Source organism: Bidens hawaiensis, unplaced genomic scaffold (genome assembly GCF_021521415.1).
Source record: "Bidens hawaiensis isolate Kalapana, Puna unplaced genomic scaffold, B.hawaiensis_p1.1 tig00011466_1, whole genome shotgun sequence".
Classification (NCBI taxonomy): Eukaryota; Viridiplantae; Streptophyta; class Magnoliopsida; order Asterales; family Asteraceae; genus Bidens; species Bidens hawaiensis.
The window spans coordinates 401,260-659,557 of NW_027491894.1; the positions used below are offsets into that span (position 1 = coordinate 401,260).

The window sequence follows — 258,298 nt, forward strand, 5'->3', positions numbered from 1 at the left end:
GGCCGCCTTCACATTCTCGGGCCTTCCTCCCCATGTCTTCAAACAAGTGTTTTGTAGGGCCCGTGCATATGAAAACGACACGTGCCATGGGTTCGGGCTTTGATTCATTGCATTCAAGTTGAGTGTAGCCTCCACCTCAGATTGTCCACCCGACAAAAACTGCATTAAATGGGTTAGTTTTTAGTTACGTGTCAAAATGGGCCGGGCTGAGTTGGCCCGTTAACACTAAAGGGTTAGGGATACACTGATACTTGCCATGATTCCAGGAACTGCTGGTGGGATTCTTCTCTCAAGAAGGCTGAGAGTGTAAAGAGCAACCTCTTCGGGGGTGGCCCGTTCTTTGCAGTCGGCTCCGGGTGTAACCATGCTCGGTTTCAAAAGAATGCCTTCGAACAACACGTTGTTTTCGGCTAAGTAAAAGAACACTTCAGCCCATACTTTAAGTGCAACCTCAAATGTCTTGTCAGTTCCGTGTTCTCCATCAAGCAATATCTCGGGCTCGACAATTGGGACCAGCCCGTTGTCCTGCAAAACGGGCCACATAAGATATATATTTCATACCTGGAACTGTATGGAACCATGGTGCGTGGTTCGGTTAGCATAACGGGCCAGACCCCAAGCTGCTTCCTTCACTGCAAGTGCTGATGGGCCATTGGGAATGCTCACAACAGTGCGCCTACGTGATAAAGAAACTGAATTTAGAGGTTTTATATTTAACCAGTTTGGTTATTGATAGTTTGTTTGTGTTAAGTTTTATCTCACTGGTCAAACGGTCCAAATGGGTTAAACGGGTTGAAAGTGAATTTAAATGTTTGAATTTTGACACATCTCACTGGTCAAACGGGCCAAATGGGTTGAACGGAGGAAAACTAAATTTAGATATTTTAACTTTGACCCGTTAGCTTATTTGGGTTATGTTTTATCTCACTTGGTCGAACGGGCCAAATGGGTTGAACGGGTTGAAACTGAATTTAGGTATTTTAATTTCGACCCATTTGCTTATTAATAATCTATTTGGGCTATGATATATCTCTAGGTCAAACGGGTCAAATGGATTGCACGGGTTGAAACTGAATTTAGATGTTTTAACTTTGACGCATTTGTGTATTAATAAGGGATATTGGTTTTTAATACTCCCAACTTTCCCTCATTGGTAGATAATACTCCCAACTTTCGATTTGTCACCCACCACTCCCAACTTTCACCCTATTTTCCTGTACCACTCCCCGTCTAAATGAACACTAACCTCGTTAATGTTTTGGACTAAAAATGTCATTCAAATTAGTTGAGGGGGTAAAACAGAAATTTTATTTTTAACACACAACCTCCATTTCCGATGACCTCATTTTTCCGGCGACCTCTTTTTTCCGGCGAATTTAAGTTTTTCGACTATCTCGTCTTTCAGAACACCATATCCATCATTTCACCGAGCTTCACATATGATATGATGAAGATGGTGCTCGCCGGAAACCTGCAACTCGATTTTCCGGCACGCAAGCGATCCCGGAAGGTGGCTGGGTGAGACACTGGTGGTGGCGGGGGGCGGGGGGTTGTAGTTTTGGGGAGGTGGGCGGTGAAATGATGGATATGGTGTTCGCCGGAAACCTGCAACTCGCCGGAAAACTCAAATTCATATGTGAAGCTCGGTGAAATGATGGATATGGTGTTCTGAAAGACGAGATAGCCGGAAAACACAAATTCTCCGGAAAAAATGAGGTAGCGGGAAAAACGAGGTCACCGGAAATGGAGGTTGTGTGTTAAAAATAAAACTTCTGTTTTACCCCCTCAACTAATTTGAATGACATTTTTAGTCCAAAACATTAACGAGGTTAGTGTTCATTTAGACGGGGAGTGGTACAGGAAAATAGGGTGAAAGTTGGGAGTGGTGGGTGACAAATCGAAAGTTGGGAGTGTTATCTACCAATGAGGGAAAGTTGGGAGTATTAAAAACCAATATCCCTATTAATAATCTATTTTGGTTAAACAACTAATTAGTTTTAAAAGGTTCAAGAAAATGGACAAAAGTTGGTTGCTGGTCAACCGGACCCGGCCCGTTAAGCCCCACACAATAAAGTTACCAATTTCCACCCGAACCCATTTTGGCCCGTATATGAATTTACCATTTGGCGAAACGGGCTCCCTGTTGGTAGTAAGCAGCCGAACGGGACGCAAGCCCGTCAAGACCTTGACACCATGACTCGTCATTTGAGCCAGCCAACGGGACTAGACCCTATCAAACAAACATTTTATTAGTCATTACATCATTAGCTTGTACAACAGCAGGCGGTTAATGTACAACCCATAGATGCATGTCGGGTCTAAATACATTACCTTGTCAACCTTGATACCGGGAACGATTCCTTGTTCCAAGAGGACATCAACGATCTTCTTGCCATCGGTTGTGGATTGGTACAAAGTTTCCTCAAAGAGGATGGCACCTGAGATGTAATTGCCTAGGCCCGGTGCACTAACCAAGAGGGTTCGGTAAGCCTGGCGGTTAGCCCCAGTGTTCTCTAGCCCGATTGAGGCTAACCGCTTTCCACAAGTAGCGTTTGACTCGTCCATGGCCAGGATTCCTCGGCCCGGGGAGGCTATAGTGTTCTACATTATACAAATCCACTCATTAGATATGTGTTTCATGTTATTTGTCATCGAGTTTAGTTAGGTTTCTAAACGGGTTCGTGTTCGTGGGTTGGTAGGCCGAACCCACCACAAACCTGAAATTTTGACCTGTTAACATAACAGTATATGAATATTCGTGGGTTGTCACAAACACGGGCCACTTAACCTTATTTTTTATATTGTGCATATTAATGCTCTATAACTATTCTTTTACAACAACATACACAAATATTATAAAGTTATGTCAATTTATTTATTAATTCTAAATTTTTGGCATTAAGTACATGAACATTTCAAGTTATGACCATGAGAACACATTTTAAAAGAATTAAAAAATAAACGAGTTAAACGGGCCAATCCGCCAATCAACCAAACCCAACCCCTTTGGCTAAACATGCTCACAGGTTTGACCCGAAACTGGCCTAAACCTATTTAGCTTAAACTCAAGCTCATGAATTTTGTGTTAAGTTTGTAGCGTGCCATAAATTCACACCCTTAAGTTAATAATGTTGGCGATGGGTCGAAAGCGGGTGCCTAAAGTTTTTTTTTTCTATCCAATATTCTCTACAATGCATAAAAACATGAAAAACAACACAAAAACACGAACCGCAGTTTTGACAAGCTCATTGCCGTATGAACTTGCACGAACAGTTAATGCAGACGGTGCAGCCGCTTTGAACCGGACAGTGAACACGGGTGCTTGTCTAAGGGTTTGACCTTTGACCCATTCAGACTTGTCAAGAACAGTTGCTGAAGTTGGTTTGAAAAGAGAAGTTGAGGCCATAATTAGTTTCAATGAACTCAACTTCTATCCTATAGAATTAGACACCACTCATTATGTGTTTGAGCTCACTGATTATATACTTCTAGTTGGTGTCACTTGTGATATGCATTTTGAGGCCATAATGGGTTGGCCAATGACAGGTTGCCACGTGGGTTGATAGCTTTGCTGACATGGCAGTGGGGATTGAGTTGTTGTGTCAAGATGATGTGTGATGAAGTTTGGCCCCTTGTGAGGGGACTTATGATTGCCATTAATTGGACTTGGATTTATGCTTATGTTAAATTTTGTTTATTTAAATATTGTTGTTTGACGATAAACGGTCCCTTTATTAAAATTTCTTCGCGTTGTCACTCGTTTAACTTAATAGACTAACAAACATGGACACTTAGATGTAGGATTGACAATTTATAGCACAACTTGGGAACAATATATTTTGTAGCTCTATAAACAAATAAATATATTATGATTAAACATGGAGTACAGATAATTTTGATATAACTAAGTTGTTACTTTTTGATCAATAATCGTGTTAAACATTTCATGTGATGACGTCATCTTATCATATTAAACTCATTTAGTTAGCCTAACATAATAATAACCACATTCTTATATCTTGAATACCAAAAATTTTGTTCTTCATTCCAACAAAGACTTGATTCTATTTAACGTTAGAAGAAACCCACAAAAGAAAATTAGTCACCAATGACGTCGTCACTTTCAAAATCCCCGGGCCTTAAGTATCGGTGGGATAACCGACACCATAAAAAACGTCCGTAACAACCACAACACAACAAAAGTTCCCACCCTACAAGTCAAGTTATACATAAATCATGACACAATAATATTATTGTCTAATACTACAAAAGGTATGACTATGAAGCACACCCATAAAGAAAAGCTTTGAGTTTGTTCATGAGCCGAACTTATATGAAACATATAGTCGTAAAGAGAACCTTAAGAGCTGCAAGTACCAAAAACGCAATGAATGTTTTGATACTAAAGTTGGTAGTTTGGGCTTTATGCATATCTAACATTTGAGCATGTCTTTAAACAGTTGTTGCATTTGAGCAAGAATCAAGAGGAATGATGGCTTCAAATGTCCCGACTAGCTTCTTTCGTTAAGATATCTCAAGCTTAACAATTGGTTTATATTTAATAGCTCATCCGAGATGGTGTGAGTTGCTACTATTACAAAAAAAATTACATTGCTGCTAACTTTTAAATATGAAAACTTATGTGTATGATGTTTAACCCTCTTCATGTCTCGAACTCACTGAGACTTGTTTTGTATAAAAAACGTCATTGAGTCCAACTGTTGTAATGATTAGCGAAAAGCAAGCTAAATGAGCAAAATAACAATATGTATGTTGATCTAACACGTAACATAACAAGCCAATAAATCATAGAAATGTACCCACCCTTTATGATTAAATTGAATATTACTGTTGCGGGATCTGGTCCATTAAGTCGGCCCGGTCCAAGTACTTATTTTTAGTTATAAATACGGTTGTTAGGTCTTTTGTTAAATCAGTTGTTTATGTTGAATAAAAGAATTTGTAAGCTTTTAAGCTTGTTCACCGAATCATTCGGTTTGAATCGTTTGAATGAAATCATTGCGTTCTTGAGCCATTTGATTGCTAGTTTATCCAGGAATGTCGGAAGAGAAGCCCGTATTTGATGAAGACGAGGAGATTGATTTCGATGAAGAAGAATATTTGTTTGTGCAAAATATTCTTAACTCGTGGTGAATCAGGTTCCAATTTTTGTAAAGTTGAAGGTGGTGGGTGGCTACCTGTGAATGGCGATGTGGAAGTTCCGTTATTCAAGACTCCTGATTTAGACTTTATTCAGCTGAAAGTTGTGGGAGAATCACAAATCTTTGGATCTCTTCGTAAATTAAAAATTAAAAATTCAAAGCGATTATAATATGGGAGTCGCCAACTGGGTAAACTTTCCAATATTAATATGATATTTCCAAATGTTGGGTCTTTTGAAAATGATGAATATATTAAGTTAAAACTAAAAGATGGGAATATTGAAGCGGCCGTAGCGGAACCAATCAAATTTGAAGTTTGCATTGTACACATGGAATCCATGATCAAATGAATAAACCGATTAATGGTGATAGATCAAAATTTGGTGGGCTCTATATTAATTGGGACGTGGCATCAAATCATGGGCCCATTAATTCATCAAGTTCAGCAAGGAAAAAAGTATTTACAAGGGTCTTGTTAGTAACGAAGAAACAACTCAACACTCCCTTCGACCCTGGTGGTATAAGTTCAGATCCGCGCGAGGTGTTTTGCAAGGTTGAATTGTTTGGGCATGTCATGAAGTTGATAAATAAGGAGCGCGTTGGTTCGATTTTATCGTCTTTGATTATCATGAGTGTCTTGAGCCATTGATCGCTTCCGAAACTGCATCAGTTGGTATCAGAGCTTTGGTTGTTCAAATGGCTCTGCGTGGAGAGAGATGCTTGCTCGATCGTAGATTCGCCGTCAGAGGCAACGAGAGAAGTATGTTTGATTCACGTGCCCACAGTAGAGATCGGTATTCTACTAGCAGAGTCGCCGACAGAGGCAGCTGTGGAATCTATCTCGACCCGTGGGATCTTAAGATCAAAAGACTCGGACAACGAGTACGTGACCTCAAGTTATGGCACGAGATTCAGCGACTCAAGCAACGGATCCAAGATCTTAAGGCATCATCGACATGGAAGGAAACGGAACCGGAAGAACCTGTCGGGGACGAGTTAACCGGGGATGAGGAGCATCCTATCCATGGCGATTTTATCTATCGTTCACCTCCTCGTTTTGATAATTACGAGGATGAAAAGGTGAATACTTCCGGTGGCGATTTTTGTTATGATTCACCACCCGTGTTTGATATCTACCGGGATGAGGAAGAACATACGGTGGCTATGGGTGGTGATATGGGGGTAGATGGTGGTGCTATAGTTCCTACGGCTGCCACGGATTGTGTTTCAGTGGTTAGTGGTGACCATGAAAAAGGTGACGATGGTGGTGGTAGCCCTATGGTAGAGATCGATGGTCCAATAGCTAACGGTGGTGTATGATGCGGGATCTGGTCCATTAAGTCGGCCCGGTCCAAGTACTTATTTTTAGTTATAAATATGGTTGTTAGGTCTTTTGTTAAATCAGTTGTTTATGTTGAATAAAAGAATTTGTAAGCTTTTAAGCTTGTTCACCGAATCATTCGGTTTGAATCATTTGAATGAAATCATTGCGTTCTTGAACCATTTGATTGCTAGTCAAAACTGCATCAATTACAATAGCAAAATTTAGATGTGTACATAGAATAGACAAAGTGGAACCAAAGTCCAAATCCAAAGTTTACAACAATGACTCAAACTAGAATAAACAAAATGCCAATACAGTATTAATTAAGTATGACAAAGACTTTTTGGAATTTTAAATGTGTAAGTAAAGAGGTTTTCAATGAAGTCAAAGTCCTGAAAATCATACAATAACAATAAGTAATACATTGATTGTTCGGTTACTTGTATTTTTGGGTTCCTAACCAGCTTGGAAGAAAAACAAAGAAAATCTGTTATAGAGTGATTAATTATCATATACTTCGAAAATCAAAATATTAATAAAGAGAATGACGAAAGAAGAATAACCTACATAAACTACGCTTTTCATATTCTAAATCAGTAACTTTTGTACAAATATGGTCATTCTCTTGAAAGTAAGAAGTTAGTATTGATGTATTCCACGACGTAAAAAGATATAAATCGTTATGATATTTACATTTTTAGAAAGATGTATATACACAATACTAAATCTAGTAAGAAGTGAAAAATAACCAATACCTTATTAGTGAGACATTGAACCAACGATGAAGTCGGTTACTTATTCATTTGTACAAATTAATGTTCAATTTTTGTTTGTATCATGTTTTATTATAAATATCATTAATAAATATAGTTGGTATAAACAATAAGCGAGTTTTCTTGTCATTCAATCTCACTCCTTGTATCACACGTAGTGGCTCGTTGTAAACTCTAAAACGAGCTCAACACCTCCTCCACCCTAGCTGTGAGCCAAGTTTTGTATTAGCTCATTGTGTACACTAAGGAGAGTTGTGAGACAAAATGTACTTATTACAAGGGGGTATTGAGTTTTTTTTTTATCATTACACTACTTTTTGCAAAACTCCTTATTGTTGTTTGGGACGTCGAGTGTCGTACAACGCCCATGTGTGCTTAGTTACCACTACACACAGTCTTATACCATAATAAATATACGTCTTTAACTCGTTTAATTTTTCCCCCCTAATAACTTGTGTATGTTAACTTCTTAAAAGAAACTAAATACGTAATTGTGCTTAATCCCCCCCGGACATTCCAACATAAATTTCATTGAAACAAGTTGTATCCACAATAAAATATTATTTTGGTAACACGAGTTCCGCTCCCGTACCGATACCATCCAAACAATCGATACCGACATGCATTCTTATCAGATGCACCACCAGTATTTGTTAATATGGTTTTCGATTTATGTAAAACACGTGTTATCATCCCTCTTGGCACATCATAACTTTATTTTTTTAGATTTTTCTTTTCAGTTACTACACCGAATGCTTATATCGTACCAATATCCAAACGAACCAAAACAATACTACAATCTTATTTTAACTAGTATTTTACCCGTCCTGTGGACGGGAATATTAACGCGGTAATGAAAAAACCTACAAAACATATGCACTCGAGAAGATCTAGACATTTTCAAAAATAAATAAATAAAATAAACTACTCTAAACACTTTGAATAGGTCTTAATGAAGCTAAAATCGGGCTTGTCCCCTATACATTTTTTCTCAAAATTAACTACCAAAAAAAAACCCCACTAAGATCCCAAACAACCAAGAACCCAACTGAGTAAAAATCCATCACGCTTTCGGTTATACAAGAAGTTGATTTTATATATCCTTGTAACTAAGCTCATGCTTAAGTACTTATTTCCAGACCCCAAGATGGAAAACAAAAATAAATGAGGCATGCACACAAAATATAATATATTAAATGATAACTTACAAAGTCAAAAGCTCCACATGAACCCAAAAAAAAAAAAACTGCATAAGCTGAACTACATGTCTAACATATGTCTCGAGCATGTGCAAAAGGTTTCCAAAGTTCCAACTCCTAAGTGCTTTTATGTTAGATAATACATTTTATGGTCATTCGATGCTTGCCGTAGAATGAGAATTATAAGTTTAATAAGATTTAGTAATCTAATCAAAAGGTTATTTTGAATAAATAACTACATCTAAGCAAAATAAAATTGTAAGTAATTTACCCACTAATGGAAACAACCATATAAGCTAAAAGTTTGACCGCTTGATGAATTCGAAGTGCTCACCACAAAACTTTTCATTATCACCTGCAAATTTGCAAATTTAAAATTTTTAAACGTTAAACCATACAGGATAAACGAACTTTCAAATCTTGAAGAAAAATATAATTTACCACAGATTGATAGGCATCAGGAACCAGCTTGTGCATCTTTTCATTGATCATTATAACCTTTTTCCCCTTCTAATTTTCCAATATATTATCAAAACTTAAAAAATTCAGATTTTATACCAGCGCAAGGCAATTCAAAGAAAACTTGGGCAAAAACCTCAACTTTTGCTGGAGTTTCATAAGAACCTGCAACATCCGTTGCTGCCTTTCTACATAATCTGATTAATAATAATAATAATAATAATAAAGTCGGTTCTAAATATAGGTAATCAATGAAGATACACCTCCAAAGACTACAAAATAAATCCTTAAATTAAAAACCCCAGATACAACAATCAGGCATACACTTCAAATTAAAGGTCCGAGTAAGATATAAAACCGGTTAGAAAATGTAATATAAATAATTAGTCAAAGCATACTGAATGTTGGTGCAAAAAAAGTAAAAAAACCTAAATTAAATATAAAATCACACCTTAAGTTTCATACATCATAATATCATATATTGATAAAACCTCCCATTCATCTAGTGCAATGTGCAATCCCTTGTTCAATTTAGACGACCAAGATTTAAAAGTGTCCCAAATATAGAAAAACAAATTAAAGAAGTAACATGTCATATGCCTAAAAGCTCTTATTCCTTATGGGTACATCAGTTCACTATACAATGTAATTCTATTGAACATGCATATGTAAGTTTTGAATGAAATTAAGAGTCAGCCAACCTTTATCAAGTATGGTGTTGATGTCTTCTTGTTTTGGTTCTGTTTTAGTTTATTTGGATTTTGGTTTTAGTTTTCTTTTTTTGTTTCAGTTCAATCTAGTATTTTTTAGTTTCGGTTTTAGTTTTTTTTTGGTTTCAGTTCAATCTAATTTATTTTTAGTTTTCGGTTTCATTTTGGTTTCAGTTCAAATCTAGTTTTTTTTTTTACTTTTTGGTTTCATTCGGTTCAGTTTCGAGTGTTTCAACCTCCAAAGCCTGAAGAATATCAGCCCCTAGATTCTCTTTGTATGACCCGTATAACCTACATAACAATTTTGATCCACAGAACATGTTTGAGCGATGAAATTTTTGAGCCGTATGGCCCACATAAATGATTTTTACTCTTAAATCAGGTGAGACCTCTTTAATAGTTAACTACAAAACATGTCTTGGTCACTTAATAATTTTAACCCACTAAATATTTATGATCCGTTTAACTACAAAACAATCTCTCACCTGTTTGTCTGACACGTTTAACTTGTTTAACAGTTTGAATCGGTAAAATATTTATGACCCTTTTAACTGCAAAATAATCTTTGACCAGTAGTTTTCAATTTTACCTCATTAGTATCATGAGGTTTCATGGTTTTAAAGTATTAAACAGGTCAGACCTACAACTCAGAAGATTATTTTGGTAGCTTACCTGAATATAAGCAAGGCAGCCCCTAGTAGTAGCAAACGATAACATCAACCCCTACTGTAAACTGAAAAATAGAAAAAAAAATATATATTAACCGGGACGAAGTGACGAACCATACACGTTAATATAGCATATCGAAAGTAAAGACAATTTGCATAAATGTATGCTTGTGTTTATAAGTTACCAAAAACACATGGTGCCTAACAATTTCAGTAAGAAAATTGTGCATTTTAGCATAAACATGGTTCAATCATTTATGTCACTATGCCAAGTGAAAAGAAAAATCATATATTGTGTCGTCAGAAAGTCATTTTTACCTGTTTGTTTATAATAAGGCAGCTTATTTTTAAAATTTTTACATTTTAAATAAAAGCTACACAAATAATTTATGTACACTCTGTAAAAGCATATTTTAAAAACTGTAAAACCATTTAAGATTTGTAAAGCGAATTTCAATAAGTTAAATCGGTTAACCCGCGAACCCGTAGGGTTAAAACAAACACAACCAGTTTAAAAAACTTGCGATTTCATCCCGAAACAAACCCGAACCCATGTAGACTTTGAATTGTGCCAAAGAAAAGGTCAAAGGCATTTAATGCACTACCAACTAGGGGCTAAGAAAATACATTTAAACATAAGTTTGACTTCTAAAAGTCAAAAGATCAACAAATTTCCTAAACGTACCTTGCAAAAACTCGACCCAGAATTCTGTATAATCAATTACGCCCAAAACCATAACTCCAATAATACCCTTTTACCTGTATATTTAATAATCAAATTCAGCCATTCAAATAAGAGCAAAAGCACTTGAAGTTTTACAACATATAATAGATACTTATCATGATGAAAAGTATGACATAGCTACTGCAATCACATAATTAATAATTCAATACCTACACAAATAAAAAACCATACACTAATTCATTGACTAATGCAGAGCTTACTAATTACCTACAATTTCGATAGGGGTATCAAAACGGCACAAAGAAATCTTTTACCTATGTGCATGTATCTTATTGTTGTGTGGATCTATTAATTCTCAGATGAGCGAAACAGTTAATTGCACATCCAACTCATTCAGTTTTGCATTAGCTTGAATATTCCTGGGAGGAGGATCTTCCGTGAGACTGTGTTTTCCATACATATTGGCCATATATTTTCAACCAAATGGTTCAATCACTGGACTGATTCTGAATGATAATACCTACACAAAACCAAAAAGGAATTGATAGTTTAATAAATTACAGTTTTTCAAGACTAAAGATTATATTATTAAACTTGATTACATTGGATAAGCTAAAAAGAAATAAAATTAAAAAGAAACCAACGAATAAAGTAAACAGATTGATTGAGAATGGTCGTTATGTTATAGATTGAACAATAACTTACATGTTTCCATGTAGCAAACAAATTGTGAAGCTACGAACTCAAATAACCTGTAACAGAAGATATCAGTTTGCATCAAATTCCAAATAACTCAAAAGACAACAAAATAAAGCCCTAAATTTAAAAATTACCTATGTCACTATAAAACCGATGTCAATGTTTCTGCTACAGCATCTCTAACTGGTAGAATGTCAATCAATCCTTTCTCTTCCATCTGCCACAGTTCTTGTTCAACTATACACCGAATTCATCAGAACAACAATTAATTGAATGATCCTCTCACCGTAGAAAAGATATAGGTTAGAGAGGGGACGTGGGTAGAGAAACCACCTGATTCTTATTGTTCCTCTACGGTCAAGATTTCATATCAGATGTTTTCTACGGCTGAGATTTAAGGAAAAAGCAGTTGTAACCACCTGATTCTTCTCTGACCATATATAATTATGAATAACACATATCTAGCATATGCTTGAGTCCCTTGCTTCACTACCGCATATTCTTCCACCATATTTGCTTTTCCCTGCAATTAGTAACTTGACTTATCAAAAATTATGAATAACACAGATATAGCATCAAATTCGCAATGCTTATGAAGAGAAGAACTGGATATGATTATATGAGATCCTAACAATACAACCAGATAATCAGTAAATTTTAGAAACTAATCAACAATAAAATCAATGACAACTACTCATCATTCTTGAATCTATGAATAACTTAAAATCAAATTAATATAGAAAATCTCACCTACACATTGGTGGGCAGACTTTTTAAAACCAAATATATATATTAAATTCTATGCATAACTCAACTTCCCGTTTACAAAATCCAAACTTGCATCGTAAACAACACTGTTATCTCCTGAAAATGGGGAACCCGAGGGAGATGCCTCTGAATGAAGTATTAGGATGAATGATTTCTATCCCCATATGCGATTTTAGAGAACAAACATTGATAATAGAGAACCAGGAGATGAATTTTGTAGCCTATGGAAATCAATCGATCGACAAAAGATTAACTGAGAAGATTATAATTTATAGCTGTGATATTATGGTATGCGGAAACAAGGGGGGGAAAAAACGTGGTATGGAGCTAGGTGATAATTGTAGTGAGTTTTTCTATTTAATTTCTGGCTAAGATTTAATCCCACTTCTCTGGCCATATAATATATAATTAAATCTTTAACCAAATCATATCTCGTTACATATTTCTCTAGTCCAATTTATGCCGTAACTATTCATTTCAATGTCACACTTATATTATTATTATTATTATTATTATTATAACTAACCGAAAATCAGTCACCGTATTTGTTGATTGAATAGAATACCATCATCATCATCATCACCAGCTGCAGCAGCTAACAACACTCACCACCGCTCCGGTGATCGGCGTTCTTCATCTCCTCCGATTAACCTCACATATCTCCGGCCACTCCAAATCTTCAACCACCACTATTAATCTCTCACTTCCCCAATCAATTTCCATTTTCAACTCGATTTCAACTATTAGGGTTTCTTCATGACCTAATTAATTAATTACTTAATTAACTTCAACCTCAGCTTACTTAATCAACTTATGGAGCTTCGGAATTCTAGGGTTGAGACTTCAAACCTTGACCAGAGTCAACAGATTCAAAATCCTGACGGCGGCGTTGCGGCGGATGCTCCGGCGGCTGTGGCGGCGGCGGCAGATGGTGGTAATGCAAGTGGAGCTATGAAACGGAAGCGAGGGCGGCCGCCTAAGGCTCAGGTGAAAGCTGTACAGCCTGCTGCTAAGAAGAGTAAGGAAGAAGATGAGGATGAGGATGTTTGTTTTATTTGTTTCGATGGCGGGAGTCTCGTTCTCTGTGATCGCCGGTTCGTCTTGGATTTGGTTTTGGTTTTGATTGTGATTCTGTTTGTGTTGCATATTTGGGGGTTTTATTAATTTGTGCATTTATTAAAGTTAATGTGATAAGTTTCATGTTATTTGAGCTGCTTAATGAGTAATTAATGTTGCTTTTGGTGTAGGGGATGCCCGAAGGCGTACCATCCGTCATGTATTAAGCGGGACGAATCGTTTTTTAGATCAAAAGCTAAATGGAACTGTGGTATGTAGTATGTTGAATGGAAGATAGAATTAATACATATAAGTCCAAAAGTTAACATCTTGCTTTCTAGTGCAATCAAACTTATAGTATCTTGATGTTTATATGGATTTCAGGTTGGCATATTTGCAGCATGTGTGAGAAAACTGCACATCATATGTGCTTTACATGTACTTACTCATTGTGCAAAGGGTGCATCAGAAAGTCTGATTTTTTGTGTATGAGAGGTGATAAAGGCTTTTGTACAGTCTGCATGAAAACAATTCTGATGATTGAAAACAGTGGAGATGCAACGGTAAGCTGATTTGCAAAATAATTATGTTTCTTTTTATGGTCTTGTTGTATGTTTTTCCTAATGTGTCATGCACAGGTGGATTTTGATGACAAGTCTAGTTGGGAGTATCTTTTCAAGGTGTATTGGGTGTACATAAAAGGAAAGTTATCTTTAACTGTTGATGAAATAACTCAAGCCAGGAATCCATATAAACTAGCTTCCATTGAACCAACGAGTTCAAATATTATTGGTAGTGGTCGAAGAAGCATTACAGCCGACTTATCTTTAGCTAATCTTGAGGCTAATGAATCCAAAAGAAGAAAGACAGATGAACAGACCAATGGGCCTGCTAATGAGCCGTCTACAAACGGGTCCAGAGAATGGGCCAGCAAAGAGTTAATGGGCTTCATTTCACACATGAAAGATGGCGATACATCCGTTTTATCTCAATTTGATGTACAAGCACTTTTGCTAGAGTATATAAAACGAAATAACCTCCGGGACCCACGAAAGAGTACTCAAATTATATGTGATTTAAGGCTAATGAATCTTTTTGGGAAACCGCGTGTCGGGCATATTGAAATGTTGAAGCTTTTAGAATCTCACTTTTTGGTTAAAGAGGATATTCAGAAGAATAGCACTGTAAAACAGGGGGATACTGATGTTAAAAGTGAAAATATTGTGGTCGGTAATAAGGAACGTAGGACCCACAGGAAGAGTGAAAAACGCATGAAGAACAAATTGGATGATTATGCTGCTATTGATGTGCATAACATGAATTTGATATATTTAAGGCGGAACTTGATGGAGTTGCTTATTGAAGATAAGGAAAAGTTTAATGAAAAAGTAGTAGGGTCGATCGTGCAAATAAGAATATCTGGTAGTGATCAAAAGGATGATATGTACAGGCTTGTACAAGTAGTAGGTAATGCAATTTTAGTACCGTTTTCACCTTTTTAAGGCGTCGGTCGTTATTTACCGTTAAATTATTTTACAGGGACGACTAAAGTGGATGTACCATATAAAATTGGTGATAAATTAGTGGATGTCATGCTTGAAGTATTGAATTTAGACAAGAAGGAGACAGTGTCAGTTGATACAATTTCGAACCAAGAGTTATCTGAGGTGACATATTAAATCTTTGTAAAACTATTGTAAAGGGATGATTTATGTTATCATTTACTTTTCAGGACGAATGCAGACGCCTGCGAGAGAGTATAAGATGTGGGCTTGTGAGATGTTTTACTGTAGTAAGTGTGCATGGTTTGAATAATAATTATTTTTATTTATGCTTGCTGATGCTAAGTTTTGTGGTTGATTTAGCGTGAAATACAAGAAAAGGCAATGGCTTTGCAGTCGGTGCTGATTGATGATGTGAGTTACTCAATTTCTTTTGTTCTTATTTAAAATGATTTATTAAATATGTAATGTATTAACTAACAAAAACAATATTATCTTGGAATAAATCAATTTAGAAGGTTATATGCATCAAAAATAGAATTTAAGGGACTTTCAAGTTTCAACCCGTTTAACCTGTTCCAAGTTAAAGCCTTTGAACTGATTTTATTTGTACTATGATTGTAGCAAATTAAGCCTTTGACATAACTTAGTAAAATAATAAGTATTAGTCATCTTGAGGATTTCTTTTAAAACTTAATTTAAAAAAGTTTATAGTTAAGTTTTATATTTGACCTGTCTGAGATAAAGCACAATCTAAGTCGACCCATTTATAAGCAAATGGGTGGAAATGCTACATCTAACAAATAATGTAGGTTTATTTATTGCTTTATTTAATTGGTATGAACCTTTCATATGTAAAACAGAGAATTGAAACAGAGGTGTTGCGGCTCAATCAGCTTCACGATCAAGCGAGTGAAAAGGGGCAGAAAAAAATATATCCTTTGATGACAATATATACTTATTTTCAATTTGTTATTTTCTTATTGTTTACCGAGTGTTATATATTTGAATTTCTTAACAAATTCCACTGTTAGAGACTGTGTGAAGAAACTCAAAATTCTAAAAACACCAGAGGAGCGTGAACGTAGGTTACGTGCAATTCCCGAGGTTCATTCGGATCCAAAAATGAATCCCGACTATGAATCCGATGACACTGAAGAGTACTTTAACAATGAACAAGGTCTGTTTTTTTCTTTTTTTTTTGTATAGTGTTACGACGGATTCATTATGTTGACTTTTGTTGACCATTGCTCAGGAGAACAACATCTAAAGCCGAAGTTTCCTTGGGCCAGTGGCACAAACACAATCTCTCCATCGAAAAAAGTTGATAATTTAAATGATGAACCGATCGGCTCGGGTGTTGCAAATGTCGATAACGATTCTAGCAAATTAAACACGGAAAAGGATGTTCGTGGACCGCAAAATGAGGCTGATTGTAACGGTTCTAGTGTCCCCAAAAGCAACACCGAACCTGCTGTGGGCTCATCGTTATCCAACGTTGCATCAGGTTCAACTTCAACTCCGTTTCTCTCGATGATGAAAAGCGGGTCAGTTGATGATAATATGTGGCATTACCGGGACCCGGGTGGAAACGTACAAGGCCCATTTTCTTTAGTGCAGCTGCATAAATGGAATACAAGTGGATACTTTCCTGTTGATATGAGAGTATGGGCGGGTCGAGAAGCCGATTCGTTACGTTTGAACATTCTGTTGCGAGAGAGGTTTCACAATCCTGATGGTCAACGGGCCGAAAATGAACAAGTCAACAAGGATAATATTCAAGTTGAAGTTACATCATCTACCGTTGTTGCAACGTCGTATGGTATAGATAGTTCTGTTAAACTCGAGAAGATACCCGATGATTTGAATTGTGATCCCCCAAGTGTTGCTTCTTTGCCCAAGGTCAACGAGTCAACTGAACACTTAGGTATCCAAAACATGCCTGATATCAATCAGCGTGTTTCTTCGAACCCCTTACTGAAAAAGGAAACCCATGAAAGCCAAAAAATTAACGATTCTGTAAAGGAATGGGCAAAGATTCGTGTTCAAGATTCCGGGATCCAGAACATGCCTGATATTAATCAACATGTTTCGTTGGTTTTCTCTGTTGCTGATGCACCTCTTGTGAATTTACCGAACTCCTTTCAGAAAAAGGAAAGCCATAAAAACCTGAAAATACAAGATTCTGGTGCCAAGGAACGGTCAAAGGCTCCGGTTCAACATCCCGGGATCCAAAACATGCCTGATATCAATCAACACGTTTCTTCGGTTTTCAGTGTTGCTGATGTACCTCTTGTGGATTTACCGAACTCGTTTCAGCAAAAGGAAAGCCATGAAAACCAGAAAATACAAGATTCTGTGGTCAAGGAACGGTCAAAGATTCGTGTTCAAGATTCCGGAATCCATAACATGCCTGATATTAATCAACATGTTTCTTCTGTTTTCACCGTTGCAGATGTACCTATTGTGAATTTACCGAACTCGTTTCAGAAAAAGGAAAGACATGAAAACCTGAAAATACAAGATTCTGGAGTCAGGGAACGATCAAAGATTCCGGTTCAACATCCTGGGATCCAAAACATGCCTGATATCAATCAACACATTTCTTCAGTTTTCACTGTTGCAGACGTACCTCTCGTGGATTTACCGAGCCCATTTCAGAAAAAGGAAACCCATGAAAACCAGAAAATACAAGATTCTGTGGTCAAGGAACGGTCAAAGATTTCGGTTCAAGATCCTGTTATCCAAAACATGCCTGATATCAATCTACACGTTTCTTCGGATTTTAGTGTTGCAGATGTACCTCTTGTAGATTTACCGAGCCCATTTCAGAAAAAGGAAACCCATGAAAACCAGAAAATACAAGATTCTGTGGTCAAGGAACGGTCAAAGATTTCGTTTCAAGATCCCGGGATCCAAAACATGCCTGATATTAATCAACACGTTTCTTCAGTTTTCAGTGTTGCAGATGTACCTCTTGTGGATCTACCGAGCTCGCTTCATAAAAAGGAAACCCACGAAAACCCAAGAATACAAGATTCTGTAGACAAGGAACGGGCAAAGATTCCGATTCAAGATTCCGCGAACCCGCCTAGCTGGAGTACAACTTTGAGTCTAGTGGTTGGTGGGACCCAACTTCCCGATGCGGGTGACGAATGGGGTAGGTACCCTCCAACTGTTGATCACCAAGTTGCTACTACAAACCCGACCATCGACCAAATTGCCAATATGCCCTCATGGCACGGGCTCGGTGAAACGATTGAGTTTAGCACATTGGCAGAGGAGTCGGTTTCAGATCTTTTAGCTGAAGTTGATGCAATGGAGTCGCGAAACTGTGCCCCGTCACCTACTTCTAAAAGGAATAGTTTTCTTGAGGATTTGTTCAATGGTTCGATTGATGATTTTAGCCCGACTGCAGATCAGAGTACACGAAGTGACGGGTTTAGCTCCACTGCAGATATTCATTTAAGCCGTCAATCAGCAGGCTTACAATTCTCTTTCGGGCTCGAGCCCAAGCCCACTTGTACCGTTAGTATTCCTCACACCTCCGACTCGGATAATATCGGGTTTAAGTGGGCGGAAATGGGTGGTTCCAAGCTCCACCCGCCCCGCCAAGATATGATTGATTTGAATCATTCCACTCGTGCCGAAACTGACGAGGCAGAAAGAGAAACGGTAATCGAAGAAAAATCAACCCACTCAGTAGGACGGAAGTCAAAAGAGAGAGTGAGTGAAAGTATAAAACCCGAGACAGCAAAGATTGCTCATGGGTTTTCAGTAATCGTTGAGGAAGAAGGCGAGTTCATCCAGCCAGAGGTGGCGGCACCGCCACCGCCACCATCACCGCCACCGCCGCCACCTCCACCACCACCGTCACAACTACCGCCACTTCTACCGACAATGGGATTGGACACGGTTGATTCACGAAGAGTGGGATCGGGAAGACCGGCTCAAGGAACCTCAAGTACGGGTCGCGTTCATTCACACACGAGTGGTAGTCGGAGCGTGAATGTAGGGCGGGACCCGCATCACAGGCGGTCTGGTGGAGATAGAGATAGAGATAGATATTACAGTAGCAGTAACAGTCCGAGAGAGAGGAGTCATCATGTTGAAGATTCGGGATACAGTAGAAGCAGTAAAGCTGGATGGAGTCGGCAGTCTTCGTTCGGCAGTGGCGGCAGTGGTGGTGGAAGTGGTTATTCAAGGCCACCATTGAAAGGGCAGCGGGTTTGTAAGTATTATGAAAGCGGGCGGTGCCGGAAGGGATCTGCGTGCAACTATTTGCACCCACAAGACAGGTAATTTGGGATGTGGTTGTTTTGATTGGTAACATGTTTTTTTGTATGATCAATATATGTAGTATGATGATGATGATGCCTGTGATTCAATTTACCATATTTTGGGTTTATGAAGATCGATATTATGTTGATAACTGAAAAATTGAAGATGTAATAACTCATGATTATATTATTGCTTTATGAAGATGGGTTCTGTTGATATCTGGAACCCCTGCTAGATTAAATGAATCAACAATCCATGAAGCATAATATGCAAAAGACATCATAATTGATACATGAATTATTATTTCAGTTTTATTGTTTCTTTTTGTATCTTAAAAGAGGATTGACTTTTATCTTAATAGAATGGCAACAGTAAAAGATTAAATGAAATGAATTAGTTAACTCAAGTGTGGTGTACTAGTTAGTATGATTTTCGAAGTTGTAAGTAAAATACATGAAGCAATCTTGAGGGACCCTTTTGTGTAATTTTGTTGTCGTTTGGGGGTGAATACGAGTCTTCGCATGAATTCATATCTAACTTGTTCAAAGGGCATGTGGTTTGAGACTTGTGGTTGTCAAGTAAAGTGTAATTTCAGAATGAAATTAACGAGTGCATAAGTTGGCGTTCATGAAAAGAAAGCTTGAGCACGATAACAACTTAATATTGGGTACCATCCGCATGGTTTTTACCATGACTTGGATAGCATCTGAATGCTTTTTGCCATGACAAATGAGTGGTCTTTTACTGATAACGCACAAGGTCAATCGTGGAGTATTGTGCAAACATATTCGACTCTAAATGGTTTTCAAAGTATATGTATGTAATATGTTAATAAAGGCCAAACGTCCTAAGGGGAGAAAGTAAGACATCATCTACATAAAATATTTTCCTAAGGTGAGAAAGTAAGACATCATCTACATAAAATATTGAAATAGATAAATTGTAGTGAATGATCCTATGTTTGGCCACCATTTCCTAATTGATTGCATAGAAATGACAACTGATCTTACCATGTATTTCTGCAGTAGACTTTTTCCACTACTTGGAAATTGTAACTTCCAAGTCACGTGACAACAACCTTACATTTGTTTCAATGTTCACCCTTTCATTGTTTCCTCAACACGATATACATGTTTATAAGGGTATCTACGTGACAACGAAAATTAACCTAGTATAAAACCATTATACATTTTATTGGTTCATAGTCATTTTTAGTAATAAACCAAATGATTTGTTTTTTTAACTTTCTCTATTTTTTTACGGTATATTTTGTTAGGTATATGTAAACGAGTCGAGCCCGAGCTCGACGAGGCTTGAGCTTGACTCGTTTCGAGCAATTTTCTAAAGCTCGCTCGAGTTCAGCTCGTGAGTTGTTTTTCAAGCTCGGGCTTGCTCGTTTATCATTTATTAGTTAATACATATATATAAATTTAATTATCTTTTATATATTTTGAAAAAAAAACTTAAATGAGTCTAAGCCCGACTTGAGCTTGATTGTGCAAAACTCGAGTAAAAGACTTCTTTAAAACTTTTTATCGATCCGATCTCGAATAACTTAGTTACGGGCACCAGACTCACTTGCACCATTTGCAAGTTGTGACTTTGTGAGGAACAAATTAAACAAATCTGTGCGTTTACAATTTTCTTGTCTTCACCAACAACAAATTCGTTAGCATCATCTCCTCTCCGACGAAAGTAATCGGAAGCAAAATCATTATATAAATATCCATCTGGTTGGAGAAAGAATCAATGGCGGTAGAAGACGAACGAGCAAACCCTAGCTCCAAAAATCATCAAAGTAATAATAATAATTCAGAAGAGAAAGCTATTGCTGGTGGTGGTTCGAGATCAGGTAAATCATGCAAAGGATGCTTGTACTATTCTTCAACTCTCAAATCCAATTCTCGCAATCCTCTTTGCGTCGGCATCACTCGTTCTCTTCCCAAAGGTATTATTAGTATTATTATTTGAATCCTCATCTGCGAGTCACGCTAGGTTTTGATTGTTAACATTTGTTTATGTTTATTATAATATTATGTGCTGGTTTTTGATTGCTATTGCTATACTTGTTTTAGAGGAAGTTAATCTAGGTTCTGATATCATATTACTTTGATTAGGGCTGTAAACCAACCAAACGTTCAGAGAACAGTTCGTGAACTATTAGGCTGGAAGTTCGTTCCATTAGTTTAACGAACGAACATGAGCAGTGGCTCCGTCCGTTGAATTGTGTTCGTGAAAGTTTAATCACGTTCGTTTGTATATGTTGTTCATGAAAATTTATAGTAAACTTATTTATTTTATCTAAACATTTTATACATATTATTTAATTTATTCTAACATAAAATAGGAAACCGTATTCTCACCTTGTTTTTGCATTCTTCTTCTTCTTCTTCTTCTTTCCTTCCTCATTATTCACGACCTCAATCTTTAAGCTCCGTCGATTTTATTTGTGTTTGTGAACACATTGTTTTCTTAACGAACGAACATGAACAAGGCCTTGTTCGGGTTCGTTTCATCTGTTTGCAGCTTTAACTCTCATAGACTGTTCGGATAGTAAATTAGGCATATAATTGTGTCAGTTTGTTTTCAGCTGATGGTTTCATTGTAAACATGTATCAATTGAGGGCAACAGAAACTTCCAGAAGTTCGTTCATGCTCCGAACATGAACAAGGAATTTCGTTTGATTAACTAAATGTACGAACATGAACAAATGCCATGCTTGTTTAATTTTGTTCGTGAAAGTTCAATAATGTGTCTGTTTAGGTTCGTTAATGTTTGGTTGTTCATTAAAGGTTTTTCACTCTATGATTTGGATTGTTGATCTGTGAATCATGTTATTGATTATTAACAAGTGTTTATTCTCTGATTTTTGTGGAATTCAAGCGCATCTATTAATTATACTTGTTCTCGAAGAAATTAACCTAACTTCTGATATGACTGTGTTCAGATTGTAAAGCATAATTTTATCTGACTATTAAAGTTTCCTCTCACATTATCATGCAATTTAGAATAATAAAATCTTCTTATATCAGATCACCACTTTTTTAATTTTCTTATGAAGTAGGGAAATGACTGTGCCATAATCTAATTTCAATTTAGGCATATAATTGTGTCAGTTTGTAGTTCAACTAATAAGTTCGTTGTAAACATGTAAACTTAGGGCTGTAAACGAACCGAAACGCTTGGCAGGAAGTTCGTTTATGTTAGTTCGCTTAATAAATGAACGAACATGAGCAAGGAAATTTGTTTAAATTAACTAAGGGAACGAACACAAACTGTGCTACGTGTAACACCTCGGCTCGGTTAGGGCTGACGTGTCACTCAATACGGTAAATCAGAGTCCGAAATAAATATTTAAATTACAAAACAAGAATCGAAAGAAAATCTCTTTCAATAGAATCATATAGCATTAATAAAGCCCTAACATAAAATTGACACCATTGGTCATTTCATTTCCCTTATCCCTCCGCCTGATTCCCTGTTTCTCTTCCAGCTATCATCAGAACTACCCAGAAATGCTTGTCTTTTCATTTACACTTTCTTTACAGCTCTAGCAGCTTCTGCAACAGTAGAGAAAGTCGAAGAAATGATTGAACTACGAATTTGGTCTCATACAGCTTACTGATATATCTCTGCTCCTTCCTCAAGTGTTCCAGAAAGTGATTCATTGTTTCGTTGACGGAGACTATGAGTTCCCTGGTATAGGAACTCTTATGCATGCTAGTAAAATAATTCTCAAAGAAAATAGAATGAAAATCTCCCTAAGGAAAGTCTTCCACAAACGGGTCCCCTCTTTCTTCTAATACACCCTTCCACCAAGTATGTGCCTCTTCTTCCAGCATATACGATGCTAATCTCAACTTGTATAAGAAGACCAATTTTACCGATGGATTGGATTCTTTGGATCAGCTGCTAGAACACCTCACAAACAAGCAGAGAAATATCAATCGGACTGTATGTGACCAAATCTGTAGGTCAATCATTCATTTGACTTTCTCTACCGTTGCAAAAGTGCAAAGAAAGCTGATGTGGAAAGACAAACATTTCTAGGTAGTTCTGATGATAGCCGAATGAGAAACAAGGAATCAGCTGAGGGATGAGAGAAATGAAATGACCAAAGAAGTTAAGTTTATGTTATAGTTTTATTAATGTTCTAAGACTTCTATTGTAAGAGATTATTATTTCGACTCTAGTTTGGTAATTTAAATATTTATTTGGGACTTTGGCTTACCGTATCAAGTGACACGTCAGCCCTAACCGGTCCGGGGTGTTAAATCGCGTGTGTTCAATTGTGTTCGTGAAACGTTTGATAATCTGTTCATTGATGTTTGTTTGTTTAATAAAGGGCTTTAATATTTTTTTAATGACTTTTCTATTCTTATCATATAGGTTTTAGCAAAATTATACTATAAGTCAAAAGTATACATGAGTATTATGTGATTAATTTATATGCAAATTGACATATGAAAGCTAAAACCAACACAAATTTAGTGGCCAGACCGAACCGTTGACACTGGCCATTCTCGATTTGCCAAATCAACTAAAACATTGTTTGTGTTCGTGATTTGTTCATTTTCTTAATGAATGAACACGGACAAGAAATTTCCTTCAGTTAGGTGTTCGTGAACCATTCGCTTGTTCGATAAAAGGATAACGGATGAAAGTGAACAAGGACTGGTTTGGTTCGGTTTGTTTGCTGCCCTATTCATCATTGTTCTTTGTTTGAAAACACAGTCAGTAAACAAAATATAACGAGACCACTTGAAGGATGAAACTACTTTTTAAATAATTCATAGATTCTTGTATTAAGAATTTCTTACATCAATGAAACTCTTATTGCTTAAAGTTTTAAACACACCCACATATTATTATCATATCCATGACTTCAATCTCAGTATATTAGCTACTTTGATGTTTTTGATCACCTTTACTGCTTAATGAAACTTTTATTGCTTAAAGTTTTAAACACACCCACATATTATTATAATATCCGTGACTTCAATCTTACATCAATGAAACTTTTATTGCTTAAATTCTATAGGCATTATATGCCAAGTATAAAAGTTTAAACCATGCCTTGATCCTTATATAGGCAGTTAGGCACTATATGTCACGTATGTGTTGGTGTCTATTTCATTGTTTCACAAATCATAATTTGATGTGTCTTTATAGTTCATTTGATTTTAAGATTTTAGGATTGTTAGTTTATTGCACGAAGTATAGCATTATAACTTTTTTTTACACTACATAAATATCATGGCAAATTGGCAATATTACCTATCTACATCTGCAATTGGAAATTTGGTAGATATATAAGTTTATCACACTAGCAAACATAATAACTTCTTTTGAGTTGTTGGTGCCTCGCTATATTAATGTGCGAACAGTGTTATGTATAATACAATATTATTGCTAGTCTATATTCTACTTATAAAGTGTCAGGATGCACCTTATATTACTAGTTAAAATGTTAAATTAAAAATTATGTAATCTTGAGTTTTAACTCGTGTGGCTAGTACCTCGATACTATGTTGGAGAATCTGAGATGGAAGCTTCAAAAGAGGGCAGGAGCCTTGCTGATTTCAGATACGGTTGTGTCGGATATTCTGTTTATTCAGATATGAAAAATCACAGTGGCAATGTAGATGAAACACAAAAGGAGTTGCCAGTCTGTGTCGGCCTTGAGGTTCTCTCTCTCTCTCTACACACACACACACATATTAACGTCACTTACATAATCACCTGTTTTGCAGGTTCTGGTGGACAGAAAAGTCACTAATGCTAAATCTGCTCCGATTCATGCTCATAACAAAGGTAAATTATTTAGTTAGCATCATGGTTTTTGCAAGGTTATGAAATTAATAATTTACCATTGAAAAATAATTTAAGTCAAGTTATTTGATCTTGATTTTCTTTCTGTATATATCACAGGCATAACATAACAAAACTATGCATTGTTTTTTTTTGTTTTTGTGTGAAGATAACCATGTAACACCACAACCACGAGTAAACAGGCCAGCTCAATCTACATCAGATGATTTTTTTAGCAGGCAAGTAGTTATGTGTTACATTTTGACTTTTGAGGTCAAATAAGATAATGGGTTTGGACCTCAAATGTATGTATGAGTATTGACTTTGATATATTTCTTGTTTGAAACAGATTTACTAGAAACGCAAACATAGTGGCATCAGGTGTTGCAAAGAACGTACGTAAAGTCGGGAATCATATAAAGGAAAGTGTTGTTGATATATTGTATCTTTATCGAAAACCACCGAAGTAAGAACGAAAATTTTAGTAAGAAGATAAAATCAAGTTTACTGCAAGATCAAGAATGATAAACAAGAACATGAACCTGAACATCAAGCATCAAGTTTAAGGGTGCAAAATTTTTAGTACTTTTTCTTTTAATAATGGAATATATTTCTGTTCCCTGATGAATCAAATTGACAGCATATATATGGTCTTAATAGTTAGATTTTTGAGGAGTTCAAACCCATATATCCCATGTAGAATAAGAGATCGGGTTATTTGGGTCGGGTGAGTTTTAGATTACTGGGTATTTAAATTTGAATTTGGATTTGGTTTTGGTCTATTTAATCACTTAAATACCATATTAAATAACTCACCATGGTTTTGTCATCTATATTGATTACAATTATGCTTGCAATTATCATTAAGTTGGTTGCATTTGTCTTTGCATAGCTGTCCCCATGTGAGCCTTTGACAACGTTTCTTGCGTGGAAATAATGCATGAAATCTGCCACGATTATAAATATTTTATCGTGTTTTAATTGTTTATATTCGTTGATATTTTAGCCATACTATTGGTTCACTGGTTGGACCGAACTCAGTAGCGCAATCCTTAAACAAAAAGTTGGCAAACAACATCTAAAATATACCTGAAGTCTACGGTTTGAATCTTATCACTAAAAAAAACAACACGCCAAGATTCTTTATTTCAACAGAAAAATAGAAGACGTGTTACAACCAAGTTGGGTTGAATATTACCACACCAAGTACCTCTTGTATAAAAATAGGACAACAAGCCCGTCTAGCTCAGTTGGTAGAGCGCAAGGCTCTTAACCTTGTGGTCGTGGGTTCGAGCCCCACAGTGGGCGCATTGCTTTTTCTTGCACTAGAAACCTTTATCAAAATCCTGTATGAATGGAGGTTTACTTTACAGTTACCAAAAAGCGACTAAAGTTGTTAATCTGTATTTATTTTCTCGGTTTAACTTGAACATGATGTTTCAATATATGCTATATACGATTGCAGCATAGAGTTAGATGTTCGAACCTAAAAAACGATGTATAAAATTTTTAAAAACACAAACATACAAGGTTTGGTTAAAGCCGATTAAGCGAATAATAATCGATAATCATATTATTTGCTTAACCATAACCATCAGCTTTGTTCAGTATTTGTTTATTTTGATACACAATTATTTTTAGATTTAATTTAAGAAAATTGGTTTTAAATACTCCCAACTATCATGTGTTGGCAAATAACGGGCTCAACTTTACATTTGGCTAGTGATGGTCCCATCTAAAGGGGTATTTGTTTTTAACGGTCCGCGACTAACGAATGACTAACTCTGTTAGTCGATTGCTGAGTTGGCACGCCTAGTTGTCAAATATTGCATATGTGGCAGCTTATGTGGCAATCAAAGTAATATAATATATACACACACACACATGTGTTGTCTACTTGTCTTCCTCCTCTAGCAGCCACCACCATCGCCACTAGCAGCCACCACCATCGCCATCACCTGCAACAATCGCCGGAAAACAAATCACCACTGCATCACGTTTTTCCGGCTCCTCCCTCCCACTGTATATATCTACCGGCACCCACGTTTTTCCGGCGAATAAACGAATCACCAACACCAGTGGGTAATTTGAATCCAAAAAATCAGAAATCGTTTTTCCGGTGGGTTGTTTGAATTCTGGCAAGGCTCTTCGGGATATCAATTCGAACACCATTCGAGGTAATAAATATATCATTCAACTCGTTTTTATCAACCAAATAAAAGCCCTAAGATTTTAATTGCAATCTGTAATCAACTAACACGAATTATGGTTCGAATTGGAGCCTGTTTCTAGACTTCTAATGAAAAAACCCACAATTGAAAACCTAGAACTAAAACTTACCTGAATGTTAGTCGCAGAACCTTTTAGGATTTTTCTTCCAACGAGATGAAGAAGACAATTGGGAGCTCAATTCCATCAATTTGGTGTTTTAGGGTTCTTCAGTTTGCTCAATTGGATATTTTAGGGTTATGATTTTGGTCAACTACGTCACCTGATGTTTATAAAGAGCCACAGCCACGTAATCGTTCCACGTCAGATGGTTTTTAACAGCTGGATGACCAACTCAGCATAATACTAACGGAGTTATGAATCCGTTAGTCGAGAACTGTTAAAAACAAATAGGTCTTTAGTTGGGACCATCACCAGCCAAATGTAAAGTTTGGCCCGTTATTTGCCAACACATGATAGTTGGGAGTATTTAAAACTAATTTTCTTTTAATTTATTTCAAATTTAAGAATCAAAGATGCAGATAAGCGGACAAAAGCAGCTCTGCCACCTCTTTTTGAATGAAAAAAACGATCCTACTACAAACAAAATTAATGTTTTTCTGCATCGTTAAGGTACTGTGCACGACCCGCTGAAAACAAAGTTTGTTTTTCGGTTATTGTTCGGCTTTAACCCGTACTCCAAAACCTATTATTATATTATTAAAATATAATATAATAATAGGTTGCATGCCCGTTGCAGGGGGTGCAAGCATGCTGATGGTGTCTATTCTTTTTCACGGCCCGTTAGCAGGGGGTGCAAGCATGCCCGTTGCATGCCCTTAGTAGGGGGTGCAAGCCTGCTGATGGTGTCTATTATTTTTCTGTGGATTCTGGAGATGCTGGAGAATTCATCGTTGGGATCCAGAAACCTAATCGTGTGTCTGTGGATAGAGACCCAGGTCCATCTGTAGGAGTGGTTGGGGATGTATCCCTTTTGGAACGGGTTTTCTCCCTTCCCATTCAAACGGTTAAAAGAATCCCCCCAAGTTGTCGTTTGGCGTTTGCTCAGACTTTGGCATGTGCTTTACGCAAGGTAGTGGATTCACCAGGCTCGATTGAGAATTGGGTCAAATTACTATTGTTTCCGCGTTGTACTTTAAGGGTGGTGAAACCTTCCACTAGGCATGAACGCAGGTTAGGGAATCGAAAGTCTTTGCAATGTAGTAGCATTCAGCAAGCACTTGCGTTGTGGAAAGATGGATCTGGTTTCGCTGACTTGGTTCTTTCTCTCTTTGATAACGTGGGGGAAGCACTTTTTCTAAAAGAGAGGTGGGAGGGGAGGAGGGTTCTGAAAACAGCCTCAATATTAAACAATGTCTCAGGAAAGTCAGGGATGGTCATTTCACAGCTGTAGTCAAGGTATTATGCTCAAGTGGGGTTGCCCCTCTCGGAGATTCAACCATGAAAGCCCTCACTGATAAACACCCAGTGGTGCTGCCTCCGTCCTTTCCTTCTAGCTCAGTCGCCCTGCCTACTCTCTCTGTGGATGGGGACTGTGTGCTTAGATGTATCCGATCATTTCCTAAAGGGACCTCATGCGGGAGAGACGGGATGCGGGCGCAACACTTGTTGGACGCTCTTAGTGGTGAGGGATTAGTGACTTCCATGGGTCTGCTCTCAGTCATCACTGAAGTCGTCAACTTATGGCTAGGGGGTCTGTACCCTAAGGTGCTCGCTGAGTTTATTGCTTCGGCCCCCCTTACCCCTTTATTAAAGTCGGATAATGGAATTCGGCCCATTGCTGTGGGGGCTATCTGGCGTAGGTTGGTTTCTAAAGTGGCTATGAAGATGGTTGGGAAGGAAATGACTCAGTATTTAGGGGACTTTCAGTTTGGGGTAGGGACCCCTAATGGGGCAGAGGCGGTGCTTACCGTAGACTTCTCCAACGCCTTCAATATGGTTGACCGCACAGCCCTTCTCCGGGAGGTTCATCATCATTGCCCGTCTATCTATCTATGGGTCCAGTTCCTTTATGCCCAGCCGGCTAGGTTGTACGTTGGTGATGACTGTATAGGGGCTACTACTGGGGTTCAGCAGGGAGACCCCCTTGGGCCCCTCCTCTTTGCCTTAGCATTACACCCTATTGTTCTCCGGTACAAAATGACTGTAACCTCCCATTTCATGCTTGGTACTTGGATGATGGGACTATTATTGGTGGTGCCAACGAAGTCACTAAAGCCCTAGACAATATCAGCTCGGAAGGGCCATCATTGGGGCTTTAACTTAATATTAAGAAAACCGAGGTTTGTTGGCCAGCGTGTAATGGAGTGAAAGTTAAAGTTGGGCTTTTCCCTAGTGGGATTGGTAGACCAGAGAGAGGGGTAAAGCTCCTTGGAGGGGCTGTTAGTCGAGATCCCTACTTTATTAAGGAGTTGGCGAGGCGGAGAGCAGCTCGTGCGGTTGATCTTATGAAACTCTTATCTTGCCTTAGGGATCCCCAGATCGAACTCCTCCTACTTAGGTCTTTGCATGGGGGTTGCTAAGTTGCTTTTTGGGTTACGAACATGCCACCCCCATATGATGGATGATGCGGTATCCTGTTTTGATATGGGGATTCGAGAAGCCATCGAAGACATAGTTGTATGTGGAGGCCCATTCTTTGGTGATCTTCAGTGGCGACTTGCATCTTTACCGATGCGCTAGGGGGGTTTAGGCCTTCTTTCGGCTCATGATGTTGGGGTTTACGCTTTTGTAGCGTCGAGGGCTTAGTCTTGGAAGCTGCAGAATCACATCTTAAGGAATATCGGAGTTGTCGACCTGGACCAGACTACGTGCAGGCCCTGGAACGCCTAAATGGCGCTCTCCCAGACTTTGACATTGGCGGTTTCTCTAATAAGGACACCGCCCCACCAAAGCCTCAAAAAACTTTGGCGAATGCCCTTTTTGGCAAAATCGCTCAGAGCCTGGGAGAAGTTTTTGGATTGTCCCCCCCCCCCCCCCGACAGAAGGCGGTTATTGAATACTTACAAGGTCCTCATGCCCAAGATTTTCTGACCGTTATCCCGATTGATGGCTTGGGCCAAAGCATGTCTGCGGTCGAGTATAGGGCCATTCTTAAGTACCGTTTGATGGTCCCAATGTACCCAGAAGACGAAACATGTCCGATCTGCCGTAAGGCTTGCCTGGATAAATTTGGAGAGCATGCGGTTCATTGCAAGGAGATGTCTGGGTTCAAATACCGACATGATTGGGTGCGGGACGTTCTTTGGGACATCTTAAGGCGAGCTGAGATATCAGCTAAAAAGGAAGCCCCCGTAAACTTCCTTACAGACCCCACGGAAGGGAGATCCACTCTACGACCGGCAGATTTGCTCGTCTTTGGTTGGGCCAGGGGAAAACACGCTTGTGTTGACCTCACAGGGGTATCTCCTTTAGCTGGTTTGAGGGATAATGGGTTTGTAGTTGGGCAAGCAATGAAAAGGGCTGAAACGAAGAAGGTGGAGAAACATGCTAAAGCCTGCGAAGAGAACCAACATGTTTTTGTCCCTCTGGCTTTTGATACCTTTGACTCCTTGGCACCGGAAGCTATCCGTTTCCTAACCAGGGTCCAACGGGTTGTGCATAGCAATGTGTCGACTCCAAAGGGGCAGGAGTATGTCTTTAGCAGGTTAGAGTTTGCAATTCAGAAAGGAGTGACGGCGCAGCTTGTTGCCCGCCTACCTATTATGTTGATGTAATATCTATGTTTCTTATTAAATATATAATATAAATTTTATTTTGTTTTAAAAAAAAATTATTAAAATAAACCAAAATTAAACTCCAGTTCTTCACGACTCCCAATAACAAACGATAAAAACCCAGAAACCAAAACTCAATCATTCTTTCACCCATTCTTTCTTCAAATCAATCTCCTTAGTTTACATTCAATCAAGATTCTTGTTCCTTTAATATATCTATCTATCTATCTGGGTTTTCATTCAATTCACTTCAAAGCTTATTTCTTGATCAGTCAATCAATTGCTGTTTGTTTAATGGCCTGCATCCGTGCCGGAACGAAGCTCCGATTCGTTCAGCCCACTAATTCAGCTCAATATTATTATTATTATCATAATAATCCATTTTGCAGCAGATTTGATTCAAGACAGATCTCTCAGCTCGTTCAATCCAACGGCAAGCGTTTGTTCCTTGTTGACACGCTAGCACTTGTAAGCATCTCTTCAATTTCAATTTCAACTTAATAAAATGAATTAGATTTGAATTTTTCCCTGTATAATTTAAGGATGCTCTTCGGGTTTTCCGCCTCGGGTTTTCGTTTAGAAAAAAAGTGACCCGGTAACTGACCCATTTAAAGTTGGGGTTTTGGTCATAAAAGATATCCTCAAAATACCCGCTTAATGTTCAGGTTGGTCAGGCTCGGGTTATTCCGGATAATGACAGCCCTACTAAAAGTTAGGATTTGATTGGTTTGGTCCTTTTAGGTTAGAAGATTAGAAGGACAAGGTGTGCCGTCGAAGCAAGCTGAGGCGATTACGTCAGCAATTACGGAAGTTTTAAATGATAGTTTGGAGAATGTGGCTCAATCGTTTGTTACTAAAGCCGAAATGCAAAGGGTTTGTTTGTTTTGTTTTCTTGTTAATTGAATTAAATTGGGGGTTTTTAAATTTTATTGCTTTTTGGTGATTGATTTATATATATATATATATATATATATATATATATATTTGTTTAGATTGAGATGACTCAAGATGGTAATTTGGGCAAGTTTAAGTCTCAAGTGCAGAGCTCTCAGGTAATTGATTAACTATTTTGTTAAATAAATGTATTTGGTGATTTTGAATGTTCTTAGATCAAGTTGAAAACTTGAAATTATCAGTATTACTGTATTAGGACTGACAAACGGGTCGGAACCGGTTGATTCAAAAAAGGGTTATTTTGGTTAATTGTTTGGGTCGAAATGGGTCGGCTCAGAACGGGTTTCTGGTTAGAACGGATTGGTTTAAAAAAATATATATATATTTTTTTATTTCAACTTTACTTCTTGTTTTCGGCACCGGTTACGCGCGTTCATGTGTCGGTTACGCGTACTGGGGGTGGGAGAATACGCATGACCCGGCCATGGTACGCACTTAACTCAGCGCTCCGCACGAGTATCAGGCGTTGGTTACGTGCATTTAATATTCCAGATTAAGTTGAAAACTTGATAATCATGTGTTTAATACAGATTAAGTTGAAAACTTGAAATTATCAGTATTTGGTTTGAAATGGTTTTGACTTTTGAACCTGTGTTATGGGTATTTGTATGATTTTATCTCGCAATGGTACCAATGCATTTGTTTGAATTCTTAGAATTTGTACATCCAATTAGTTGAAATTTTTTCTAAACTTTTATTTTAGGAAAATCATTTCTCTTTATTGCAACGTGAGACGGAAAAATTGAGGAATGATATAGAGAAGATGCGCAGTGAGTTGAGGTATTATCTTTGTTACAATTTCATTGCAGTTTATAAAAATTTTATGTACAACTTGAAAAATACTAACTTTGATTGTGACACAGGTATGAAATAGACAAAGTCACCGCTGGACAGCGTCTGGATTTGAATCTTGAAAGAGGGTAACAAGATCCGTCTTTTTTTTTTCCAACTTCGAAAAAAAGCTAACCATTGTTTATGTAAAAATTTTTACTTATTAGTGAGTGATAAATGCAGGAGAATTCGGGATGAACTCGCAAACCAAAACCAAGAAACTGCTAACCTCACAAACAAGCTTGATCGGGTGAGTACACACCGTCTTTTTGTCTGTTTTTTCATCAAAAGGCTATGACTTTGACCAAAATGTTGACTTTTTATTTTTGGAAATGTTTAATAAAACCAGGAAATTCATTCATTAAGGGCCCAACTGGAAGCAGCAAAATATGATGTGATCAAGTACTGCATAGGTACCCTTGTCTCGATTTCTGCTGTTGGTTTGGCGGTGCTGCGGATACTCATGTAAACTGCAATCTTGCTACTTGCAATGATTAGCATTAACACATAGAGATAAAACCATGGTTAGCTTCACGCGTGTTTTATGTTGCTCGTGATCGATTGGTCAAATATGTAGCATAAGTAAACCATGATAGGTTGGCTATTCTTGGTCTTTACTTCACTTATTTTGGCATGCTGAAGTAATTGCACCAATATGACCATAATGAGACAGTTATCACAGTTTGTTTGTTTGTTTGTTATGTTTGGTTTATTAACTTTTGCTATATTTAAGCTTAATGTGAAGCTAAATGCCATTTTTTAGGATGTATTTTGTAACATATCAACTTAAAATTTTATTTATTTGTTGATATATGTATGATAGATTATCGTTCTCTCACTTTATGAGAATAACACACATGTTACTACTTTACTTAAAATTGATTCTTTACGAGACACTAGCTTCATAAATTTGTCTTATGAAAGTAGTTTAATTGTGCATGATCTTTACACACAATAAACAAATATATTGTCGTTTATCTTGAGTATTGTAAGAATAGTCTACAAACCCGTAATACATTGTGGATTATCGTGAATGGGGTTTTAAAAGAAAATGTGGTGATATTGTGGATTGTCGTGAATGGTTTTCTAAAAGAAAACGTAGTGATATTGTGGATTATCGTGAACGGTTTTTTTGAAAGAAAACGTAGTGAAGTTAATGAGTATAAAATGTTGATTTTCATGGTATTATTTGTTTGATTAGTAACTTATCGACTAAGTTATGTCTTAGAATAAAAAACGAGATAGTTAAAAACCATGATTATTGATGCCACATTTATTAAAGAACAAAGTTCTTATAATCAAACGTTTTAACTACAGGTATATATGTAATATCAAACTTAACAAGATGTTACCATCATCGAGTCAATCATTTTAGAGTTAGATATCGATAATTTTAGTTCACGCTTTGGTTCTTAATGTCATTATCAATACTAAAATCAATCCATGTTCGACTGTAATATTAAAATTAAAAAGAAAAGGAAAAATAGAATTTTGTAATGGTCCAACAGATAAATAGAAAGTACACGCACCACTGGTTCTGTACCGTGGCAGTGTACTATTCTACCACTAGACCACTAGTGCGATTTGATAATTCTGTCTTAATACTTACAATTAATAATAACTGTATTTTCTTTGGTTCATGCTTCATGGTATCAAATTTTGAAAAAGGAGAGAAATTTTTAAGTTCATTTTGATTGTTGTAAACTGGTCTTAATAAGTCATAATGATCTGAGTTTGTTTGGTGGAAAATCAGGAATGTTCTAGCTAAGCGACCGATTGCCATGGTGGCTAGGACCTTTGTCACAAGGTTATTTGATTCATTGTTCAGTGATCAGTCAAAAGATGGACAAGTCTGTTATGATCAATAAGGGAGTGCACCCCAACTGAACATACAAAAATGTATCTTATAAAAATGAAAAGTCAGAGGCATGCAAATGAAGAAGTTGCTACAGGAAAAGTTATGTCTTGTATGAGACTATGAGAGGTGAAAGAATCTTCCTTATATGGTGAGTAAAATCATTTCTCCAAAACTTTACACCCTCCATGACAAATTCACTATCGGTCGATAATTTGTTAAACATACCAAATTTGCGTGCTCTTTCGGTCATTTTTAAGTTTTTCAATAAATTTTCCAAACATTGACGTATTTGAAAAACCAAAGTTGACTGCAAGTGTAGGATATAAACTCTCACATTTTGAACTTGTGTTTAAAACCCCATTCAACTTATTTGAAAAACATTGTGCTTGTTTGATCTTTTGCACATTTTTTATTATGACACAAAAAGGTAAGATACGAACACGTGAATAAGAAGCATGTTTCACAATGTATAACCGGCTTTAATCACCATTTAACAGTTTTTTGCGTTTTTTTTCCTAATTACGTCAAAAATCAAACGTAACAATCTTAGTAAATAAAAAACTTTGTTATAAAAACAAAAGACATGTAATAACCATACTTATGCTATCTTCATAAAAAATTTCAATAACCATATCACAGTTGTATTCAATTCATCACTAATGTCCCCAAAACTGAATAGAATGCAGCAATCATGATTATACATTACATATCTACACAATTGCATATTTATGGGGTAACATATATCCTAATAAAATAATAAATATGAGAAGGGCACACTAAAAATAGATACTCTTCCTCTCACGGTTCCAAAGTCATCCAAACAACCGGTCAAACATTCTTCTACTGAACTGCTTTTAACTTGTTAGCCAAGAAACGTCTCACATACTTGTCGTTAATCTCAAACATAAAAAATATTCCCCTCATCTACCAATTCAAAACATAAAACAAGTTAGTTATATTTCAAAGGAAAAAAGAACAAATGATGCAAAAGTAACTTTTAACTTTACCTCAATTAAAGAACTTGAAGCAAGTGCAACCACCTCACCATGAGTAACTTCTATGCCGTTTAATATGATTGGATTGCCAAGGTTTTTAAGAGTGAATGATCCATTGGTTTCCATCTTAATAATAGCCTGTGAACATAAAAAAATGTAATCTATATGATAAATAACATGCAGTAGCAACAAGATGCAGGGATAACATAAGATAATCTTTTCATAATTCTCACCTGTCGCCTGGATATCTTATTAGCACGACCTTCTTTTCTTAGATCAATATCAACCTCAATGTTTTCGGTATATCTTCCGATTGTAACCTACATAACATAAATTGTCTTCAGTTGGTCATATATATTTTTTAAATAGTAATATAATAATAATCTGAATACCTCGGGTTTCTTGATATAGTGAGTCAAACGACGGCTGTAAAAGACGGCAAGGGCTTCATGCGATGACATGAATCTTTGAAACGAAGAATGGGCCGTTTGTTCCAGCCTCATTATCATCCTTTTAGCATCCTTGGTTTTATACTTTGCAACTGCAGATTGGAAAAACTGACAATAATAAGAAAATGATACCAAATGCAGATAAGAAGTTGTACACAACAGTACAACACCATAAGCATTACCTTCATTTGTGATACACTCACGACCATGGACCAACTCCTTTTCAAGTATCTGAAACATGACAATGAACACATCAACCAACTAAATGTGTAAAACATAAAAAAAAAAACAAAATGATAATAAGAACAATGGTGTTATAAAAATTTACCATAGGCTCAACATCGGAAAAATAGGGTATGTCATCATCACTATCGGATTTTTTCTCACTGACATAAGTATCATTCACTGGTTTTACATCAGCCATTTTCACAGAGCAACTTAAACCCTGTTTACATGAGTTAAAAAACAAAATCAGATAATGAAAGCTTTAGTGTGATGAAAGATTGAAATCATATGTAAATATATAATATTACCTTTTGTTCAACTTTACTAGCATCTTTCTCCATCATTCCATTCCTACTAATGTCTACATGCTTATGAATGGTCAAAGTTTTACTAGAAAGTGGACCCAGATATTGAACTTCAGGTGGCCCACATTTTGATACACTAGGTCCACCTGTAATTGACCGCGTGAGACTCAGTAAATCTTTCCCATTTGTTGCTGTATTAAGCACCTTTTCACCATCCTTCTTGTGTGATGACGAGGATAACGGACCAATAGAACTTTTAACAATTTTCCGACTAGACGCATGAACCAGCAAGAAAATATCATCATTGCATGGTATATCAGTGTCTTCCGTGTTTAAACTGCAAATAATCTCCCCTTCGTTAAGCTCTTGATCACTATGAAATTTGGGATCTTTAGATTCTTCAAGATTCACGTTTGCAACTGCCGGTGTGGCAGCATCAGCATCAGCACTGCACAAATTAGCTTCTTTTGCATCAACATCCATGATACCAATATCATCTTCATTAAGGAAGTTGAGAAGAGAATCTGTATATTCTATACAATTGATTAAACCGTGGGCCTCGTCAAACTCCGGCAAACTCTTAACCTCATGAAGTGCTGGCATGTCGTCTACAACCTGTTGATTTTCTGCATTGGTCAAATCAACCGGCATATCCGGTGCAGAAATATCTTCCATCACCTTCCACAGTGGCAATCTTGTTGATGAAGCACTATTATCTGAAATAGGGGAGTTATAATGGTGTTTCCCTCCAAATAATTTATCATTTTTCGTTTCAGACAGGCCCGGTTTATCATTTATAGCATTATTAACACCATTAACTGGATTATCAACAATTGTGGTTGTAGTAACAGTAGCATCAGTAGGTGCACTCATTAAAGATTCGGGAAAAGCCTGGCGCAAGATCTCAAAATCCTTTTCCTCAAAACCTAAATCATTTGCAAGACAATCGACTTGAAATTTAGGTTCTTGGGAAAAAACAACATTTTGAGAGTTAAAAAAGTCATTTTTTATTCTTTTTCGCATGGTGTAATAATCTCTGCGTATGCTCTCGTTTTTTCTCTTTTGAGATTTTGACGGTGGATCAGAACCAGATAGTGCAAGTATAGCCATGTGTGCTGAAGATTGATTGGCAATATCAGGATCATATAGAAGTGAATGCCAGCGATCTCGAATTTCACGTAACGTGTATTTACGTGAAAACTTTACTGCCCCTTTAGCGAGTGATATAAGAGAAGATCCGCGCTGTGATAAAAAAAAAGCAAAAAGTTAACAAAAAATATTAATGTGGAAATATTTTTTGCTACACGCGTTTAGGAAGGGTCTATGAAATAGTTTACGTTCCAAGAATAGATATGTGATCTAAGGCGTATATGCGTATCCGTGTATTTAAGATTAACCTTTTAGAAGAATCTTATATTATTACTCCCATAAGAAACATGTATACTTCTCAGGATAGAAAGAGCATGCATGCACTAGATATATGTATTCCTAATATTTATGACTTATGAATATTCTATCTTCACGCTATTTCAAAAGATCGAAGATATAATGATCCTTAATAAATATGAACGAAGCGGCAAACACTCAAAGAAAAATGGAATCTAATATCCATTTTGTCTTCGTTGTGTGTGATTCGACTCGCAAGGGAACTAATGTAGCCTAACTATATTAAAGCAACTAGAAAACACTAGATTTTTATCAACCATATCCTATAAGACATAAGATGAAAAAGAACAATAAGCAAATGTCACATGAAGCAGATGAAATTCATAAAAGATAGTTAAAAACACACAATGCACAAAGTTAACAGAAAAATTGGTGTGAAAATATTATTTTCTACACGCGTTTAGGAATGGTTTGTGAAATAGTTTACTTACCAAGAATAGATATGCGATCTAAGGTGTATACGTGTATCCGTGTATTCAAGATTTAACTTTTGTGAAGAATGTTGTAGTACTGAAAGGAGAAAAGCTCCCACCTTAAGAAACTAACCGTATGCTTCTCGGAATAGAAAGAGCATGCTTGCAGTAGATATATGCATTCCTAATATTTATGATTTATGAATATTCTATCTTTACACTATTTTAAAAGATCAAAGATATAATGATGAGTCGATGACCTTAATAAATATGAACAGAACAGCACACACGTCAACCTTCTGGTCAAAGAAAACTGGAATCTAATATCCTTTTTGTCTTCCGTGTGTGTGGTTTGACTCGCAAGGAAACTAAAGTAGCCTAGCTATATTAAATCCATTACGAAACACTAGATTCTTTATCAACCATATCCTAGAAGACATAAGATGAAATAGAACGATACGCAAATGTCACATGAAGCGAATGAAATTCATAAAAGATAGTTAAAAACTTACAATGGTTTGGAGGCCCTAAATAGTTCTAAAGTTGTGATTGTTTCACCACTCAAGGTTTCGCCACATATTATCAACTAATTATGCTACTCTTCATCCATTTGTTACCACACGTGGAGCCCGTGTTCCACATCAATAAATTAAACATGCTAACGAAGATCAACATTCTAACTAAGTTAGGTTACAATATGCCTACAAATATGCTTTCATGGACATTGCATACATCCATAAAACTAGGCTTTTTCTCGTTCATTTTTGTCATATACCTAAACAAAACCGAAAAGGAAGCATATATGTCTCGTAAACATAACACAAACACACACACGAATACGCGCATATATGTATTTAGGCAAGTAAGCAATCATGTATACACCAAATATATGCTTTCATAAACATTGCATGCATCCATAGACCATAAAACTAGGTTTTGTCGTTCATTTATCGAGATAAACAAAAACGTAAAACGGTCATATAACTAAACAAAACTGCAAAGGCAGCATACATGTCTCATAAACACAACACAACCACACACAAATACGCGCATATATGCATATGTTAGGCAAGTAGCCAGTCATTCTATGCACCATATACCAATCAATCTGAGCACCAATAAATCGGAACAAACTTGTGTTACGTGAGTTACAACTTACATCTTACATCAACTTAAACTTAGATGAATCAAACTTTTATGAGTAAAATGCACACAAATGGTTTTGTATGAGAACATAGGGCCACTAGTATATAGCAGCTAACTGTATAAACCATACATGAATTCTTTCTAACATCAGTAAATTAAATCAAAACCATGTCACACAAGTTAACTCCAGCATGCAATCAATATCAGTTTTCACACAATCCAATAGCTGAAGACAAATCACAATCAGCATCAAATTCAGCAAACGGAGCCTTAACTAATCTCTTAACATTAACATAATAACCAATCGCAATCTTACATACGAAAAATCCACCAAAGAGAATAGCAGTTATAGAAACGTATCCAAACGTTCATTTATCGAGATAACAGATTCACGATCATATAACTAAACAAAACCGAAAAGGAAGCATGTATGTCTCATAAACATAACACAGAGTCACAGACACAAATGCGCACGTATACGCATATATATATTTAGGCAAGTAATCTATCATTCTACGTATCATTACACCAGATATCAATCACTATGAACATCAGTAAACTGGAACAAATTCGTCTTACGCAAATTACACGTTACATCAACTTATACATAAACGAATCTAACGATTATGAACTAAATAGTTTGTATGAGTACTTAGTGCCACTACTATATAACTAATTGTATCCACCATATATAAATTCTTCCTAACATCAGTAAATCAAATTAAAACTGTGTCACACAGGTTACATCAACTTATACATACATAAATCAAACTTTTACGAACAAAATACACAAACATTTTTGCATGAGAATTTAATACCACTAGCTTCAACCGGTTCCGATTCGATAAATCAAATCAAAATCGTGTCAGTGTGTCACACAAGTTAATTCCAGCATATGATCCAATAGCTGAAAACATATTGCAATCAGCATCAAATTCAACAAACGGAGCCCTAATTGATCTCTTAACAATAACAGCTATAGAAACGTATCCAAACGTTCATTTATCGAGATAACAAATTCACAATCATATAAGTATATAACTAAACAAAACCGAAAAGAAAGCATGCATATCTCATAAACATAACACAAACACACACATATATGCATATATATATTAGGCAAGTAATCTATCAATCACTATGAACACCAGTAAACTTATACACAAACGAATACACACAAATATATTTATATTATACAATACAGGCCACTAGCATATAACTAACAGTGTCACACAAGTTAATTCGCATCAAGTATAACAATCGGTGCCCTAATTCATCACTTAACACTAACATAATCACCAATTACAATCACACGTACGAATAATAATCCAAAATCAATCCGAAAAGCAGTAACAGTAACGGAAACGTATCCAGACCTGCATAGCATTCTTCAGCAAGAGATCGTCTGCAGGATTCCACGTAGAACGAAGAGTATCCGTTGCCGTCATCTTCTCCGTCGAATACAAGCCCTAAATGTATCAAATAAGTGATTAATTAACGAATCGAAAGCAATTGACGATCAATTGGAAGGTGAATGTGAATGTGAATGTGAATGTGAATGTGAATGTGAATGTGAATGCATAAGAGAGTATATAGTGAAGAATTTGGGGAAGGCGGGTAACAAAACCCCATGGAAATTGCAGGTTTTAAATTTGTTAGTATGTTTGTAATTCATTAATTAATTATTTAATGTGAAGATATTTTTCATATTTTGAATTTAATTTTATTAATGAAAGTATATTAAATACATGGAGAATTCATTATTATTTGAATTAAATTAAATATATACAGCTTATAACAATCAGATACTTTGACTGAATAATTTAATTTATTTAATGGCCTTTTGAGAAAGTTTTTGAATTATTTAATCGTTTGAATGTAAGCAAACGGCTTTTTAATATTTATAAAAGTTTAATTAATAGTTAATGTCTAAATGAAAATGAGTGTCGGTCGAACACGGTTGATTAGTATGGTATTGACGCATTTTATGAAAGATCTGATACTTACGTGGTAAAGTACAAAGCCATATAATAGCATATGTTTACGTCACATGTTTTTAACGATTGTTTGATATAAATTACACGATAAAGACGGTTCTCGCGGTTTTAATAGTAAGTTTAAACTAAAAGTTTTCTTTATGGACTAAGATGCATATTTATTACATGCATCAACGGTGATTTTTTTTTAATAAAAATACAATATCAGGTAAAATTTTTGTTGTGGTTTAAAATATAAATATAATTATTTAAAATGTTATTTGTTTTGAATCATACTATTCACACTTAAAATCAATTTTACTGAGTTGTCACTTACTTTTTAGTAAATTTTATATACAGTTAAAATGATAAATGTGAAATAATCTTTTAAAAGGTTTTACAACAATGCCTTTAAGGCTATTGTTGATTTTAGTATCTTACCATATTTGAAAATATCATTTTATGTTTAATAGCAAATTTTTCCATCTAAATCTCTCAAACCTATACTTAATACAAATTTGAACACTTTTTTATTTGAAGAGACAAACAACAATGCAACATACAAATAAACCACCATTAATATTGTTTTTGTGTTCATTTGAAATATGATTACTCTGTTTATCCTCTTATTTTTAACCTTATGTTTTTTAAATGACTATAACTTTTTCATATGTTAGTTTTTTTTAAGTAGACCATGAAAACGAATATATGTTCTTTAATTTGCGTATGATAATGCCTACAATATATTTTATTGTGTATCAAATTGTCACGTTTGGTTTGTTTTATTAAATTATGCATAAATTTTAAAAACAATACCTATATAAACTTGTTACACTTCTTAGAGTCTCGTGTCTCCTTATTTTAACCTTGTTCGCATAATATTGTTCGCCATTTAATTGAAAAAAAAAACCTTAACTTTATAACTAAAAAGAAACTATCTTGATTGTATTCAGGCTTGAACCAAACAACCAAAGTATCATAAAGGTTGGCTCCAAGGGAAGAACACACATAGACAGATCACCATCAGTACCAGAGTTGTGCAAGAAAAAACACCAATGAGGCTGTGCCACGTGTACAACAAGTAGGCGCTAGGCCACTACAACAACCACGCAAAGGAGACAACAACAATATGTATTAGGTCCCACGCAAAACGGTATCCATGATTTCTACTATGACGCCTACAAGAAAGACAAACGGAATATTTCCTCAAACACATGACCCAATAAGTTGTCCACAACACTCCACGTCTCCTATCATCGCGACTCCACCAAACGGTAAAGTATTTGGTTTCTCACTCTCTCTAACCACACACTATCTCTTTGTGATTTATACAGTTGTATGTACGGAGAGGCCATCATAAATACGACTTTTCTGAGCTGGAATCCCTTCTAACCACCACCACACAATAGTTTTCCTTGCATCTTTGTATTTGCAGATCGTAACATACCACGGTAAACTCCGTCCTTGCCTTCTAGCTCTGTCGTCCTGCCTACTCTCTCTGTGGATGGGGACTGTGTGCTTAGATGTATCCGATCATTTCCTAAAGGGACCTCATGCGGGAGAGACGGGTTGCGGGCGCAACACTTGTTGGACGCTCTTAGTGGTGAAGGATCAGTGACTTCCATGGGTCTGCTCTCAGCCATCACTGAAGTCGTCAACTTATGGCTAGGGGGTCTGTGCCCCAAGGTGCTCGCTGAGTTTATTGCTTCGGCCCCCCTTACCCCTTTATTAAAGCCGGATAATGGAATTCGGCCCATTGCTGTGGGGGCTATCTGGCGTAGGTTGGTTTCTAAAGTGGCTATGAAGATGGTTGGGAAGGAAATGACTCAGTATTTAGGGGACTTTCAGTTTGGGGTGGGGACCCCTAATGGGGCAGAGGCGGTGCTTCACAGCGCGAACCGGTTTCTTAACTCCTTTCACGCGGACGGCTCTTTAGCTATACTTACCGTGGACTTCTCCAACGCCTTTAATATGGTCGACCGCACAGCCCTTCTCCGAGAGGTTCATCATCATTGCCCGTCTATCTATCTATGGGTCCAGTTCCTTTATGCCCAGCCGGCTAGGTTGTACGTTAATGATAACTGTATAGGGGCTACTACTGGGGTTCAGCAGGGAGACCCCCTTGGGCCCCTCCTCTTTGCCTTAGCATTACACCCTCTTGTTCTCCGGGTACAAAATGACTGTAACCTCCCATTTCATGCTTGGTACTTGGATGATGGGACTATTATTGGTGGTGCCAACGAAGTCGCTAAAGCCCTAGACATTATCAACTCGGAAGGGCCATCATTGGGGCTGCAACTTAATATTAAGAAAACCGAGGTTTTTTGGCCAACGTGTAACGGGGTTAAAGTCAAAGATGGGCTCTTCCCTAGTGGGATTGGTAGACCAGAGAGAGGGGTAAAGCTCCTTGGAGGGGCTGTTAGTCGAGATCCCTACTTTATTAAGGAGTTGGCGAGGCGGAGAGCATCTCGTGCGGTTGATCTTATGAAACTCTTACCTTGCCTTAGGGATCCCCAGAGCGAACTCCTCCTGCTTAGGTCTTGCATGGGGGTTGCTAAGTTGCTTTTTGGGTTACGAACCTGCCACCCCCATATGATGGATGATGCGGTATCCTGTTTTGATAAGGGGCTACGAGAAGCCATCGAAGACATAGTTGTATGTGGAGGCCCGTTCTTTGGTGATCTTCAGTGGCGACTTGCATCTTTACCGATGCGCTTAGGGGGTTTAGGCCTTTTTTCGGCTCATGATGTCGGGGTTTACGCTTTTGTAGCGTCGAGGGCTCAGTCTTGGAAGCTACAGAATCACATCTTAAGGAATAGCGGAGTTGTCGACCTGGACCCAGACTACGTGCAGGCCCTGGAACGCCTAAATGGCGCTCTCCCAGACTTTGACATTGGCGGTTTCTCTAATATGGACACCGCCCCACCAAAGCCTCAAAAAACTTTGGCGAATGCCCTTTTTGGAAAAATCGCTCAGAGCCTGGGAGAAGTTTTTGGATTGTCCCCCCGACAGAAGGCGGTTTTTGAATGCTTACAAGGTCCTCATGCCCAAGATTTTCTGACCGTTATCCCGATTGATGGCTTGGGCCAAAGCATGTCTGCGGTCGAGTATAGGGCCATTCTTAAGTACCGTTTGATGGTCCCAATGTACCCCGAAGACGAAACATGTCCGATCTGCCGTAACGCCTGCCTGGATAAATTCGGAGAGCATGCGGTTCATTGCAAGGAGATGCCTGGGTTCAAATACCGACATGATTGGGTGCGGGACGTTCTTTGGGACATCTTAAGGCGAGCTGGGATATCAGCTAAAAAGGAAGCCCCCGTAAACTTCCTTACAGACCCCACGGAAGGGAGATCCACTCTACGACCGGCAGATTTGCTCGTCTTTGGTTGGGCCGGGGGAAAACACGCTTGTGTTGACCTCACAGGGGTATCTCCCTTAGCTGGTTTGAGGGATAATGGGTTTGTAGCTGGGCAAGCAATAAAAAGGGCTGAAACGAAGAAGGTGGAGAAACATGCTAAAGCCTGCGAAGAGAACCAACATGTTTTTATCCCTCTGGCTTTTGATACATTTGGCTCCTTGGCACCGGAAGCTATCCGTTTTCTAACCAGGGTCCAAAAGGTTGTGCATAGCAATGTGTCGACTCCAAAGGGGCAGGGGTATGTCTTTAGCAGGTTAGGGTTTGCAATTCAGAAAGGGGTGGCGGCGCAGCTTGTTGCCCGCCTACCTGCTATATTGATGTAATATCTATGTTTCATCAGTAGAAATAAAATCTTTATATGCTTTAACTTTGAATTAGGTTATATAAAAAAAAAAATAAAAAAAAATACAATAATATTAACCAACCCACACGTTTGTTTCTCGAATAGAAAGAACTAACATTCCATTCCGCGGCCTAATAATAACAATAATAATACCTGCAAACGCAACAGAAAGAAAAAGAAAGATGGAGCTTGGGTCAGATAATAGGCGTAGAGTGGTAATATTAGCAATCGGAATCATGCTGTTGATGGTGTTGATGATTGCGCCTATGAAAGTCGCAGCATCGAAATCTCCGTCGGCTTTTGTTCAAACCGTCATCTATTCCAATAAAATCGTCATTTTCTCCAAATCATACTGCCCGTTAGTATTCTCTCTATTCATATTCATATAATAATCAATAGCAATTCATGTTCATACTTTTATAAATTGTAATCCGGTTTAATCGATTGATGTAAATCAATTTATTAGATCTCCTATGCTCAGATTCATTAGCAATTACTTTTTTAGGGTTTGTTCATCTTATCTTCACCTCCCATAATATAAACATGCTAGTTTATTTGAATTCAAAAAAATATAGCCAATGCCATACTCATTTTGTATCTGTTTATATTAATATTTACGTATGAGCGTTTAAAAATTGTGGAGCAGTTAGTTTAAAAGTCAACAATATTATAGGTGTAAACGAGCCAAGCTCGTCTAGGCTTGAGCTTAGCTCGTTTTGAATTACAAGAACTCGAGCTCGGCTCATTTCAAGCTATTTGAGATCAGCTCATGAGTTGTTTTTTCAAGCTCGTTTGTTAGTCAGTATAAACATTTTCAAATATTTTTATATATTTTGAGAAAAAAAAAACCTTACACGAGCCAAAGCTCGGCTGTGCAGTGTGAAATTAATACATAGAAGTCCAAAAGAGGTAAACCTTACAAATGAAGAAGGCTCGAGCTAGGGTTCGATAATTAAACAAGCTTTATTTGAGGCTAGGGCTCGCCTCGAGCTTGTAAAAGCTTGGCTTATTTCGAGCTCTTTATCTATCCGAGCTCGAGCAACTCGGCTCGCTTGCGCCCCTAACAATATCTTTAAAAGGATTATACCATATGTTTTTAAAAAGTTTCAATTAAACTCCCTCATATGTGTTATAACTAATAATGTAGTATAGAACTATAAATTAGTAGCTTTATGTCACAACATGCTTAATGTATATATAATTATCATCCTTAATAACTTATTAACCGAATACATATTCATATTTAGCATGTTAAAAGATAGTGGATGTTAATGTGTTATATGCCATGAATTCAGATTCTGTCGACGCGCAAAAGGCGTCTTTAGTGAACTAAAAGAGCAACCTTATGTCGTGGAGCTTGATCACCAAGGTACTTAACTACTTCTCATATAATCTTTATTTTAATAAAATGTTTGATGATCATTGATCAAACACTTGAACCGATGTCATTTTCAGACGATGGGTATAAAATCCAGGATGTGCTTTTGGACCTGGTTGGGTGTCGCACGGTTCCTCAGATATTTGTGAACGGGAAGCATGTTGGTGGCGCTGACGGTTAGTGTTTCTTCTGTTTTTGTTTGTTATGGTGTTTGGGCACTTAAATGTTTAGTTATTAAGATTTGTTGTCTTTTTTTGTCTGGTAGATCTTGATGTAGCTGTCAGGAATGGTGTGTTGCAAGATCTCCTGGGTACTAATTGAATATGAAGAGACTATTGGCATTATGTTTTGATTTAGTTTTTAAACTTTTAGCGCATGTAAAGTGTGAATCATTTACTGGTTAAACATAATTTGGAGGAGACTGATGTCTGTTCCTGTTTCTAATAGTTGGCTTTATTCTATACAAATCGTCGCGTTTGGTTCACAGTTTTTTACGAAGAACTGGATTTTATGGCAGCGGTTGTGGTGGTTATAGGCTTTTACTCAGTGGGGCAAGAAACAGGCAGTTCAAAACTTGTTTCACAAAGCGAAAGGCAATCAGAAAACATGTTTCAATAGTTATTATTATTATCTATATGAGAATAAAAAACTCATTTGTTTCTGTTTTAAAACTATATTTAAACAAGAATACTGTTTTTAAGGGTACCAATGATCAGATATCCTCAACCACTATCACTCCTACTTAAAAAGAAAATATATATGTATATAAACAGAGCTCTACCAAAATATAAAACGAAACACTTGATCTTTAAATGTGACCAGAAGAAACTCGTGGTTTACCCTTCATTGAATTCAAGTGCTGAGTGACGAAAATAACCACCATCACAACGAGCAAACACCCAACGAGTGCACTAAAGAAAAACGCACCCGGTTGCCTGGTTTGAACGAACCCATAGACCCCATTGTTAGTCACAACAATGAGATCGGTTAATCCATCGTTTGAAAAATCCGCATCAATCAACGCATGAGTCGGTGGTGCAGGAAGGTCAACTGATGCCAGTTGACTTCCACTGGGAGATAACACCACTGCTTCTTGATCTCCAGCCGCCAATATCAAAAACTGATTATCATGCATCCGCAAATTAAACGATTTTAAAGTGGGGACCACATAGCCTGCACACATCATCCCCACCGGAGACGGAATGTTTGACCATGTCGCACCGGTCAACATCTGCCATTGCCAAACCGCGCCATGCCCATACAAACCAGGTGTGTAAGCGGTTACTTCGCCACGGTTTGTTAAAAACACATCTCCATGGCTTCCTTTCCTATGTTTATCGCCATCGTTAGTTGGAATGAGGATCGGTGTTGCTACCTCGAGCGAATTTACATCTAAAGCTCTTGCAAAGCTTCTAGAATATTCTCCATGAGGGAAGAAGTTGAAAGGAGAGTGATGACATATAGAAACATTAAAAAGTTGTTCGCGTACGGGTACACCCGACGTTGCAACCGCCCAACACGGTTTTAACACTTCCATTAATCCACTAACAACCGCTTGCTCACCACCATTCCCCCCAATAGCCTGCAAAAATTAAATAAACCGTTAGTTTTTTAGTTTCTATAAACTAAACTAAGAACGTATAAAACAGTCAAACGAAGGGTTATAATTTATAAACCTGGACATGATCAAGAACTCCATCTCCATTAATATCAGCATGCAAGCCACCTTCTAGAAGATGAAGCTACAACATAATTACAAAGTATAATCAAATATAAATATACGGGTCGGTATAATTAATATACATGGGACAATTTCATATATACCCCTATAAACTTGGAAAATATCATATACATATACACCCAGGCAAAACTACAAATATCATACATGCCCTTACAAAGTAATTGTATATATCAAATATATATCCAATTTAACAAATGACCATTTTGCCCTTATTTTATGGAACTTTAAATTTCATATATCTCCGTCTTATTTCAAAACTTAATAAAGTTGGGTATACATGATATTTTTAGTTTTGATTGGATATAAATGAAATTTTACAAGTTTGTAAGGGTATATACGAAATTAGTCCTTATTTAATTACATGATAACGAAAAATCACGTTACCTTGCATAATGTGCGACCGGATGCCAAATGCAAAACCTCAATCCCTTCCTTTTCATGAGCCACCACGACATTCGGTACCCACCATAGCTGTGTGTAGTTCGTAATTGTGGGAACATAAGGTGAAGCCTGCATTAATCATAAAAAAACGTTTAATTTATTGAAGGTCCTGTGTGTAATTTGTTACTAAATACACCATTATTAATATTTTACCTTCTTACTCTTAGCTGAATTAGCAAAATTTGCTGCTTTATCAATCAAATTTGAAATCTTTTTTGATGAGTCTTTTCCCGGAGGATGGTTTTCCTCTGGCTTGTGATTGTGAAACGGGTAATTTGAAGTTTTTCCGGGCGATCTTTTCACCGACTTCCTTTTGTGCCGCCTAAAATATGCCAGTTTTAGCAGTGTATCCTCGCGCCTATCCTGCTCAAGACGGGCATGTTCTAAAAAAGAAGTTGAAAAATCAATCAATCAATCATACCCAGTGAAGTCCCACCGACAGCAAAGCTATAAGTAGGGTCTGGGGAGGGTGGGATGTAGGCACACCGTACCTCTATCCAAAGGGATAAAGAGGTGGCTTCCAGAGAGACCCTCGGCTCTAAGTACATATGCATGGAGCCAAAGAAAGGAAATCAAAGTTCAATAGCTATGTAAAGAGCTAATACTAATAATAATAATAATAATAATAATAATAATAATAATAATAATAATAATAATAATAATATGTATGAAGCAGAACAAAGGGGATCAAGTTCAACAGTTATATCAAAACTAATAATACTAATAGCAATAGTAATATAATAATAATAATAATACATGCGGGGGGAATACCATTATGGTATGTGTCCTAAATAAGTTAAGTATAAGCCCTAAGGTATTCATTTATTCCTAAAAATCCTTAACTTTAATTCTACTTCTCCAAAGATTCATATCCTCAACCATGTCCTCGGAGAGGTTTAGGTCTATGAGATCATGCCTAATCCTCTCATCCCAAGTCAAATAAATCTTGAAAAAAAGGTTGTTTACCCACCCAGTGATGTGGCATAATTCCAAGGATTGATTCTCTAAACTCTCTGCATTCAAACTACATTTGAAAAATAATATCAGAAATCGTTTGTATATCACGTTTGTGTTGTGAAATGACTACCTCTCCTGGTCGGCGTGTATTAAGAGCGTGAACATCAAGCTTATAATTATGTTGTGAAATTAGTGTTGATTCATCAGATGGAGTTGTTTCGATTTTCTGTCATTACATATACTGATTAGTAAAAACAAATTCTCATTTAGACAGTCTGCTAAATAACAAAGTCTAAACTTTAATAAAAACTTCAAATTACCTCGTTTTTTCTACTCCAGCGAAGAGTACCAGTTCGTCCCGCAAAAGCATAAAATGCAAAATGGTGTAAGTCCACAGCTCCTGAGGCATCTGCAGACTACATGCAAAAGCTTCATCCTTTATTATATTAAAAAGAAATTAAATTTTACATACAAAAATTAAGCTGCAATTTCTTACTTCTTTCTCGGTTGCACTTCTTCTACGCTGATTGACACTTTCCTCAGCCGTTTTAATATCTTCAAAAGGATCAAGGGGCATCTGAAACAATAACATAATATGAATAGGCTTGTAAACAAATCAAACATTCATTTGGCAGGAAGTTCATTTATAAAATAAGCAAATGAACATGAACAAAACTTTTTGTTCATTTAATTAAACGAACAAACATGAACACATATCCTGTTCGTTCATTTATGTTCGCAAACATTCGTTTACGTTTGTTAGTTTACATTTGTTGAAGTTTGTTCGTTCATGTATTCATTTAAACTGTTAGGCCAATATAATTTACTCTAGTTTTATTATTTTTTAGACCCAAGAGATTAATATTCATGTTTACTTTTAATTAGTGTTTGCTTAGTTATGTTCATATTTTTCTGTTCATCTGTGTTAAGCAGTGGCGGATCCAGAAAATTTTGCCAGTGGGTGCAAAAAACGGTCAACATAGCACGGGTCAAGTCAGACTAAAACAGGCCAAACCAAAATGGGTCAGGTCAAATGAAATTACATTAAATAAACCACGTATAGAAATGTAATCAACAAATTTTCCCAAAACACAATAACAAAATACATATTACAGTTGATAAAAACCTCTGCATAATTGTTACGACACAAAGCGCTCTTATGTACAAATAAAAAAATTTAAAGTTAAATAGTGTAGAATTATATAAAAGAAATGATACTCTGCATACTATCATATTTTGGTCTAATTTTTATAATGGTCAGATTAAACTAACAAAATATATCACTATATTAATAATTAATTGATGAAGTTGTTAGACAATTAAATAATCTAAGCTTAATTGTTATTTTGTGAAAGAAAAACTACACTTGCGTTTGAAAAGTTGGCTCGGAAAGTTGAGTTTGGGGCGCTAAAAAAACTCGGATGGGGCACTTGGGGTCTTTGAACCTAATATAGTAGAAGTTTATAGAAGAAAATACGAATTTGAGGGGGTGCATACGCTCCCCATGGCTCATTACAGAATCTGCCCCTGGTGTTAAGTTATATTAGTTTGTTTACGTTCGTGAACCGTTCATTTATACTATTAACAAGCGGACATAGACAAACATGAACACATTCACTTTCTTAACGAATCAACACAAACAAAAAAAAACCCGTTTATTTAACTGTCCGTGTGCGATCATTTGTTCGGTGAAAGTTAAAACGAAGAGATAAAAGGACATACATGTGGCTGCATTTCCATTCGTCCTCCAACAATTACAAGCCCAACATCTCCATGTTTTAGCGTATAATTACTCACAGAAATAGATATTTCCCTATGATGAGCATTATGTGGAAAATCCTCCTGGAATTACAAAAATAAACCAAGTAAAGCTCATAGAATCTGAAATTCCAAACTTGTCCTTTATGCTCTTACAGTCTTACTTGAACATTTGCCTCCCATAGTTTTTTGAGGTTGTGATCAAAGCACATAATAGACCAGCCTGATGTCACAACAACCAAGACCTGCTTTTGTACTTGGCCGGGCTTGAATGTTCGGTCAACCACCCCTGCTGACATGGCCACTGCCCGTCTTCCGGAAGCAACACGGATCTTATCTGGTAACAGGCTCACCTCTGCAAGAACCCGAGCCTCGCTAAACCCTTCATCCACTCGCCTCGAGTGAGGCTCCAAAACCTATAACCATTTGGAAAAAATAAGTATAAATTTCAAGATATGAAGCTAGATTAACAAACATTAAGATGGTTAGCAGGATTTGCAAATGGAACACTGAAAACAAATTTTTTTGAGTGAATCAGTGTGTGTGAAAATGGTAAAGACTCAGATGTGTTAATAGCTTCAACCAACTTCAACTTGTAAACAACCTCAAACATAGAAGTGCAAACGAGCTGAGCTGCTCGCGAGTTACTTGAGATTGGATTGATAAAAAGCTCGAAACGATCCGAGCTTTTTCAACCCTAAGCCTCAAAGAAAGCTTCTTTAGTTATCAAGCTTTGTATGGGAAACTAGTTCAGGCTCGCCAATCCTTGGGCATTTTTGATTTTTACATATTTTAGACTTGTATGTATTAATTTGACACCACATAGCCGAGCTTTGGCTCGTTTAAGGTTCTTCTCAAAACATATAAAAATTATTAATTAAAAACATATATAAATTAATTAATAAATAGGAATACTAGTTTCAAATAATCTCAACTATGCTCTATTGGTAAATAACAGTCTCAACTTCACACTTGCCTAGTAACGGTCCCAACTAAAGGTGTATTTTTTTACCAACGGTCCACAACTAACAGAGTTACCAATCCATTAGTCTATGCTTACGTGACACACCTAGTTGTAAATAAACATCTGCGTGGCAATAATCATCTATCTGTTTGCTTTTAAGAAAATTGGTTTTAAATAATCCCAATTAAATTATGTCCTATTGGAAAATAAAAGTCCCAACTAAAGGTGTATTTTTTTTTCCAATGGTCCACTAGGCATGCCACGCAAGCAACAAACTAACAGAGTTAACCATCCGTTTGAGATTATTTAAAACCAATTTTCCTAGTAAAGAACATAAAATGAGGCGGAGCTTTAAAAAACTACTGACGAGCCCGAGCTTTAAATACCTGAATTTTGGCGTCATGTGTAGCCACAAGCACCTCTATGTTCCCATCGCCGTTAAGATCGGTGGAGGAAGACGATCACCTTCGTATTGAATCGGATATTCATCTAATAGATGATACCACGCCTCCTTAAATGAAAAATCGCCTTCATGCTAATGTCAAAAATTAGATTGATCTAGGTGGATGAATTAATCATTTAATTAGAGTTGAAATATAATATACAACAAGTTCTAGGTGGATGAATTGAGATACCTGAAGAGAGTAGAATATGGCGAATGCGGCTAGCATAAGGATTGCTAAATCGCGCTTCCTCATCTTAATCTTAATTTATTAATCGATTGACTGACGAGTAGAAGATGAACATCTTGCCGGAAAGCCTGATAGAATTCAATGCTCCAACTATAGATACCTACCTTCAACTGGTGCCTTACGGTGGAGATATGACGGTAACTCGGTTCGTATCACGCCGTCAAAATTAAAGTTGTGTGAACAAAGTTGAATTGTTAAAAATCTTAAGTCAAAAAGCAATGGTGAGCAAAAAAACGGTTCAGAACTTTCAGAACCGCGGAACCGGAATTGAACCGGTGCCTTAGAACCGCTAACCGGTGTTACATTACGGTTCTTGGTTCTCAGAATTTGCATTAAACTGTTCGTGGTTCGGTTTCCGGTAAAACCGGCGGTTCTAGACTTGGAACCGAAGAACCGAAATGTTAAAAAAGTTTTTACTAAATTTGCCAATACCCATTTTTTATAGAGTAATTTATTAACCACATCCATTCAATCATTATTTAAATCAAATTTTCTTTCTTTTCGTTCAATGACCTAGCACTCATGATCAATTTTGATTTAAGCTATCAAGGTAATTTAATATAAAATGATATGATCTTCCTTTAATCTATCATTGCTAATGATTCATTTAACTTAAACAATTAGGTTTTAATCAAAAGTATAACAGATGTTCATGTTGTAATCTAAATTAATTTTACCTTGAAAGAAGACATACAATTATATAAACGTGTTTTGTAGTTTGTAAAGTTTGCACAACATATTTGATAAATATACAGCGGAAACGGTTATGGCCAGAACCGATTAGCGAGAACCGACTTTACCGGTTCTGGAACCGAACCTGTTTACAATAACCGGTTCCGGTTCCGGTTCTAACTTAGTCAGTTTCGGTTCCGGTTCGGTTCTCACGGTTCTGAACCGTTGCACAGCCCTATCAAAAAGTGTAAATGCGTGAAATTTTAGTTTGAAGAAGAGGTAACTTTGGTGGCCAAGTAAAAAACTTCAAACTTTTCAACTTTGTTTTTAAACCTTTGGTGGTCAAAATAGGAAATTTTAATCTTTTCATTGAATCTGTTTTATTCTTATTGGATAACGCTATCAGTTAAGAAAAATACTAAATTAGAGTATCTTATTGTCGATTACACTACATTCTCGGGTTTAAAATACAAGAAAAAAAAAATAATAAAATTGGATAGAGAAAGAAAAGAAAAGAAATTATATACTTAAAATGCATTCTCGAGTTAAAAAAAAGTGTTTATTACATTCTTGAGTTAGATTGGAAGGAAAAGATAGGAAAAAAAATTGTAACTTTACAATTATGTCATCATATCAACATGGAAAAGAGAAGATAGGGTAAATTGGTAATATGGTAATGGGATATAAACTTTCCTTCACAATCCGGCCATATTTGGCAGGAAAGTTTTGAAGAAAAAAGGCTTAACTTCTCCTTCAATTCTCTTTCTTTTATTTTAATGAAAAAACTCAAGAATGAAAAAAGAAAAATTTTCTTATCTTTTCTTTTCCAATCTCTTAAATAAAAAACTCAAGAATGCAGTGTTGAGGTGTTGTTTGGTAGCCTTTTAACGATTCTATTAAGATGTGATTTCTGAATCAGTTAGAGGTAGAGTGTGCTTGGTTCACTAAAATACACCTCTTAATGAGTCATGAAGTTTCTTAATGGTTAAGTTTCAGATACATGCTGAATAATTCAGACTACCTTTTAATCGGTCAGGTTTCTTAATGATTCAACACTAGATTGTCAAACAACCTCTAGCTCTTTTTTTTTAACTGTAAACTTTATCAAACGGAAAACCGCCAAACACATATGCCCCTCCAAATTTGTGGGAACAACAAAAACAACTATATAAATCAAATGAACACCAATTACACCAAAGAGCATGTTTGCGTCTCAATCTATTTTTAAAACCATAAGAACCCTAAGAACTTGATATCACCAATAATGTCTTTAATCTTGACATTTTGTCCATCATGGATCTTCTCATTTATAGCTTTTCATATGCGTCAGCAGCCAATAACAATTATCTCTTTAAAAAGCCTCCTTTGTACCTTCTAGACCCACGTGAGCGTAAAGCTCCAACATGTCTCTAATTGAGAACGAAAAATCGAAGGAAACTTGCACCAAAAGCTAGCTTGTTGCCACACAACTGAAACCGCCAAGCAAGCTGAAAAAATGTGATCTGTTGAGTATGGGCCCGCTTCACATATCACACCTCTAAGTAAAAGCCACTTGAGTGTCTTCTACTCCACTCCTCTAAGGTTGGAATACGTTTAAGCTTCGCTTTCCAAGCAAAAATGTTACACTTCGTCAGTAGCCATTTACATCAATTATATACATAAAACCGACTTTTAACAGAGCTTACCAAGAGCTCCCCTGAAGACTCTTCTAGAGTCCCAGCCACTTCCACGAATCAACCGGGCCTCTCTAACTGGCTACTAGAATAGCTTTGAAACAGTTTTCTCATTCGAGCAAATTCCATAACAGTCACATGATTTCGACTCTTAACAAACGGACACCGGCAAAGTCAATCTCTTAATGAACGAACACAAACACGAACTTTCATTCGGTAGAGTGTTTCTGTTTGTCAGACAAAAACTTAATAGATGAACACGAAACATCTCATCTAGTTCAGTTCAGTCCGTTTAAGCGATTTTTCAGTTCGTTTCAGCACCTAACAGCTCGTTTAAGCGATTTTTCAGTTTGTTTCAGCACTTAACAGCTTGTTTCAGCACGTTTTGACCAAAATGGGTTGTTTTTGTTTGGGTTGGAACGAGTTAGGGTCAACAGGTTCCGGTCAGAATGGGTCCGGGTCGGAATGAGTCCAGGTCGGAAAGGTTAAAACTGGTTTCGGGTCGGTTCGTATGCATATGGAAGAGTTGAAAACCAATAGTAAAGGTGCGTATGATCATCTTATGGAAAGAAATCCGAACCTGTTGACCCTAACCCGAAACCCGTTTTGACATTTCGAACCTGAACCCATTCCGACCCGGACCCGTTTTGACTCGAACCAAAACAACCCATTTTGGTCAAAACGTGTTGAAACAAGCTGTTAGGTGCTGAAACGAACTGAAAAATCGCTTAAGCGAGCTGTTAGGTGCTGAAACGAAATGAAAATCGCTTAAAAGAGCTGTTAGGTGTTGAAACGAACTGAAAAATCGCTTAAATGAGCTGTTAGGTGTTGAAACGAACTGAAAAATCGCTTAAACAAGGTGTTAGGTGCTGAAACAAAATGAAAAATCGCTTAAACGAGCTGCTAAGTGCTTAAACGAACTAAAAAAATCGCTTAAACGAGCTTTTGCTGTTAAAACGAGTTGTAACGTGTTGAAAATGCGCTGATTCGTTGGTCCAAAAAAACTGACCCAAAACCCGTTTTAACCCGTTCCGACCTTGACCCGTTCTAACCCGAACCTGTTGACCCTAACCCGTTCCGACCCGTTTTGAACATTTTTTTTTCAAATTTTGCAATTTATTGCAATTTTCCGAACTTTTTTTTTCAAATTTTCGGAATTTTAAAATTTTATTTCGCATTTTTATTAATTTTCGCTACCTTTAAAAGTTATTATGCAAAGTAAAACATTGAAAAATTAAAAAAAACATGCTATTCAGGTAAAATATCTAGGATTGAAACAAAAATAAAAGTTAAATAACTTGATTCGAATAAAAGTTTTTATCAGTAACTAAATTGGAACAACTTTTAAAGTTTCAAAGTTGTTACTATTTTAGTTAACCCATTTACCTACCTGAGCTTATTGTATTTTTAGAAAATAAGTTATGTTAGTTTATGTTATAACTTAAAATGATTGATTGATTGATTGACGTGGGATTGATCAAAGTTTATATATCTACCATGAAAGTGTGACAATATCAGTAACAGAAAATGAACATGAAAATGAAGAATCGCATGGCGGCTGCGTATCGTCTAGTCAACCAAACTTCTACTAATAATAATATTCATCATCATCATCATGGTTGCCGATTAATTATCCCCAATTTCAATCGATCGTCGTCAAGTTCAGGTAACTTAACCCTAATTTAACTTGCATCTCAGCTTGCACTTTGCCTGTTAATTGTTTCTAGGTTTCAATTTACTATATTATTATTATTTGTTGGTAATTAGGATTAACAAACATATTAAACAAAGGAAATTAGTCCTTAATTTTAGTAATGTTGTACAATTGCATATAAAAGTTCACATAATAAACACTACAAGCTCACATAGTATAGTTCGAACATAAACAATTCAACGTAAACATAACGGTTCAATGACAAAGACCAATAATTGTGAACTCCCGATTGCCTTTCAGAAATAAAATAAAAATCACCTGATTTGGGCTGACTAGCTATTAATTAGCTGAAGCTTAATCGGTAATCAATCTGATAGCCTCATAGCCATCTCCCGAGCCAACGGGTTGAAAACGTGTCAGCAACTCGCACAACAAAATAAAAATAAAATCAACGTGGAAATTAAGTTGCGGAATATAAAAATAAAGATTACAATGTGGTCCATTAGCTGTTGTCCTGGATGACCCGTTTTTAGCCCGCTGGCTCGGGAGATGGCTATCACCACCGACTAGCAATTAATCAGCGATTAATCCGATTTTTACAACACTGGGAGAAACCTCGACATTAGTTTTTGCTTTTTGATTGAAGTATTGAACTGTCTTATTGGCAATAGTTGCAGGTTTTACACATCATTGTGCATCTGTATCTCTAAACCAGTTTTCTGCAAGTTATTGTCAGAAATTGTCTTCTATTCACATACAAAATTTGTCTGCAATTCATCACAGAAAGTTTGGATCAGTGGCCTCCACCATCGTTCAAAGAAACCCCAGGTTTTCAACTATTAATAATGATGATTTGATCCATTTTGAGAAAATATTAGGGCCGAAAAAAGTTATTCAAGACCATGAAGAATTGGAGACTGCAAACACGGATTGGATGCATAAGTATAAAGGCTCAAGTAAGCTTATGCTTCAACCTGAGAACACCACAGAGGTATATAACTTCTTGCTTTTAGAACATGGATATTTATGTTAAGTCTGTGAGTATGAATCGCGTGTAATGATTGCAGTTATCTCAGATTCTTGAGTATTGCAATTCGAGACGTTTGGCAGTTGTTCCTCAAGGTGGAAACACGGGTCTTGTTGGAGGAAGTGTACCTGTGTTTGATGAGATTATTATAAATACTCGGCGTATGAATAATATTATTTCCTTTGACGAGGTAGGCAGGTCGATTTTCTCATATTATTAGTCCAAAGCTTTTAATTAGTCATATGTTTTGTCAAAGTATGCGACTTTTAATATCTTTGCAGGTCAGTGGTGTACTGGTATGTGAAGCAGGATGTATACTGGAAAATCTCATTTCTTTCCTAGACAAACAAGGGTAAGACCGTACTTTGCAGTATGAAAAGTTATCCACTTTATTATTATTATTATTATTATTGTTATTATTATTATGATTATTATTATTATCTTTCTAAGCAATATGGTGAGACATTCTAAATTAGAATGTCTCACCATATTGCTTAGAAAGATAATAATAATAATAATAATAATAACAATAATAATAGAAATTCTAATTTGTTTCTTGTTTCAGATTTATTATGCCATTAGATTTAGGTGCAAAGGGAAGCTGCCAAATTGGTGGAAATATTTCTACGAACGCTGGAGGGTTGCGTTTAGTACGTTATGGATCTCTTCACGGAACCGTTCTTGGTATGCTTTTTTCATTTAATTTCATTTAAAGTTTGAAAATTTTGTAGAATTAAACAGTTATGTTTCAGGGCTTGAGGTTGTTTTGGCGAATGGTAGTGTGATTGATATGCTCGGGACTTTGCGAAAAGATAATACCGGCTATGATTTGAAGCATTTGTTTATAGGTGTGACTCAACTTTAATACTTTACATATAATCATAATTATAGTGTATAAGTATATTATTATTTGGCTGATATAATGTTATTGTATCTATTTACAGGAAGTGAAGGGTCTTTGGGTATCATAACAAAGGTTTCAATACTCACACCTCCAAAGTTGTCTGCAGTAAATATAGCTTTTCTTGCTTGCGAAGATTATATCAGTTGCCAGGTAATATATTATTTTTTACTGATACATTATACATGCTAAAACTAAAATATTTATAGATCTAATCAGTTACCTATGTTGTCAGAAACTTCTATTTCAAGCTAAAAGAAGGCTTGGTGAAATATTATCTGCATTTGAATTTCTTGATGCCCAAGCAATGAATCTGGTAAATCACCACCCGAGTGAATTTCTTTATATTGTCTGCTATTTTTGATTAAAGCTATCACATTTAACTGTAAAATGCAGTTGTTTATTATTATTATTATTATTTGTGTTTTATAGGTTCTTCACCATCTAGACGGTGTCCGGAATCCATTACCATCCTCAATTTATAACTTCTATGTTCTCATTGAGACGACAGGCAGCAATGAATTAAATGACAAGTAATTTACTACTATACAATTTCAATTGCTTTAATTTGACCGTCAACAAACTTTTAAGTAATATTTCTGAAGTGATTTGAACTCACATTTTAAGGGAGAAACTCAAGGCGTTTCTTTTTCACGCTATGGAAAGTGGTCTGGTATCTGATGGCGCCCTTGCACAGGATTTTAGTCAAGCATCATCATTTTGGCATATTCGTGAGGTTTGAGACCCGATGATTATACTTTATATCATCACTTTTAATATTTATACACTTGCGTACAGGGTATTTCAGAAGCATTAATGAAAGCTGGAGCTGTATACAAGTATGATCTGGCAATACCTGTTGATAAGATGTATGATCTTGTTGAGGAGATGCGCACACGTCTCGGTAGCCATAATGATTTAGTTTGTTATATATATGCTAATAAGTTATCTCAGTCTGTTATTATATCCTAATTTAATTTTAAATAACATAAATGAATAGGTGATGCTGCAAATGTAGTGGGATATGGCCATCTTGGAGATGGTAATCTCCATTTAAACGTGTCGGCTCCAAAGTATGATGATGATGTAAGATTCATTTTCTTGCTTCATAAAAGTATAAATATAATATTTTTTTTCTGAGCTTTATATATAATGTGCAGATTTTAGCACAAATTGAACCTTTTGTGTATGAATGGACATCCCGACATCATGGGAGTATTAGTGCTGAACACGGGCTAGGTCTGATGAAAGCTGAAAAGATATACTACAACAAGTCTTCTGAAACTGTGAGTTTACTTAATTATTATTATTATTATTATTATTATTATTATTATTATTTTTGTATTAGATTATAATAGATAATTAGTTAAAACAAAGTTTCACTTGTACAGGTACAACTTATGGCTTCAATCAAGAAACTGTGGGACCCTAATGGAATATTGAATCCTTACAAAGTTATCCCATCATCATTGGTATCCTAATTCAGGTTAGAGACTTCATTATGATTATGATTATTATTATTATTATTATTATTTTATTTTGTGTTTTAATGAAGGGTGTTTAGATACTCGAAAAATAGTCTGAGTAGTTCCGTTGAAGTGTGACAATGAAGGTCTGCTTACTAGTTTTAGACTGTGCAGGATGTACATGTGAAAGCACAACCAACCATCAGCAGGCTACCATACCATGGAGCACATGCTAGATTTACAAGTTAAATGATAACAATTAAAGATGGTTCTTCTTAAAGTTATATTTTGTTTCATTTTATTTTATTTTGAATCCTGTCAGGGATTGTGACATTGTTTGTGAACAGAAAGGTGACAAAAACCATGATATAAAGGGAGATTTTAACCCAAATTCGTCGATGGTCCAAGTATAACTAAAGAGAACCACATAAACATTTGTACATATTTCTTTAACTATGACAGATGAGGTGGTTATGCGCTCTCACTTTATCTGACAAAAACTATATACAAGTGATTATGTTATTAGACTATGCGTTGTGGTTTAACTAAAAGTGCATAAGCTTTGACACATAGGTAGTTTACTTTAACTAATCCACCCTTTAACAAGCTTATTGTGGTTTAATTATAAAAAAAAGTGTGGTTGGTTGGTTTGGGGTAATCTCATCTTAGTAGTTCTTTATCCATGTTAATGGGCTAGCGCCTGCTATCTTGGCGTCCAACTTTAACACCCTCTTTTTGGTTTAACACCTTGATGGTGATGATGTGGCCTTTAGTGGCGGCGCCTATGGGTTTAACGCCCACAGCAACCGGCTTTAGTTTGTGAATATCTTAGTAGGGCCAATGAGGAACCAGTACATTATTTACCGAGGATTTGACAAGCATTTAACTTAAAGTTATTATTTTCATATATATTGAAAGTTTAATAATTAATATAAGTGCAATGAAATAAACCTTATTTATATAAAAGCATAAAGGAAATTACATTGGCCCCACTGTCACATAAGGTGATGTTGGATATTGAAGGTCTAGATTGTTATTTTTCTTTTCAAGATATTGCATAGTGCATACATCATACATCATACACAGGCACGCTTACTACCAAGTATCTGATAGCATATAATAGTTATAAAAAGATTAACTCCAATTAGTTCAAATTTATCAGTAATTTCCACAATAAAGTCTAAATCAATACTACTTTTCATGCCTTCGTCCGAACCGCCTAAATCCAAAGCAACCGAAATTCTTCGTATCCTGATCAAATGTTTGATTGCCTGCTTCTTCTTGGACGACTGGTTTGATATTAACAAGTGAGGTAAATGACGTGCCTATAACATTAGGACCTTCTTTCTTTACGAAGCTGATTACTTTTTCTCCACGAGGCAATGCCATCAACAATGAAGGAGAGGGCGATACAATCTGAATATTGGTATGGCCTTGGTGCTCTTGTTTAAGTAGCTTCTCGTATGTAAACTGAAGAACATTAATAAATAACGAGTCATCTTAGCTAGAATAAATCCGATAAAGGTTAATAAATATTTCATCAAATAATAAGTCACACATGTGTAAGTCTTACCTTGACAACATCACTTTGTTCTTCAAAAGGAAAGGATGATCTTAAAGTTAGAGATCGAGGACGACAACACCAAAGTACCGCATTCACAAAAGCTATATGAGCCAATGATTTTTCATGGGTTTCAAGTTGTAGCTCAACATGCTCTAATTCATAAGGCGCCAACACGGTCGTTTTTAGCTTCGCCAACTCTCTGAATTTCTGTAAGACAATTGGAATGAATATATATATATATATATATAGATTTTCACAACAAAGTAATACATAAATGACTGATCACGAAAACGAACCTGACTATATGTGGCGTGAATATACAAGTTCAAAACTTTGAATTCATCGTTCTTGTCCAAAAAACGCCTCAACTTCCAGAACCAACGAGTGCCTATACAATCGTCAGGATAACACCGCATACATGCTTTTAAACAAGTTGGATCGCTTACCTGAGGCTCGTTTATATGAAAATTACATAAGTAACTAAACGAAACCAAATTGGGTGTGCTCAACTCAATTTCTTCCAAGTCACAATTTGATATCAATGTCCTCAAGGAAGGGCTTGACAACTTGAGATTGTAGCATTTATATCTAGTAGCCAACAACAAAGTTTCAATAAAGGGGAAGTTGGATAATAAGTCGGTGAAACAATTCGAGCCTGGTAAGGGACATCCATAGTAAGCCACAATTGTTAGTTTTTTGCATGAAGCCAGGTTCATTTGCGGTGCCCCTCTTTCGTCCGCATCTAATATCCCAAGAAACCATAGATTTGGAGCTTCAATATCTATTCTCTCAACTCGTGTTTTATAGTAAATCATAACCCTTTGAAGATTCTGATGTGCGTAAACACAAAACCTTTTGAAACCATGACAATTTGTAACACGAAAATCTTTCAAAAGAGGGCAACTAGCGGTGAGATACGTGATGGCTTCATCATCTAACGAAACGTTTTCAAGTTTCAACCAAATCAAAGACTTAAACTTGACAACATCAACCATCAAGGAAGACGGCAAGTCACACCCACATATGGTCAAAGATTTCAACGCGGACACAGTTAAGAGTGCGTTAGGCAAACGATACCTATAAAACCATCTAGGAACATCAATCTCCAACGCTTTCACGCCTTTCTTAAAAACCAACTCAAGGCATCTGTTAACAATATCTATTTCCGCTTGCTCGTGGATATCTGTAACGAGCTTGAGCGTGCTCGCAGTGACAACATCTTGACGGCAAAATCTAGACGTGGTATAATCAAGATACTTGAAAAATGTTTCTCGAGATTTAAAATCATCTATCTTGAAATATAAAAGCGGGAAAGAAGCTGTTAGGTGAAGCCAGGGCTTAGACAATACACTCATCCGAACAAGCTCTTCAGGAGAGCCATTAATACAAGAGAGTATATAATGAATAATCAAATCCGGAAGCTGTGTAATCCGGTCCATCTCTCTTTCAGAAAGCATGGGAGTAAATATTTATATTTAAGGATAATTTAATATAAACATAATATGAGTAACTTACTCTTTGAAGAAGATGATCGATTCTGCCGCCGTTAGAATAATAATAATACTACGTACGTACGTACGTACGTGAAGGTTTAGGGATTTAATTGAGAACTAATGACTAGTGGGCCCACATGTAAACATTTACCAGCCATATTCGAGTTAAATAAGATTTGGTTTGGGCTTTAACATGTTTTAAATAGGTAAACACGTTAAATACTTGTTCACTTATTAATGGCCTGTTTAAACATGTTTATATTATTATTTTTTAAAAATTAAATATTTGTTTTACTTGGTGGATGTTATGATTTTATTTTAGATAATTATGGGTTTTTGTTTCAAAGATTATAAGGATTACGTACCAAGTAGATTTTTATGAACATATGTCGATCACCACTTCTGCCATATGTATCGTGTCTCTAAACAAATCATGTCATGGAACATGTTTCTAAACAGATTGGTGCTTGAAAACCATGGCACGATTAGTTATCGTGTTGTGTTCGTGTTTAGCATCACAAGTAATTGTGTCGTGTCTGACATGTTATGTCAGCCCTAGTCTTTATAGGTATTTTTCTTTTCATAAGATATTGAATTATATTATGCTTTATCTTCTAATTAATAGAACTTTAAAGTTCATTAATATGGTAATTATGATATTAGCACATCGCATTACATACATTACACACTACGTACAACACTCACTATTGATTCAATTCACAGGCTCGTTCATCCAAGTGCTCTCAAGCTCCATTACACATGTATATATATATATCTATACCATACATAATACATCTAACTTATCTAGACAGGACGGTTTAGCAAGGATTGCAATAAAGTAAGGGGTTTTGAGCCAACTCTAAATCCAAATTCCAACACTTTCGTTATAAGTTGTCCAATTCTTGTAATTTACCACTTCCATAACATATATATTTATCATGTATAATAAAGAATTACAAATTAATTTCCATATTAATACAACTTCTAAATTCTTTAGTTGGTGACATACTTCCACTACAAAGGTTAGTTATACTGACGTTTTCAGAAGATTCATGGATATATGGGTTACATTTATATTACGAACAAAGTAAATAACTAGATAGAAACTATTTTGTGATGTTTGTAGGATAACTCAACTCTTATTTTTATCAACTATTTTGCTTCTGAATGCTAAAATCTAAACATTGAACGTTAAACGAGTGAGTCAAAAAACTTTACTCACTACTTTAGCATTATTATAATTCATAAGATTTGTTTAGAATTTAATTTCAACAAAGTGGCTGTAGTTTAGTGTTAAGAATTCCACGTTGTGGCCGTGGAGACCTGGGCTCGAATCCCAGCAGCCACACTTTTTATTTCGTTTTTGTCTTCTATTATTTTTTTAATTCAGATTTTATAGTTTAAATACATAATAAACACCTTTACAACAATACCATACAGATTGTTATTGTTGCAACTTATAAAGTAATAAATTATAATATTTTATGAACTTTCAAATGTAAAACAGGTAAGTAAAAGAATCAATGTGAGACATGATTTAAATAAGCTTGCTAATATACTTGTAATGTATTGCAAGAAATAGAATACATAACCAAAAGATATGCAAACATTATGTATTGCATGAACATATATATATAAACTTCAAATTTTCTTTTCAAGAATCTTTCACCAGGTTGAATCGCCATTAATCTGCAAGATCGATCACCAAATGGTGGATAATGAACAGCTAATTTGTTGTGTGAGCATTTGCGTTTTGGAGAATTTAGAAGCAACGGATCGAGGTGATCAATCGTTGGTTAATAATTTTATATAGGGATTTTAGAAGCAACGGAAGTGACTGTTACGTACAGGGGACGAAAGATTTACAAAGAATAAGGTACTTGACTTGCAAATAGAGTTGATGGTGACAATGTAGAATTATTTGTGGTATCGTTTCGAATTATTTATGTTTAGATACTCGAGAAATAGTTGTGTAGTTTCATTGAAGTATATGTATGACAATGAAGGTGTTCATACTGATTTTATCATTTTAGACATGTGCAGGATGTACATATGAAAGCACAATCAATCATCTGCAAGCTTCCATGGAGCACATGTGTTAGATACTTAGATGTTATTAGTTTGGTTGTTCATGGCAGACTTAACAGTGTTCTATAATGATAACAATTAAAAGATGGTTCTTTTTTAAAGTATTATATTTTGAATCCTGTGACATTGTGTTAAGGCATATTGTTTGCAAACACAAAGGTGACCAAGGAGAAAAAACAATGATAAAAATGGGTATCTTACCCCAAATCCGTCAACGGTCTAAGTTTAAGTAAAGAGAACCACGTACATAAACACTTGTACATATTCCTTTAACTATGATACGATGTCGCACACCACAGTATTTCCGATATTAGCACATCACATTACATACATCACGTAGGCCAGATTACATATATCATAAACAAGTACGCAATACTGATAAGTGTCTGATAGCATAATATTTAAAAAAAGGTAACCGCAATTTTGTTCAAATTTATAAGTTTCCACCATAAACTCTAAATCGTTACCACTTTCTTTCATAACTTTACCTATTTTTGCAATAATAACTTGGTCCACGGCAGGATTAACCGCATTTTATATGTGTCGGATCTATTACTTTTGAAAGACATTTAAACATTCATTTTCAAAAGAGTTAATGGCCATTTTCGTCCCTGTGGTTTGCTGTTTTCGTCATTTCGGTCCAAAGTTTGAACTTTTGTCAATTTCGTCCTCACGGTTTTAATAATTGGCCAATTACGTCCCACCGTCTAACGACATCCAAATATGTCGTTAGTTTCAGGGGTATTTTCGTCTATTACGCATTTTAATAATTAAAACTTAATTTATATATATTCCTTATACATACATACATATATATATATAACCTAAAATAATATAAACTCTCTATCTCTCTCTCAACCGGATGTTCGACAGCCACCACCAACCTACAACCACTTATGACCACCACTACCACCGCCTATGACCACCGCATCCTATCAGCCCCACCGCGTGTTACCAAGGATCCACTCTCATTATCTCAGCCAACAACATGCTCAGATCCACAGCAATATCAACCGCTGTTGCATTAGACTGTCCGCTAGAGCCATTGGAGCATCTAGGATCTCCGGAGAAACCACCTGAACCTGCGGATTCACATCCGGTGCGTAAGTTTCAGCGGTCATGACTGCCGTTGCCGGAGACGGTTGGAATTCAGCCATGGTGGTTCTGGTGGGGGATTTTTGAGGTTGAGGGAGGGAAAACGGTTATTAGCTTAGAAAGCGTACATTGTACGCCAGATTCATGGTTATATAGCCCAACAAATAGAAACGTGTTTGGTAGCACGCGGTGGGGCTGATAGGATGCGGTGGTCATAGGCGGTGGTTGTGGTGGTCATAAGTGGTTGTGGGTTGGTGGTGGCTGCCGGACTTCCGGTTGAGAGAGAGAGAGAGTTTATATTATTTTAGGTTATATATATATGTGTATGTATGTATGTATAAGGAATATATATAAATTAAGTTTTAATTATTAAAATGTGTAATAGACGAAAATACCCCTGAAACTAACAACATATTTGGATGTCGTTAGACGGTGGGACGTAATTGACCAATTTTTAAAACTGTGAGGACGAAATTGACAAAATTTCAAACTTTGGACTGAAGTGGCGAAAACAGCAAACCACAGGGACGAAAATGGCCATTAACTCTTTTCAAAATTACAGTGGAAAAAGGAATACCTGCCTATACCCAACGCAACAAAATTTCTCCATATCCACATTCCTTTAATTGTCCGCTTCTTCTTGGACGACTGTTTAGATATTAACAAGTGAGATAAACAACGGGTCTATAAAACTACTTAGATAAAAAAAAAGTGTACATTCTTCCTTTATGTATCTAATTGCTTTTTCTTCACGAAGTAATGCCATCAACAATGAAGAAGAAGGCGACACAATCTTAATATTTGTGTGTCCTTGATCTTCTTGTTCAAGTAGCTTCTCGTATGTAAACTGAAGAACATTAACAAATCGCGAATCATCATTCTAGAATAAATCCCATAAAGGGTGGTGAATATTTCATCAAATAATAAATCACATATGTATTAAGTCTTACCTTAACAACATCACTTTGTTCTTCAAAAGAAAAAGATGATCTAAAAGTTAGAGATCGAGGACGACAACACCAAAGTACCGCATTCACAAAAGCTATATGAGCCAATGATTCTTCATGGCTTTCAAGTTGTAGCTCAACATGCTCCAGTTCATAAGGTGGCAACTCGAGCGCCTTTAGCTTCTCCAACTCTTCGAATTTCTGCAAGACAATAGGAATGAATATATATATAAATTTTCAAAACAAAGTTATACATAAATGATTGATCAAAGAAGCGAACCTGACTATATGCGGCATGAACATACAAGTTCAAAACTTTGAATTTATTTTTCTTGTCCAAAAAACGCCTCCACTTCTGGAACCAAAGAGCATCTATACAGCCGTTGGGATAACATCGCATACACGCGTTCAAGCAGGTTGGATCACTTATCCAAGGCTTGTGTATCCGAGGCTTGCGTATACGAAGATTACATAAGTAATTAAACGAAACCAAATTGGGTGTACTCAACTCAATTTCTTCCAAATCACATTGTGAGTCTAACAACAATGTCCTCAAGGAAGGGCTTGACAACTTGAGATTGTTGCATTTATAATTCATAGACAATAACAACTTTTCAATAAAGGGGAAGTTAGATAAGAAGTCGGTGAAACAGTTCAAGCCGGGTAGGGGACATCCATAGTAAGCCACAAATGTTAGTTTTTTGCATGAAGCCAAGTTCATTTGCGGTGCCCCTCTTTTGGCCCAATCTAATACCCCAAGAGTACAAAGATTTGGAGCTTCAATATCTATTCTCTCAACTCGTGTTTTATAGGAAATCACAACCTTTTGAAGATTCTGATGCCTGTAAACACAAAACCTTTTGAAACCATGGCAATATTTAATATGAAAATCTTTCAAAAGAGGGCAACTAGCGGTGAGATACGTGATCACTTCATCATCTAACGAAACGCTTTCAAGTTTCAAACAAATCAAAGACTTAAACTTAACAACATTAACCTTGAAGGAAGACGGTAACTCACATCCACATATGGTCAAAGATTTCAATGCGGAAACAGATAAGAGTGTGTTAGGCAAACGGTACCTATTAAACTTTCTAGTAATATCAATCTCCAACGCTTTCACGCCTTTCTTAAAAACCAACTCAAGGCATCTGTTAACAATATCTAATTCTGCATGCTCATGGATAGTTGTTACGATCTTGAACGTGCGTGCAGTGACAACATCTTGACGGCAAAATCTAGACGTGGTATACTCAATATACTTGAAAAAAGTTTCTCTAGATTTAAAATCATCCATATTGAAATATAAATGCGGGAAAGAAGCAGTTAGGTGAAACCAGGTCTTAGACAATACACTCATTCGAACAAGCTCTGTGGGAGAGCCATTAATACAAGAGAGTATCTCATGAATAATGAATTCAGGAAGCTGTGAAATCCGATCCATTCGGGTTTCAAGTTCAGAAGTTATGGTTTCCATGGGAGTTAATAAATAATTATATTTGGTTAGAATGTAATATAAACATAATATGAGTAAAGATTAGAGTATGTATTACGCGTTGAAGAAGATGACTCTGCCGCCACTTTGTAGAAGATGGATGATGTGAATAATAATAATAATAATAATAATAATAATAATAATACGTGAAGGTTTAGGAATTTAATTGAGAACCAATGATTAGTGGGCCCGCATTACAGGCAATTTTAGGGTTAAACAAGTTTGGGTTTGGGCTTAACAAAAGGTTTATGTCTTAAAGGTCGACACATTAAAGACGTGTTTAAACAAGTTATAAATATGTGTTAACTTGTTAATGACCTGTTTAAAATTGTTTATATTATTTATTATTATTTTTTAAATAAAATATATGTCCTGCTTAGCAGATGCTATGATTTTATTTTAGACCGTTATGGATTTTTGTTTCAAAATGTTACGGGTTATGTATAAGTTACGACTTTTATGAACTGTTTGATCACTACGTATGTAATATTTATCGTGTCTCTAAATAGGTCTTGTCGTGTAACTTGTTTATGAGCAAGTTGTGTTTGAAAAAGTGACATGTTTAGGGATATTTCCGATTCCATCCGACTCAAGAAAACTGAAAGTCAACTCACTCATCAACATATTTATTAAACAAATTACAAAACCACCCCCAATACCCACTACTCAGATTCCTCTGGAGTCTGGACAGTTGACTATCTAGGGGTGTTTTTTCTTTTTGATCAAATCCTCCCAACAGGTATTTATGTTTTTAATGAAAGATGATACTGATTTAAGTCTCAAACTGATTTTATGATATCCGAATTGTGTTTCTTAAAATTAGCTATGACTTATGATAGCCATAGTTGAACTATAATTATATTAATTCATTTAATAATTTGTGTTTCTTGGTTATTGATGTTGCACATATCATCTTTTCATTTAGTTGCCCGTTGTTATCATACAGATTTCAGACACATCAATGGCATCTTCATTGCCGTCTTCTTCTCGATCGTGTAAGCATGATGTATTTCTTAGTTTTAGAGGAGAAGACACCCGCAAAACAATTGTGGATCATCTCTACTCATCTCTTAAACAACACCTCATCAATGTTTACATAGACAATGAAACACTTCCTCGTGGTGAATCCATTCGCCTATCCCTATTTGAGGCTATCGAAGAAACACAAATTGCTGTCTTAATATTCCCCAAAAACTATGCAAATTCGTCATGGTGTTTGGAAGAGCTTGCACAAATTATGAAGTGTAAGGATGAGAGAGGGCTAATTGTTATGCCTGTTTTCTATGACGTGGATCCATCTGATGTGAGAAAACAAAAAGGGGATTTCGGTAAAGGATTTGCTCAGCTAGAAATAGAGAACACCAAGAAAGCTCATTTGTGGAGAAACGCACTTGTTCATACAAGTAACCTTGCTGGATGGGAACCCAAGTACATTGCCAACGGGTAATTATCTTTATTTTTATTTGAAGCATCTATATACGTTTAATCATTTTTTTACAACTAAACTCTTAGGTACTAGGTCAAATTTTCATTCAAACATCAAAGTTTTGTTCAAACAATTGTAAGGCTGATTTACAGTCACTATAATATTGGATTGGTGGATCCATCAAGTTTTTGATTTCTTGATCCACTATAATAGATTGATAGATAAGGATCACCTTTCCAATTAGGATGATCATAAATAAGAAGTATTTGTGATATTGATTTTGTGACTTTGGTGTAGTGGTTCTTTTCTAGTAAAAATCAAATCTATTTGCTACTATTTTGCCTGATAATAGTTTTACTTTGTGAATGTGAGCATACATTAATTATGCGTTTTTTATCCAATTTGCAGGCATGAATCAAAAGTTATCATGCAAATTGTTAATACAATTTTTGATAGATTGACCCCCATGAATTCAGATTTTGATGAAGATCTTGTTGGGATGATGACCCGCTTGCAAGATTTGAAATTACTTTTAGAAATTGGGTCCGGTGGTGTGCGCATGGTTGGGATATGGGGGGTTGGGGGTGGTGGTAAGACTACTCTTGCATCTTCTCTATATAATGAAATAGTTTTCCAATTTCAAGGTCATTGCATTGTTGACAAATATCCGAGTGGAATCAAGAAAACATGGTTTAAAAAATTTGCAAGAAAAAATTCTGTCAAGTGTTTTGAAAATACAATTACGAGTGCAGAGTGTTGAAGAAGGAAAGCAATTAATAAAAAACAAGTTGTGTCATAGTGATGTGTTGATACTTCTTGATGATGTCAATGATCTTGACCAACTAGAGGCATTAGTTGGATCACATAATTGGTTTGGTAGTGGGAGCCGGATAATAATCACAACTAGAGATGAACATTTGCTAAGAACGCACAAAGTAGATGAGGTTTGTCAAGTCAAATTATTATCAAACAACGAGGCAATCCAACTTTTTAAGAGACATGCGTATAATCTAAAAGACCCTATAGAAGATTTTGAGACTCTTTCATTTAATGTAGTTTCTTATGCTGCTGGGCTTCCATTGGCACTTAAAGTTATAGGTAGGTTTTAATACGATAAAGATAAGGTGGAATGGATAAGTGCCTTAGACAAGTTAAAAGACATCCCAGATCTCAAGGTCATGGATGTACTCAAAACTAGTTATGATGGACTTGAAACTTATAAGAAAGAGTTATTCTTGGATATTGCTTGTTTCTGGAGAGGGAAAAGTCAAGATGATGCAATGGAGATACTTGAAGCTTGTGGTTATCACCCTAGAATAGGGATAAAGGTATTGAGACAAAAAGCTCTCTTAAGTATTGTGGATGGTTATTTTGATATGCATGATTTGATTCAAGAAATGGCTCACTACATTGTCAAAGGGGAACATCCACATAGTCCTCACAAACATAGTAGAGTTTGGGAACAAGAAGAAATCGACGACATGTGTCTTGGGGATGCAACGGTGGTAATGATTAAGCTTTAATTGTAGCCTTTAAAGATATACATATAACGTGCAATAAGCGATAGTTTGCATGTACATTGTTTTTTCTTTCTTTTTCGTATTGCAGAAAAGTGACAAGATTAAAGCGATATAATATACTAATTATGACCCGGATCATTCGTCACGATTCTGAATGATTGTCTCAAACATGAAGAAACTAAAGTACCTTATGGTGAGTATGGAGGATGAGGACAATGATAGAGGACCTACTTTTCTTTCAAGTGACTTGCGGTATATTCAATGGTACGGGTATCCTGCATGTCCACTCCCAAACAGTTTTCAACCAACGAAGCTTGTTATTCTAAGATTGATCACTAGCATGCAAAAAGAAGTTTGGAAGGGTTGCAAGGTAATTCACTTGATTAAACATATTAACGGTTTTTGACAAACTATAGTAGATACAATATATGAAACCAAATAGTAAGGATACATGTCAAGGAGTGTTATATAACCGCTTGTTTGTTTCATGTCAACAAGAAATCTTCAACCATTTGCTCATTTGCTTTCATATTTTAACTATTTAGTCATCTGAGACAAGCAAATTTTTAAAAAAGTGCTTCAAATATTTAAAAAAGATATTTATGTATTTCATACTAATTGTCATAAATTCTAATATGAACTTGTGTATACTTTAGCATCTACCACACTTGAAAGTGCTTCAACTCTCTGGTATGAAGAAGCTACTCACAACACCGGATTTTGATGGACTCCCGTGTCTTCAAAAACTGACACTCTTTTTTTGTTATGAGTTAGAAGAGATTCACCCAACACTTGGACATCATAAAAGAGTTGAATATGTAAGTGTATCGCATTGTTACAAGCTTAGAATGTTTCCCGCAATTGTTCACATGGAAAATCTCAAGAATCTAGAAATAGAGGATTGTGATAAGATTATTGAATTCCCAAACGTCCATGCAAACATGGAAAGCTTGGTAAATTTGTGTTTGAAAAGGGTTGGGATTGAAGTTTTGCCCCCATCAATCGGTGAACGGTGTGCCAACCTTATTTGCCTACACTTGTATTATTTGAAGAATTTAAAGAGCATAGAATTCAACTTTGACATGTTAAAACATTTGAATGAGTTCAAACTAAAAGGATCAAAACAACTTGAGAAGACAAGGTGTCAGTTCTTTCATCAGTTTCTACCTACCTTACGAAAGTTGGATCTCAGTGCTTGTCGTTTCCAAGAAGGGGGCATCCCCTCTAGCATTGCTGAGTTATTCAACTTACAAGAGCTAGATCTTAGTTGCAACGACTTTTCACGATTATATTTCAGTCTCTCGCAACTTATTCGGCTCAAACTCCTCGGTCTGTCACGTTGTGTAAAGCTTCTTGAATTGCCCGAGCTCCCATCAAGTTTAACTACTCTCAAAGCAGACTGTTGCGAGTCACTTACAACCTTTGGAGATTGTCACAAAAGTTGCGAATCCTTTTGTCAAGTCTCACTTTTCGGAGGGGGTATCATAAATGATGGTGGTCGATTACTACAATCCTTGCTTGAGGTATGTATGTATGTATGTATGTATGTATGTATGTATGACCATGCATGTTTTTCTAAATTAATTAATAAGGAATATTAATGGTAGTTAGAATCTAATGAAATTGTGTTAACTAATTAGGGAAAGGTTATTGAAAATGGCCTTGTGGTTCTTCAACTTCGCGGTGATGAGATTCCAAAAGGGTTTACACCTCCTTTACTTAGAGGTAGTACATGTAGATTGCAACTTCCGGAGAACTGGTGTAATGACTTTTGTGGTTTTCTAATGTGTGCTGCTTTAACATATGACTGGAGTTATTGGATACGTATGAATCAAGTGACGAGTGATAAAGATTATGAAGATGCTATAGCATGGGAGGATGATCAAACATGCAAAGCTTATTTGAGAACATGGGTCGGGTATGTTTCATTTTGTTCATTGAGACAGACTGCATGGTGGGATCAAACATACAAAGCTCATCCGTTTAACATTGAAACTGGCAATGATTGTAGTGCTTTTGGAGTTAGACTCGTTGCCAAGAAAAGTAGAAGTGATCTAATGGAAACATCAACAACAAATTCTTCTTTTGATTATACACCTAACTTCAAAATTCAACATGACTCTGTGTCTGCTTTAACAATCTCATTAGGTTTCAACCCAAACCCGTGTGTGCCCAATACCGTGCCTACCCAACCCGCCTTTCTTTCCACATCTACTTTTCAGCTATCGAACAAGAGCCGAAACAAATAACATTTTAGGTTCAACCATCACATGAGGTCTGTACTTAAATTGTATATATGTTTGGGTATATTGGCTAGACTTTTCTTACAAAGTAAATAAGGGCAGCAACCATTATTTTTTATTTGCTAATTATGTTTGGGTATTTGTTGTTAAAGTATCAAATTCCAAACATTATACTTTAAACGTGTGATATTCAACTTTACTATCGTTAGCTTTGATACGTCATAATTCATAAATTTTTAATAATATTAAATTCCATCTATGTGGCTGTAGTTTAGTGGTAAGAATTCCACGTTGTGGCCGTGGAGACCTGGGCTCGAATCCCAGCAGCCACATCACCATTTTTTATTGTGTCTTCTATTTCTTAGTTTTGATTTAATAATTTACATACATTGATAACTACTTACAAAAATACTATACATGTTATTGTTATAAAGAATTTAAATATAATATTTTATGAACTTTCAAGTGTAAAACAGGTAAGTAAAAGAATTAATGTTATAGACATATAATTTAAATAAGCTGGCTAATACTTGTAATGTATTGCAAGAACTACATATAAACAAATAAATATGCAAGCATTATGTTTATAACTGCATACTCGACTTATTCCAAACATGACGGGCCCCACGAAAGAACGCTTTTTCTAGGATGTGACGAGTTCAATGGATCATGATGATCAAAAACACCACCAAAATTGAAAAAAATGCATTATATTGAGTAAATTAGTAAACATTTGGTTACATGTTCATACATACACATCTAACAGTTCATGTCAATTTGTACCAAATTGGGATATCAATCAGTCCCTCATCTTTGACTGTTTGAGGAATTTAAGAACATTTTCATAGACAATGAAAGTTATAGAAGCTGCAGGAAGCGTTTTGAGAAGGTTTGCTGTAAAGCCTCCATAAAAGCCTTTAATACCCTCCAACCTAAACAAGTATCAAGCAAGTTTTCAGTTTATGAAATCAGGATAAAAGTTTTTTATTTTTAACTCGAGATACTCACCGAGCCGTTTTCTCCAAGGCCTGCCCACTATCTGTGTATCTTGAAACCCCATACTTATTCGGCCGCTGCTACACTTCAAAAAAATCAAAACTTGGATACCCGTCTTTTCATTTTCAAAACCGTTTAAATCATTTTTAAAATTTTTATGAAACTTATTAATTATGAAGTAGTTGAATAATGAAGTAGAAAACACAAAGATTTAAACGTTTGTGTTACCTGTAGTCGAGCACGAATGACCTGATAAAGTTAACATGAACATATGAGAAACAATTAGAAATTTAAGCTATTTGATAGTTCCTAATTATGCCTCTAAATGAACCAAACATTCATTCGGCTGGAAGTTCGTTTATTTTATAAACGATTGGATATGAACAAAACTAATGATTCATTTAGTTAAACGAGCGAACATGAATACATGTCTCATTCGTTCATTTAAGCTCGTTTATGTTTGTTTGTTTACATTCATCTATTTTCTTTGGCTTACATTTGTTTAAGTTCATTCGTTTATATACATATCAAAAGGTCATAGGCTCGTCACATTTTAGTCAAGTGTCGTGAAATTAAAATATCACATATTACATATTAGTCTAGTTTTATTGATTTTTAGGCTCAACAGATGATGCTAACGTTAACTTAGAATTAGTATTCGCTTGGTTATGCTCGTTCATCTATATTTAGTTATATATGTCCATCCGTTTGTGTTCGTTTATGTTCATGAACCGTTAGTTTATACAATTAACAAACAAACATAAACGAACACGAACACACTCGTTTTCTAAACGAGCAAACATGAACACTGTGTTCGCTCGGCTCGTTTACAGGCTTATTCCTAATCCTACCTGGAACGGATATGTTGCAAGTATGGCAGCCAGTTTAGAAGAAGCTCCTAAAGTTGCATAATCAACTGTAGTCTGCAAGAAAAGTTTAACTAATTATCAGTAGAAAAGGTACCAAATATATATATTAATATCTTTGAAGCTTCAAAAATCATTCACCATATGAACTTACCAATAATTTAGAACTTTTAGCAACGGACGGGTTTTGTTTATGCCTAAAATCAATTATAAGTTTACGAAGCTCCTCGTATGCTGTAAACTGAATGGCACCATGAGTGACCTGCAAGAGAAATAGCACAAGCAGATTACACACCACATAAACAAGATAATGTAACATGTCTCGTATAACATATTGACAGAAATAACGATACCAAATCTAACCAGAAAAAGTCCAGGTAAAAGCCCTTTGTATAATGCCCTCCATCCTTCATCTCTTAATATTGTTTTGAAAGCATCTGCAATCATATAATGGATAATAATGTCAGTGGCATCCATCCAGAAATTATGTTCCAGTTTGTGACAAATGAAATTGCCTGGATTCAAGTATCGTCACGACTGGGTTAGGGATGTCTTATGGGATGTGGTTAGGCGTGCAGGGATCTCAGCCAAGAAAGAGACACATGTTAACTTTCTGACTGATCCAGGGAAGATCTACCCTGCGTCCTGCGGACGTTCTTGTGTTTGGCTGGGCAGGGGGTAAGCACGCGTGTGTCGACCTCAGTGGGGTGTCCCCATTGGTGGGGCTGAGAGACAGTGGCTTCGTTCCGGGACAGACGGTTTTGAGGGCGGAATCTAGGAAGGTTGCTAAGCATGAGGCAGTGTGTTTGGAGAATCAGCACGTGGTCATTCCATTTGCCTTCGACACATTTGGATCCCTAGCTCCCGAGGCGGTTCGCTTTTTGGAGCGGGTGCAAAAGGTGGTCCACAGTGACTCGCAGAGCCCGAGGAACCAAGGATTGATATTTAGTAGAATAGGCTTTGCGATTCAAAAGGGGATAGTTGGGCAACTTGTTGCTCGCTTACCCATTATCCAGATGTAGCTTGGTTTGTGTTAACATTGGACCAAATATACACTTCATGTTCTAAAAAAAACAAATGAAATGAAAAACGAGAAATCGAGCGCACCGTTAAAACCAGAATATGGAGGGCCCTGATGTTGAGGAGTTTGAAGTTGTAATCTTGTTTTAACAACCCAAATAGGATTGGTAAGAAGACATACCTGAAAAAGTAATTATTTTGATATTATAACAAGATAAAGGTAAAGATGAAACGCAACAAACTCACGAGTCCTCCTGCTTCTGCAGCCGAAGCAAGATGAATATATGTGCTTGACTTGTCTTTATTTGCCATATATCTTTGTTTGGCAGTGTTATAGCTATAAACAGGAAATATGATATGTTAAGAATTAAGAAGTCATATATGCATTAAAAAGCATAAAAATCTTGAAAATATAACAAACAGTATTGACTCGTCTAAGTTAGTTACGGGCTCATACTTCACTTACAAGTAGAAGTATAGACCCCATGAGATAGTTGAGCCTAAGACTGCAGGATTAAAGCCAGCATATAATCCTCTCAGACCCTGTAAAAATAATAACAAACAGAACACTTGAATGACTTTAAAATTTAGATTGATCAATTAGAGATGTGGTTGACAGTCTTTATCAAATGTGTTGATCTTTGAATCCAAGATTTAGATTATTCAGAATAGAATTTTAATAGTACTAGACAGATTATTCCTCTTTTATATGCAGGGGCATTTATGTCCTTTTGATATATTAGTTTGTTACACTTTGTATCTATAGGCCGTATCTATTGTTCCCTTTCTTCATGCTCCTATATAGGACTGTAAAGAACCAGATGTTCAGTTTACTATTCGTGAACTGTTTGGCGGGAAGTTCATTTATTTGATAAACGAATGAACATGAACAGATTTATTTTGTTATGGATGAACATGAACACCATGTTGCGTTCGTTCATTTAAGTTCATGATTATGTTCGTTTATGCGTTCATTTGTTCACTTGTGTCCGGTCGTTTTTGCTCGTTTAACTGATGTAATTTTATAGATTATGGGAGTGCGATAGGTCGGTTGCACATTTCACTTCCCGATTTTGACATTAGCGGTTTCTCTAATAAAGACAACGCCCCCCTAAAGCCCAACATGCTTTGGCGAGTGCCCTTTATAGTGGAATCATCAAGAGTTTGGGAATGAAGTTTGATTTATCCCCTCGTTAGAAAGCGGTGTTTGAGTGTCTTCGGGCTCAAGATTTCTTAAGTGTTCTCCCTATTGAAGGATTGGGCCAACATATGTCGGCTTTGGAGTACCGGGCCATCCTGAAGTATCGGTTAATGATCCCTTTGTTTCCGGTAGATGAGCCGTGCCCGGTTTGCCATAAGGTTTGTTAGGATTCTTTTGGCGAGCATGCGGTTCACTGCAAAGAGTTGTCTGGGTTTAAGTACAGGCATGATTTGGTGAGGGATGTTCTATGCGATGTTCTTAAACGAGCCGGAATTTCGGCTAAAAAGGAAGCCCCCGTAAACTTTCTTACGGATCCTTCAGATCTACATTACGACCGGCCGATATACTTGTTTTTGGGTGGGTAGGGGGAAAACACGCTTGTGTCGACCTCACAGGAGTGTCCCCTCTTGTTGGGATTAGGGACACTGGATTTGTAGCAGGCCAGGCAGCATTGAAGGCGGCATCGGGCAAGGTTGCCAAACATGAGAGAGCTTGTTTAGAGAATCAACACGTGTTTACCCCCTTCGTCTTTGACACTTTTGGTTTCTTAGCTCCGGATGTCGTGGACCTTTTGAATAGGGTTCAGAAAGTTGTGTATAGTAACGTATCAGCCCATAAGAATCAAAACTTTGTTTTTAGTCGGATTGGGTTTGCTATCCAAAAGGGGGTTGCGGCGCAGCTTGTTGTCCGCTTACCTGCCACTTCATTGTAAATCGTTTGGATGTTTCTATGAAATATAAAAGGAGCCAATAAGATTTATAGATTTAAAAAACAAATAAATATCTTAAGTAAATAAGAACCCATATATATATATATATATATATATATATATATATATATATATATTTGTTTAGATTTTTAACAAACGAACATAGACAAACACGAGCATGTTCATTTTTTAAACAAACAAATTTACATGAACAACATATTTGTTCTATTAATGTCGGTGTTTGTCGTTTACATTGTATACATACATGAATTATATATATACACAACATCTTACAGATCATATTATTTATATATTAATCAACAACGAGTTGAAATAAACGGACCTCTAATCGACCGATGGTAAAGAGAGCATGAGGAGTGTGTTTGTAGCTGGGAAGGTTAGGGTTCCGACCATCATAAACTGTACAATTATATATTAATCAACCATTAATAATAAACAATTTAATTATTATTTACGTACAAGATGAATAGAATTGACAGAATTTAGCCGGGACCTTGGAATCTGGTACGGACAACATCAAGAGGATGAGAAAAGGTGACGGTAGCAAGTCCGGCGAAGGAGCCGGCGACGGCGTTCTCCCATTTCCATTCCAACGTCGTCGTCATCGTTGGTTACTTTTGCCGTTGACCGTTGCGTTCGTTGCATGCATGCATGCATTTAGGTCACTCCCATCTTGTTGTTATGTAACGGTATTTAGGAAAAATGGAAAATCACATCATAGCTAAAGAAAAAGATAGATTGCTTGTATCGTATTAAAACAAATTAAACTATTAATATTAACAAGGTAGCAAAACTTTTCGCAACGTGGCAAGCAAGCGCAGCAATGTGAATGAACGACAATAAACCCAAAAATGTTTAAGACGACATGTACTAGGTAGGTCAAACCATCATGATAGTTGACGCAAATTCGTTTGGTATTGGGTTACGAGCCCGAAACTAAACAAAAACACAAATTCGTCAACGTCCAATCCAAGTACAACAATTTAACATTTTTATAACAAAAAAAAGACATTACGGCAGTGAAACGTATGTTAGCTAGTTTTAGCTCTAGACCTTGCTCCATGCTTCAGCAGCTAGGTAACTGTTGGAATGCGCTTCATTAGAACGTCACTATCGACACGAATTTGGTTGGTATCAAGGTGCCATCACTATATCGTAAACATAAATTAGTAGCCGTCACCACCCACCCCAAAACAAAACAAAAACATGTTGACGTGACACCTCCAAGCCAGCAACTTGACCCAATCAATATATGGATTGCTCTTTTGTGACACCGACCATGCATTTTAATCTTCTATAACATTGAGCTCTTTTTAAGTGGCGTTAACATAGTTTTAAGATATTGAGGTAAGAAGTATTTTGGTAAATAAATTTGTCAAATTTTTCTAGAACGAGCCATCACTTGCTATACATGTTTTACATTATTTTAGCACACGGTTGTTGGGACTAGAAAGTTTGGGACCAAACATATACACTACATATATGATATACATAACCAACCGAACTTGTTTGCGAAAGGTTGATAAAACCTATACTATATTATCTTGTATCAGGTTATTACATTCCAACGCGCCTTATCAAAACGAGCTATATTTTGCTTACAAATATTTAAAAAACATGACAAGTACGATTTTTTACTAAGCTTTTGCACCCAGACCTACCAGCAGTGTGTTTTAAACCAAACTTGTTGGTTAAATCAAGTTGTTAACACTATTAAAAGTGATCTTGCTGATAATTCATATACTAAAATCTTGATGAACTTTAAATAAATCGGACCAAAAGTAACAACAATAATAAAAAAAAGATTCAGGAGATCAATCCCGATAGTTTTCCCAGGTACAAAACTGTTCAAAAATCTGCAACATAACGCAAGGAACATCACCTGCAATTCGTTAAAATTATTTTGGAGGGGGGAAACTAACCTCAGACACTAAATCATCTTAAAAAGGATAATCATAATTCCTACAATAAAAACTTACGAGCTTACATGATGCTTTACGCGCATATAAATTTGACTAATTGCTTCTATAAAAAGAAAATCGCGTATGCGAATCTGACATGATCTACGTTTGAAGATGAGGATGATAATGCGTATGAAAAACTTGCACTCTTGACAAAAGGCCTGCATATGAAAGAAAGTAATTTTTGTTAATAACATGTAAAATGGTTAACGGTAAGTTTGGTTTTGTTTTAAAAGGCGTGAGGCGCTTAAGGCCCTCCAAGCCGAGTCACGAGGCAAAAGAGACAGCATTTTTCGTTAAAAAAAAGTAGTAGCATTTTAGGCATTTTGTCTAAAGATTAGCGTTCAGGGAGTAAGAAGGTGAGAATTATGGCCCGTTATAGGTAATGGCATACGAGTCAAGTTGGATGGTTAGATAATATTTTATCTATAACTAAAGAGTGTCAACTTGATCGAAAGTCCCCAAATTATATTCAAATGCATAAAACCTCACGTAACAATATGGTTTTCCAGTCATATTTAACATAACAAATCAACACAGAAACCAATCCATTCAAACCCACACTAAAAAGGTACCATGTTCTACTCTAGCGTAGTTTTCTAGCTCTATAGCTTTCATCCTTTACAAACTATGAGTACCACTAAAGAATCATCAACAAGAAAAAATGCACAAGTTGGACCATTATAGAACATTAACCTCAAGCATATCCACGTTAAGTGAATAATAAATACAACAAAAACATACAGAAAATCGCCCCAAACATATACGTTATATAAAAACAATAATAAAACAATCAAACACCAACTTATCATAATAACGTGAGTTGATAGTCTAACATACCAAGAAAATAATGTATTCAATACAAACCCCTAAAAAGCTAAATCAAGGAGTGTTCACTGTCCGGTTTTGACAAAAATTCTAGACTGAACCGATAAGTCGATAACTACAGTTTCAGAAAATATCCATCAAACCGTCCAGGTTGGGCAGAAAACCTCACAACCAACCCAAACCAAACAACATAACAAAATTACCTCGTTTCGTAACAACTTTAGCCCCAATCAAAACCCTATAAGTAGTAGTATTCGCAATAATTCTAGACCGAACCGCTAGCTACAATTTCACCTAACATCCAATCAAACCAGTCGGGTCGGGTAGACAAACCTATGAACCAAAATTACCATCACATATCTTTCGAACATAAACAAAATTACCTCATTCCATGACAACTTTGGCCCCGAGCGCCTTCATCTTCTCGATAATCTTCTCCGCCTCGTCTTTCGGCACGCCTTTCTTCAACAAGGTGGGAGCTTTCTCCACCAAATCTTTCGCCTCCTTCAAACCCAAATCCGTAAACGTTCTCACCTCCTTAATAATCTTAATCTTCGACCCAGAATCAAACCCACCTTCAAGCTTCAAATCAAACGCCGTCTTCTCCGCCTTCACTTCCGCTTTCGCCGCCGCACCACCACCACCGCCGGATCTTACTCCGACCTTCAACCCCGGCATCATCACCGCCATTACCGGCATCTCGTTTATACCCATTTTCTTACGCATTACCTCCGTCAAATCGGCTGATTCAAGAAGCGTTAGATTCATTAGCTCGTTGACGATTTCGGATACCCGATTGGATGGTGTTGGATTTGATTGTTGGGTGTTTGGATTTGAGCATAATTGTCGGATTAAATTGGGGGTTTTGAGTGATGGGTGAAATTGGGCGATACGGTGGAAGATGTGTTTGTTCATGATTGGTGTGTGATCATGGAAGATGGTGATCGGAAATGAATTAAGGGTTTTAGAGGCTGACGGCGATAGGGTTTCAAGGTTATAAAAAGTTTAAGGGTGAGTTTTGGACTTGGGATAAACACTAGGGATGTTTATGTACTTTTATCACTTCTTTAACTGGGACTGGGTGATAGTTGTGAGACTACTACTAATAAGAAGCCAGACGGGTTAAAAACAAAGGGGTTGTTTGTTTACATCTGAATGGAACCATTCAGATATAAACATCTGATTCATTCAGATTTCAGACTGTGTAGTTCCAAACAGAAAAATATCTGAATGGTTAAAATTATGTATGAATCATTCAGACTTATTGTTGTTACTGAATGATACAGAGGTTCATTCAGATCTGACTCATTCAGACCTGAATGAACCAAACAGCCCCAAAGTCGAGTAAGCAATAATCGAACCATTAACTAAAACTAATGAAACTGAACCGAAATTAACCAAAAGTCGGTTATCAGTTAAATTTGGTATCATCGGTTAACTGAAATGACGTATTCATAGTTACATATATTTCTAGCTTTTCACCTTTATTTCATGTATTTTATGGAAAACTGGATTTTAATAATCCCAACTTAATGCAGTTGATAATAATTTCAACTTAGAAAATAGCTGTCACCGGTCCCAACTTTCAAATTATTTGTTTTCATTAAACCTCCGTTATAAAAAAGTTAACGGCGTTAAGATTTTTACAAATTTCAAATTGATGTTTTAAAATTTTTGATCAGAATGATAATGGGAATCAATTGATGTGAAACTTAACTCGAAACAGTAACAACTTGATTTTTGTTAATTAAAAGTTTAAACACCGGAATTGAAGCATCCATTAGTCGTTTGGACCACCGTTTCGAGTTATGTTTTACATCAAACGATTCGTATTCTCATTCCAATCAAAAGTCTTAAAACATTAATTTGAAACTTGGAAAAAAAATTAACGCCGTAAAATTTTTTTAACGGATGTCCAATGAATACAAATAGTGTGAAAGTTGGGACCGGTGACATCTACTTTCTAAGTTGGGATTATTATCGGTCAGCTGCATTATGTTGGGATTATCAATGGATTGATGGAAAAGAAATTAAATTGGGGGAAAGAAAAAAATTATTGTGTTTCAGAGGTTTTTTTAAAAGAAGGCAAACAAATGAGATAAGAGAAAATTGTGTTCCCGAGTTTCATTAAATGAAAGAAAAGAAAATAAGGAGAAATAAAGAGTAAATTGGAATGAATTGTTTTCTTTCCAATTTGAAAAGAAATGGAAAGAAAGAAAGAAAATGTAATAGGGGAAAGAAAATAAAAGAATTTTTCTTCTTTCTTTTCTTTTCTCTTATTTAATTGAACTCAGGAACGGAACGTAAGTTTGAGATTATTAAAATCCAATTTGTCTTTTATGTATTTATATCTCCACTTTATGTATTTCAAAGTAAAAAAAAATTACCTTAAAATTGATGTTGGATATTAACCAAATTGAACCAAAATTTATAAAATTAACCGAATAAACCGTACCAATTAATCAAAAACCGATAGGTTAAATTAATAACCGAACTATATCATACACACCCCTGAATCCGAAGTCTCATACCCTGAATGAGATTTAAAGCCAAGCCACCATCCTACAATTCCTATTCACATACCACGTATATAAGAATCTTTAACATGATAAGGTTGGTTTGTCTTCTCTCGCACATTATTGTTCCTGAAATGCCAAATCACCTAGAAGGTTGTCATAACTCATAACAATGGCATGTAACATTCATTTCTACTCTTTAATTACTCTTAAATATGTTTACAGTATAGCTTTTTAATATTTTTGTGTTATGATGCTAAAAAAAATTCTTACCTTTTGTTATGTTATTAATTATGATTCCTTGTGTCACACACTTTATGATTTATGGGTGGTATAAACTTCATGACAAAGAAAGGTTTTTGAAATTGAGGGTCTTAATAAGAACAACCTATCTAACTCATAGCTAGAAAACTCTGTTACCAATTTATAAAGTTTTCTTTATTTAAAAACAAACAAAAGTAGTAAACCATAATATTTGATTTTTAACATCTAAGAATGTTTATTTTATAGGAGACAAACTATAACTATTATTAGTTTATCTAAGTTTGGAATAACCTTAATCTTAAGCAAAGGTATGTTATAATTTTGAAGAAGGGATTTGTGGAGATTGCCGACATAGTTTAGTATACTTGTTACTTAAGTGTCCTTCAATTCAATGTTAGTTAAACCTGCCACACACTTGTCACACTTACATAGGGGTTGCAATAACGTTAAAATCAATGTACAGTCAGACGCTTTTGGTCCATAGCATTTTAATACAACTTATAATATGATATAGCAAAGGGAAAATTCCCATAATAGCCCATTTATAGAATGTGTTTCCAAGTTTATGTCCACTAATTCAAGTTTCCAACTTTGTCCTTTTCGTATCTCGTAGCCGACGACATGATAGCGAACACCGACGATGCGTTACTGAAACAAATAGGATAACGACACGTGGCCGGAATCTGTGTTGACGATGTGTTATATTGCTAACGTAGGGTAACGGCGATGTGTTATGTTGCTAACGTAGGATAGCAGCGATGCGTTATCACAAACGCATCGTGGAACCCTTGTGTTGTCATAACAAGGTAGCAACAACATAACGTATCGCCGCTACCCTACGTTAGCAACATAACGCATCGTCAACCCTATGTTATTCGTAACGTAGGGTAGCAGCGATGCGTTATGTTGCTAACATAACGTAGGGTAGCCACGATGCGTTATGTTGCTAACGTAGGGTAGCAGCGATGCATTATCCACTAACGCATCGTCGACGACCTATTCCGGCCAGATTCCGGCCACGTGTCGTTATTCTATTTATTTCAGTAACGCATCGTCGGTGTTCGCTATCATGTCGTCGACGACGAGATAACAAAGAGACATTTTAGGAAACATATTCTATGAATGAGCCATTTTAGAAATTTTTCCTATAGTAAATGGTTTGAAAATAGAATCATTTATTACTTGGATAGTTGGACCAGTCTTAATTACCGTTGAATAGGACTAAATAACATTATCATGTGATTATTAATTTTAGAAAGAGTTACCAAGGTTTAATGTTTAATAGTAACAAGTTTATAATTTGTGATTTTGATTTTGTAATAAATTTGTGTTTACAGCTAACTTTTACTAAAAATTTTGTCAAATCCGTATGAAATAACAGTACCACTTGTATAATTTCAATCTTACTCACGAAATTAAACCCCCAAAATCATGGTTTCAAATTACGAACAGGTCACAAAAGTGTATTTTTTTATGTTAAATCATGTGATTTATATTTTAAATTAAAAAGTATAAATGCTGTACCACACCCCATCACTGTCATTTTTCTTACCTAGGTTTTTTTTAAATATTTTTTCTTCTTTGTGTCACTATTTATTTGAGTTTTTTGGTCGGTCTTAAAGTTTTAGCATTTTTTGGAATTTTTTAACGTCCGCGATTACTTTTATTTTATTTTTTATCAAGTTCCCTTATATATTTCTTAATATACGTCTTCACGCTTCACTTTTCCGTGGTTTTCATATTTATTTGTAAATACATCGATCGTTTCAAGAAGTGTTGTCTGGTTCATAAACCTAACTAGTCAGAAACCGACTGGTCTAGGTGGTTAAACTCATTCTAGCTAGCTCCATTACCACCTTTAATTAGTTCATTAAAAAGCTTATTTGATGTTATTTTTTTCTCCAAAATAGACAAAATATAAGGAATAAAAGAGATGAGACAAACATATGTATATAACACTTCGCTTCATCATATTAACACAAACCACAACCCAAACATACAAAAGTAACCACCAAATTAAAAGTACCAAACCATGCCTTGTGTGTCACACAACCAAACACAAAGCAGATTATTATAGCATCATGCATATATATATAACACATATATATACATGATGATACAACATAGTTTATAACTATATATATTTCATGTGTATATATATGCAACACAAAGATCACTAGTGACCCCCTGGCAACTTCTCCTTGATCTTGTCCATAATCCCTTTCTTCTCATGTCCTTCAGTACTGCCTTGATCATATCCATACCCGCCACCGCTGCCTATGTTGGATGTATTCTTGTACTCATCGCCGCCGTGATCACCGCCGGGCAGCTTCTCCTTGATCTTCTCCCCAAGTCCTTTCTTCTTCCTTCTTCCCCCCTCTCCATCACTCTCCGACTGCATAATTAATCATAACAATCGTTAAGCAGTAATATATATAATCGCTAGCATGATATTTTTATATATGTAACGGATATTACTTTTTTCGACTAATTCTTGTGAAAATTTACTTTTATATGTAACATACACTGATTGAAGACCGAATCCTAAAACATTAATAAACTTACAAAGTTTGATAAAAATATCAGTTATCTTTTTAAAAGGTTACCTAACGATATATTAATTTATCGGTGGGTATGGTCACTTTAGAAAAGGATCAACTATGTGTGCACTATACACACCGTCTAAGATCTAATCTCACACTGTTTCAAACGATCGACTGTCTGGATAGAAGTTTGATGATCGTTACAATCAATGTTTTTCAAAGTTAACGGTCATCTAGATAACGACCATTCTGATCAATAATTTTTAAAGTTAGATTTTGATTTTGTTTTTGTTTTTGTTTTTTTATTTTTATCAAAACAACGTTTGAGTGTCCGTGAACAGTTGTTTGATGGGGGTGTGAAATCAGAAAAGGTGATAAGGTAACGTAGCTAGCATGACTCCTTTAAAAGCCACTACTTTTAGCTTTAGTGGTTAAAACTATAAATTATCGTTATTTATGTATCATGTGATCCGACTTAAACCAAAACGAATATGCAAAAATAATATTTCATAATTCATATTATAGACTATTAAGATTGATCTTAATTAAATCACTTACAGAGCTAGAACTACCACTTCCAGTACGGTGAAGGAAACCACCACCACCATGCTTCCCTTCTTCATAACCCTGACCGGCCACCCCACCTCCAACGTTATAACCCGTGGTGGCGGAGTGATGATTGCCCCCCATACCACCAACATTATAACCTTCAGTTGACGAGTAACCCGGTTTCTGACCATGGCCGTACCCCTCCTCCTTCCGGCCGTATTGTTCGCCTCCGTATCCCTCCTCCTTTCGGCCGTATTGTTCGCCTCCGTATTGCGCCATTTTTGGAACTACAAGTGATGATTGAAAGTGTATATATATAGTAAATGTTTGTAAAGGCAAAGGATGAGAAATGAGATGGGATTCAAAGGGGGCTTTATAGGAAGGAGATGGGTTCGTGTACGTGGAGGATTGAAGCTGCATGGCATGAGGATAACCGTACAAGTGCGAGATTGTGTGATCACGTGCCACGTTATCCCTTGGAAGGTTCTGATTAAGGATACAATGGTAGGTCGACATTTGTAAATTAATGTCGGCAGAGGATATTTGTGGAGCAGGTTTTTTCGATAAGGTTTTGGATTTTTTTTTAAATTAATCACCGAAATAGTTTTATTGATAATAATAATAATAATAATAATAATAATAATAATAATAACAATCGTCTTGGTATTTTAGAATTAACAAATAGTCTTGACTTTACAAGTCTCATTACCAACTACGTCACTATTTTCCTTTTATTTTGATGGTCTAAAGTGGATTAAAAATCTGAGTCCCGTTACGTACTAAAAAGCGGGTTCGTGTTTTTTAAAATTTTATTAATTTTTTATTAATGAATTGGTTATTTTCAAAACTAAATTACTTTCACTTTTTTAAATAATCTATTTTATAACATAAACTGATAAAATGATTTGTTACATAAAAGAAACTAACCATAATGTAAATATATTGAAAAAACATCAAAAAACTCACACATTGGTAGTGACCAAGACAAATGTTTACATTTATAATTAAGATAATTTTAAATTTAACCTTATAAACTCGAAACAGATTTTGACATGCAAAGTACTGATGCTCAGGTTTTTCTTTTCTTTCTTTATATATACATATAAGCTCATGATATTGAAGTACTTTTAAATTAAGAAAAGCGATCACTAATAAATATTATTTAATAAATCCTTATTGCGAGAAAATACAAATTTATCTAAAATCTTAGAAGAGCATACATTTTTTCGTTTTTTAACTCTAAGCAAAACTTATTTACGTTATATATATCTCTTCTTTTTTAGAGGGGCCCAAATTTTGTTGGAAAAATATCAGGAGTTTATTTTTTCTCGGTTTATTGATTAAATAAAATGTTGTATTCGGTACAAGACAAAATAATTAGTTAATAGTTATGCAAGTCGGTTATGATTTTTTTCTTAAAACTTCAAGAGATTTTGACAAGTGTACGGTGCTATTCATCAAGTAAAGAACATGGGTGTGGACTGGGTATAATTGGTCAAAGAAAGGTGATGTGGCACAAAATATTGATAGAGATATACCTTGCATATCTTTGGTGGTGGTCCAGAAATTTTTGTTAATGAGCAAAAAATAATGAGTCAGGTTAAAAACTACATTAACATACCAAAACTTTAAACTCCAAGCTCAAGAGATATGAACTAAAATGTTACAGATCCAAAAGTTTTGGATTAATACTATTTTACAAGTGAGAAATAGAGAATGCCGGAAACTATTCAGTCATTACTGGTAAAAAACTAATAGTTACCGAAAGCGCTCCTTCTATATTTGTGTGTTTTATAAAGACTAAAATTGTAATATTTAAAATTTACTAGAAACTGAAATCTGAAATGATTTCTCGAATACAATTTTATTTGCCTCGTGAAGTAAATAAAAAATGGCATAATAACTTTAAATCCGATATTTTTATTACATGTTTGGAGCAATTACAATTATTTACAAGGTCGACCAACTTTTTTGATTATCCAAACGATTGTCCAATTGTGGCATCCCATACTATAGTAACGTACAATTATTCATAAGGTCGACCAACTTAATACTTGTTTTTCTAGTTGTTAATATGAGAACTTGAAAAACAATGTATTTCGTAATGAAAAACCAGACCCAAATATGTATAAAACAATATTACGTTGTGGTTAATCATCACTATATGTTCAAGTAAATCTCATTATGTTTTCCAGAATTATTAATACATAAAAATTAATTAGTACAAAAATTTAATCAAAAATGCCGTGACTTAATACTTGTTTTTCTAGTTGTTAATATGAGAACTTGAAAAACAATGTATTCCGTAACGAAAAACCATATCCAAATTCCAAATCTGTATAAAACAACATTACATTGTGGTTAATCATCACTATATGTTCAAGTAAATCTCTTTATGTTTTCCAGAACTATTAATACATACAAATTAATTAGTACAAAAATTTAATAAAAAATGCCGTGTGGCTACTGGGATTCGAGCCCAGGTCTCCACTAAACTACAGCCACATCAATGAAAAGGTATGGCTCAGTTCTGGACTCCTGGTAAAACAATACATTTTGTACAATCAGTTAAAATTAAATTATTAAATTACTTCATTATAATCTTTTTTATCGTCTAAAAATATTAATAACGTTCTTTGTAAAACAATACATTTTGTGAATTATGATACAACTAAATCAAGAATAGTAAAGTTGCCGGTCACTTATTTTATTAGAGCTTAATGTTTAGAATTTAGGATTTAAAAATCAAGTAGCAAATAAAACATTAGTTGCTACCTTGTAATTTATTTGAATGTAATATAAAAACTTAAGAGAAAGACAAAAGACAAAATATTAATCTCAACATAAATATTTTGTTAGGGGCAATATCTATAAACGATGGAAATTATTACAAAACTCCTCTCTGTATTTAACTACTGGCAATAAGCCCGCACGATGTTGCGGCGACGACAAAGTTTTAATCTTATCACATAAAACCATAATTATAGTAACAAGCCTTAAAAAACGAAAATTATGATCAAAGAAGGGTGGTTTGAGGAAAACAAAATTGATGAAGCCTAACCGCTAGATTGAAGGAAACATGTTTATTTATAGCGTATGCATTAAATGTTTTACATAATCATCACAACTTGTACAGTGATGCATAGCAAACTTTTATATTATAATTGATAAGTCGATATTGAGCAAAATTATCAAAACGAACAAAAATATGTGCGTCGCAACGGTAAGTCGGTTTTTTTATATATCATAATATATTAGAAAATATGGATATAACGAGACTTTTAAATAAAGTTGTCAAATTACAAGTTAAAGATAAAGGGGGCAATCACATAATAATTTTATAAATTTACAAAAGGTAATAAAAGTTAAATGTTAATTTTGTAACTAATTTAAATAAAATGGAAAGACACGTAATATTTAATGTCACAATGATCATTTTACACATCTTTAAGCTTATACTATGTGATTTATAAGTAATCATACTATTAAAAGCAACACTCTTACTTTTTCCTATCACTCTTGTATTTCATACCGGGTGCCCCTGCGATGTCGCAGGGTATGCGTGTAAACACAACATTAAACGCTTAACCGGTATTAGTACGCACCTAACCTCGCATCGACATGCGTGTAACCCAACAATAGTGTGTGTAACGCGACATCGAGCGTGTATATGGTGTCGGCACACGCTTCACGCAACAGTTGTACATGCGCAAACCGGTGTCTGTACACGCGTAACCGGTCTCAACCAGACCTGAACCAAATTTAACTTTTATGTATCATGTGTTTTGTTCATAACCATTTCTGACCCACGACCCGAACCCACTCGACGTGGCCCGTTTCCCGGTCCTTACTGGTAATCACAACACGTTAAGTTTTTAAAATTAAAAAAATATAGCAATATCATACTCAAATTAAAGAGCATAAAATGTTCGTTTTTATGGAGATTTTTTTTTGGAAAAATATTAACATGGAAAAAGTTATGGCCGTTTAAAAGTCGTAGGGGTAGTTAATTTAAAATAAGAGGGTAAATGTGAAAATATTATATATATTAACAAAATGTGATTAAAATTAAAGGACTATACTTGTAAATATTTTTGAATCAATATTTGTTTGTTAAGCGTAGAAGAGATTAAAAAGTCAATATTACCCCTAAAATCTCATATATTTATGTATTGTATATTGTACATTGTGCATAATTAATTGAACCTCTTAAAATTTAAGAGGTCCTTCATTCCCTCTAGTAGAGATAGAGATTTTTACAATATAGGTGCATTGACTTAAATCATAAAATAAATTACTCTTTATTTAAATAAATGCAAGAATACTTCTAGCCCAGCCCAACTTTTAGAATATTTATTTGGGCCAAGACAAACAAATCCAAATTTTGTTACTTGTCAATCATCATTCATCAAGCATAAAGAAATTGACATATAACTCCGAATTTAGTAATGTTAGGTATGACACTACACAACAAGCCGATGGGATCGAAGAACGCAAGGAGATGCCAAAGAGAATTAAAGTTACCTCTACATCAAGCAGATGAAGCAAAAAACAAAATAATTTAACACTTATAATATTTGAGGTAGGTTCATTAAAAAGAAAATGAACGATATATTGGTATATGTATGAATTGAAGTAAAGAAGACAAATCAGTGAGCAAAACTTTACTCAAATTTTTTTGTGCATTCTAAAACTTGAAAATGAACCTGGATTGACTTTCAACAGAAAAATATTCCTCTTCTAGCAAAGCAAATGCATTTAAGATAGCCTCCTCGCGACCTCATGGGGTTTGTTTTGTACCCATACGCCAAAGAAGGAATCTGGTGACTTGGGCAGCAAGTAAGATTTCAGACCTGGAACAAGCTCCAACAATTCCCTCAACAACCTGCATGGGCGTTGGAAAAACAAGCATGGATTGCGAAAAGATACAAGACGCAGCTTCAAACACTTCAACTTCGGGAAAGGTGGTGAGGATCCATTTAGAGGAAACAGTGCGAGTAAATGAACAACAGGCGAGAATAGTGTAAGCGATCTGGCATTGTGTAAAAGAATTAAACAACATCAGCAGATCATCAAACATCATCCTCTCTTTCTCTTGGCGGTAATAACCATTGTAGTCGATGAACACTGTCTCAAGAATAGGAAAACTACCTGTCAAGTGCGGAATATCACTCCCCTGCCAATCGAAATATTTAAGTTTTGGAGTCGTGAATTCACAGCGACGTACAGACTGCCCTCTGTCGTACAAGATGGTAAATTCTGAAAGTTGTGGTGCATGTACGTTCAAAGCATTGCCCTCCGTTGTAAGAGGACAAAAGCTCAATCTTAACTTTTCTAGCGCAGCAAACCCTGAGAAAGGATCAAGATCCCCAATAGTTACCTTTGTGAGATATAACTTGGTGAGATTCTTGAATGATCCTACCGATCTTGGTTCCAAAATCGTGCAACCCGCAATACTTCCACTCGTAAATTTCAAGCTTGTTATTGAATCCGATGACCCGGTCGACCAACTCTTGATGTCTTGGATGTTTCCTTCCTCTTGGCGCCGACAACCATTGTAGTCGATGGACATTGTCTCGAGAATAGGAAGACTACCCGTTAAGTGCGGAATATCACTCCCCTGCCAATCGAAATATTTAAGTTTTGGAGTCGTGAATTCACAGTGACGTACAGACTGGCCTCTGTTGTAAAAGATGGTAAATTCTGAAAGTTGTGGTGCGTGTACGTTCAAAGCATTGCCCTCCGTTGTAAGAGGACAAAAGTGCAATCTTAACTTTTCTAGCGCGGGAAACCCTGAGAAAGGATCAAGATCCCCAATAGTTACATTTTTTAGATATAAATTGGTGAGATTCTTGAATGATCTTACTGATCTTGGTTCCAAAAACTTGCAACCTGCAGTACTTACACTCATTAATTTCAAGCTTGCTAGTGTATCCGATGACCCGGTTGGCCAACTCTTGATGTCTTCGATGCTTGCTTCCAGTTCTTCGACACCGTGTGAAAACGCGTAATCGAAAACTAGTTGTGAAATCTCGTCGCCCCTGTCTCCAAAATGTTTGAAGGTTAACTTATCCAACTTCACGGATTGACGACCAGATAAAGCATTGATGACAAAGTAATCGTAACCATAGGAAGTGAAATTGAGAACCGGAATACAAGTCCATGTAGAGAGCCATGATTTGGATAACACCAATGTTCGAACAGCTTGCCTGGAGTCAAGACAAGAAAGAATGCGAAGCCGCAGGGATTCTGGCATGTTTGATAGCCTATCCGCCATCGTCATTGTTTCTTCTTCTTCTTCTTCTTCTTCTTCTTCACATAACCTTTGGAATCTTTTAACAGGCATGTCTCTCGTTCTGCATGCATGCAATGTCCAAGGTAAAAATTGTTGTCCTGAAGTTGGAAGTAACATCCAATTACATTATTAAAAATTAACGTTTATTTGTCCTCTGTTAAATAAATACCCCTAAAGAACCCTTAATCTTCTTATTGATTGTTTAGCATCCTTTTTAAGATTTTTTTTTATTACTAAATTTTGTAACATCATTAATAAATAAAAAGAGAGCACCATTACAATAAGACGACGAGCAACAACTTACACCACAACCCCTTTTAAATGGTAAACTAAAAAAAGGCTTTAGAGTTTGAAAGTATTTAAACCCGCTAAACCCTATTTAAAAATTCCACGGGGATAAGACACCAACAAAACAAATGTATTATAGTCAAAGAGAATAAACACATGTTAGATTCCTGGGCTAAGACATCAAACTCTAAAGATCTATAAAGATAGAATCTTTCAAATAAATATTAATCGCCGATTATGAAGAAAGGATTAGCAATTTCTGTCAGTGACAAGTGAATTCGAAAGATCTAGAAAGATACAATCTATAAAATAATAATAATAATAATAATAATAATAATAAAAATAATTGCCGATTAGTAATTTCGATGACAATTGAGTTGTGAAGATGCAATTTTTGAAAGAGTTAACTGTGAATATTCTAACCTCAATCGCAGATTCAGGGCTCCAGTTTTCAGCAATTTCGTTTTGTTTGTGGTCGATGGATGACCGTATTTATATTAACGAAAGAAAAGGTTGAGTCGGTTTAATTGAAAAAAAAATTAATAAAAAGAAAAATGCAAGTTTTATCCTTTATAAAGGAGATATTTACGGAACTGGTGCTTTTTTTTTTTCCTTTTTAATACAAATTGCATTTTCATTCTTTACTAGGTGTCATACCCGGCGCAGTCGTATAGCATATCAATCCGTGTGGAACGGTTGGAGTCGAGATGAATTCGATTCGTTGTTGGTTACGACACTGAAAATAAATCAAAAGGAAATTTTGTTAATGGTTAAATACAACAAATTAATATAACAAAAGCTGCGTGTTGTGGTAGCGATTCCGACGCGAATTTGATCGGTATTAACTCATGGTACTGAAAGTAAAGCAACAATATAATTTTGTCTACACCACAAATACAACAAATAAACATGTTAAAAACAAAAAAGAAAAAAACTAAGGTGGAAAAAAAAACCACAGGATCGACTAAAGAAAAGCCCCCAAAAAAATAGCACAAAATAAGTCCGTCTTACGACGAACTAATACAAGTCCGATCGGTTTCAACGGTAAAAAAACCTACGCCCTGTGGTGACGAATAAAGAAAAATAACTTAATCCGTGCGTTACGGTGATGAACTAATGCGAATTCGATCAATGTCGACGTTAGTTAATAAGCTAAAAAGTATAGCATATAATTCTAGTTTTAGTTTTAGAACCAAATCACCAATACAATTGCGTCCAACAACGTATTGAAAACAAATAAAAAAAAAGTATGTCACCACCCAGAGCAAGCATGAGTCGAACATGTGTAGAAGAAGTCACTAAGACTTAATCTACACTTTATAATAAAGGAAATTATGATGGGACATATGCCCCCTTCTCAATTACCCCGTCTTGTATTTTCCCGCTCATACCTTATATATGGTTTGTTTTTCACGGGTGATTAATACTACAAAGTTCCTACTCTCCCGCAAAGGCTTTATCGGCTCAGGATTCATATTTTTCAGCCCCTTCTTTGTATCCAACATATTTATCACGCAGAACAGCTCCTCCGATCCATTACACACAAATTTAACTTTCCCAATTGTTGGTTCTGTATCATGACAAAGCAAAATCAGGGTTTCCAATAGCGAGATATACAATCATAGTTATGTGTTATACTTCTCAAGGTAAGTCATATCTGTGATTGTGATTACAAATTACCTTCTTTGTTTTTTTTAAAGGGAAATTGATTTTTATTGGTTCTAACTATTGCCTTTTGGTTATTGTCGGCCCCAGCTATCAAATTGTTCACTAATGGTCCCAACTTTTAATGTATTTGTTCCTAACGGCCCGTGGCTAGCAGAATCTTAACGACGTTAGTTTCAAGTCCCAACTTTCAATTTTTTGCCAAAAAACACCACCTGTGTCACACCCCAACCTATGGCGGAACATGCTGGGGCGCGACACTGATTGTATCATAGCTCAGAAGACACTAAGTTATTCATTCATATATCAAGTTCAAAAGCACAAAACATAGTTTCAAATGAAATACCGTTACATTTAAATATTCAAAACATAAATAACTTAAAATAAAGTTTTCTTCAACCATCAAAGCAACCTAAGGTCTCATCTACTTCCAATACTTGATTCATCCGATAAAGCTACTTGCGTCATGCGTAAAAATATATATTTTTGTCAACATAAAGTTGAGCAAGTAAACCACAGTTTTTGAGTATATATAATGTTAAATTGACAATTCCATGCAATAATCGTGAATCACTACAACTAGTATAACAATAAATAAAAGTTGTCTTTTCAACCGAATCGTATTGATAGCGATTTACTCTGACGGCGTATGATCATACTAATGAGGATGAGGATGAGGTACCAACCAACATAAAAATAAACACATAGTCATATTCGCGCATAACAACTAATCGAGCAATTACAATTATGCATATAACGGAATTGTAGTGAAAACAATAAATTGATTTTGAACGCATAACGCCCCCAAAATTGTAAAGCGGTTAAAAAAATGGGATGTGAATTTACTTACCTTATTAAGTACGGTAAACGAGGACAAGATAAATAAAGAAAAGTCTAGGATGAAAACGGTCAAGCTCCTCGAGATTCACCGACACTCTTCCTAGATGTTAATAACAAGAATTAAATATAATCTTAGCGAAATACTAATATTTATGACGGGTTATGAGATTCGATATAGTTGTGTTTAACATTAAAATATTATTAGATCTATTTCATTAATTATAAGGGTAAAATTAACGTTATTGTTGTTGACGTTATCCTTATTATAATATAATAAGGTTCAAACATTGTGTTTTGGGTTTTTCTCGGTTTGTGGGGGTAATTTACCTTGAGATTCTATCTTGCTCACCGAGCTAGCAAGCTGAGCCATTTGTTGTTCCAAGTTTTTGATGCTAGCTACAGTCTTCTGCCGGAGAGTGTGAGTACTTGTGGCTAGAATTTTCACGATGTCTTCTAACGACATACCTGATCTACTCGCTTGTTGTTGTGCGGGTGTTTGTTGTTGAGGTTGGAAGTTATGTTGTTGAATAGGCATTTGGAATGGAGGTTGTGAGTGATATGGTGGAGGTCTTTGCAAGTAGCTCATATTAGAAGTATTTCCCCAATTCTGATTACCTCGGGGCGGCTCATAATGTCTCGAATTTTGTCCCGAGTAACCTCCTATTGCTTGTGCTTGTTCAACATATTCTTGTAGTGTGGGGCACATATTAGTAGGATGCCCAAATTGTAGACATATACCACAAGCTCGGGCTTTTGGTTCCGCACCCTTACTTTTTAGTTGCATGACGACTCTGGTTAGTTCAGCAAGTTGAGTTTCAATGCGAGGAGTGTTCACTTCATTTACTCCCCTTGGTGTGTCATCATACCACCCATCTTCTTGTGCCCAATGTTTTGTATCTTCCGCTATAGAGGTGATCAAGGCTCGAATTTGAGTTGGTGTTTTATCCAGTAGAGCCCCTCCACTAGATGCATTTATTAAACGTCTCTCCATCGGTGCCAATCCTTCACAAAAGTACTGAAGGAGTTGATTCTCGGATATGCCATGTTGGGGGCACCGTGCACATAATCTTTTGAACCTTTCCCAATACGTATGTAATGCTTCCCTTTTTGCTTGTTTGATCGCGATAATTTCTTTACGTAGGAGTGAGGCTTTAACTTCCGGAAAGTACTTATCTAGGAAAAGTCTTGCAAGATCATTCCAAGTGGTTACCGACCCCGGTGGTAGGTAATAGAGCCACTCTCTTGCTGAGTCTTGGAGAGCAAAGGGGAATGCCCTTAGCTTGATTTGGTCTTCAGTAATGTTGTGTGGCTTCATGCCGGAACACACAACATGGAACTCCTTAAAGAACTTGTGAGGGTCTTCATTTTCTAAACCTCGGAAGGAGGGTAATAAGTGAATGAGACCGGATTTTAGCTCGAAGTTCTCCATAGCAGGGTAGTTGATGCAAAGTGGTTGTTGGGTGACATCATGGGTGCCCCACTGTCTAAGGGTTTGTTCAGCTGCCATGGTAGTGGTTTCAGTTGTGAGTTTGGTTGTTGGGTAGGTGATTGTGGTAGAGTTATTTGCGGTGATATGGTTTCGGGTTCACTTGACAAGGGGGTGTCTTGCCTAGTGTTGATGACGGGAGATGAGGATGTAGAGTTTGAGGAGCTTGCTGACTTCTTTTGGAGTTTTGCTTGCTTCCTTAATTTCTTTGTTGTTTTCTCTATCTCCGGGTCAATATCAAGCGGTGTACCTGAGCGAAAAGATCTGGATGTACCTGAATGAAAAAATCTTGGCATAAAACGGTTAAAATCGTCGTATCCCCGGCAACGGCGCTAATTTGATGGGTGTCGAATCCAACAAATAAAATAAGCCAACTTAACACACTAAAAATAGTATGAGCGAAAGTAAGGTTCGTGTCCTCAGGGATACAGATTAACTAAATTATACCAAAAATATTTCAGGTCCAGACACGATTCTTTTAAAGGGGGGGGGGGGGTTGATTTAAACTAGAAATTGATGAAAACAATATATTATAAAAATTCGAATTCAGATATATAAAAACTAATTCCAACACTAAGGCAATTATTTGATTTAATTATAGCTTATGATCATTAACAATTATGGTGTAATGATTTTTAGTTAAATGGTTTGTATAAATACTAGACGTCATGCCGTTCGGACATCCACTCTATCTAATGTCTAACCACACGCCGCTCGGTGATTAGAGCCAACCCGCTACTCCAATCTCACGCCGTTAGGATCTTGGTGTGCGGGTTGCGTGCTAGAAGTATCGATTATAATTAAACACTCACGCCGTTCGGAGTGTTTAACTAGATCATGTGACTCTATAATAATTTTGGGTTCATAGACAAACTCAAAACATTATTTGTTCCTTTTACCAAAACTTAAAAACTGATAAGGGTTTTAAATGTTGATGAACATCATTAGAAAAATTAATAAGGTGATCAAGTTTATTAACAATCTAATATATACCGGAATAGAACCGGATTAAAGATCAAGAATCACACAAACAAACCAATTAAACAAACGAATCACATAACTGTTTCACATAAGTTTTGAAGCAAAATCAAAATACCATAGTGTTGAAATTAAATGGATCTAGCCGGACATGGTGGCTAAAACAATCAAAACGTTCAATAAACAAAACATTAAAGATAATACAGCTTACAAAACAAGAAACAAAAACCCAAAGGTTGCATGTTCTCTGCCGTCAAAACGATGATGATGAAGCCCCCCCTTGATGAGATAAAATGATCCCTATTTATTTAAACCAATTTATTCCTGTAGGTTAGTTGCAAACATACGGCCCATCATTTTCTAATTAATCCAAGTCCACCCAATCTCTTCATTGGTCACTCGTATGCATTCATGCCATCCCACTTTATCCACCAACTTAAGTTTAAATCTTAATGCAATCCAAATCAATTTAATTTAGATATCCTTCTTTTAAGCTTATAGATCAACCACATATATATTTAACTGACATAACTTGCTCCAATTATAATTCTTCATCCATCAGCTTTCAAGTTAGGCAAGTCAACCCTTCAATTTAGTTGATCGTCTTAAATCATTATGTCTCGTAACCGCTCCGCACCTACAAAACGACAAAAACAATCCAAAGTAGACTCCGCTCCACAAAATAAATGTTTCACAAAATAATTTGATATATGTACGATAAATGCATTAAATATGGCGAAAATTGAGCGTTTAAGTGTTATAAAACATGCCAAAAAAATGCAACTAATAGTAATAAAACAGGAGAAAATAACTAAACTATCATGTCATATAACAACAAATAATATGAAATAATTAGTTTGGGACTAGTTTACCCTCCGTCCTTCGTGAAACCCTTGCTGAAAACTGCCTCGACCCATAACCGCGGTCACATCAGCTCGATCATGCAACTCGGCCGAGCAATCAATGTCCTCAACAACCAAAACGGACCGGTTCGCAGTGGCCACCAACAACCTTCGCAGCCCGGAGTTTGACGCAATGCCGGTCAAGTCCAAGTCAAAGATATCAAAATTCAAATAATTGGGTATAGCCGCAACCAAACTCGACTTCCCGGTCCCAGGCGGACCATATAACAAGTACCCTCTCTTCCACGCGCCTTCCCGACTTTCTTATAATATTCTCTCCTCTCCACAAACGGTTCAAATCATTTATCACCATCTCCTTCACATTTGTATCCATTGCCAACGTGGCAAATGTCGGGGGATGGTCTAAACTGACCGACGTCCACATCCTTGTATTCGAATCCACGGTGAATATTCTCACGGTTTTCTGCTCTTGCTTTCTCCTTTCGGATTCGCTAATAATAAACGGTAATTAAGTACTCTTTAAGGCGAGATCCTTGTGTTTTCGGTTAAACACGAGCTCCAACGAGCGTTGATCGGACCCGTAAGTGAATAATCCATCGGGACTGAAATAGCCTTGTGTAGGTGGTGTATTGGTCTTGTTAGAAGCCAAATACCAAGTGAAGCTTACAACATTGTAAACATCAGTGAAGGTTTGATCAACCTCCATTGCCACATTAATAATGTGTTTGTTAGTACGATCGATTGTTGGTGACGTTGGATATGAGTGGGTGTGGGTGATATATTATCTAATAAGATAAATATCCCACCCCTATAGTATGTTCTGATGTTGGCCGCGAGGGTTCGAATCCCATTCAAGTGTGTCTTTTTTCAACTATTAACCAATTAATTTTTTATATATATTTTTGCAACTGTTAGTGTACATGATGTTAACAATGTTGTACCACATCTCTGGCTACTCCACCTGTCCATTATACTATACACCTGTAAGTCCTTTAGTTTATTAAATTGTTTTCTTCTTTTTAGGGAATGCATACCACTTATCTGTGTCTCTCTCTTTCCTCCGGCAAACCATACCTTTCCAGCGGTCGGCGGACGTAGGCAGTGGTAAACCTTCGTTGCCGGATTTCATTTTGGAATCCTAGGCGGCGAAGGTAAGACGCCGCCCTTTGTAACTCCGAAATCTGCTTTCTTTTTCGAAGACGGCTTTTGGAACCCTAGGCGGTGGCTGTGGTGGAGGTAAGCCGGTGATGCTTGACCTCTTATCCTCTCCTCCCATTAAATCATTGTTTATTATAATTATGCTTTACATGGGTATACATACATCTTTGTTGTTTATACTTTACACTTGTCGGCTTCCACTTTGGAGCCCTAAGGCCGGTGGTGGCGGACCTAAAGCTTTTCTTTGTGGTTGTGGATTCTGGGTTTGCTCTAATTTTGGGCCTTTTGACATATAATTTGAACAATACTAGGTTAAATAAATACATGCTCTCATTTCTGTTAGTTTGAAGGCATATGAATATGATGGTTTGGTTTGGAACTCTACAATTGATTTGATATTGATATAGTTTGAAATTGTTGTTGTAGATTGAAGTTTAACCCCTTAGAAGTTATTGTTTGTGGTGTTCGATTTGGTAGGATGTGGCTGATAAAGTGGCAACATTTGGTTACTTTCTCACTTTTAGTCGCGATGATGGTGGTTAGCTACTTGGTGTGCTGAGCCGTGGTTCGTTAATGATGAGTCAAAACGGGCCAAAACAGTTATATTTTGTATGGGTTGAAAAAGTTAAGATTGGATTGACCCATAAGTCAAAATCGTCAAAAAAATGGATTGGAAATTGTGGTTGTGTGACCTTATGGTGGTCACTGGCAGTAGTGTGTGTCAGTTTGTTTGTCTCTTTATAACGGTTTTATCCGGCGATGATGATGGTCCGTTACTAGGCATGGCAACTTTGGTTGCAGCCGTGGCGGGACTGAGCCGTGCTTTGTTAGTGATGGCAATGATGAATTGTGCATATGAGCCTCTTTCTTTTGTAAGTTCTATGATGATGCATTTTTATTTTTATTTTCCTCAAAGTTTGGTTATATATTTATTTTTTGCATTTGTGTTTTCACTAGCGTAAGCATTTACTTTTAGATGTTAACAGGTTTTTTTTTGCTTTGTCAAAAACACGGCACAACACGCAGTGACACATTTAGGTTTGCCAATATCGGTTCTTTCACAGTTTGACACGTTATTGCCAAGTGTGGTGTCCAAATTTCTGGACACTAACCCGTGCGTGATGCTTGGGTTGGAGCAGGTCTCAGAATAAACCTGTCAAAAGAGTGTAAACAATTTGAAATTTGCCATTTTGGCATTCATTTTACAATTACCAATGTGGTTAGGTGACTAATAGTAATTGAATATACACTGAAAATTCCTTAAGGTTTGTATCTTTTATTAACTAATTCATATTTTGTTGTTGTAGGTAACTGATTGGAGGTTTGAAAGTGTATAAAATGGTTTCAAAAGTGTTAATAAGACCTTGCTTAGGAGAAAGATGAGACTTGCGTGAGGTGCTTCATATTGGGAACAAAAAGCAAGGAAACAAGTTTGTGTTGTTTTACTGGATTCTAGAGAATGCTACATAATATACAAATACTTATTGTAAGTTAATAATCAATTGTGTATGTTTACATAGGTTCCAATGATAAGTAAGGAGACCTCAATGCTGCTATTTCAAAGTTAGAACCTAAGGCTTCCGCTTTGAAAGAAATTGTGCATTTTGTTTTTGTGATAGATTCAGATTCAAAGTGAATGTTCTTTTGCCGGCTTTATACTAATGTAAAAGTTGAAACTGAGAGCTGCACGTCTTGGTTGCGGCGGGTCTAAAAACTAGTTATTATTATTGAGTCGGGATGAGAGGTATAGATTTGCCGCCTGGTAAATCTGGTTTACACGATACTCATCGAATTCGTGAATGACAATTGTTAGCTTTCGGGATATTATAAACTTGCTGATGAAGTTACGGAGGTGATGCTGAAGCTCAGGTGGTATGTAGTTGTCGGCCACGCTGCGGACAACCATCACTGCAGCGGCGACAGAGCCGATGGCGGAAATGGCGGTTTTCTCGCTGGTGGCGATTTTGGATTCCGACATTATTATTATCGAGATCAAGGGCTGGGATTTAGGGAAGGTTTTGATTGTTGTGGAAATGGTGTGGATATGTATTATAGTGTGATTACAGTGTGACGTATAACTTTCTAGAATTTGCACTAGGATTGTAAGGCTACGCATAATGAATGAACTACAAAATGAGACGTTTTGCTCCGTGTGATCTTCAAGCAACAAAGAGTAAGGATTTGTTTTTAGGTGTAATAGTGTAGGTGCTACAAATAGTAATATATATATATATATACGCCCTTGCCCCATTTCGCCAAAGGGGGCGGTGATCCACTTGAAAATTGGCCGTCACCCTCAACAAATTGCCCACTACACACACCCTAATTTTTATATCATAAATAAGTAAATAAGTTTTTCTATTTTGTGTGAAAAGATTTTGTCATAATATTCAGTCTCAAAATGTTAAGGGAAAATGACAAAATTGATCATTTTGACAATGGTAATGACTAAAATGTTCATATAAATCTCATCGGTTTTATTATGTCTAGCTCAAAATCAACTGACCGTCCTTTTTTTTTAATCCAATGATCAAGCGACACATGTCATAATGTATTAATGTTTCCAGTTGGCGCATCGTTTTCTGACCCACCCGACAAAATTGTTTCTGGCGCCGCTTGTTTTTTTATGAATCTAGGTATCGGCTGGTTTTCCTAGGAGACTGGTATTTTTTTCTAGGCGCCAGGTGAAATTTTAAAATCAAGGCGGCTACTAGAGTAATTAAGGCGCCACCTGGTTTTCTAAATTTTGATTTTTTAAAATTTTAGATTTGAAGAAACCAGACGCCATCTGGAACATTTTTGTCGGGCGGTTCAGAAAACGAGCCGTTGACGACAAACTTTATTGACGAGTGTCGCTAGATCACTGGCTGGGTTAGAAAAAAAAAAGGGTGGTCCGGTTGATTTCGAGCTGGACATAATGATATCGGTGGATATGTATGGATATTTTAGAGATTACCATGGTTCATATGGACATTTTTGTCATTTTCTCAAAAAATTAACATTTTTTTGTCATTAGGAACCGTGTCTAAGTGTTGGAGCAATATGAACATTGTAAATGGAGACTTGATCCAACGAAGGCTTCAACTCAATGTCTCAATCGCGTCACCCACCAGAAAATAGGATCAAGAGTCACAAGAAGCGTTTGGGGAAGATATTTGAAGAAATCAAGGCACACTCTTTTCATTGGATAAAAAATAGTACGAAGCTTTGATACTTAGATTGGAAAAACCTTGAGCACGTTTAATGTTGGTTTTCAAATTCTTTAAAGTCCGTTCACTGTTAACTTCATGTTATCTTATATGTATTTTTTTTTACTTGTAGCATATGTTTTTGTAGGTGTTTACGCCAATAATGAATGTTACGGCGATATGGTTTGTTAGCAATCTTATTATAATCTTTTTAAGTCGTTATGTGTTTACCAAAACTTACGGATGCATTATTGTTATGGAGTTGTATTAGCGGGATAGAGTGACACCAGTCACATCATTGACTAGTATGAGACATGAGTATAAGAATGTAAGTGATTATTGGTTTAAGTAAGGAGTAGTCGTTCTTTCATGGAAGTCGTCAAAAAAATATGCATAGCCACTAATAAATAGGGGTGAGCAATAACTTAACAAAAAAACGACGAATCTAAACTGAAATAATTAATAATTAATTATCGGTTAATTTTTGTGACGTCGGTTAATTGAAACTAAACCATTCATATATTAATATATTTCTAGCTTTATTGCATCTATTTTATTTACTTATTTTATACCACCATTTTATGTATCCATACTTTCATTTCATTTATGTATATCTACATTTCAAGTGTTTATAACTTTATGCATCCATTATGTATTTCAAAGTAAAATTTTTAGCCAAAAGTTGATTTTGGTTACTAACCGAAATTATCTGGACCGAATCAGAAACAAAAACAAAAACAAAAAAGTTAACCAAATAACCCAAACCAAATCGAAAACCAAAAAAATAACAGAATAAACCGAACCAATTAACCAAAAATTAATCGGTTAATTTGATTGTGACTAATAACCAAACTAAATTGAACCGTGCACACCCTTACTAGTTACTATGGACTCTGAGTTAGTTGTGTTAGATAAGGTTGATAACAAACAGATTGAATGGGTTTGTCAAGCCCAGCCCATCACAGTGGATAATTTTGACATCTACCTATTTTAATAAAGTAAAATAATTATGATACGTGTCAGTTTGTGTGGTTAATCCTTACAATTTTTTCCCTCCAAAAATAATATATGTCATATATCAATAATTATTCACTTTTCTTTTACACTCAATTTATATTATATCTATAATATAATTAAATTATTCATTTTTCTTTAAACTCTATTTATATTATATATATACACTTTTATTAAAAAAAATATTTACATGTTATACTTCTATACATTGTTATAATATATTTCACAACATACTTAGTGAAATCCAAAAATCAACAACAAACTGTGTTTGTTAAATATTGTAAATAATATAATTTTATATGTTACCATTAACATATTATACTATGTTTATTGTTGATGATTGTAAATAAAAAAAAATCTAACATGCTTTCAATTTACAAAGTATTTTTTTTATCATTAAATTATAAATATATGTAAAACAAATAAAATTTAGAATTTTAAATATGACTGAGTTTCAAATTTACTTTTATATACATTTTTGGAAATAGTCAATAGATTTGGAATTTTGAACAGTAAGTATTTTTTCCATTACTATTAAAATTTAAGAAAAACTGACACTTCCGACATGCCACCTCTAGACCTATCAGTGCTTATAAGTTTTATCAAATTAGAAACATTTGTGTCAGCATTGACTTTTCCTTAAATAGTGATTAAAATGTTACATGTGAACCATGTCGTACAAAATTATGCTCAAGTGAAGCAAAATATTCACAAAATTGAACGGGTTATCCTGTTTTTTGTTATTTTTTTGTCAACTGGAAAAGTTAAGAAACCCCTCAAACTTATCAAAAAAGTTTTCAAAATGCAGCTCAAAAATCTTACTACTCTAATAAAAGGATACTATCTTTTGCCACTTGTCAAACTCTCATCACTCCTCACATTTCTTAACCCATATTCGGTAAAATGGTATTTACTTCGGGTCAACCCGCCCAAATAATGTTTTTCTATATTATTCAAGATCCATTTTTTTTCCGTTCAACACATAACCCTCCATAATAATAAATCCTATGCACCTGATTACTCGCTGCTTTCTCCCTTCTCTGATTAAACATATGAGTCTTAGATACCAACACTGCTATTAGTCGATACCTTCTTCCTTATCTGATTAAACCTATGAGACCGTTCATCCCCATCACTGCTATCTTTCATCCCCACCGTTGCTATCGATCCAGACTGTTCATCATGATTATTTATTCTGGTCAATCTTTTTCTTACCAATGCAAATCCAAATCGTCTCATGTTTTCCACTGTTGGTTTTTATTAGGTAACTTTCCAATTCCCTACTTTAGATCCATCAATTTTCAGTTTTCTTAACTGACCAACAGTTGATTTGTGTTTCAATGCATAAGTTTCATTTTTTTTACTTTATCTTAGGTAAATGGTGCATCCTTTGTCTTTTTGTGGTTTAAAGTTCTATGCTTTTTATGAATTATTTAACCGATTTTGAATGTGTGATATTATAGACCGTGTCAATAATATCACCTATAATTTCATATCATATAGTAATAAAATTATAATTTATATTATATAGTAACAAAAATTTCAACTATTTTTATATTTTAATATTTTTCAACAAGTCTTAGGATTTAATTACTAAAATATATAAATTATGTTCATATATAACTTATATATATAATTCTTTTATTAAATAATTAAAGTGTTTATTATGGTGCATATAATGTGTATTATTTCATGTAAATTAGACAGTTACTAAAATATTATGATATATTAGACAGTTTTCAACGCATTGGGTATATAGTTTTTATGATCTTTTTCCGTATTTGCATGCGTATATATTAGATAGTTAATAAAATAATATCTTCCATGATGCTTTCAGTTTTGAATTTAATCCTAAAAACATATTTAATTTAATATGACTTTACTAAAACTATTCAATATAAATATGAAAAGCTACAATCAAGGATTATTAATTGTTTAAATATCTATATACTAAATCATTTTAATTTAAAATTGTAACAACTCAATAAAATATTGACTAACACAAAAATATAAATACATAATACCAATATTTGACTGGTTGATAAAAAAAAGTATTAATTATAAAATTTCAACATTTTGTATATATATGTTTTCAACAAATCTTAGGAATTAAATACTCAAATATCGTTGATATAATATTACTTTTCAATTGATAATATCATACATTTAATCAATTTGAAGCACACTATATCAATTTTGAATCACAATTTCTAACAGAGAATGCATACTTGATTCATAATTCCTAACAGGATATGTGTACTAGATGAGGTTGATTAATCAACAATTTTAGAGTATCTCTAAAAAATGAAGATTAACTTTATTAGGATATAATATTACTTTTCCGACGTTGCTTATTATTAAAATATTAGGTATTGATAACTTTAATAACATATAATTAACAAAATATTATATTCCATGATATTTTAACAGTTTCGAATAAAGTTGTGAAAAAGCATATTTAAAAAAATGACTTTACTATAATTATTCAAGATAACTATGGAAAACTACAATCAAGGATTATTAGTTTTAATACTTATTCAGTTATTCAGTAAATCATTTTTTTAAACAGTAAAAATTTACTAAAATTTCGACTAATCACACGGGATTATAATTCAAATTTTAAACATTTCATATCTAATACTGGACTCAACTATTACATATAGAGGAATGTTAACGTACAAATGAAATTAATGTGCTAAATGTGACAGGTTGGCGTGATGGTGGTACTATTTTATCGGGTCCACATGTAATGGTTGTTACTTGTCATTTTCGCCCACATTTTGTCGTTCACTAGATGCGATTTGGTTCTCTTTTTTCTCGCATCAATTTTCTGGAGCCCTTTTATAATTTTGTTTTTTCTACCAATTTATTTTCACTTTGTTTGGAACATTTAATTTTCTAAAAAACCTCCATTGAAATGTGGAAGATCAATTAACTAGAACATGTGAATAATTTCAAATTTATTAGAATATGGATGAAAACACCGATTGAAATTATTTAGGGAAAAACAGACTTCAATTTGGGAACATACGAACTTAACAAATGAAAAATTCATTGGAATCTTGATAAAACCTTGATTAGATGCTTAGATGCTTGATTTAGAAATCTTCAAAACACGAGGTACAAACGAACCAACGATTCAGCAAACTTCAACTCGATTGGAATCTTGAAACATGCGAACTCAATTGGAATAATTTGACAAGAATTAAAGTTGATTGATGTAAAACGAAAGTCTACAAATATTATGGTTCGCATTGATAGAACTTGTACTATGCAAATGAAGGGGTTTTATTAAATAAGCTAGGTTAATTTTGTATTTTTGACAGTCTAATTTCTTTAATAATATTACAAACCAGATATGGATTTATAAAGGATTACATATTTAAATCCAAATCCAATTCCTTTAAAATGCCTTATGTGAACCAAACGCCCTTCAACACAATATGATTGTTAGAAACCGTAAGGCCAAAGGTATTTAACGAAATCACACATATGAGTACCAAATGTGAAATATCTTGTTAGCAATTAACCCTTGTTTTCAAACAAACATAAATAATACAAAGTCACAATCCTTTTAACAATTTCACAATAAGTAATTTGAGTAATGAACACCATAGCCTATATTTACCTACAATCCAAAATTGGACAACTAGAACATTAACATTTGATGGAGCTACACAACTTAATTCAATCGTTCCAAAAACATTATCAGAAGACGAAGATGTGTTGGTTAGGGAGATCTCAAAACAAGGGTGAAGTGGCTTTCTAAAATGATTGAACATGTGAAGGTGAGGGTGTCAGATGTTCATGTGGAGGATCTTAGTGATTCAAACTTAGATATTGATTAACATCCAGGTAATGGTTTCTTGTTTATATGCTTATATTAGAACATGAAGTTATTATTATTATTATTATTATTATTATTATTATTATTATTTATTGATGTCCTTGTAATGTTAACTAGGACGAGTTGCACACAACAAGCTGGAGAAGGACATATTCAATTTCATTGATCTGGAAACTGATTTGGCTCGTCTTTACCATGGTAAGGGTTGGGATTCAAAGACTATTTATCCATGGATATGTCACACCCCGCCCAAGACGGGGCACTTACAGTGCCCAGTCAGCACAGACTTACAGCGGAACAGTAATGTTATACAAAAACTAAAATATTTGTTACATGTCTAACTATTACACTTACTAGAAAATGTAGTGGTAACCGGATAAAACATCTTAAATCTTCCAACACATAGCAGCTAGTCTCCAAGCCATTACTTACCAACCTGTAATACATGCTCAAGTAAAAATACGTCAGCACAAAACTGGTGAGTCACATAAACTGACATATTTAATAAATTGTACTAAAACAATTTTTTTATTGATCAAGTATGAGCTCATTGCATGTCATGCCATAATTATAACCCGCCCGCTTCACGTTAAAGCCGGGTCAGCATCATATATTCGCACATACAGACTTTACGCACGTTTGCTGCTGTATAAAGTGCATGTACCCTCGGGAAAATATAATGATTATTATAATATATATAACACCTTGGGTGCCACACTATATGTGCCATGCAAATACAAGATCAATCACGGTCCAAACAGTTTTATGAGCATGTATCAGAGTTTTGAAAATAGTTTAAGTAACTCACCTGACAAACTTTCTTCAGCTACTTTGGCTCCTTTCACTTTTACTGGTATCTAAAATTTAATATACTAGGTAACGTATTTATATCAATAAAGTAATATTCTAATAGTCATATGCCATTCACATAACAACTGTCATTATTGTGCACAACCATTCAAGCGAAGACATATTATGGTTCAACAACCATACCCTGTCATTTATAATTTATTTTAACCATTCTTGATCAACACACTCATACCAGATTGTCCACAATCTGGTTGTGCACTTACTAGACAAGTTATGCTAAGGTCATACGCCCTACTTTAAATATTCGAATGGCATAATTTTTATGCCTACGGTTTACCTCCTAAGTTCTTAAATTATTATTAAATCAATAAAATAATTCTTAAATATTTATTTTCATTATTATATTTGTAAATAATATAATAAATGAAAGTAAAGATGTACCTTATTTCTCCGTTCTTCCTATGTAATAAAAGATGGGAATGCAGCTTACAAAAATTTAGTTTCCTATTTATTGAAGAACTTGGCCGCCATTACGTGTCCATCACATAACTTTCTTATGAAGATTTAATTTTAAATATATTTTCACCATGTAAATCCGTAAGGCACACGCGTTTTAATATTAGATGCATACGTCCACTAATGAATAAAGCAAATAATGCACATGTGTGCTCTAGGTTCTGTTTTTCAAAGCTACGTTAATATTAATATGATAATATAATTATTACTATTATTCTCATACATATCATTTCAATTTTATAAGATAAACTATGTTAAAGAGTAATATTATTAGTATTAGGTTAGATCCCGTGTGACACACGGGTTGGTAAACAAATATAATAAAAAAAATAAAAAAAATCATATATATAGAAAATAAGATAAAAAATGGGTTCATATTATATAAACAATTATACTACTTTAAGTAGGCATATAAATTACAATTCAGTAAAACAGTAAAAGTTTTCTTAACTTTTGTTTACGGTCATCGCAGCATATGTATCGGAAAATTTTAATGTATATAGTATTAGTGGATATCTCTTATTATTGTTAAACGTATATTACTCTTCTAAACAACTAATAATTCAAATAATCATTTTATCCGTTACTTGCTCGTTTAGCAGTATTCAACGTATGCTCCATATATTTTTATTTACACCCATAAAACTAGATGTTAAAGGATACATATCACCTATGCCAAATAAGAACAAACAGGTAGCTAGTATGATTATTGAATCATTGTATCGCTGCATGTGTGCTAATTACCATTTATGACCATTGCATATGCAATGAAGATGAAATCCAGATATATGTTGCTCTCTGAATTAAGTTTTGTTAATGTTAAATAAATTTTTTATTTTTTGTATCATAAATTATACTGAATATATGTTTTGCTATAGCCAATGCCGATGCCATAACGAATTGAAACAACACTGATCAAATTCATGTTGCATTCCTCGCATCAACGCTCATGCTTTTATACTAGTTATCCTCAAATTATGAATTCGACCACATCTTGAAGAATTACTGATCATCTGTCGGGTATAAACGGTAATGTAAAACCCTGCCCTGCAACACCAAGAGATGTGTTTAGTCAGTTAAATCAACTTGCTGTTTCAACCTGTGAAGGTAAAAATCTTGAAACATGTTTAAATAAGTCGGATAGAGGGAGTCTTGGGTTGAGAAGGGAGGTCGGCATAGTGAGTTTACGTTAAGATTGAATCTTTTGCAAGTAGTGCAAATGGATAATGGAACTGTGGCTGTAGAGCCTGTGGTTGATGGTAATGGTCTAGACCTTAATCTAGATGCCTGTTTTGATGAATTAGTGATGTGGCCACGAGTTTATGGTGTCTGCATCCACAACTAGAATTTATGAAAATTATTGTATCTTATATAAGACCACAAATAAATAATCGATCATACTTTGGATTGAACGAGGAGAATCGAGCTCTTTTGACAATGAGTTGATTATTAACTTGTAAGCACACTCGTAGAACTTCAGATGCCATATTCTTACCTTCTGCATCATTGTCAAACCAAAGAATAAGCTGTTGACATTCCCTAGCTTCCGCCTCTAACATACGTTTGATGTGATCATTGTTGACCTTGATTACATACAAAAGAAACAAGTATTAAAAGGGAGTTCAACCTAATTAATTTGATGTTATAATTAACCCATACAAAAGTATTTGTTGCACATTTGGCCAAGTATCTTGTTCTAACCACAAAGAAACCATATAATTACCCTATGATTCTAATTTCCTTAAACTAAACAAAATGGATGACATACTGCTATTGCTTCTGAACATTCCAAAAACAATGATTCGTAGGGTTTACGATACCACCAGTACGTAACTTTTGATTCTTTATCTTTTAACTGAAGCTCCATTGTATGTCCGTTAACGTTAGTGAACACCATATCATAGTTACACAAACCACCATCATCCACCTGCTCAACAGCCACACCTCTGTTACCTAAAGAATAGAAAAAACAACTCTTGTTGAAAGAACAACAAATGTTATTTCATATAAAAAGAATAACAAAAACAAAAGTTAACTAAAAAGCTTAAAATAAATGCATTATACAACAACAGCAGCAACACATAATAAGCTAAATATATTATTTGAAAGTTCAATTTAAGTGGCTAAAAGTAGAGGGGTCCATTTAAAATCACCCTCATGAAAATATTAAGGTTACATCTTTCATAATATCAAAAATATTTCTCAAAATATAGCCACTCTTTGAGTTTTTTACCAAAATGGTGGAGGGGAAAACATATTTACCAATATAATTTATTATAGAACATTTATCAAGTTGGGGATTTTTTATTTTTCTCTCTCTTTTTTATTTAATTCCTTTTAATTCTAGGGTTGAGAAAAAAAGAAAAAGAAAAAAAAACCTACACGACGGCTACATGTAGAAACTGAACAGACTATCAAGTTCTTCAATCGAAAATTGATTTCCATTGCTCCCAATCTTAATCTTGGTTCTTCAATCGCTAATCCCAGGTTCGATATTCATACATCTTCAGGTTTTTCAATCGATTTCATGGTCAGTTTTTCATACATGATTTCATTCAATTTTTCCCATAAAATTTCTCATATTCTTAAGCATTGGTCTTATTTTGCTTAATAAGACAAATAGCAGGCATGAGATATGATCTTTATAAATTGTATATTCTTTCATTTGCTTTGGTCCCCTCTGGATTCTTTTTATTATATAAAATTTAGTTTAATTCTTGTATTTTATGTCTTTAAAATGTTGAGATTTATATTGGAATTCTTTAGTGTTTGTTTGATTCTAGTAATAAAATAATGATTGTATTGTTTGATGCTAACTATTTTACTTTTTTTACAAAATGTCCTAGTTTGCTCATCATCCTCTACTGCCACACCATCATCATCCACATGCCCATCACCCTCTACTGCCACACCATCATCATTCACATGCTGGTCAACCACCTGCTCTACACCACCACCATCCACACCTTTGTTACCCCCATGCGCCCCCCTGCGCTTCTACTGCCCGTGGGATCCTCTGACGGCGTCTAGAAACCCTCTCCCAATCCACTAATTCACCATGATTATGGTCTACGCCAGCCGGCTCCACACCGCCATCATCCACCAGCACCACAACCGTCCTCGGACGACGTCTAAGAACACGTTCCCAAGCCGCCAATTCACCCATATAACGGCCCACGCCAACCGGCTCCACACCACTATCATCACCCGGCTCAACAGCCGTCCTCTGAAGGCGTCCAGAAGCACGCTGCCAACCCCCTAATTCATCAAGATTGCCAACCGGCTCCACACCGCCATCATCCACCGGCTCCACGCTGCCAACCTCTACACCCGTCCTCTGACGGCGTCCAGAAACAACTCGTTGCACGCCAACACCGTGCTTTTAGGCCTCGGCCACAGCCACAACCACCACCACTGGTCCAACATCCCTTTCCGTTAACTCAATCACCACATTACTTGGCGTGGAAGGGCAAGATCTAACATTACCTTTAATCCTGAGTAAATGGTCCTTGATTCTTCGAGACATGGCAGACTGCATAACTTGGGTACAATACTTACATTCTGCATCATATTTGTTTGAGTGATGTATGGTTTGAGGAGGGAGAGTGAGTATTCAAAATTCTGTTAAAGTTTACAAATTAACCCTCGGTTAATTTGTTTTGTGAAAACACACCCCATGAACTATACAATAATAACAAAACATACTTTTAAGTCCTGCTCAATGGTCGGCCGCCGAGTAAGAGATGTAAACGAGCTCGAGCTTCACATGATGACGACTCGTTTACACCCTCCCAAGTGTGACCAGCGAGTAGATGACTCCGCCTCCGGATCTGAACCGCCGGCGAGTAGATGACTCCGCCTCTAGATCTGAACCACCGACAAGTACATGGCTCCGCCTCCGGATATGAACCGCCGGCAAGTGTGACCGGCGAGTACATGACTCCGCCTCCGAAACGTCAGTACAAACAAGAGTGACATATAGATAGGGTTTTGAGAGTGAAGGAATAGAGAGACTTTTTAGAATGAATGAACAAAGAGACTTTTTAGAATGAATGAACAAAGAGACGGTTTTATGATTGAACCGAGAGAGAGAGAGAGAGCTTTACTAGTTTTATGATTGAGGGGGGGGGGGGGGGGTTGTTTGGGATTCTTTATTTCCACCTCCTTATTTCCTTGTTGTTTCAACCCGTGAAGGTAAAAATCTTGAAACACGTTTAAACGAGTTGGATGGAGGGAGTCTTGGGTTGAGAAGGGAGGTCGTCCCAGTGAGTTTACGTTTAAGGTCGAATTTTTTGCAAGTAGTGCAAATGGATAATGGAACTGTGGCTGTAGAGCTTGTGGTTGATGGTGATGGTCTAGACCTTAATCTAGATGTCTGTTTTGGTGAATTAGTGGTGTGGCCACGGTTTTATGGTGTCTGCATCCACAACTGTTTTCAACTGTTTCAAAAAGAGCAGAGGAAATCACAATTTTGAATCAAACAATTTGGTGGCTTGAGATAGGTTGGGAGCAACCAACTAACCAAGGACATATGATTTTTAGTAGACATTTATACAGATAGATAAATAGATACTCACATTTTAAAGCATAGAAAAACGTCATCTACTAACTTCTCCGAACATGTGACCTTGAATAAGACGCCACTGAAGATTTGCAACATAGATCCTAGTAAACCTCATCATTGTTGGCTAAATAAACCTACAAAGTAAGTAGAAATCGCATTTATAAACTCAATGGAAGTTGTTAAGTAAAACAATACCTTTTTAAACTACATTATCGTACCAAAATGTTCCGAAAAGCGTTGAGTGGAATAGCTTCCGCGTGGTGGAGATGGTAGATTTGTTTTGTGTTTAGTGTGGCGGTCATAGATGATTTGGGTGGCCGGAAAAAGTGAAAAGGATAGAAGATGTGGAAAAGAAAGCTGAAGAAGGAGAGATATAGGTTTGAGACTGATATGGTTGTCAAACAATATGGGGTTCCAGCGGGATATTCGGGATTTCTGGTGTAGTTTGTACAATGGAAAGATAAAGACTAAAGATAGCAGTGAACATAGAGATGAAAATGACCGGTCATAGACATGCCAATGAGATATAATAGAGATAGGACATATAAATACATATTTGTTTATTATTATTCATTGTTCATTTGATTTTATTTGACTTAGTTGAAATTTCAAACTTAGTCTCCAACTTAAATATTAGTGAAAAAAAAAACTATTCTTTTGTAGTCATTGACTCGTGTGATTCGGTAAAAAAGGTTGTTCAAGAGCGTTCAAAGTCCAAACTCATTAAGAGCATTCATATTTAGTTCCATACCATATATCCATATAGTGTCAACTTAAAAAAAGAAGTATGATCTTTGTAAGAGGATAAGAAGTAACGTAGACCATTAATTTTAAATTTGAAGGGTTGAGATTAGTTTGGAAAAAATAAGTATAAAACAAAGGAAATGACAAAAAAGGAATAACACATAATTCTTGACTTTCTCTCACCGCATGCAAGGCACATGTCAATTCTTCTATTGTTTTAAAATGTTCATTACTTTTTTATACGACATCTTTTTTTTAATCACCTTAATAATGAACGTATTTTTATCTTTAATATGAGTACCATATTATTATAAAAAATTTTAGTGGGTTTTTTATACATTGTTTTATAGGTTATAATATGCATTGTGTTTTTTCCGTCATTGTGTTTTATCCAATTATGTTTTAGCATAGTGTTTTTTCCATTGTGTTTGTGTTTTTGTCATTATGTTTTTTATTTCATAGTGTTTTTTAATTATGTTTTTCATACTGTTTTCCATTGTGTTTTTTCCGGTTGCCATTTTCCGAAGACCTTTTTCTGTGATTGTTTCTCGGTGATTTTTCGATGACTTTTCCGGCGAAATTTATGGGGATTGTTTACCAGTGACTTTCCGACAACTTTTTCGATGAAATGTTACGGCGAAATTTCCGAAGACTTTTCCAGCGAGGTGGTGGCAGTGGGTGACAGTGGGCAATGGAGTGGTGGTGGTTGTAGGAAATGAGTGAAGATGTGACTGGGTTGTTAAGATTAGTGTAAGTGGGTTTTTGAGATTAAAGTAAGTGGGTTTTCATCATTAAAATAGTAGACTAAAATACCCTCTTTCTATCATTCCTAGGAAAATAAAACTTCTTATTTGAACATAACTCTATCCATATATCTCATATAATTACACTAAAAATCAATACAGCTTCCCTCTTCTTTTCAATCAAATATTAAACTTTTATACTTTTATCATTATCCTTTCTCTATCCTTCACTCACTACCACTTTTAGAAAATAATTAAATATTATACGGTATGAATAGTGAAACCTCAAATTTAATTTTCTCATATAACATTTCTCTCTCCTCTACTCACAACCACTTATAACCATACCTTATAATTTACAAATTTGTCTCGTATATTTTTAGGTAATAGGTTGAGAATACTCTAAACATTGATAAATCTCAAAAGAAGCTTCCCCTAACAATTAAGCTACTTGTTGTGGGGTGTCAAATGGACAGAAAAAATACAAGTGGCTACGTCTTAACACTGTTTAAATCGAGCCGAGTTGTTAAGGTCGGGGCGTCAGCTAGCCGGGTAACAAGGCTTTTAACAAGGAAATGGTGACGCCACCCCTAAATGACCAATCATGTTTTTTTTCTTTTATTAAATGTTTAGTTAAACTACAAAACGCAAGTTAACGAGTGAGTTAGTTAAATCTCAATTGCTTGCTTGGCGTTGACGCAACTTTTTTAACTAGTCTAGGGTCCAACTTGTCAGTCCAACCTATATTGGTGAATCTATGTAAAGTTCTACTTTGTTACTTGAGTGTTGGATAATAAACAAATGGGCTTGGAGTTGATCTAGTAGGTGTTTTGTTGTTGGCTTGTAGCTGAGCTAGATTGGAGCATATCCCGGATGCTTGATGTAACTCTGGTACAAGACACACGGGTCTAGTCGAACCCGATGGAGGATCCATTTGTGATATGAATATTTCATGTGTTTACCAAAACTTAAGGATGCATTATTGTTATTTAGTTGTATTAGAGGGATAGATCTAGTGACACCAATCACATAACTGACTAATATGAGACAAGAGTATAAGTCTATAAGTTGTTATGGATTTAAGTAAGGAGGAGGACCAGTTCTTTCAATATGGCCGTCAAAAAACATGCATAGCCGCGAATAAGTAGGGGTGAGCAATAACCGAATTGAAAGCCGACGAAACCAAACCTAAATTAACCGGGTTACTAAAAATCGGTTATCGGTTAACCGAGATTAACCGAAATGATCTAGGGCTGATGGGAGAATGGTGGGTTATACAGGTGAGTGGTGACACGTTATAAAAGAAAACTACATTTTGCATCCCAGCATGTGAAAGTGAATAAAATGAATAAATTACTAGTTGGTCTTGTGATTAGTCCAGCATTAATTTTGGCCCTCAAGTATAGGAAATTACGCCACTTGCAACAACTAATGTTACCGTTTGCAGAAGTTAGGACCAGTAATTGTATTTTCCATGCTTGAGGACCAAACCCAAAATTTGAACATACCACAAGCCGTGTAATTTACACTAAGATTTACTTAAAAAAATCAAAATGTATGCAGTAAATCTAAATAAAAATTAACAAATGAAGTTGATTGATATATCATTGTTGATACAAAATATATATTGTTAGTTATAAGAACAATATGTTCAAAGATCAGAAGATTCTTTTAAATTTTATAGTAAAGGATTAAAAAAAACAAATTTAAAAGGACACCTTCAAATTGTTATATAATTTTGTAAATTACAACTGGTATTTGACGTTGAAGTTCATACGTCTAATACAAAAATTGATAAAAGAAAATTTTCAGGCATTGAACATATGACCTAAAAGAGTTCCATTATTGGATCAAAAGAGGACAATTAAGATATGTCGGGTCACACTCACATTATCTCGAAATGAATTATTGACAACAGGACGATACACACGAGTTTTTGCATATAAATGCACAAGAGCTATTAATGCTTCTTCCACATTCTACCCAGCAAGTTTAGATAAGGTTGAGGCTAATAACCGAACCGAACCGTAAACACCCCTACGGATTCTGAGTTAGTTGCATTAGATAAAGTTGATAACAAGCTAGCATAATTGTTTTTTCAAAGAAATCCAGAAATCCAGATTTTGATTACTCCTGTTAATCAACATTCAGAAATTTTTGTTTTCGCTTGTAGAGTTGTAGTTTTCGTTTTTTGATAAAGTCGTGTTTGTTTTTGATTTCCGAGTATTATAATTAACGGACTTTACAAATATAAGGACATGTGATATTTGTGGCAAAGTTGTGGCAAAATAATTAATTGCAACTCAAAAATTGTGGATAACAAGCCGTGTAATTTACAATAAAAAAAGTTCAATATAAACATATGAAGTTTAAAAAAAAAATGTTCCATGCATGAGGATCAAACCCAAGTTTTGATTAACATACCACAAGTCGTTCAAAAAGGCTATCGACAAAATTCATGACATCGGGGAAAACCCACACCTAGGGCCGACACCCGTAAACACTCGCTCAAAGGCACGTCAATGTGGTGAAATAAAACCAATATATTTCAGTGATCGAACTACTGATTGTCTCATACTCGCCTAGTCTCCTATCATCACCAGGTGTCATCGAAACTAAGTGGTTGGGGGCAGGAATTAATCGAACCTGAGGTCTCTCCGTTACCACTCTACGTACGGCAGCTCATTGGCGTATATACACGTATGAAGTAAATGTAAATTAAAAAATAATAATAAATGAAAGTTGATTAATATATATCATTGTTAATACAAATTATTGGTAGTTATAAGTACGTATACAATATGTTGAAAGAAAACACAAATTAAAATGAACAGCTTTAGATTTACCCTATAGTTATACAGTATAGTTGAACAAAGAAATCAAATTGTTATATAAGTTAGTAAATAACAGTTGGTATTATTGACGTTGAAGTATATGCTAGTACAAAATTATAGAAGAAAATTTAAAAAGCATTGAACATGTGATCTAAAAGAGCTCAATTATTGATAAAAAGAAGACAATTAAGATATCCTAGATCTCTTAGTAAATCATTGACCACAAGATACACCAGAGTTTTGCATATAAATGCATATGACCCTTACCTTCTTCCACATTCAACTCACCTAGCTAGTTTTGATCAAAAGGAGGTTATAAGCAATCGAGGTATGAATCATACATTATATTAATTAGTCAAATTTAAGCTATATTTTTGTTAAGTTCCTATTATAGATTCTTCATTCATTAAAAGCAATCAAGTGTACGTTTTAATACATAAGACAAACGAGCAATAAGCTGTGTCGCTAGTCCTTTTTAGATAGCAAAACGCATGCATGACCTGTTGGTCACAAGTCACAACGTACACTTGGTAAATAATATTCAGAGAATTTCTTAATCTAATTCTCTTTGATATATACATGCAGGAAGCATGGCAGGAGTACTACAGAACGTGAACATTCCGAATGCAGAGACAAAAAGGAAAGGAGCGAGATATACTTGGGTCGGAATTTGGGGAAACCCAAGTGGAGATGTTCAGGAGGTAAACGACAGGGGTTTTGAAATTAAGGAAGGTCATAGGCTGCAAAGTATAAGGATTGGTTATGGTGATGATGGGATATGGAGGTGGCCTCACCCTTTCCGAAGTCTTTGGCTCGGATGGCGGAGAAACTGTCCTGGTGAGCTACAATATAACATATATATGTTAACTTAATTAATCTACTATATATTTAATGCATATATGCATACACACGTACACTAACTTAATCTCAATCATATATATATATATATGTTGTTTATAAATTCAGGTCACGTTTGACTCAGACGAGGAAATAGTTGGGATTAAAGCAAGCACTCGTATTTTGGGTCGCGGTACAATACTTTCTTCACTGTCTTTTGTAACGAACAAGACCACCCACGGACCTTTTGGCGGGACAACAGATCCGGTGTTCTCCTTACCTTGGAACCACGGCTCATAGGTCGGATTTTACGGCAAATATGCATTGGTTGGCAAATATATTGAATCCATTGGCGTCTTGTTGAAACCCCATTGGGAAATCGTGAGTGTCGGAACATGGGGAGCGGTATGGACTCGCCCGCAACTTCTTTGGTCTTTCCAACTTAACCGAAACGAGCGTCTGGATTCGATAACCATTGTTCATAAAGATGGCATAGAGTCTTTGAGGTTCAACACTTCCGGAAAGGTGGAACCTAGATCAGGTGGTGGTGTTTACGTAGCTGATAACGTAATACTTGATGCCGATGAAGAAATTACTGGCATCAGTGGCACATTCGGGGCGCACCCCACCTGCCAAGTAGTACTTTCTTCGATATCATTCAAGACGAACAAAAAAACCCATGGGCCATTCGGTGATGTCAAAGGAATTACCCCTTTTACAGTCTCATGGGATGATGGCTCTTTTGCTGGATTGTACGGCCTTTACGGTAGTTATATTAATGCTATTGGTGTCTATTTGAGGGCTTCAAACTAGGTTATATATATGGAATATTGAAATACAGTCTTCCCAATATGTAATATAGAAGTTGGTCTATCTTCATGTATTTCTTTGGATATTTATTATAATCTCAGTAATGCTATGTTGTTTAAGGCACTTTCATGTTGTAAATCGTTTGTTGGTCTATTATAGTTTGATTTTTTTGCTTTCTTTTGGTATCCTAATCTCAATAAACAATCTGATGTTGTTGAAGACACTCTAACGATGTTCAACTATATGTGTACACAAGAAAACGAAAGGAGTATGTATAAAAAACTAGGATGATATAAGAATTACACACAATTTAATAACTCCATGGATAACCATACAAATATACAACTAATTTATCAAAGTCTATATGCAACGAAAGGAGTATGTGTAAAAAACAAAAAGAAAACGAAAACGAAAGCGTAGAAAACAATCATAAACAAAATTGTTTTAAGACGCTATCATTCTAATTAAGCGAAGTTCCGAAATAAATATTTTTGATAACATGTCAGAAAATAATACAAAAGCAGTACTTGTACATGTTTTCCGTCGTTATCGTGATTTCTGCTTCATTCCATATCGTGTAACCGTTTGTGTGAATGTTGTTGTAAATACCTAAAAATGTAGACGTTTTTGTTCTTAAATCACGCCGGCGTTTTAAGGTATTTACTACAAAATTATCACAATGGCTACACGATATAGAATGAAGCAAATCACGATAATGGAGGAAAACAAATACTGTCAAATAATATGCAAGAATGTTACCCGTGTGAACCACCCAAATATGTATCTTTTATTAATTTACAATCCACCAAATTTATGGGTTATTACTCTTAGCCCTTAAAACTATCACTAAACATAAAATAGTGTTTTGATTATTTGGATTCTTTGTTTTTTATTATTAAAATAAATTTAAACATAAAGATATGAATTCCTCAAATAAATATATATGAAGACCTGACGGAATAGATGTGAAGGCCGGCGGAACAGATACGATGGCCCGATGGAATAGATGTGAAGGTCGCCAGAATAGATACGATGGTCCGACGAAATAGATTTGAAGGCCGTCCGAATAGATATGAATGTCCGACAAAATATGTATGAAGGCCCGACAGAATAGATCCATTGGCCGACCGTTTATTAAACCGTCTGGCTGCTTAATAAGCGGTCGGCGCCAAAACCTAACTGTCTTTTTTTATAAACGGTCGACCCGACCGTTTAAGTGTATACGTGTCAAGATGTAGTTGTTTAAAAATGGAAATGTGTCAAATCGATCTGTCGAATATAAGTAAAATTATGGTGAATACTTAAGTTTAGAAAATAGTCATTTTTGTTATTTTTTTAATTAATTTGGGGAGTTAGCCAAGGAATTGGTGTGATGAAATTTTCCCTAAACTCATATCAATCCTACAGGGTTAATATGCAGTTTACTTATAATAAATAAAGGGGTTGTTTATAAAACTTCCATTAATAAAACAAAAACCTTTATCTACTTTTACACTCCATCGGTCATCTTCTCCATAATAAATTAGAATTTTTTTTCGAAATGGTGTATATTTACAAAAAAAAAAAAAGGAAAACGGGAAAAGTAAAAAAAAAAAGGAAAACGGTATATCATTTCCTGCCACCAGAGGATTAGGAACAATGCAGATTAGGATCCTCCATTGGCAGGCGAGGTTCAATCATTGGGGCCTATTCCTTCCACGCCAATGGAGGATTAAGAGTAGCAACTTAAAAACCCCGTTTGTGTTCCGTTATAAAACTTAGCCGACGGCTAAACTTAGCCAACTTGTCCTCAAAGCTGCCATTCGCCATCCATCTGCCAACATTTTGAAACGAAGGTCGATAACCTTCTTGCCAATCAAAATTGTGGGGACCCGCCCCATACCCGGTATCAGTCCATCCAAAATTGGAGGAACCCGCCCCATACCCGGTATTAGTCCCTCCAAAATTGGAAGGACCCGCCCCATACCCGGTATTAGTCCCTCCAAAATTGGAGGAACCCGCCCCATACCCGGTATTAGTCCCTCCAAAATTGGAAGGACCCGCCCCATATCCGGTATTAGTCCCTCCAAAAATGGAGGGACCCGCCCCATACCCGGCAGTAGGGCCTCCGACATTGGAGGGACCCGCCCCCTGATCAACATCGTGAACAGCGTTTGCTCGAGGTCAAATTGGCTAAGTTTAGCCGTCGGCTAAGTTTTATAACGGAACACAAACGGGGTTTGTATGTTGCTGCTCTTAATCCTCCATTGGCGTGGAAGAAATAGGCCCCAATGATTGAACCTCGCCTGCCAATGGAGGATCCTAATCCGCATTGTTCTTAATCCTCTGGTGGCAGGAAAGGATACACCGTTTACCTTTCTTTTTTTTTTTTTGACTTTCCACGTTTTCGTTTTTTTTTTTTTGTAAATATACACTATTTCGAAAAAAAATTCCAATAAATTAGCTACTCCATTAAAGCTTCGGGAAGGTTTTTAAAAACTCCAAGCACCGAATATTTAAAATTATCGCTAAAAAGATATAGAAAATAGCTCAAAAGTGGGCACAATAACCCAAATATTGGCGACCTTGCAGTCGGATTTCCCTTGTGAATCTGAAGAGCTTTAATGCGCCTGAAAGCATGGACGTTTTCCACATCAGGGCGGAAGAAGTACAGGTGCGCTGGAGATAGTCTTAAACAAGTGTAGCATGAATTTTGTTCACACCCATTTGTAATCATTAATAATTGAGATGTCATGTACTCATGTTCCGCTAGATGTGCCCAATGGGTGTTACTACTAATAAATAGACCATTTGGATGCTACTATTGTTGCATCAGTTAGGCACAACGGTTAGTACTCAACGAGTCATAGTTCAGTTGCATGAGTCATAACAAATTAGGCATATCAGTATTATGAAAAACTTAGAATGCATGGTTGATTTTATAAATATAAACTACAGTACTAATTTTTATATTAATTAAAATTTTTGATAAAGCTTTGCTCTTTACAACCAAATACACCGATACAGATAACAAGAGCATTATTTATACACAAATACATCATAATCCAAAGACACGTGAATCATGATCCATCATCCATATATATTTATATATATATGCTTCAACTATTTCCTCCATGCATTAGTTTCAACCTTAAGTAACCCTGCAAAAAATGCATTAATCGTTAAAAACACTTAAAATTAAAAAATTTAACTGTATATATTCATGCATATTCACAGTTTAAACATACTTGGAGCAGTCAGTACTAGGGCTGATCTTGTAAGGAACGTTGACACCACATTTTCCGGGCAGGCTGCCTGCAAAGCCGAGGTTAATACCCGAGTTAGACGCGTACACACCCTTCAAGCAACCACAAGCGGTTTGACGGTCAGGTGTTGACTTTGCAGCATTATTGAGCCCTCTAACCCCAGCACAACAAGCAGGTGGCACCGCACCACCTTTGGTCAGGTACCCTAAGCACGGAACCAACGCGCTGACCACCTGACCACATGTGATTGCCTCGGTGCATGGCACCCCAACCACCATGCACACGAGTACCAAACACATAACCTTTGTTGCCATCTTCGCCATTGTATGAATTGTAATTGGTGCAAATAACTATTGTGTCAAAGGTGGATATTTATATTGGTGTTTAGTGCATGTCCATCCATGCAAGTGTCGTAGGTTGAAATGAAATGAAATGAAGATTTGATTTAAGTGGTTGGAGGTTGGGATTGGTGTTAATGAAACATTAAATGTTTTTGATGTTTGAGTGTTCCTAACTTGTGTAAATAATTGAACTATCTCGTTTAGTTGTTTTAGCAATCTATTGCAATCGGTAATAATGATTGACTGCAATTATAGAAGACAAAGAACCTAACCTAACGTTAATGACAATTTGAAAGGCTTTAAATTTGATATAAACTTGTGAACAACCATGTAATTAACGCAAACAATCGTTTAATAACATAAAGATTAAACACAAACTTGCAATGAACTATACATAAATGGACCGATACGAGACCATGATAATATTAGGTTGAAATAATTTGTTTTAGAAAAAAAAAAGTTATGAAATAGACTATATTATGATGGACCGTGCCCAGGGGTGATGCAATGGTGGTGATGGTAGCAGCGAGTGTTGCCGCAATGATGGTGGTAGAGAGAAATATTCACCCGAGCAGTCGAGTCATGAGTATGTATAGATATATAGATATATATAAAGAAAAAGTTGACTCATTATGTATGAACAAAATAAAACTCTTGATAATATCTAAGGTTAAAGAAGAAACTCTGGGTTTTTCGTAACACTAATTATTACGTGAAAATTCTGTTAGAATATTCATTATCTTCAATATTGTTTCTCTTCACTTTCTTTAGCTTTTTTGATTCGTCGGGTAGCTAGGTATGCCAGCTAAGAGAATCGCTTCTCGTCTTGCTTGCAAGAGTATAAGTAGTAGATTTTGACCCCGTATGAGATAGACCTCTTTCAATTCATAAGAGGATGTGCTTTACTAGCGATTTCCCAATTAAACACTAACAAATAAATTAACATACTTAAAAGGTTTTAAGCACACTTCTTTTATTTTTTTTTAAACCCACTAAAAACAAATTGAGAATGCCCAATTAAACACTTAAGAGATTAGCCCACTAAATAAGGTCTACATTAAACCCATAATTGAGAATAAGGGCCACATTAAACCAGCAATTGAAAATCCTCATTCGTTAAACCAACGATTAGGCTATTAGCCCGTTTAAAAAAAATAGACAAGGCCCCATTTTGGGAGAAAAAAATTATATACAAGGCCCCATTTTTTAGGACTTGTTTGGGCCCTTAAAATCTCAAAGACGGCCCGTCTATTACAAGGATTATTGCGTTCTAGGGACAATGTCTATTAAACGATGGAAGTGTTTACGAAACTCTTCTGCTAGGATTTTTAACTACCTTTACATTATAGGGTATAATTATAAACACATAAAACTAAGTACTAATTGGCACCAAATAAGAAACTTCTTTAATATTTGAATATCTGAAACATAAAATACAGGAGGTGAGTGTTAACTAACCAAGCTACAAGTTGGTTGGAATAAATGGATTCCGGATAAGGTAGGAATTTTAGCGTGGCGAGTCGAGTTGGATAGAGTACCCGTAATGACTTCTTTGGTTAGAAGAAATATTAGTGTAATCTCGCTGAGTTGGCCGACTTGTGTAGAAACGGAAGAGACGGGAAAATGTCTTTTTGTGGCTTGAGGTTTGGCGCAAACGATTTGGCAGGTAATAGCATTGTGGTGTAGTATTCCAAACTTTTTTTGCTTTTAGCTTTCGCGGCCTTTTGGATTTGCATAAATACACTAAATTCCCAAGGAGAGAGGCGAAGGTATTTCATGCCATTCGTCTAGTTGTGGTGTGGTGTATATGGAAGGCATTCAATGATCATCATCATCATCATCGTACTTAGTATATCCCACCAATAGCAAAGCTATGGTAGGGTCTGAGGAGGGTAAGATGTAGGCAGCCTTACCTCTACCCCATAGGGATAGAGAGGCTGCTTCTGGTGAGACCCCCGGCTCGATAGTAGTTTTGCATCAAGCCTTGGACATAAGGCACATAGCACTCAATCATCGGGACACCGGCTGATCGGTGCATGTACCCTTATCTTTCAGCTATCAACGCCACTACATGATGCCTGATTAACCGTCCGTCACTTTTAACGTTATTTTCACGAGATTAGTAAAATAACATCAAAATTAGTGCAATTTCACTTTTGCCCGCCCGAGGGTTCACACATATATACATCATATGTGCGCACCGCAAGCAGGGCTATAGAGAGTGTGGTGGAAGAAGTTGAAACACTTAGTTGAAACACTTAGTTCACTTTTGCCCACCCGAAGGCATTCAATGATATGGTTTTCAATTATAAGGCGGTTTCGGTATAGAGAGTGTGGTGGAAGAAGTTGAAACACTTAGTTACCTTTGGGTTTTAAATAGATCGGGAGAGATGGTGTCGTGAAATGGGTGGCTAGCAACTTGCTGGCCCAGTTTGTAAGCACAAGTTATTGATAAAGCTATTTTGTTGGTTGTTTAGGAAAAAAAAAATCATAATATATTCTTTATTTTTATTTTTTTTGTTTCGTTTGAAATCTGTTGAAATTACTTATCGTAAATAAGTACAACACTTTTAACCCGGCCCAACTTGCTTCTTTAAATACATTGTTACGATATATCTTTAAAGTTGTATATCAATAAACATAAGAAAATGTTGTATTGTATAATATCTAAGATTACGGAATCAAACTCAGGTTTTTCCAAAATACCTAACATCGGAAACTCTTATCCGATGAATTGCGCAACAATTTCATTCTTTTCAATTTGTTGTTCCTCTTCGCTTTCTTTTGCAGCCAGTTCTTCTAGTTCCTTTGCTTTTGCCTCCGCCTTTGCTTTCGCCTCTTCATTTTCCTTTCTCTTCACATCAAAAAAATCAACGAGTCCACCAAGAGCAATGTCAGGATCACTTTCCTTAAGTAGTTGCTCTGCTACTTCAGCGGGGGTTATCTCGACCTTTCTAATAAAATCCTCAATTTCTTCAAACTTTTTATGCTCAGTGATACCATGATAGTTAGATGCCAACAACCTAAACCCACATGGGGTGCAGTATGACATGTTAATGTGAACATCCATACGACCAGGGCGAAGAAGTGCAGGGTCCAGTTTGTCTTTTCGGTTTGTGGTAAATATGATAATTCTTTCATCACCACAACTTGACCATAAACCATCGATAAAGTTCAGAAACCCCGATAATGTCACCTGGTTAAGAAAAAAAAGTATTATCATCATATTCGTAATCAATGCACCTAGGGTTGTTCACGAGCCGAGCTGCGCCGAATTGAGCGAGGGCTTGCTCGTTGCTTAGCTCATGTACAAATCGAACCGAGCCAAAATCAAACGAACATTTTCCGAGCCTTTTTAGCGGTATCGAGCGAGTTCTGAGAATTACTTTTTTTTCTTTTTAAATTTATAAGAAACAAGTTGAATATAATGTACATGAAAATAAGTTAGTACTTTTTAGAAAAAACTAGTACTAGCTTGTATAAAATTGAAGTTGGATATAATGTATATAACAATTAATTTAAAAAAAATTATAAATTTATATATGCACAAATATAAACTTTATGCACCAAGCGAACCTTTGCTCGTTGCTTAGCTAGTTTACAAACCGAATCAAGCGGAACGGCTTGTTTACAATCGAGTGAAAAAACGAACGAGCATTTTCCGAGTAATTTTCAATAAAGCGAGTTCGAGCGACGAGTAGTTTGGACAACTCTAAATGCACTACCTTTTACTGCTATTATCTATTTTCACCAATTTATTTAAATAATAAATTTCGATTTCGGAAAAAAAAAACAAGTGAGGAGAATTAAACCATCTTGTAATAAAGATGCCAAAATTAATTTTCAAAAGCATATAAGTTATAACAATTAACAACAAATAATAATGAAGGATAATGAATGTTGGGTCATACATTTAATAATAATAATAATATGAAATAAGTTTGAAACTACTGACCTTGTTTTCTTCGTGAAACCCTCGCCGGTGATTTGCTCTAGCCATAGCCATAGCAATAGCCATAACTTTAGCTGCTTGTGCATCGGCTCGATCATGCAAATCTGCGGAGCAATCAATGTCCTCAACCACCAATATTGACCGGTTTGCCGTCGCCACCAGCAATCGCCTCAACTCCGAGTTTGACCTAATATCAGTCAACTCCAAGTCATAAATATCAAAATTCAAATAATTGGCCATGGCCGCAATCAAACTCGACTTCCCGGTCCCAGGTGGACCATACAACAAGTACCCTCTCTTCCACGCCTTCCCGACTTTCCTATAATACTCTCTCCTCTCCACAAACCGGTCCAAATCCTTTATTACCATCTCCTTCACACCCGCGTCCATGGCCAACGTGGCAAATGTCGCGGGATGGTCTAAATTCACCGACGTCCATACCGTCGGATGGCTTGAATCAACCGTGAATAACTTCACGGTTTTCTCCTCTAGTTTCCTAGTTTTCGCATCGTTAATAATAAAAGGTATATACTCGTTCAACGCGAGATCCTTGTGTTTTCGGTTGAACACGAGCTCCAACGATCGTTTATCGGATCTACTAGACGATCCGTTATCGTCATGGTTAAAATATTCACGTGTAGCCGTCTTCTTAGAAACCAAAGACCACGTGAACTTGACACCATTGTAAACATCGGTATATGTCTCGTTAATTTCCATAGCCACATTAATGTTTTTCTCACTCGGGTGTTTCGTGATCTTCAAACGTTGAATGTCGGGCGACACACGAGTCGACAAGTAAATTTGTGTCGCGTTATATATCTCGTTTTCACGAAACCCGTCGTATTCGTAGATTATTAACGTTAGTTGTCTAGACAACTTGTTGATAAAATTGCGAAAGCCGAAATAAAAATAGTCTTGTAACTCGGGGGGCAAGTAATCGCGTGCGACGCTGCGGGCCACCATGGCAGCCGCAGCGACGGACCCGATGGTGGAAACAACTGTTTTCGCGATCGCGATTTTCGATTCGGTTGAGGAAGTCATGGCGGAAATGAAAGGGTGGATTTAGGGATGGTTTGTAAGGAAATTGAGATGAATGTGTGTGTGTTGTTTTGTTGTTGAATTTATGTGATGTTTATAGTGTGGGGTGGGTGTTGACTTCGTTTACTTTGAATATAAGGTTTGATGACAATTTAACGTATTGGATGGTTTCTAGAAATTGCAGTGGTGTTTCATGAAGTAACAGTTATTAATAATATTGTATCAAATTTATGAATTTTATTCTATATATAACAGTATAACTTTTTCTTTGTATAAAAATAAATATTTTGTCTTCTTTGTATTTTATTCACATAATAATAATAATAATAATAATAGCTAGTAACAAATATCTGCTTGTATCTTATTTATATAATAATAACAATAATATTAGCTAGTAAAATGTTATTTCCAAATTATCTTTCTTCCAACACCTAATATAGAAAAAGTAAGATATAACATGTAACACCAAAGTCGTTTAACGTAGAGATATTGTTGTGTATCTTAGCCCTTAAAGTTTATAATAAGTTCAAACCACACTTGAAAAAATATAAATAACTTGCATATTGTGTGTTCATGGTTGTGGACCCGATCAAACATAATTTAAGACTAGAGTGCGACATAGTCATTTGGTTTAGGTTGAATCAAAACCGTTAATAACGTCATAAATAATAATTAATGCTTCTTTAAAAGACATTTTTCGCCACATCATCATCACCCTTTTAGATAAAAAAAACATGTTGTAGTCATTACATTTCAAGAAGAGTAAGCCCAAAGGGAGGACGACGGGCCAAGGTTCATTATCCCAAGAGGCTCACAATTGTTAAAATACATATTGTATAATTTATATATAACTTTGTTTTAAGTCTGCAAAATGACTTCTCTGTACAATGGAAAAAGTCGTAGTCTATGGAATCAAAGGTTATTGTTCGATTCTCATTGGCGTTATTATTTTTATAGAAAAAAGCATCTTCTTTGTGTTTTATATACGCCATTTTAGTAACTTTTTATTATTATTACTATTATTAGATTGTATCAGGCTTTGAAAATGCAACCTAATTAGTAAAATTGTCATGTTATTTATCACTTAATTAAAAACGTGATTTCATAGGCTCTTTTATATACTTGTCCCGAGCCCCGAATTTTAAGTGATTTCCGGAGACGACCCAGACTTCAAGACATAAATGAGCTTTATTGTAAAAACATTCATGTTTTTTACGCCCTATTACCCCCCCCCCCCCCTTTCCATACACACACCCCACCACCACCAACACATAATTAAAAACATGATTTCATAGATCCTTTTCTATATTTGTCCTGAGGCCTAATTTTAAAGGGTTTTTGAAGATGACTCTAACTTCAAGACACATAATCACATATGAGCTTTATTATAAAAATATTCATGCCTTTTTTACACATAGTATGCCCTGGTGATGTGTATGAGCTCATATACCTTTATAATCTCCATTACACTTGACCATTTAGGGAGTTGAGGCTTTTATAAAATATTTTTGTTGGTTCCGAATTGGAATTTCATCCAGAAGGACAGTCTAAATTATTTTAATATTTGTACCATTTGATTAAATGCATACTGAGAGTATATAATGGTTCAAACTTTTGACTTGACTCGTCTGATGTTGTACGTGTATAATGGGGGAGGTAGATAAGAGTCATAATAACTTGTATAATGGGCGAGTTCTGGCTTTTAGAATGAAACAAGTTGAAGAAACCGTGTGTTGCGGCGGCTAGAATTTGTTTCACAAGTGAACCATAAAGCTTACGTCGGTTATATTGTAGGAATACCCGATAGAATCCGAACACTCTCTCTATAGACGTTTTAAACTAGTTCGTTGTGGTGGGGACACAACGGTAACCTGGTTCATTACGATACCATCAAAATAGAAGTTTTGTGAACAAAGTTGAAATGCTAAAAGACTTGTGTCAAAAGTTTAAATGCATGAAATTTAAATGGCTAAAGTTTGTAGAAGATGTAACTTTTGTGGCCAAAGTTAAAAATTTAAAAGTTTTCAACATTGTTTTTAAAAGTTTTGGTGGCCAAAATGAAAAGTTTTAAACTTTCAGAAAGTTTTTAAAATTTGTTTTTAAAAGTTTTGGTGGCCAAAGCGGAAAGATTTTGACTTTCAATATATAACTAGTATTTTGAACCCGCATATTGTGGAAAGATCGTTAAACCCATCTGAAATACATACGTAAATACATTAAACCACACACTCGTGTTGATACGTGCTAACTCATAAAACCTTGATCGAGACATAACCATTATCGTAATTGTATATGTAATTTAGGTAAACCAAATGGAATTTATTAACCAATTTTTTTTTCTTTATTTATATAAAAATGTGCATTTTAAAGGAAACCATCATGTCTTCAAGAGTGATGGTAATTTCATCCCAGGGGAAGACAAGTGAGTTGGTTTTGTGATCATTTCTCAGCAAACAAAATAACTAGGCTCTCCTTTTTGGAATCATTAAAAGAGAATGCATAATGGCATCATAATTCCAAATGTTTTCTACATAGGACTACTTTTTAACCCAACTAATAATTATAAACTTTAAAGGGGTATGCACCCGCCTTAACATCGAGCGGGGCGGGTCAACACATAAGATATAGACGAGGCTTAAAATCAGGATGTCATGAAGACACAAAGCCAAAACCTATGCGCGTGGCGCATATCACATATGCTCACGCATATCACATCTGCGCGTGGCGCATATCACATATGCTCACGCATATTACATACGCTTACGCATATCACATGCTCACGCATATCACGTCTGCGCATGAAACATCTGCGCGTGAGAATAAAGAGAAGACCTTGCGCATCCCCGGGATAGGCGCATAAAGGACAACACAACAAATGAGACAATAGTCTAATCCAAATCAGGATAAGGACAACCATGATTGTACTCATCAGACAACCTTCCAGAAGGTATCTTTTAAGGAATAAAGAATGTGCTGATGTTGACAGCTGCCAATAAAGGGTGGACAACTCAGCAAAACCCATGTGCCACCATGTGATGGCACATGGGTCAGGTAAAATACCTTGGTCAGAGAATAATCAATGAAAAAGCACCAGGTGTCCTAAGTACACGTGGCGCGAAGCAATTGGAGGAGGCCAAAAATGCCCTAATTGGGTCTGAGCCCAATCATTGGAAACCCTAATACTATAAATACCACACCACCTCCACAGTTGTGGTCAAGCAAGAAATATATTCTGAATCCTTTACTCATTTTCACATTCTTATCTTCTCCTACAATATCTTATTCTCACACCGGAGGGTTACCCCAAAGAGAACCCCTCTGTCCATTTCTGAGGGGTAAGCTCACGGTGATGTTCGTTTTGTAGGTGGAAGAACTAGTATCTCGGAAAACCATCGGTGATATAGCACACTCATACCCGAGGAACGTTGATCGTATACAAGTAAGTCGATCCACGCTTCTTCATTGGCGCCATCACCTGTTACAACGGCAACAAAACCACTATTTCATCAGTACTCTGAAAATCTTCACCATGGTTTCCGGTGTTCGAAACAATGATCAAGTTCTGGAGGATAATGAGCTTGAGGATGTTAATGAGGGACATCAGGTTCTGAGGGCGCCGCGTGACACTGCGCGCACCACCAGTAACCATCCCTTCAACACAACACCTCATAGCCAGACTGAAACTCCCCCAGACGATCTCACGTTCCAAAATCTGACTGGTACAAAACAAAAAGGACCAATGGGTCCGGAAGTTGAAACCAATGACCCTAAAGAATGGCTCATAAACGAACAACGGCGTTTAATGGACAAATACAATGAGCTAGTAAAACACAAAAAGTTAGCCGACTTAACACAAAGGCTCGCATTTGATAAACAAACCATTCAGGGAACAACAAAAAAGACGCGCGCGCCGGAAGATGGTCACTCTGTTCACACCGAACACGCTGATATTAGTGATGAGGAAGAGGTGCACAGCATGAGGAAGACGCGAGATACTCATGCAGGAGGTTCACAGCTTCGCGCACACATGAACATAGCACCTGGAGCCAAAGCTGATATGGATCTATACACACCATACAACCCACAAGCGAAAGGGCAAGTGGACGTAACCACACCATATAGGCCAGCCATCTTGGTAAAACATTCAAAATTCACTGAGCGCATTGCGAAGGCTCCCATTCAACACAAAACCAAGATGCCAAGTGGTTTAGGCAAGTACGATGGTACAACAGATCCAGATGATTTCTTACAAGGTTTTTACAACACTGGAAACCTAGAAAGCTGGACGATGCCAACATGGTGTCACATGTTTGCTCGTTGCCTCACGGGCGCAGCGCGTGTCTGGTTCGAAAGCTTGCCGACAGGACAAATCGATGGGTTCGAAGAGCTATTGGAAAAGTTCCAGGCTCACTTTGTACAGCAGCGCAGACACACGCGCGACCCCGAGGACATCATGCACTGCGTGCGCAGGAATGATGAAACCATTGAAGACTACATAACTCGTTTCAATCAGGAACTCTTGCAATTGGAGGCATCACTGAACAACTCTTGCGCGTGGCCTTCATACAAGGCGCGCGCAGTGATCAACTCCGCAGAGCTCTCGTGAGCAGAGAAGGCATGCCAACCACTTGGGCTAAGCTTATGGAAGCATCGCGAGTCTTCGCGCGAAATGAAAAACAAATTGCCCAAGACAGAGCAAGAGATAAAGGGCATCAAACAGTAGCACCACGCAACAATGAAAGGAGGGCAAACAAAACTCCGTATGGTCCAGGCTGCAACAAACCAATTATTCTCCTGCAGAAAAGCAAGCGCAACAAAGTTCACCCCAACCCCAAAAAGACATTCTTAATCGCGGAGAAGGTGACAAGAAGGAAAGCGGCAGAGAACCTAACAGACCTCTACCAAGAATATGGACTCCCCTTACCAAAACGCCTTCGCAAGTGTTAAGTACAGAGAATGTCCAGTTTAAAAACCCCAGGCCATTACTCCATAAGGGACCACCGAACAGTGGCAAATATTGTGAGTTTCACAAATCCACAGGGCACAACACCGATGCATGCCATCATTTGAAGAATGCGATCGAAAAAGATGTGAAATCAGGCAAGTTGGCTCACCTGGTAAAAAATCCAAGACCAGAGAATGAACAACCAGACGGAGCCTCAGCCAGTAAAAAATTCAAAAGAATCTGTGTAGCTGAAGGAAGAAGGCAAGGGCAAAAATCGAGGAAGAGAAGCGCGCAAATCCAAGGGGATTGGCGCGAGCAACAAGTAATCTTTCCAAGAATCAGAGGAGGCCCGTCTATCAGCAGTCCTCTAGTCATCACTGCACACATCGCTCATTATGAGGTGTAAAGAGTCCTGGCGGACACCGGTAGTGAGTCAGACATCATGTATGAGCAATGTTTCAGGAAGTTGGATCCAGAAGACCAAGCAAGGCTCGAAGTCATGAGTGCACCAATCTCAGGTGTCTCAAACGAAATTATTCACCCCCTACGTCAGATACAATTCGAACTAACTATGGGGGATGAGAAGCACAAGAGAGCTGAAATTGTCAACTTCCTGGTCTGGCCCACCACTTCACGCCATAGTATGATCTTGGGTAGAGGAACGATTGCCCAATTCAACGCCATACCGTCACCAGCGCATGGCGCGTTGGGGTTCTCAACACCAACAGGAGTAACATTTGTGTATCGAGATCATTTATGCGCAGTAACAAGTATACCTCGAGAAGGGAGAATGAAGCTTCCAGTGGCAAACAACGCGCCAGAGGAATGGATTCTCAACCCAAAATTCCCAGAACAAACAATCACAATCGGAGCTACGATATCAGATGACACAAGAGTGAGAATGAAAAGATTGCTCACAACGTATATGTCAGTCTTCGCGTAGCAACATTCTGATATGACTGGGGTCCCGCGAGACCTGGCGCAGCACTCTCTCAACACATTCAAGTCCGTGGAGCCAATTGCTCAAAAGAAAAGAGTCATGGGAGACGAGAAGACAAAGGCCATGAATGAGCAAGTAGAAGATCTACTGCGCGCGAACATCATTCGCCCAATACGATATCAAACATGGGTAGCAAATCCTGTGATGGTAAAGAAGAGCAATGGGTCATGGAGAATGTGCATTGATTTCAAGGACCTCAACAAGGCGTGTCCAAAAGATTGTTACCCCCTCCCAAACATTGACATGAAGGTGGACTCTGTGGTGCCATTCAAGCTCAAATGTTTCCTGGATGCCTATAAGGGCTATCACCAAATTCAAATGGCACCACAGGATGAAGACAAGACTGCTTTCAGAACTGACAAGGGTGTTTTCTGTTACACAGAAATGCCCTTTGGTTTGAAAAATGCAGGAGCCACTTACCAAAGACTCATGGACGCAATTTTCAACGAGCAGATTGGAAAAAACTTAGAAGTCTACTTGGATGATTTGGTGATTAAAAGCAGGGAGGAAAAATAAATGCTCAAAGACATCGAAGAAACCCTTTGGCGCCTAAAGGAAGTAAACATGAAGCTCAACCCGAGCAAATGCACATTCGGTGTGGAAGAAGGGAAATTTCTCGGCGTAATGGTCACCAAGGATGGTTTCAAGGTGAACCCAGAGAAGGTGGAGGCTATCCTCAGCATGCCCTCACCATCCACCATGAAGGAAGTTCAAAAGTTGAATGGTAGATTGGTATCAATTAACAGGTTCCTAGCAAACCATGCAAGCAAATCTACCCCATTCATTAACACATTGAGAAATTGCCTAAAGAAAAGCCAATTCAAGTGGACGCCTGAGGCCGAGCAAGCTTTCAGTGAGATAAAAGAATGTCTGATAAATCTGCCTGCGCTCACAGCTCCATTACCTGGTGAAACTTTAACATTATACCTGTCAGCAGGAGAGCGCGCCATTGGCACAGTATTATTGGTGGATCGCAAGGGAATCCAAACACCAATTTATTATGTAAGTCGGGTGCTGACAGATCCTGAGACGCGCTACACCATCATAGAAAAGTTAGTTTTATCACTAACGCATGCGTCGCGCAAGCTTCACAGATATTTCAATGGTCATCCTATTGAAGTCCTGACTGATTACAACATCCAGCAAGTCTTGCGACGTCCCGCGCTCTCAGGAAGGCTGACAAAATGGGCGCTGGAATTAGGGGAGCACACGATCACCTATAAGCCTCGTCCAGCAATCAAGGGACAAGTCTTAGCTGATTTCATCGCAGAAATCCCTGAAGGAAAAGTCGAAGAGGCTCAGCGCGAAGTAGACCCTCCGCAAGCCAATAATGAAGAAAACGTTTGGAGATTATTCACTGATGGAGCTTCAAACAACGAAAGGTCCGGCGCAGGCCTCAAACTAGTGGATCCAGAAAATCATGAGTATACCTACGCAATCAGGTTGGATTTCAAGAGCACCAACAATGAAGCTGAGTATGAAGCCCTGCTGGCTGGTTTGCGCATCGCGCACAAGTTCGGAGTTAAAAAGCTAGAGGCTCATGTAGATTCATACCTGATAGCAGCACAAGTCAATGGCCTTTATGATGCCAAGGAGAACAACATGCCTCTGTATCTAGAGCAGGCGAAGAAACTCACCGAACAATTTGACCTTTTTAGAATCATACACATTCCGCGCAGTGAAAATAAGTCTGCCGACGCGCTAAGCAAAATGGCATCAACCAGCTTCGATCACTTTGGCAAAGATGTCAGGGAGGAAGTAATGAGCAACCCATCAGTGGGAGCGAAGTCTGTTCTTGTAATTCATACAACACCTTCGTCATGGATAACTCCAATAATGGAATTCTTGAAGGAGGGAAAGATACCAGACGATCGCGCACAGGCGAGGAAGATAAGACACAAGTCGCAGAACTACGAACTGCTCGATGGTACGTTATATCGACGCTCTTATCTTGGACCACTCATGAAATGCCTAGACGCTGAGGAAGCAAGCTATGTGATTAGAGAGATACACGAAGGAATCTGTGGAATACATGCTGGCCCGCGCATGGTGGTCGCCAAGGCAATGAACGCAGGTTACTATTGGCCAGGCACGTACTTGGACGTGTTAAAAGAGATCCAAAAATGCAAAGCGTGTCAGAGCTATGCGCCAAATACCATGCGACCAAAGAACAACTTGATTCCGGTGACCTCTGCATGGCCTTTCCACAAGTGGGCAATCGATATTGTGGGTCCCTTGCCGCAAGCGCCAGGGCGAGTAAAGTTTTTGGTAGTGGCAGTAGACTATTTCACAAAATGGGTTGAAGCCAAGCCACTAGCAAAAATCACAGCCGAGGCGATGAAACAATTTATTTGGAGCCACATCGTATGCCGTTTTGGCCTGCCCATGGAAATCGTGAGCGACAATGGCAAACAATTCACTGACAGGAAGATATCCAGTTGGCTCAAGAAATTGCGCATCAACCAGGTCTTCACTTCAGTATACCATCCTCAAAGGAATGGCCAAGTGGAACGCGCGAACCAGAGCTTGCTGAATGGGCTGAAGAAAAGGTTGGAGGGAGAGTCCCATGCATGGGTCGAGGAGTTACCTAATGTCCTGTGGGCGCACAGGACATTAAGCAAAACCAGCAATGGCGAGTCCCCGTTCAGCCTAACCTATGGAACGGAGGCTATGATTCCAGCAGAAATTGGATGCCCATCCTATAGAGTGCTCATGATGAGTAAGACGGATAATGAGCAAGAAAGGAGGTTGGATCTCAATTTACTTGAAGGGCACAGAGAGGCGGCTATCATCAGTGAAGCCAAATACAAGAAAAAACTAGAAAAATATTACAATCAACGCGTGAAAGAATGCCACTTTAAGAAGAATGATTTTGTCCTTCGAAACAATGAAGCTAGTCGCGCAATACCCCTGGGAAAGATGTCTCCCAACTGGGAGGGACCTTATCAAGTCTCGGAAGAATTGGGAAAAGGCGCATACGCTTTAAAAGATTTAAATGGAAAGAAGATCCCGCGCACATGGAACGCAGCACAACTTAGAAAATGTTTCATGTAAAAGTGGTCAAATTTGTAATCAAGGCTTTTTAAGCCATTATGAATAATGATACGCGCTATTTTCCCTTAATATGCGTTTTATTACCTTTTGCATACATGTTTCACACTTCCCTTTATTAATTTTGAGCAATATGACAACATTGTATTGACATCAAACTAAAAAAAAAAAAGTAAAACATACATGCGCGAGCTTCAAGCTCAAACACGTTAACAAGTTTTAACTCTAAAACGTCAGGGCCTTAGCCCAATAATATGAGCCTTAGCTCAGGGCCTTAGCCCAATAATATGAGCCTTAGCTCAAATTACTCATAGCATCCATCCTACGTATTGCGCAGCTGGACCATAAAAATACCTAAGCACAACTAAGGCAAAGCACATGCCAAAGCATAGTTGTTAAGGTCTCAGGTCGGGGCCGCGCATGGGATTATTATAGATATAAGCAGAGTAACACATACTGACACGTAAAGGCTAAAAAACTCATTCATAATTCCCTATAATAAATGCACGATAACGTCGCGCAAAAGAGGAACAATGAAATGCTAAGGCACGTGTCAGCATATTCAGAATATTGCAAAATAACTTGAAATATGACAACTGTTAAGGATTAAATAAAATAATTTCCTTACAGCCTTGTTCAAGTTTCAATGTGTAAGCATATCTTATATTCAACGAGTACAAACATGCAATATAAATAGATGAATTGGGAATGCGCAAAACAAATGATGAGGTAAAAACTACAAATACAAAAAAAAAAAACAAGAAGGGCTTTTCAAGTCTCTATATCAATATCAGCCTCTTCATCGTCCTCATCATTACTTCCTCCCTCAGCATCTGGCGCAGCCCGCTCCCCGTCATCTCCAAACTTACCATAATCAAGCTGTTCGTCTTGAATATAGTCGTCTTCTATTATGATAGAGTCAGGAGTAGGTCCTTTGGCCACGCCAGAGCCGCTGGCAGAGGTAGCGTTGCCCGCGCTATCATCAATGCCACCAGTCCCTTCACATTCATCAAGTAATTTCTTTAAAGCGCCAAGATCGGGCTGGTCAGCAAGCGCGGCTATCTGCAAGTCACAAGAAATAGTATGAGTACAAAAGATTATGAAAATAAGTCAAGTAAACTCATTAAGGTTAAAATACCTGCTCAAGGATGGGAATTGGAGTATTCAGGTACTTCTCCCCCACCTCAGCCATGTCAGCGCAGACAACGTCGAGCTGATAAGGGTAGTCGGATGGATTCTTCTTTAGCATGCCATATTCATAACCATCCTTAAACCCTTCAGCTCGACCCACCAAGCGCGACGCCGCATTACAATCCATCACAAGGGTCTGAAACTCGTCTGAGTATTTCATCGCATAAGCGCAACGAGTCACACCCTGTGAAATCAGCCATTGACGGTCCTGCGCGAGGGAAGAAACAGACGTCTCAAGAGCAGGGATCTGAGAGTTTAACAACTCAACAGTTTCCTTGGCTTGTTTTAGCTCTTCTTTGTCAGACGCCGCTGCCGCCAAGGCTTCATTCTTTTCCACTCGCGCAGCATCGAGCTCTTTCTTCAGGCGCGCAACCTCACTCTTCAATAAAGATTTGTCAGTATTAACCTGCGCAATAGTTTGGTCACGCGCCTCTGCTTCCAACTCCAGGTCACGCGCTCGACGCGCGTACTTGGTCGCGTCTGCCTCTGCCGCTTGCAGCTTCTCCCGCGCAGCTTGAAGCTCAAGCCCGCGCTTCACAAAAGCAGCGTTGGCACTTGCCCGGTTCTCGCTAAGTTCTGCTTGGAGTTTCTCAGCCCTCTCTCGGGCATCAGAAAGATTCCAAGCAGAAATCTTAGCCTCTTGCTTGGCCTCCGCAAGGGCATCACGTACTTTTATATAATCACTGCGAAGCTCTTGGGAGGCAGCAAAAAACGCAGACCCAGCAAAAAGGTGGTCATTAAGCAAGTCCACGCGAGCGCGGTCCTCTTGAAACCTCCTTGAGGAACAGAGTGAGCCCAAAAGTCTTCACATATGCCCATGGATTGGAATGAGCTCTCTTCAGTGATATTCCAGCTCGGGCGGTATATGTGATCGGCTCCCTACAAACACAAAGAAACGTTTTAGTTATCTAAATACTAATTTGGAAGTCTGCACAGCGGAGCAAAATAAACTTATACCTGCGGAGAACCGGCAGAAAGGTTAGCGCCAGCTGATGGGCTCCTGCCTGCCCCATGAGAAGAAGGCTGCGCCACGAAATCTCGTGGCGCTATAGGACTTACGCGGCCACCATCAGAATCTTCAAAATTGACCTCATCATCCTCCATAACAGGTCTCTTCTCCTGCGACTTGGAAAAATCAAAAATAGTCTCACGAGAGCTGCGCGCAGGAGGAGGTGAGGGAGGTCTTGACGCTGTTAGATCAGCGCGTAAAATAGTCTCCTGCTCCTTAGTGATCCCAATGAGAGGAGATTCAGTACTTGTTGGAGCAGGAGCAAAACTAACGGCGCCAGCGCTAGCAGTGCCACCAGCAGCTTGTGTGCCAGCTATAATTCCTATTAAATGATTCATGACTTGAACTAAAGGAAAAAATCAGACAATCAAAGCGCAATAAATACCTTGGCGCACCGCAGTCCGCGAATTAAGCATCGCCATGAAGTCCATTTTCCCCCTTCTCGAGGGTAAAACAGGGGACTTCAAAACAACCTTCGGCGTAGCCTCGGCACCTTGTTGCGCCTGAGGTTGAGCCACCAACGTTGCCGGCTCTACAAACATTTGAGTGAACAAAGCTTCATTAATAACTATCGGAATCACGCTCATAAAACCACAAAATATAAACAAAGTATACCTGTTGGAGAAGACGGAACAGCAGGCGCAGCGCCGCTTCCCTTGTCCGCCGCGCGAAGAGATGAGGTGGCAGCCCCATACCTCGTGTGGACTGGTGGATTGCCCACACCTCGAGGCAAAGAAGACGAGGAAAACTGGGAAGTAAAACCCTTGGTTTTCTCAAGTCCCTTCGCCTGAGTAGGAGGAAGATTCTGGGCAACAGAGGCATCATCTTTTTTCTGTTTTTTACTGGCCCCTGCGCCAGTTTTGCCTTTAGCCTTGCGCTTGAGTTTTTGCGCTTCAGCTTCTTCCTCCTCCACTTCCTCTTCCACAAGCTCCAACTCATAATTAGCGAGCGCATCTACAATACGCGAAACAGAAATGTTAAAACCAAATTTGGTACTCTAAGGGCCTAAGCACAAATACAAAGGCTTACCAGGCGCATCGCTGTCAAAACAAAATTCTAAATCGACAGGGATGAACATATCATCGAAGCGATCAGGGAAAGCAACTTCCCCAGCGCTCAGCGCGACAGAGCCACCTTCCGTATGCTCGTCATAGGCGGCGTGGATGTATTCCTTGCTTTCTGCATAAAACAAGACAAGTGATATCAGCAAAACGAATTATACTCGCGCAAAATTAATGCAATGAACAAACAACCCACCTGAGCCATCAACATGGATGACAGGCTCAGTCCCGCTGTCAATCCACCTCTTGCTCATGCCAACCCCCACCAACACTTCCTCGCAAATTTTCCTGGCGGGGGATGGTTCAGCAGATAGCTTCTTAACCCACGCGCCAGATGGATTCTTAAGAACGTCATCATCCGCGGGCACGGAAGTAATCGCCCGCATAGTCATGCGGATGGGAATCACACCAGCCTTGATATAAAAGAATTTTTCAGCCCAGTCATGAAGGCTTTTGAAGGAAACAGTGCAGCAGTTAACCTTCTGACTGCGCGGTGTGAATGAGAACCAAGAATCTTGGATTTTCGGCTTATAAAAATATTGAAAGCGCCGAGGGGTGGGCTCCTCGCGCTGAGCTTTGCACATGAACTCAAAATGAGTCATGCGCACTAGTCCACAGGGATGAACCTGAGATATATGAATCCCGTAAAACTGGAGGAGCGCACCTATAAACCTCGTCATTGGAAGACGAAGATTACAGTGGGTGAAAAAATGAGAGTATAAAGAGATATAGCCGGCGGGAGGATCCGCCGCCGTTTGCCCGGTCGCCGGGAGCAGACAGCCATACTCAGGGAGAAAACCCTGAGAGGCGACGAGATTATCAAAGTCAGATTGTTTCAACTTGCAGGGAATCTCATCCCATCTCTTCACCGCCTTGTTCTTCCCTCCCTCCTCCGACGAGGCCTCGGCAACCCGTTTACCCTTGCCGGTCTTCTTCAAAGTAGACATCACCACTGATTTTACACGGCCTTTACTAGGGGAAATTGTGGTGTCTGGGTTATCAGACATACAATTGCGAATCGAACAATATGGTTACTTTAAGCACGGAAATCTGGAAGCAAAGATAAAAGCTCTTAATCGGAATGTAAATTGAAGAAGCAAAAGCTCTGAAAATGACAAGGGAGATGAAGAAAAAACCGTTCAAAAGGTTTGGTTTTATAGGCCCAGGGGAGAGAGAGAAACAAGTAATAATCAGATCTACGCTCACGCGCCCCCACTCGCAGGCGTAGGCCAACATAAGCGCGACACGTGTTCCTGACACTGTATGAGGAGACGTGAAAGGCAACTGTAGCACCTCGAGCACGTGAAAGGTCTGACACATAACGTCTCCATCTCTGATGCATGTCAGCATCAACCAACCACGTGCATTGACGATTCGTTTTAACCAAAGGGATAGAATTTCGCGCAACGCACACATGAGAAATGAAAAAGAAAAGACAAACCCTGTTGAAAGAGCAAACTATTAAGTCTAATATCTATCTTACCTCGCTCGCGCGAGACAAGACACACATTAGACTGGGGGGGCTTGAAGGGGTATGCACCCGCCTTAACATCGAGCGGGGCGGGTCAACCCACAAGATATAGACGAGGCTTGAAATCAGGATGTCATGAAGACACAAAGCCAAAACCTATGCGCGTGGCGCATATCACATATGCTCACGCATCACATATGCTCACGCATATCACATCTGCGCGTGGCGCATATCACATATGCTCACGCATATTACATACGCTTACGCATATCACATGCTCACGCATATCACGTCTGCGCATGAAACATCTGCGCGTGAGAATAAAGAGAAGACCTTGCGCATCCCCGGGATAGGCGCATAAAGGACAACACAACAAATGAGACAATAGTCTAATCCAAATCAGGATAAGGACAACCATGATTGTACTCATCAGACAACATTCCAGAATGTATCTTTTAAGGAATAAAGAATGTGCTGATGTTGACAGCTGCCAATAAAGGGTGGACAACTCAGCAAAACCCATGTGCCACCATGTGATGGCACATGGGTCAGGTAAAATACCTTGGTCAGAGAATAATCAATGAAAAAACACCAGGTGTCCTAAGTACACGTGGCGCGAAGCAATAGGAGGATGCCAAAAAGGCCCTAATTGGGTCTGAGCCCAATCATTGGAAACCCTAATACTATAAATACCACACCACCTCCACAGTTGTGGTCAAGCAAGAAATATATTCTGAATCCTTTACTCATTTTCACATTCTTATCTTCTCCTACAATATCTTATTCTCACACCGGAGGGTTACCCCAAAGAGGACCCCTCTGTCCCTTTCTGAGGGGTAAGCTCACGGTGCTGTTCGTTTTGTAGGTGGAAGAACTCGTATCTCGGAAAACCATCGGTGATATAGCACACTCATACCCGAGGAACGTTGATCGTATACAAGTAAGTCGATCCACGCTTCTTCAAACTTCAATAACTATAATAACTAGGATGTGTACCCGCGCTTCGCGGCAAGGGCATGGAGGTGTGGATTATTGCTTTTGTTGCTACAGAGTCTTGAGAGACTTAGCTTTCATGGCTTCATTGCAAAACAGTTACTTTCATGACTTCATTACAAAGGGTAACGGTTACATAGTTTTATACAAAGGGTGACGGGGTGAGTGCCGGTAAACTCGGATTGCATAGATCTTGTCTGGGATGATTCGTGTGTCTATGTATCCCCGTATCACGATCATGTCTTCGCGTGTTGTTTGAAGCATGTTGGTCATGGCTTCATCGAAGACCACTGCCTTGGTTGTTGTGTCTTTGTCTGCAGTGATAGTGTTTACAAAGTATGCTGCATGAACTTTGAGGAGAACATTAATTACATGCACATAAATAAAACTATAAAAGCATGAGAAAAAACAAAAAAAGGCCTGAAGTTTATAAGCATGCTATAATAATATCTGCTCTATTCAAGAAGATGAACTAAGCATACGTAGCTTCGTTACAAAACGTTAAGGCTAGTGGTTTCTTTGAGTGAAACGGGTTTGCGTTGTGTAACTAACCGGTTAACGGGTCCATACCAGTTATTGATATCCAATTAATATATTTTTAAAGTCTATATAAAGTCAAAACTAAGAAGATTTAAAACTCCTTTCAATAAATCTTTGTTTTATTTCAGTTGTGTTCATATATAAAAACAAATGGATCACGGTATGAATCACATGGGTAAGGAGCAATTTGGTCAACTACATTAAACGGAACAAAAATGTCATGAAAGGGCAGTTTTGTACGTTTAAAAATTATCATTCGCATATTTAAAAACAAACAGATCAGGGGCAGTGCGGTCGGCCACGCGAACAAAAGAACATATTATTTGTTAATTTGAAGTTCAGGTCATTGATTAAGGCTGAAAACAAAACAGTGAAAAAGAAGATAATTGAAATGAACAAATGACCGACCGGTTTATAAAACTCGTAACCAAAATTGTGGGGCTGCATATTTAAAACAGACGTGTTTCTAAACGTGTTTGCTAGAAATTGTGGGCCGTCTGTGACCACATCTGTATGCTGGTCTTTTAATTAAACATAATAACTGGTTTATCTGGTCCATTAAAAGAATACCTCATTTGTTAGTGTTCAACCTCAGTTTGGTTTTGGTTAAGGCTCAAAACCAAAGGGTGAAACTTTTTGTTATGTACCTGTGCGTCAGCAAAGATGTAGCTCAGATATTCTTTTTGTTATGCCAGTTCCATTTTTTCAGGACTTGAATGTTTATTTCCTTTGGTGGTGAACGGGCAGTTATTTCATTGTTGCGTGTTGACCTGCAATATTAGTTCAATAGTGTGCTTTGAGATTTTTTTAAGGAAAAAAGATTAATGTTTATGTTAAAAAATGGCGAGCATGCACTAAAAAAATATTGACAGGAAAAGAAAGGCGTGAAAGTAATCTAACATATAAACATCTAACAACTAAACAACGGTAGAGTAAACGAAGCATAGACAAAGCAGACAAACCTAAGAGGCAAATATGTAATATCTAGAGACCATTATACAGAATTGGAAGATGAACTCATACTGCAAGTAGATTTAAGTTGACACGGAACAACTGCAACCGAACTCGAATAGCAAAATTCAAGTTCAACAAAATAGATAAAAAAAATTCTCATATAATGCCTAACTATAATAAAAGAGATTGCATTATTATGCATGCAAACTTGATCTGTAATTATTCATGTGCTATGCATATTATTATGATATGCAATTGTTTATGTATATTATTATGATCTGTTATCCAGCACTCATCCAATAAAAATGGTTAGCACAAAAATGCTTTAACAGTGATTAACACTACATGTATGCTGAACCAATTCAAGACCAGATATCAAATCTAACAACATTCTAGTTTCCATGAACATAGGCGTAAAACAGTTGAATAGCAAATACTTAAAAATCACAAAAGATGCTTTTAAATCCCCTATTTGTAAAGTATTGCTGAATCAATAACCATGTCAATAACAACTTTTAATAGCGGAAGGAAAACATATTAGAGCAACATCGCAACAAATTTACAACTAACTGACACCTAGTTCGAGGAATTAACACTTGTGTCAACATAAATGTACGAACCCAAGCTCCAATTGAAACAAAACGACAACAACGTTTAACCTAATTTAGTCAATTAATGAAGAACACAAATTGGGGCAACATTACTGACAATTTAAGGTACGAATTGCAGCAGGACAACAACAATTATCACGTAATCGACTCGATTAACCAACAAAGAAAAGGATTTAACTGACCGGAAACATGGAGAAGAATGGCATGCAGCTCAATGATGAAGTGGTTCTGTTATTACAGGAACAAACAACAGGTGAAGGACACGCAATGCAGTACGTGGCAAGATTTAGCCACTGTCCGCTGTAATCACTTGTACGTCACGCTCCAAAATGTGTCGCGGTAGAACAGTAGTAGTTTGTGAGTTACCTAGCACTCCCAAATTAATATACATATAATTACATGAAGTTTGTTACAGTTACAAGCTTTGCTATGGTTGTAGCATTTGCAATAAATAAATTAACAACGAAAATACATAATAACAAAATATTAAGAAAAAAAAACTTGTGACGAAAGTATGTCTTTCTAAATTAAACATTTCACAACAAAGAATTTGAAAATCTCACTACCAAAATTTCTCCTCAACTTCATCTGCATTATAAATTAACACACTTTCTCCATTAACAAACACTTGTTCCTTTAAAGACAACAATCCCAATATGCAACACATATCTTCCCATTGATTATTTGAATGATCACCAGCTGCAAATGCAAACACACAATCCTTAATCTTAATCCAAGACCATCCAGGCTCCTTAATTACACCTTTTATCCTCATCAATCTCCTCACTTCTGCAGCCTCCCTCCACTTACCTTTTACCGAATACAAATTCGCCAACGTTATATGCGTCAACGCGCAGTTCGGGTCCATTTCAAGTATCCTTCTCGCAGCACGCGCCCCTAACTCAACGTCCCCGTGTAACCTGCACGCCCTCAAAAGCGTTGACCATACCACATCGTCGTCGTTATATGGCATGCTGGTTATCATGTTTTCACCCTCAGGTAATCGTCCCGCTCTGCAAAGGAGATCAATCATGCAGCCATAATGTTCCTTAGACACTCTAAGTTTGTAGTTTGTGATTTGGTTGAAGTAATAATAGCCCCAGTCAACTAGACCGGCGTGGCTACATGCAGTTAACACACCAATGAATGTGACTGCGTCGGGTGTTAGACCGACTTTAACAAGCTGCTCAAACAGGTCTATCGCTTCTTGACTCGACCCGTGCTCAGCGTATCCGTTAATCATCGCGGTCCATGACACAATATCGTTATGCTTTGCCTCGTTAAATATGTTTAAAGACTCGTTTACGCACCCGCATTTTGAATACATGTTAATCAAACCGCTTCTTACCATAGCCGTATGATCCAAACCGACACGAATGCAGTGAGTATGAACTTGCTTACCTTGTTCAAGAATCGCCATATTTCCACATACACTTAATACACTCGAGTACGCAAACTCGTTCAGTTTCGGTCCGTCTTTTCTCATTAAAGAAAGGTATTTAAAAGCTTCTTCTCCATAACCTCCTTGCGCATACCCACCAATTATCGTGCTCCACGAAACAATATCTTTTTCAGTCATTTCATCAAAAGCAATCGAAGATAAACGTACCATCCCGCATTTTGAATACATCGTCATTATCGAGTTCCCAACCGACATACAACTCATAAGCCCGTTAGCCAACACGTGACCATGTAACTGTTGACCCAAATCAAAATTTCCAATATTTGCACAACTAGAAATAACGGCTGCAAGAGTGTACTCATTGGGGACAACTTCTGATTCACGCATACGCAAGAACGCTTCAACCGCTTGATAATCTTGACCCGTTTGAACATACGATGTGATTATCGTAGTCCACGAAACGACGTCTTTCGTCTTGATTTTTTCAAATAAATACAACGCGTAATCTGCTTTCCCGCACTTGCTATACATTGTTGTAAGAGTATTCACAACAAATGAAGTTGCTTCAAACCCTTTTTTTAATGTCTGTGCATGTATTTCTTTACCCGTGCGGATCAAACACGCGTCAGCACACGCTTTTAATGCAATAGCTAATGTATACGAATCATACGTCATATTGTTTCTACATAAGTTAGCAAAATATGAAATCCCCTCCATGTTAAAACCAGCACGAACCAGCCCGGTAATAACTGCAGTCCAAGAAACCACATTCCTTATCGGCATCTCGTTAAACACCCGACAGCCTTCATTAACTTTCCCGGTTTTCATATACATGTCCAAAAGAGCACTTCCCACAAAAACTGAACTCACAAAATCAGTTTTCACACAATACCCATGAAGCGATTCGCCTCGTTTAGAACCGTATATTATTATACCACATGTTTTGAGTGCTAAACTAAGTATAAACGGGTCCATTCGTTGCGAGGGACTAGCCCACATGGCGGAAAACAATGATAACGCTTAGGATGGATCCGAGGACTTTACGTAGCCGGAAATGATGGTGGTCCATGTGACTTCATCTCTGTGAGGCAATTCATCAAACAGTTGGCGTGCATGACTCAAGTTACCTGATTTCACAAGGTTTTTAAGCTCAGTGTTGATTTGGAACATGTTGAATTGGGTGGCATTGTGGGGTTGTTGGATTGATGGGTGTTTGATTGTTTGAGTATAAGGCATGTATGAGGTTGTGTATGGTCTAATGATACGGATTCGGGTGGATTTATACATGTCTAGTCAACTTATATTGCATACATGATTAAATACTGAAAGAATAACACTAGCTTTCAGGAATTCGAAGTCGTGTTACCTAAACTTAAACTCGGAAATATGACATATTAGTTGGACATTTTGGAATATTGTTGTTGTTTTGACGATGTAGCAGATAACCTTGAATAGATGCAAGAATGTAAGAAAAGATGCAATAGTTTATAGACACCTTCAAAGACCAACTTCTAATATTTTTGTGGTACAATTCCAACCCACTCATGGGTAGATTTTTCACGATTGAAGCCAGGGTGGGTTTGAGCTTTTTGAACAACCATACTAATGATACCGTTAAATTTATGGCTATGATGAACCAGAAATGTCATTCAAAAGTGGGTTTATTGTCATGTCAGGTTATGTCTCATGCCGATAACTTGATTACACCAAGTTGGTCTCACTTTTACTTCTCTATGCATTTGATCTACACTTTTGCTTCTTGCTTATTGTCTCACCAACTATTAGTTATTTAGTTTAACTCTTTTGAAAGCCAACGATATTAGGCAAATTTTCAATTGTTAATTTGAATAAAAAAATGACAAACCGACGGCTAGATTTGTTTAATTAGGACTCAATATATTTGGTCTTGTATTTTAGCGAATAAATGAATAGCTTGCAAATAAACTACACAATGATTAGCTTAATTATGCAATCCAAATTTATATTATAACACCAATTCTTGCAATGAAATTGAGATGGCTGTTTTAGTGAAGCATGAGAAAGTAATAGTTTTTTCTAAGCCACAGACCCACAAGTAACTGTCATCTTTTTTTTTTATTTTCTCATCGCTTGTCGGTTTGTGAATTGCCATTAAGATGTGGAAGATGAGGGCCCGGATTTACATATTTTTTTTATAAATTCTTAAGTATAAGTGTAAAACCGTCATTTTATATTGTTTTAACAGACTTTTTATACTAATATGAGCAACTAATTTCTATACTGTCCTGCACTACTCCCGCTTATTGATATGAGTAACTAGTTTCGTTCTATCTTAGACTCCTTGCAGATGATCACAACTGCCGATCAACCGTACGCTACAAGTGCAAGTACTTTCAATGCACGACTTTCCTTAATTGTTGAGGCTTTTCGGATAAGACACATGTGATTCAATCTAAGTGTTACAACACAATTGTATATATAAATACGATCTTCAAAACATTTGGCACATAGCATTCTACACCACCAAAAGACGTATGTCCTCGTGCATAATCCACGCCAACACCCTAAAAAATTGGCTCCACTTTGCCCTATTGGCAAAAGGGACACTATGCATTGATCCCGTGCATGTACCATTTTTCGCCCAAAATAATTTTGTCTCAAACCATCCTTGGACATGTTCCTTACTCTTAAGTACTTAATAGTCATTGTATTGTTCATCTAGGTTACTTTTATAAAGCTTCAATTTAATTATATTTATTTGAAAGTAAGAGTTGTTTATCTTAACACTAATAGCATATGTTTATTCTATAATAACGTTAACTTGTGTGTGACCATTTTAACAGTATGAATGGGTCCAAACGATTCTTTACACTTTGAATATATATTGTTAAAGATGAAGTAATACTAAACCAAAATTAAATAGTATTTGAATTTAGAGCATTTTTCAAATATGTAATTTTTTATTTTTTTAGAACGGCAAATACGTAATTTAATTAGAACACGTAAAGAAGAAGATTAGTATGATTCATAGAGTGACGAAAACATAATTATTTTAAATTTAAGTCAAAATAATTAAATTGGTTTATTAATAGACCATGCCTTTATACCGGGTCAGTTTTAAAAATCGAATTACATTATAAATAACTAGTCAGTTGCCCGCACGATGCAGCGATGTATGCGCAAACGCAACCGGTGTTAGTACGTTTGTAACCTCGCCACGGTATGTGCGTAACCCAAAGGTGATATGATTTCACGCGGATTCGTACGGACGTGTAACCAGTGCCAGTAAGTGCGTCACATAAGGCCTATACGCGAGAAACCCGGTATGTATAAAAAACACCATCCATGTAACTGATGCTTGAACGCGCGGTAACTGGTGTCGACTGTAACAATCGTCAATTTCAGGTTAACTCCGTTAACTCAACTCCGTCAATTCAAACTTAAGATCACTGAATCTATAACACACACTTCATTACATTTAAACTAGGGTTTAAATGACGCTTAACACTTACTACATGTGTAGTCTTTCGGGAATTGCACCGAAACGCAAACGAGTTGACGCAAACGATTGATGAATAAACGAAAAACGTCAAAACAATAATTATGTGATAATTATGTGTTAACATATGTGTTACTTGATTATATTGTGTGTAATGCTAGACAAGAAACAAGAACTAAGTTAGTTAAGTTAGAAAAACAACACTTGAAAGTAGAGGGACTTGAGTGTAACTTGTACATCTATAAATATATCATTAACTTAACCCTAACTATTATTATTATTATTAACCCTAAGTGCCGATCGGAACCCCTCTCCTCACCTTCCTTGGCTGCCGTCCACCATACACACACATTCAACCAAGAATTCAAGCTTGTGATTGAAGAACTAGGTGCTAGGAAGGTATAATTGATCATTCTATACATTCTTGTTGCTTGATTTTGATGTTTGTTGGGTTAATAACAAACCCTAAGCAGCCGATTTTTGTGTATGTATATAGCTAATGATTGTGGTTGATTGAATGAGGATTTGATAACTAGATTGAATCTTGTTGCATGTTGATTGTTGTGTCTTTGATTTGAGTTCAAACACAAACCCTAATCAAGTATGTAATATGTAATTGATGTGCATGGATGGTGTTTATGGAGTCTAGATGGTTATATGAATGCATGATAGTTCATAGATTGTTATTATGTGGAGTTTGGATGCAAACAGTTTCTGGACAGAATGTGTATATGATGTTTAAGTGACTGTAACGAAGTGTAAACGTGAAAATTGGTTGAGATTATTGGTACTGCAGTAAACTAGGTTGAGTCTAGTTTCTATAAAGTATAAATTTGTAATTTTTGGACAAGTAGAAGTTAACTTTTATGATTTTACAAAAATGTTGTGCAAAGCTGAGCTGTTAGACCTGCTGTTAGGTTATGTTGTAAATGTTATATCTCATGAACTACGAGACCAATTGGGTTGGTTCCACTTCTGGAAGTTGACTCATTGAGTTAGGAACCTAACCCAAGTGGTCTTGCATTTATTGGATTTTTCCTTGAACGGGAATTGCAAATAACATTCTGTTGCGCATGAATTTGACTGTTATGAGTTTGCTGTAATGATTTGATGATTGTGAGAAAACTATGAGGAATAAAAATGTAATAAAATATGTTCTGGAAACCTAAGACATATGTGCTTCTGTGATGATTTTTGGTAAATTGATTGAGATGCTATGATCGGTGAAGTAGTATAATCTTTCTAGTAGGATTTCTGTCTCGATGAAACTAGCTGCTGAGTTTTGTGAAAATGCATGAAATATGATACTTGCTAATTTATTGTCGTGTTTTGACTAAAATGCCCTTGCGGGGAATAACTGCTAATTGATTGTCATAATTTGACCAAAATGCCCTTATGGGGAATAATGGCTAGTTAATTGTTAATTGTTGACCAAAATGCCCTTACGGGGAAGAATTGCTAGTAATGTACGTTATGAATACATGACACGTATATGGTTGCTTACACATGTGATGTGTCACAAAAACACTTGTTAAAGTCACACACGATTCACGAACGAAACACGAAACATGTTATGTGCATAGGTATTATGTGCCGGGTCTAGAGACTCGATAATATTCCGACACTTAGAAAAATCTCTTTGTTATTTTAGAACGTTAGAGAGAGTTTTTCGGTGACGCGCATCTTGGTGATTTATTTTGGGAAATTCTTCGCAAACAGTGAGTTTCACTTTCCCCTCTTTAAACTGTTTTCAAACGTTTTTCACTTGGGGGAGATAACATACTCCACAATGCATTTAAGATTTTGTTATAAATTATATATCACTTGTAAAGGCTAAGTGGCAAACGAAATATTTGAAGTCCTACACATCAAACCGGTTAATATTTAGAATAGCGAGTCACTGTTGAGTAGTACTACCGGGTTTGACAAACCCCACCCAACGCTAAACTCGACTGGAAGTCGAGCGGGTGTAATTTTGGCTAACACGTACCATGGTCTGGAGGACCTGGTGACAAGGCACTTATTAAACGAGTCAGCTTCGGTGTCGAACACTTAGTAATACTTGTTGTATAGACTAGCTACCTATCGATATATAATTTGACATAACACTATCTGGTAACGCAAAACGCTTAACGCAAAACGCCGTAACGTGGTTACGCAAAACGCTTAACGCAAAACGCCGTAACGTGGTTACGCAAAACGCTTAACGTAAAACGCTGAACGCAAACGCTAAACGATTTATTTTATATAACTTGTGAACTCACCAACCTTGTGTTGACACTTTTAGTATGTTATTCTCAGGTAGCCGAGGCGGGCGCGCGGTTTAGGAACATGCATTGATTGAAAACGCTTTTGTCCTACAGACTTATTTTTAACGGTTATCTTTGGTTTTAAGTCGTCCTGCGTGACGCAACTTTTGATTAAAGGTTTTTACGCTTCCGCATTTAATTACTCGTAAACGTTTTCATGGTTTGGAAACTTTATTTTATGGTTTGATTATAACTGATGATTCCGATCCTGCCAGTTCACACCCTCTGACGGTAAAACTCCGTTAGTGGATTTTGAGGGTGTGACATCGACAAGCAAGAAGCAAAGATAAAATGTATAGTAATTTCAAAACTCAGTCCGTTTTGACGGACATGTTCCGACCCGAAAATGTTTTAACCTGAAGTCCGTTTTGACATGAGCCCTTTCGATCTAAACTCATCCCGACATGAACTAAATTAACCCTTTTTGTATTAACCTGTTCCAACACCATTAGCCGAACATGTCCGACCCGCTGTCGGTAATAAATGATCACGTGACAAGTTAAGTTTTTAAAAATTAATAAACTATAACAACACTATACTCAAATAAAAGAGAACAAAATGCTCATTTTTATGGTGTATTTTTTTAGAAAAAATATTAACGTGTGAAAAAGTTACGGCCGTTAAAAAGCCGTGGGGTAGGTGGTTTATAATTAGGGGAATTGTGTAACTATTTAATATATTAACAAAACTTGATTGAAGTTGAAGGACCGTTATTGTAACACCCCGACCAAAGGCGGATTATACATCGGGGCGCCACATATTGTTTCATTACTCGTGACACTATTGGGTGTCAATATTTAATAAATACATTCATTCGCGCACGCGCAAAGCAAAAATAAGATAACATAAATCATCATAAATCAATATATTATAAATCATAGTATTCGAACAGCAATAACTTGTCTTGATACATTTTAATCTAGGTCAAAAATAAAGAAAACTTCCTACGTGTCCACGAGCTCCAAAACAGCTACTGCAAACCTGAACATGTGTTAAAATAAAACGTCAAACACTTGCGTGTTGGTGAGAAATCAAGTTTAATACAATACATAGATAACAATAAATCTGCGCGCAACATGTGTATGTCTGGGTTTCAACAAGGGTGTAATCAGATCGGGACCAACTCTAAGAGACAAGACTGCCAGTGCTCACAATTGAGCTCACAAACAAGACTAACTGTGCAAGTGTAACAAAAGAGAAAATCATAAACGATAGTTCTCCCGTGTTCATCTAATGGTACCATGAAAACTGCGGAATAGACCGACAAGACGGTTAATGATCCACACATACAAATAAACAGCCAAGTCTACGTCCTCAACACATGGGATACTGCGCGACTAAAGTTCATAAACAAGTTTAAGACTCTAAGTTTGTATGAACACATGAACATCCCAAAACATTAAAAGCAAAAAGGGATTAGGTACGAGATTACTCACTTGATAAACGATGCGGTGTAAGATAAAGCAAGAACCAACTTTAAACAAGCACAAGTTAACCTATAAATAAGATTGTTGTTTTAACGATCTGTTTTAAGTCTTGATTATAAGTTAGCATAATTAATAAGTAAGTTATATAATATATTACCGGAAAACAGGGCAGAACAGGGAGGAAGACGGAGGCAAGAGAGGAGGGAGGCGGCTGAAGAACAACGGCAGAGAGCAAAAAGGGAGGAAGAGAATAAGTGTAGTGTGTGAAGTGTTAAGAAAATAGTACTATATATAGGCAAACCCTAGGGGACACAAACCCTAGAAAAGATCTCCAAAAGTAAAAGAAAAGATATCAACAGTAAAAAGTTCTGAAAAGTAAAGATATCAAAAGATATGGTAGCAGGGAAAAAGAGAAAAAGGCTGACAGGATTCAGAAAAAGGCATGGGAGAGGACAGATAAAGGTACTGGTCAAGCATGGCAAAAGCAGATTCTCAAAAGATTATGTCAGTCACTTTATCTGTCAACCAATGGGGTTGGTGCGCATGCTGCGCCGAAAGTAACTTTTCAGACATAAAGCAGATTAGGTCAACAGCTCAAAAGATAAGACAACACAAAAGCAAAAGGCTAGATTAAACAGAAGAAAACTCAAAGGGTTAGCGCGAGAAGGCTGACACAGAAGGTCAAGAGAGCGCGAGCGCGAAGGCAGACAGAACTAACCTTAACGCGTCGCGGAAAGAACTACATTTCTAAGCGCGCCGCGGGAAGAATCACATTTCTTAGCGCTCCGCGGGAGGAACTAAAATTCCTAGCGCGTCGCGGGAAGAACTACCGTTCTTCGCGTGCTGCGAGAAGAATTATAATTCTTAGCGCGCTGCGAGAAGAGTTCGTCTCGCGTATCGCTGAAACAGGTGGTCTTCACGCAGGATTCCTTGTAAGGGGTCTGGTGCGTGGAGCTGCGCAGACAACCTTAGGCGGGAAGGAACAAAGGACAAGCAAAGAGTTAGGAGAAAAAGAGGGAAACAAGGCGTAAGGGCGGGACGGCGACAAGAGGGAAAAGAAGGCGGAAAGAGAGAAGGAGAGGGACGGGACGGCGGAAAGAAAGAGAGAGAAAGAGGCGGGAAGGAAAATATATATATTATTATTAAAAGTAAAATATAAGTATAAATATATATTAAATCATAAAAGAAAAAGATCGGATAAGGGAAACGGGTACCTGGGTCGGGTCGGATCGGGGCAGATGTCACAGTCTCCCCTACTTTAAGAAATTTCGTCCCGAAATTTATCTCGAAGTAGGTTGCGCAGAGAACAGGTGCGGGTACTTGATCTTCATTTGATCTTCCCTTTCCCATGTAAACTCGGCTCCGCGCTTGGACTCCCAACGAACTTTCACGATAGGGATACGACTGCGCTTGGTTTGCTTTACCTCGCGATCCATAATCTCAACAGGCTTCTCAACGAAATGCATAGATTCATCAACTTGAACTTCATCAAGTGGAATGTGAAGGTTCTCGTCAGCTAAACACTTCTTGAGATTGGATACATGGAACGTTGGATGCACATTACTGAGCGCGGGCGGCAGGTCAAGTCTGTAGGCAACTTTTCCCACACGCGCGAGAATCTTAAATGGTCCAACATAACGAGGAGCAAGCTTACCTTTCTTCCCAAAGCGGACAACACCCTTCCAGGGCGACACTTTGAGGAGAACAAGATCACCAACTTGAAATTCGAGAGGCTTTCGCCTACGATCTGCGTAACTCTTCTGTCGGCTTCTGGCAGTCAGCAGATGATCACGGATCTTGGCGATTTTATTGGTTGTCTCTTGAACAAGTTCGGGTCCTGTGATTTGAGTTTCACCCACTTCGCTCCAACAAATCGGGGAGCGGCACTTACGACCGTAAAGTGCTTCAAATGGGGCCATACCGATACTGGAATGATAGCTGTTATTATAAGAGAACTCAATCAAAGGCAGGTGTGAATCCCAATTACCTCCAAAATCAAGAACACAAGATCGGAGCATATCCTCAAGAGTTTGAATAGTTCGCTCAGACTGACCGTCAGTTTGAGGATGATATGCCGTACTCATGTCCAAGCGAGTTCCTAGTGCAGATTGGAGAGATTTCCAAAAGCGAGATATAAAACGGCCATCGCGATCGGATATGATGCTCAAAGGAGTACCATGGCGGCAGACAATTTCCTTGACATAAAGCTGCGCGAGCTGCTCAACACGGTAGTTTTCACGAATGGGCAGAAAGTGAGCAGACTTAGTCAAACGATCCACTATTACCCAAATGCTATCATGTTTGCTTGCTGTCAAAGGTAACTTGGTAATAAAGTCCATCGCTACACATTCCCATTTCCACGTAGGAATTTCTGGTTGTTCGAGCAAACCAGATGGGCGTTGGTGTTCAGCTTTCACTTTAGAACAAGTCAGACATTTAGCTACGAACACAGCAATATCCTTTTTCATACCGGGCCACCAATAAGTAATGCGCAAATCCTTGTACATCTTGTCAGCGCCGGGATGAATAGAATATCGAGATTTGTGTGCTTCACTCAGGATATCAGCGCGAAGATTCTCATCAAAGGGAATCCAGATGCGATTAAGATAGCAGAGAATTCCACTCAGATTAGGGACAAAGAGTGCTTCCGCGCCACACGCTAACTCGGCGCGAAGGTTACCATTACTGATGGATGCGCGCTGCGCGTCACGAATACGCGATTCAAGGTTGCTTTGAATCGGCGCGAAGTGAAGCTGGGTGCGCGGCAAGATACAGTTAAGCTGGCAGGGTTTTCGGCTGAGCGCGTCGGCTACCACATTAGCCTTACCAGGATGATACCGGATCTCACAATCGTAATCGCTGATGAGTTCGTTCCATCGGCGTTGCCTCATGTTAAGTTCCTTCTGATCAAAGATATGCTGAAGGCTTTTATGGTCAGTGTAGAGGATACACTTAGTACCATAAAGGTAGTGTCTCCAGATCTTTAAGGCAAAAACAACTGCACCAAGTTCGAGGTCGTGAGTTGTATAATTCTTTTCATGAACCTTGAGTTGCCTTGATGCGTAAGCGATAACCTTGCCTCGTTGCATAAGAACACAACCGAGACCTTGGTTGGAGGCATCGCAGTACACGACAAAATCATCATTACCCTCAGGTAGCGCAAGAACAGGAGCTTCACACAACAAACGCTTGAGCGTTAGAAAGGCTTCTTCTTGCTTCGAGCCCCAAATATATGGTTTACCTTTGTGCGTTAGAGCTGTTAAAGGCAAAGCGATCTTCGAGAAGTTCGAAATGAAGCGCCGGTAATAACCAGCTAAGCCCAGAAAGGAACGGATCTCAGAAGGAGAGGATGGCGTAATCCAGTTCTTGATTGCTTCAATCTTGGATGGGTCGACATGAATACCCATCTTGTTTACAACATGACCAAGAAACTGTACTTCATCAGACCAGAATTCACACTTGGAAAGCTTAGCATAGAGTTGCTCAACTCTAAGCTTTTGCAACACCAACCGAAGATGTTGCTCGTGCTCGGCCTTGGTCTTAGAATACACCAGAACATCATCGATAAACACAATCACGAATTTATCCAAGAAAGGCCTACACACCCGATTCATTAGATCCATGAAAACGGCGGGTGCGTTGGTCAAACCGAAGGACATGACCAAGAATTCAAAATGGCCATAACGAGTTCGAAAAGCAGTCTTCGGAACATCTTCATCGCGGATGCGCAACTGGTGATAGCCAGAGCGGAGGTCAATCTTGGAGAAACAAGAGGCACCTTGGAGTTGATCAAAGAGGTCGTCAATACGCGGTAAAGGATACCGGTTTTTAATGGTGAGTTTGTTCAACTCGCGGTAATCAATACACATGCGAAACGATCCATCTTTCTTTTTAACGAACAACACCGGAGCACCCCAGGGCGAAGAGCTAGGGCGAATGAATCCTTTAGCAGTCAACTCTTGAAGTTGGCTTGCCAATTCTTGCATCTCAGCGGGTGCAAGACGATAAGGAGATTTAGCCACGGGGGAAGCACCAGGGACAAGATCAATACGGAACTCGACTTCACGAGCGGGAGGGATACCAGGAAGATCATCAGGAAAAACTTCAGGGAAATCACGCACAACAGGGATATCGCGAAGCTTCTTCTCTTCAGCAGGTTTAACCACATGGGCTAGGAATGCAATACACTTCTTCCGCATGAGCCTTCGGGCTTCGGCGCAAGACATAAGTTTAAGACCGCGGGAGGGTTTTTCGCCGTAGATGCGAAGATCACCATTTTCTCGAGGTATGCGAATCATCTTCTTGGCGCAAATAACTTCGGCGCGATTATGCGTAAGCCAGTCCATACCAATGATAACATCAAAGCTTCCAAGAGGCATAGGGATGAGGTCAATCAGAAAATCGTTTTCGTTAAGGTTAAGCGTACAATCTTTAATCACCGAGTTAATTAAAACAGTTTCACCATTAGCCAATTCAACTGAAAAATTTTCTTTTAAATCGCTGCGCGGTCGCGCAAGCTTCAGCTCGAAGGCGCGAGAGATCAAACTTCGATCGGCGCCAGTATCAAAAAGTACAGAGGCATAAAATCCGTTAAGTAAAAATGTACCATTAACTACGTCATTATTCGCTTGCGCTTGGTGCGCGGTTATGTTAAAAGCTCGTCCACGCGTCACTTGGTTTGAAATCTGGTTCACCGGATTCGCCTGTGTGATTTGCACTTGTAGTCTCGGGCACGCGTTCCGGAAATGACTGGGATCACCGCAGTTATAGCACGATCTGGGTCGTGGGTTTTGGTAGGTTGGTTGAGGGTTTTGCGGGTAGACTGGTGGTGTTGGTGCAATTGGATTGGCGAGAAGGACTCTACAGTTTTCTGCAAGGTGACCAGTACGGCCACATCGGGTACAAAGTCGACATGGGACTTGAGGTGGGTGGTGGAGTCTACAGGTTGGGCAAAAGGGGTGGTTTCCTGTGTAAGGTTTCTTAGTTGGCGGGGCAGGGAGTGCTGGATTGGTTAAGGCATAGTTGTGGACTACAGGAGGCGTTGGGTAGGTTGACAGAGGGTTAGGCGCATAAACTGGCGGTTGGTAAATGGGTTGCTGGACGATGGGCGGGTTGGTAAGCGCATAGGCCTTGCGCCTGCGCTTGAGGTTGTTAGGGTTCGAGGGTTCAGGTTTGGTTTCTGTTGGTTCAGTGACAGTCTTGGTGAGTTTGGTCTTTTCTGTTCCCCGCAGGAACAGGGTTCCTGCTCTGACATGGTTGTCGCTGAGCACAGCGGCCAACTCGATGGCGTCAGAGAGGGTTACTGGGTTTCTGGCCCATACAGAATCTTGAATTTCCATGGGGAGACCCCCAAGGAATTTCTCTATGGCTCGGCGGGAAGGGGTAACAAGGTGAGGGACAAGCAGGCTTAGTTCATGGAAACGCGTCGCGTACTCGCGCGCTTCACCGCTGTATTGCTTAAGATTCCAAAATTCCTCCTCTAGGCGCTTAATTTCGTTGGGAGGGCAGAATTCTCGCGTCAGAATTTCCTTGAATTCCTCCCAGAGCATGCTGGAAGCAGCTTCTGCGCCACGCGCATGAGCTACTCCATTCCACCATGTAAGCGCTCTGGATTCCAGGACACTGGAAGCATACAGGGTTCGTCTGTCTGAGGGGCATTGGGTATGGAGGAAAGTGTTTTCAATCTTTTCGAGCCATTGGAGCATCACGGTGGCTCCTTCAAGACCTGTGAACTTTGGAGGGTTACCCGCATTGAAGGATTTAATGTTATAACTGGAGGTATTGTTTTGGCTCAAGGCTTGGGCTATCGCGGCGGCCATTTCCTGGGAACGTTGCTGTCTACGCATGCGCGAGGCTTCTCTTCTCTGAAATCGGCGAGATAGCGGAGGCATTCTAAGAAAAATTTTAATTTTAGTTAATATCTTGGTTTTAGCGCAAAGTTTTAATCTTATAAAGCTTGGTTTCACGGAGTCAGTTACTGTCAAAAGTTAAAGTAAAATAAATGACCCTAAATGCAGACTTAATAAAGGTAACAAATTCGAATCAAGAATCGACAATTCATGTATCACCATGACTTTCCGAATTCCCAATTTAAAATATACGAGCAAACGAGTATTGGAGATTGACGATTCATGTATCACCATGACTTTTCAAGTCTCCAACCTCAGAACATAATCGTAAATGGAAATTGAAAATCAACTATTCATGTATCACCATGACTTTTCGGATTTTTCAATCCCAACAAACGAATATGTAAGTAAAATCAATAAAAATCGAAATTTAACAAAAATCGAAATATCGCGAAATAAAACATAAAATCATACACTGCGCAAGCGCGAGCATATTCATAAATAACGAGTAATTAACAATAAGCGCGCAAACATGAGATTTCTCTCATGCGCGAGAGGGGACTCTTAGGTATTCTAGGCCGTTACGTCTAACCACCTATCCTAAAGTCAACGAGCTCTGATACCAATTGTAACATCCGGCCCTCGCACCACCAATATTGTCCGCTCTGCCCACGAAGAGCTCACGAATTTGTTTTTGGTTGCCCAAAACGCGTTGGTGATTGAAGAGGCAGGACATTACTTATGAACCAGTGATCTCTCTTGTCCACGGCCGATGTGGGATAGCCTAAGAGTGGGACAATGTTGTGTTTGCCAAGGGTGTTACAGACAACCCCCTTTGGACTCATCGTCCTCGATGAGGCGTGTCCCAACATCCCGAATGGCACAAGAGTGGCTCTGATACCAATCTGTAACACCCCGACCAAAGGCGGATTATACATCGGGGCGCCACATATTGTTTCATTACTCGTGACACTATTGGGTGTCAATATTTAATAAATACATTCATTCGCGCACGCGCAAAGCAAAAATAAGATAACATAAATCATCATAAATCAATATATTATAAATCATAGTATTCGAACAGCAATAACTTGTCTTGATACATTTTAATCTAGGTCAAAAATAAAGAAAACTTCCTACGTGTCCACGAGCTCCAAAACAGCTACTGCAAACCTGAACATGTGTTAAAATAAAACGTCAAACACTTGCGTGTTGGTGAGAAATCAAGTTTAATACAATACATAGATAACAATAAATCTGCGCGCAACATGTGTATGTCTGGGTTTCAACAAGGGTGTAATCAGATCGGGACCAACTCTAAGAGACAAGACTGCCAGTGCTCACAATTGAGCTCACAAACAAGACTAACTGTGCAAGTGTAACAAAAGAGAAAATCATAAACGATAGTTCTCCCGTGTTCATCTAATGGTACCATGAAAACTGCGGAATAGACCGACAAGACGGTTAATGATCCACACATACAAATAAACAGCCAAGTCTACGTCCTCAACACATGGGATACTGCGCGACTAAAGTTCATAAACAAGTTTAAGACTCTAAGTTTGTATGAACACATGAACATCCCAAAACATTAAAAGCAAAAAGGGATTAGGTACGAGATTACTCACTTGATAAACGATGCGGTGTAAGATAAAGCAAGAACCAACTTTAAACAAGCACAAGTTAACCTATAAATAAGATTGTTGTTTTAACGATCTGTTTTAAGTCTTGATTATAAGTTAGCATAATTAATAAGTAAGTTATATAATATATTACCGGAAAACAGGGCAGAACAGGGAGGAAGACGGAGGCAAGAGAGGAGGGAGGCGGCTGAAGAACAACGGCAGAGAGCAAAAAGGGAGGAAGAGAATAGGTGTAGTGTGTGAAGTGTTAAGAAAATAGTACTATATATAGGCAAACCCTAGGGGACACAAGCCCTAGAAAAGATCTCCAAAAGTAAAAGAAAAGATATCAACAGTAAAAAGTTCTGAAAAGTAAAGATATCAAAAGATATGGTAGCAGGGAAAAAGAGAAAAAGGCTGACAGGATTCAGAAAAAGGCATGGGAGAGGACAGATAAAGGTATTGGTCAAGCATGGCAAAAGCAGATTCTCAAAAGATTATGTCAGTCACTTTATCTGTCAACCAATGGGGTTGGTGCGCATGCTGCGCCGAAAGTAACTTTTCAGACATAAAGCAGATTAGGTCAACAGCTCAAAAGATAAGACAACACAAAAGCAAAAGGCTAGATTAAACAGAAGAAAACTCAAAGGGTTAGCGCGAGAAGGCTGACACAGAAGGTCAAGAGAGCGCGAGCGCGAAGGCAGACAGAACTAACCTTAACGCGTCGCGGAAAGAACTACATTTCTAAGCGCGCCGCGGGAAGAATCACATTTCTTAGCGCGCCGCGGGAGGAACTAAAATTCCTAGCGCGTCGCTGCGAGAAGAATTATAATTCTTAGCGCGCTGCGAGAAGAGTTCGTCTCGCGTATCGCTGAAACAGGTGGTCTTCACGCAGGATTCCTTGTAAGGGGTCTGGTGCGTGGAGCTGCGCAGACAACCTTAGGCGGGAAGGAACAAAGGACAAGCAAAGAGTTAGGAGAAAAAGAGGGAAACAAGGCGTAAGGGCGGGACGGCGACAAGAGGGAAAAGAAGGCGGAAAGAGAGAATGAGAGGGACGGGACGGCGGAAAGAAAGAGAGAGAAAGAGGCGGGAAGGAAAATATATATATTATTATTAAAAGTAAAATATAAGTATAAATATATATTAAATCATAAAAGAAAAAGATCGGATAAGGGAAACGGGTACCTGGGTCGGGTCGGATCGGGGCAGATGTCACAGTTATTGTATATTATTTGAGAATAAGCAAAGACTATTTTACCTCTAATCTCTTAAAATTATATGCATTGCTTCTTGTACTATATGCAACAAGAGTGATACCTCTTAAAATTTAAGATTTCTTTTACTCCTATATTATATACTCCTATATTATATATAGTATAGATATAAATTTAAAAAGTAAAATATATAATAACAAAAATAGTAACTATTTCATTGATCTTTTTGGTGTGAATGTGAATGCAAAATACTAAGAAAACTATAAAATAAAAAAGCTATTAAAATTAAAAATAAATAAATAACTAAAATTTGAAAATTCAGGTAACCAACCACCAACAATATTCGAGTTCGGGGTTTAACAAGTAGAAGCCATAAATTAAATTCACAATAAAGACGATTCAAGAATACTTTAATAAACCGATCATATTATATATAAGGTTTCCAGTTTAACGAGTCGGTTCAATTCTAAAAACACTATCAACAAAACATAACAATCACATTATTTAAGTTTAAACTGACAAATAGACAGATCGAGAGACAGATATGATCCACAAACCTACACGATGAGATATGTGCAAAGTGCATAAGGATATGGACTCAAATAAAAAGCATTAAATAATGATGACCAAATAAACAACTTTTATAGTATTATCCTCTCATGCGCCATGAAATAATCATTCAATATCTCAAACGACATATTATAATATATCTAAAAAATTATTTCCTTTTCGTTTTTGCATAAATATTATATATATATACAATTAGCAACTTAAGTATGCATCATATATTGTACCTTGGGCTTTAATGGGTTGTACCCACTTTTGGTTTTTCTTTTTCATTTTTTTATCTTTACTACTTTATTAGTTTTAACCCAATACTTTAACATCTTTTATAATTTAATCATGTACTTTTCACTTTCAACTTTGGTCATACTTTTAAGTTTTACAAATGTTTCGTTTTATGTTTCGGTCTAAATTGACAAGTTAACACGTCGCAACGTGCGTGTGTGAGTCAACGTTTTTACGCCTATTTTTTCCTTTTCACGAGCCCAACGTAACACAAATCCTAGATCGACTTAGTTGTTTTTTATGTTTTACGTTTCACATGCGTGGTTTAGTGTTTTACGTCTTTGTTCATTCGGTTTACATTTTTTGTTTTTTTTATTTCTTTCCTTATGAGTTTTTTTCGTTGTTTGTGGTCGTTGGCGTTGGTGCGACATGAATGCTACTTGGCACGATTTTACGCCCCACCGCAACGTGGGGGCATGATGCTAGTTATATACATATATGATATTAAGAAACTTCAGCCTACAATCCCCACTTCCTGGCTTAGTTGTAGTAGGGAAAACTAAGTTAGATTTTTAATTGTTATTTTTGGTGAATTATAGTAATGTCAGATTGAGTTAAGTTTTATAAGATTGTCAGTTTGAATCCCGAGCTTATCATGATAGGTGAGGTTTTAGTCCACCGTGTGTTACACCAGAGAGTTTTGCTCTAGTGTTACTGGTGACACGACGACTGTCAAGTGGTAGACGAAGGTACGATTTTCCAAGAGAAATCTCAATCCAAACTCTAAAGCCAGTGTGGTCCCAACTAAAACAACATAGTCGGGACAGAGTGAGGTAATGAGACTCCCTAAACATTAAAAAGAAACAGAAACTTAAGCCAACACACACCTACAATCTGGTTTAATTTGGGTGAGAGTGAGGTGTTACTTTATGAATTTATAGCCACATACACAACAATTATGATCTGAAAACAAAAAAAAACGAATTTATAATTCTGAATCCGAATTATTCAAAAATTTTGATATCTATATTTTTTAGAAATTTTCTAACATCCGATTTATGTGAAATATTGTTTCACATAATTCGGATATCTGTAGGATAACCGTATCCGAAATTTAGAACATAAACTATGATAACAATTTCGTATAGATAAAAACTATAACATGTGTTCAAATTTCAATCTCATAACAAGTTAGAAATCTACAAGTTAAATTAAACAGTAAATACGAAATCAAAGTGTTAATTTTGAACAACTTTATTCATTCATTCAATCAATCAAAACCAAATTCAATAAATTACAGGCTTATTAGCACCAGCATCCCAGACACCTCCTTCTTTGAGGTACTGGACGTACCTCGAGAACTCGGGTTTCGCAGTCGCCTTCTTCTTCCGACTCTTGCGCTCGAATAAGCTGAAGAAGGGATGCACTTTGCTCACCTTCTTCACCTGTTTCGCCACCGGGTCCACTTTCGGTACGGGTTTCGGTTCAAGTACAAATTTCAAGGGGTGATCACCGAAGAAGTTGGCGGGAAGAGTAGTTGATCTGATCATTTTAGGTTCGTGTGATTCTGATAGTTGCTCGTATTGGCGGTTGTTTCGCCTTGTGCTGATTGATCTCAACATGTTTGATTGATTGATTGTAGAGAGAGAGAAAATAAAAGTGTGTAATTGTTGAGATAATGAAATGATGAAAGGCGGTGAATGTTATGGATTTAAAGACATTTTTAGAGGGGGTGGAAAGATGAAACTGTTGTTTTTTTTTAAGGCTGAGGGGTGTGGAGCGTGAGAAAGGGCGCAAGAGGACAGCCGCTCGCGCCCCGGGGCGCGAGCACCACACCACCGAGGCGCGAGAGGGGCGCGAGCGCGGAAAAAGAGGCAGGCGCAAGGGGGGGTAGCGGCTGGGGGTAGCGTGAAGGGTTCTTGGGTTGCGTAAATAGAGCCGTTGGCTCATATAATGTGTATTAAAAAAAAAAATTTAAATAATTTACGATAAAATGAACCGTTTGAAGACGACACCGGTAAAAAAAGAGACCCACTAAGGTAGAACATCGTGATGTATATACGTTGCCGGAGATGGAATCCCGTTGACGGAAACCAATCTACCACCACCACCGGAACAACAGCCCAGACACCATCTCCATCGCCGTTGCTAAAGGGGGCTGCAAATATCGTTCAAGGAGGTGATGACCAGGTTTTTTAACATAATGGGTGGAGAGAGGGTCAATCACAACCAAGTAATCTGTAGTACAATCTTTACTTCATAATGTACAAGTGCAACTGCATTACAAAGTTGCCTTTTGTATATATATATTACTTCATAATCTGTAGTACAATCTTTACTTCATAATTTTTACCGTTGGCTCAAAAAAATGTGTGTTTTTTTAAATAATTTCTTGTTTTTTTAATAATACGTTTTTTTAATACATTTATAAAAAAATTAAAAAAAAACCGCTCGCGCCCCCTCTCGCGCCCCTCCACACCATGTCCCGGGGCGCGAGCACCACAACCAACACCCATCTTATCAAGTTTCTCTCTCTGCCACACGTCACAATATTATTGGCTGACGCCCCCACTCGCGCCCCCTCTCGCGCCCCCCACACCCCTCAGCCTAATGCATTTGGGATTTGTTGGGATATTGTTTATTTGTAATTACGGTCTTTGGAAAATGTGGTTGAATTGATCTTTTCTTAAACTAAGATAAGAGTTTTTAACTATAAATATAAGTTGAATTTTTTATGAGGGAAAAAAATGGTTGGTTTAATTTTGGGTCACAACTTTTGACTTAGAATACAATAGAGTCGATGTTTAGGTTTGGTTGATACCAATAAATCGGATTTGATTTTGGAGAAGAACAAGTTCCTAGCTTATTGGGATCAACGTTAGAATAGAAAACCGGTTTTTTTTTTGGCCGGTTCTGGGTTGTAATCGATTGTCCGGTTTCAATACTAATAATTGGGTCTAGGACTCGAGCAAAGTGTTAACAATAGTGTCAGTCTTTGGGTGTATTTTTTTTTATCATTAATTGGGTTTGGTTTGGTTTGGTTTTAGCAGGTAAGACTTGTTTGATCACTCTACTGGCAACGATTCTTATCAGTTAGTGTCTCTAATGCAAACCGGGTCTCTTGTCTGCTAGATGAATGTTGGTCCATGAAGAGACTTTCTATCTATATGGGCTATAATTTTGTCACCTGGACAAAATGAAAAAAACAAAACAAAAAAAAAACAATATCCCGGTCATCATCAGAGTCAAAACAAAGAGGATTTGAGTTACGCTATGGCTGCAAAATCACGGTCGCATACTCCATCACAGATGCCATCCGGATTTGGCCCCGCCAACATACGACTCGGATCTTCAAATGTCCCCTTAGGTTACATCGATTATCACAGCCTTAATTCAATTCTGCACAAAGTAAACCACCATAGCAGCTTGCATGCAGAGAGTAATTGTAAACAGCAGGTACTAAATTAATTAATAGAAACAAATTTGGATGAGTATATTATAAACTATATTATTCAAAGATATAATATTATCTTTTGGATTAATAACTTAGGATAACATGTTAGCACACATGCTTATTTTGAAGCAATTCATTCCTATTTTCAGTCGGCATCAACAAACTGAAATTTTATTAATTAGTTCACATGTACTTTTATATGTGTAGTTATATATAGTTTGAAAATGGCATGTCTGCTATCTTCCATTGGTGTAATATTTACATTTGGAGGATATTCAACAAACCTAACAGGCCAACCATTTACCCTATGTATAGAACACCTGAAACTTCTACTATACATACTTGACTATCAATAGTAAAAGTAGATGTTTATGGCACAACCACTTGTATCATGTTATTTAAAGTATCAAGCCATTTTTGTAATAAAATTGGTTTTTCTATTCATAACAGCCAAAACGAACAGATTAACTTACCTGCAACTTGCAAGTAGGGTCTCTTTGTAGTTTGTACCACACGGTTCCCACAGTCCATTGAGCATCCACATTTTCTCCGAAGGATATTATTCTTTTATAACCTTTCTCAAAAGTCACGGTTGAAGATTGTAGTCTTTTTTGGACTTCTCCAAAGGTCATTATTCTTAGTAAGAAGAAGATGGGCAAATCATAAGAACCGAAACCAAAAATTTACTGTAACTTAATCAGATTATGTACTAAAAATAACCATTAATTTCATCATAAATTGCCAAGGCAAACACGCTATTTAAAAGTTAACCAACAAAAGCAAAAAACAGGTTACAATAATAGTAAAAGACAATTTTTTGTAGAGCCTAAACTTATATTTGTAGTTGTACATCATTTGATACAACAATGAACAAAAACGTACTACGGAATGGAACACAAAATTCAAGAGATATAGAAACTCGTAATCCAACAATATGTTAAAATCTATCTATATATATTGAATGGGGAAAACCTGGTTATTATATTTGTTGGCGCCTTATCCTTCGTAATGACGTTGCTGTATTTCATCTTCCATCATGTTTCGATGGTGAGAGTAAATTGAAAAGACATACCGGAGAGCAAAAACTAAGAAACGAAGCACTCAGTGGTCGGTCGTAACAAATCGACTCTTCTTTGTCGGCGGCGATATCACCGTCTTCAACCGGGATTGTCATTTATTCACATCGATTCCTTCATTTTGAAGCCCTAATTGTAGTTGCTAGATTGTTCGATTGGAGTGGGAACTTCTTGAATTAAGTATGTGTAGTTGTGTTAGAAAATGGAGAAAACGACATTGAAGCCTTGATTGGATAATGTGTGGCTGTAAATCAAAGTTTTGATGAATAGTGAGATAAAAAACTTTTGGTTTTTAATATATATATATATAATGTTTTTGAGGGAAATACCCCACATCTAATGGGAGCAGCATCTAATAGTCAAATGATGCAAGCTATTGGCTCTATATGCAAGACAAAGGGGCCTAACTAGGACCATGATGCAAAAAAAGGTTGAAGGCAAAATGTTAAATGTGTAGCTAACTAGCTATTGTTATTTAAGGACCACTTTTATATTCTACCTTATTTTAATTTTAACGAGTGTTGCATATTGCCATTTTTGTGAATAGCGTGACATGAAATTTTCTTTGTTTTTCTATAACTTTTTATTCTATTTTGTTTATATTTAATATATCTTAGATATTATTTTGAGAATGGATTGTGTTAAAAAAGAGAATCATTTTGGGTTTTCATAAGATGCCGTTATAATGAACACATAAATTTAACAGAGTTAAAAACATGGAGTTATGATAAAAAAAAAACAACTAATGGACAACAAAAATAAAAATATACGGGACTAATAACGATAATTTTGGTTCAAACAACAGAAACTAAAGCTTTATTTCACTTTTAGATATTTTAAAAACTATACTTGTTAAAACATAATTGGTTGGAAAAATCTTCACTAGCTTGAAGTATTCAAACATTTATACTTCGTATTTGATATCAAATAAAGCTGGCATAAACCAGTTTTTGTTTCAATGTGTAATATCCTACTTTTTGTTGTAATAAATTTTCAATGCTATAATTAATAATATAAGATTAGAAATATTCGTTTGAAGAGTGTCTAATTCAATAGATTTGAAAGTTGGACTATTTGTCGAGAATTGATGAGTTCTTGAGCCAAAAGTGTAAATATAACTTAAGTGCTGCAACTCAATTTCTTACACTTAAGGGGTCAAATACGGGCAAGTTCTAAACCGATTTGAATGTGTTCCCAGTTTTAACTTTTAAGGATATGTCCATTTAACTAGTTTTTCTCAAAATGTCCATTCCAAACCAAGTCGACCCGACTACTCAATAATCATTACGAACTTCTATCAACGTACAAGATTCTGTCATGTGTCAAAATATATCGGCAGAAGCTAAAAAAACTAGTCGGAAGACAAAATAAAATTCCGTCGGATGGCGAAAAATCGCTTCGGAAGACAAAAATCTCGTTGGAAGCCAAAATAAATATCGTCTAAAGACAGAGAGTTCTCGTTGAAATGTCTAAATTACCCGTCAAGACGCCTAAAAATCACTTCAGCGGTTTTTTCAAAAAATCTGGGTGTCTCAACCGGATATTGACATGTTTATTGTGGGTGACATTTTGGAAGAACCCCTTTCAAATGGTCAAAATGTTTATTTTAACTAGTCAAATGGGCATTTTGGTTATTTTACCATTTCAAAACTCTTTTTTTTTTTCCTTAAAACGAATAATTTCAACCTAATGTTATTTTAATCTTCAATATTTTTACATAAAGACACACATCGGTCCGTTTATGTTGATTGCAAGCTTGTGTATGTTCTTTTTAACCTTTTGAACGATTATTAAATTTGTGTTTTAACATGGTTGTTCAAAAGTTTATATCATATTTAAAGCATTTCCAATTGTCACGAAAGCTATTTAGGTTCATTGTCTTCCATATTTGGATCCGATCATTATTACCGATTGAAGTGGGTTACTAAGAAAAGTATCGAGTTCAAATATTTACACAAGTTAGGAACGCTCAAACATCAAAAAACATTAAATGTTTCATTAATATTGGCCCCTACCTCCAACCACTTAATCAAATCTTCATTTCATCTTAAAACACTCACATGAACATGCACAAAACACCAATATAAATATCCACCTTTGTCACAATAATATTTCATGCACCAACATAGTTCTAGGAACAGTTTCATACAAATGGTGAATATGGCAACTAAGGTTATGTGTCTTGTACTCGTGTGCATGGTGGTTGTGGTGCCAAGCACCGAGGCGATCACTTGTGGTCAGGTTGTCAGCACGTTGGCTCCGTGCTTGGGGTACCTGACCAGAGGTGGTGTTGTGCCACCTGCTTGTTGTGGTGGAGTCATAGGACTCAATAATGTTGCAAATTCGACTCCTGACCGTCGAACCACGTGTGGTTGCTTGAAGGTCTTGTACTCGTCTGTCTCGGGTGTAAATCTCGGCTTTGCAAGTAGCTTGCCTGGAAAATGCGGTGTCAACATCCCTTACAAGATCAGCCCTAGCACCGACTGCTCTAAGTGAGTTCAAACTATAAATATGCATGTCTATAGTTTAATTATTTAATATTAGAGTGTTTTTAAAGATTAATACATTTTTTGCAGGGTTACTTAATTATTAAGGTTTGGAGGGAAGATTAGAAGCATATATATGGATGATGGATCATGATGCATGTGTCTTTGGGTTATGATGTATTTGGGTATAAATAATGCTCTTTTTCTTGTTATCAGTCTCAGTGTCTTTGGTTGTAAAGAGCAAAGCTTTATGAATATTAAGTGGTTTTATTTACAAAACCAACCAATTTAAGTATTTCATAATTACCACCTTAGTAGTACTGTTCTGCTTATGTTATGACTCATATGCAACTGAACTATGACTCATTTGGCAAATGGTTAGAGTAGTAATATAAGTTGCGCGTAACTGATACAACAATAGTAGAATCCAAGTGGTTCAATAATAGTAAAATCCAAGTACATCGATCGTGAAACGTGAGTATGAGTATGAGTCCATTGAGTCGTATGACACATCAGTGATAACATACGGTGATACGGTGTACACCAAAATTCATAATACACTTGTTTTAGATTAGTTATATTATTGCATATAACTAATTATTTCATATTTTTATTAATAATCTAACTTTTTAACAAAAAGATATAAGAGGTCTAAGTCATTAAAAATACATTTTTGGTGAATCTTGACACGTTAGATATGATAAAAAGTACACTTCATGCATGTTGTTTAGAATTCAGTGTTGTATTAATTTTTTTTTGAAAGGCAAATTTCATTAAACACCCAAAAAACGAACTAACTCCAAGACGGAGATAGTTCCAAGCCAAAACAAGGAAAACGGCTAAATTACATCAAAAAATTGAAAGAATGCCAACCCTTCCAATCTACATCACTTTTACCCCTACTTCTATACCAAAGGAAACCCAACGACTTTACGTCCGAAATAATCTCAGTAATCTTTGTATTATTCTTCGTAAACACCTTCTCGTTTCTCGCCTTCCAAATGCGCCAACATGTTAGCACCAAGATGCCATGAAGAAGCTCCTTTTTCCGGTTCGAACTCCCCGACTGATCAACAATAGTCTGTATATCATTAATTGAGAATAAGAAGATCGGAGGAATGTGACACCACCGAGCGATTCCATTCCAAACTCCGTCAGCAATTCGACACACCGTGAACACATGTTCAGCCGTCTCTTCAGCTTCTCCACATAGGACACACTTGCAGTCTCCTACCAAGATATTCCGTCTTCTAAGGGCAACCTTTGTAGGAATCCGATCTAATAAAGTTCGCCACATAAAAATGTTGCACTTAGCCGGTAGCCAACTACTCCATCGAAACGTATGCCCAACAGCATCTGAATTGAAACTTTTAATCCACGACTTAGTTTCCTGTACCGTTAGTTGCTGCAGTCGACCCTTATTCCATTCCCACGAATCCCGGCTCGAGTCGAGTGTAGTCCCTGAAACCATCTGAGAACACTCAACAACCTCAGCTATTTCCTGGACAGTGGCCGGATACTTCTTCCATTCCCAAGTTATAGCACCAACAAAGTCATTATTGCCGACTCTATCCGCGACCATACACCATTTATTCTTTTCGAGACGGAAGAGTGCAGGGAATAAAGTCTTCAAAGGAAGGGGATTTATCCAAGGATCAATCCAGAATTTAATACTCAATCCGTTCCCGACCTTACCTTGCATCAAACTACTAAAGCTAGAGCCATTCACTATAAGCCGAGAACCACTGTTAACAATCTTTGACCAAGTACCCGAAACAGCGTATACAGCGTGAAGAAAAAGATCGAAGAGCACAGTGCCAAGAAGAGTGTGCGCCATGAGATGTTGAAGGTAATGAAGAAAGCCGTTGATGAAACGACCAAGTGGCTCGAGGATAACCAAGCTGCGACTTTTGCTGAGCTTCACCTTAAGAAGGCACACCTATAATTTGTTTGCCAGCAGCTGTTTTAGATCTACGATTATGATTGTTGATTATTGGAATCTAAGCTTGTGTTTATCTTTTTGTTCTACTTAAGTTTGGTTTGGTGGATGCTTAGCTCTACTTTTGCTAAATGTTATGACTCGTATGTATGGATATTTAATAGTTTTGAATTTAAAGTTGAAACCTTTTGCGCTCTGTTGTTTTGTTGTCGTATATGTGTATGATATGATAAGCATTTATGTGTCACATTAATTGTTTCGTATACATCACGACATTTGTATTTGGTGTCATGGTTATATGGATGTAAAGTTGTGATAGTGTCACGCCATTCCATGGATTTCTTGATTTGTTCGTTTAAGATTTCATTTCTATCTATTTTTCGATAAATTTAGCATTCACTGAGATGTCAATATCAGCTTATTAAGTGAATTCTTAATATAAGATTTGGACTCCTTGAATCCTTAGTTTGGCTCGTTTAACCTGTTCAAATTTAAACTTGGATAATTCTTTTATATCTAGGTATACTTGTGTTTTAAACACATCTATCTAGATGTATTTGATTTTGTAAACTCATCTTTAGTTCATTAAGCTTGCCAAATAACCATTTTGGCATGGCATATATGTGCACCTTGTCACAATATCTCCTGCACCAACATACACTTCTAAGATCAGTTTCATACAAATGACGAAGATGGTAACGAAGGTTATATGTCTGGTACTCGCTTGCATGGTGGTTGGGATGCCCGGTGCAGAGGCTATCACTAGTTGTCAGCACCTTGACTCCGTGCTTGGGGTACCTGACCAAAGGTGGTGTGGTGCCACCTGCTTGTTTCGGTGGGTTAGAGGACCCAATAATGCTGCAAAGTCGACCCCTGGCCGTCAGGCTGCTTGTGGTTGTTTAAAGAGTGTGTATGCGTCCATCCCGGGCATTAATCTCGGCTTTGCAAGCAGCCTGCCCGGAAAGTGTGGGGTCAAGATCCCTTACAAGATTAGCCTAGCACTGGCTGCTCCAAGTATGTTTAAACTTTAAATACGAAGAAATTGAGCGAAAAGCTCTTGGGGGATGAAGAAACTTTATAAACGTTTATAAATAAGTAACCAAGATACCACTTAATAAAGATGACAAGATAATATAAATCATTCAAAGCTGTTACATAATCGCATGCAACCATATTACCATTACAAGTTTTTAAAGTCTCTTACGAGTCCTATACCATAATAATACTTGTTCCAACAACAAACCGGATCAAATCACTGCCTCAAGCTTTCAACAATGTAAGAGGCATACAGATCCCTGTCATCGCAAAAATTCATGTTCGTAAATATTAGATTAGATTAAATAATCAATGTATGCAATATTCTGGACTCACATGGAATACTCGATAGCTTTGACCGCATCTTCAGCAGGGAGGAAGTCGTTGACTTTGACTGATTTGTTCTCGTTCTTCTTGTCTGCACGCATTAAATTAAGGAATCCCAAAAACAAGGCAACATTAGAAATATATTTTTTACACAAATGCAAGGATACAGTCCTCAAAGAAACGCCGGATCTCAGCAAGACGATGTGGCGGGAGTTCTTTGATGTCGGTGTAGTGACGGAATTCTGGGTCATCTGCGCATTCTGCTATGATTTTGTCATCACCTTCACCCTGTAAAAACAAAACATGTTCCAAATGATTAAGGTTTAAATTAAGATGCATCGAACTTTCTTGATTGCCAGGTATCGGTGGGTAGGGCTGTTAACAGTCGGGTTTGCAGGTCAAACCCGACACAGGCCCGAAAATATTACATGAACCCCAAGTGTCACACACATGACTCCAAACACAACACATGTATTTGCAGGTTGGCACGAACACAACCCGTTTAACCCGAAAAAATGATTTAATATAACTTTTTTGCATATTAGTATTTTAAAATTCTGAATTTACGTATAATTTTTATTTTTATACAACAACTATGTTTAAAATAAGTCAATTAATTTTTAAACTTTTATCCTTTATATTTTGGCATAAAAAACACAAAAAGATAATATTCTAGATAAACACATTTTTATTAAATAAATAAATACATAAATATAAAATATGGGTTAAACGGGTCAGCCTGGAACCCGCCAGGTTGACAACACAACCCATTTACTAAACGTGTATTGGTGTGTTGACACGAACATGACCTGTTTAACCCGAAAAAGAATTTTATTAAATTGTTTTGCATTTTAATACTTCAAAATTCTAAATTTACACATAACTGTTACTTTTTTTAAGCCATTATGTTTAAACTTTACAATATGTCAATTTATTTTTAAACTTCTAGATCTGGGAATAAAAGTACCCGAATAGTTAGTTGCTATATAAAGATTTTTTTTTAAATATACAAAAATAAAGAATATGGGTTGACAACAGACCCGTTTACTACAAGTGTTCACTGGCTCGACACGACACGAAACTGACCCTAACCGTTTAGCCTAAACCCAACCCCATGAATTTCATGATTGGTTCTTGTCATGTCAAAAATTCATGATGGGATGAGTTTTCCCACCCAAAAAAAAAGACGAATCTAAGGCTAAATAATCTACCTGGTCAATCATAGGCATTAATCCGATAGCACGCGCACGAAGGAAGGTTCCAGGCAGCACAGGTTCCTGTACACAGGTGATTAGAATGAAAATGTGTGTATTAATCAGTTTTTGACTGAGTCAAATTCAAGATGCAGTTTATCAAGTTCCATGACATTATATATATATTATTATAAGTGTACCTGCATCAATACCAAAACATCCATGGGATCGCTATCTTCACAAATGGTTCTTGGGATGAAACCATAGTTGTGTGGGTAAACCACTGACGAGTAGAGAATCCGATCAACCTAATTTTAAAATATTTCGATTAACAATGCACCAGAAATTACAAATTCTAAAATGAAGATAAATGAATGTGATATAACTACGAAATAAAATATGTCTAGTAATCAGAAGTTTACCTTGATTAGGCCACTTCCTTTGTCAAGTTCATACTTAACTTTGCTGCCTTTTCCAATTTCAACCACCTGAGACAAACTCGCATAACTTAAGAAAACAAACTTCTACATTTACAAGAATCTAAAAATCAAACTCTATTATCATTAGTAGAGACGTTGAGAAACGTACACAGTTGAAAACTTGAGGTGCGCCCAGTCCTGAAATATTTTTCAGCAAAAACAATTTTTAAGAATCGAGTTTTGATAATTCAGAACTATTTTTCTAATCAGAAAAGGGATTAGAAACATAGAAGTTGGTATGAACATTTGAATCATAAAGTCATAGATAATGATGCAATATCAAGAAAAGTTTGTTTTACCGATTTCTAAATCATGCCAGGGGTGAGCAGCAACAGATCTTCGTGACATAGAGCTGAGAATCCTTTCATTGAGGGCTACGCGAGTGCCTCCGTGTCCCTCATGGTTAGCCATGTTTACCTTCAATATTTAAAATGTTTTTTGGTTTAATAAAAATTATTTCAAGTACACAATGCATCTTGTCAACACAAAGATGTCTTCAAAAAAGAAAAAAAAACATCACTTAATAAGCAATTGTCTCCACCTACACTTACAGAAAATCAATCATACTACTTAAAAGTTTTAATCTAAAAGCAAGCTCACAAGATTACATAATTAAACTTGTGGGACTAACTAATCTTCTTAAATGGAATCTTACAAGAATATGAATGTATTTGTTAAATTAACCCTAAACAAATTTTCCATTTATCAATAAGTGAACATCTGACAAGAAAGTCTTTAATATTGGACTCTTCTAACAGACATAGCAATAAAACTGCAAAACTTTGCATAAACTATTGCTCATATCTCACAATTTTATGATACATCACAATTACAATGTATGAAACTATTTCGCCGCAAATGAAGATCAAATAGTCTAAAATAGCACCCAAATGCATCTGATATCAATAGAAAGACTCCCCAAAATCCCAACTGACCTGAATAATCATCAAGTGAACTAGATTTGACTTCAAAAGGTGGAAAATTAATTTGAAATTATTTAGTACAGATTGTGTTATTAAATTAGACCCATACATCACACTATCACAGAAAAAAAAACGTTTGATTGTAATTTGTAATAGTTGTCGTATTAACGTTGGATCCACATTTGATGTACAAAATGAAAGTAAACAAAAAAAAATTCTGGCTTAATTGCTTAAACAAGTATGAAAAGCAGGAGAATGAAATTAAATATATAACATAACAACATATGAAACAATCTACTGAAACTTGCCAAACAAACCATACACCTCTCTTGGTTGACACAGGAGTATAAAGGACTATTTATAGTATATGTTACCATCAACTCACCAACCAAACAAAAATTAAAAAAGTTAATGCGAAAAACAATTACTGTCAAACTCTCACATTTTCCTTTTTCTCATCTTTTATTTTTTCCTTTTGAGGACAGAGTATAATTATGAGAAGGAAATGTCAAATGTGTATCACTATCAACTACCATTTTTTTCTAAATAAAGAAAATTATGATGAGTTTGATGGTAATAATTAGTTGCCCAAAAAAGTAACATTTATGCTAAACTAAAATTTTACTTTCCAAACGATATGAGTTGATTATTAGTGCCTTAAATTAAGCATTCTCCTAATTGCAAATTAAAACAGAACTATTACAAAAAGATGTTTCAAAATGACTTTTATTTTCCAAAAATCAGAATTAAAGTTTACTATTATTAGAAAACATTTTTTCCAGAATCACATAAAAAAACTCATGTGCATTTTCTTCCGGCGTAAAACTATCCGATCGGACAAATCAGAACAATAGTCTATCAAAATTGAGATCTGACACTCTTATTATAGAATACACTTAATTCCTTGTTGTAACACCAAACGTGAAATCTATATATCATTAACTATTAACCCTAACACTAATACAACGAATTCTTCAATAATTAATTAACATACTCACAGGCAAGCAGGCTCATGCATTCGAATAACCGAATATTAATTATCAAATTAATCGAGTAACATATTTGCGTATAAACAGAGCATAAACCTAATAATCGATCGATAAACCTAATCGCATTAACCTAAACCACAGATCGTAGTAGTATGCAGTCAAATCAAAAACTAACTCACTAACACATACAGTGAATCTGTAACCTGATGTTTGAAATTATTAGTTCATTATTTAATAATAATAATAATAATAGAAGTATAATCAATCAATCAATCAAATAATATAAACTTACAGAGAATAAAGTAGCAAAATGTGGAGCGAAAAATGTGAGTGACAAAGAAAAAGAAGAGAAGAGAGATTTGTAGTGGACGCATAATTGACTCTTTTTTTGTGCATTGGAGGTAGTTTCTGAGCCATTGGATTCGGAAGGAATCTGATCGACGTTGGAGAATTGGACACGTGTGATGTCACTTTGCTTATATGTCTATTAATCGAGGAGGAATATTCTATTTTCAACGTATAAAGTGGCAATGAAATAAGAACATAAATGTCAAATTGTAATGAAATCAAATTAAATCAAAATCTAAACTGGTTAATAACTTAAAACAATATAGTTATCAGAGTATGACTACCAACTGTGCACTTTAAATTAAAAAATACGGTGACTTAAACACAAAAAATAAAGTCATCTCTATTAAAAATTTAATAACTAGGGCCTCTCGTTGTGAGGCTGGCCTCAAAAACATACATGGTCTCCCCTGATGTCAGGGCATTAAGACTTGGGTGATAAAGGGATCGACGGGGCTCCAACAATTAATGGAGTGACAAATGAGAAAAAGTAGAAAATGGTAGGACTTTAACATAACATGACATTTTAACTTGAGATTTAAAACCTCTCCACAATGATTAGCCTTATTACAATTGTGATCATTAAGTACATAAATGATAATAAAATTACACAATTTTCTAGTTAAAATTTATTTCAATAATCATGAGATTTAAATCTTCACCACTTAAAAAACATAAAATTTTGTTCAACACCTTGTTGCCTCTTTTGATTAAGACCCTTTGATAACACATTACACCTAAATAAATAGGAAAGAAAACAAGCTATGCTATGATAAACTTTAGAAATACGAAATTGAAACACATGAAAAGGTAGGATCCTAAAATAATGCAATGCAAATAATACTTATGGGACAAGGAGAGAGTTGGTGTGGTTGAGTTGATGAATATCTTAAAATAATGTAATGCAAATAATACTTAGTAGAGAATTGGGGTGGATGAGTATATGAATATCCTAAAACAATGCAATGCAAATAATATTGATGGGACAAGGAGATAGTTGGTGAAGATGTGTGGATGAGTAGATGAATATCCTAAAACATTGCAATGCAAATATTGATGGGATAAAGGATAATTTGTGTGGATGTGTGGATGAATTTGGCTAGGCTAGGTGGAACTTAAATCAATGGGCATAACAACATTGTTCTCTCTTTATCTATCTTTATATTTAAATTTACATAAAATATTATGGTTAATTTTTTAATTAAATAATACTTGTTTTATATCTTTATCATTAAATTTTTTTTCATGCACACATAATTACTCTAAAAAGTATTAAAAAGTTATAAAGGATGAACAATTTTTCAAATGTACATAAAAATCACTGTATTTTATCTCTCTACTACTCAGAACACATTAACCACTATAGAAAATGAAGGATATGATGTGAATGCTCTAATGGATAGTTTGTATCCGTATCTAAAACCAACCAGACACAACCACGTGGGGAGGCAATGTGATAATGCACGAAAAGCACAAGAACTCAACCAATTTAAATTTTGAGGGAGGGGTGCAAGTTGCTACAACCCCAAACCATAGAGGCAAAATTTCAATTTACTAAAAAATAGAGTTCTTTTGGGATGTTATATCCGAACACCATTCTTCATGGTGTTTTTACAACCCTATAGATACGACTTGTATAGGCACTGCATGACTTATAAAAGTACGGAGGAAACAAGATGGCAACCTTTTGTAGTGTATATGAGTCGTATAGTCCCTATAAGAGCCATATAGACTTTTTGTATCGTATAGCCCCTATATGACTCATATAGTAGTTTTTTTTAACTAAAAATACAAAGTATAGGAAATAACAATTGTCATGGTTATAAAATAAAAACACGTAATATAGGAGTACATATTTTGTTTCATACTAATTAAACAACCTACACACAACAAGAGCGTTTCAGAGTACCGATGTATCAAGAGATATGTATAGAAATAAGTTGGTACCCAAAAATGCTCTTTAATTCATAAGTAACAAAATATGTACTTTTACATTATATATTTTTATCTCATAATCATGTCGTCTATTTTTTCTATATTTTGTATTTTTTAAGTAAAAAATACATTAAATAAAAATATGTCTTTAGAGGCTATATGAGTTAGAAAACATATACAACTCGTATAAAGGCTATACAATAATGTAATTCTAAACCTATAATAGGTGTTTTAGTATAGGTTTTACCCGGTGTCAAAATAAGAAACAAATAAAGCTTACAAATAATAAGATATCAAACAAACAAATTATCATGAGGATGTTGGAGATTCCTTATTTTACTATGCACCTTATAATTTATAAACTTGGCTAAAATAAGGAATCCAAACACTCCCTGTATCAAAATGGAGTCAGATTCATCATCGACAGTTTCTCCACCAAATTCATATAAATCGGTTGTTCTCGGAGGCACCTTTGATCGCCTACACGACGGTCATCGCCTATTTCTCAAGGTTTCTTTGTTTATATAAGTTTTTAATTATGCTTCACTATGATTTACTAAGGTTGAATTTGATTGTAGACAGCTGCGGAATTGGCTCGGGATCGAGTTGTCGTCGGTATACTTGATGGCCCTATGTTGTCCAACAAACAGGTTTCCATCTTGCTTGCCCTATATAAAGAACTTGAATGGTATTAATACACTCACTGGTTAGGCGGTTTCCGTTAATTGGTTTTGAAGGTCATAGTGGGTCGGTTAACCTTGAGTTTGGCCATTATTTGGGCTTGGAAGTTTTCCTTGAAATTTTTTTACCATTGAATAAATTGTTATTACACTTTTGTATACATTAGTATATTGCTTGCATAGCGTTAAAAAATTAATATATAATCCGTTCGGTTTTGGTGAGTATGGAGGCCACTATAGTCGGTTTTCAGAAAATCATTAAACCGACCCACCGGATTTTCGGGTTTGTTGGTTAATTTGGTTACGGGCCAGTTAATTCGGTTTTTGTACGCCCCTGAGCCGAGCCACGAGCTGAAACTCGCTCGTATCTTTTTGCATACCAGCCTTCCTTATCAAGTAAACCATTCATGATTTCTTCATTGCTTGATCGTTTTTACGTATCAGCCTCCTCCATACATTAACTTTGACACGCATGTTTCATTAATTTAATTGCGCTTTTTAAAACCAGGTTTGTCATTCTTTTTAATAGGATTATTCCTATCAGTAAAAACTTTTTATTCATTTTATGTTGCAGTTTGCCCATCTTATTATGCCAATTGAACAGAGAATAAAAACAGTTGAAGATTTCATTAAGGTGCCAAAATCTTCTATACTCTTTTTTATAATATTCTTTATTGTGCAGCCATAATGTGATGATCATAATAATATCTTCTTGGTTATTTATGAACATTTGTTCTTTATATTCTATCAGTCTATCAAGCCTAGTCTGACAGTAGAAGTCGAACACATTACCGATCCTTATGGTCCTTCAATTGTTGATAAGAATCTCGATGTCATTGTTGTCAGGTTTTCTTCTTGGCCTGATTTACCTACTATTGTTAAAGCTTAAAATTTTGTGACTCTTGAGTAGTTTTTACTTTTCAATGTTATTATAACGATATTAACGTTTCATTTTTTTTTTTGAGTATCTTGTGATGTATTGATGCACACTTTGTCAGCCAGGAAACTCTACCGGGTGGATTATTGGTGAACAAGAAGAGAGCCGAAAGAGGCCTCTCACAGCTAAAGGTGCATATTTTCTAAACAGTTTATATATATCTATATAAACAATGGCTGACTGCAGTGGTTACTTCTATTTGCAGGTTGAAGTTGTTAATCTGGTACCAGAAGAATCTAGTGGTGAAAAACTAAGTTCCTCCAAATTAAGGCAGCGCGAGGCTCATATTACCGGAAAACTTTAGTTGATTAACAGGTATGTATATATATATATTAAGCTCACGGGCCCATTCGGTTTATTAAATGTTCCCTTGTAATGCCTATATATTGTAAGGTAACCCATTCAGTAATGCAGTTGAGTCTTTCATAATCTTACAGTATGCATCTGTAACTGTAACACACTGCAACAGAATGCCATAGCTTGCATAAAAAATGAATCAATCATATAGTTTAAGTTGTAACAATTGAGATGTTAACATGTATCAAACAATTGCAAATTTACACTTATTTTCGAGACAAATCACACATTTGTTGTACATAGTTAGCACGGTGGAAGATCCTTAGGCGGAGGACGGACCGCTTGGTCTTTTCTGGGTCCATCCTCCACCACAAACGCGGTCTTCAAACCCCACCCAGTATGCAACTCCAAATGACAGTGAAAAAACCAAACACCCGGGTTATCGGCTCTAAAACGGATCGCCGACCAACCGCCAGTCGGAACACCAACCGTATTCCTTTCTGGCGGGTCCACTAAGTTATACTTGGCCGGATCCTTAACAGGGTCAAAGTTCCCAATACCCGTTCCAACCACAAAGAAGTTGAACCCGTGAAGGTGAAACGGGTGAGATTCAACGCTCAATAAGTTTGTGTCTTGGATCACGAGCTCGACTGTCGAGTTGAAGGCGAGTTTACTCAGTCTTGTTCCGTGTGAAGTGAAAAGGTTAGCTGTCAAGGGTGCACCCGTGTAGTTAAACGGTGTTGGTGGCTTATCTGGGAAATCGAGAGTAAAAACCCCGTTCATCTTTGAGTAGTGAGCTTGAAGAAGCCCGGTTTGTGGCATCACAAACGTTATGTTGTTAAGTGAAGCCGAAAGCCGGGTCCCGTTAATACATGTGGGACACACACTCTTTCCTAAGCCGATTGTGAGAAACAGCTTCCGGTCGACTTTCAATGGGACATTTGCAGGAAAGTTACGAATGTTCAAGCTCCGAAGCTTGTTATTATAGTTTAACGCGAATGCAGTGTCGTTTGGTGATGGTAGTTGAGGGAGTGATGGGAGAACCGAGTTGGGGACGCCTTTGTATTGGAGGATTGCAGTGGCGGTTTTGTTGTCCACAGGGATCGGGACATCTTGGAACGGGCGGACTGCCATGAAGTATCGCCCTGGACCGCTGTTGGCGGAAACTATAACGTTTGTTGTTTGTCCGGGAGCGATTAGTATAGCGGAGGTGGTGAAGGGTTTGGTGTAGACCGCATCGATCTCGACCACCGTCATGTTATGGCCCGCAATGGCGAAGAAGAGCTCGTCATTGAGTGCAGCGTTTACGATCCTTAGAAGATATCTTTTACCTGACTCGACTTCCATCGCAAACGTATCTGAAATGGCCAATAACAATCTTTTAGTTATATGAATCATATGATACAATTTATTAGGGGTGGCAATTTCTAACACAACATGAAAATAGACAAGTTTTGGGCTGTCAAATTTAACCCGTATAATAAACCAATCGTGTTTGGGTTGTGGCCTGTATAAGTAAATGGTTCATGTTCGGGTTCAACCCGTTAAACCCATTGAATTAAACAGGTTGAACCGAGGTGGCCCACCAACCCATTAACCAATTTATTGCAGCCCGCAACCCATCTAACCTATTTATTACAACCCGCAATCCTGGTCAACACATTTACAACATTATTATTTCTCACCAACCCGTTGACTCGTTTAGACGAATAGGTTTGGGTTGACCTTTTTAACCAAACGGTTCATGCTTGGGTTTACGTATTTTATTAAACCATTCGTGGTGGGTTTATCTGTTAGCAGTTTGCCTTCAGGTTGACCTTTTTAACCCGTTTATTAAAAAAAATAGGTCAAACTGGGTTGACCCACCAGCCCGTTTACGCCCCATTTAATCCAATTATTACACACCCACCAACCCAATTAACATATATATAACTTGATTATTACTCAGCTTGTATTACTCGCCAACCTGTTTGACACATTTAGTTAAATAGGTTAACTAGCCATTTTCGGGTTTTAAATTCAATATCAAACTGTTTGACACGACACAGTTGTCAAGCCTGCAGTTTATCTTACATTTTTCGGAGCACGGGAACAGGGGACCGGGTTTGCCATTGATGGTGTGAGCATCAGACATGTTGGGTGGTAAACCCATGGCATTACCCTGCTTCACAATCTCTTCCACATCACCATGCCACCATTCACCTGAATCATATACATGAATATTTTAGTAATTTAGTAATAAAAATATCAAACTCGATGTGTAATGTAGTAAGCGATTTACCGAAAACCAAGACTTGTTCACTATCGGGCTTTGGAAATGGGTACGGAGTTCCTTGTTGGGGCAAAATGACAATGGCACCATAAACCGTGGCTCGGAGCCAAAGAATGTGAGCGTGCCACCACAACGTCCCTCTTTGACCAGTGATGTTGAAATCATAAACGTAGCTACTTCCGCTTTTGATTGGGCATTGTGTTATGTATGCAGGCCCGTCTGCCCATCCATTGGCGTATTGTTTCAACCCGTGCCTAAACATATATAAAAATAGAATGTGTTAATAGTATCGTTATGAGAACACGGTATGATGAATAGTTGTGAATTTACCAATGGATTGACATGTTATATTGTGCGTGATTTGAGACGTTGATGATGACTCTATCGCCTTCTCGTGCGTAAATAGTTGGTCCGGGAAACATGCCGTTTACCGTCACAATTGGCTTCGCATGGCACAACCGACTCACATTGCTCACCTGTACCTGTTCGTGAAACGTTCAAAGTCGAAAAGCAAATTATTAAGTTAAGAAAAGATTGATGTTAAGTAAAACTTGTTTTTAAGAGACCCATTGACATGGTTTAAAACACGATATGAAACTAATAAGGTTTCAATGTGTTCTGTCTAACTCATTTAATAAACACGTCATGCTTGGGTTGACATGTTTAACACGTTTATTCAAAAATGATCGACATGACAATATGTTTAAACTTCTAATAAGTTTATAAGATCAACATATTAACCCATTGATGACCCATATAACCCATTCATTACAACTCGTATTGATAATTGGATTACACAGGTCGTGTTCAATTACACAACGTTTAGTTGTCAGGTTTAAGTTTGATACTATTGGCACCCCTAGACATGAAGTTACATCAAACTGATACTTCTTGGTGGCAGCTTCCGCCCGAAAACAAACCAACAACACAAACCCAAAAACGAAACAATGCATGCAACCGCTTAGGCCGGAGAAGAACCCCACGCCACCACGAGACGCCATTTTTTTATGATGAATAAAGAGAGAAAGATGAAGATATGCAAACATACAAACATATGTGTATATATACATGTGTGTGCTTATGGAGATTAGGTGAAGGAGGAGTGAGTTAGATGTAAATGAAAACTTGGAAGTTAAATATGTGTAGATGAGTTATTAAGTTTATAAAAACAAAAAAACAAAAAAGAAATAAAAATATAAGTTTAATGTTGTAAAGTTTCTATATTGGGAAAGATTTAAGGGATGTGAAGATGAAGATATGAAGAAGAGAGGTACAGAAGACCAACTCTATTGCTAGGCTTAGCAAAACTGTCTTACCCTAGCTTGGGATTAATCGTTAAGCAAAAGTAATATATTATCTATCCTTATTTGTGTGTCATATTTATTCTAACAATTTTTGTTTGTTTGGAGTGTAAGTTTGAATTATCAAACACTAAGATGTTGCATGGTATTTATTTAAAAGTATATACTTTATTTCTAACCAATAAATGTAACTTCTTTTTAACATGTATTTACAATATAATAATACTCAAGGGAAACATGGTAAATATAAGATGTGGTAGTATGCAAATTGATAAGATGTTGCATGGTAAATATAAGATGTGGCAGTATTTATGTAGTGTTGCTTCATTTGGTTAATATTGCTTGTCAAATTGATAACATCGATACTATTAGAAATGTGTTGTGTTTAGACCGGTCTCTTTTGAAAGAATTGATGTAGTTTTCGGGTTTATTAGTTGTATTTGGTGTGGGGTCGGTGCGGGTGTTTTTGTTTTGGTGTTGATTTCAGGTGGCATTTTTTTCCCCGATTTGGTGGCTTGTTTTTGTTGTTTCTAGCGTCTTGCTAGTTTAATAAAATTTTGTTGGTCGTTCAAAAAATATAAAAAATAAAAAGATTAGACTGTTGTCAATTTGTCATATAAAGCCTACTAGTATACACTCTTTCTACTTTCTATGTATATTGTGGTTGTCAAGTAATTAAGAGGTTTGTAAACCATGAAACACGAAGGTTGTTTTAAGTAAAAGGGAAAGAAGACTCCACAAACACTACTCTTTGTAGTTTGTATGACGTGGTTTGTCAATTGTCATTGAAGAAACACTAAATGACCCCGACAGATTAAGGATAATCCTAGGGTTAAGTAGATGTTTCCCACGAGGGTTAGGTCCGGCAAAGATGGTTATTCTTCTCAACCTGCAAAACAAACACCGTAAGCTCGTCACTAAGAAGGGGGGGGGGGTTCCTCCTTGTGACCACCCTCCGGCGTGAGAATCAGACTAGGTTGCTCTGAATATAAGTGTATATAGAGAGAAATGGCTAGAGAGAAGATGATGATACCGTTCCAAGGTGTTGGAGTATTTATAGCCGAAGGTAGGTTTCCAAGCAGGTACGACCAGCTGTATATAATATTCCTTTTCCACCAACTACGGGCTACGTTCGTGCCACGATGGTAGTTGGTGGGTAGGCAGCGGCTGATAGTGACATTTTGTACTAGAGCGTGCTCCTCCTCGTACTATTGTCAGTGAGCTGTCACCCTGTGATTGGTTCATGGGTTGCTTTTGTCAGATCTTGTCTATTTGTCCATACCTTGGTAGGTATAGTACAAAAGATCTTCTAGAAGCGTACGGACTGGCTCTTTTGGGCGGGAATATTCCCGCCCTGCTCATTCCTTCTTCAGGTGACATTGCTGAAGTATTATCAGTTAGTGCCTTATGCGTGTAGCCTTACTGTTAGTGCGGGTAGCCTTCCTTCTTGGCTTGTACCCACAACTGCGGGAACAGGCAGGGTACTGTACCAAGGGAGGCTTTCCTGCGGGGACAGCTGGCTTACTGCGTGTAAGGTCTTCATCTCTCTGAGCATGGTGGGTCCTGCGGATCCAGTTGGTCTTTGCGCAGACGTACCTCTTCAAGGTGAGTCTTGCGGGTCCAACTGGGCTTTGCGGGGACCTACCTCTTCAAGTCCCCCCAGTCCATTGTTCTTCTCATGAATTGTTAATAAGTGAGGGGAACTTTTGGACTTTAAGCAAGGGGTTTTAAAGAGGGGTTTTCGTTTTTTTAAGGTTCTCCGTGGGGATTCGTCCCGCAGTTTTCCTAATGTCACTTGCAGAAAATTCCCGACTTTTCTGCCTGATCTTTGGGTATGATGCGGGTAGGTGTGTAACCTCTTCGCAAGTCGGGAGCGTTGAGTTTCACTTGTGTAGATTCTCCACGAGGTTTTGGTAGTTTTAGACATAGTGATCAGTTATGTTAAACAGCCAATTCCACCTTGAAGCTTCAAACAATGTAGTTCTCAACGTTCCCGCCATGCGGGGGTGTTATTTCTCTATCCGCAAGCATGGCCCATAAGATCGATCTTCTTGGCTTCAATTCCCTGCAAGTGCTAAGTATGTGAAGGGTTTCGCCTTGACACTGTACTCGCACTTGTCTTATGGTTTCTTGCTTCCCAAAGTAAAGGGTTTATTCCCTCTAATTTTTGAATCTTTTTGAATCTTTTTCCGGCGAGCATTCTCCTGAAACCGCTTTCTTTCCTCAACATTAAAAAATGTCTTCTTCTCATGACCCAGAGAAATAACACCCCCGCATGGCGGGAACTTTGAGAACTACATTGTTTGAAGCTTCAAGGTGGAATTGGCTGTTTAACATAACTGATCACTATGTCTAAAACTACCAAAACCTCTTGGAGAATCTACACAAGTGAAACTCAACGCTCCCGACTTGCGAAGAGGTTACACACCTACCCGCATCATACCCAAAGATCAGGCTGAAAAGTCGGGAATTTTCTGCAAGTGACATTAGGAAAACTGCGGGACGAATCCCCACGGAGAACCTTAAAAAAACGAAAACCCCTTTTTAAAACCCCTTGCTTAAAGTCCAAAAGTTCCCCTCACTTATTAACAATTCATGAGAAGAACAATGGACTGGGGGGACTTGAAGAGGTAGGTCCCCGCAAAGCCCAGTTGGACCCGCAAGACTCACCTTGAAGAGGTACGTCTACGCAAAGACCAACTGGATCCGCAGTACCCACCATGCTCAGAGAGATGAAGACCTTACACGCAGTAAGCCAGCTGTCCCCGCAGGAAAGCCTCACTTGGTACAGTACCCTGCCTATTCCCGTAGTTGTGGGTACAAGCCAAGAAGGAAGGCTACCCGTACTAACAGTAAGGCTACACGCATAAGGCACTAACTCATAATACTTCAGCAATGTCACCTGAAGAAGGAATGAGCAGGGCGGGAATATTCCCGCCCAAAAGAGCCAGTCCGTACGCTTCTAGAAGATCTTTTGTACTATACCTACCAAGGTATGGACAAATAGACAAGATCTGACAAAAGCAACCCATGAACCAATCACAGGGTGACAGCTCACTGACAATAGTACGAGGAGGAGCACGCTCCAGTACAAAATATCACTATCAGCCGCTGCCTACCCACCAACTACCATCATGGCACGAACGTAGCCCGTAGTTGGTGGAAAAGGAATATTATATACAGCTGGCCGTACCTGCTTGGAAACCTACCTTCGGCTATAAATACTCCAACACCTTGGAACGGTATCATCATCTTCTCTCTAGCCATTTCTCTCTATATACACTTATATTCAGAGCAACCTAGTCTGATTCTCACGCCGGAGGGTGGTCACAATGAGGAACCCCCCCCCTTCTCAGTGACGGGCTTACGGTGTCTGTTTTGCAGGTTGAGAAGAATAACCATCTTTGCCGGACCTAACCCTCGTGGGAAACATCTACTTAACCCTAGGATTATCCTTAATCTGTCGGGGTCATTTAGTGTTTCTTCAGTCATGAACACATTTAATAGAACACATTATAAGCGGCATTGAACATTCAAATAAGTTGATGGCGTTAGCACAACACCATCACATGGTTGATATTTTGATTCAATCATAAACATAGATTTTTTTTTTAATTTTAAAGACCTCTAATATGTTAATCATACAAGGGCATCTTTGATAGGGGACATGGTGATCGACTGTCCTAACTCAATCAACCAAATTGGCCCGAAAATTGTAAGAAAAACTTATATACTTTATCTATACGTATATATTTTAAAAATAGACTTTATTTTTAAGGAATATTGGATTTTAATAATTCTTATTAAATGGTATTGGCCGATAATAATCTCTATTCGTTTTATCGCCACTGGTGGTCCCAAATTCAAAAAAATTGGCCTCCAATGGTCCCCCGTTAAAAATGACTTAACGGCGTTATAGTTTTTCCTGAATTCAAGCCAATGTTTTAGAGCTTTTAATCGTTAGGAGGATACGAGTCGATTGGTGTAAAACTTAGTTTGAAATAATGCTTCAAAATGACGAAAAAATGCTTCAATTCGGGTGTTTGAGCTTACAGTTAACCAAAATCAAGTCGTTTGGATTATTGTTTCGAGTTAAGTTTTACACCAATCGACTCGTATCCTCCTAACAATCTAAAACCCTAAAAAATTGGTTTGAAATTCAGAAAAAACTATAAGGCCGTTAAGTCATTTTTAACGGGGGACCACTGGGGGCCAACTTTTTTGAATTTGGGACCGCCAGTGACGATAAAACGAATAAGGATTATTATCGGCCAATACCATTTAATATGGATTATTAAAATCCAATATTCCTATTTTTAATAAAAGAACACCAACCCATTTTTAATTTAAAAATCACAATTATTGTTGTATTATTTATTCTCATTATATATAAGCTATCTAATTTATATTTACGTAAGTCTCAAATTTTTTAGTGATTCTTGAGGACGACTATAGAATGAGTTATAAATTTGTATAACAATTTGTTTGTGTGTTTAGATGAGTTATAAAATTAGTAATATTGATTGTCTAATAATCATGTAGTAAATTTTCACTTTTCTTTAGTAAACTTTATACAAAATCGGCCTAGAGTTCCAAAACCAAACTGTTTTGGCCGATTCGATCAGCATAGCCATCCTGCCTAGTTTGGTTTAATTTCTTTGAAAATCATAGCTATCGGATCCGTTAAAAAAATCCCATTAAAATCGGTTGAATCTAAATTGAACATCCACGCTCCATTATATATTGGTCACAAAGTTTTGTATATATACTATTTGTCCCCTCAACTTTCGTTACAAATTTTAGTTCATCAAACTTTTGCCACAAAAGTTTCATATATACACATTTTAACCCTTCAACTTTAGTTTTACATATTTACCTTTTAGTCTCTTAACTTTGATAACAAAACTTTTGTCCTTTCACCTTACAATTTCACTTTTTCCCACTCAGTAACAAAACTTTTATCACAAAATTTTTACCATAACAAATCAAACGAATATCGACCGACTTCCAACCGCTCACACTGTGCAACCCAGTTAAGGTTATTCAAAAAGCTCGTGGCTTGTTTGATAAAAACTCAAATAAAACTAATTAATAAACTTGATTTGAAACGAGCTTAGCTAAGCTGGCTTATTTATGTAACCGGCCCGAAATCGACCTAATCTCGGCACGGATCATGTATCGGCTCTTTAGCTTTATCTTATACTCGTTTAACTTCATATCAAATTCAAGCCTAGCTAAATTGCCTCATATTTCAAACGCTCAAAGCTTCAAACCCACCCTGACCCAACTCGGAAATAAGGAATAATAATATCTTGACCGGATATATACAAACACACAGCACGCGCAGTGTAAGTAATGATTTACAGTAGTGGTAGGGTATACATACATAATATTATTGTGCGAATAATCAATCAACTTAACAACATCATCTCCGTTCACTGTGCAGATCACATTTTAATGGCCGCCACTTGATTCACCACTTTGCCGGAGACCACGGCGGCGATGCGGCAATCAAATCTAGCCATGAATTCAATCGGATCTTCATCTACTCGTTTAACCTAACCCTAATTTATCCCCAATTTCATCCATCAGTCACAAGGTATATATTACTCGTATTTTACTTCAATTCAGTTCGATTCACGTCTACAGGTTACGTTAATTTTGGTGTATACGTGTTTTATAGGAGACTGATTCAACGGAATTAGGTTAAAATATTAATATTATTATTATTATTGTTATTGAATGAAATTAGGTCAAATTTGGCAATTGAGTTCACACTTTACAATATGCAAAGTCAGCTTTCTATATATGTGTGCGAAGATTCACCTCAGATCTATCTGTTAACATCATAAATTGGCTTATATTATTATTATTATTATTATTATTATTATTTTTATTTTTATTCAAATTCATTGAAATGATATTATTTTTAGGTTTTTTGACTAAGGTTCTGTGAATTGTAATCAAGATGTCGTTTAAGAGCATTGTGCGAGAGCTGAAGGAGATGACGGATAGTATCGGGAGTGTGTCGAGAAGAAGAGGTGTTGAAGGTAAGCAGTGGAGGAACTGTACTCGATCGCATATTGTGCCTGATTTACCGCAGTTGGATGATACGGCTGAGAGTCGGTGGGCGCACTTGCCTCCTGAGCTGCTGCTGGATATTATTCGTCGGGTGGAAGAGAGTGAGACGTCTTGGCCGGCGCGAACTGTTGTGGTGCATTGTGCGTCGGTTTGTAAACCGTGGAGAGATGTTACTAAGGAAATTGTTAAGACGCCTGAAGAATGTGGAAGGTTAACGTTTCCCATCTCATTGAAGCAGGTTAGATTTTGGAATATGATATTGTTATGAGTATGGGATTAATATTAAAGTTGCTATTTTGATCATTCTGATGTTATCTTTTTAACTCGTGAAATAGCCTGGTCCACGTGATGCTCCTATTCAATGCTACATAAAAAGAGATCGAGCAACTTCCACTTTCCGTTTGTACTTTGGGCTGACTCCATGTTAGTAATTAACTAAATTATGCATTTCTTTTAAGTGTTTTCTTGAATATTATGTATTTAGATGATCATACATAACGTCGTAAACTGCATCTTATTAGTTATTTGATACTTTTTGCAGCTGAAGATGAGAGTGATAAGTTATTATTGGCTGCTAAGAGAACCCGAAAGGCAACAAGTACGGAGTTCGTGATTTCTTTAGTGGCGGATGATTTTTCACGAGCTAGCTCTACCTATGTCGGGAAACTGAGGCAAGTCTTGGAAACTATGCCTGTAAACGAACACGAACGGGACATGTTCGTGTCCATTTGTTTAACTTTAACTGAACGAACGGTCAAACGTGGACAATTAAAAGTACAAGGTTTTTTTTGTTCGTGCTCGTTTATGCTCATTTGTTAAATAGTATAAACGAACACGAACGGGACATGTTCGTGTCCATTTGTTTAACTTTAACTGAACGAACGATCAAACACAGACAATTAAAATTTCAAGGTTTTTTGTTCGTGCTCGTTTATGCACATTTGTTAAATAGTATAAACGAACAGTTCATGAACGTAAACGAACAGACATAAATGAAAAAAGATGAATGAACGTAACTGAGCATTTCAATGAATATATATAAACAATTGAATTTAAACAAAAAAACATAAACAAACATTCACGAACATAAATGAACGAATGAGGCATGGTTTATGTTCGTTTTTTTATAACTAAATGAACAAAAAGTTCTGTTCATGCTTGTTTGTTTATTAAATTAACGAACTTCCTGCCTGACGGTTCACAAATGTTTCACTGGTTCACAGGTCTAGTGGCAACTAAAAACTCAATTTATATACATCTTTAAAGTTATCACTGCTGGATTTTTGTTATTTCTGTTAATTAGAAATTTAGAAGACATTTTTCAAATTTAATAACAAGTTTTCAAAATGTTAAATGTTGATAATCAAAATCCTATTTTGTAACAGGTCTAATTTTCTTGGCACCAAATTCAGCATCTATGATAGCCAACCACCAAATGATGAAGCATTTCAAGCTAATCACAGTCGTTCAAGTCGAAGATTTCACACAAAACAAGTATCTCCTCGGCTACCAGCATGTAATTACAACATTGCCACAATCTCCTACGAACTGAACGTGTTGCGTACACGTGGACCCAGAAGAATGAACTGTTCATTGCATTATATTCCCATTTCATCAATCCGAGAAGGCGGGACTGCTCCAACTCCAAAATCTTTTCCACCAGAAAACCTCCCAGTTTCATCATCATCAACATCACTAACATCATCATCACTTTCAGTGAAAGAAAATAACCATTTGGTCCTCAAGAACAAATCGCCTAGGTGGCATGAGCAGTTACAATGTTGGTGTTTGAATTTCAAAGGGCGTGTGACAGTTGCTTCGGTTAAGAATTTTCAGTTAGTGGCTTCTGTTGGTTCATCTGATAATGTGTCTGATGCAGAGCAGAATAAGGTGATTTTACAGTTTGGGAAAATTGGACAAGATATATTTACAATGGATTATCGGTACCCGATTTCTGCTTACCAAGCGTTTGCAATCTGTCTCAGCAGCTTTGATACAAAACCAGCATGTGAATGACAAGAATGTTGTGAGTTATTATATGATGTCAATATTGTATTTCTGTAAAAGATTATATGATGTTGGATGTAGTTACGGTGAACGTGTGCTTTGTAATTTAAAACTATGTGGTTTTCGTTATTTAGCGTAATTTTGTTTGATACTTGTGCCCGGTTCGGGTCGGTTCTATGATAAGTTAGTTTTGTATGACTAGGATTTTGGAAACTAATTTCATGAAATCAAAACATGTTTAGAATTTCTTGACAAATTTAGATTTGAATGTTCTTGGTAAATCATGTGATCATGTTATGGTGCGAAATTATACAAGGTAACTATAAACACATGGTGCGTTGTTAACGCATTGTGCGTGATTGAAAGGGGCTTTTTTTACTGCATGTTTGTACACGCATTAGTTACATAATCGAAAGTACCAATTTAAAACACCATCGTATTTACGTTAGTGTGTAAAATTTTATGTTCAACCGGCGGGTTGGGTCATCTCTTACAGGTTTCTATACAAAATGGTTCCTTTGTCGGATTGGTTTAGAGTTTTAAACCGGTTCCAGTTTGAAATGGTTTTTTCATCCACCTATTGTTCAAAACGACAAATTGTTATACGAATTCAAAAACCCATAATTTAAGATTGCTTGTACAATTAAACATGAATTTGTATTAATAATTCAAACAATTTGGCACAAGTTCACCACAAGAATATGTGATACTTTTTTACTTAATACTCTATTGTAGTATTGTGTATAAACACGACTCCAAGATTCGCGAAGGTACTCCTAATGGCCATCTTGCAAATAAGACATCAATTATCGCATTCCTTTTCTTCCATTTCACACCTCTGAACACGATCGTAACAAAAAGATTGGATGCAACGAAATAAAAATTTTGGTACATCAAGTTTCACTATTTCTTTCACAGGTATACGATTTGAAATAGAAAATTTCAAGAAGGATGGTTTGTTAGCGTAGACAACTTGGAATATATAATCAGAGGCCATGCATGGTTAGGCGTTGAGTCAATGCTTGAGTGGTTAACGGGGAATTACTTTGAGATATTACAATAATGGTCGCTTTCTATTTCTATTTTTCAAATGCCGCATAAATTATGGTTCATGAGAATCATAAATGATTTTAATTGGAGATATTGGTTGTTTTCAAAGGGGGGCCACATAAGCGTGTTTAGTCTATCTCAATTTCAATCAAAAAATATGTGACACAAGAAAGATAATTTTATACAAGTAGCAGAGAGAAAAAGACGTCATTAAGAAAAACATCTTTCCAGTCACATTTAAAACAGTAGGTTTACACAACCACACAATTCTTATGATTATTGATTCAATATCTTTTTAAACTATAGTAATGCATGAAAGGGAAGACTCCCAAAGAATTTTGTTTTATTTGATTTTTGTAATACTGACAAAACCGAAAAAATGATAGGCTATAATCTTACTCTCCAAGATTCTACATCTTTTCTAACATTTTGTGTTACAAGTGAGCTCAGCTCGAAAGGGACACGCGACGTATGATCCATGCCACGGAACACCATCTCTTGTTTTGTGAGCATGATGTGGAGTTGTGGATGGGTGTTTCATGTGGCTGACCACAAGTGTGGAGGCAAATCAAACTCATCCTTAACCCACTCATGCTTATGTGACGTTTGCGTGGCATCATTTTACTAGTCATAAAATCGATGCTATTCGAATGCTGAACACATAAAAAACAAGTAGAGTATGAGTTGCGGTTTTCATCCATGTGGTTTGTATAAATTTGTCATTTCAGTCCAAAAGTTTAAAATTTGCTATTTTCGTCCCTAAAGTTTCATTTTCATTGCAATTTTCGTTCTTTTCGTTAACATATTTTGGATTGAAATAGTATATTTAACAAACCACATGGACGAAAATCAAAATGAAATACAAACCTATGGACGAAATTGCAACATAATTGAAACCTTACGGACGAAAATAACAAATTTTAAACTTTTAGACTGAAATAACAAAATTGAACAAGAAGGAAGCAAACTGCATCATACTTGTGTTTCATGTTTACCATAAAACTTGAATCTTGGTCACAAGTACCACACAACCAAAAATGAAAATATTAAAAAACAGAACATGGAATCTGAGTTTAGATATATAAAATGTTAACAAATAACAAAATCCTGAACCAAACAAAAACAGTTCATTCATGCAACTCCAACAAAAATCTTACAAATGAACCAACAAAACAAAACATATGTACAAAAACTAAATCAACTAACAAAACCAGTTCTTCATATGTCTACATACTATTAGTTCTTATAAGTAATAAACAACTTTGTACCATCTACAAATCTTTACAAACTCTTTCTAGCTTCTGACCTCAACTTGGATTCTATTAATATGCACAAATGATTGAACTTTAAAAAACCTGAAGAATACCAGCAGTTCTTGGATCAAACCATGTAAAACCGCCCGTTTTATTACAAGAAACGAACTACCAAACCTGCAAAAACCATGGCAGTTCTTGATCAAATGAAAATGGTTAAGTGATGAAGCATTTTGTATCATTAAATCTTTTTTAACAGCGATTAACGTTATAGCAATAAACATAGCAAAATCATAGTATTAGTTTTGAGGTTTTAATGTTTTATATAGAGGGCGCAATAAGTTTCAGTTTTTTATACTTCCAAAAACATATGCCCCCCCCCCCCACCGTTCACTAACCCGTAACACTGGTGGTCCTTGGAGTAGATAGAGGTAGGGGTGTGCATGGTGCGGTTTTTGGCTAAAACCAAAATTTCGGTTTTTGGAGTTTTTGAAACCGTTTGGTTTTGGTTTTTTCGGTTTCGGTTTTCTTTTTGGTTTCGGTTCGGTTTCGGTTTTTGCCATTTGAGCTTGAAAATTTTAGGCTAAAAACGTTTGCAAAAAATAGTGAATTTAGGTATAAATAATTTTGTTAATAGTAAAATTATTATTCCTTTGACCAAAATATTTAAGTTACATATTTATTAAATTCTTATAAATTACTTAATATAAAATATAAAAAAAAAACAAAAATTTAGAAATTCGGTTCGGTTCGGTTTTATTGGTTTTTATTACATGCTTAAAACCGAACCGTTAGTTCGGTTTTTACAAAAAGATAAAACCAAACTGCCGGTTTTTGTTTCGGTTCGGTTTTTCCGGTTTGGATTTTTCGGTTTTTCCGGTTTTTCGTCTTCGAATCGGTTTTTTCGGTTTCTTGCACACCCCTAGATGGAGGTTAGTTTTTGGTGTTAAAATGACTAAAATACCCCTACGTTAAAAAAATAAACTCTCGAAAGTAAAAGATTCTTACTATACTTTTCTTTTTGGATTTCTTGACATAAACTTGGAAAATATCCGCGAAGTTTTAGAACCGGTCTTCTTCTCGGCCTGCGGAGTATTCAAATCCTTTGAAACATCATAAACCGGTGCAACAACAGGCTCTTCCACGTAATCTTCAAGCTCCGCATCTCTCAAAAGCCGAAGCAATTCAAGCGCTATCGCTTTCCCTTTATCATTTCCATTAACCGAAACAGAAACCAACGACGGAATCACACCTTCATCCATCACTAAATGACAATACTGAATACTTTGAGAACACAACGAAAGAAGAATCTCGCACGCCTGTTCTTGTTCCTTACAACTTTCACTCTCGAGAACTTTAGCAACAAACGATACACACCCTTTTGTCTCCGCAATTACGGTTTTATTATCTTGACTTCCACATAAGTTTGTCAAGATTGCTATGCAGTATATCGAGAGTGAATCATCGTCTTCGGAAAGCGTGACGAGTTTCGGTATTAGATCGGATGAAACGATTAACGAACGGACCGTTCTGGTTGAAGTCAAGTTGTAGAGAATCTTGAGGGCCCGTGTTTGACTTTCCCGTGTTTGACTTTCTCGCAGTTGAGTGTCGAGAATCTTGAAAATGTGAGTGAGGGAACCTGAGGTTGCGATTTCGAGTCTACAGTTTTGGTGGGAAGATAACTCTTCGGTTATAGCGAGAGCTTCTTCTGTTACTTCGGATTCAAGAAACTCGGATATTAACCGATATGCATCTTCGGTCAAGTATTTTATGCTCCTGCAAACAAGAATATCAAAAAGTTTCAGTTTTTTTTAGTTTACATGAAACCTGAAAAGAAAAGGAAAAAAAATTATATTAAATAAATATAATGCCCATTTTACCCTTATTATACCCCCTTAAAAAAATTTAAATAAAACCTGAAAAGAAAAGGCAAAAAAATTATATTAAATAAATATAATGCCCATTTTACCCTTATTATACCCCCTTTAAAAATTTAAAATAAAACCTGAAAAGAAAATGCAAAATAATTTATATTAAATAAATATAATGCCCATTTTACCCTTATTTAAAAATTTAAAATAAAACCTGAAAAGAAAATGCAAAATAATTTTTATTAAATAAATATAATGCCCATTTTACCCTTATTATACCCCCTTAAAAAAATTTAAAATAAAACGTGAAAAGAAAAGGCAAATTAATTTATATTAAATAAATATAATGCCCATTTTACCCTTATTATACCCCCTTAAAAAAAATTAAAATAAAACCTGAAAAGAAAAGGCAAAATAATTTATATTAAATAAATATAATACCCATTTTACCCTTATTATCCCCCCTTACAAAAATTTTAAAAATAAATGTTAAAATTTATAAATCCACTTTCAGTCTACAAGAAAAACCTAAATAATAATTTTAAAAGTTTCCATTTTTTCTTTAAATTACTCAAAACCGGAAAAGAGAAAGCAAACAAATTCCAGAGTAAATTATCGTTTTTGTCATTTATATTTATACCAACATGCAGGTTCTATTCTTTAACTAAACACATTACAGAAATCATTAAATAAAGTTGTAATACATAAGGTCCTCGATGCAGGAGCATCCGGTTCATTAAGTCGGCCGGGCCCAACTGTTTATTTTTATTTATATATAAGGTTGTTAGGTGTTTTGTTTAGTTAGTTGATTATTTTTAATAAAGAATTTGTAAGCTTTAAGCTTGTCAGCCGAATCATTCAGTTCAAATCGTTTGAATGAAATCACTGTGTTCTTGAGCCATTTTATTGCTAATCGAAACTGACCAGTTTTCTTGTTATTTTTTTGTATAATGCCAATTTTACCCTCTTTTTACCAAAAAAAACCAAAAAGTTTGAATTTATTTAAAAATTGACACAACAGTGATTTATCAAGAGAACGAAAATGTCAAAAATTTATCAAGTACCTTGTGCATTTGTTAACCAAAAGTTTCAACAACAAGCATCCAGTCCTCTGAGCTTTCACATCGTTTTTGTCACGAGCAGTCACCAAGAATCTCACAACCGATCCAACCAAATTCTCACTTGTAATCAAGTAACAAGCTTGATCATCATCTTTCAAACGGGCCATAAGATCTTGAACAAACTTGCACTGAGACTCCCACGGAAGAGCATCATCAATTTCTTGAGGTGACTCAACGTCAAACTCACGAGTATCTTCAACAACCCGACTGTTATCTAAAGAACTTAACGATATATTACTGTAATCAACCGGAATTTGCAGACTGTACATAGAAGTCAAACTATTAACCGAAGAAGTCGAATGTTCCCATGTGTTAACATTACTTGACATCTGAATCTGAACGAACGGGTCGTGGACCGTTATTCCGTTAGCTTCACACCATTTTGAAATCAAATCCTTCATGGAAACATTTGGTATCATTGAATAATTTGCTAATTTACGTTTAGTTTTCGGACATATATCGTGACCTTCGTCAAACCATTTTTGTATCCACATTTTTTCGAACGTTTGACCCGAACTAATAATAACCGGATCGTACATCACCTTGAGAGAAATCGGACACTTGAACTCATCAGGTGGTGCACCGAACATATCCTTTTCACGGTCAACACGAAAGTCAACAGTTTGGGAATGGGAATGGTAATCTTGACTTTGCTCAATGTTATCGGTCTCTGCGTGTCCGGATGCAATGGACTTCCAATACTTTTTAAGCAGGTCAAAAAGGTGTAATAAAATAAGCTTTTTTTGTTGTTTGTTGTTTCCGTCACTGATTTCTCTTACGAGTTTCTTGATGGATCTTCGTTCGATTAGAAGTGCCTTATGGGATGTGATTTGAAGCTTTTGAGCAGCTATTTGAATCCACTCGTGAGCAGAACTGGTTTCTGAACGGTTTCCGGTTCGGTATGCTTCGAGTAATGATCTTATAGCTTTCCCGGCTTCTTCTTCTGACGGGTCTAAATTAAGTTTGACCCCTTGAAGCTCTTCGATTATTTGAGAGATCTGCAGGCAACAGTTTAGAGCAAAAATATTATATTTCATATTTGTTTCGAGTGTTTAAGTAACTAACAAAAACAAAAAATTATATCGTTAAAAGTATATACTTTCACATTTTTTTCTTGAAAAAGTCAGTCAACATAGTTTTGGACTTTTGGCATTCAAAAGTCACTAAACATGTCAATAAAACATGTAAAGTCCAAACAAATTTTGCCATATGAAAGTCTCTACACATGTACTCATAAAAATATTTAAAAATGATGACCCATTGGCCATTACCTAATAAACTTGTTAAAATTTGATGAAATGACATTTAAAAATAATACATATTGCCTTTTTAATATCACATAAACCAACCAACCTTTGATGCAAGCATCACAGGAACCATGCCTTGAATCTGGCTCAGACTCTGTTCCAACAAATTCTTTGATGTTTTACATCTTGACAGAACCGTAGTTCCCGTCAGTGCCTGCATATCCAAGATCAGCAAAAACAAATTAATCTTTCGATAACAATAAAACTCAAAAAACATCTCAAATGCCAAAATAAGAAAATCCCAACTGACATATCATCTAAAAATACAATCTTTTTAACACACATACATACCATGTATAGCTTACTCGACTCACAACAGTCATGGATCAACAGTTTGGCTTTATCAAGGGCTTTAGTTAACAAACAAAGTGACTGGATCCCTGATGAGAATCGAGGCCTTGCAGCTTCTATTTCTGGGAAAATCTTATCAATCCGACCGACAATCTTTATTAGTTCGGTGCACATAACCCTATGCACCTGATATCATCAATACATAACATAACATATGAGCTCGAAACTCGATAATACAATGGTAAATTACATAATTAATCATAACTATAAAAAAATTTGTACCTTGATGTCACTCGGTGACGGTAATTGCACCACAACTTCAGTTTCATCGGTCCCCATTAGTGTAACAGAGATGTCTTAATCTGCAACAAGGTTGAAACTTGAAACACCAGTTTTTTCACCAATTTTTTTTTATAAATTTGTAGAAAAATGATTGTATTTGGCACTGCTTTATAATATGAGGAATTCTAGAAAGACCGAAAGTTCTTTTTTTTAGAATTTACGCAACATAATCTGCAACTTTCGGTAAGATAACTCTTATACAATATTTTTATTTATAAAATAAGGTAAGATTAAATATAAAAGATACCAAAATAAGGGAAATAAATGAGTATTAAAATGTATTGATTGTGATTTATGGAGATATTTATTTACAATATATGAAGTATGAAACAATAAAAAAAATACCAAAATCTAAGTGAGAAACAAAGCATATCATTTTGTATTATTGATCCTTTTATATATAACACAAACCGAACTACATCTGGATAATGGGTAAGCGAGCAACAAGCTGCGCCGCTATCCCCCTTTTGAATCGCAAAGCCTATTCTACTAAATATAAATCCTTGGTTCCTCGGGCTCTGCGAGTCACTGTGGACCACCTTCTGCACCCGCTCCAAGAAGCGAACCGCCTCGGGAGCTAGGGATCCAAAAGTGTCGAAGGCAAATGGAATGAACACGTGCTGATTCTCCAAACACGATGTCTCATGCTTAACAACCTTCCTAGACTCCGCTCTCAAAACCGCCTGTCCCGGTACGAAGCCACTGTCTCTCAGCCCCGCCAACGGGGACACCCCAGTGAGGTCAACACACGCATGCTTACCCCCTGCCCAGCCAAACACAAGAACATCTGCAGGACGCAGGGTAGATCTTCCCTCACGCGGATCAGTCAAAAAGTTAACAGGTGCCTCTTTCTTGGCTGAGATCCCGGCACATCTAAGCACATCCCATAACACATCTCTAACCCAGTCATGACGATACTTGAATCCCGGCAATTCCTTACAGTGGAGGGCATGCTCACCGAATCTATCCAAACAAGCTTTTTTACAAATGGGGCATAATTCATCTAGAGGGAAAAGGGGAATCATAAGCCGGTATTTAAGGATGGCTCTGTATTCAACTGCCGACATCCGTTGCCCAAGACCTTCAATGGGCACAACAGTCAAAAAATCTTAGGCATGAGCCCCCTTGAGACAAGCTAAAACTGCCTTTTGTCTCGGGGTCATATCGAATCGCTCCTCCAAATCATGTACGTGTTTACCATAAAAAGCACTCGCCAAGGTTTGTTGAGGTTTCTTGGGGGCGGTCTCCTAATCAGTAAAACCGCCTATATCAAGGTTCGGGAGAGTTGTTCCAATATTACCAAGTGCAAAAGAGTAGTCAGGATCTACCCCCGTAACACCAGCGTTTCGCAGGACGTGGTCCTGCAATTTCCACGACTGAGACCTGGAAGCCACAAATGCATCTGCGGAGACATCCTCAGCCGAGAAAATTCCTAAGCCTCCGCAACGCATAGGGAAGGAAGCCAACCTCCACTGGAGGTCCCCAAAATGCAGTCCTCCACACACAACAATATCTTTAATTGCCCCCCGTAGGCCCGCATCAAAGATAGACACAGCCTCTTTGACATGTTCAGGTTGACAGGTCCGGAGCCCAAACACTAACTTAGCAACCCCCATGCACGAGCGTAACAAAAGGAGCTCACTTTGGGGGTCCCTCAGGTCCGGCAGGCGTTTCATAAGTTCAACCGCTCTCAAAGCTCTTTTAGTTGCCAAAGACCGAATAAACCCTGCATCCCGACTAACCGCTCCCCCCAAGAGTTTAACTCCCATCGCAGGCCTGCTAATCTCTCCAGGGAATAAACCCGACACTTTCTTTGAATCATCACATGACGGCCAAAAAAACCTCTGTTTTTCGAATATTAAGCCTAAGCCCTAGAGACGCCCCCTCTGAGCGAATAATGCCCAACGCTCTAGCGACCTCCTCAGCCTTACCAATAATAGTGCCATCGTCTAAATACCAAGCATGGAAGGGCAAGGAAGAGGTCCCCTGCACCCTAAGGATGAGCGGATGAAGGACCAATGCAAAAAGAAGAGGGCCAAGGGGGTCCCCTTGCTGCACCCCAGTAAAAGCCCCGATATGAGTATCCCCCACATATAAACGGGCGGGGCGGGCATATAAAAACCGGACCCATTGGAAGATGGATGGACATATGCAACTAACTTCCCTAAGAAGGGTCTTCCGATCCACCTCGTTGAAGGCGTTAGAAAAATCAACAGTGAGCATAGCCAGGGACCCGTCAGAATGAAACGCGCTCAAAAATCTGTTAACACTATGCAATACCGCTTTTGCCCCATTAGGGATCCCAACCCCGAATTGGAAATCCCCTAGATAAGCAGCCACCTTTTTCCCTATTTTACGCATAGAGACTTTCGACACCAATCTTCGCCAAATGGCCCCACTGCGATGGGTCTAATCCATTGTCAGGCTTCAACAGGGGGGTCAACGGTGCCGAAGCAATGAACTCCGTTAGAACTTTTGGACAAAGCCCCCCAAGCCACAAGTTGACAACATCAGTGATGGCCTTTAAGAGCCCGGAGGCGGTCGGAGACCCCTGGCCACAGAAAGGGTCTAAAATATGTTGGGCCCGCAAACCATCCCTCCCACAAGATGTACCTTTCGGGAAGGTTTTAATACATTCCAACACACAATCACCGTCCACCTGCAAGGCTGGTTCCGATGGCACGACGGAGGGCATGGTCGGGGGGTCCACCACAGGATGTTTATCAATCAATGCTCTCAAAGTATCCCCCCCGGCAAGCGCGACCCCGGATGAACACAGGACTTTGATCGCCGCTGTGTAATGGCCGTCCGCTACCTTCCGGAGGCACTGCTTGATATTGCCCCCTCCCTCTTCTTTATGTTGGCAATCCCACATCACTGGAAGTTCAAGGAGCGGGATCACCAACTCTTCTAAACCTGCCCCATCTTTCCAAACAGCCAAAGCCCCCATAATGGAGCTACATTGAAGCGATTTCCTGTTACCGGACCTTCGTTCTTGCCTAGTAGCCGGTTTGACAACACGTAACGTGCAACGAGGCAACAACAAAAGTTTAACCCAAGCCTCAATAGACCTCGGGGCATCCACCACTTTACGGAGCCCCCCTGACAAAGCCTGGGCAAAAGCCATGCGGCACGCGGGCGGGATACTCTTGACAGTGGCAATAGGAATGGCGAGGACGCGCTCAAGGAGAGCGACATCTACCACAAACGTCTCAGACTGACCACTCCCAAGTTCCACCTGCGAATCGCGGGGTTGAGGGATCCCCACAATAAAATCAAAGTCGCCTCCTGCACGTGGGGTGCATTTAACAACTTCTTTTCCGTGCAGACAAGGCCTATTCAAGGCATGCAGGGCCATGCACTTCCCGCATAACCAGTTCTTAAGCAAGCGCAAGGTTTCGACAACATCATTGTAGAGTTCCAAGTCCGAAGCAAGACGCTCCTTTAACTGATCTCTCATTTCCTTAACATTGAAGTGATCCCGCTGAAAATGCATGAGTAACCTAGAGTACCCCTTGTATCCTGGGATACCATCTTTGCAAACATGAAAATTTTTAAAGGGGCAACGCCAAATCCCCGTGCCTGAGCTAGGACCGGGCTCTCCACCACAGGCCCTCATAAATCACTTTAGAAATTAAAACTTTTTTTGTTTTTGGAAACAAAGAAAATTAAAATAAAATTTGATGTTGGCATTTAATCAAACACCTGGCGGGCATTACTAGCGAACCCTCCAAACTAATGCCATTCAAAACAAATCGCCTAGAAAATGAAATGCAAGAAGACCAAATAAGCAAAAACCGAGAATGGATGATGACGGTGGCAAAATAAGGGTGGAGCAGTGAGGTGGAGATGGGGGGGGGGGGTTAACGGCAGTGGCGGTGGTGGGTGAGAGGCGGAGACGGAAAGGGAGGGTTACGGTGGAGCTGTGAGGCGGGGATGGAGGTGGTGGGTTAGGGTGGTGGGTAATGGAGGTGGTGGCAGGAAGTTTTTCGGGATTATGATTAAGCTATATCTTTATAAAAATCAAGAATCACATTGATATATCTTCGTATGATAAAACAATACTAAAATTCCATCCGTAAATATGCAAGACTGAGTTTAACAAATTGCAATATAGAATCACATTGAAACCGATTGCAATATTGCAATATAGATATATGCAAAACTGAGTTTAACAAAGACCTGTCTCTATAGCAGTTCTTGAGTAAAAGAAATAATAACTACTGAATAATAAACCCTCATAAAAACAAGAAACACTTCATCAAGTTAAATATTGAATAACTTACCTATTAATTATGATCACCAATGGACTCTGATTAGATGGATACACTCACAACCTTAAAGATTCTTCTTTGTCAAAGACGAGCAAAACCCCAATTCAGAATTGCACCCCAAGATGCAAAATGATCACAAAATCTTGATTTTTTCAAAGAAAATTAAGAATTGGTCCACAAGAAGCTTTCTTGATCATAAAAAGACTTCAAAATAAGAAAAGCAAACACCTTTTTTCCTTATCCAAAACCCCAATTCAGAATTGTACTCCAAGATGTAAAATGATCACAAAAATCTTGATTTTTTTTAAAGAAAATCAAGAAACTGTACACAAGAAGCTTTCTTGATCATAAAAAGACTGCAATATCAGAAAATAAAACTTTTTTTTTCTTTATTCAAAACCCCAATTCAGAATTGTACCACAAGATGTAAAATGATTACAAAATCTTAACTTTTTCAAAGAAAATCAAGAAACTGTACACAAGAAGCTTTCTTGATCATAAACAAGCTGCAAAATAAGAAAAATAAAACCTTTTTTTTCTTATTTAAAACCCCAATTCAGAATTGTACACCAAGATGTAAAATGATCACAAAATCTTGATTTTTTCAAAGAAAAAATCAAGAATTGGTACACAAGAAGCTTCCTTGATGATAAAAAGAACCAGTTTTCTATATCCAAACACCCCAACTTGTAGTCTATTTCCTGCCAACCAAACACCCCCAAAGGATTAGAACACAACTAGCAAGGTCAAATCCAACAACCACCAATAAAACTCAACAAATCAAAGAGTTTTTGTTGATAATAAAGTTGTTGTTTAGCTAAAGGTGCCCAGAAAAGAAGGGAAAAGAATAATATTTTTTAAGTAAGATAGCAAAAGAAGATGAAAGGTTAATTAGAAAGAAACTAGAGAGAGGTTTGTCATGGGGTCAGTGATAAATATTGGCATTTTAAGGGATAGGAGATGATGGGATGTAAGATGGGTCTACCACCTTGAGCTAAAGCTAAAGCTAGATAAAAGAAATGAGTCTCAAACAGAGGAAAGGTATTGTGGAGGTTGACACAACACCAGAAGTTGAAACTAGGAGTTAAGTTTACATATGTTGTCCTTATGGTATATATGTTTCATGGTTTTGAACTTATAATCTGTCTTTTTATTACTTGTCACATATGATGTAACTATTATACTATTCGTTGTAGGGCTTTGTTGGTCCTGGATTCATCCTTTAATATTGTGTTATATCGTGTTAACTGGACGTTAACTAGGATTCAGATATAATCCATGTTCGCTTATTTGACCCTGTTGTGGATAAAGCTTCAGCAATCACTTTCCCAAACATTCCCCTCCAATTTGCCCATCAGCGCCTGTGAGTGGTGGGCTCACGCTTGCCCCCCCCCCCCACCCTCTAACACCCGTTGTGGTGTTTGTGAGTGACGTGGCAAAAAGCCACCCTTTGCACCCTTGTTGAAGCTTTGACAACAGATAGTCTTAGTTGAATTATAGCGTGGTATTTAAAACAGATTAAATCGATGTTAAATGATTGATATACCCTTTTACTTATGAGCTTTGTCATTCTTTAAGATTGTTTGTTGTGGATTAACTTCGGGGGTGTTAACCACATGCACATAAGCCATCGCTTCATAATGTCCACCCTCTCATCTCATCCATAGTTAACACAATGCAGCCCCGCACCCATACTGCCCCAGAACGTTCCTCTAGTGTAGTGTTTAACACCCCGTAATACCATTAAACATGCAAAAGGGGGCCACGTGGCTATTTAATGTCATGGAGGTAGCACCCCCACAACATTCAGTCTAATCATCGTCTTACACGTCCATCTATATCAAGGATGACCCAATTAATAGGCGTCCTTGACCGTTGAGCATGGTTTTCCTTATTTCAGAACTAAACTCTTATAACGCAACAACATCGTTGTGGTTTTCGCTAGCTTAGGAGTGAAATCAAACCCGTTAACATATAGATCACTTGAAAATCAGTTGTTACCTTTTCTTCTCTGTCCCGTTGATTTTTTAATATTATATAAAGTTATCATAAAAGGTTAAAAAATGTTAAATCAAACTCATGAGCAATTTCTCTTCTTACATCTTTTAACTTTTTTTTTGCTCTCATCGAAGAAAAAATAAACAAAGATAAGTTATGGGTTGCATAGATCCATCTTATAAATTTTCTTTTACATTTCCTATCCGATGATTTATTCTTTAACATTTTTCTTGTATGGATTGATCTGAGTGTTAAAAAGGACATTGTACTAAGGTATCAGTTTACTATACAATTAGATATTCTGTACTCATTCAAACAACAAATGAGCAAATGTTGCATACCAGTGCTACTTTTATAATTTTGAAATACCAACAAGGGTTAACATGATTCAATACCATAGGAAATCATATAGACCAACAACGGGTTATGATACATGAAAACTTGATTAGTGTTTCTAAACGAAAAGACCGAGAGATTGGGAGTAAAAGAACAAGTATATAAACTGTGTCATGAAATTTTCGACCGTCTTTAGGACTTTGAGATGAGATGCGAGATGGTTTAACAAACAATAAAGATTGTATCCGAAATCCAAAAAAAAAAAATAATCAAAATATCATAAACATAATACATGTAAACTATAGGGATCATTTAAGTAATTTACGGAGTATTTTAAAATTTTAAAACAATAAAAAACACAAATGTTTTGATGAACGACAAAAGTTTATTTGGTCAAACGAATGCAGCCAAACTACAATTGGGCTCATTGAATTGCCCCTACCCTCCTTTTGTGAATTTGCTTAATTTATATTTGCGCGTTATAAAATTACACACATACTTTTCCTAGTTAAAATACAAATATATTTTTACAATAATAAAAGGTATTATATTTTCCTTGCATGGAAAAAATAATTTTAATTAGATGGGTTAACTGATTATTTATACGAGTATATGATAGGATGCAAACACTCATTCATGTTAAACTTGTCTTACTCAACTTGTGTTAGAGGTAGTTTGATTTTTGGACTAATGATGGTATGGACGAATTGGAGATACATAATGGTTAATTCATAAGAAAATTAAAAACACAGAAATTATGCTTAAACAAAACCTTACATGTCCAAATCATGTAAAAGGTACATATGACTAAATTTGTTAATTCTTTATAACGCGTAATGTTGTATATAAGAGACTAGTACTAGACAACATTGCTAGAGATAGGGTGTGTTTTTATTTGGCAAAATATATAATTGTCAATTCAATCTTCAAGATGCTTTAAATTATATATATTTAAATAAGAGTATGTGTGGTAGTTTATAGTTTATACTTTTATAATTATATTTCATCATGTACATTAGCACAACACGTCAACTTTAAATTAATAAAATAAAATATTGATTATCTGAACAGTGACTAACAATTTATATAAAGTGATTTAATTACATTATGACAAATTAAGAAGTAGTAGTGTGTGATTAATGAGATTTTATTAAAGGGTTAATAACGATATAAAAAAAACATAAAACCAAACATGTTTATGATTTAATACCTCATTTATATTTTAAACTAGTTTTATACCCGTCATGTTGTTTAACATTTTTGACTTGTTTAATATAGTTACGGAACTTACATGTATGATGTTTCCATGGTTCTAAGAGATTTCCTTTTGCAGCCAAGTGTTGAACACAAATGTTTTCTTTGACTCTTGTTTACATTCGGCTATGACTAGTATTCAAATATCTTGATTCTCATCTTAGTTGATTATAATCTGGTTAATATGAAAGTGGAATCATAAAAGCCTTACAAAAACACAAATGCAATGCATGAGGAGACAGACCGTGAAGGAGGGAGACTGTTACCACGACTTGAGTCCTCAAGTTTAAGACGCCATTAAGGTGGCTACTGATTACATGGCCTGGGGTTAAGGATTTGTATCGCAATTTGTTTAAATAATTTTTTTTCCGTATTACAACTTTATTTCTTTGTTTTTTAGATTGTTATAGCGTATGCAAGTACAATATAGTACTAGTTAACATTAAAGAATAAAGAGCCAAGAGAAGTAATGATACTCTTATGTCTACGTGGATGGACCATCAACACGAAGCAAGACAGAAGTTGTATTTAGCTTCTATTTTCAACGCCACTAATATATCAATTGAGTATATATACCACTTAATTGTTGGTGATCAAGACATGTATTGTCTATTTTTTATAATTCTATTTAAAAATAATGTTGTATTAATATCATTGTATGTATATCAATATCTTAATATATATATATATAAACACATGTATGTATGTATGTATGTATGTATGTATGTATGTATGAACCCGTTGCCGAATATTTCATTGTGGCATGCTTATAAATATCTACGTTTCGATACAAGTTTTGTACAAAATCAAACAAACAATTAAGTATTTTCTTATTTTCCATGATGAACTGAACCATACCATCAAAACAACTTCAGTAGCCGTACTAGTATTCATATTTATGGTTTCCGGTATAAATTTTGTTAAAAACGGAGTTGTATTGCAGTAAGTATATTTTATATATCGTAAGCTATAGCAAGCTAAGTGTTGGTACCAACGATTAATTATACTAATATCGTGACCCCTCCGAGCAACATCGGCACTGGTATCGGTAGTATTAGACCGTTATTGATAATCACTTTTATGGTTTTTGATCGATGTTAAACATGTGTCGATATCCTTTTGTGTATATCATGATTTCATTGTTTAGGCTTTATATTTCAGTTGTGGTACTAGGTGTTGGTGCTGACTAAATTATGGTCAAATTCCCAGTGCAACGCATAGAAGAATTTATGTACTTTAAGGGCCTGTTCGTTTCAAGGATATGTAAGGAATTCTAAGAAATGAGATTTTAAATCCCATGAATTGATATGTTCGTTTCATTAGATGAAAGAATGGGAATGGAAACTAAATCCCATAAAATCCCACATTTCATGGGATTTTAAAATCCCACCTATTTGAAAGGATTGTTAAGGATTTTCTTATTAACAATAAAAACCCCTCCAAAATAAATTCAAAAAAATTAATAAAAAAATCATAACTCAAAATATAAATAAAAAACGAAAAATGTAAAAAAACTAAAACGTTTCCGCCTTTGCCCTCGTTCTTAAAAAAAACTCAAGAATAAAGAAGATTCCAATTCCAATACATATTAACCAAACACATGATAAGGATTCTCAAACATTCCATTCCAATTCCAATTTCAATTTCTATTCCAATTTCAAATCCTTTAAAAAAAATTCGTGAAGCGAACGCGCCCTAAATATATAAAGCATTAACAAAAAGGTAGAAATGCAAATTTTCCTACCAATATCACATGTATGATGTATTGATAAGAAAATGAAAGTGCACATTAGTTCATTAGCATGATTTTGGACATGAGGGCCCTCATATGCTTCAAAAAGCAAACCAATGGCAAGAAGTAATTATGTTCCTTCAATAAAATAAGAAAATTAGAATATAAAAATATATATATACATATGATTTTTTAATCATAATATTATTTATTTCTCTTCTTTGCTACAAGTAACCGCATAATTCATGACACTATTTGCAAATGCTAAGGTAGCACCCCATGTTTGACACCCCTTTTTAATGTTCCTGGCGTGGTGTTTCAGGGCGTTAAATTTATCATGTTTGCATTAGTTTCGGTTTCCAGCAATTACATGTCACGAAAATGAATTGACATGAAGCATGATTCAAACCTAATCCAAATTATATGATACTAAACAGACGTGACAAGAAATTAAATGTGATGTCGGTCCCATGTTTAGAGGTAGAGCTGCACAAATCGGGTATTTTCTAATACCCGGTTTCAGATATGGAATTGGGTTCGGGTTCGGGTTCGGGTATGATTAGGTAATGAAAAATCAGGTATTAGTCATACCCAGGTCGGTTGGATCAGGGTATTGTCTCTAAAATCATACCCTATGCACTGGGTCAGGTCGGTATAGAAGCGGGTGTTCTAAACCCGGGTATTTAAATACCCTATTTTCGGGTTTAAAAAAACTTTTTTTTTTCAAGGTATAAATTGGGTTTTTAATGAGATGCCATTTTTGGGGTATTTTTCAGGTATTTTCGGGTATTTGAAAAACGTGGTTTCGTATTGGAAAAACCCGGTTCCAGTTTCAGGTATTACTGGGTACAAATCGGGACTTGTTTCGGGTACCGGTGTTGGTACTAAATCAGTAAATTGTATAACCAATTCATACCTTACGGGTAGGGTCATGTAGTAAAATCTGGATATAATAAGAACTCGTTCCAAGTTTTTTTTCTGGATCCGGTTCCGAATTCAAGTTTATTGTTCACCTCTAATTATGGCAGGTTGCAACGTTGGGTTGAATAAGACCCGGTCACAAATATAGTGAGTGACAATGAAATTTGACTCCATCAAATACAAATATAAAAGTAATATTAAACTAACTAGCTAGGGTCCGGTCGGATCAGGTTGTTTACCAAATGCTCGACCACCCAGCTCCAGAAAAGTCGAAGATCTAACATTTTATTATTAAAATTTTAATATCAACTACGTAACAAAATCCGTCGAGTAGCGGCACTAATACAATCGATTCGGTTTCGTTCGTAACGATAATGACAACAAACCCAAACACAAGGGATACTGTGATAGTATTTGCAATCGTATAGCTTATGATAAAAAACATATATTTATAAAACGGTGTGTATTCAGTTAATAAAACCCGTGCAGTGCAACGGTGAGTCGACGGGAATTAAGTCGGAATTGGGTTAAGGCATCGGATATTAAAAATAATTTCATCGACGTCCAAATACAATAAATTAACATGTATAAAAACATAACATAAAGCGTGTGTGTTGCGGCAACGAACTTACACAAATTCGGTCGGTATTGGATTACGACACCGATACAAAACCCAAAAATATATTTTATTAAGGTCCATATACCAATAATTAACATATTTATAAACTCGCAACTAACCATCAAATTTTTTTTGACGTGGCACAATTACATTTTGCCACGTGGTCCAATCACGTGATTACGAAATTAAACCATGACTATTTATCTTTAATATAATTTGAACTCTAATTCTATATGATGAGACATCTATTTCATGTGTTTTGAGTATAAATATATGTGTTTTGCTAAGCAGAAAAATCTAATTGAACAATCTACATATGGACATGTGTGATCCAGTAAGGATATAAACGAGCATAGCCTCTAACCCGTGTTTGTCTTAAACTCAAACTCTGACTAGTTTAACTTAATAGATGTCAAGCTTTGTTTCCTTCATGCTTTATATGTAAAAGTTCAGATTTGACATGTTCATAGTCATAACCTAAGCTCGGTTTCTTCCATGGCTTGTGTGTTTTGTGGATTAAATGAAGAGGAAGTCGATCACCTATACTTTGGGTGCAGGTTTTCAGCCAATGTTTTTTAGAACCAGATTGGATAGCAGACAAGTCGTTTTACCGGCCCACTAGTTAGACATTATTTCAAAACTAGATAACTTCATAAATAATATAGTAATTTAAAATCACACACACAACAATGGATGGAAAAAAAAATATTTTTTTTTCTTGGTTTAGAAGCTCGGACCTCCTTGGTTTTCACAAACTAATAATATGTCTAATTTAAGTAGTATGTCTTGGGTTGAGTGGTGTTATGCTCAAACTTATTTTTGTTCTTTATATCTTTTGAGCATTTTGTTTCTTTTGTCTAGCGTGGTGTCGTTCAATATAGTATAATCGCCGTTTATTTAAACTAAAAATATCTAATTATTTTTTTAACATATAACTGGTTTCATATTATTTATATTAGTTATAAATATAAATATAGTACATGTTATTTGTTATTTTCATACTTATATATCTAATATTATTGTAATTAATTACATATTAATATATTAAAATAAAAATCATTCAAGCTCGGCCTCACACTTATTCACTAAAAATATAGCTTTAAATTAGGCTTGAAATTGAAACGTTTAAACTCATACTCGATTCAAGTTTTTATCAAGTCGGTATGACCCTTAAATAACTTAATAAACCACTTGGCTCGCTTGCGTCACTGATGCGATATATATAACATAAATTCTTTTACCAATGAATGTGTCAACCCATATGTAATTTGTGATCATTTTGTACAATAATAACAGGTTACGGGTCATCTTCTAATGTCCATTTCCTTATTAGAGAAGTTGTTGCCTTTTTCCTTGCTGGTCTTATTCTTACCTACTTTTTTTATTTTGACTAGCGAGTCAAGCGTTAAAAGTGTATTTACTTATACTCTAGTCCACCCAATCATTTTTAAACAAGTGACCGATAAGCAAGAAGGTGTAAGCAGAAAAAATGATTAAGTTGAACATGCATGAGTGAAAAACCAAGATTTGTGGTAAAAACTTAGTAAATAAGAACGGTTTAATAATATTTACCAAGATAATGGAGAGAAGGATAAAAATCCTAGAACTAGGTGACAAATAGGAGAAAATTTATATATTTGTTTATATTAGCTATAGAAAACCACGTGTTTTTCTTAACTGCGCGTGTTATATTTTATGTACAATGTTTTTTCTTCTGCTGATATAATTTTTTATGACCCTAAGATTTGAATTAGCAAGATATTTTTTATTTTTTACATTATGGTTAAATATTTATCAAAATTTTAAAAGTTTTTATTCAATCTTTATAGTAAAATCACTAACCGGATAAAATATTTATTTTCGTAATAGAAAAAAGAGACAAAATCTACTCATTTTTTATTGTAAGTTCTATACGATTACATATGGGTTTATCACAATATCACCCCTTATAAAAGCTATGACTTGGTGAAACTACTAGGTAGATTAAGCCTCACGACATTTAACCCTCCTGAGAGCTTTTCAGGAGTTTAGCCGGTGTTCGTTGTTCAAAAAAGATAAAAGATACATGACTTGAAGTGGGAGTTTATAGGGATAAATAGACAGAATATGTTGTCCACGAATAGACCCGAGACTGTGATATATAACGTATAAGGCCGACCCGATTGATGCTAATTTGTTATGGTTGTAAATTATATTTGTAGTTACGGTTCTATGATTTCTATCCTTGGATGTATAGCCAATCACAACACAGAAAGATAATATACTGTAAATAATGGCCTGCTGACAGAAAGAAAATAGCCATGCCAATCTAGTCTATAGCGATTTACATCAAATATCATATTACATTTTGGGTTATTAATCTACTAATTCATATATAGAACACAACCAACTTAGTCAAAAGTTGCAATGCACTAAGTATGATCATGACATAAAGCAATCATTGTCATTTTCCTTAAGGTATGCAACAACCTCTTAAGTAATATTGTTTAAACCTGTTAGTATGGGGCTAGCTTATTCAATAGAAGCATTTGTGTAACACCCCAACCCGGAACAGGCTAACGTGTTACTATTACAGATATCAAATCAACGCCACAATCCAAAATACAACAAAAATTAATGCAACCTACGTCATATTATTAAACAAAATGAATTAACTTTTATAAGCTTGAACTTCATTTTTATCTCTCATCACTAAATTCCCCGAATCCCGGATTACCTGAAAACAAAATAAGAAAAACAAAACAAGAAAACACGGCTGAGCCAAAAATTGCCCAGTAACGGAAAGAACAATAGTATAGGTAAAAGCACACATAAGACAAAACACATACTGAAATAGAACTGAAACTATTGCGGATATAAAACCACGTTTTAGACCGAACTATAATTAAATGCGAAACATAATCCGACACACGATCGGGACGTAATCTGAATATACTCAAATTTAACCAAATGTACACATATCGAAACGGACCAGAAATATAGCGAAACAAAATATAATTACTAAAATACACGACGATGATGTTAAAATAAATAGGTCGTGTAATACGGAAGCACCCAGAGCCTAAACAGAGGGGTACACAGCTAGCTAGTCCATGCACCAAGGAGACGGTGTGGGTGGCGTGCACACATTGTTCCATCTCAAACAGAAGTCAGGAGTCAGGAGTCAGAAGTCGGAGCTAAGATCGATCTATACGCCTCTAAGTGGCCAAGGTACTACATGAGTACTTTCAGAGACGCCGTGAACTTTGATTACGCACTGTCACGATAAGTGCCATGTCGTTGACGCCCCAACGACAAGTCAGAAATGCTCGGGTAACAGAGTACTGAAGCTAAATTCATATAACTAAATTCGAACAGGAACATGCAACAATGAATACAAAATATATATAACCTATTGCATGTTAAAAACTTAATATTAAACATATCATACGGATAAACTGAACTCAATCTGAAACTGAAAAATAACAAAAATCCGCACTACGAAGTGACGGACATAGAATATAATATAGAACCAGTACTATGAGTGAAGAAAACTAAAACCCGTACTACAAAGTAACGGAATATAAATAATACTAAGAGGAAACAAAGACGGAAACCGTACTACCAAGTAACAGAATATAATTGATACTAAAAGTAACAAAAACAGAAACCGTACTACGAAGTAACAAGAAACAGAATCCGTAATGAAGTAACGGAATATAATTTATACTATGAGTGACAGAAACCAGAAACCGTACCTTAATAGTCGATGAGTAAGCAAATAAAGCCGAGCCGCGTTACGTTGTACTAATACCTACATTTTATTTATTTCAAAAGATTTGCTTAGATGTGTTAACTTGTTTAGTTCACTAGTTGACCTGTGTTCTGGCGATAGAGACTTTTATATTTTTACATCTCTCTTTTCGTTCAGTTAGAATTCTCAAAATACCATTTATTTTGTTTACATGAAATTATTTGTGGTTTAACATATGTTCCTTCAACAAAACAGATTTCCCGGTTTTTAATTAGTTTGAAAGCTACTCATAACTTTATTATTATTATTATTATTATATAAACACATGCATATCACTTACGTATACAAGAAACATGACTATCTTTTGATTCTTTAATTACACATTCTAAATCATGTAAATACAGTAAACGAACCAGATTATCGATGTTATTAGTTTGTGTATTTTCTTTATAACAAAGTTTTGAAATTCGCTTTAGTCGCCGGAACAAACAAACGGTTATAGACACTATAACCGTACAAGTATTCGTAATCAGATTGTTAACAGTTACCTCAAAAGCCAGACCAAAACGAACGTATCAGAAAGCGAGGGCGGAGGAAGTAACCGGACGCGTGACGGTGGCTGCGTATTTAACCGAATGAGTTGCCACTTTGTCGCGTAAATATGATATCAAAAGAATGAAACTGACTCGGGTTGGTACTTGTCTCTTACTAAATTGGGGAGATCGATGGCAGCGGCGGTGTATTCCCGGAAGTTTGCAGAACGGTGGTGGTGCACGGTACTTGACGGTGGTGACGAAGTGAACTTGTCTCGCGACACGGAAGCAATGAAATTTGCAAGGATAGCAGCGATGAACTACTACAGGTCCGTGACGGTCCGTCGGCAGTGGAGTCACCGGCGACCGCTTGAATCAGAAACAAGGTAGGGTCACGTAGAGAGAGAGAGGCCAGTGGTGGTGGTTTAAAACAGTTGCGGCGGCGGTGGTTTTCAAGTAACGGCAGAACCGAATATGATGGCGGTAGGGTTTTGTGAGATTTATGTTGGAGTCTTATCGCGTTTGTGTATATATATATTAAACGAGTTATAAGCGTGATCAAATTCCTAAATAAGTTGATTGTTTGTTGCTCACGTTTGAATTTGAAACAAGTTGATCTAGATGATGATTGGAATATAAAATAATAAACATATGCTCAGTCATGAGTTTGAAATCATCTAGGTTTCAATTTTAAATTATTATTATTATTATATCATATTTTGTAAAACTAAAATTTACGGGTATTACAATTTGTCTCTTAGAAGTAAGGTCTCAGGTTCAAACCTGCGTTAGGGCATAAATTGCATTTATTGGTATAATAGGAGAGCATGAGTAGTAATATTGCCGTTTAAAAAAGAAATATTGTTCAAATCCGAGCATACATGTCACCTAAATTAGTAGAGCATACCAAGTGCAAGTGTGTAAGCCTAGAAGCCTGAAATATTAAACTTGTGTAAGTTAATAAGTTTAATGAACGTGATACAACTAATAAGCTTTGCCTTTTTTCACATTTAAATTTGAATCAATGTAGAATTATATTGACAATTATATTTCACTTCTTTTAAGTCATGTTAACTTTTAGGTTTTCACCTACTTTCTATCATTTTAACAATAATAAAATAAATAATATTAATGACTTATTCATATATAGGTAACAAGGCTTGACTCCTTCAAATAAAACCCAAATCTAACAGGACCGTTTTGCAACTTTAAATACCAAATAATCACCGGATATTGTAGTTTGACATTTTTATTTCCTTAAGACTTAAGCATTGACTTCTAAATATATTGATTTGAATTGATCTTATTTTGGTTTATCCTTACGATATGAGAAAGTTGCTGAAATTCATAAATCAAAAAAGTGCGCAAGTGGACTATATATATTTATTATTAAACAAACCAATAAATATAAAACGCTGGAAAGAAAATGATAGCAAGAATAAATAATTAATGCTTTAGAAACCTAACTCACCGTCACTACCAGGGGTCATAAAAACATATATAGCGGGTGAACCGATAACACCACAACCTATTCTGACCCAAAACATGTTCCGAAGGCCTGTTACACAACTCGATCCATCACTCATACTTTAGTATGTTGCTTTTATTGGTAAAATAAATGGCTTACATAAACGAAAGTGTGTTGCATTTTTCTACTATTTTTTGTTAAATTTGTGTGACACCCCCAAACCATCCGAACACACAATATTGCACAACTTGTGAGACTCTTTCTATCATCAAAATGAAAATCGATACAAGAACTTAGAAAACAAACAACTGTTAAACGTTAATTTATACTAAACCTAAACTTGGCAAACTAAACATAACCTAAACAATGTTGCCCATTTTACGAATTTTTAGTATACTAGATTAAAGCAAATGAATTAGACAATCACATATATTCCATTAATATCATAGATAAAGTTCTTCTTTGGAGCCACGTATCTTTTATCAATCCAGCTAGTAGATCTAGTCTTTTGTCTACCAAAATATTGTTGGTCCATTTTTGTTTCCTTTCTTTAGATTCTTTGGTAATGAATGATGTTTGCTAGTGTTATAATGCTAGGCGATGCATTATTAGATCTGACATTTATGAATCGGCGAAACCTTAACCCAACCAGTATTATTACAACTTGTTAAACCACCTGTTATGGGCTAACAATTCTAGCCACCTCACCCTCAAAGGTTGCCAAACATCAAAATACAGGGGTTAAAGGAGGGAGCCAAATATGGGGTCACCGCCCCCTTAACAAACGTTAGAGAGAATTTTGGTGGGGGCTTTGGAAACTCAACCAATCACCAAAATCTTTTCGTCTATTTAAATTTTTAGTTAAACCACGATGTGATAGTTAAATAGTGAGTTAGTTAAAGCTCATTGTCTACGTGACGTAATGTTACATAACGTTATTGCACTTTTTAGTCAAACCACAACATATATCCTTAAGCTTAATAAATTAACTTGCTTGTATGTATTAAGACTTATAAGAGAGTGGCACTACGTTACCTTTGATACCATTTGAATGGTCAAAGTAATTTAGTGGTCAATTAATTCACCATAATGAAACTAGGTGACTGATTATTCATTTTAAAATCAATTAAAGTGAATTATGAACTGATTCAAAGTTGCTTGAATTCGAACCGAGCTATAACATATTCCGTTTTCGGTTTAGAGTTAATCCGAAACTGAATTGATGATCTTGTTCTCGGTTCCTAAAAATTCGAATTTGGTTCAACTCGAATAAACCGAATAACTCAAATAACAAAATAATAAATAATGGTTATATAAGTTTTCTCACTTATCCCTATCAAATTACAATGTTTCCCTAACTTATTTAGCCCAACCCAATTCAATAACAAAATTGAAAAAAATAAATAAATAAATATATAACAAAAATAAAAATATATTCTCTTTATTTATTCGAAACTGAAAACCGAAATTCGTTCGATCTCAACCTCACTAAATTCGGTTCGGTTCAGTTTTTTATTACTGGCAATCAAAATCTCTAACTGAATGACCCGAAATTGAGTCAATTAAACACCAGCTGGTGGTACTTAAGATATGAAAGCCATCAGAAGCTACTTAATTTTCACTTTATGTAATATAGTGGGCAGGTTCCATTACCAAGAAGATGGTGCTTCAAATCCAATTAGGATCTGTAGTGGTGCCAATAGATTATATATGTCAACTTGGATTATATTACAGATTCCTGATCATATATAAATATAATCTACAAATATATTACATGGTCCATATTATAATAGAATAATAATAAAAGATGGAAGAATCAAGCCATTAACACAAGTAGAAACCTGTCAACTTGGAAGCAGTATACATACTAAAAATAATCACAAATAAGAGACTTTTTTTTTATTTCAAATAATTTGATATATAGACTTTTTTAATGAAAAAGTAATATAAAATATATCACCAAGTTACAAAGAATGTGTCTTTGATGTATCTCTATCCATTTTAATTTATGTTAAATATGGTTGAAACAATGTGAATTTGACATATAGATGAAAAAAACAATGATATTCCTTTCTTCAAGCAATGTGAGTAGGATGACAACAAAAAGTTTGATTTACCATGTAAATAATGACTTGTTGTAAAAGTCAAGAATTCTTTTCTATAAAAAGTAAAACAAAAATAATCGGTTGGTAGCTATTTGTGAATTATATTTCTAAAATTAAAATATTTTATCTAGCGTACGTTTATTTTATTTGGTGATACCCGTCTGGTTACCTGAAAACAATACTATACTTGTTACACGCATCAAAGCCAAGTATATTAATACGTCGTGAAATACTAGAAAAGATAATAAATGAAAGTTTTTATTCGTTGGAGTTGTTAGAAACTTTACATTGTTAAGCACTTTAAATTGTTATAATCGTGATTAGTAGATATCTTAAGAAGCGTTTTAAATGAGTTGGGATCAAGTTCCCGATGATGGGAATTCCGTTGGTAATTTTTAACCATCTAAGATTATAAATGTGTAAAACCCATATGAAACTCATTATTAAAAACCTGACAAGCATATGAAAGAGCATGTTATACAGACAGACGGTTTTACCATCGTATATGAGACATTTACCAAAATCAATCTAAAACCAAACCTATTATTATTATTATTATTATTATTATTATTATTATTATTATTATTATTATTATTTGAACATCTAATATTTTTTCTAACTATTGCACCTTATATCTTAAGTGAGACTAGATACCACAATTATTGTATGGCATATACATTTGTAACTAGACTTATGATTATTAACTTAGTATTTATACAAACAAAGGTTACTTCTTGATTAAGGGTCTAATCAATTATCTAACATATGTGGGTTAAAGTTAAAAATAAGTATACATACCAAGTGAGGCCCAAGCCCAAACACTATGTGAAGTATTTCTTTGATACTGATTCTCCCATATGCACGGTCTGTGGTTCAAAAAACAAGATGACGTGTTTATTATTTCACCATATTGCCGACGAACCCTACCACCTTTTCCTTCTGTTTATAAGGACCTAGCTTCCTTTAATAACCAACATACTTCAAACCATCACTTGACTACTTACGTACCAATCAATCGATATATAGTCTATTCGATGGCATCATACTCTGTGTACACAACCTTGACTCCACAAGAAAACAAACTGTTTGAGCGAGCTCTAGCACTGTACGACAGAGACACTCCTGATCGGTGGCAGAAAGTTGCTAGGGTGGTTAGTGGGAAAACCGCTGAAGAAGTGAAGAGGCATTATCAGGTGTTGATTGAAGATGTTATGCGCATAGAGTCGGGCAATGTTCCTTTTCCTAAGTATAGAGGTTAGTGTAGATCGAATGCATGTGAACAAATTAATAATGTGATTATTCGTCGGTCACTAATTAAAGAGTTGAATTCGCTTTCATTCGCATATTTGATATTTATGATCATCTGGCTGGTAGAGTGGAGTAATGGTTATATAATATACTAATATTGTTCGTTGCTTTTATATATTGTATTTGTATTTGTATGCATTGTAACGTTAAATATTATGAATTTTGAGATATTATTCAAATGTAATGGTTATATAACCTTTCCCCTTTTAGTTTTGATCACTTCAACACTTGTTTCTAAAGTACACAATGCCCTTTTACTTAGCTTAAATGTAAAATTATTTTTCATAGTTGCCATATGATTATATCTCTTCATAAAATATTATTATTCATAACATCAAAATCTAATTGCTTGTAATTGCTATTGAAGCAAGAATTATGTTACATTAATAGACAACAATACCAATTACCAAGAATTAATTTATGAAGGTGTCCCTTGGTAATGGATACATTTGACAATCATCTAAAAGCACGTACGTGAATGAGAGTTTTGTTGAGATTGCCGATATTTTACCAAGGGATTAATAATAGAAGGCCCATAGGTAATGGGTCCAACAAGCCTGGGTGAGAATCTTATCGAAAATTTAATATTAATAGAGAAGAATTATGAGGGAAGTGTCCATCAACAAGGGTACGTTTCCAACAAAACATGAAACTAGGGTCAAGGGCTCTTGGCGGGGTTTTATTTCTTAATTTTAATGGATTCTCCCAGTAATTACCAACATAAAAATGGTTGTCGGTAGTATTCTTCGGTGATACCCTTTTATTTAGTAGTGTGAAAATAACTTGACTTATAAGATTCGTCGAGAACAAGTTGCTTTATTTCACACGTGCTAGGCATCTAAATTCAATCAAAGCATGTCATCACAATCAAGTGGTTTTCTTCCACTTTCTATGTCTGGCCAACAATTATCTCTTTCTTGAGTTCTCGTCTTTCGTGGCTTCTTGTGTACCTCTTTGGACCTTTCAAACAGTTGAGAGGACACAATATCCTCATATCACACAATTGACATAGTGTTTCATCTCTCTTGACTTATAAGAAGCCACAACTATAATTATCGACCAAATCCAGCCATCACCGATTCCTTGATATCTTGCATTAGATTGTATTCAAAGAATTACTCTAAGATTTTATGGCCAAAATATTTCCCCAATCGACAACTTACGATCATAAGTTAGATACGTGATCAATGGATACATGTAACAAAGTAAATGTTTGAATATATCATAGATATTAACTGCAAAGCATCACACAGTTGATTTTACAATAGTTGTACATCGCATCACCTATTTTTTTATACTATGTTCGTTGCACATATGTTACATGAATATATATATAAACTTATTCATCATTATGTAAGTAACATGTGTGTATGATATAATAAAACTTATAATAACAAAAGATGAATGGTATGAACATTTTTGAAGAATCTCATTTGATGTTACAAAAACATTAAAGATGATTGACTGGAATCCTATAAAAAAAGCAAACATATGTTGTATATTACTCCTTTAGGAATATAAAGCAAGATGTCTGTAAATGAAACAGCAAATCAGAGACAAGTATGGAGTGGAACAAAAAGAATGAAGTAAAGATATTCATATTAGATTAAAGTTCATATAAATAAATAACAAACAAAAATAATTTGACTGGCAAAAGTGAAAAAAGGCTGCTACTAGTAAATCACTAAATCTAAAGCTTAAGAAAATAAAATAAAAATAAATTAAAAAAAAAAGCAAGATCTAATCTTAACACATTCGTCTCTCCGACGTAAAGAATTTTAAACAAGAAAGAGTGGACCCCACATTCGCCACGTCATATTTAATTTAATTTTTGTACCTTTTTTGTTCTGTTTTAATTTAACAAGTAAAGTCATGAACAAGCCCTGGTCTGTCAGTGACGTTGAGCCGCCACGACATAAACGTCGAATCTCTGTCGTCCACGTCATCCATGAACCTATACTCACTTGTTTTATTATAGCTTGATTGTGAGTAGTGATCATTAGCCCATTGGTTACCACCGTTCATCATATATTGGTGGTTATATCCCTCCGATGAATCGCTACCCACCGTTTGTAACTGCGGCGGCCGCGGCTGCGTTTGCGCGTCTCTCCTCTTTCTTGTATCTTATCCCGCACGCATTGCATAATGACTACATAAATGAATAATAGTTAAACATTCTTGATTGGTTGAATTCATCTAGATAGCTGAAATAAAAAAAAATAACACGAGAATTGAAATTAGGCTTTTTTTGGTTCACAATGTGATTCCAAAAATTACATTTTGAATTCGAATGTCTCGGTGCCTTGTTTACAATTCTCATCTCGTAATTGTAATAGCCCTGCTTGCGATGCGCACATATGATGTATATATGTGTGAACCCTCGGGTGGGCAAAAGTGAAATTGCACTAATTTTGACGTTATTTTACTAATCTCGTGAAAATAACGTTAAAAGTGACGGACGGTTAATCGGGCATCATGTAGTGGCGTTGATAGCTGAAAGATAAGGGTACATGCACCGATCAGCCGGTGTCCCGATGATTGAGTGCTATGTGCCTTATGTCCAAGGCTTGATGCAAAACTACTATCGAGCCGGGGGTCTCACCGGAAGCAGCCTCTCTGTCCCTATGGGGTAGAGGTAAGGCTGCCTACATCTTACCCTCCTCAGACCCTACCATAGCTTTGCTATTGGTGGGATATACTGAGTACGATGATGATGATGATGATGATGATGATGATGATCTCGTAATTGTAAAGTTCAATTAAATTAATTTTTTATTGTTTTTTTTCTTCCGGTTAGGATTTTCTAATTGGGAAAGGTGTTTTTAATTAAGTTGGTTTTATTATAAAAATTATTTGTAGATTGAATAATTAAAGTAGCATAAACATACCTTAGGGCCACGAGGTCCATTCTCCAAAGCGGAGTAGAAGTGGTGTCACAATTCGAGCATCGTCTAGAAAATAGACTATCAGCAGTAGTGGCAGAACCATAACAATTACCACCACTTGCACCACGATTGGCTTTATGAGCCGAAGGTGTAGGCGAGTGGTTAGATGATTGCAAAATGTTCCACCAACGAGACCCACGACGTTTTTCATGGTGCGTTTTTTCATAGTCATTAGTCGAGCGGGTTGAGGGCGTGCCCAACGACAAAGTGCAATCGACCGAAGAAGGTGATGATGAACCATAAGGGCACAGGTCTTCGTATGACATTGGATATATGGTGGAGAATGAGTTAGGTTGATAATGGTAGTGGCCACATGAACATGGACCCATCATGGTTGAGCCAGTGCACCTGTTCATGGTTAATGTGTCAATGAGTGTTAACTTGGGTTTGGTGTTGGTTGCTAGATATGATGCAATGAGAGGATGAGGGGGCTAGGGGTGTTTATATAGGTATACATGAGTGGGTCCAGTGGAAGTGAATATTCCACATATGTTTTATTTGTCGTTTTCTTTTGTTCCAAGCTAGGTTGATTTATAAATATTTTCACTTTTTTGTTTGTTTTATACATATATTACATTGTTATTGTAAAAGGTAAAAACAAATGCATTAATAATTAATAATCAAGTTCTAAAGACAAATATACTAATCATCAAGGTTTACTTTGGTTAGATTGATCAATTTTATGTGTTAAATAAAAAGTATAATTAACTAAGACATTTATTAATATATTTTTTTAAAAAATAGAGGGTATACATTAATTTTTTTTCTTTTCCGGAATGACCAACAAAATCCAGTCATCTGAGTACACTCATTGGTAAAAGATGGCGCACGACCACGACAATAGACATCATTTGTGATATATGATGGAGAGGCCCACCACCAGTTCAAAGGGAAACCAGTCACCCGGAATACCTGTTATGATGAAAGCTTGTGATTCATACATGAAATTTAGTCATGAACTAGACTTAAACTCACGATCTTCTCTAAAGAAAGTTACCAGGATACCACTTGAACACTAATCCTCTGATCTTTTTTTTTTGGAACAAACTCCTTTGATCATTTTAAGTTGTTTTAAAATACACTAACGTGTTATCTTTAATTAGTTAGTTTGCTTGACAATGCACATATTGGAAATTAAATTATATCTCAAAAAATAATTAAAGGGGGTAACAAGAATAAAGGATGCGTGGGATGCAATGATGAATATGATAGATTGCTTTTTAGCTTTGCGTCTTCTCTGTTTGTTTAACTTAATAAATCTTAAGTCTTAGTTTCATCAACCAATTATCTATATTAGTACTACTATAACTTTTTAAAATTATTTATTGTAAATAGCCTTGGTAAGTTGGTATGTATCTATACATTTTAAAAGAGATCACTTATGTCAAGCCTTGTTTACAGTCTTTTTTTTAACATGAAAATTTATAACCGGAAAACTTATGGACTACACCAATACCTTGTCAACATATAAAATAAGCTAAAATTGCACTCTTTGTTTGGTAGGTAGCCTTCAAGAGTTTAAAGATATAAAACCTCTGAAAACTGACCGAATTAGAATCTTAGACATATGGAAGAGGAACTCAAGTATTTACCACTACATTAGTACATTACATGTTTCTTAAACTTCTTATATTTGAAGTTAAAACATCAAGGTCTTGTGATGAATTTGGTTTATTGTTCTAGTATCATAGTGGCATTCGGATGGTGGGTCTTTTTTGGAATTGGTGGTGGGTCAGAACACCAGCATTATCTACAATTACGGGTGTGAGTGGCCTTTTGTTAGTGGGTCTAACAAGATGTCGTGCTTTGTTATTATTATTTTTTTAAAGAAAATGAATAAGAATAATAATAATAATAATATAAAAAGGATAAGATTTAAAATGTGATGATTGAGAAGAGTGTTTTGAGAGGGGTGGGTTGGGTTGTTCTTTTGGTGAATGGTCAAAAGAAGCCACGTGACCAACAGGAACAGTCTTCCATAGATACATACACATACACTTCTCCGATCACGAGGACCAACTTCAATTACGTTTATACCCTCACCTTAATCCTCAACTTATTTTTATTTTCCTTAAACTAAAGAAACAATATTCTTAAGTTGTTCACATGAACATGAAGTTCTTAAGTTCAACAACTTTTGTCGTGTTGTTGCAAAAAACAAATAAAATAAATTCTAAGCTTATTTTAGTTGAAAAAATTGCACGTAATGATAAAGTTTTCAATGATATAAAGTCTTGAATGATACTAGTTCAAGCTCCTTCAAAATTATGGAAGAAATAAAAATTTAAAGCTTTATTCGAGTAGACTTTAGATCAAACACACTCGGTGTTAATTAGGATAATTTGTGTAATTTAGACATAATAAACGTGTAAGTTATTTTCTTTTGTCCTAAATGGTGTCCTCCGTTTTGCTGGTCCCTTCTGTTTCAATATACCACCTTACCCAAAAGAAAAAAAGAGTTTAAAACCAAGTAGATTTTAAAATAGATCAAGTATTTTTTGGTCTTGTATACGACTTTAGCAGATAATTGTATCAGTAATTTTGATGGAAAATATTTACGCATTTCGACTACCCAACGACAATGAGGACTAGGTATTTAACTCTTTTTTTTTGTATTTATGATTGCGTTTCTTTTCTTTTTTTTTTTTTCACAAAAGCAACTCGGGTTGTGGTTATTTATGCTATTTTGGGTAGTTTTTTAAAATCTATGTTTTTAATTAGTATTATGTTTCATTTATAAATTAACATCATGTAATGTTTTTACTTTTAGATTGCAAATTGTTTTTAAATATTATTATATAAACAAAATAATAACATTTTATGTTAATATGATAATAATGTGACGGTTTCAACCCGCTTGGAAATGAAATCATGCCCTCATATGCGGTTTTGTGTAAAAAGTTGTGTGAAATGAGGTGACACTTATATGAGAGTACACGCATGAATATAGAACCACACCGGCCCTATCGTTTATATGTAATATGACAACCTGGTTATTTTTTTATTTTTATTTCCTCAGTTATCTATTGTTTAGATAACTAAATGAACTGAACCAAACTAAACTAAACCATCTTCAGAAGCCGTAGCCAAGGCATGAGCAGTGGGAGGCGGACGTGGCTAGTGGACCGGTTCGATGGGTCATGTGATGGTGAAACAATGTGACTAGGATTGGTTTGGGTATGGTGTGGTGTGGGGGTCCAGGCCAGGGTGGTGACTGGGTCACACTCAGAGTCTTGATAAAGATAAAGAGGGAATCCACAGATTTTGTTATGATTATAAAAGAGAGAAAGGGGGTGATAGAAATGGTTGATACAACTGCAATCATCAAAGCAACCTATTTTCCTCTGGGTTTTGGACTAAATCTTTGACCCAAATTATTATTATAAAAAACATGGAAAAAGCATCATAATTATGCATTCTTGGTCTAAAAAACATACACATTTTGTCCTACAATCATTCTCCTAAAAGAATATAATCTCTAGAAGGCTTCAAAAATTTAAAGTATCTCAACTTAAATTTTACAAAAAAATTTATCCAATTATATTTATACAATATAAAATTACATGGCGTTATTCGAGTTTATTATCCATTAGAGTTATTATTATTTGATATATCATTTATTTTTCTTAATTTCACCCTACAACGTTACGCATGTTAATTTTCTTCTAACTTATAAATTTATTACGTGTTTATTTTCTTCACACATAAATCTACGCATACGACATGATGTAAAAAATACCGAGTAAATAAAAAACTTGGCATATGTAATCACAAATCAAATACGTTCGAATAAAAACCCGTTCAAGCTTAAATATATATAAATTAGTTACAAGTTATATAAAAAGTGAAACTTCTAGACCCTCTCAAACGACGAGATTGAAACGTCGTTTTAGAAACGTAATTTTAGAAAAATGAAATGTTTTGTGGAAAAACTTAGTTTGATGCACATTTTATTTGAATAATAAATTTACAAATATATGGGAGAAATGTGAGTCAAACATAGATATATTGGTCAAAAAGAAGATGTTGTGTTACTTGGGTTGTAATCTAGGGACAAATATAGGACAGGAACATCTTAGAAAACAAACAAACAAACAAAAGTAAAATGGGCCCACATTGATAGCCAACTCATAGTTCTCATCCCCAAGGAACAAACACAACTCCTTTCGAATATGAATCCAATCGACAAAAAGATTCAAACAAAACATCAAAACACTTGGAGAACGAGAGAATCAGATCGTCTAGAGATCCGTGTACAATCTAACTAAAGATGTGCTTATTAAATATTAAAAAAACACAAATAAAACAAAGAGAGGTTTAATCAAATGCGAAACCAGTTCAAACCCGATAGGTGGTGAGGGTTTATGAATTTCATTCGGTTCCACGTATCAGAGGGTACAATCTTATGGCGGTCGAGAAATCTACCTTGAACACATGTGATTCTCTACCGATTAAAAAAAATCGACAGCGAAGTAATCTTGAACATATAATATTAATGATATAAACTAGTAAAGTAATATGGAAATATTACTACATAAGAACAAGGAAAAAAAGAAGAAAACTAAAACTAACTTTGATTACTCGTTGGATTTTTGGTTGGATTCAGAATTGGCAACTTAAGTGGGATTCAGTTGTGGGTGGATTTATAATCAAATGCCGAACTGACAAACAACTGATTTTCATTCGCTATCACTCATTTGCTCGGTCCTTTACACTAACTTTCATCTAAATACTAAGTTAAGTTTTGGCATATGCCAACCATTTTCACTTAGTAGTGGCACTTGCATCTACGGAAAAAATATAACAGGGTCACACGTGAACAAGTAATATTTGTTATCAAGAAAAATAAATCTATAACCAACAAACATCATACGTTGGGGGTGTTTGGGATTTCTTATTTTGCCTCCTTTTAACTTTTTATTAAGTTAATAAGTTACAAAAGCGTAACTTCTGGAACTTTTTCTCTCACAATATAAGCAATCCCAAACACATTATTACTTTTTAAAAAGTTTATAAGTTATAAGTTGGAGAAAATAAGCAATCCCAAACACCCCCGTAATTTACTAATCTTGGCTACTAAGAAACATGAAATTACGAATTATAAAAAAAAAAGAGGAAAGATCCGGTCTAAGTTGGAATTAATTAAAGTCATGCATGCAAAACTTGAACCAATGTTATGGAGCACGTGGATTCACATTGATGGTAGTCTTATGTATATGATGGATCCTGATTAGCGCCCATGCATTCTTTCGTAGCCGCAATGTGGGACCTACAATATCTAACTCACCAACCTTCCTTCATCATTGAACTATTACTTTAGTTGCTCAAACAGTGTGTCTGGTTGACTGGAATATATCACTCATTTACAAAAAGATTATATTTTGCAGAAATCTTGTTTATCAATTAGGATTTAAAATTTGATATTTAACTTATTTGAGATTTCTTTAAATAATATGTTATAGCCTTATAGGTACGTGAAACTTTATTAGAGCATCTGTAATGTGTCAAGTTCACGAACATTTTCTTACTAGAGCGGAGACGTACAAACAAACCACACACGTGTCACAATATAGGGAAGTTGTCAAAATTGAAAGTACACCAATGAGACGGTTGAGACCAGTCTAAAGAAACAAACTTTGCCATGTTTTTATTCATAAAAACATATTTGCAATTGCTTTGGACTCCTCGATTACCTTTGCGGATGAAGTTATATGTCTTTCACTATATAAGTTGTAATCGTGGGATCTATAACATTTTTTTTACTAGTTTAACATCAAGAGAATTTTCTTTCACATATAGGTTGGAAATTGAACTTGACCAAAATTCCTATATCAACAATGTCATTTAATTAACTTATACTAAAAGCCTAAAACAATCCTAAAAGTAAAATTAACATACAGTAAAAGGTCTTAATGACATCATGTAACACGGATATTATAAATTAACACATCACCCTATATCAGTCCTGTTCATACTCATTTTAACTCACCTTTTAATTCAATCACTTATTTTTATCCCTCTTTATGTGTAATCCAAGGTAATCATGTTCATTTTTGATAATAACCAAAGTAAATGTTTGGATTACTACAAAGATCTTCTAATAGGAATATACTAGAGAAGTATCCTCGTATGGATGAGAGTTTTGAAGTGCTAAAAAACATGATTCTCAAAAGGAGAAACAACAACGTGAATTAGTGAATACATGTTTTTTTTCTAGAAAACAAATAAATAAAAATAAAAATAAAAATAAAAATAAAAAACTTAGATGTGCTTTGAGGGCCCAAGATGATATTAAGGAAGTGTAGCAAATGAGTTTAAAGGAAAAGGAGGTTTGATGAAGAAGACGAGAAAGATAAAAAGGAGAATATGGGGTTTTATGGGAGAAACCCCTAAAACAAGAGTCTTGTGTACTTTGGAAAAGTTAGTTTATCTTGAACCAAGACAACTCCTACTTCTTATTGTCTCCTATAAGGGGATCTTATTTTATTTTTTTCTTTCTTTTTTTTCATAACTTGCACATATCACATATGACTTGTTAAATCATGTCTACTACTATTTAAATTAGAAGATCACAAATTATATGTATACGTATATGAAAAGATCACAATATGTAAGTTTAGGTACAAACATTGTTAGGGATTACAAGACAACCAACTATAATATTAACATCTCTACTAACAAAACCAAAAGAATCGAACAAGAAATGCAATTCCTAATAGTGTAAACTTCACACTTAACATAAAACGTTTCAAAATACTTGTAAATGCTAGAAAGATTATTAGACGTACCTAATTATAAAAGACAATTCAATAATTATAACAAATATAGACAAAAAGAATCTGAAAATACTTTTTTTAAGTCTGTTTACTCCTTGTTATCTCATCAATCAATCGTTGGTCAACTACATCAATCTTTCTTAAAAATGTGGTAATATATAATCGTTTTAAGTTTTGTTCTTTATATATCAAAATTATTATTTTCTTATCATATCATATTCACAATATTAACGTACAATACAAGTTTAACAAGAATATATATATATATATAGCTAGGCTATTGATGAGTGGATAAAATAACTTGTTTTTAGAGTTTAATATCGTGTATTTTAGTTAGTTATATATATGGAATACGATTACTTTATGAGTTTTTATGGGTGTAGGTGTTTGGTACTTAAAAGAGCTAATATGGAACATTCAGGATTGGAGATGATCAAGTTGTAGGTTAAGGGTAGCAACCGAAGGCTCAGAAAAGATCATGTGTGTCAAGAAAATGAAAAACAAAAATTGTGGTGCAGGTGCTGCCGTAAGTTACGCCAAGGCCGTAGCTTACGACCCTGACTAGGCATAACAGGAACATGTAAGGCAATCTTCAAGAGCTGTATGGGGTTTCTGGCTGTCGTAACTTACGATTTTGCCGTAACTTAAGACCATCTGGACGGGAAAAAATGTTATAACTCGATTTTCAAATGTATAAAAAGCTCGTTTTCACTCTAAGTCCTAACTTCTTGATACCCTAGCAGCCTCGTGCGATTTTGGGGCTATTCTTCACCATAACACCTCCCGACCATCAATTCTTCCATGGTTTCAAGATTCCACTCAACATTTGAAACATTCATGATGCAGAGGCACAAATAAATCTCTCGTAACTATTTCAGGTGTAGGGTTTTTGTGTAAACAAATTTTTTTTTTGGGATCTCTATCCAAAATTTGATTGTGTTTTAATTAATCATTCAATTAATCTAGCTTAACGTTATTTGATTTGATTAAACAATTGTTTCTTTGGGATTTACATTTATCATAAATTTTATGGTTTGAGTCATCAAGTTCGTATCGTCATTCACCCGTTTATCATTAATCATTGATAAGTGATAGGTTTTATATCAACGAACTAGTAATTAGGTAGACCGTTTTTAGTTTTATCAATTCGTTAATTTAGGTATTGTGAATCGTCACAATCAAATTACAGTGTCTAGTAGTTATGTATCAAACTTAATTAAAAAGTCATGTATATGTAATTATTCAATTGATTTAAGTTATGATCAGTTAGATTACTATATAATCTAAACTTGAAATATCGTCACTCTTAGAAGTTAATCGTATTTTTATTAAACAAATCAATTATTAAATTGTTTTATAATATATAATACTGCTAATCTATTGGGCCATAAGTAATGTGATGTCACCATTAAGCGTCATCTAATATCCACACGCCACGACATCACTTTTGAGAAGAGGGCATTGCCCGTTTGAGCGTCATCCCAAGAATGCCGTTTAGGCAAGTGTGGGCCCCATTTGTTTGTTTTCAACCAATAGTAACCGGTTGCAAATTCACAATTACCCACTATCTTAGTTATCTCATCTATGTATATAAGTTAAACAGGCTTTTGAACCCGTGTATTACATAGAATTTGTCAATGTGTAAATTAATGCAATGAATTATTTGAAAAAAATAATTTCTTTAAAAATTTTAAAGGTCAACCAAAGAACATGATTATGTTATAAATGCATTACAAATACTTCTTTGTATAAAACATTTAACATGGTGGTGATAACTTCGTTTATAGGCTGCTCACCACTCGGCCTAAACAAATTTTTGCACAAATTGTTTTGACCAACCGTATTGACTAAAACCGAAAAGTTGCACGTTTCAACCTTTATTTTGACCATAACCAAATTAATTTTCTTTAGGTGGCCCGATTTGACTGAACTCATTCACTCATTCGGTAGAAAATACACTGGAAACTCATTCCTTTTATGATATACAAACATCCAAAATCCCTTTACCTAACATAATATGCAAACCTTATGTCATAATATCCAATATAAAGTCATACAACCTAATTAAACATGAAAAAGTCATAATTGCAACATGTTACATGTCAAAAAAATTTTGTGGTAACAAACTCATTGCACCATCTCTAATTGTTTATACACCAAAAGTGATACATCTGATTCAAACATAACAGAGATTACCCCTTCAAAATAGATTATAAATTAAACATTTAAACCCACAAAACATGCATCAGTTACTTAATATCTTCATGTTAAAAAAAAATTCACAAATCAACCATTAACAACCATAATAAACTCAAATATCAATGTTTTACTCAAGATTTCAAAAATCATCCAAAAATATTCTATCATTCCTTGACAACATTGGTACGTTTAACAAAATTTATTTAATAGTAATGTCATAAAGTCTATGATAATGAATGTCTAAGGATCATCCTTTGGTAACATTGATAAGTGTAACAAAATAAATTGTTAGTTTTATGAATAATCGTGTAACCTCAAACAATGTTGTTTGCAAACTATGAAATATAAACTATAAGCAGATCTCTTCCAACCAAATAATCGTGTAACCTCAAGTAATATTTTACAAATTGTAAGATTAAAAATATTGTATTTATTCAACGAAATTTGAAGCACACATAACTAAATATCTATTTAAACATAGGTAATAATTATATGATAATGATTCGTAAATCATTATTTAACTAATTTAATAATTCATTGATTTTAAACTTATTATAGATATTCTATGTAGTAGTTAATATGTTTTTTTAAAAAATCAAGATGAAACTTTGTATATCTAAGAGAAAAACTATATGTAATGGGTTAGTAAAAGTTAGTGTGATTTAAATTACATTAAATACATTTTTTTATATTGGTTACAATTAATGGGTCATATCAATGACATTTATGACCCGTGGATACCAAGAATTTAGGAGAGTAAATATTACTCCGTAGAAAATATGAGAATAATTATACATAAAATTGAATGCAATTATGATATATCACCTTGATTATTTTTATTTATTAGTATAGATAGACAGAGATAGATGGATAATTTCTTAGTTAGAACGGACAAGTAAAATCATTACGCGTCTTATTTACTGCGGGACCGACCGACTATGACGTGGGGATACATTTTTTAAAGTAAAATTGAAAGATAAAGAAGATTTGCCGCCAGTTGGGTCCACTCATTCTTGCTTCAAACGCTAGGGACTTCAATGGCAGACCCTATATTCCAGGTCTGATTGTTTTTAACCCCTACCCGTAGTTTAATATCCATCCATAACTAGTTACTTGTATATATACCCACCCGGATACTGATTTTGTATTTGAATTTGAATTTGTTGTTGTTAACTTAAGCTGAAACAGGCAAAGATAATACTGGGTTCTTCTTCAATGGCTCGTAGAAACATCTTGCAAGAAATGGGTTTTCATTTTACTGTTATGGTTAGTGAGTCTTTAAATATTGGGGATTTTATTTTAACAATATTGATTTAATTGATTTAACTTTCAACTCAGCTCGGCTCCGTTTGGTTTCGTTCGGTTCGGTTTAAAAAAGAAACTTTTTGAAAATATTTATAGAATATAGAAGTGAAAATTACCAACTCAAAACTCTATGAGTAAGGCTATCCGTAGTGGGCCGTCAAAACAAGAAAAAAGCGGCGATATTTGTGGTGAACACCGGCCCCTCGGGTGACAATAGGGGCGATTGGGGGGAGGACTATTTGTCGCCTGTTTGTGTGTTTTTGTTTATTATTATATGTGCGTGTGAGATATATATATATAATATATATATGTATGTATATATGTATATATATATGTTTGGAGCTACAACACCATTACATCCCTAAAACAAAAACCCACCATTTGCTGACTGAACGTCACATGGCACAAGTCGCCCTGTTTTGCAGCCCCTCCACTACACATAGCCGGACTTCAAATTGCAACATGTTAATAAAAATTAACAATAGATAAAAAGGTCTTTAGAACCCATTAAAATTGACTACATATATAAACTCATTGAACGAAATATCATATACTGATTGTTGTTTATATGTACATTCATACATATACATATATTAATAGGGGTGCAAACGAGCCAAGCCGCTCGCAAGCTACTCAAGCTCATATCGAAAAAAGCTCGACACAGGCCAAGCTTTTTCGAGCCCGAGCCTTAAATAAAGCCCATTTAGTTATAGAGCTCGAGCCTTGTGTATTTTTTAAGCTTCACATTTTTGGACTTTTATGTATTAATTTTAGACTGCACAATCGAGCTCGGGCCGAGCTTAGGCTCGTTTTAAGTTTTTTTTCAAAATATTTATTAAATAATTTAAAACATATATACATTTATTAATAAATAAGAGCTGAGCTCGAGCTATAGAAAAGAACTTAAAACGAGCCAAGCTCGAGCTCTCGTAAGTCTAAACGAGTCGAGCTAACGAGTGAGCCACCCTTGGCTCAGAATCAGCTCAGCTCGGTTTTCAAAATGAGCCAATTTGAGCGGGCCTTTTTCGAGCTTTCTCCGAGCGAACTCTGAGCCACGAGCTTTTTAGACAGCCCTAATATCCGTTCGTGATTTAGGCTGCAGACATTGATGAGATGGCTATCAGGAGGGAAAAGCCAGAGGATTTGGTATTGGCTCTAGCGGAAGCAAAGGTATTAGAGAGAATGTATAAGTTAGCGTTTATTATTATACCATTATCATAGTTAGAAAAAGATATTTTTATTATGTTTCCTTTGTAATTATTTTTTGTTTCAAATTAATCAGGCGGATGCCATCGTTTCAAGGCTTGGAATCGGAGGTCATAAGGAGGAAAATGCGCACCCGACACTGCTAATAACAGCCGACACAGTATGCCTTATAACTATACTGTTTCAAGTTAAATATATTGTATAAAACGCGTATGAAATATGACATATAACTTAATGATATGTGATTATTGTGTCTCACCTACATTTGGTTTAATTTTAGGTGGTGGTGTACGAAGGAGTGATTCGAGAAAAGCCATCAAGCAAAGAAGAAGCGCGCCATTTTGTTAAAGGTTTGTTCGGTTTACATGTTACCAACTACTCATAATAATAAAATGTTGATGTGGTTCAAGTTTATAAAATCATTTACTATTTTTGTTATATTTTTTAGGATATTCTGGAGGTTGTGCAGCCGTTGTCGGGTCTGTAGTCGTAACGAACCTTACAACCGGGATCAGGAAACGAGGATGGGATAGATCAGAGGTATTCTATTTGTTTTTCGGTAATAAGTAGATTATTTATGATTTAAAAAACAGTGTTATAAACTTATAATAATAATAATAATAATAATAATAATAATAATAATAATAATAATAATAATAATAATAATAATAATAATAATAATAATATTTGGCTGATTGTTCTTGCTCTGCAGGTTTATTTTCATGATATACCAGATGAGGTCATTGATAAACTGGTAATGTAATAAGAAAACAATACTCACTACTTTTATTCCTTAATAATCACAACGTTTAACTACACGAATAAAGCTAAAAGAAATGCTGAACCGTTAACTAAATGTCTTAAATAGTTAAATCGACAAAAGAGTAGGGTGTAAACAAACCGAGCTGAACTCGAGCTCTTCTTGTTTTGATGATCTATTACCAAAGCTTGGCTCAGCTCGTTTATTATTGATTAATTAATAAATATATATTTATGATTTTTTTATATGACTTTGTAATTATAGTATTTATATATATTACATTATATATATTGTTTAGTTATTTTGTCATTGTTTTATATCAAATAATCATTATGATGTAATATATATTAAAAAAATTTATATATATAATGGTCTTCTTTAGGCTCGCGGGCCTACTTGAGATCAATAACTGAAACTCGGGCTTTTTCAGTATACAAGCTTATTTCCATGCTCTGCTCGATTCGAGCTTTAACGAGTCGATCTCGAGTAGCTCACTGCTTACCAGCAGATTAGCTCGTTTACAACTCTAAAAAAACATTAGGAGTTTATTAGACCCAATACCCATATCAGTAGTATCAGTTCTTTGTAACAGTAAAATCGATTACAAGTAATTTCTAAATAAAAACCTGCTCGAAGAAAATATTACTAATTTTCATGGTATACAAAAAGTACACACGAGCTTGCACGCACACATATTTTTATTCATCAGTAGGAGCAAATTTTTCACTGTTTTGATTTGGTTGGTACGGTAGATAGATGAAGGGGTGACACTTAATGTTGCTGGAGGACTGATGCTCGAGCATCCGCTAACTGCTCCATTTGTTGACACTGTGGTTAGTATCTTCCTATCAAACACACACATGCATCATGCATGCATACATCATAACATATATATATAGAAGTTTTTTATATTTGAATCTCGGGTTTGTAGATTGGAACTGCTGATGGAGTTATGGGACTTTCGAAATCGCTCACGCAGAAGTTACTTGAGGAATCTCTGCAGACTTGATTAGTTGGTCAACTAGTCAACTGCAAGACTTTTAACTTCTATGAAATTTGAATACCATCTAATTCATTCCTTTGTCATCTTGCAAAAATATTTGTTGCATATGTGGCATTACTAATATTTTGCACTACTTAAATCAATCTTGTATCATGAAGGGGTCAAACTACGTGAAATTTGAATACCATCTAATTCATTCCTTTATCATGAAGGTTCGGGTCAATTACAGGTCGAACCCATGAACCCCTTAAGCTAAACGAGCCTGTACCTGGTTTGTTAAGTACTCAAGATTTGTTAACATACCTTATCAAGTTTATTAGTTGTTGGAGGTTACTTTATTTGAAATTAACGAGGTAACATCTAAATTACGTTTATCTGTAGGAGGTTTTTACTATGCGTGATTATTTTCGTGAATCTAACATACCAATTACCAAGCATCTCATATTAGTCGAGGTTTATGATGATAATGAATAGCCTTGCAAAGTTTATGATCTATCTTATCTTGTAAAACAACTTGCGGAAACAAGAAAACATCAAGTATTTACGTTGTTGTGTCATTTATTAAATTTACCATGAGTTTTACTGGACACAACGAAACTTTGATTGATGTTTTTTCTACCATAGAGTACGTAAAATCCGATTTGCACAAACAAATTGGCGATGAACATTTAAACAGTAAACAATGGTTGTATTTGTACATCGAAAGAGTTAGTTATGACTTATGAATGATTATTTTTCCTGAAGATTTAATAGATCATATAGAAAATAATTGTAACGACAATGAATTTTTATTATGTATTTTCTAATAGCGTGTTTTTATCATATATAATAATCTAATGAACTCGGTATACCATTTTTATTATGTAACTTGACCTGACTCGAACCAAAACATCTGTAATTGAGTGATACACAATCCTAAACACCAAATATGAGTTATTGATGGGATGATGGTTTTTAAATCATGGTGATATATCTGAAGTAACATGTAAGGTAATTAGTTAATTAATTAAAAGGAAGCCAAATAAGTAACGTTTCTCATTTAGTCATTATCTTCCAACAAGTTTCATTTTTCAACTTAACACTTTATAAAGTCTCATGAGTGTTAAAAGGAATATATTGACTACGACATTCACTTATGCAAATGAGGAGTAAAAGCTTCAACTCTTCTGACCCAAATAAACTTACCAGAGACATAGATTCTCCCCGGAATAAACTTAGATACGAGAAACTCTCCAATTTATCGTGCCTCACTGACGACGATCAACCCGCCGACCGCCCGAATGGTAACCGAGCATGGCGGTTTATAACTAAAATATTCACGTTCAAGAAAGCCGAAGGTAGTGATACAAGGTGGCGTTCGGTGGAGAGGACGATTGTAAAGTCATCGTCGTGGCGACCGGATCCAAGCAGGCGATGGCTTGTTCAAGGTTGGTGATGGTAATTTAAAAAAACTAGCAGTGCAACTTGTTATCCGTTTTTTTTTTTTTTTTTTTGGTGTAGTTTATTAGGTTTGACTGTCACACAAAATAAATGGTTTTAATTTATGCTCTTTGTTGTTTAGTTTGGATTATAAATTTAAATAAAAAAATGTTCAATCCTTATAATGATGGTGTAATATTTGGACCACACATAACATGATTGATTGATCCAATAATAAGTTTGGTGGCCAAATTTATAGCGACTCAATAGCCATCTATTAATGTAAAAGCATTGGTCCCATTTATAATGTTATGTCGGTATAGACTATAGAGGTTCTTAATGACCATTTCTTAAAGAAAATTGTATTGGTTTCATGTTTAATGTCATGAACACAAATTGAGTTGACCTGAAGGATTGAATAAGACATTTGATTCTTCATTCAATTGATGTAATCAAATGTTAGTTCGACAAAACAAAAATGTTTATAATTTTGATTTTCTACGTAAAGTAACACCTATGTCATCACTTAAATGTAGATAGCAGGTTTCACCACGGGTAGACGTGCACAAAAAAACCGGTTCCGGAACCTAACCGGTGGAATCGAACCGGAACCGGTTCCAGTTCCAACCCGGTTGGAACAATACCCGGTTTGGGTATTTTTGTACCCGAAAATCGTACCCGGTTCTAATATTTATATGTCAGTACCGGTTCCAAACCGGTTCCTACCCGGTTCTTAATTGGAACCGGTTTGGTTCGTACCCGGAATAACCGGTTCCGACGGGTTTTTTTGAAGGGTCAAACAAAAGTCAAACTAGCCGTTGGAACCGGTTCCAACGGTAATATAGCCGTTGGAACCGGTTTTTTTAGACACCAATTAGCCGTTGGAACCGGTTCCAACGGTAATATAGCCGTTGGAACCGGTTTTTAAGACAATATATCCGTTGGAACCGGTTCCAACGGTAATATAGCCGTTGGAACCGGTTTTTGGGCCAAACCTATATATAAGTTGTTTCCATTACTTGTTTCACCACCAAACTCAAAAACAAACTACAATACTACTCATTTAGCAAACTCGTTCCTTTACCCGACCATCCAACTAAATATTATTATGGCACCCATCAAAAAAACTAACAACAAGGCTAAGAAGAGTGTTTTTGTTGCCCCCGTTCCTGTTACGGAGGACCCAAGGGTTGTAACGGTAGTCAACCATAACCGCAACCAAGACGTATGGAAGAATTGGGATTTGATTGTGGATGACGAAGGTTATCAAAAGGCTCGTTGCAAACTATGTGGTTCAATATTAAAGCACGATTCCAACTCTACTTTGAGAAAGCACATCGAGAAGCCATATTGCAAGGCGTTGAAAGGGATTGGCGCGACCGATCAAATTGACTTGGGTAAAGATGGTACATTATTTCGTTACAACACGACTCAAGTTCAAGATAGAATGGCAAAGTTCGTTATTCAACGAGGTTTGCCGTTTAACCATTTTGATGACCCGGAGTTGATGTCGTTGATTCGCGAAACTCTACAACCGAGATACACACATGTAAGTCGTACTACCTTAAGACGTCATTGTATCAGGTTGTGGGAGTGTGCTAAAAAAGAGTTAATCGAGTCTTTTCATTCTTTAGAAGCCATGGTTAGTTTAACTACCGATGTTTGGTCGGCACCACACGGGTTGCCCGAATCATACATATGTGTCACCGCTCATTGGGTTGATCCGGTGACATGGCAATTGATGAAACGCACCATCGCTTTTGAAAACTTCCCGTTCCCACATACCGCCGAAAAATTGTTTGAATTACTTGATGAAGTTATAACGACTTACAACTTGAGAAATAAAATATTTTCGATTTCGTTTGACAACGCTTCAAACAATACTAAGGCGGCTGAAAAATTTATCATTAAATATTCACCACCTTGTTTCGGGGATTTTTTTCATGTCCGATGTGTTGCACATATCATCAACTTGGTTGTCCAAATAGGTCTTGACAATGAACACATTTGTGATGATTTAAAATACTTTAGACTTATGTTACAAGATGTCTTCAAAAGTGGTAAAAGAAGACATCTTGAATATAAGAACTATTGCAAGTCGGTTGAAAGAAAGTATTTGGGGCCGAATTGGGACGTTCCAACCCGTTGGAACTCAACTTGTCATATGTTAAAGTGTGCTTTTGCCCAACGCCAAACTTTACAAGCTTTTCATAACAATCTTGTTGAAGAACGCGAGGCCGATATGTTTCCGGAAAGTGTTTGGGTCCAAGTCGGTTATTTGTTGGAGTATCTTGATGTGTTCAAAAAGTCAACAACAAAATTATCGGGAGTCTATTACACTACTAGTTGTTGGGTTTTGCAAGAATTGTACTATATGTCTTGTGTTTTTAAAAGCTTTGCGGAGAAGAACAAACTCTTCGAAAATATTGTTGCGGTGATGAAAGAAAAGTTCATAAAATATTTTGAAATCATACCGCCGGTCTTCACTTGTGCCGCCGCATTAAACCCCTATTGGAATGTTAATGGGGTTGAAACAACGATTGAGGAAATATTCGACAACTTAGGTATGCACAAGATTGACCCGAAGTTGTCGACGGAAGCGAAGGACAAGTTCAACAAAAACCTTCAAGACCTTTATCACCATTATTTTCAAATGTATGGTCCAAGCACGAGATCGTCTTTTGTGAAAAAAACAACAACTGGTAGGCCGTGCAATGACCTACTTATAAACTTGATGAATGGGATTCGTGAATCGGCATCTAAGAGGCAAAGAGGAAACACACCAAGTAGCGAACTTGGTCGATATAGTGGAGCAAACTATGTTGAGGGCGCAACGGTCGACGCGCAATATTGATTTGTTGGCTTGGTGGAAAGGTAAACAAAACGAATTTCCCATTCTATCCGCCATGGCTCGTGACTTGCTTGCCGTACAAGCCTCAACGGTTGCTTCCGAATCGGTTTTTTCTCTTAGTGGGAGGGTGTTATCTATGCGAAGAACAAAACTAACTCCCGAGTCTCTAGAGGTTTGCATTTGCCTAAAGGACCATTTGGATGCGGTGGATCGTGTACAACACAAGGCGAACTTTGAAGACGAAATACCAATAGAGCGTCATATTCATGATGAGGAGGCGGAGGACGGGGTTTCTTTCGATAACGAAGACGAGGGTGAAGACGAGAATGAAGACGAAGAAGAGTTGTAATTATTTGTTTTGGTAAACTTATTTGTAACTTGTTCAACTAATATTTAGTTTTGATTTGTTTTTTTATAATTACTTTTGTTACTCATGATTTCAACGGCTATAATGTTTAAATTTCAAAAAAAACCGGTGGAACCAGTTTTTACTTAAAAACCGGTTCCGGTTCCAACCTACCCGGTTCCTAAAAGTTTGCATTTCTGGGCATCGGTTCGGGTCGGGAACCGAACCGGTTCCTAACTGGAACCGGTTTAATTTTCTACCCGGTGTGAAAAAAACCGGTTCCGAACCAGTTCGGGTTTTCAAGGTGAACCCGATTTGTGCACGTCTAACCACGGGTATCAGGCATACACGTTTGTAACGTCACAAGGTTAAAATTATTCGTTAAGATACCCATCACCCAAAACCGTGTTTGTTCTAGACCAGACTTGTTTAATATTTAAATACAATACAAGACTTGATGTCACTTCAAATTTCCTTCTTCATGATAGAAGAGATCATAACATTGTTTCTGCCAATTCCCTCTGTTTCGATTACATGGACCGAAAATGACTAAAATCCCATCTCACTACACAAAAAAACAAACACCATTCCAAAGTTTTTCCCAAAAAGCGGACCATGTATGGCAAATGAAGTGAAACTAAAAGGGTAAAACAGCTAATAAGCAGTTAGTTGTTGACAGTCGAAAGCATCCCTCCAGTTGCGGTTGGTATCACCACCTCCCAACCAGGCCCCTTAAGTGGAAGCAAACTTGTCACATAGTTCGGCTTACCATCTGCCTTTGCAGGCCCAGTAGCAATCAGATCACTCCGATCCAGCAGCGTTTCAAGATCCTCGTCACTAATATCCGTCTGTATCATTTTATCCTCCTCACCATCATCGTCTCTCAGAAGAGCCAGCAATTCCTCTTCTTCCTGAAAAATATATATATAATAAGGGCCAATGCCAAACTTGAAATATGGCATTACTAGAGGGACCAATCATGTAATATATACCTCGATGTCATCTGCTTTTGTTCTCTCCTGTTGAAATTGACCTTTGCCAATCACCACATGCTCAAGCCTTAACTTACTGAATGCACGTTTCAGCATCCGACCCTGCAAATATTATTTATTTACTCACACGCCTCTGAAAGACTGAAACCGTTAACTGAATAACAGAAGAAATAATAGTACCTCAATAGATGAAGCAGTTGCAAGCCTATAAACATGAACAGGCTTTGTTTGACCGATTCTGTGACACCTATCCATTGCCTGCAAATCCATTTGAGGGTTCTGTACTCCACACATCATTCAAAGTTAATAAGTCACTTTGGATCATACAAGTTTAACAAGTCAAAAGACATGAAAGGTTTGCTTTTTACCCAGTCACTGTCGTACAAGATGCAGGTATCGGCTGCAGTGAGATTGATTCCTAGCCCACCAGCTCGTGTGCTCAGTAGAAAAATTCTATACTCACTGTCCACATCATTAAAGTCCTGGATCTATTATTGCATAATGGTACAAAAAAGAGTAAATAATTAACAGTAAGTTGAATTAACTGATTAATACATGAAACATTATAAAAAGTTACCTGCTGTCTTCTATCTTCCAGTTTCACATTGCCATCAATTCTGCATACTGGCATATCTTTTTCACTAAAGTAGTAATGCATTATATCCAGAATCTTAGTCCACTGAGAGAAGATTAAAACCTGTTTACCAAAATCAAGAGTTTAAACTAACCATTGATATCAGACGTGTATATATAATGACGTTATATGTTGCATACTTTGTGCTTGCGAGGAAGCAGTTTTTGCAGCAATCTATCCAGCAACTGAAACTTTCCACACTGCGCAACTATCTGTTCCACAGGCGGATAGAAACCTGTCCCAAAAAATAGCAAATATATTATTTTAAATTCTGAAAAAGTTAATAAAATATATTTATTGGTGGAAATGTAACATACATGAACCCTCAAAAGCCGCTTCTAGAAGATCAGGATGGTTGCAGTTTTTTCTAAGCTGAAGCATCACATTAAAAAGCTGGCCTTTCACGCCACGGCCTGTAAAGTTTCACAATACAAATATAAAGCACTAAACATAGAAAAGAAATATGAAACTGTTAAACGTGTAAACATAATATGTGTATAAATACCAGTGTCAACTTTCTCTCGCAGATATGTTTCCAGTGTCTTGTTGACCAGATGATCCTGAAAGTTCTTTTGATGCTCAGTAAGATTAGCATATATTATAATCTCCTTCTTGCGAGGAAGTGAAAGCTCAACATCCTCTTTCATTCTTCTGAGCAAAAACGGACGCAATATCGCATGCAATTTTGCCACCACCTGCAATTAAAAGATAAATTAGTTACCCTGTTTGTAAGATTAGCATATATTACATACCCTGTTTGTAAATTTGAACATAAAAGAGGGTTAAAAGATAAATTTATTGTGTACATAGTACATACTCTTGCTTTTCTCCCTTCTTCAGCTTCCTCAGTGTTGGGCTTTCCAGAAAAATCAAACCTAAATTTACAAAATGTTATTATCAAACAGATCATTACAATCTCAGTTGAAGTTGAGGAAAACTGAAAACGTAATTACCATGACTCAAACTCCTCATGGGATGAAAAGATATCAGGCAAGATGAAGTTGAGTAATGACCAAAGTTCTGCTAAATTGTTTTGCAGAGGTGTACCAGTTAACAAAAGCTTGTTTTCAACATTTAGCCATTTCAATTCTCTCAATAGCTTGCACTTAGAGTTTTTCAATCTGTGACCCTGCAAGTCATGAAAAAACAAAATACAAACAAGAGTCCGGAAACAAGATTAATCAAAAATGTAATTATAATCACCTCATCAACCACAAGGTATTTCCAGTTGTAATGCCTCAAGTGTTTCTTAGCATCATTCATGGCTACTTCATATGAGGTAATCACAATGGGAAAATCTGGTCCTATTTTTTTTGGCATTTGCTTTCTCCTTATTTCTTCCCGCAAATTCCTATCACCATGATAGATAACAGCTTTCACTGAGGGCACGAATCTTCACAAACAATAAGAGAACTGTATAAGTTAATTTATTTAACAAATAAACAAAAATAAACCGAGTATTACTAAATGTTACCTGGTTATCTCATTCAACCAGTTTGACAGGGTAGACAAAGGAGCAATGACCAAGTAAGGCCCGTCTAAACCCTTTCCTTTCAAGTGGGCAAGAAAACCAATAGTTTGGATTGTTTTGCCAAGGCCCATTTGATCAGCCAGAATACCATTAAGCCCGTTTTGCCAAAGGGAAATCAACCATTTCACACCTTTAATCTGATATGGTTTCAACTTCCCACCAGTTAATAAGGGAACAAGCTCACTCTGCTCTTTTTCAGCTCTCTCTTTCTTACTAAGATTAATATCTTTAGTGGGAGTGTTTTCTTCGGATCGGTTAAGCATGGCTGCTACAGCTGTTTTAGCCCGCCTCTATATAAAGATTCACAAAATGAAGTGAGATTCCTTGGTATGAATAGAAGATAATAAAACTAATAACTTAAAACTCATATATGTAAACAAGATAAGCCTTTACCGTATTGTACTGTGTGGTGGCTTTTCTTTTTTTACCACGGCCTTTTTTCTTCTCCTCTTTTGCCTCTTCAACATCTTCAGCCAGCCCTTTCTGCAACCCAAAAAAAGTCACGAACTTGAAAACAATAAACACAATGTAAAACTAAAAAGGAAATGTGAAAATACATTAGTTATGTCATCCATTTTCTCCAATAAGAACTCAGAGTAAAGCTGAGTCTGAGTAAGAAGTTCATCCAGTTTAGTAAATTGTGTGTCGTTCAATGTAGGAGCTTCTTTTTCCACATTTTCTTCTTCTAGCCTTTGTTGTTCAAGCTTCTTTTCCTCCTCAGCCATTCCATCTGATATAAGCAAAGTGTCCCCATTTTTAGCCTCAAGAAATGTTTCTTCATCCACCGTCACACCAACTTTCTCCTTGCAGATATCCTTCAAAATAAACCAAAAACAGCATTTAAGAAAAAAGCTAAAGAATCTCAACCTTTAAAACATAACATCTAAACACAAACGTCCATCAATACCGCATAGCAGAGCAATTCAAATCACATGACACATGCTCATATTTCAACAGTATTGGTCACAACAAAAAGACACTAAAAAAACATCATTAAACCCTAAAATCCTGGAATAGGTTCAAATTTAAACTGGCATCAGTCAATTCAGAGCTACCAAACAGCACAATCACTCATCTCACAACATTCTACCAAAAAGTATATTTTAAGCATATACAGACTACAGAGCATAACACACATCAAAAAAGACACTAAAACACATCATTAAACCCTAAACCCTAAAAACTAATAATAAATTCAAATTTACACTTGTTTCAACCATTTCATAGCTACCATACAACACAAACAGCTCTTCAAAAAACATCCTACACATTTCACACGTAAAAGAACTATCAAAAGAAGTATAAACAACACACACACCATTAAGCATATACAGAGTAAGTTGCAGCACACAAAATCAGAAACGGCAAAAAAGTATAATAGTAACAATATAATCAAATTTACACTAGCTTCAACCATTTCATAGCTACCAGACAACACAAACAAACACTCTTCTCAAAGCATCCTACACCTTTCACACATAAAATAAACTCTAAACGCTATCAAAAGCAGTATAAACAACACACACACAGCATTAATCATAAAAACTAGCAAAAGTATAACAACAACAAAAACAACAACATCAACAACAACAACAACAATAATAATAATAATGACAGACTAACAGACCTCTTCTTCAAGCACAGACGTAGGAGAATCTGCTAGCGGTTCCTCCGTGGCTTCATTTTTAGGCACCATTTCTCACTCGAAACCCTAGAAATCAAAATAAACCAAAATAAAACACCGAATATATGAATTAAACCATAACCTAACACTATAAACTATCACACACAGTGTATTAGCAGTTTCAAAACAAAAAAAACAACAAAATCGAAAGTAAAAAAAAAACTAAAAAACGGTTAAATACACATAGATCGAGACGACGTGTGAATAATAGTTTATAGTTACAAACTAAAATCGTTATTATATGAAAATAATGAGTGAAAGTAAGTAACTTACTGGAAACGTGGTTGGTGGAGGAAATGAATGGAGAGTGGGAAGATGGAGAAGAAGAATGAAATGAAATGAAATGGGGATTAATATTATTATTATTATTATTATTATTATTTGATGGATATTTATTTAATGGGATTGTGTCTGATCGAGGGGTGGGCGGGAAAGTTTAAATTTCTTTTGTGCCCTGGAAAGAGGAAACAATTACGAGTGGTGCCATGCACAACAACAACTTATTTTTATTTGAGAATTTTGTCACGGTTATCGAGAGATAATAGTGTACGGCTGTATGTATGTATGGGTTAACTTGTTTCTTTTTTTAAAATAACCGGTCTATATGGCTTGGGAAGGGCACCCCAATAGTTGAGTTGGGGGCTATGGGTGAAGGGGGTGGTGGACGGTTGAGGTGGTTGAAGAAACACTAAGTGACCCCGGGCAGATTATGGGTAATCTGGGGGCTAGGTAATGTTTCCCACGAAGGTTAGGTCCAGCAGAGTAAGTTGTACTTCAGGGAACCTGCAAAACAGACACCGTAAGCTCGTCACTGAGAAGGGGGGGTTCCTCCTTGTGACCACCCTCCGGCGTGAGAATCAGTCTATATTGCTCTTTGAATATAAAAGTATATGAATACTATTAGAGCAGTTATCAAGTAAGTTATACGAGATAGTAGATGATCTTACCATTCCAAGATATTGGAGTATTTATAGCCGAAGGTAGGTTTTCTAGAAGGTACAGCCGGCTGAATAGTATTCCTGTTCAACCAACAGTGGATTACGCACAGGCCATACTGGTTGGTGGGTAGGTTACAGCCAACAGTAATAAAGTCGGCTGCACTATTCCACCGACTGTAGACTATGCACGTCCCACTGACTGTGGACTGTACGCAGGCCATGCTGGTTGGTGAATAGGTTACGGCCAACAGTAATACTATTCCACCAACTGTAGGCTGCGCATGCTCCACAATGAGGGTTGGTGAGTAGGCAGCGGCTAATAGTGACAAACAGTACTAGAGGGTGGCCCTCCTCGCACTGTTGTCGGTGAGCTGTCACCCTGTGATTGGCTCATGGGCTGTTCTGGTCAGATCGTCTGTCCTATCCATACCTTGGTAGGTATGGTACAAAAGATCTTTCAGAATCAGACTGGCTCATTTGGGCGGGATTGTTCCCGCCTTGCTCATGCCTTCACGTGACTGCTGAAGTAGCTAGTGTCTTGTGCGTGTAGCCCTGCTGTCTGCGGGTAGCCTTCCCTGATGGCTTGTATCCGCAACTGCGGGAACAGGCGGGGTACTTCACCATTGGGAGGCTTTCCCTGCGTGTACAGCTTGCGTACTGCGCGTAAGATTCTATGAGCATGGTGGGTCCTGCGGGAGCAGATGGCCTTTGCGCAGACGTCCATGTTCAAGGTGAGTCTTGCGGGACCAACTGGTCTCTGCTGGGACCTACCTCTTCAAGTCCCCCCAGTCCAATGTTCTTCTCATGCGTGTTTAATAAAGTGAGGTGAACTTTTGGACTTAAGCAAAGGGTTTTGAAAAGGGTTTTGTAAGGTTTTCCATGGGAAGTCCTTGTCACTTGCAGAAATGCCCGAGTTTCCTGCTTGGTCTTTGGGTATGATGCGGGTAGGTCTGTAACCTCCTCGCAAGTCAGGAGCATTGAGTCCCAGTTGTATGTATTTTCCATGAGGTTTTGGTAGTTTCGAACATAGTGATCAATTATGTTAAGACCACCAATTCCATCTTGGAGCTTCAAACAACGTAGTTCTCGACGCTCCCGCTATGCGGGGATGTTATTTCCGTTTCCGCAAGCATTGCCCAGAAGATCCTTCTTGGTTTCAATTCCCAGCGGAGCGCTAGGTATGTGAAGGGTTTTGCCTTAACACTGTACCTGCGCTCGTCTTACGGTTACTTTACTTCCAAGGTATTCCTGGCGTCAATTCCCTGCGGGTGCTAGGTATGTGAAGGGTTTTGCCTTTACACTGTACCCGCACCCGTCTTATAGTTACTTGGTTGCCGAGGAATACTTGGCTTCAATTCCCTGCGGGTGCTAGGTATGTCAAGGGTTTCGCCTTAACACTGTACCCGCATCCGTCTTATGGTTACTTGTTTGCCAAGGTTTTCTTGGCTTCAATTCCCTGCGGGTGCTAGGTATGTGAAGGGTTTCGCCTTAACACTGTACCCGCATCCGTCTTATGGTTACTTGTTTGCCAAGGTAAGGGGGGATTTTCCCGCTTACTTTTTAATATTTTCGAATTTTGAATTTTGAAATTCGAAGAGTTGGTGAAAAGATAAGAACAGTCCAAACCTCTGAAACGTCGTGCGACGGTTTCTTCTGACTGTGTCAGGACGTGCAGGAAGTTATGGTGACGTGACAGAACATGGTCATTCCAGTCGCTTTTTCAGGCGCGTGGGCGTGATTTTTCTGGCGCGTGGCCGCGAAATTACTGGCACACGTCCTTTCAACAGCTGTTGCCAGCCTGCTTTTTGCCACGTGTCATAGTTTCATTGCACCTTTGATTTCTCTCTCCTCCGCATTAAATTCACCGCATTAATTGCGATTACTATATAAAGGGGAAGAGAGTTATTTGTAATTCACACTTTCACCTTTCTTCTTCTTCTCGAGTAATTTCCGGCAAATTTTTCTGTTCAGTAAAGCCTTACTCTGAAATCTTTTTCTTTTTTCCACCATGTCTTCTCATGATACTGATGATCAGAAGACTGCTGGCGAATGCCAGTGTTCTCTTCCTGTCGATCTGTACCAGTATATCGTCAGGAAGTTCATGCTCGAGTCTCTCGAGCCTGAGTTTCCTGAACCCCACCATACTGTGTACGATGCCCCTAGTGGCAAGATCGGGGTTTATGCTGCATTCTTTGTCTACGGAAACCTTAGGTTTCCGTTGACAAAGTTTGTGTACCGTGTCCTGGAGAGGCACGGTGTGCACCTGACAGAGGTGCACCCCATGGCCATTGCCAAGGTCCGGCACTTTGAGTGGGTGTGCCGGATACTGGGCCTTGAGCCCTTTGTTGACCGTCTGATGACCTTCTACACTTGGAGGTGCATCCAGGGGTGGTACACTCTTACAACCCGTATCAAGGGTTTAAAGATTTGTACCACCGAGCGGAGTCTTCGCTCATGGAGAAGAGAGTTCTTCTTCATATCCGCTCGCGCCGTCCCCATCGCCATGAAGTTTAAGAATGGCCAGGCGCTTCCGAACCTTCCCGCCCTCAACTACGAGGAGGCGGAATGGTTTTCGAAGATATCCCGGGTCCAGTCCCCGGTTTTCCGTTTTCCGGAGTCGGCGATGGTGATGCTGGGGATGAGCCGGGTGTGGAAGGCGGCGAATGCGGATAAGGTTCCGATCGTCCTTGAATATGGTTCGAACTCTACCCCTTATGGTATGTCTTGTTTCTTTTTTGCTGACTACGATTTTTTCTAACTTTCTTGTTGATTTCAGAGGGTAACGATCTTCAGTCGCTCCTGAATCCGCGGGAGGAAGATGGTCCTGCGCGGATGGGTACTCGTGCTCTGGACGAGAACGAGTTGCCCATCCTCGAGCAGACTGCGGGTCGGTTCGTGGAGGTTTACCCGCCAGGCCAAGAGATCCTGAGCCACCGACGGCCAGGTAAGCCTATCTTCTACCCTGAACCTCTCAATGCTGTGCCTGCTGCTGGAGTTCATGACATTTCTTCTTCTGAGGAATCCGCAGAAGGTCCTCCGCTGGTGCGGAAGAAAAAGGCTGCCGTCGGGAAAGGCAAGGAGAAGGTGGCCTCTACGGCCGACCCGGTAGTCCTATCTGACTCGGAGTCAGATAATGCAGAGGTGGCGGGGAAGCCCGGTGGTGAAGAGACCACCGTTCCGGAGGCTGCAGGTGTTACCTCCGGGGAGGCAGCGACGACGACGGTTACCGGTGTTAAGAGGCCGGCTCCATCGGGTTCGCCCCCACTCGTCCGTGCGTTCAAGCTCAAAAGACCCCGTAAGTACCCCCATAATTCTTGTCTAGATTTGTTTCGAATAAATTTTTCTAACACTTTTGCTCGTGCAGGTGCGGATGTTGACGCATTCCAGGGCGGAGTTGGAGCAAGTATTCCCCCGCCAATGACGGTAGGCTCGGTCAGCCTTCCCGAGGCGTCGACCCAAGCGTCTACGCTTGCTTCCGCTGGTTCCAGCCTTCCCGAGGCTGTTCCAGCTGCGAAGGTGTCTCCGCCGGCCGTGAGTGCAGTTTTTACAGCATCTTTCACGGAGCCGGCGGTTACTGTTGCTGAGCAGTCGGCGCCAACAATGGCTACCACGGCGGCTGCCACTATACCTGCGCCAACGGCACCGGCGGCCGGACCATCAGGTACGCGCCGGGCTTCCCGCCGATCTATGCCACCTTCCCGTCTGCCTGACCTGTTGGATGGATTTCCTTTAGGTTCAGGTGATGGGTTTGGCGGCTATCGGCCTGTTATTGACCCTACAGGTACGTAGGGTTCTTTTTTCTTTGTATATTTTTGTCATCTTTTCCTAACTGCCTTTGTTTCTTTTGCAGTGTCGGATTCCAATGAAGTGTATGTTCCAAGATGGAACATACGCCGAGGAACAACCCTTCGCACCCCTGTGGAGTGCGTGGACTGGGCTCGCCACGCTGCTCCTCATGGTGCGTTGGGGGAAGCCATGGCTAGCTACCAAGAGGGTAGGCTAACCAATGAGCTTCGGGTTCTCCAGGCCCGAACGCAGCCCCGCGTCGAGCTGCTTTGTCGTGAAAACGACAAGTTAAAAGCAGCTCGCGCCAAAGATGTATCTGAAGCGCGGGCTCTTCGGGAGGAGAACCGGCAGTTGGCCGCTGCCGCAGCCGAGAAGGAGAAGGCATTCAAGGCCCTCGAGGTTGAAGTCCAGGCGCGACTCGAGGCCCGCTCCAAGGCTGCCCAAGCTGTGAATGAACAGCTTCGGCTGGCTAAGGAGACTGCGCGAAACTCAACTGAGAGGGCTGCCAAGGCTGAAGCTGTTGCTGAGCCGCTTCGCGAAGAGAATGAGCAGCTTAAATGCAAATTAAAGGCTCTTCAGCATGCTCATGACGCCTTGGCAATGGAAGATGCCAAGAAGCTGCAAGAGATCCTTGACCAGAGGGGGTTGCTTGACCGTACTGAAAGGAAACTCCAAAGCGTCGAAGAAGCTGCCGCCAAGGAAATTCAACTTGCCAACCTTGATAAAAGCGGAGCCGAACGTGCTTACAAAGAAAGTCAAGCTACCCTCCAATGGCTGCTTCGAGAAGCGTTGCCTCAGGTATCCTCTTTTTCTTTACGCTTTCTGCTCGTAATTAGAAAATGTTCTAACTTTAATTCTTTTGTAGGTTGTGCGTCAGGTCCTTTCAGAGACCTCTTATGACGATGCGATGAGCGCAGCCCTCAACGCTTCTCATGAGGATGGGCAGAAGACTGGCTTCCTGCTTGGTCTAGGGTTTGCTGAGAGAGGCTTTCCGCCCTCCAACTTCCCTTTATTCAATGTTAACACTGAAGCTGCTTATGACCAAGCTGTGAACCAGTACGCTGCCTTCCCGCATCCAGTGGTGGAGAAGGTGAATGAAGCTGCTGCTGCTGATGATGGGCTAAACATCCTTAAGGCTTTCCTTGGGCAGCCGCGCTCTGATGGTGCTGGCCCAAGCGGAGGTGGCCCTGAAGCCTGATCCTGAAGATCCCTTCCCGCTGCTAGGATAGACTTAGCTTTGTATAGATTTCTTTTAGGCGGGTAGTTACCCAGCCATTCTTGTAATTGATTGTGAAATATTAATCTCTTTGCGTATAAGATTGTTATTTCCTTCCTTGGGTTCCTTGCTTTATAAACTTATGACTTGCATACTTAGTTTGATTTAGCAATTTTCCAAGTGTTTAGAATAAGAACCTTTGAACGTGGTTGATGATGGGTTAAAGTTTCGCCTCCTCCTTCGTGATTGTGCGGGTAAAACCGTCACTTGCACTTGGTAGGATGGCTAATCTTTACCCTCCATCTGACCTGCGTGTAGGTTTCCTTTTCGAAATTTCTAAGGCATTAAGTTAAACCTTTGAACGTGGTTGATAATGGACTAAAGTTTTCGCTTCCTCTTTCGTGATTGTGCGGGTGTAACCGTCACTTGCACTTAGTAGGATGGCTTTAACTTCAGACCTATATCTGACCTGCGTGTAGGTTTTTCTTCTCCTTTTTTAAGTGTTCATAAGTTAACCTTTTAACGTGGTAGATGGTAAGTTAAGTTTGACTTCCTTGTTCGTGATTGTGCGGGTAAGACCGTCACTTGCACTTACAAGGATGGCTAAACTTTACCTTCATCTGACCTGCGTGTAGGTTTTCCTTCGAACTTTTTAACATTTTGGCGTTGTGTTTATGCGGGTATTGCCGCCTTCCACACGCAACTACTTCTTCCCGTAAGGGAAGTTCATAGGTTACAAGCTATCAATACATCATGAAAGGAGAATCATTTCCATTAGAAGTGGCTCTAGGCCTTTTCTTTACAAGTTGGAATTGATCTACATATAACATTTGCGTAATTGAGCTCCATTCCATGTTCTAGGGATGGGAGTGCCATCGAGCCTTTCGAGCCGGTACGCGCCCTTTCCCAGAACTTCTTTGATGATGTATGGCCCTTCCCAAATCGGGGCCAACTTTCCTGGGCGTTGTTGGTTCGAAGCCTCGTTGTTACGCAGTATGTAGTCTCCTTCCTTGAAGTTGCAGAGTTTTACCCGCGTGTTGTAGTACTTTTGCATTTGTCGTTTGTAGTTTTCTTCACGCACGGCGGCTAAGTCTCTGCGCTCTTCGGTTAGCATAAGGTCTAACCGTCTTTCCGCATCATTGTCTTCTGGTTGGATTAAGACCCTTGGTGAGGGTAAACCGATTTCGACTGGGATCATGGCTTCAGTGCCATAAGTGAGACTGAACGGGGTTTCTCCCGTACTGGTCTTCTTCAGCGTTCTGTTTGCCCAAAGGACGTGCGGAAGCTCGTCCACCCAGCCGGATCTGTGTTCCAAGAGTCTTTTCTTGATGCCTTCGACGATGCTCTTGTTTGCTCTCTCTACCTCACCGTTACCTTGCGGGTGTGCCACTGAGGTAAAGGTGTGGGTGATTTGAAGTTCTTTCAGCCACTGCTGTAGCTTCTTGTCAGCAAAGTTGGTGCCATTGTCGCTTACCAAATTCTGTGGAAGTCCAAAACGACAAATAATAAATTCCCAAATAAATTTTTTGATATGCTTTGCGGTTGTTTGGGCTAAAGGTTTCGCTTCTATCCATTTGGTGAAGTAGTCAATGGCCACCACTAGGAACTGAACATTCCCAGCTGCTGTTGGAAATGGGCCTGTCACGTCAATGGCCCACTTCTGAAATGGCCATGAGGAAGTGACAGGAACAAGTTCATTTTTCGGGCGATGCGTGTTGGGTGCGTAAAGCTGACAAGATCTGCATTTTCTGATGTATGCCAACGCGTCCATATGCATACCCGGCCAGAAGTATCCCGCGTTGTTTAGCTTGGCTACCACAGCGCGGGGGCCTGCGTGTACTCCACAGATGCCTTCGTGAACCTCCCTTAGGAGGTAGTCAGCATCTTGGTTGTCCACGCATCTTAACAATGGGCCAAGAAAGTTACGTCTGTAAAGGGTGTCATTGACCAGCTGATAATTCAGTGCTTTACAGCGTAGTTTTCTTGCCTGTGACTTCGACTCTGGTAACGTTCCTGCTTCAAGGTATTTTATTATTGGGGTCATCCATGTTTCTGTACCGGTTTGGATGACACAAATTTCCTTGTGCGGGACTGATGGTGTTTCGAGGAGTTCCACGCGGATGTCCTTACCCAAGTGGGTGAAGGCCAGTGATGCAAGCTTGCTTAACGCATCCGCAGATTTGTTTTCGCTGCGCTTGACATGTATCACTTTACAATCATTAAAATCGCGCATGATGGCTTTGGCCTGGGCAAGGTACAGGGCCATTGTGTCATTTACGGCCGTGTACGTCCCGTTTATTTGGTTTGCCACTAGCATGGAATCTACATGGGCTTCCAAATTTTTTACACCCATTTTACGCGCAATCCTCAATCCGGCCAGGAATGCTTCATATTCAGCTTCGTTATTCGTACTTGGGAAATCCAGCCGAATAGCATAAGTGTACTCCTGGCCTGCTGGGTTTGTTAATTTTAACCCTGCGCCTGAACCCTCGTTACTAGCTGCTCCATCAGTATAGAGTCGCCAGACCTCATCGATTTCGTGTGCTGGGGAGGGTTGAACCTCCTCTTGGCACTCTTTCTCCCGCGCAGCGGGGACTTCGGCAATAAAATCAGCCAGGACCTGGCCTTTAATGGCTGGTCTCGGCTTGTATTGAATCGCATATTCTCCCAATTCAATTGCCCATTTGGCTAGGCGTCCCGATAACTCGGGTTTGCCTAGAACATTTGAGAGTTTGAAGTTGGTGAGAATAGTGATTGGGTGACCCTGGAAATATCGTCTCAACCTGCGTGAAGCGTGTATAAGTGCCAAGACCAGTTTTTCCAGGGTAGAGTACCGGGTTTCCGCGTCTGCCAGCACGCGGCTAACATAATAGATTGGCATCTGGATGCCTTTTCGTTCTACAAGCAGGACTGCCCCGGTTGCTCTATCTGTTGCGGAGAGGTATAGGATTAACTCCTCTCCCGCTTGTGGTGCTGTGAGTGTTGGGAGTTCGATCAGGCGTGATCGAATCTCCTGGAAAGCTGCTTCCGCTTCTGGTGTCCAGCGGAAGTGCGTTTTCTTTAAACAATTTCTTAGTGTTGACACAAAAGGGAACGACCTATCCGCATGGTTTGCCAAAAAGCGGTTAAGCGCGACTAGTCGTCCATTAAGTGTTTGAGCCTGTTTTATGGTGGTAGGTGATTCCATTTTGACAATGGCTTCGACCTTTTCAGGGTTCGCTCTGAAGCCATCTTTAGTAATAATGACCCCTAAGAACTTCCCTTCTTCCACCCCAAATGAACACTTGCTCGGGTTGAGCTTCATGTTTATCTTTCTGAGCGTGTTGAAAGTTTCCTCAATGTCTTTCAACATCGTCTCTGGCTCGGGGCTTTTGATGACCAAATCATCCATATAGACTTCCAAGTTTCTCCCAATTTGGGCGTGAAACTCTTTGTCCATTAGTCGTTGGTACGTGGACCCCGCGTTCTTAAGTCCGAACGGCATCATTTTATAACAAAATGTGCCATCGGGCGTCCGAAAGGCGGTTTTGTCCTGGTCATCCACAGCCATGTGGATTTGATGGTACCCCTTATACGCATCCAAGAAGCATTTAAGGCGAAATGGTGCCACCGAATCCACCTTGAGATCAATTTCTGGCAACGGATAACAATATTTGGGGCATGCTTTATTCAAATCTTTGAAATCTATGCACATGCGCCATTGTTTGTTATTCTTCGGTACCATTACGGGATTTGCAACCCATGTTTGATATTTGCTAACGCGCACGATGCCCGCATCAAGGAGTTCCTTGACTTGGGTTCTGCACGCGTTGGTTTGCTCGGGCCCCATTACTCTGCGCTTTTGTACGATCGGCGTAACGGCCGGATCGCATTTGAGCTTATGCTCTGCCTTTCCCCGGGGTACACCAGTCATGTCGGCTGGTGTCCACGCGAAGATGTCTGCGTTTCGCTGCAGTAAGCGCTTGAGTAAGGTGCGTGTTGGATCAACAATTGTCGGGCCAATGGTAACGGCCTGATCGGGATATTTCCCATTGAATGCCCACTGTTCAGGCTCAGTGATGGTTTGTTTGGCCATCTTCGGTTTGGGTTTAGAGGAGACAGATGCGATGCATACCTGGGGAATGCCCGTGATCATCGCTACGCCTTCAGTTGTTGGCCATCCCATCATGCCGTGGACTGAGGATACCACAGCGTTGAATCTTGCCATCCCGTCTCTCCCGAATAGGATGTCATACGTATGATGTGGTTTTTTCATCACAACAAAATCCACATCCTCCGTGCGTGAATAATTCCCATCAGTGAGAGTGACGGGGAAAGATAGGATGCCCAAGGGAGTGTTCATGCTGCCGTCAAACCCTTCCATTGAAGCGTAGACCGTCTCCAGGC

General features: G+C 36.8%; 23 protein-coding genes, 3 long non-coding RNA genes, 2 other non-coding genes and 9 pseudogenes across 37 annotated transcripts in view; 16 read left to right on the plus strand and 21 right to left on the minus strand.

Annotated features, from left to right (window-relative positions):
- LOC143538052 (fructose-bisphosphate aldolase 1, chloroplastic-like) overlaps positions 1 to 3,686 on the minus strand; it is a 3,813-nt pseudogene extending 127 nt beyond the window's left edge. Inside the window, exons 1-5 of the transcript XR_013136183.1 lie at positions 3,230 to 3,686; positions 2,332 to 2,601; positions 2,121 to 2,230; positions 256 to 676; positions 1 to 159 (exon numbers count right to left, since the gene is read on the minus strand). The exon at positions 1 to 159 is cut by the window's left edge and continues 127 nt beyond it. The product of XR_013136183.1 is annotated as a fructose-bisphosphate aldolase 1, chloroplastic-like (transcript). The remainder of the gene's footprint in view (positions 160 to 255; positions 677 to 2,120; positions 2,231 to 2,331; positions 2,602 to 3,229) is intronic.
- Positions 3,687 to 12,875: 9,189 nt separating this feature from the next.
- On the plus strand, positions 12,876 to 19,411 carry LOC143538053 (uncharacterized). The gene is made up of 10 exons (XM_077031692.1): positions 12,876 to 13,541; positions 13,695 to 13,774; positions 13,888 to 14,066; positions 14,142 to 14,970; positions 15,043 to 15,170; positions 15,236 to 15,295; positions 15,369 to 15,419; positions 15,869 to 15,939; positions 16,034 to 16,185; positions 16,261 to 19,411. The coding sequence occupies exons 1-10, from the start codon at positions 13,261 to 13,263 to the stop codon at positions 19,305 to 19,307; spliced, it is 4,878 nt and encodes a 1,625-aa protein (XP_076887807.1). The 5' UTR covers positions 12,876 to 13,260; the 3' UTR covers positions 19,308 to 19,411.
- A 1,510-nt stretch (positions 19,412 to 20,921) lies between these two features.
- On the plus strand, positions 20,922 to 26,059 carry LOC143538022 (uncharacterized). The gene is made up of 5 exons (XM_077031663.1): positions 20,922 to 21,234; positions 24,804 to 24,973; positions 25,041 to 25,101; positions 25,268 to 25,337; positions 25,448 to 26,059. The coding sequence occupies exons 1-5, from the start codon at positions 21,036 to 21,038 to the stop codon at positions 25,566 to 25,568; spliced, it is 621 nt and encodes a 206-aa protein (XP_076887778.1). The 5' UTR covers positions 20,922 to 21,035; the 3' UTR covers positions 25,569 to 26,059.
- A 274-nt stretch (positions 26,060 to 26,333) lies between these two features.
- On the plus strand, positions 26,334 to 26,406 carry TRNAK-CUU (transfer RNA lysine (anticodon CUU)). The gene has a single exon. It is a non-coding gene; the product is annotated as a tRNA-Lys (tRNA).
- Positions 26,407 to 31,149: 4,743 nt separating this feature from the next.
- Positions 31,150 to 33,637, plus strand: LOC143538023 (protein FMP32, mitochondrial-like). Its single transcript, XM_077031664.1, has 7 exons — positions 31,150 to 31,511; positions 31,785 to 31,916; positions 32,036 to 32,095; positions 32,701 to 32,777; positions 32,861 to 32,917; positions 33,012 to 33,078; positions 33,178 to 33,637. Exons 1-7 carry the CDS (start codon positions 31,338 to 31,340, stop codon positions 33,295 to 33,297), a joined length of 687 nt encoding a protein of 228 aa, XP_076887779.1. The 5' UTR covers positions 31,150 to 31,337; the 3' UTR covers positions 33,298 to 33,637.
- A 1,525-nt stretch (positions 33,638 to 35,162) lies between these two features.
- LOC143538054 (uncharacterized) lies at positions 35,163 to 35,988 on the minus strand. The gene is made up of 3 exons (XR_013136184.1): positions 35,915 to 35,988; positions 35,694 to 35,819; positions 35,163 to 35,610 (listed from the first exon to the last, which is right to left on the minus strand). It is a non-coding gene; the product is annotated as an uncharacterized LOC143538054 (long non-coding RNA).
- Positions 35,989 to 36,001: 13 nt separating this feature from the next.
- Positions 36,002 to 41,203, minus strand: LOC143538055 (uncharacterized). The gene is made up of 5 exons (XM_077031693.1): positions 41,042 to 41,203; positions 36,664 to 37,902; positions 36,459 to 36,575; positions 36,313 to 36,361; positions 36,002 to 36,222 (listed from the first exon to the last, which is right to left on the minus strand). Exons 1-5 carry the CDS (start codon positions 41,111 to 41,113, stop codon positions 36,002 to 36,004), a joined length of 1,698 nt encoding a protein of 565 aa, XP_076887808.1. The 5' UTR covers positions 41,114 to 41,203.
- Positions 41,204 to 45,507: 4,304 nt separating this feature from the next.
- On the plus strand, positions 45,508 to 47,267 carry LOC143538024 (glutaredoxin-C3-like). The gene is made up of 4 exons (XM_077031665.1): positions 45,508 to 45,763; positions 46,701 to 46,774; positions 46,861 to 46,959; positions 47,049 to 47,267. The coding sequence occupies exons 1-4, from the start codon at positions 45,588 to 45,590 to the stop codon at positions 47,102 to 47,104; spliced, it is 405 nt and encodes a 134-aa protein (XP_076887780.1). The 5' UTR covers positions 45,508 to 45,587; the 3' UTR covers positions 47,105 to 47,267.
- A 201-nt stretch (positions 47,268 to 47,468) lies between these two features.
- On the minus strand, positions 47,469 to 53,421 carry LOC143538057 (uncharacterized; annotated as a pseudogene). Its single transcript, XR_013136185.1, has 12 exons — positions 53,280 to 53,421; positions 53,031 to 53,179; positions 51,845 to 52,096; positions 51,645 to 51,764; positions 50,419 to 50,499; positions 50,243 to 50,338; positions 50,053 to 50,148; positions 49,936 to 49,989; positions 49,119 to 49,328; positions 48,909 to 49,034; positions 48,460 to 48,525; positions 47,469 to 48,365 (listed from the first exon to the last, which is right to left on the minus strand). The product of XR_013136185.1 is annotated as an uncharacterized LOC143538057 (transcript).
- Positions 53,422 to 57,133: 3,712 nt separating this feature from the next.
- LOC143538059 (D-2-hydroxyglutarate dehydrogenase, mitochondrial-like) lies at positions 57,134 to 65,884 on the plus strand. 5 transcript variants are annotated; one of them, XM_077031698.1, is made up of 15 exons: positions 57,134 to 57,347; positions 58,007 to 58,326; positions 58,403 to 58,552; positions 58,644 to 58,714; positions 58,928 to 59,046; positions 59,115 to 59,210; positions 59,307 to 59,416; positions 59,499 to 59,579; positions 59,696 to 59,796; positions 59,891 to 59,999; positions 60,062 to 60,167; positions 60,264 to 60,349; positions 60,424 to 60,549; positions 60,655 to 60,749; positions 65,830 to 65,884. In XM_077031698.1, exons 1-14 carry the CDS (start codon positions 57,209 to 57,211, stop codon positions 60,742 to 60,744), a joined length of 1,704 nt encoding a protein of 567 aa, XP_076887813.1. In that variant the 5' UTR covers positions 57,134 to 57,208; the 3' UTR covers positions 60,745 to 60,749; positions 65,830 to 65,884. The 5 variants fall into 5 exon arrangements, with proteins under 5 accessions (XP_076887813.1, XP_076887809.1, XP_076887811.1 ...); XM_077031694.1 differs by lacking the exon at positions 65,830 to 65,884 and adding an exon at positions 60,819 to 61,016; XM_077031696.1 differs by lacking the exon at positions 65,830 to 65,884 and adding an exon at positions 60,828 to 61,016.
- On the minus strand, positions 61,123 to 69,360 carry LOC143538060 (FBD-associated F-box protein At2g26860-like). Its single transcript, XM_077031700.1, has 4 exons — positions 68,197 to 69,360; positions 67,920 to 68,117; positions 67,687 to 67,816; positions 61,123 to 62,072 (listed from the first exon to the last, which is right to left on the minus strand). Coding segments are annotated over exons 1-4 (1,494 nt in total). The 3' UTR covers positions 61,123 to 62,070.
- Positions 62,064 to 63,732, minus strand: LOC143538061 (F-box/LRR-repeat protein 25-like). The gene has a single exon (XM_077031701.1). The coding sequence runs from the start codon at positions 63,730 to 63,732 to the stop codon at positions 62,476 to 62,478; it is 1,257 nt and encodes a 418-aa protein (XP_076887816.1). The 3' UTR covers positions 62,064 to 62,475.
- LOC143538058 (disease resistance protein Roq1-like) lies at positions 63,907 to 74,700 on the plus strand (annotated as a pseudogene).
- A 160-nt stretch (positions 74,701 to 74,860) lies between these two features.
- Positions 74,861 to 74,932, plus strand: TRNAH-GUG (transfer RNA histidin (anticodon GUG)). Its single transcript has one exon. It is a non-coding gene; the product is annotated as a tRNA-His (tRNA).
- A 271-nt stretch (positions 74,933 to 75,203) lies between these two features.
- LOC143538085 (folate transporter 1, chloroplastic-like) lies at positions 75,204 to 80,018 on the minus strand. The gene is made up of 11 exons (XM_077031719.1): positions 79,922 to 80,018; positions 79,736 to 79,812; positions 77,949 to 78,025; positions 77,729 to 77,819; positions 77,570 to 77,663; positions 76,826 to 76,899; positions 76,617 to 76,724; positions 76,448 to 76,519; positions 75,825 to 75,845; positions 75,609 to 75,681; positions 75,204 to 75,532 (listed from the first exon to the last, which is right to left on the minus strand). Exons 1-11 carry the CDS (start codon positions 80,016 to 80,018, stop codon positions 75,459 to 75,461), a joined length of 858 nt encoding a protein of 285 aa, XP_076887834.1. The 3' UTR covers positions 75,204 to 75,458.
- A 1,144-nt stretch (positions 80,019 to 81,162) lies between these two features.
- On the minus strand, positions 81,163 to 83,254 carry LOC143538026 (uncharacterized). Its single transcript, XM_077031666.1, has 2 exons — positions 82,586 to 83,254; positions 81,163 to 81,535 (listed from the first exon to the last, which is right to left on the minus strand). The coding sequence occupies exon 1, from the start codon at positions 83,115 to 83,117 to the stop codon at positions 82,587 to 82,589; it is 531 nt and encodes a 176-aa protein (XP_076887781.1). The 5' UTR covers positions 83,118 to 83,254; the 3' UTR covers positions 81,163 to 81,535; position 82,586.
- A 3,677-nt stretch (positions 83,255 to 86,931) lies between these two features.
- Positions 86,932 to 88,422, minus strand: LOC143538027 (uncharacterized). The gene is made up of 2 exons (XM_077031667.1): positions 88,084 to 88,422; positions 86,932 to 87,377 (listed from the first exon to the last, which is right to left on the minus strand). The coding sequence occupies exons 1-2, from the start codon at positions 88,351 to 88,353 to the stop codon at positions 87,159 to 87,161; spliced, it is 489 nt and encodes a 162-aa protein (XP_076887782.1). The 5' UTR covers positions 88,354 to 88,422; the 3' UTR covers positions 86,932 to 87,158.
- Positions 88,423 to 92,832: 4,410 nt separating this feature from the next.
- Positions 92,833 to 94,420, minus strand: LOC143538086 (putative FBD-associated F-box protein At5g56390; annotated as a pseudogene).
- A 3,022-nt stretch (positions 94,421 to 97,442) lies between these two features.
- On the minus strand, positions 97,443 to 99,847 carry LOC143538087 (uncharacterized). The gene is made up of 2 exons (XM_077031720.1): positions 99,628 to 99,847; positions 97,443 to 99,560 (listed from the first exon to the last, which is right to left on the minus strand). Exon 2 carries the CDS (start codon positions 98,667 to 98,669, stop codon positions 97,443 to 97,445), a length of 1,227 nt encoding a protein of 408 aa, XP_076887835.1. The 5' UTR covers positions 98,670 to 99,560; positions 99,628 to 99,847.
- A 1,839-nt stretch (positions 99,848 to 101,686) lies between these two features.
- LOC143538065 (uncharacterized) lies at positions 101,687 to 103,327 on the plus strand. 3 transcript variants are annotated; one of them, XR_013136188.1, is made up of 3 exons: positions 101,687 to 101,800; positions 102,074 to 102,519; positions 102,955 to 103,124. It is a non-coding gene; the product is annotated as an uncharacterized LOC143538065 (long non-coding RNA). The 3 variants fall into 3 exon arrangements; XR_013136187.1 differs by lacking the exon at positions 101,687 to 101,800 and adding an exon at positions 101,861 to 101,910; XR_013136189.1 differs by lacking the exon at positions 101,687 to 101,800 and adding an exon at positions 103,267 to 103,327 and having other exon boundaries at positions 101,990 to 102,519; positions 102,955 to 103,077.
- On the minus strand, positions 102,955 to 103,327 carry LOC143538066 (uncharacterized). The gene is made up of 2 exons (XR_013136190.1): positions 103,219 to 103,327; positions 102,955 to 103,127 (listed from the first exon to the last, which is right to left on the minus strand). It is a non-coding gene; the product is annotated as an uncharacterized LOC143538066 (long non-coding RNA).
- Positions 103,328 to 120,151: 16,824 nt separating this feature from the next.
- LOC143538063 (mannose/glucose-specific lectin-like) lies at positions 120,152 to 121,707 on the plus strand (annotated as a pseudogene). Its single transcript, XR_013136186.1, has 3 exons — positions 120,152 to 120,235; positions 120,493 to 120,744; positions 120,874 to 121,707. The product of XR_013136186.1 is annotated as a mannose/glucose-specific lectin-like (transcript).
- Positions 121,708 to 124,537: 2,830 nt separating this feature from the next.
- Positions 124,538 to 125,124, minus strand: LOC143538064 (non-specific lipid-transfer protein-like). The gene is made up of 2 exons (XM_077031704.1): positions 124,782 to 125,124; positions 124,538 to 124,694 (listed from the first exon to the last, which is right to left on the minus strand). Exons 1-2 carry the CDS (start codon positions 125,120 to 125,122, stop codon positions 124,685 to 124,687), a joined length of 351 nt encoding a protein of 116 aa, XP_076887819.1. The 5' UTR covers positions 125,123 to 125,124; the 3' UTR covers positions 124,538 to 124,684.
- A 2,651-nt stretch (positions 125,125 to 127,775) lies between these two features.
- LOC143538062 (AAA-ATPase At3g50940-like) lies at positions 127,776 to 130,345 on the minus strand. The gene is made up of 2 exons (XM_077031702.1): positions 129,096 to 130,345; positions 127,776 to 128,336 (listed from the first exon to the last, which is right to left on the minus strand). The coding sequence occupies exons 1-2, from the start codon at positions 130,131 to 130,133 to the stop codon at positions 127,863 to 127,865; spliced, it is 1,512 nt and encodes a 503-aa protein (XP_076887817.1). The 5' UTR covers positions 130,134 to 130,345; the 3' UTR covers positions 127,776 to 127,862.
- A 17,173-nt stretch (positions 130,346 to 147,518) lies between these two features.
- On the minus strand, positions 147,519 to 149,645 carry LOC143538028 (putative pentatricopeptide repeat-containing protein At3g47840 pseudogene; annotated as a pseudogene).
- Positions 149,646 to 166,332: 16,687 nt separating this feature from the next.
- LOC143538088 (uncharacterized) lies at positions 166,333 to 166,668 on the minus strand. Its single transcript, XM_077031721.1, has one exon. It carries the CDS (start codon positions 166,666 to 166,668, stop codon positions 166,333 to 166,335), a length of 336 nt encoding a protein of 111 aa, XP_076887836.1.
- A 5,068-nt stretch (positions 166,669 to 171,736) lies between these two features.
- LOC143538089 (non-specific lipid-transfer protein-like) lies at positions 171,737 to 172,162 on the plus strand. The gene is made up of 2 exons (XM_077031722.1): positions 171,737 to 172,068; positions 172,153 to 172,162. Exons 1-2 carry the CDS (start codon positions 171,737 to 171,739, stop codon positions 172,160 to 172,162), a joined length of 342 nt encoding a protein of 113 aa, XP_076887837.1.
- Positions 172,163 to 174,693: 2,531 nt separating this feature from the next.
- Positions 174,694 to 175,032, plus strand: LOC143538091 (non-specific lipid-transfer protein pseudogene; annotated as a pseudogene).
- Positions 175,033 to 175,112: 80 nt separating this feature from the next.
- Positions 175,113 to 179,295, minus strand: LOC143538029 (soluble inorganic pyrophosphatase 1-like). Its single transcript, XM_077031669.1, has 9 exons — positions 179,240 to 179,295; positions 177,335 to 177,452; positions 177,145 to 177,173; positions 176,979 to 177,044; positions 176,757 to 176,864; positions 176,575 to 176,640; positions 175,531 to 175,651; positions 175,373 to 175,454; positions 175,113 to 175,296 (listed from the first exon to the last, which is right to left on the minus strand). The coding sequence occupies exons 2-9, from the start codon at positions 177,444 to 177,446 to the stop codon at positions 175,254 to 175,256; spliced, it is 627 nt and encodes a 208-aa protein (XP_076887784.1). The 5' UTR covers positions 177,447 to 177,452; positions 179,240 to 179,295; the 3' UTR covers positions 175,113 to 175,253.
- Positions 179,296 to 181,574: 2,279 nt separating this feature from the next.
- Positions 181,575 to 183,340, plus strand: LOC143538068 (phosphopantetheine adenylyltransferase-like). The gene is made up of 6 exons (XM_077031706.1): positions 181,575 to 181,740; positions 181,809 to 181,880; positions 182,485 to 182,544; positions 182,662 to 182,756; positions 182,909 to 182,978; positions 183,053 to 183,340. Exons 1-6 carry the CDS (start codon positions 181,633 to 181,635, stop codon positions 183,149 to 183,151), a joined length of 504 nt encoding a protein of 167 aa, XP_076887821.1. The 5' UTR covers positions 181,575 to 181,632; the 3' UTR covers positions 183,152 to 183,340.
- Positions 183,341 to 183,447: 107 nt separating this feature from the next.
- Positions 183,448 to 186,664, minus strand: LOC143538067 (laccase-11-like). The gene is made up of 5 exons (XM_077031705.1): positions 186,292 to 186,664; positions 185,747 to 185,898; positions 185,426 to 185,670; positions 185,218 to 185,346; positions 183,448 to 184,502 (listed from the first exon to the last, which is right to left on the minus strand). Exons 1-5 carry the CDS (start codon positions 186,484 to 186,486, stop codon positions 183,448 to 183,450), a joined length of 1,776 nt encoding a protein of 591 aa, XP_076887820.1. The 5' UTR covers positions 186,487 to 186,664.
- Positions 186,665 to 192,111: 5,447 nt separating this feature from the next.
- Positions 192,112 to 194,936, plus strand: LOC143538069 (tubby-like F-box protein 5). Its single transcript, XM_077031707.1, has 5 exons — positions 192,112 to 192,316; positions 192,651 to 193,036; positions 193,134 to 193,221; positions 193,340 to 193,469; positions 194,184 to 194,936. The coding sequence occupies exons 2-5, from the start codon at positions 192,686 to 192,688 to the stop codon at positions 194,812 to 194,814; spliced, it is 1,200 nt and encodes a 399-aa protein (XP_076887822.1). The 5' UTR covers positions 192,112 to 192,316; positions 192,651 to 192,685; the 3' UTR covers positions 194,815 to 194,936.
- A 2,980-nt stretch (positions 194,937 to 197,916) lies between these two features.
- Positions 197,917 to 207,395, minus strand: LOC143538070 (U-box domain-containing protein 5-like). The gene is made up of 6 exons (XM_077031708.1): positions 206,327 to 207,395; positions 201,981 to 202,060; positions 201,699 to 201,884; positions 201,454 to 201,561; positions 200,044 to 201,098; positions 197,917 to 198,884 (listed from the first exon to the last, which is right to left on the minus strand). Exons 2-6 carry the CDS (start codon positions 202,035 to 202,037, stop codon positions 198,116 to 198,118), a joined length of 2,175 nt encoding a protein of 724 aa, XP_076887823.1. The 5' UTR covers positions 202,038 to 202,060; positions 206,327 to 207,395; the 3' UTR covers positions 197,917 to 198,115.
- A 14,473-nt stretch (positions 207,396 to 221,868) lies between these two features.
- On the plus strand, positions 221,869 to 222,404 carry LOC143538030 (protein RADIALIS-like 4 pseudogene; annotated as a pseudogene).
- Positions 222,405 to 224,088: 1,684 nt separating this feature from the next.
- LOC143538031 (GATA transcription factor 18-like) lies at positions 224,089 to 225,816 on the minus strand (annotated as a pseudogene).
- Positions 225,817 to 235,424: 9,608 nt separating this feature from the next.
- Positions 235,425 to 238,620, plus strand: LOC143538032 (uncharacterized). Its single transcript, XM_077031670.1, has 8 exons — positions 235,425 to 235,507; positions 236,642 to 236,716; positions 236,829 to 236,912; positions 237,033 to 237,102; positions 237,201 to 237,292; positions 237,465 to 237,506; positions 238,265 to 238,345; positions 238,444 to 238,620. Exons 1-8 carry the CDS (start codon positions 235,457 to 235,459, stop codon positions 238,519 to 238,521), a joined length of 573 nt encoding a protein of 190 aa, XP_076887785.1. The 5' UTR covers positions 235,425 to 235,456; the 3' UTR covers positions 238,522 to 238,620.
- A 4,905-nt stretch (positions 238,621 to 243,525) lies between these two features.
- On the minus strand, positions 243,526 to 248,288 carry LOC143538072 (ATP-dependent DNA helicase DDM1-like). Its single transcript, XM_077031709.1, has 16 exons — positions 248,246 to 248,288; positions 247,916 to 247,999; positions 246,846 to 247,103; positions 246,682 to 246,771; positions 246,232 to 246,578; positions 245,961 to 246,150; positions 245,711 to 245,886; positions 245,575 to 245,632; positions 245,263 to 245,452; positions 245,075 to 245,170; positions 244,898 to 244,992; positions 244,701 to 244,820; positions 244,492 to 244,611; positions 244,304 to 244,402; positions 244,124 to 244,225; positions 243,526 to 244,042 (listed from the first exon to the last, which is right to left on the minus strand). Exons 2-16 carry the CDS (start codon positions 247,982 to 247,984, stop codon positions 243,797 to 243,799), a joined length of 2,256 nt encoding a protein of 751 aa, XP_076887824.1. The 5' UTR covers positions 247,985 to 247,999; positions 248,246 to 248,288; the 3' UTR covers positions 243,526 to 243,796.
- Between the last annotated feature and the right edge of the window lie 10,010 nt (positions 248,289 to 258,298).

Excerpts from the sequence above, each read along its gene's own strand:
- LOC143538053 (XM_077031692.1), top strand. The coding sequence starts at position 13,261 with ATGGAGCTTCGGAATTCTAGGGTTGAGACTTCAAACCTTGACCAGAGT. Across the intron at positions 15,171-15,235 it reads CGAACCAAGAGTTATCTGAG|GACGAATGCAGACGCCTGCG; the intron begins GTGACATATTAA and ends TTTACTTTTCAG. Across the intron at positions 15,420-15,868 it reads AGTCGGTGCTGATTGATGAT|AGAATTGAAACAGAGGTGTT; the intron begins GTGAGTTACTCA and ends TATGTAAAACAG.
- LOC143538022 (XM_077031663.1), top strand. The coding sequence starts at position 21,036 with ATGGCGGTAGAAGACGAACGAGCAAACCCTAGCTCCAAAAATCATCAA. Across the intron at positions 24,974-25,040 it reads CAGTCTGTGTCGGCCTTGAG|GTTCTGGTGGACAGAAAAGT; the intron begins GTTCTCTCTCTC and ends CCTGTTTTGCAG. Across the intron at positions 25,338-25,447 it reads TCAGATGATTTTTTTAGCAG|ATTTACTAGAAACGCAAACA; the intron begins GCAAGTAGTTAT and ends TGTTTGAAACAG.
- LOC143538023 (XM_077031664.1), top strand. The coding sequence starts at position 31,338 with ATGGCCTGCATCCGTGCCGGAACGAAGCTCCGATTCGTTCAGCCCACT. Across the intron at positions 32,778-32,860 it reads AAGATGCGCAGTGAGTTGAG|GTATGAAATAGACAAAGTCA; the intron begins GTATTATCTTTG and ends ATTGTGACACAG. Across the intron at positions 33,079-33,177 it reads TCACAAACAAGCTTGATCGG|GAAATTCATTCATTAAGGGC; the intron begins GTGAGTACACAC and ends TAATAAAACCAG.
- LOC143538055 (XM_077031693.1), bottom strand. The coding sequence starts at position 41,113 with ATGACGGCAACGGATACTCTTCGTTCTACGTGGAATCCTGCAGACGAT. Across the intron at positions 36,576-36,663 it reads CTAGTAAAGTTGAACAAAAG|GGTTTAAGTTGCTCTGTGAA; the intron begins GTAATATTATAT and ends TCATGTAAACAG. Across the intron at positions 36,223-36,312 it reads TGAGTGTATCACAAATGAAG|TTGCAAAGTATAAAACCAAG; the intron begins GTAATGCTTATG and ends TCCAATCTGCAG.
- LOC143538024 (XM_077031665.1), top strand. The coding sequence starts at position 45,588 with ATGGAGCTTGGGTCAGATAATAGGCGTAGAGTGGTAATATTAGCAATC. Across the intron at positions 45,764-46,700 it reads TTCTCCAAATCATACTGCCC|ATTCTGTCGACGCGCAAAAG; the intron begins GTTAGTATTCTC and ends CCATGAATTCAG. Across the intron at positions 46,775-46,860 it reads CGTGGAGCTTGATCACCAAG|ACGATGGGTATAAAATCCAG; the intron begins GTACTTAACTAC and ends TGTCATTTTCAG.
- LOC143538059 (XM_077031698.1), top strand. The coding sequence starts at position 57,209 with ATGAACATGAAAATGAAGAATCGCATGGCGGCTGCGTATCGTCTAGTC. Across the intron at positions 58,715-58,927 it reads TCTTTCCTAGACAAACAAGG|ATTTATTATGCCATTAGATT; the intron begins GTAAGACCGTAC and ends TTCTTGTTTCAG. Across the intron at positions 60,350-60,423 it reads CTCCAAAGTATGATGATGAT|ATTTTAGCACAAATTGAACC; the intron begins GTAAGATTCATT and ends TATAATGTGCAG.
- LOC143538061 (XM_077031701.1), bottom strand. The coding sequence starts at position 63,732 with ATGGACCGGATTACACAGCTTCCGGATTTGATTATTCATTATATACTC.
- LOC143538060 (XM_077031700.1), bottom strand. The coding sequence starts at position 69,360 with ATGGATCGGATTTCACAGCTTCCTGAATTCATTATTCATGAGATACTC. Across the intron at positions 68,118-68,196 it reads TTCATGCCGCATATAGTCAG|AAATTCGAAGAGTTGGAGAA; the intron begins GTTCGCTTCTTT and ends ATTGTCTTGCAG. Across the intron at positions 67,817-67,919 it reads AACAAAGTGATGTTGTTAAG|TTTACATACGAGAAGCTACT; the intron begins GTAAGACTTAAT and ends AATGTTCTTCAG.
- LOC143538085 (XM_077031719.1), bottom strand. The coding sequence starts at position 80,018 with ATGACGACGACGTTGGAATGGAAATGGGAGAACGCCGTCGCCGGCTCC. Across the intron at positions 78,026-79,735 it reads TTACCATCGGTCGATTAGAG|GGTCTGAGAGGATTATATGC; the intron begins GTCCGTTTATTT and ends TTATTTTTACAG. Across the intron at positions 76,520-76,616 it reads CTAAAAGTTCTAAATTATTG|ACTACAGTTGATTATGCAAC; the intron begins GTAAGTTCATAT and ends CTTTTCTTGCAG.
- LOC143538026 (XM_077031666.1), bottom strand. The coding sequence starts at position 83,117 with ATGAACAAACACATCTTCCACCGTATCGCCCAATTTCACCCATCACTC.
- LOC143538027 (XM_077031667.1), bottom strand. The coding sequence starts at position 88,353 with ATGGCGCAATACGGAGGCGAACAATACGGCCGAAAGGAGGAGGGATAC. Across the intron at positions 87,378-88,083 it reads GAAGTGGTAGTTCTAGCTCT|TCGGAGAGTGATGGAGAGGG; the intron begins GTAAGTGATTTA and ends TTAATTATGCAG.
- LOC143538087 (XM_077031720.1), bottom strand. The coding sequence starts at position 98,669 with ATGGCAGCTGAACAAACCCTTAGACAGTGGGGCACCCATGATGTCACC.
- LOC143538064 (XM_077031704.1), bottom strand. The coding sequence starts at position 125,122 with ATGGCGAAGATGGCAACAAAGGTTATGTGTTTGGTACTCGTGTGCATG.
- LOC143538062 (XM_077031702.1), bottom strand. The coding sequence starts at position 130,133 with ATGACTTCCTCAACCGAATCGAAAATCGCGATCGCGAAAACAGTTGTT. Across the intron at positions 128,337-129,095 it reads GGTTTCACGAAGAAAACAAG|GTGACATTATCGGGGTTTCT; the intron begins GTCAGTAGTTTC and ends TTTCTTAACCAG.
- LOC143538088 (XM_077031721.1), bottom strand. The coding sequence starts at position 166,668 with ATGTTGAGATCAATCAGCACAAGGCGAAACAACCGCCAATACGAGCAA.
- LOC143538089 (XM_077031722.1), top strand. The coding sequence starts at position 171,737 with ATGGCAACTAAGGTTATGTGTCTTGTACTCGTGTGCATGGTGGTTGTG.
- LOC143538029 (XM_077031669.1), bottom strand. The coding sequence starts at position 177,446 with ATGGCTAACCATGAGGGACACGGAGGCACTCGCGTAGCCCTCAATGAA. Across the intron at positions 176,865-176,978 it reads AAGGAAGTGGCCTAATCAAG|GTTGATCGGATTCTCTACTC; the intron begins GTAAACTTCTGA and ends TTTTAAAATTAG. Across the intron at positions 176,641-176,756 it reads ATGTTTTGGTATTGATGCAG|GAACCTGTGCTGCCTGGAAC; the intron begins GTACACTTATAA and ends ACCTGTGTACAG.
- LOC143538068 (XM_077031706.1), top strand. The coding sequence starts at position 181,633 with ATGGAGTCAGATTCATCATCGACAGTTTCTCCACCAAATTCATATAAA. Across the intron at positions 181,741-181,808 it reads GTCATCGCCTATTTCTCAAG|ACAGCTGCGGAATTGGCTCG; the intron begins GTTTCTTTGTTT and ends ATTTGATTGTAG. Across the intron at positions 181,881-182,484 it reads CTATGTTGTCCAACAAACAG|TTTGCCCATCTTATTATGCC; the intron begins GTTTCCATCTTG and ends TTTATGTTGCAG.
- LOC143538067 (XM_077031705.1), bottom strand. The coding sequence starts at position 186,486 with ATGTATATATACACATATGTTTGTATGTTTGCATATCTTCATCTTTCT. Across the intron at positions 185,899-186,291 it reads CCAAGAAGTATCAGTTTGAT|GTACAGGTGAGCAATGTGAG; the intron begins GTAACTTCATGT and ends TTTCACGAACAG. Across the intron at positions 185,347-185,425 it reads TGAACAAGTCTTGGTTTTCG|GTGAATGGTGGCATGGTGAT; the intron begins GTAAATCGCTTA and ends TATATGATTCAG.
- LOC143538069 (XM_077031707.1), top strand. The coding sequence starts at position 192,686 with ATGTCGTTTAAGAGCATTGTGCGAGAGCTGAAGGAGATGACGGATAGT. Across the intron at positions 193,037-193,133 it reads TTCCCATCTCATTGAAGCAG|CCTGGTCCACGTGATGCTCC; the intron begins GTTAGATTTTGG and ends CTCGTGAAATAG. Across the intron at positions 193,470-194,183 it reads ACCTATGTCGGGAAACTGAG|GTCTAATTTTCTTGGCACCA; the intron begins GCAAGTCTTGGA and ends ATTTTGTAACAG.
- LOC143538070 (XM_077031708.1), bottom strand. The coding sequence starts at position 202,037 with ATGGGGACCGATGAAACTGAAGTTGTGGTGCAATTACCGTCACCGAGT. Across the intron at positions 201,562-201,698 it reads AGTCGAGTAAGCTATACATG|GCACTGACGGGAACTACGGT; the intron begins GTATGTATGTGT and ends TTGGATATGCAG. Across the intron at positions 201,099-201,453 it reads CTGTGATGCTTGCATCAAAG|ATCTCTCAAATAATCGAAGA; the intron begins GTTGGTTGGTTT and ends TGTTGCCTGCAG.
- LOC143538032 (XM_077031670.1), top strand. The coding sequence starts at position 235,457 with ATGGCTCGTAGAAACATCTTGCAAGAAATGGGTTTTCATTTTACTGTT. Across the intron at positions 236,717-236,828 it reads TGGCTCTAGCGGAAGCAAAG|GCGGATGCCATCGTTTCAAG; the intron begins GTATTAGAGAGA and ends CAAATTAATCAG. Across the intron at positions 237,293-237,464 it reads GAGGATGGGATAGATCAGAG|GTTTATTTTCATGATATACC; the intron begins GTATTCTATTTG and ends CTTGCTCTGCAG.
- LOC143538072 (XM_077031709.1), bottom strand. The coding sequence starts at position 247,984 with ATGGTGCCTAAAAATGAAGCCACGGAGGAACCGCTAGCAGATTCTCCT. Across the intron at positions 245,633-245,710 it reads CATGAGGAGTTTGAGTCATG|GTTTGATTTTTCTGGAAAGC; the intron begins GTAATTACGTTT and ends TTGTAAATTTAG. Across the intron at positions 245,453-245,574 it reads AAGAAGGGAGAAAAGCAAGA|GTGGTGGCAAAATTGCATGC; the intron begins GTATGTACTATG and ends TTTTAATTGCAG.